Source organism: Macaca thibetana, chromosome X, assembly GCF_024542745.1.
Source record: "Macaca thibetana thibetana isolate TM-01 chromosome X, ASM2454274v1, whole genome shotgun sequence".
Classification (NCBI taxonomy): Eukaryota; Metazoa; Chordata; class Mammalia; order Primates; family Cercopithecidae; genus Macaca; species Macaca thibetana.
Genome location: NC_065598.1, coordinates 110,391,672 through 110,680,029, shown reverse-complemented (window position 1 = coordinate 110,680,029; position 288,358 = coordinate 110,391,672). Strand labels below are relative to the sequence as shown.

General features: G+C 37.4%; 5 protein-coding genes, 2 non-coding genes and 1 pseudogene across 11 annotated transcripts in view; 3 read left to right on the top strand and 5 right to left on the bottom strand.

Annotated features, from left to right (window-relative positions):
• The window catches only part of LUZP4 (leucine zipper protein 4), a 17,724-nt gene extending 10,947 nt beyond the window's left edge, over positions 1-6,777 (bottom strand). The window contains exon 1 of the mRNA XM_050777183.1: positions 6,643-6,777. Coding sequence (XP_050633140.1) covers positions 6,643-6,733 — 91 coding nt within the window. The 5' untranslated portion in view covers positions 6,734-6,777. The remainder of the gene's footprint in view (positions 1-6,642) is intronic.
• Positions 6,778-52,597: 45,820 nt separating this feature from the next.
• LRCH2 (leucine rich repeats and calponin homology domain containing 2) lies at positions 52,598-182,127 on the top strand. 2 transcript variants are annotated; one of them, XM_050775177.1, is made up of 21 exons: positions 52,598-53,025; positions 98,961-99,105; positions 102,417-102,543; positions 107,192-107,297; positions 107,380-107,516; positions 116,797-116,930; positions 120,871-120,958; positions 121,257-121,368; positions 121,554-121,651; positions 121,746-121,804; positions 123,433-123,540; positions 135,127-135,192; positions 144,590-144,638; positions 144,717-144,833; positions 165,793-165,837; positions 169,071-169,121; positions 171,739-171,796; positions 172,555-172,667; positions 172,851-172,988; positions 173,140-173,217; positions 179,422-182,127. In XM_050775177.1, the coding sequence occupies exons 1-21, from the start codon at positions 52,653-52,655 to the stop codon at positions 179,539-179,541; spliced, it is 2,322 nt and encodes a 773-aa protein (XP_050631134.1). In that variant the 5' UTR covers positions 52,598-52,652; the 3' UTR covers positions 179,542-182,127. The 2 variants fall into 2 exon arrangements, with proteins under 2 accessions (XP_050631134.1, XP_050631135.1); XM_050775178.1 differs by lacking the exon at positions 169,071-169,121.
• LOC126945281 (60S ribosomal protein L7-like) lies at positions 69,538-71,362 on the bottom strand (annotated as a pseudogene).
• Positions 88,926-89,526, bottom strand: LOC126945282 (60S ribosomal protein L36-like). The gene has a single exon (XM_050775180.1). It carries the CDS (start codon positions 89,510-89,512, stop codon positions 89,195-89,197), a length of 318 nt encoding a protein of 105 aa, XP_050631137.1. The 5' UTR covers positions 89,513-89,526; the 3' UTR covers positions 88,926-89,194.
• On the bottom strand, positions 95,070-98,290 carry RBMXL3 (RBMX like 3). The gene is made up of 2 exons (XM_050775179.1): positions 96,919-98,290; positions 95,070-95,940 (listed from the first exon to the last, which is right to left on the bottom strand). The coding sequence occupies exons 1-2, from the start codon at positions 97,875-97,877 to the stop codon at positions 95,658-95,660; spliced, it is 1,242 nt and encodes a 413-aa protein (XP_050631136.1). The 5' UTR covers positions 97,878-98,290; the 3' UTR covers positions 95,070-95,657.
• LOC126947038 (small nucleolar RNA SNORA35) lies at positions 169,497-169,625 on the top strand. Its single transcript, XR_007722889.1, has one exon. It is a non-coding gene; the product is annotated as a small nucleolar RNA SNORA35 (small nucleolar RNA).
• Positions 182,128-242,876: 60,749 nt separating the features above from the next.
• IL13RA2 (interleukin 13 receptor subunit alpha 2) lies at positions 242,877-281,330 on the top strand. 4 transcript variants are annotated; one of them, XM_050775844.1, is made up of 12 exons: positions 242,878-243,035; positions 265,094-265,221; positions 267,368-267,556; positions 267,748-267,874; positions 269,152-269,303; positions 270,390-270,543; positions 271,073-271,193; positions 274,329-274,513; positions 275,546-275,691; positions 277,114-277,258; positions 279,882-280,000; positions 281,156-281,330. In XM_050775844.1, exons 4-12 carry the CDS (start codon positions 267,781-267,783, stop codon positions 281,204-281,206), a joined length of 1,167 nt encoding a protein of 388 aa, XP_050631801.1. In that variant the 5' UTR covers positions 242,878-243,035; positions 265,094-265,221; positions 267,368-267,556; positions 267,748-267,780; the 3' UTR covers positions 281,207-281,330. The 4 variants fall into 4 exon arrangements, with proteins under 4 accessions (XP_050631803.1, XP_050631804.1, XP_050631801.1 ...); XM_050775846.1 differs by lacking the exon at positions 267,368-267,556 and having other exon boundaries at positions 242,877-243,035; XM_050775845.1 differs by lacking the exon at positions 265,094-265,221.
• LOC126946986 (U6 spliceosomal RNA) lies at positions 252,745-252,853 on the bottom strand. Its single transcript, XR_007722847.1, has one exon. It is a non-coding gene; the product is annotated as a U6 spliceosomal RNA (small nuclear RNA).
• Positions 281,331-288,358: the final 7,028 nt, after the last annotated feature.

Here is a 288,358-nt window from a genome sequence, read left to right as displayed (position 1 = left end):
TACTACAGTATTTTTCCAGATTTTCATGTCCTTTTCCTTAGTTCTCAGAATACATCATTATAAAGACATGGGGCTTTGTTCATTCTGCTCTCTGTAATGATATTCTCCACCGAATCCACCTAGAGAACACTTAGCCAATCTCTCAAGGAGAGACATTTGATTCAGGCCTCACCAAAGAGCCTTAAATTTGAATTCTTGATATACTTAGTCTCAGAAATAAACTGTCAGGACTGAAGAAAGACAGTATTCCTCACACAGTTTAAAACTGATTGCACTGCTTGAGATGCCATATGAATAATTACATTTTTATTTAAATTGTGTAATTTTCTTGTGAAAAGCATACTTATATTGCATTTTATTTTACAGTGGGTTGAAAGCACTATTTTACATTTATAAACATGTAAAATGAACCACAATTTTTGTTTTGCCATTTTTTAAATATTTAAAATGCTGGAAACCTCAAAAAATATAAGTGACTTAGGTTCCTCTCAATTTCTGAAAAATTCTGACTATACATACTTCTAGAATACTTAAAACAATGTGTAATTGCACATATTTACTTAGCTGTCTCTCCAACTAGATTAGGAGGTACTTGAGAAGAGACCACTGTTTATTTATTAGTGTACTAAGTGCCTAGCACAGAATACAGAGTGGATAATCCATATTTGTGAATTCGTGGTCCAATATATCTAGCAGGCAGAAAAAGTTCTTTTCTTTCTAACTACAACACTTTTGCATGTCTCTTTTAGGTAAAAGTAATGAACAGAGGAGTGGAGTTCCTATTAAGTTCTTGCTGTTACCAGTTCGAATTTTGGTCTTCTTTTTGCCTTTTATTTGTTTAAAAAAAAAAAAAAAGACTCTAATACCTTTTGGGTATGTTTACTGAGCACAAAAACAAAAATTCATTTGTAGAGCCTTTTCCTACTTTAGCATGTACTACAATGGAAGTAAAAACCTTGCATCCAACATACTACTGCTTTTCTAAAGCATGTGTTTAGTTATATAAAAACAAAGATATGTATTGTTAAAAAGTATTATTTTCACTGAGAAAAACATGGGGAAATTTATCAGGAAAAAGTATGGCTTTCTCATTACACCGTAGAAAGCAACATGTATTTGCTACTTATTGTGTATTTTTCTTGCCTTCAAACTGCAAGGGCCTCAGCCTGGCGTGGTGGCTCACGGCTGTAATCCCAGCACTTTGGGAGGCCAAGGCGAGAAGATTCCTCGAGCCCAGGAGTTCGAGACCAGCCTGGGCAACATGGTGAAACTCTGTCTCTACCAAAGAAAATACAAAAATGAGCCAGGTGTGGTGGTGCACACCTAGGGTCCCAGCTACTCTAGGGGCAAAGGTGGGAGGATCGCTTGAGCCTGGGAGGTCCAGGCTGCAGTGAGCTGTGATTGCGCCACTGCACTCCAGCCTCAGCGACAGAGACCCTGTCTCAAAAAATTAAATAAAAATAAAAATAAAATAAATTGCAAGGGCCTGTGATGACTAGTCGAAAGTTTGCTGTTCCTCCTGACATGATCAAAACTGGGATTCTCATCTGTCTAAAAAGGTATAAATATGGATATAGAGAACCAACATTTAAAACACGGATACACAGAACCAGCGTTTAAAAGGATAAAACAATGACTTCAAGATTTTTAACAACTCAGTGACTATGAGGTCTTACAGTTATACTTAATCTCCAGCTAACCTACCAAATTCAACTCAACATCTTTCCTCAGACTTTCAAATAACTGAACTAATCTTTCCCAAAGCAGACTCTCCAGTATCCTTCCAGCTGTAATAGTCTACTAAAATATAAGTGCCTCCTAAGTCTGTTTACTTCACTATTATTCAAGTTACACGACACCACCTCCTCTCTCAGTCTCCCAGAGACTTAGGCGAGCTGTTTAAACCCCATCTTTCACCTGGATAGTTTTTAATCTCTTTCATAACTACTGCATCTCTGAAGTTTGATAACAAAATCCTGAGAGGAGAGGTAATTTCTCCAGCTTGCCAAATTGCTGGCTACGCAAAAGGGAGGGTTTAGGCCCACTTTCCGGGGCCCATATAGCAAATATTTACTCAGCTTTATCCACGTCAGGCAGCATACTTTGTGAACATTACCTGTATTATCTCATTTAATCTTCAACAACTCTATGATGTAGATTTTATTCAGATCAGGAAACTCAGGCCCCAAGAGATGGAGCAACTTGCACAAGGTCACACAACGACTGCATTTTTGGGACCAAGCCACTCTGCAACTATGGCCCTTATTTCCCTGAATTTTGAGATAAACCCATTGCTTTAGCTATTTATCAGTTTTGTTTTTTCTTTTCTGTTGGCAATTGCAAAAATGTCAGTGAAATCAACACAAAGAAAAGTGCAGGAAGCATGAAGTTTTAACTCAGTGCTATAAATTTCCTTCAGTTCTGGGTTTTTCTTCCTTCAAGGTCCCAGTGACAAGGCAGGACCTAGAGTGAGGTAAGTGAGGAATTCACTTCAGGCACAAAATTCAAGGAGGCCCCCCAAAACTCAGTAATCAAGATTGAAATATCTTAACACAATATTTTCTTTCTTTTTTTTTTTTTTTTGAGACAGAGTCTAGGTTCTGTAACCCATGCTGGAGTGCAGTGGCGTGATCTCGGCTCACTGCAACCTCGGCCTCCCGGGTTCAAGCAATTCTCCTGTCTCAGCCTCCCGAGTAGCTGGAACTACAGGCACCCACGACCACGCCCGGCTAATTTTTGTATTTCTAGTAGAGACAGGATTTCACCATGTTGGCCAGGGTGGTCTCGAACTCCTGACCTCAGGTCATCCACCTGCCTCAGCCTCCCAAAAAGCTGGGATTATAGGCGTGAGCCACCGAGCCCAGCCTCACAATATTTTCAAAAATAAAAATCAATGCAAAACCAATCCGTGACGAACAAAATATCAAACTTTTTTTTGAAAAGATAGGATCAAAGGCTGGACGTGGTGGCTCACACCTGTAATCCTAGCACTTTGGGAGGTCAAGGTGGGTGAATCGCTGGAGCCCAGAAGTCAAGACCAGTCTAGGCAATATAGGGAGAACCTGTCTCTACAAAACTACAAAAAAATTAGCTGGGCGTGGTGGCACACGCCTATATCCCAGCTACTTGGGAGGCTGAGGTGGGAGGACTGCCTAAGCCCAGGAAGTCGAGGCTGCAGTGAGCTGTGATCATGCCACTGCACTCCAGCCTGGGTGACAGAGTGAGATTTCATTAAAAAAAAGAAGATCAGATCAGACCCTGTACTTGCACAGCCCTCCTTCACTTGCTTCACCCTAGTTCTTAAGTGAAGAAAACTTTATTTACAAAAACAGGTGGCCAGAAAGATGGCTGTAGTTTGTCCATTTAATTTTTTAAATATTTCATTAAAATATTAATTATCCCTATTAATGAATTTTTTTTGTGACTCCTTGAACTTTATACTCGAAGCAAGTGCCTCATTTACCTCGCCTTAACCCAGCCCTGGCCAGTGACCAAATATTATTTTTAAAGTCATTTTAATGCCACAAAATATTTCAGAACTTGTGATGAAGTTGAGGTGGGGGAAAGTAGCAGTATGGGATCAACAGGGACCATGTCTTAGAAGAGGAAATTGATACCAGTCTTGAAATAGATTGCTTAAACACCTTAAAGACAACAACAACAAAAAATACTTAGTTACTTTTCATGGTCATTCCTCCTCAGAAATAAAGTGGGAGGCAGGTAAATTCCTCAACCTCATAAGGGCATCTACAAAAACCCAACCAAAGGTAAAATGATTAATGGTGAAAAACGGAAAACTTTTCTCCCTAAGATCAGAAACAAGTCAAAGATGTCCAATCTCACCACATCTAATTAACGTTTTGCTAGAAATTCTATCCAGAGCAATTAGTCAAAAAGAACAAAAGACAAGCAGATTAGAAAAAAGTAAAACTATCTCTGTTCTCAGATATCATGATCTTGTATGTAGAAATTCCTAAAGATATACACACACACACATACACACACACGGAGATTAGCACTAATGAACACGCTCAGCAAGGTTGCAGGATACAAGATCTATATGCAAAAATTAATTCTATTTATATATACCAGCAATTAATTATCCAAAAATGAAATTAAGAAAGCAATTCCACCAAGAAGAGCTTTCAATGGAGGAAAATTAGTCTTTTTAACAAGTAGTGCTGGAACAATTAGACATCAAAATGCAATATAATGAAGTTGGCCCTTAACTCACCCCATATACAAGAATGAACTCAAAATGGATCAAAGATGTAAATGTAAGAGTTAAAACTAGAAAACTCTCAGAAGGAAACAAGGGTATATCTTCATGATTTTCTAGAAATGACTCCAAAGCATGAACAACAACAAAAAACAGATAAATTGTATTTTATCAGAATCTGAAACTTCAGGACTTCAAAGGACACTATAAAGAAAGTTTAGGCCGGGCGAGGTGGCTCACGCCTGTAATCCCAGCACTGTGTGAGGCCGAGGCAAGCGTATCACTTGAGGTCAGGAGTTCAAGACCAGCCTAACCTCTGCCTCCCACGATTACAGGCATGAGCCACAGCGCCCCTCTTCATTTCAGTACTTTTTTTTTTTTTTTTTTTTTTGAGATGGAGTCTCACTCTGGCACCCAGGCTGGAGTGCAGTGCCGCGATCTCAACTCACTGGAGCCTCCACCTCCCGGGTTCAAGCAATTCTCCTGCCTCAGCCTCCCACATAGCTGGGACTACAGGCACACAACACCATGCCCAGCTAATTTTTGTATTTTTAGTACAGATGGGGTTTCACCATGTTGGCCAGGCTGGTCTCGAACTCCTGGCCTCAAGTAAGCCGCCCACCTCAGCCTCCCAAACTGCTGGGATTACAGGAATGAGCCACCAAGCCCAGCCAAACTTCTTCATTTCTATGGTACACTCTCCCTCCACTTATCCTGCCCCTTTTAAAGTTCAGCCCTCCCTGCTCTGCTCCCCTACCCTCATCTCTAAGGTGAACCCTCTTTCCACTGTTCCATCCATTTCTAAGGTCCGCCCTCCTTGTTCCTGCTTCTCCTCGCTCCACCCCTGCACTTCCACATTGAAGCTCAGCTCCCACTGCTCTGCCTCTCCCTCTCTCATTTCTAAAGTGGCCCCTGGCCAGGCGCGGTGGCTCAGGCCCACAATCCCAGCATTTTGGGAGGCCGAGCCGGGAGAATTGTTTGAGGCCAGGAGTTCGAGACCAGCCTGGGCAACATAAGGAGACCCATTCTCTACAAAAATTTAAAAATTAGGTAGGTGTGGTGGCAAGCACCTGTGGTTCCAGTTCCTCTAGAGGCTGAGGTGGTAGGATCACTTGATTGAGCCTGAGAGCTTGAGGCCACAGTGAGCCGTGATCGTGCCACTATACTCCAGCCCAGACAACAGTCCCTGACCTTGTCTCAAAAACAACTAACCAGGCTGGGGGCGGTGGCTCACGCCTGTAATTGCAGGACTTTGGGAGGCCGAGGGGGGCAGATCACTTGAGACCAGGAGACCAGTCTGGGCAACATGGTGAAACCTCGTTCTACTAATACAAAAAAACAAAAACAAAAACAAAAAACAACCTAGACGGGTGTGGTGGCATGTGCCTGTAGTCCCAGCTACTCGGGCGGCTGAGGTGGGAGGATCGCTTGACGCCAGGGGGTGGAGGTTGCAGTGAGCCAAGATGATGCCACTGCACACCTGCTTGAGAAACAGAGCAAGCCCCTGTTTCACACACAGACACACAAACCTAAATAAATAAAGTAGGCCTTTTCTGTTTTGTCCTCCTTCCCCCATTTCTACAGTTTCCTTCTTCCGCGCTCTGATGCCCCTCTCCATTTCTAAAGTCAGCTTCCATCCTCTACTCAGCTCTGCTCACTCCCTATCTGGCTTGGAAAGTCTATTCCCTCCCCTCTTCCCCATTTCTAAGGTGGATAATAGCAGAGGAACTGGTCCGAGTAAAATTCACTTTTTCTGGGTTTGGTGCGAATGGAGGAGGTTAGGGGCATTGATAAAGGATTTATTTTTTCTAAGGTTCCACTCTCCGTGTAGAGGTCTCAAGTTAGAGACTAGAGAGTGCCTGCAAAGAAAGGCGATCCAGAGCGAATAACCACCAGCCAACAAGCAAATAAACGCACCAACCACCCCTTCCAACAAAGCAGATACACCAACCCACCAACAACTCTTGGCACTACCACGCTGGAATCCCTAGCAAAATAGCCTGAGGCTTGCTCCTCCGGGCCCTGGAATCTAGTGATTTATGACATCCGCTTGGACTGAGAAGAGCACTTGGCCCCATGTGTTTGAAGGAGGCCAGTAATTAGGTATCAATTCTTAGGAGAGTAAAATACACGGAAATGGTCTATTTTCTCCGCCTGCCCCTTTCAGCAATCCTTAATCCCCACGCACTTTTTGTCAGCCTCCCTCAGAGTTCCCCACCTGAAAGGAGAGGGCTGGAGGTGAGGAGAAGAAGAGGAGAGGAGGGATAGGGGCCGGGCAGGTGCGGAGATGCCCTGAGGGGGAAGCCTCTCCTTGAAGCGGTGTGCTCCTCCCGACGCCACTTCTAGTCAGCGGTATGCCGAGGTCTTGCGCTCAAGACCAGTGAGCCCAAACTAGTGGGGACTGGGATCCGAGATCTACATACCTAGAGACATATCTAGGAAGTTAACCTTTTTCCGACTGGGACGATTTGGCGACACTTTTTCAGGAAGTGTTAGCTTCTGAAACGAAGCCATCTCCTCTGTATCATGGCGTCACACTCCGAGCTCAGGCGCGTGTACCGCCCCCTCACCGCGCGGGAGGAGCATGGTGGGCTAACCTGATCCTCCAATCATAGCCTCTTCCTTTGCTGTTGCTAAGCCCCAAGGGGTGGAGCTTGGCGTATACCTCTCACCAAGTCTCCTATCAGGAGCTTGGCTCACTAGAAAAAAAAAAAAAAGGAAAGACCCACCCATCTACCACTGCATACCCCTTTCTAAAAATATTGTCTCCACCCAGAACACTACCTAGTTGGCTACAAGTTTCTAGTGTATGTGGTGTTCCGACCCTTGCCTTTCACAGTTCCTAGAACCCATTTCTCCTCTTTGCTGTTGGCATTCATGGGGAATAAAACCTTATATTCTTGACTTAATGGGCTGCTGCTCTGCTTCTCTCAAATTCCAAGAGCGAGCCCAAATTTACATCTAGGGAGGATTCACAGGCTTGCAATGCCACATGCTTTCTTTTCTTTCTTTTCTTTTCTTTTTTCTTTCTTTCTCTGTTTCTTTCTTTCATCTTTCATTCTTTCTTTCCTCTTTTTTTTTTTTTTTTTTTTTTTTTTTTTTTTTTTTTACTGAGACAATCTCTCTCTGTCGCCCAGGCTGGAGTGAAGTGGTGCCGTCTCCATTCACCGCAACCTCTGCCTCTCAGATTCAAGTGATTCTCCCACCTCAGCCTCCCAAGTAGCTGAGATAACAGGAGTGTGCCACCACGCTTGGCTAATTTTTGTATTTTTAGTAGAGATGGAGTTTCACCATGTTGGCCAGGCTGGTCTCCTGGGCTCAAGTGATCCACCCGTCTCGGCTACCCTCATACCACCGTGCCCACACTTTCCCTCCCTCCCTCCCTCCCTCCCTCTCTCCCTCCCTCCCTCCCTCCCTCTTTCTTCTTCCTACTTTCTTTCTTTCCATCCACCTCAGCCTCCCTCCCTCACCACACCTGGCTATTTCTTTTCCTTCCTTCCTTCCTTCCTTCCTTCCTTCCTTCCTTCCTTCCTTCCTTCCTTCCTTCCTTCCTTCCTTCCTTTCTTTTGTTTCTTTCCCTCTTTCTCTCCCTTCCTTCCTTCCTTCCTCCCTCCCTCCCTCCCTCCCTTCCTTCTTCCTAACTTCTTTTTTTCCACCCACTTCGGCCTCCCTCCCTCACCGCACCCGGCTATTTCTTTTCCTTCCTTCCTCTTTCTTTCTTCCTTCCTTCCCTTTCTTCCTTTCTTCCTTCCTTCCTTGCTAGCTTCCTTCCTTTTTTCCTTCCTTCCTTTCTTTCTTTTCTTTTTTCTTTCTTTCCTGGATCTGTTGCCCAGGTTGGCATGCCTTAACCTCCCAGGCTCCTCTCGGGCTGTAGAGATGGGGATCTCACCATGTTGGCCAAGCTGATCTTAAACTCCTGGCCTCAAGCAATCCTCCCACCTTGGCCTCCCAAAGTGTTGGGATTACAGGCATGACCCACCATACCCGACCTGCCACATGCTGTTCGATGGCCTTAAAGTTGTGTCCATGACATTTCTTAAGAAAAATGTAATTGTTCCTGTTATCACCTAATACTGCTCAATCAAACGCTGTTTTAAAATGTTAGAGAAATCTTGTCACTGGCTCTTCAGTAGAAATAAAGATCAAATTAATACATTTTCAAAGCTGAAAATATATTCAAGCTATTACAGAAGCCACAACATAAATAAATGTCTGAAGAGATTTTGAAAAATGTAAATTATTTAACTCTTTATTGCATTTAAGTAAATGCTTCACACCTAAGACCTAAAGATTAATAAATCTTTTTCTCCATGCATATACAATTGGCTGAAGACAATAAATGCCTGCAAAATATTAATTTAGGTGCTGTAATTTAGTCTGTCAACAAATACTGAGCTCCTGCTGTGTTAGGTTCTGAGGATGTAGGTATGTACAAAATGTATTTGGGATTGAAAGGAGAAAATTCACCTAAGGAATCAAGAAAAAATTATTTAAATCCTGAAAAATTAGGGAATAATGCTAGGGGTGGGAATGGTATTTCTTGGCAGAGGAAGTAGCACTACTAACACACTGTGGAAAGTTCTGTTAATTCCGTGTGGTGGGTACTGAGAGATGAGTCTAAAGAGATCAACAGATATTAGATCATGGAGTGACTTTTATAATATATTATGCTAATGGTTTGGGGCTTTTTTTCTGTCAGATTTATTTTTCTGTCAGGTATGAAGTGAGAATGAAAAAGCATCAAAGATAGAACCCCAAGAAAATTGAAAAGAATATTGAGTAGAAAATATCAGAGAGATATGGGTAGAATCAGGAAAGAAGTATTCATTTATTAAGGGAGAGCTCCAGGAGGAACCGACAGGTCCATCTTGTCAAGGGTTGATGGAAGGTCAAATGAGCTAAGAACTGATTAATTCATTAAATTTAGTAATTATGAGATCTGGTTTTTACCTTCTGCAGATTTCTAGCAGGCTATAAACTGATAAATAACTAATTTTGTTTAAACAAACACATATAGCATTTACTATCTGCCAGGCCTTGTTCTGAGAGCTTTACAAATATTCAATAATTTAGTCTTCACAATAACCCCATGAGAAATAATATCTCCTTTTACCGGCAAGGAAAAGAAGGCACAAAGACATTTTAAAAATTGCCCAAGGACACAGAGCTAGTAAATGTTGGAATTACATTGAAACCCATGCAGTTCAGCTCTAAAAATCATGCCTGTAACTCCTACCTTTACACAAGGTAGTATAGGGTGTGTTTTTTTTTAATGGAAGAGATTAAATTAAACATGCTTATAGGTCATGAGAAAGGAGCTAGCAAAGAGAGACACATTAAAAATAAAGAAAAGGGAGGCCGGTCTAGTGGCTAACACCTGTAGTCCCAGCATTTTGGGAGGCCAAGACAGGCAGATCACTTGAGGTCAGGACTTCCAGACCAGCCTGGCCAACATGGTGAAACCCCAACTGTACTAAAAATACAAAAATTAGCCGTGCATGGTGGTGCGCGCCTGTAATCCCAGCTGCTTGGGAAGCTGAGGCAGAAGAATTGCTTGAACACGGGAGGCGGAGATTACAGTGAACTGAAATTGCACCACCACACTCCAGCCTGGGCGACAGAGCCAGACTCTGTTTCAGATAAATAAATAAATTAAATAAATAAATAAATAAATAAAAACAAAGAAAAGGGAGTAAGGAAATAATCAATGAATTTCCTTTCTCCCTAGGTTTCAGAATTGAGCCATAGTAGAGATGGGACCAGGAGATAACTTTGAAAGACATTGTGCTTTGCTTGAAATTGCTTATTATTTGATTAATTTGATCTTGCATAACTTTCACTTCTCTTAGCTGAACTTCTCTACCTTCATTCAAATAGGTTCTCTCAAATTCAAAGAGCGAGCAGAAATCTAGCATCTAGAGATAGACTTGCAAAACCACGCAGAAACCAAAGTGAGTCTTTTAAAACATCAGTCTTGGCGTGGTGCTCATGCCTGTAATCTCAGCACTTTGAGAGGTTGAGGCAGGAGGATCCCTTGAGCCCTGGAGTTCGAGGTCAGCCAACAAAGTGACAACAACGTGAGACTCCGTCTCTACAAAAAATTAAAAAATTAGCCGGGCATAGTGGTGCGTACCTGTGGTCCCAGCTACTCTAGAGGCTAAGGTAGGGGAATCGCTTGAGCCAGGGAGGCAGAAGTTGAGGTGAGCCATTATCTCGCCACTGCAACTCCAATGTGAGAGACAGAGCAAGATCCTGTCTCAAACGAAACAAAACAAAATAGCAGGGACAATGTGGAATACTGGCCACAGTAGTGGGAACAGCAAAAGCCAGTTTCAAAAGGCAGCAATGGCAGTGTTACAAATCATGGTATCTAGTGTCTGGCAGTGGTGGCCTCTTCAGATTTGTTTTGATGTGTGATTTTAGCTGATACTATAAATTTCTCGCCTCTCTTGGTTCCTGCACTTTTTCCTGAGCTCGGTTCTTTAGACATACTGGCTGTTCCTTGAACTATGTAACATAACAGGCTCTCAATACATTTCTTCTATGCTTAAAGCAGCTAGGATTTGTTGCATTCAACTAAGAACTCTGCTTCTACTGGCATCAAGAGCAATATAAAGGAGATAATTCACTGGTTTTTGCTTCAGTTTTGGGCACCAGTTGTTACTGGACAAACTACAGTGAAACCAAAGAAAACCGACCAGGTTTGTGAGGAGATTTAAATCATGTCATCTGAAGTATGGTTGAAGAAATTTTGCCCGTAGAACAGAAATCTCAGGGGACTATAATAACTCTTCAAATAATTTTATGGGAAGAGGAAGTGAATTTATTATTTGGTCTGGCAGGAGAGGGCAGCATTATTACCCCAAGTGGACCCAAATTACAGGAAAACAGATTTCTGCACTATATAGAGATAAACTTTCTAATAATGAAAACTAAAACAATGGGACAAAACTACAGTGGGAGAAGCTGCATTGAATGGACATACTTGGCACTGTGAATATTAAAGCAGAAGCTAGATTACTGCCTACTTCAATGAGATAGGTTCAGTGGTTACTGAGCTTCCTTTTAATCTGATATTGCAGAAAAAACAGACATACAGAGACTTCTCTTGCTGGTTATTTAAATCACATGACTTAAGACCATTCTCAATTTCTCAGATTTTTAAAATACAAATGAACATAGTAATAAAGGAACATATAGTTAATCATTGCACTAGAGAGGCAATAGCAACATAAACGATTTTAAGTACCTAGAATGGAAATTAAGCACTATATTTCAGTAAAAAACTGAACCCGCTAATTTTTTGATTTTTTTGTAGATATAGTGGTCTCCCTGCATTGCCCAGGCTGGTCTCGAAATCCTGGGCTCAAGTGTCTTGCCCTCCTCGGCCTCCCAAAGTGCTGGGATTTACAGGCATGAGCTGCCGTGTCTGGCCTTAGCTATCAATTCTTGCAGATTTCCTTTGCAAAACCAGGCCCACAGGTGCATGCCACCACATTTTGCTAATTTTTTTAATTATTTGTAGATACGGGTTTTCACCATGTTGTCCAGGCTGCTCTCGAACTCTTGATCTCAGGCAATCCAGTCGCGTAGGTCTCCCAAAGTGTTGGGATTACAGGCGTGGGCCACCACACCTGGCCAAGGTTAAGTTCTTTAGAGAAAGAGCTCGGTTATATGGTTTTTGGCCAACATTTTTTAGGAATAAAATAATTTCTATTGCTAGGTTGTGTGCTTTTTAAGATAAGCTTAATTTATTCTTTGGTGGGTAACCAGTTGATCCCTAAATAGATATATGTTCCAACGATATTTAGGGCAAACCTCTATTTGTTCCTTTTTCCAAAAAAAAAACCCCAATTTTTAAATTATAAATTTAAATGATCAGTTTCACTCATATTTTTGTAGGCAGTCTGGAAAATATAAAAAAGTAAATAAATAGGCTGGACGCAGTGGCTCACGCCTGTGATCCCAGCATTTTGGGAGGCTGAGGTGGGCAGATCACCTGACGTCAGGAGTTCGAGACCAGCCTGGTCAACATGGTGAAACACCGTCTCTACTAAAAATACAAAAATTAGTCAGGCGTGGTGGTGCATGCCTGTAATTCCAGCTACTTGAGGGGCTGAGGCAGGAGAATCGCTGGAACCCGGGAGGCGGAGGTTGCAGTGAGCCGAGATTGCACCACTGCATTCCATCCTAGGTGACAGAGTGAGACTCCAGTTCAAAAAAAAAGAAAAAAAAAAGTAAATAAATAGAACCAAATCATTTTAAACATCTTATTTATTTCCTTCTAGCCACACTTTCTATGTTAAAAAATTTTGAATTTAGCATTTAATGGTACAGTAGGAAATTATAGTTAACAATAATTTATTGTATATGTCAAAATAACTGGAAGAGAAGATATGTAATGTTCCCAACACAAAGAAAAGATAAATGTTTGAGGTGATGGATATCCCAGTTACCAGAGATTAAGAGATTAAGCTCAACTCTGAATACTTCATAGGCAAGTGGGAACTGATAGCCAAGCAACAGGGTGGGGAGCAATTAACTCTGTTTTTAAAATGATAAAACCAAGAATGAGAATGTTTAAGTAACTTGTGCAAGGCTTTATCCCTCGTAAGTAGCAATACCAGCATAACAACCTAAGACTGTTTGACACCATGACCCACAATATTTTCATTGTCTCTGAGCACTTCTCCTGCTACTTCCTACCACCCCAACCATGTAAGAGCTTGATGTTATCATGATCATGCTTCATCTGGACACATTTGCAAACTATGTGCCTTTGTATATACTGTCCCCTTAGATTAGAATGATCTTAAAAATTCTCTCTCCAACTTAAGCCCCTAATTTATTCTTCTGAACCTGTCTCAAATGTCACCACCTCTGTAAAGCCTTACCAAATCTCTTCTGACAAAGAGAATTTTTAACTCCTCTTGACTCCTGTTGCACTTTATGCATCCCTCTTATACCATAGCATATATCATGTTGCGTATGAATTATTTGCATATCTACCTTAACTGCATGTGTCACACTTTGTATTTCATATTAATTTGTTTGTTTATTTGTCAGTTGTGCATCTCCTCCACTGGACTGCAACTACAAAAAGTCAAGGATTATGTTTCTCTTCTTAACCTAGTAGTTTAATGATAATAATAATAACCAGCACCTAGTACTCTGATGACAATGATACTAAGTAATATTTATTAAGAACATACTTTCTGTAAATAGACTTACAAAATCTATTTATTTATTTATTTATTTATTTGTTTATTTATTTTTGAGGCAGGGTCTCACTCTGTCACCCAGGCTGGAGTGTGGTGGCACGAACACAGCTCACTGCAGCCTTGTCCTCCTGGTCTGAAGCAATCCTCCTACCTCAGCCCCTCGTGTAGCTGGGACCACAGGCATGCATTTTTATTGTTGCCTGGCTAATATTTTTATTGTTATATTTTTTGTAGAGACAGGGTTTCACCCTGTTGCCTAGGCTACTCTCAAACTCCTGGGCTCAAGGAATCCACCCGCCTCAGCTTCGCAAAGTACTAGGATTACAGGCATGAGCCACTGCACTCAGCTGCACGTGCCGTTAAGAAGCATCTGGCCTTGGATATTATTTTTACTCCCATTTTACATATGAGGAAATTGAGACATAGAAAGGTTAAGTATCTTCTTTGAGGTCACAGAGCTAGTAAGTGACAATGCCAGGATTTGAACTCAGAATGCACACATGAGTAAGTGAATGATAAATAAATGAATCTATCCCCTCTACCCCGTTGTGAATTCTTCAATGGTGGGGAATTCATCTTTATGAGTCTTATTCATTTTTATGCCACCAATATTTCTAGCATGTCGTCTGGTACATAGTTGGCATTCTGATGTTCGATGGACAAAAGAACAAAGAGTGTTTGGAACATGTGGTTATAAATGTGGTTAGTTAGTTTTGTTATATAATCACACGCCTCACCTCTATCTTTGGATAATTGAAATGTGTTGTAGGATCACAAAAGAAATGACGTTTTAATACCAGTACTTTCGAAGGCTGAGTCAGGAGAATGGCTTGAGCCCAGGAATTCAAGGCTCCAGTGGCTGTGTAGTCTAGACTGGGCTACAGAGCAAGATCTCATCTCAGGAAGAAAGAGACACAGAGAGAGAGAGAGAGAGAGAGAGAGAGAGAGAGAGAGAGAGAGAGGGAAGGAAGAAAGAAAGAAAGAAAGAAAGAAAAAAGAAAGAAAGAAAGAAAGAAAGAAAGAAAGAAAGAAAGAAAGAAAGGAAGGAAGGAAGGAAGGAAGGAAGGAAGGAAGGAAGGAAGGAAGGAAGGAAGGAAAGGAAAGAAAGAAAGAAAGAAAGAAAGAAAGAGAGAGAGAGGGGGGGGGAGGGAGGGAAAGAAAGAAAGAAAGAGAGAGAGAAAAAGAAAGAAAAAGAAAGAAAGAAAGAGAAAGAAAAGAGAGAGAAAGAGAGGGAGGGAGGGAGGGAGGGAGGGAGGAAGGAAGGAAGGAAGGAAGGAAACGATATTATACAGGGCATTGAACCAGGCAAATTTGCCTTCTCCCTCTTTCCCCACCCACTTTAATTGTTGTAGGTTTTTTGTAGCTATTCTTCACCAAGGTGAGGCAGTTTTTCTCTATCACTAGTTTCTGAAGAGTTTTTGTTATGAATCAGTGTTGAATTTTGTTGTATACTTTTTCTGCATCTACTCATATGGTCATGTGATTTTTCTTCTTAAACCCGTTGATGTTGTGGATTACCTTAACTGATTTTTGAATCTCCTGATTTAATAGAATGCAATCCAAACACCTTGCTTTCTTGGAAATATTTGATTAGAACTTAGTTACTGAATTTTCTGCGAGAAAAAATATGGATTATGATCTTGCAGAAATATTTCTATATGTTTCAAACGTAAGGTTTCTAAAGAGACTTTCTTTTAAAGGCTAATATTTTAAACGAGATTATTAGTTATACTACTAGATTTTTTAAAACTCTTTTCAAGATGCTGTATTTCCTTTTGTTTTTAAACACACACACACACACACACACACATATATGTGTATATATATAATTTTATCACCCTGGCTGGAGTGCAGTGGTGTGATCATGATTCACCACAGCCTTGACTTCCTGGATTCAAGCAATCCTCTTGCCTCAGTCTCCCAGGTAGCTGGGACTACAAGTGTATACTGCAATGCCTGGTTAACTTTTTATTTTTTGTAGAGACAGGTTCTCACTATGTTGCCCAGGCTGGTCTTGAGCTCCTGGGCTCAAATGATCATCCCACATTGGCCTCCCAAAGGACTGGGGTTACAGGCCTGAGCCACTGCATCCAGCCTACATTATTTATTTAATGTGATTTTTAAAAAACATATTCTAAGTATTAATTTCTGCTGCTTATTAGGTAGTCAAATAAGTTTCCAAATATTTAGCAGTATAAATATACAATCATGTAAAGAGAGGATTATATAACTTCTAAAGAGAGTAAACTTTTTGAACTTTTATCAAAACCCATGTTCACATTTCTCAAAATTGCATTAGTATTTTCCTAGAGAGTAAATCATCTATCATTTCTCCTATCCTGCAATTCTAGATTACAAACCTGACTAATGGTAGACAGCAAATAGAATAGATACAAGTGGAGCAAATATTTAATGCTACTAGTTTGTTTTTTTTTTTTTTTCCTATTCCAGTTTCTTACTCCTGGCATCTCACTGAACACATTAGTGGTGTCGAAATTTAAAATCAGGTGGGTAATATATCAAAACATCATGCCAAATATATGGTTTGATAGAAGACATGAGACCTAGTGTTTGATATATCAGTAGGGTGACTATAGTTTACAATAATATCGTGTGCATTTTAAAATAGCTGGAGGAGAATCATTAAAATGTTTCTAACATAAAGAAAGGCAAATATTTAAGTTGATGGATATCCCAAGTAACACTGATTTGATCTTTATGAATTATATGAATGTATTAAATTATCACATGCACTCTAAAACTTTGTCCATCTATTATGCATAAATAAAAAATATTGTTTTAAAAAACAAAAAATACAAAAAAAAAACCCAAACATAACTGGAAGCAAATGATTCTGAGCAAAAAAACCCAAAAAAACCGAAAACATCATGTTGCACGCCATGAATATATACAATTTTTGCTTATCAATGAATAAAATAAATGAAATGTTTTAAAAACACCAAGAGAAATGAAATCATTATGTCAAAGTGTTGTAAATATATACAAGAAGATGTTAGAAGGGAGCAGAACTCTCCCTTTGTAACTATGCTAATTTTCTCACACAAATGAATTACATACGGGATATGCCGAAATGTATGAAGGAAATTTTGGGGGAAGTTTTATCCAAATTCTACTTGACATTTCCTTTTGTTGTTGTTGTTGTTGTTGTTGTGCAGGCTGGAGTGCAGTGGCGCGATCTCAGCTCACTGCAACTTCCACCTCCTGGGTTCAAGTGATTCTCCTGTCTCCTCCTTCCAAGTAGCTGAGATTACAGGTGCACACTACCATGCCCAGCTAATTTTTGTATTTTTTGTTTGTTTATTTGTTTTTGAGACAGAGTCTTGCTACCGCACTTGGCACATTTTTGTATTTTCAGGAGAGATGGGTTTTTGTCATGTTGGCCAGGCTGGTCTCGAACTCCTGAGCTCAGGTGATCTGCTTGCCTCGGCCTCCCAAAGTGCTGAGATTACAGGTGTGAGCCACCTTGCCGGGCCTCTACTTGACATTTTCAAGTGTTGGCTGCATTTTTAAAGTTGCCTTTGAGAAAGTTGGTGCTCCGATTTGGCTGTGGTTTGTTTGTCCTCACCAAAGTTTATGTCAAAATTTGATTACCAATGTGGCAGTGTTGGGACGTAGGGCCTAGTGGGAGGTGTTAAGGCAATGGGGTGGATGCCTCATGAGTGGCTTGGGTGCTATTCTTGAGTTCTCACTCTCTCCAGACTGACTTTGTTCTCATGGAATGGATTAGTACCTGCAGAGTTGGTTGTTATAAAGCTAGGATGCCCCTCAGGTTTCCCTCTTTTCACATGTGCCTGACTCCCCTTTGACCTTCACCACCATGTTTTCATGCAGCACAGAAGCCCTCACTAGAAGCTGAGCAGATGCCAGAGCCATGCTTCTTGTACAGTCTGCAGAACCAGGGACTAAATACATTTCTCTTCTTTATAAATTACCCAGCCTCAGGTATTCTATTACAGCAACAAAAAATAGACTAAGACAGTAGGATATCAGAATATTGAACTCAAATGCTAAGCATGGTAATAATATCTTTGAGGCTAATACATAACAATGGCATTAATTCAGTCATTTCACAACATGGGTTGCTACCTATTTTCTCCTTCGTAATTTACTAGTGTCATCCAAAAGACTGCCAGGATGGCTAAATAGTAGAAAGGAGAGCTTCATTGGCAATACTGGTTTGCAAGCCAGAAAGAACATCCCCAGCCTGGACTGAAGGTGCTCACTCTTTGAAGAGGGGAAGGACTGGTTGGATTTTATGCCTTGCGGAGCCTCATACATATTCAGGATATCATACATATTTAGCAGGTTTGGAGGAAAAGCTTTACATATTTATAAGGGTTAGCCAAGTACATGTGGACTGAGTAAACATACATCCCACATTCACTTTGGGGCAGGGCTTTCTTTACATGAAAAGGTGAACTCTAGGACACAAAAGCAGTTTGTGTGCAGCCTCTATAAGACGGATGAAACTGGCCTAAGGTTTCCGTTAGCTTATCAGAACAAAATATGTTTGTATGGTTGGTCTTCTGTCCAATCAGAGTTATAGCTGATAGCTCCCATTGTTTGGGAGTGTAGCTGTAGGAATTTAGAAATTTGCCATTCCAACCAGACCCTGAACTTTCGACCAATAACTTTGTTTCCTTAATCTTGGGGTTCATCCTAGTTGACAAAGGGGTGTCTATTTTGGTCTCTCAGATCACACTAGGTTCTGTAGTGCAGAGACAACTGAGATGCAGTAGTAGGGAGAGTAACAAATACAAAATCATAAAATAACAGAGAATTGTGAAAAGTCATATAATAGACTAGTGATCAATGTGCTGTAGAATCAGAGAGCAGAATAAAAATTCTCTCTTATGGTATAAAGGTGTAGAAAAACAATCACAAGCATATATGCACATAACAACAGAGCCCCAAATACGTGAAACAAAAACTAACTGAATTGAAGGGAGAAAGAGAAAATTCAAGCATAATAGTTGGAGACTTTCAATAATGGTTATAGTGTCTACTTCAAGTAGGTGATCTGTACAGTATGTAAATTATATATCAACATACCTGTTTAATTTCTATTTTTTATTTTTATTTTTTAAAGATGGGGTCTTGTTCTGTTGCCCAGGCTGGAGTGCAGTGGCATGATCATAGCTTACTGCAGCTTTCAACTCCTGGGCTCAAGTTATCCTCCCATCTAAGCCTCTTGAATAGCTGGTACTACAGACACATGCCATGACACCTGACTACATTACTGATTTTTCATTTTTTTAGAGCAGGGTGTCACATGGTGAGAGCAGGAGCAAGAGGGTGGGTAGGTGCCACACACTTTCAAACAACCAGATCTCGTGAGAACTCATTTGCTTTTGCGAAGACAGCATCAAGCTATGAGGGATCCTCCCTCATGACCCAAACACCTCCCATCAGGCTCCACTTCCAACATTGGGCATTACATTTCCACGTGGAATTTAAAGGCAACAACAACACCCAAACTGTATCAGCCGCCATGCTTGGTTAATTTTAAAAATCTTTTCTAGTGATGAGGTCTCATTATGTTTCCCAGGCTGATCTCGAACTCCTGGGCTCAAGTAATCCTCTTGCCTCAGCCTCTCAAAGTGCCAAAACTACAGGCGTGAGCCACCCTGCCCAGTGGAGGCTGATTTTTTTATTTCATGTCTACTGGCTATTTGCTGTTTCTCCTTTTGCAAAATATATTTTACATGCTACACCTGTTTTTCAACTGGGATATTTATATTTCCTTGACTTAAGGAGCTCTCTGAATCTTATGGATATTAGTCTTTGGTCTATCATATGACTGGAAGTCCTCTCATACACATTTGCCTATAACATGATGGAAACTACATTATATTTCCTATTCCTTATCTATGTGTTTCAGGATCCCCTTCTCACATAAATATGTATAAAGTGGCAAGAAGATTTTGATGGAAAGTCTGTGATTTTTCTGATGCACATCAGAAACTGTTTGAATTTAAACTAACCTTCACCTTTATTACATAGACTTTATACAATATCCAAATTCAAAATCAAAGCTGTCTCCCTAACAGATCACTAGATCTTCCTCAATTTTGGCTAGTTTACCTCCTAAAAGGGCAACATTACCTTCTTTGTTTCCATGTTTTCAAGGGGTTATACATACACAAAGTTAAATGTGCAATGCTTTTTTTTTCCCTAGCTAGGATAATTGTTTAAAGATTGACATAATGCCATATCATTTGTAGAGAAAAAAATAGTATTTGAGAGATTATCCCATACTTCATTTAATACCAAGAGAACATTGTAAAAGCATTGATTGATTTAGAAATGTAACCCCCTTTATTTTTATTTATTTAAAAAATTGTGGTAAAACATATAACGTAAAACTTACCATCTTAATGTACCACCTTAACTATTTTTAAGTGTACAGTTCAGCAGTGCTGTGCATATTCACGTTGTTGTACAACAAATCTACACCCTTACAGTAACATATTAAAAATACAACAAATATTATTTCCCTACTGAGCATTACTTAATAATTTTATTTATTCTTAGGGATTTTATAAAAATATGCCTAATTTCCACATGAATATTTTCCATTATTGAAAATTTGAAACAAGGTTAGAAAAATAAAGATTCTTCTTGCAAATAAATATACAAGGCATTAAGATGTTATTGAGGAAAATAAAGTTATAAATATTAATTTACAAAAGCAAGTTTATAAAATTGCACCTTTACACAGAGGATAAATGCTTGAGGGAATGGATACCCCATTCTCTATGATATGATTATTTCACATTGCATGCCTGTATCAAAACATCACATGTACCCACAAAAATTAAAAATAAAAAAGTAAAAAAAACCCCAAAAACCCAAATGGCGTCTTTGTATATTAGTTATAACATTGAGGTTTAACACACTTGAGACTAGTACTATTTCTGAAATATAATTTTCTTGATCAATATGCATAATGTCATTTTTCGGCTTACTAAGATAATTTTCATAAATCGACATAATGGCATATCCTGTGTGCAGAATAGCAAACATAAGGCTTGAGAAGTGATGCTATATTTTCTTTTTTTTTTTTTTTTAAGACGCAGTCTCGCTCTGTTACCCAGACTGGAGTGCAGTGGCCGGATCTCAGCTCATTTCAAGCTCCGCCTCCCAGGTTTACACCATTCTCCTGCCTCAGCCTCCCGAGTAGCTGGGACTACAGGCGCCCGCCACCACGCCCGGCTAGTTTTTTGTATTTTTTAGTAGAGACGGGGTTTCACCGTGTTAGCCAGGATGGTCTCGATCTCCTGACCTCGTGATCCCCCCGTCTCGGCCTCCCAAAGTGCTGGGATTACAGGCTTGAGCCACCGCGCCCGGCCTATATTTTCTTTTATGTAATACCATTTATATTGAAAACAACAGATTTTAATATTTAATTTTTAGATAATAATACCCTCCAATGAGATACCTATGTTACTTTTGTCTATTTTTAAAAAGACAAAATTCATAAAGTCTTGAAAACAATTTAGTTTATTATTATTTTCAATAAGATGTGTTTATCTGAAATCTGATGTCAGAGAAAACTATTTATTAAATTTATTCCTTTTGGCATTATCCATTTTCATGATGACATCATGAAAAATAGAGATATTAAGATTGTCAAATGTTCTACATATTTTCAAGTTATTTCTCACTTTAAGTACAGTATATATAAGGAACATGTGTAAAAAGTTGAAACTGATTCATATTAGAAACCTATCAGAGTAATTTCTTATTTAAGAGAAACACATAGTGAAACCATAAGAAAAGGACTTTTAAAATAAATAATTTACCCATTCTCTAATTTCTGTTTTTGGTGTCATTGTTTATAAATGTTATTGAGTTTTCTAAAAGCAGGATACACCTAATTTTACATAAAACATAAGATCCTTTTGTTGATCAGGAACATTTTCGTTGAATGGAACTATACACGTCTATTCTCTATGGCACAGGAGCAGCTCAAGCATATCCATATTTTACATAAGATAGCACAGAAAGAGCCTCACTAACTGCTTAGGTTGTGTCTTACAGAGTGTTTATATGTGTGGGGGAGGGAGTTACAATGCATACAGTCTACCCATCAGAGACTTGTGAGGCAATGTTCACAATGAAAAACATTACTGACAGATAAAAGTCTCCTTTAGAGATAGCACGAAGAACTGAATTATCTCAATGGGCTTCTGTAATCCAACTATGATAATCAATTGCATCCATTGCCTCTATAGGGATGGTGTTGCCAAGAATGGAGTCTCCTTTCTTGCATGGTACTGGAGAAATGGACAAATTACTTTACTCTGAATCCCTTATTTTAATGTATTGCTCTGTCAATCATCAAAACTTTCTTCCCATTTCAATTCTTCCTCACAATAGACTGATTATAGGCCATTATTATGTTTAAAATCAACATTTTCTTTTAAAGGAGGTGGTTCTGACTTAAAGAACCCCTAGTCAAACTGGCAACATGCTCAGAGATCATCTCTTACATGGGCTATTTTTCTTGGAATATTTGCCCAGGTGGTTAATTTTATCCATTTGGTGTTGATTCGTTTAAATTTCCAGTTCAGACCGTAACATTTCTTGACCTCATCTAACAATTCTGGGGGTGTATTGTATTTCGAGCCTTCAGTTCTGTTGACTGATAAAATTCACATGGAGACATCTATTCTTTTAAAATGTATATAATGCATTTAAACTACTAAAGGATTAAGACTTTCATATTCTTAATTTTAGCTAAATGGATTCTGAGTTTCTGCCAGCTCTTACCCACAGTAAGGTATAGTCAAAAGCTGTTCCTCTGGGATTAGTCACATCTCACTGAATTCACTCACCGATTAAAGGCCGAGTAAAGGTCAATTGCTTTTAAGTGACCAATGAACCTATGAGGTATTTTCCTGCATTTAACCAATTTCTCAAATTATCATACAAAACCTGCCAAGGAAGGATTATAAGCAGGAACCATGACACATTTCTTTAGTTTCAACCCACTAAATTCAATCTTGTCTTACTTCAATTTAATTATCTTCTTACTGCTTAAAGGATAACCAAAAAACGTTAGCAGTTTTGCAGTTAAAAATATGACCGCGTTACATTCCTTTAAAATAAAGAACAAAAAACCAAAATGGCCATTTGAGGACATGAATAGAAATTCCCATTTTTAAAAAATTTACAATTTTATGATAACATTATATATACTGATATTTTGTGAGACCATTGCAGGTTTTTAAATGCTTTCATGTTTTTACTTTTTCTACCCCTTAACCACTAGCTATACTTTGTAATAATAGACAATTTATATTGCTGCAGATTAAAGTAAAATTTGGGCATATATATATACATATATATACACACACACACAAAAGGCTTCATGATAATAAAGACAGCCACTATTTGTGGACCCTCACTAGTTCCATATGTTCCTCTGACAATATGTTTCTAAAGATGTACAATGGTTTAAGCTTGCTTTGGAGTTCAGAAACTGAACATTACCTAAGTACTGTGGCTGACCCACCATTATATTTCAATGTGCAAGCCTTTTAATGGTGAATCTCTAAACCACTCTATGGGCGTTACCATGGACACTAGGAGGCACTGCATTGCCAAATCAGATGGCTAGAAGAACATGGTTCTTTTAATATATTTCAGGTATCTGCAGACTTCCAGAACTGGTTCTGTTACAGATAAATAGGATTTAGCCTTAATTTGTCAGAGATTTTCTGGCAGCATTTCAGCTACACATTTTTGTTTCTTTCTCTTCTACACTCTGCCTCAGTTGGTATGTCATCTTTGTTAAAGACCTTATAGTGCAGACACGTAGATTCCTAGATGTTAGTTAGTCTTGACAAAAAGGCCTATATTTAAGATTGAACTGGCAGATAAGGAAAAGGGAGATTTGCTTAGTTTTTCTCCTTCTCAGGAAGACATATTAAATCTTGGAGAGAAAGACTTATTTCTGCCTACACCCTTTCATTTGGTAAGTGTGATCCTTCATGCATTCTTCTTGTACTTTGTGGTCGTTGCTATACATACTCTAAAACAATGAATTTAAAATCTATTTATGTTCTTGGGAGGATCTTCTTTGATAGGGATTCATTACATAATCCAGTTGATAGACCGATGAAACCTATTCTCCTATGAAGAGGTTTGATTTATTAGGCTAATATAATTGTGCTATTATTTTTACCATAACATGTATTTTATCTTTTAAAATCTGTTTAAATTAAAGGTTATGGAATGAATTAAGTTTTAAGCAGAGGCCAAAAAGAATAGGACTAGTTCTTTACTTATTATATAATACACATAATTATATAATTAGATATTCTTATATATTATCAAATATTTCTCAAATATTTACATAAATTTATATTCAGTATTATAATTTTGCATCTGCAATAATATTCTAAAGCTGATCTATGACGTTGAGCTAACCAATGTACTGTCAAACATTTATGTCTTTTTCTGATTCTAGTTATTTAAATTATTTTTACCTTTGGTCAAATTAACAGTTTTACTAGTATTAGGCCTGCACAAATTTAAGGCCTCTTTCCATGAACTGCTCTATGTCTCTTTTTTAGAGACTAAATCATTAAATATACATAATTCAGCAAAGTGTTATATAACATTATTCATTCTCTTCCCATATTAATTACTTTTATTTAGGCCACTTATTTAGAATTTCACCTGTATTGGCAAAACTATTATTTGTTTTCATCTCTACAGCGAATGCCCAACAGATGCATTAGGAAAATAGGCGAACAGCTGGTAAACAGACTTATTCACTGCCTCAGGGATAACAAAACAATTCACCAAATTCATCTTTCCCTCATTTACTTCACATTATCATAATTTCCAAATCTTCTGCTTTTGGTCTCTAAGGATTTGAGCATATCTAATGTATAATAGAAACTGAACCCAAACTTGTACTCCATCAGTTTTAATATTAGTTAACAGGATTTCTTTCCTTTTACTAAATTTTGTAGTATGCATTCTTGTTTTTTTTTAGTTGTTGAATTTTTAAGAAGTTTGTATAATTGATAAATAAAAGTGCAAATATTTATGGTATATAACATGATGTTTTGATATATGTATACCCTGTAGAATGGCTAAATCAAGCTTATTAACATATCTTTTACCTCATGTACTTAATATTTTCTGGTGATGAGAACACTTAAAATGCATTAAAATGTGTTCTGGTTTTTTATTGCTTCACCTTCCTTTTCTTTTTAATTACAACTTAAATTTCAAAGACTTACTATTATGAAGGTTGTAAACTATGTATTTCTTTCCTAATATCCTGAATTATACATTTTCAGTATTTAATATCAATATAATTTTAGAATTTTTATTTTTAACTACAGGATCACCCAGACCAAAGTGCAGTGGCATAATCATAGTTCGCTGCAGGCTTGAACTCCTGGGCTCAAGTGATCCTCCCACTTCAGCCTCCTGAGTAGCTAGGACTACAAGTGTGCAACACTATGCCCAGCTGTTTTTTTTTAATTTTTATTTTTGTAGAGATAGAGTCTCATGTTTCCCAGGAGGGTTTAGAGCTCCTGGGTTAAACCAATCCTCCCACCTTGGCCTCCCAAAGTACTGGGATAATAGGCATGAGCCACCATGCCTGGTCTAATTTCAGAATTTTTAAAATAATGTTATATTAATCTTCTGGGTTTGGATGAAACCAGAATCAGAGAGTTAGAAATACAACGAATGTTGCAACCATTACCAAGCGTTGAGGCAAATGGCAATTTCATTATGCAAAGGAGGAGAAAACCCAGGGTCAGTGGTGTCCATCCAGGACTGAAAACTACATTACAGTTGAGAGATAAAGTGGTACATCAGAACCAAGAGCAACAAGACATCATGATAAGAAAGAGCCACCATTTGTGGGCCCTCATTAGTTCCAGGCCTTACACTCAGGCACTAGATAAGCAGGTAGGATTCCAGAACACTGCTGCTGAAAGTCAGAGCAAGAGATTGTTATGTGAGTGAAGAAAGTTATCAGAAAAGCAACTAGTCAAATGGGACAAAGAGTGCATTCTAATATATACCATATCATTAGAGTTCAGTAACTCACAGAAAGAGATATAACAATACAAATGAATTAGTAAAAAAAAAAAAAAAAAAAAAAAACCTGAATATTCTCAGTGTTCTCTTCTTCCTTATCTGGTAGCTTAATTAATCGTTTTCAGAGAGATTTGTCCTAGACTTCCTTCTCAGTTAGTACATTTTCCCTGGGTGAACCTATCCACTCACGTGGTTCCAAAAGTTGATGACTCTAAAACTTACATCTCTGGCTCAGATCCCGCTCTTGCTTTACATACCCAGCTTTCTATTGCCTAGGAAGAATCTGGATGTCTTATAGGCTGCTCAAATTCTCCATGTTCAAAATCTAACTCATCACAGCCATTTTCCCTGCATAAAACCTCCTACTCCTGGTTCACTCTCTCAGTGGTGTCACTATTCGGCCGGCTGCTCAAGCCATAAACCTGAGTCATTCTTGACTCCTGTCTCCCTTAAGCCTTTACATTCAATCTATCACCAAGTCCCATCAATAATAGCTTCTAAATATTTATCAAATAATTTGCTTCTCACCATCTCCAATACCCTTTCACTCATCTTAGCAATACTGTCTTTCTTCTGGACTACTGAAAGAAACCTTTTGTATCTGTCTTTGGCCCTCTAGTCTTTCCTCCTCTCTAATACTTTCTCCTCACTGAAGAATGGTTTTTGTATACTGAAAATTTGGTCAATTTATAATTTATTTCCTTTCTTTTCTTTTCTTTTCTTTTTTTTTTTTTTTTTTTTTTTGAGATGGAGTCTTGCTCTCTCGCCTAGGCTGGAGTGCAATGGCATGATCTCCACTCACTGCAACCTCTGTCTCTTGGGTTCAAGCGATTCTACTGCCTCAGCCTCCCAAGTAGCTGGGATTACGGGTGCCCGACACCACACCCAGCTAATTTTTGTGTTTTTAGTAGAGACGGGGTTTCACCACATTGGCCAGGCTGGTCTGGAATCCCTGACCTCAGGTGATTCGCCCGCCTCGGCCTCCCGAAGTGCTGGCATTACAGGCATGAGTCACTGTCCCTGGCCTATTTCCTTTCTTAAAATCCTTCAGTAACTCCACATTGCCCTTGGGATAAAATCCAAGGCTCAGAGAGATTTTGACCATATGTACCATTTTGGTCTTATTTTATGTCTCCTGGCACTTCTGTTTTAAGTCATTCAAACCACTTTCATTTGTTTGAATGGGCATCCTATACCTTTCCTCCTAGCCTTTGCACGGGCTCCTCCCTCTCTTTACCTCAATAGCTCCTGGTAATCCCTTAGTTCTCAGTTTAGATATTACCTCCTCCAGAAAGCTTTTCCTGACTCCCAAGTCTGATAAGGTATCCCTTCTCTATTTTCCCTTCACATCTTTTAGTTCCTTCACCACAGCACGTAGCACTGTAACCTTGTACGTTACCTGTTTCCCTCATTATGCTATAAATTTCATGAAGGCAGCAACACTGTTGCCTGCTGACCATTGTATTCCTGCAATTTAGCACAGTGTACAGTACAAAGTAGTTGCTTACAAATGTATTCTAATTAAGGGAAAGAGCGAAGAGACAAGGATTATCAACTTCAGAAGCCATGGCATAATCTGACTAATGTGAAACTTTTGGTATAAATCAATCAATCAAACGCATTAGCTTGAAGGGACTAGAGAAGTCCCTTTGTTCAATCTCCCACTCAATGCTAAAATCCCTATTACCTCATCCCTTAAACAGAGCTCTCTATCCTCTCTATGTGAATACTTTTAAGGACGCATTATTTTGCAAGACAGTTAATCCCATTGATGGCTATATCTATTTTTTTGTCTTTCTCATACTTGAACGTTTTCCTGTTATAACTTTCATCCATTCCTCTGCCTTCTTTCTTTTATCTATGTTCTGTTTTTTTGAGCAACACAAAACGAATCTTTTCCATTTTACATGTAAGAACACGTCCAAGTATTTGAAGGGTGTTGTCATGTGCTTCCTAAACCATTAATCTTCAAGCTTTCATTTGCAATGGAATTGCCTAGGGAGCAGGTTAAATATGAAGATTTCCTGGTCCCATCTTCCAAGACTCGCATTCAATAGGTCTGATATGAATCCTATGAAAACATTTTTTTTTTTTTTTTTTTGAGATAGAGTCTTGCTTTGTCACCCAGGCTGGAGTGCAGTGGTGTGAACACAGCTTACTGCAGCCTCAAACTCCCGGGCTCCAGCAATCCTCTTGATAGAGACAGGAGGCAGTGAAATTCTGGGCAGAAGAGGGCAGGTCCCTAGCGAGGGCCCCACCCTCAAGCTGCAAAGCCTGATACCGCAGCCCAGAGTGAGAATATATGTCCCTATTTTCCCTCTCGAATGTTGTCTTTTCCAAAACCATCCATGGCCCATCCTGCCCCCAATCCTGTGCCCCTAAAAACCTCAGGTTCAGCTGACAGAGAGAGGAGAAGCAGCTGGACATCAGAGACTATGGTTGGACGTTGGAGAGAAGCAGTTTGACTTCAGAGGTATAGCTTGACAGCATAGCTTTGAAGAGGAGTATGACAGGGGATAGCTGGACTTCAGGGGAGGATTGCTTTCCTGCCCCATCCCCTTTTCAACTCCCCATCCCACTGAGAGCCACTTGTATCAGCAATAAAATCTCCCCCATTTATCATATTCAGTTTGTTCGTGTGACCTCATTTTTCCTGGATGCTGGACAAGAGCTCAGAGCCACGAGTGTAGATACAAGAGGGCCCACTGAGCTATTAACACTTAAGCTGTCCACAGATGGCAGAGCTAACAGAGCCCTGACTGTAACACTCCCTCTGGGGCTTTAGGGGTCATAGTCACCCTACTAGATGCTGCCAATAGGTCCTGCAAGCACTCACGCTGGCTCCTGCACCCACTCACCTGCATGCTCCCTCCTGCAAGTGGTGGAGTGCTGCGGGCTGAGTAAGCGAGGCACCCTGTCACGAGGCCCATGAAGGGGTCAGGGAAATATCTTGCTTCACTCCCACCTTAGCCTCCTGAGGAGCTGGGACTACAGGCGTGCATCACCAAGCACAGCTAATTTTTGTATTTTTTTTGTAGAGATAGGGATTCGCCATGTTGTCCAGGCTGGTCTTAGATGCCTGAGCTTAAGCAAGCTGCCCACCTCAGTCTCCCAAAGTGATGGGATTACAGGCGTGAGCCATTGTGCCCAGCAAATACAAAATTTTAAAAAACACTCTAGATCATTTTTATGCAGATAGTCCACAGACTACTTGTCACAAAACACTGCTTAGGTAAAAATACTTGTAAAATTTTTCAATAAACAGTACTTATAAAATTTAATCCTCAAAGTCACTGGATATTTGTATCTATTCTCTTTAGGTGTAGTCCCCACAAGGAAACCAAATATTCAGGTGTATTTTGACTAATTAGAAGTGGACTTAGGATATGATCACATTTAACCTGATTTATGTTCTACTAAAACTATCCACAATTATCTTAACAATTTTTAGTAGACTTGGTCACATTATTTACTCTGTGATTGTGTGTTAACTGAAACCTTTTAGGGCAGGAATGAGTTTCAGGAATGGATGACCCAAAGCTCACAAATAATGTAAGCAAAACAGAAGCAAGACACTCTTCTGTGATAACTTTCATCCACTCCTCTACCTTCTTTCTTTCATCCAAGTTCTGTCTTCTTGAGCAACACAAAACTAATATTTTCATTTCTCCATATAAGAACACTTCCAAATATTTGAAGGATGTCGTCATGTACTTCCTAAATCATTAGTTCTCAAGCTTTAATGTGCAACAGAATTGAATGGGATGTGTGAATGGGATGAGATGACAGTAGATGAAAGTTTATCTGGAGAGGGGTAGCAATATGTAGTATTCCCACCAAAGGCGGCACACAGACTTCTCAGTAACTCCAGTTCCCCTTTCCTGCAGCCCATCAGATTTTTTACAGCCAACCATGTGCAAGAACTACTGCTCACAGTCACCTATTTATCTTCTCTCTGCAATCAGCAGATTAAAAGTCTGCTTTGCCTCTTATTAGAAATCTAGTAGACCTGCTTTCCATCCTTTTAACCCACAAAAAGAATTAGAATTCTGTAGTCATTCTTCCTTATTCCAAACCCTGCCACACGAGGAGGAGTTGGAACCTTGGCATGCTTCTTTAAAAATGTGTTTGATCTCTGACAGATTACTGAGGGTACCTTGGCATATTTGTGGAGGATGATCTAAAACTCTAAAAATAGCTATAAACACAATTCTTTCACATGCATACAATTTGAATAGGCCTGGAAAGATGCTTTTAAGCTCATAAAAGTGTCATAGAATGTTATGAATTGGCTTTACATGCCTCAATACACCCAGTGTACAGATTAGCACTTTCTGTTACGACACCCAGGCTCTGTGCCTTCTACTCTAAACAGCAGGAAAAATTTATGAGCTAGAAAACCTCTCTTGGATTTGGCCTTAGGGAAGTAAGGAGTGGAATTTTGTTGCTCACAAGGCTGGAGTGTGAGGCTCCCAGGAATCAGGAAGTGGGGGGTGCAGTCACATTAAGTGAAAAAGCAGGATTGCAAATAACAAAACTTTGAAACACAGCAGCTTTATGTTGAATGCAAGGATAGAGAGATGATTGCAACTGTGATGTGGGGAGAGGAGAATTTAGAATGTGGTTTTGAGGAAAAAAAGATCACACTATTGCAGACATTAGGATTAAATGATTTCAATTGTCACACACATACATGTGTGCCTCAAAAAGAGTTGGCATCAGACTCTTTCCAGTGGTACCCAGAAGCCAATTATGAGGTGGTGGTTCTGAGGCTTATGTTGTAGTCACCTTTGCGTTTCTCTATTCATGGAACGAACATTTTTGAGTATCAAATGTGTGCCAGAACACAAATATGAATTTGATACAGCCTTTTAGGAGTTTTTGTCCAGGTGAGAAGAAACAAGACAATTAAAAGGATGGTCATATACTATAATACTTTATCTGATAGAGCTAAGCACAGGATGTTTTGAGAACACAGTGAACTGGAGGGAAGCAAACTGATGAGAAGTTGAAGAAAGGCTTTTTGGAGAAGTGATGCCTGAACTGAATCCTGAAAGATGAGTAGGACTTACCTAGAGGGAAGAGTTTGGGAGGTCATTTTAGTCAGGAGGAGCTGCATGGTATGTAAGTATTTCAGCATGGTTAGACTAGATAATAAAGTGCGAAGAAAGTGAATGGTGAGAGATGAGACCACAGAAATAGGCAGGAGCCAAATTTGGAAGACCCTATATGCCTTACCAAAGCAGCTGAACTTTCTCCTACAGGCAACAGGGAAGCTGGTAAGTGACCATTTTTGATAATTCATTCTGGTAGCAGCATGGAGAATGGAAAGAACCAGAGGCAAGACCAGTGTGGAGGGACTAGTTAAGAGTGGTAATAGTCGAGGACGGAGATGACTGGGGTCTCAACAAAGATAGTAGCATAGGGGATGGCAGCAAGGAGATGGGTTTAAGACTATTGAGAAAGACTTTTGTTGCTGTCCTTGTTTTGTATTGTTTTGATTCAAGGCTTACTTTGACTTGGAAGTCAAAGTAGTTGATGTGGTAGCAGTAGAAAGAGGGCAATGGGATAGTGTGATGCAATATCACAAAAGCTTATTTCAGATAAGATATTTGTGAAAAAGAATTAATTCTGAAAATACTCTTTAAAAATTGCTTTTTTTTTTTTTTTACTCTGCTTGCAAGAGTAATTATTTGCTGAAGATTGGTTGCTTAGCCTATTGAGGGTTAATAACTCATGTGGTTTAGCATGTTCTAAGAAATTGTTCAGTGGGAATAAGGCAAGTTAGGGTCACAGCGAGGGAGAAAGGCTCAGCCAGCTGTCTCTTTTTCTTCTTTACAGAAGCACAAATACCCTCTAAGCAATCCCACATAAAAGAAGCTTTCCATGCCAGAAGTCTGTTTATTTTGCAAAGGAAGAGTCCAGAAAACCATATGGAATGCAATTGATGATGATATTTAGTTCAGAACGTGCAAGAACAGAATAAATAATAAATTATTAAGACATGATACAGAATCACTGAGAATTAAGTTTAAAATACTTTAAAAAGTTTTTAAAATTATAGATTGATATAATCATTTTAAAATGAATCTTATATAAAACAAAAATCAGAATAGTGTATCGGATTATGAAATGAAGTTATAATGGAAAACAATTATACACAGAACATTGATGAAACTAAATTCTCTATACTAAATAAATTAATCAGGAAGAATTACATGAAACGTTATGACTGAATGAGAATAGAAAATATCACAGGCTTAGACTATGTAAATGATATTACATGATTAATCTTTAATATGGATGTGAAAGGTGACATAAACATTAAATTAACACTAGATTGCAATGTTAAGGAAATAAGGGATAGAACTAACAATGTGAGAGAAATAAGTGTCTCATCTGTCTCCACGTCCTGTTGAGTCCTCCCATAAAATACGTCTTAAATTTGTCTCTTAAACATTTCTAATACCACGACCTTAGTCTACCACAATAGTTAATCTCTCCCACTCCGCTTTTCCTCTACTTAGCCCCATTGAGCATAATGATGCCAGATCCTCTTCGAGAAACTTCATTGATGAATCTAATCTAGTTTCCTCTTTCTGACTTGAAGGTCTTCCATAACTCAGTTCCATTCTACCTGTGTAAGATATTTCCCGTTCTCCCCAAAATTCTCCCTTTGTTCTGAACAAGCCATGCTGCATATTGTCCCTAAAATACTACATGCTCATTTCTGTCTTTGTCCCTTCCTGAGGTGTCATATCCTTTCTGCTTTGCCTGCCCTATCTTCCTTCACGGCTCAGGTCAAGTTCCAATCCCTTCATAAAGATTTCCTTCACTCTCTTACTTCTCTGATTTCCCAATACTATTTTAGATGGAACCACATACTCTCTAGACAATTTAACTATTTAATATAAGCAAGTTTTACTTCTTCAACTACATTGTAAATTCACTAAGGGGATAATAATGCAATATTATCTCAATCATCCCAACTGAGTTTAGGCCATTTTTATTCTAACAGTTTGATACAGTGGATAATGTAGACTATGACACTTGGACCCTAAAGACATTTTGACTTCTCACTTATACATACAAACATTTGGTTCTGAATTACATATCACTGACCCTTTTTGTTGAAGAAGTATATTAAGAGTGAACACAGTTCACTCTTTCTTTTTTTTTTTTTTTTTTCTTTGAGACAAGAGTCTCTCTCTGTCACCCAGGCTGGAGTGTGGTGGCATGATCTCAGCTCACTGCAACCTCTACCTCCTGGGTTCAAGAGATTCTTATGCCTCAGCCTCCCAAGTAGCTGGGATTACAGGCACACATCATGACACCTGGCTAATTTTTTAATTTTTAGTAGAAATGGGGTTTCACCATGTTGTCTAGGCTGGTCTTGAATTCCTGGCCTTAAGTGATCCACCACCTTGGCCTCCCAAAGTGCTGGGATTACAGGTGTGAGTCACCGTGCCCGGCCAGTTCACTCAGTTTAACTCTTCAACCAATTTTCTATTAAGTTGTATAAAGACATTTTAATATTTCTATATTAATTGTTATTTTATGGGAATTTTAATCTTAAACAATCTCTTTCATATTAATTTTACAATGAACATTTATCAACTTTAACATTTTTTTCTGGAGGTGTAATTGACAAAATAAGCTGCACATAATGGAAGCGTACAATGTCCTAAGTTTTGGCATATGTTTACACTCATGCAGCCCACGCTAGGATTAAGATGGTGAATATACACATCACTCCCAAAAGTTTCCTCATAACTCTTTGCAATTTCTCTTCCCATATTTCCACACCCACATTCCTTCCAGGAAACCACTAATTTGGTTTCTGTCAGTATAGATTAGTTTGCATTTTTTAGAGTTTTATGTAAATGGAATAATATATTTGGGTAGATCATATGGTAAGTGTATGTTTCACATTTTAGGAAACTGCCACACTATTTTCCAAAGTGGTCTTACTATTTTACCTTCCCAACAGCAGTATATGAGGATTCCGGTTTCTCCACATCCTTGTCAATATTTGGTAAGGCTAAGGCTAATCCTTTGAATTTTAGCCATTCTAGTAGGTGTGTAGTATTATCTCATGTGGTTTTATTTTTGATTCATTTTTTGTTTTATTTTCGTTTTTGAGACAGGGTCTTGCTCTGTCATCCAGGCTGGTCAGTCTGAAGTGCAGTGATGTGATCATAGCTCATTGTTATAATCTTGACCGCCTGAACTCAAGATATCCTTCTGCCTCAGCCTCCTGAGTAGCTCGAACTACAGGTGTGTGCCACCATGACAGGCTAATTTTTAAATTTTTTGTAGAGATAAGGTCTTGCTATGTTGCCCAGACTGGTCTTGAACTCCTGAACTCAAGTAGTCCTCCTGCCTTAGCCTCCTAAAGCACTGGGGTTACAGGCATTAACCACTGCTCCCAACCTATTTTTCATTTCTTAATGACTAATGATGTTGACGTCATTTTATGTGCTTATTTGTTATTCATGTATTTTCTTTGTTAAAGTGTTAAAATCATTTGCTCCTTTTTTATTGGGTTGTTTGTTTTCTTATTATTGTTTGTGACTCATTACTCTGGAGAGTTGTATGCACAGCGTAGATACAAGCCTTTATCTTACACATGATTTGCAAATATTTTTGCTCATTCTGTCATTTGTCTTTTCATTCTCTGAACAGTGTTTTTCAAAGAACAGAGGTTTATTTTTAAAAAGACCAGGACAGCCTGGGGAACATAGCACAACCTCATCTCTACAAACAAACAAACAAAACAAAACAAAACAAAAAAATTCAGCCGGACCTGGTTGTGTGGGGGCCTGTAGTTCCAGCTAGTCAGGAGGCTCAGGTGAGAGGATTGCTTGAGCCCAGGAAGTTGAGGCTGCAGTGAGCTGTGATCATGCCTCTGCACTCTAGCCCGGTGACACAGAGAGACCTTGCCTCAAAAAAAAAAAAAAAAAAAAAAAAAAAAAAAAAAAAAGGCAGAGGTTTATACTTCTGATGAAGTCCAATTTCATTTTTTTAATGACGTACTTAAGAGATCTTTGCTTAAATCAAGGCCACTAAGAGTTCTTCCTATATTTTAATTTCAGATTTAAGTCTATGATGCATTTGAGATTAGTTTTTACATGTGATGTGAGATACGGATTCAAGTTAGTCTTTTTTTGCATATGGATGTCCAATTCTGCTTAGCGACATTTGTTGAAACTAGCCTTTTTCCCACTGACTTGTCTTTATACCTCTGTCAAAAGCCATTTTTCCATATGTATGAGATTATCTTTGGATTTTCTATTATGTGCCATTGATGGATTTCTCTATCTTTACACCCGTACTACACTGTCTAGATTAGTATAACTTTTTAGTAAGCCTTAAAATCTGGTAGTCTTAGTCTTCCAACTGTGTTCCTTTTTTTCAAATTGTTTTCACTATTCTATATCCTTTGCATTTTCATATGAATTTGAAAATTAGTTTGTCTGTTTCTACAAAAGTGCCTGCCAAATTTTGGGGGCGAACTGGCATCATAAAAATATTGATTCTTCTAATCCATGAAACTGATATAGCTCTTCATTTACTTATGTCTTATTTAATTTCTTTTAGCAATGGTTTGTAGCCTTCAGCATACAAGTTTTTACATTTTTGTGAGATTTATGCCCAAGTATTTTATATTTTTTGATACTATGGTGAAATATATTTATTTTCATTTGAATTTTTAATTGTCTACTGTTAGGGTATAATATGCAATTGATTTTTGTATATTGACTTTCTATGCCAAAACTTTGCTAAACTCATTTATTTTTTTGTGTAGCTTTTTTGTAGATTCCTTTCGATTTTCTGCACAAATGATCATAGAATCTGCAAATAAAGATAGTATTATGGTTTTACTTCTTTCCAATCTGGATGTCATTTTTTCCTTCCTTCTTTCTTTCCTTCCCTTCTTTTTCTTTCCTTTCATCCTCCCTGCCTTCCTTCTATCTCTTCTTCCTTTTCTTTTCCCCCTCCTTCCCTTCCCTCTCTCTTCAACTCCTTTTTTTTCCTCCTCTTTGCCTTCTTACTCTGGAAACTTCAGTACAATGTTCAATGAGTAGTGAAAGTAGACATCCTTGTCTTATTCCTGATCTTAGAGAGAAAATGTTCAATCTTTCATTACTAAGTTTATTGTTATCTGTAGGTGTTTCACAAATCCTCCTTTTTTTCTGGTTGAAGAAGGACGTTTCCTTCTATTTCTAGTTTACACAGAGTTTTTATTAAAAATAATATTAGACTTTTTTTTTTTTTTAAAAAAAAGCCTTTTCTGCATTAATTGAGCTGCTCATATGGCTTTTCTTTTTAGTTTGTTTATTGGTGAATCACACTGAATTTTTTTTAATGTTAAACCCTACTGGGTCTTGATGTATGATCCTTTTAATATATTGATACAGTTTGATAAATTTTGTGTTTAGATATTTTGCATCTATATTCACAAAAGTTATCAGTCTATTGTTTTCTTGTAATGTCTTTGTCTTTTTTTATGACAAGGTTGGCCTGCTATAATAAAGTGGTATAATCTCCCTTCTCTTAAGTATCCTGGAAGGACTTGTATAGAATTGGTATTATTTTGTCCTTAAATATTTTGTAGATTTCTCCGGTGAAGCCATCTGGGTCTGGAGTTTTCTTTATGATATGTTTTAAAACTACAAATTCAATTTTTAAAATAGACATAGGGCTCCTCACTCAACCTCTATTTTCTTGAGTGACCTGTTTGTCTTCCAAGGAATTTGTTCATTTAACCTGTTATTAAATTTATTGCCAAAAAGCTATTCATAATATTCTTTTATCATCACTTTAATGTCTGTAGATTCTGTGGTGATGTTCCCTCTTCATTCTTGATATTGGTAATTTGTATCTTCTCACTTTTTATCTTAGTCTGTTTAGAGGTTTTTCAGTTTTACTGATCTAAAAAATCCTTATTTCCTTTCATTGATTTTTCTGTATCAATTCACTTTTCTTTCTTTCTCTCTCTCTTTCTTTCTTTCTCTCTCTCTTTCTTTCTCTCTCTCTCCTTCCTTCCTTCCTTCCTTCTTTCCTTCTTTCCTTCCTTCCTTCCTTCCTTCCTTCCTTCCTTCCTTCCTTCCTTCCTTCCTTCCTTCCTTCCTTCCTTCCTTCCTTCCTTTCTTTCTTTCTTTCTTTCTTTCTTTCTTTCTTTTCTTTCTTTTCTTTCTTTCTTTCTTTCTTTCTTTTCTTTCTTTCTTTCTTTCTTTCATTTGGCAGGGTTTCACTCTATCACCCAGGCTGAGAACAGTGGCACGATTATAACTGATTGCAGCCTTGAATCCTTCCACCTCAGTCTCCTGAGTAGCTTAGACTACGGGCCCCTGCTCGGCTAATTTTTATTTTTTGTAGAGATGGTGGGGGGGTCTCACTATGTTGCCCAGGATGATCTTGAACTCCTGGACACAAGTCATCCTCTAGCCTGTGTCTCAGGATGTATTCCTGACAACTTGGATGAACCTAAAGGACATTATGTGAAATAAGTAAACAAGTTGTCAATGGAATACAATTCAGTTATTGAAAAGAAAGAAATCCTGTCACTTGTTCTTTTTTTAATCACTTGGATGACAGGATTTGATTATTTTTAATAGCTGAATTGTATTCCGTTGTGTATACATACCACATTTTCTTTGTCCATTCATTTGTTGTTGGACACTTAGGTTGATTCCACATCTTGGTTGTTGTGAATAGTTCTACAATAAATATAAGAGTGCAAATACATCTTTGACGTACTGATTTAATTTCCTTTAGGTACAACATACCCAGTAGTAGCAACAGACCCACTATGATCCTATTGGATCACATGGTAGTTCTATTTTTAACTTTTTGAGCAACCTCTATACGGTTTTCCAAATTAGCGGTGCTAATTTACATTCCCACCTACAGTGGTTAAGAGATCTCTTCTTTACACATCCTCACCAGCATTTGTTATCTTTTGTCTTTTTGATAATAGCCATTCTAACTGCAGTGAGGTGATATCTCATTGTGGTTTCAATTTTCATTTCTCTGATGGTTAGTGATGTTGAACATTTTTTCATATACCTGTTGGCCATTTGTATGTCTTCTTTCGAGAAATATCTATTAAGATATTTTGCCTATTTTCTCGTTGGATTATTTGTTTTTATATTTTCTTGCTATTGAGCTGTTTGTTCCTTACATATTATGGATATTAACCCCTCGTTAGATGTATTGTATGCAAATATTTTCTATTCTGTGGGTTGCCTGTTTGCTCTGTTGAGTCTTTCCTTTGCTTCACAGAAGCTTTTTAGTATGATGTAATCGTCCATTTTTGGTTTTGTTTCCTGTACTTTTGAGGTCTTATCCAAAAATATCCTTGTCCCGTCCAACGTCTTAAAGTGTTTCTCCTATGTTTTCTTCTAGTAGCTTCATAATTTCAGATCTTAATATTTAAATTTTTAATCTATTTTTAGTTTTTTTAGTATGGTGAGAGATACAGGTTTGGTTTCATTCTTCTGCATATGGATATACAATTTTCCCAGCACCATTTATTGAAGAGACAGTCTTTTCCCTAGTGTGTGTTTTTGGCACCTTTGTTGAAAATCAGTTGGCTGTAAATGCACAGATTTATTTCTGGGCTGTCTATTCTGTTCCATTGTTCTATGTGTCTATTCTTATGCCAATATCATGCTATTTCAGTTATTATAGCTTGGTGATATATTTTGAAACCAGGCACGATTTATTCTTTGACCTATGACTATGTAAAGTATACTATTTAGTTTCCACATATTTGTGAATCCAAAATTTCTTTCTGTTATTGTGGTCAGAGAGTATACTTTGTATATTTTCAGTTCTTTTGAATTTATTGAGACATGTTTTATGTCCCAGCATATGGCCTACCTTGCTAAATATTCTGTATGCCTTTGAAAAGATTGTGCACTCTGTTGTTGTATAGAATATTCTATAAATGTCAATTAGGTCAAATTGGTTTAGTATTGTTCAGGTATTTTATATGGTTACTGATTTTCTTTTTTTTATTTTTATTTTTATTTTTTTATTATTGTTATTATTATTATACTTTAAGTTCTAGGGTACATGTGCATACGGTGCAGGTTTGTTACATATGTATACTTGTGCCATGTTGCTGTGCTGCACCCATCAACTCGTCAGCACCCATCAACTCGCCATTTACATCAGGTATAACTCCCAATGCAATCCCTCACCCCTCACCCCTCCCCCCTCCCCATGATAGGCCCCAGTCTTCCCGTTCCATCAATTATTGTGAAAGGGTTATTGCAATCTCTGACTATAATTGTTGATTTCTCTATTGCTCCTTATAGTCCATTGCTGCTTTCTAGATTTTGAAGTTCTGTTATTCATAAAAATATTGTTGTGTCCTCCTAATGGATTGATCATTTTACCATTGTGAAATGACTTTCTTTATTGCTAGTAATATTCTTTGCTCTGAAATATACTTAGTCTGTTACTAATGTAGCTTTCTTTTGATTAGCATCTTTTTGTATTTTTTTTACTTTTTATCTATTCATGTATTTATATTAAAATGAACTCTTTGTAAGTAGAAAGTAATTAGGTCTTGCGTTCTTATTCAATTTGACCATTTCTGCCTTTTAAATGGGGTTTTATTTACATTTATTAACATTCACATTTAATAATTATTAGTGTGGTTTTGCTTATTCCTATCATCTTGCTATTTATTTTCTGTTTCTCCTGCCAGTCTTTTACTTGCTTTTCCCTCTTTTAATGCCTTCTTTTGAATTAAATGTGTATATTTTTACTATTCTATATTATCTTCTTTGTTGGCTTATTAGCTATAACTCATTGTTTTGTTTTTTAGTACTTGCTTTAGGGTTTATAGTATAATTTATCACAGTCTACTTGCAAGTAATATTTTTCCTGTTCACATATATTATAAAAACTTTACATTAGTGCATTTCCAATTTTCCCCTCACAGCCTTTCTGTTGGGGTCAATAAACTTTATCTGTAAGGGGTCAAATAAGGTTTTTCAGCTTTGTGAGCCATACGGTCTCTGTCACTACTCAACTCTGCAATTGTAAAACAAAAGCAATCATAGACAATACGAAGATGAATTAACATGACTATGTGCCAATAGACCTTTATTTACAAAAATGGATGCTGAGCTGGATTTAGCCCACAGACCCCATGGTTTGCTAACCTTTTCTTTTTGCTTTTGTTTTCATACCTTTTACTATCACATCTGTCAGAAACCCATGTTACTTTATCATTATTGTTTTTGAAACAGCCATTTATCTTTTAAAGAAATTTAAATAATAAACATTAAAAATATATATTTACCCATGAAGTTACCATTTCCAGTGTTCTTCATTCTTTTATGTAGATCCATGTTTATGTTTGGTATTATTCTCCTGCTGTCTGAAGCACTTCCTTTAACATTTCTTATAGTATAAGTCTGTTGGTGATGAATACTTTCAACTTTTGTATGTGTGAAAAACATCTCTTTCTTTTATCCTTCATTTTTGAAGGGCTTTTTTAGTGGATATAGAACTCTAGGTTGACAGTTTATACCCTGGTATTTTAAAGATGTTACTCCTCTGTCTTCTTACTTGCATTACTTCTGATATACTGTAATCTTTAGCTTTTTTCTCTGTACATAATGTATCTTTTACTCTGGCTGCTTTTAAGATTTCATCTTTGTCATTGGCTTAGGGCAATTCAATTATGATATGCCTTGGTGCAGTTGTCTTTGCATTTCTTTTGCTTGGAGTTCATTGAGTTTCTTGGATGTGTTAGTTTATCATTTTCATCAAATGGGAAAAATGTTTTTCATTATTTCTTCAAAAACTTTTTTGTAACTTATCTCTCTTGCCTTTTTTTGGCAAGTCTCCAATTACATACATATTAGGCCAGTTGAATACGTCTGTTTGCCCTATTTATTTATTTTTGGTCTTTTTTAAATCTCTGTGTTTCATTTTAAATAGTTTCTATAGCTACGTCTTCATTACCACTAATCTTTTATTCCACAATGTCTAATCTGCAGTTAATCTCACCTTGTTATTTTTCATCTTGGTCATTGTAATTTTTATGTCTAGACTAATCTTTTCTTCCATAGTGCCTAATCTGTAGTTAACCACATCTTGTTATTTTTCACATCTTAGTCATTGCAGTTTTCATGTCTGGATGTTCAGTTGGGTCTTTTTAAAAATCGTGCATGTCTCTACTATAGGTTTTAACATATAGAACACAGTTATAATGACTGTTTATATGTCTATGTTTGGTACTTTTAACATCTGTATCCATTTTAGGTTGTTTTCAATTGATGGATTTTCTCCTTGCCATGGGTCATATTTTTCTGTTCCTTTGTGTATACGGTAATTTGTTCATTGGATGCCAGAAATTGTTAATTTTATCTTTCTGGATATTTTTGTATTGCTATAAAATTATTTAACTGTGTTCACAGTTAAGTTACTTGGAAACTGATCCTTTTAACTCTTACTTTTAAGATTTGTTAGGCCAAACCACAGCTGTGTTTAGTTTAGGGTTAATTATTCCCCACTACTGAGGCAAGATCCTTCTTGGTTCCATACTCAATACCCACGAATTATAAGGTTTTCCAGTCTTGTTTATAGGAATGTGTGCTAATCCCTGCCATGTGTGAGTTCAAAATACTATTACCTTTACTCATTTTGGAGGGCTGTTTCCTGGGCTTTTGGTAGTTTTCTCACATTCTGATGAATATTTAAGATAGACTCTCTGCATATCTCCTGAGTTTTCTGTGTGACTCTCTCCTATCCAGTGAACTATTCTGCAAATTGTAGCTGTCTTGGTGTCCATGAAATCTCAAGTTTCTCTCCTAAAATTAGGTTGCCCTCCAGGTTCTGCCTGGATTTCCCCTCCTTGCCTCATGGCCTGAAAACTCTCTTAAAGCAATAAGATTGGGCATTTGTAGATCTCACCGCCTTCGTGTTCCATAACTCAGGTGTCACTGTTCTTGTTGCTTGATGTTTGGTGTCTTGAAAACCACTGTCTCATATACTTTGTCTAAGTTTTTGGTTATTTCAAGTGGGAGGGTAAATCCAGTCCCTATTTTTCCATGTTGGCTTACAGCAGAAGAACCAACACTGTTTTTGGGGTCATATATAATATAGTAAAAGTATTAGAAAACTTAACATACCCAGCACTGACAATGTTCTTGCACATATTATTGTTGACAATATAAATTGGTACAAACCTTTTGGAAAGAAACTTGGCAATACTTACTAAAATATTATTATTATTATTTTTGACAGAGTCTGGCTCTGTTGCCCAGGCTGGAGAGCAGTGGGGCGATCTCAGGTCACTCTCTGCCTCCTGGGTTCATGCCATTCTCCTGCCTCAGCCTCCTTAGTAGCTGGGACTATAGGCATCCGCCACCATGTCCAGCTAGTTTTTTTTTTTTTTTTTTTTTTTTTGTATTTTTAGTAGAGACGGGGTTTCACCGTGTTAGCCAGGATGATCTCCATCTCCTGACCTCATAATCCGCCCGCCTCGGCCTCCCAAAGTGTTGGGATTACAGGCGTGAGCCACCATGCCCAGCCAATACTTACTAAAATATTTTAAAATATTTCATCCCAGCATTTTGGGAGGCCAAGGTGGGAGGATCATTTGAGCCCACGTGTTTGAGACCAGCCTGGGCAACATGATGAGACCTGTCTCTACAAAAAATAAAAATTAGCCTGGCATGGTAGCATGTGCCTGTGGTCCCCGCTACTTGGGAAGCTGAGGAAGGAGGATAGTTTGAGCCTGGGAGGTCAAGGCTACAGTGAGCTGTGTTCACGTCACTGCACTCTAGCCTGAGCAACAAACCAAGACCCTGTCTCAATAAATAAATAAATAAATAAATAAATAAATATGTGTATGTGTGTGCATATATATATATATATTTCTACTCTATGATTAACTGATCTTCTTGAAATCTAGCATCCAGAAATATAAACAAAAATGCTTTTTCATAATATCTTAATAACAAGGTTATACATAATAAAAGAATATTGGTAAGAACTCAAATAGCCAATCATAAATGCAAGTAGTATATGATTATGTAATATAGGGTAATACATATCATACAGCAGGGGTCCCAAAGCCCTGGGTGACGAACTGGTACTGGGCCACGTAACAGGAAGTGAGTGGCTAGTGAGAGAGCAAAGCTTCATCTGTATTTACAGCCGCACCCCATCACTTGCATTACCGTTGGAGCTCTGCCTCCTATCAGATCAGCGGTGGCATTAGATTCTCTTAGGAGTATGAACCCTATTGAGAACTTCGTATGCAAGGGATCTAAGTCATACATTGCTTATGAGAATCTAATGTCCGATGATCTGTCACTGTCTCCCATCACCCCAGATGGGACCATCTAGTTGCAGGAAAACAAGCTCAGGGCTCCCACTGATTCTACATTATGGTAAATTGTGTATTTCATTATATATTACAATGTAATAATAATAGAAATAAAGTTTACAATAAATATAATACGCTTGAATCATCCTGAAACCACCCCCGCCCCTCCCCCGCCCTCCGCAACACCAACTGGTCTGTGGAAAAATTGTATTCCATGAAACCTGTCCCTGGTGTCAAAAAGGTTGAGGATTGCTGTTATATAGTATATGATTATAATATTTCTAAAGAGTATGTCACAATGCAAATAAATGCTTATAATATGTATAAATAAAATAGATAATTAATGAAATAAGAATTTGTGCTAATAGGAAAACCTAGAACCAAATGTATAAAAATATCACCCCCAAATACAACGAAATGGTTGTATTTGGGAGCTGGGTTTATGAGTAAGTTTTCATAATGAAGAAAAAACCTTGAAAAAGGTTGTGATAATCTTAGGTTCATGATACTTTAAAAAAGAAGCCAGTCTATTTAAGTCCATATAAGAAAGTATGTTGATTTGAAGTTTAATGGAAGTTATTAACGAGCAAACGTATTAATTTTACTTAAGTTAACCAGGCAGCACTTAGCAATTGGCAATCACTACTACATGGGGATAGCTTGGAAGGAGTAAAGTAACTAAGTATTTTGGGGCTGAGAAAAGACACTAATGCAGATGGATAACTGCCAGGAGTTATAGTGGTTTAGAAACTGGGTTTAGGAGTCAGGCATGCTTCTATTAAAATTTTTGCTTTGCCACTTCTCAGCTGAAACCTGAGATAAATAACTTAATTTCTCTGAACAATCGTTTCCTCACTTACAAAATGGAGACAATAATGATGCCTGTGGCTGGGCGTGGTGTTTCACATCTGTAATCCCAAACTTTGGGAGACCGAGGTGAGAGGATTGCTTGATGTGGCAATCAAAATGTGGTGAATCCCTGTCTGTATAAAAAATACAAAAATTAGCCATGTGGTGGTACAAACCTGTAGTCTCAGCTACTCAGGAGGCTGAGGTGGGAGGATCATTTGAGCCTGGGAGGTCGAGGCTGCAGTGAGCTGTAATTGTGCCGCTGCACTCCAGCCAGAGCAACAGAGCGATATCTTGTCCAAAAAAAAAAAAAAAAGCCTGCTTCACAAGACTCTTGTGAAATTAAGAGAGTTAATTTACCTTTAATACTAGCTGTCATTCTTTGAGTACTTACTATGTGCTAGAAGCTCTTTCAGGTGTTGTATTTATATTAACTAATTTTAATCCTCTCAATATTCCTATCAGGTGGGTAGCATTATCATCCCTGTTTTTCAAATGAGGAAACAGACGCAAAGAGAAGATAAGTACTTGCCCAAAACCACATAGTTATTAAGTGGCAGAGGAGTAGAAGCAGAAAGGACTAAATTAGGAAGTTACTGTAGTAGTCCAGAGAAAATAGTGACTTGAATTGAGGTTACAGCAGTGGAGATGCTAGTAATGTGAACAGAGACTTTATTCCAGTGAACAGTTTGCAAACAGGGGAGATACAGACTTTGGTGTAAAATGAAGGTGTGTTCCAGAGAACAAACAGTTTGTGTGTGTGTTTTTGAGTCAGGGCCTCACTCTGTTGCCCAGGCTGGAGTGCAATGGCACGATCACAGCTCACTGGAGCCTCAAACTCCTGAGCTCACGGGATCCTCCCACCTCAGCCTTTCCAGTAGCTGGGACTACAGGCACATTTAACCATGGCTGGTTAAATTTTTAATTTTTTTGTAGAGATGAAGAGGACCTTGCCCAGGCTGGTCTTGAATTCTTGGGCTCAAGCAATCCTCCTGCCTTGGCCTCCCAAAGTGTTGGGATTGCAGGCATGTGCCACTGCACCTGGCAGGTTTGTGTTTGTTTCTTTATTTTATTATTGTTATTATTTTTAAGTCCCGGGGTACATGTGCAGGACGTGCAGGTTTGATACATAGGTAAACATGTTCCATGGCGGTTTGCTGCCCCTATCACCTAGGTATTAAGCCCAACATGCATTAGCTCTTTTCCCTAATGCTCTCTCCACCCACCCTCTCTCGACAGGCCCCAGTGAGTGTTGTTCCCCTCCCTGTGTCCATGTGTTCTCATTGTTCAACTCCCACTTATAAGTGAGAACACGCAGTGTTTGGTTTTCTGTTCCTGCATTAGTTTGCTGAGGATAACGGCTTCCAGATTCATCCGTGTACCTGCAAGTTTGTGTTATTTTTAAATAATTATTTATTTATTAATTATTATTATTACTTTTTGAGACAAAGTCTTACTCTGTGACACAGGCTGGAGAGCAGTGGCTTGATCATGGCTCACTGACACCTGAAACTCCTGGGCTCAAAGCTATCCTCCTGCCTCAGCCTCCCAAGTAGCTGGGACTACAGGTTCATGCCACCATGTCTGGCTATATTTTTTCTTTTGCAAATGGGGGGGGGGTCTCACCATGTTGATCAGGCTGGTTTCCAACTCCTGTGCTCAAGTGAACCTCCCACTTTGGTCTCCCAAAGTGCTAGGATAACAGGAAGGAACCACCATGCCTGTGAGTTTGTCTTTTATAGCAAAAATTAAAACCAAGGTTCGAATGAGGTCCATTTATGCAAATGAAGGATTCAAACTTGCTTAGTTCTGATTGGTTGACACAGCCAAGTCCTGATTGGTTGATACAACTGATCCCTGATTGTCCAGGGCAGGTGAATTCTGATTGATTGGTTTCCAAGTTCCAAACTAGAAGTCTGTCAGACTTTTCTTTCAAACAGCTTGGGGAGGGGTGATCTGCCTGCAGTTTATCTTGGCACCAACAATAGGAACTGGTTTGGCTTGACTGTAGAAAGTGAGGTCCTGTGATACCTTTACAACATCTTTCTGAGAACAGAGTAAGTGATGGCTCTCTCATGAGCCATGGCCACCTGGTTCTGTTTTAACTCACTTCAGTTAACCACAAGGAGTCCATTTTGTCTGTTGACTAAGCATACAGGGACATACTGTAACAGAGGTCAAACAGTATGGTGCATTTATGTCTGTAGTTTTGCTACCCTCTCAAAAAGCTATCGCTTACCACCAGTAAAAGAAGCCATTGGAAGCTAAGAAAATTTTAAGCTCCTCTGAAACCTAATAAAAGGTTTTAATATAAGTAGAGGTGTTTAAATAGAAGGTTTTTATTAAGGAGTGCTTAAGATATACAATATAGAAGAAGTAGATGAGTTCATCAAGAAGAACCTAGTTGTTTACGAATTAGTACCTTAGAAATATCTACTCCATTATTTAATGACTAGTGTTAGCTGTTTTAATAAAGATACTTTTAAAACCACAAAAGAGGGGGGAAGTATGTTAGTTTTCTACCTTAATTACACCTGGTAGTGTGAAACATGAGAACATAACAACCAATATATTTTTTCCTACTTTGTGGAATCATACCATAAATGTAGACAATGTACGTAAGCAGAAATAAATATCCTCTTGAAGGTTATCATTGCCAGCCTAAATCTGTAATGTAAGTGAAAGCTGGAATTTCTGACTGCCTCACCAAAACACATTTAAGATATTCTGCAATATTTGCTCACATACTCTCTACTAATATACAAACTAGGGTCATGATGTAGTCCATGGTCAAGAAGAAACAAATCTTGTCACCAAATAGAAAACTTGGATTTTAGGGTCATGTGTGACCCTGTTATGTTTAGTGTCAAGTTTACAGATTTAGACTTTAAAATAAATTTCATCATTCATCAAAACAAAACAAAAGAACCCTTGTGGCTGGGCATGGTGGCTCGCTCCTGTAATCCCAGCACTTTGGGAGTCCAATGTAGTCAGATCGCTTGGGCTCAGGAGTTTGAGACCAGGCTGGGAAACATGGTGAAACCCATCTCTACAAAAAGTACAAAAATTAGCCGGGTTTGGTGGCGGGTGCTTGTAGCCCCAGCTGCTTGGGAGGCTAAAGTGGGAGAATGGCTTGAGTCCCGGAGGCAGAGGTTGCAGTGAGCTGCTAGATTGCACTTCTGCACTCCAGCCTGGGTGACAGAGCCAGATCCTGTCTCAAAAAACAAAACAAAACAAAACAAAACCCCTTGTAATTTGGGTGCATTGCCATTAGGAGATGCCTCATAGCAGTCCAACAGAAATTCATAAGTTTAATCAATTGAGGAAGATAAACTAAAAAACCTAAACTTGTAAAGCAGTCAAGTTTACTTGAAGTAAATGCTATACAGAATGGTTAAGATTGAAACAAATTTTAAAGTAAAAAAATATGATTAGACTTTCATAGATGCCCAACTGGATTCTTCAACATTTCATTCCAATCTTCTTTTTTTTCCCTTCTGTTGCCCAGGCTAGAGTGCAGTGGAGCAGCTAGGGCTGACTCAGCCTGGAAGTTCCAGGCTCAAGAGATCCTCCCATCTCAGTCTCCTGAGTAGCTGGGACTACAGGTGCATATCACTGCTCTCGGCTAATTTTTTATTTTTTTATTTTATGTAGAGACAGGGTTTCACTACGTTGCCAGGGCTGGTCTTGAACTCCTGGGCTCAAAGATCTTCTCTCCTTCATCTCCCAACCTGTTAGGATTATGGACATTTTATTATGGGCACTTTATTATGCCTGCTTAGAGGTAGTATGATAATTACTTAGGTTTTACTTTTAGGAATTTGGATTTTGCTTGAAAAGACCCTATTTCATTGTTCCCTCTCCCACAGTGCAAGAAGAGGAAAATATAAAAGACACACTTGTCAAAAAGGGCATATGTCATGGTCTTAGACTGTTTTGTGTTGTTATAACAGAATATCTGAGACTGAGTAATATTTTTTTAGAGATAGGGTCTCACTATGTTGCCCAGGCTAGTCTCGAACTCCTGGCCTCAAACAACCCTCCCACCTTAGCCTCCCAAAGCACTAGCATTTTAGGCGTGAACTATCGAGTCCAGTTGACACTGGGTAATTTATAAAGAAAAAAAGGTTTATTTAGCTCATGGTTTTAGGAGTTGGGAAATATGAGAAGCATGGTGCTGGTATCTGCTTGGCTTCTGGTGAGGGCCAAGTGCTAGGCCAAAACACAGCAGAGAAGGTCAAGGGGAAGTGGTCAGTGGGAAGAAGAGAACCAAACAGGAGGAGGAAAATGGCTTTATAACAATCTGCTCTCTCTGGAACTAATCCAGTCTCAAGAGATTGAAAATGCACTACCAGGAAAACAGAACCAAGACATTCATGAGAGTTCTGCCCCATGACCCAAATACCTCCCAGTAGGCCCCCTACCTCCCAACTCCACCACATTAAGTATCAAACTTCAACATGAGTTTTGGAGGGGGCAGATCATCTACAAAACAGGTGTTTTTCCATGTTTATACATCATAGCATGTTTGTTTCCATGTTTATACATGAAAAGGAGATTTTCCAATGTAATCCTAAGGAAGACTAAAAATCTTCCTCAACATTATGTTTTCTAACTGGACGTAACAAGTTTACAGTAATTTTGTGTGATGTTTTACTTACTTTCCTTTGACCAAGCCACACTAGTAAAATTTAACAATCTCTGTATTTTTACATACTACTCTAATAAGAAAACTCTTCAAAATTTGTAACAGACCAATGTTGTGTACACAAAAACATTTAGGACATATTTTAAAGAAGGATTTGGAACATATATTTTAAATAAATTTCGTGATATCAGGTTAAAATACTAGAAACACAGAGGTCAAAATCTGGGATTGCATTAGAGGCAGTAAGCAGAAACTGGAGTCAGGTTAACTGTTTATAGTGAAAACACAATGATTAGGGGAGGCAGGAACTTGGGGTGAATTGACAAGGCTATAACCTCAACAGTAACACTAAAGGAAGTGCCCATTAGTGCTGGTAGCACAATAGTATGGAAGAATTTAGGAACTGCTCTGCTGTTAACTCATGGTCCACTCAGATAGGTGTCCTATTGGCAGAATGAACTTAGAACCATTGAAAATAATCTTTAATATGCTAGTTACTTAATATAATTATCTCATATAATTCTCACTACAATCCTAAAGATAGCTAATAATGTAATGATCTCTGGTTTATAGATGAGGTATCTGAGACTTTGAGAGGTTAAGTGACTTGTCTAACATCTCACATTTTTAAAATGTCAGGGCAGAGATTGTAACCGAGATGGAAAATAATAGTGCTTGTTGACATCAACTTTGAAGACTAGGTATGTAGTAGCTTCTTTTAAGTAATAGTGATCATTCGTACATTTGTCCAAATGCTTTATGAGTTAATAAACATTAACTTTGGGATTAGTTTGTTAGGATTGGTTAAAGCAGGACAAAGGATTATCTGAAAAGGCAGAATCAAGAACAGATAGGTGAAGGAGGATCAGAGACGCTGTATATAGTATGTGGTAAATTATGCTAAAATACATTAATATATAATCCTTTACAAGGCCCCATGAAAGAACAGGGATTTTGGAAGAGACTGAAGATCAAGTTACTAGACAGAGGAGGGCCAAGTGAGTTTCCTCCTCCTCCTCATCTCTAATCATTTTGTATGCATTTATCAAGGCTTTCTGTAATTCAAGACTGTGCTGAGATTCGAGTGAGCAGAACTGCATATCTTATTCCAGCTGCAGCTAACTCCAATAGTTTAGTACGGGGTAAAGCAACATGTTTTCTCAGGTTTTTGATACATGTTTTGATTACACCCAACATTTCATTTTTTCCCCTAAAGTTAGCATTTAGTTGAGCTGATGTTTTCAAAAAACATACTACAGAGATTTTCATGTTGTTTTCCTGTGTCTTGATCAAGATTTTTAAAAATTCATAATATACTTTGAGCTATTTAATCTCCAGGTTGGTTGCCTTTTTCTGGATCCTGAGCTAAAACATATCTCACATTTGATTTATTTACAGATTAGTAAGAACATCCTGTACTTTAGCCCAATAATCTTGACCTTTAATAGAATTTGTAGCTTTGGACATTTGGTTGTGCCTTTCTTTCCCCATATATTTATAAGTGTTTGTTTGGAATAGCAGTGAATATAAACTGGTCTGGAATTTCAGAAATCCTCTCTAGAGTTCTTTTGAACAGAAATTACATTTGGAGTCTGCCAGTGATTTAGCAGAGGCTGCATGTTTTGTTCAAAACTCCCCTACTTTCCCCCCGTTCTCCTTGTATATGTCATATAGTTGGTGACTTACCAACATATATTTTGTAAGTTTGGCTTGGATAATTCTGACTGCTGGCTGTAATTCAACCAGTTACCAATGTGTCATTTCAGGGATTGCATTGCAGTGGTAATCAGTGTAAAATATCCTCTAGTATAGACTGAACCAAAAAATTCATGCAATATGTCAGATATGTCTTTACCCACAATTATCAGGACATTTACTAATTTTTTCCTTGGCTTCCTACATTTTGAATGTTATTTATTATTTTAGTTTTTGAAGGAGTAGAGGTGTAGTAAAGAGATTAACACTTATTGAGTGCCCAGTGCTATAGTATTAGTGGCATGGAGAGTTTCTGGCACAGAGTAATTGCTCCTTAAATACTTATTAAATGAATGAATGAATGTCAGGTATGTGCCTGTCACTTTACATGTATGACTTTATTTATTCTTACCACAATCGTATGTGAGGTATGTACTATTTTCCCTCATCTATAAAATGGAAGAATAATAGTACCTACTTTATAAGGTTGTTATGAGGATTGATAGACAAGTATATACAAAGCAGTCTCTGGCAAGTAGCAAGCACTTTAAAAATATTATTATTATTATTGTTATTTTCCATTGTTACATATGAAGACACTGAAGTACCGAGCTTTTAAGTCATTTTCCCAAGTATTGCACAGGGAGTTAAAAGTTCAGAATAAATTTCTAAACTTTAGGCCCTCTCTTCTAAATTTTTTGGCCTTGGTGTTCTTGTCAAAGAGCTCTACAACATGTTATTTTGTCTAATTTTAATGTATACATAGCTTAATTAATAAGCGTCCCATTTTCTTACTTAGATTATCTTTCAACCTTTTGAAAAATTATTTTCCTTCTTAAATTTGGCTGTATATGCCTTTTTTCACTGGACAGGTATCCTGATAGGACATATTTTTCCTGGAGTCCAATACATTGTTTTAAATAATTGCGAAAATTCTCATTGACTAATTATTAAAATATTTTCTTTCCTAATCTTTTCTTTAACTAATGAACTTAGTGTCCTTTCTCATTCATCTTAATTCTGAAGTTCTCAATTAATTATGAATTATTAATTAATAATTTGATTTAAGATTAAGGAAGATGAGGTATAAGGTGCAACATGCCTTTTTGACACCGGTGTGTTTTAATAATTTATCTCACTTGCTAATTCACTATACAGAGTGTGATTCTCTGTTTTCTTTCTTCTGGGTCACGCATGTGGTGAATGCAATTTCTCATGACATAATCATTTTAGTTAACCAGTATAGCCACAAAGCATTTTAGCCAAGTTGTAATTCTTTCCTGTAACCTTTTATAAAGCAGAGCCTATGGCAGATACACTTTTTTGAAGTGGAGATTTCTCTTAAAAAATGAGACTGCTGACACATTGCTCAAATTGAAATGGGTGTAAAAGAGATACATAGGATATTCAATGATAAGTGAATATGTCCAAGCGTTCTGATAATTTTCTTCGTCAACTTTACTGAATACTAGTGAAAAAGATTTGAATGACTGTGATCGAGAGTGGAGAGGGTAGTGGGTAAAGGGATGGCAGTGGCCTAAATGGTTGGGTGATAAACCCGGCTAGATAGTCTGGGGTTAAATTACGGAGGCCTGGAATGCCAGATAAAGGACTTTGAACTTTCTTCTCTATGTCCTCTACATTAAAAATATCTCCAGGTTCTGAGAATGAACTCCTAAAATTCAGGATCGATTGGCTTCATAATACCCAGGGTTAAATCTTCAGAATTCCATCTAAAAACAAAATCTGTATTTCAGAAATAAACTTTAAGATTGTTTGATGATCAAAGAGATTTTCATCAGGCAATACTGACACGAGGAGAAGAAACTAGAGATATTTTGGAGATCTTGGCACAACTTCAAAGAGTGATAGAACAGAATGTGGATAACTCTTCCAAGTTTTGGAAGGCAAGCAACAGTCTGACTGAGACTTACATACATTGAAACGAGAGGCTTCCTTGAAAACATTTTACAAATCTTTTCCTATTATAGAATTCTAAACTATGGAGAAATCCATATATGCCCCAAACTCAACACAGCACTCATTTCCCTCCCCAAATGATTCCCCAGGGTTTCTCTAACACTGTAAAAGATTCCTGAGGCATTTGCAGTAAGCTTCTCAATAAGCTGCCCCAAAGCCCTTCTAAGTGCTGTTTCTGTATATTCTGAAACGAATCCCTTTCATCCCTAGCTCACATATTTGTTTCTGTTTTGCAGAACGGAAACAGTGAAGCAACTTAGCGATTTGGGGACATACAGCCCAGATGACCTATAGTTCGCCTGATGTCGTTTCGCAAGATTTTGGTACCCAAAGCAGCAGAACCGGGATTTAGCATCCTTCTTCTCATCATACATTTCTTAAAGCAAGCGTTCTGCACTTTCAAACATCATCTTTTCTCTATCCAACACCTCCTCCCAGCCCGCCCCCTGGTTCCTTCCCACTCTCTACCTCGCCCCCCCTGCCCCGCCGCCCGCCCCCAGCCTGCGCATGCGTCCTAAGAACCCCTTACACTAGCGGCACAGGCTGACAGTATTGTCGGGGGCTATTCTCTCTCACAGGAACATGGCGGCGAGTCAGGGAGGAGGTGGTAACAGTGGGGGCGGCGGTTGTGGTGGAGGTGGAAGTAGCGGTGGCGGTGGCACGGCCGGAGGGGGAGGTGGCGGGGCTGGAGGGGGAGGCGGCGGCGGCGGCGGCGGCGGCGGCGGCGGCGGCGGCGGGACCCTGGTGGTCCCCATCCCGGTACCGACTCTTTTCGGTCAGCCGTTTCCCAACGGGCCGCCGTGGAACCCGGGTAGCCTGCAGCCTCAGCACACCGTGAGGAGCCTGGACCGGGCCCTGGAGGAGGCGGGCAACTCCGGTATCCTGAGCCTCGGTGGTCGGAAGCTCCGAGACTTCCCGGGCAGCGGCTACGACCTGACGGACACCACCCAAGCAGGTGACAGGACGGGGGGAGGGGAAGCTGGCTGTGAAGGAGGAGGTGCGGGAAGTGGGTGGCTGCGTGGCTGCGTTGTTGGACTCTGCAGGTCTGGGCGGGTGCGCGGGGGCTGCCAGACTAACAAAGTCGGGGCAGCCAGTTCTCCTGAACGTGAGGGGCAAAGCAAGCAATCGGGAAGGGGCGGAATGCTGCCTCAAGGATGTATGGAAACTGGTGGGATGTTAGGGGTGAAAGAGCATCATTGTTAAAGCGAGTTTCCCCAGTTTGGGTGGGAGGGAGGCATTGACACCTTCCTTAATGCACTTCTTTCAACTCTCCTCGACCTTCCCATCTTTCCCGGAAAACCAAACCCAACCAAACTAAACCAAACACAAAAATCTTAATCTCTACATATTCCTTAAAGGCATACGTGCCTGAAAGAATGGCATATCCTTTTTCAGAGTACAGCAGCAGGATTGCCATGGCTTTTTTGTGTGGTTTAATCATCCTAGGATATTCTTGACTTCTTTCTTGTCACGTATGCCTTTAAAGACTGAGATTTTTCATTTTCCTGGTGTTGAGAAGGTAGTGGTGGTTAAATTAGTATTTGCTGCAGTGGCAAATTAAATCATCAATCACTTGCATGTCTGCTTACTAGAAGAAAGCTAATCCTTGCTTTGAGTTATCTTAGAGTCTTAATTTTTATAGTAGAAAGCCAATAATTTTAAGGGCATTTTTGAGAAAAAATTAACTCCATTCCTTAGGGAGTTGTGGATTAAAGGTTTATCATTTTGGATGAGAAATTGGCTATTGTAATGTTCTTCATATACTCTCTGGTAGTCTTTGTTGTGGCTGGCGTTTTTTGTTAGGAACACACTCTCTTATAAACCAATGCTGGATTATTTTAGATATGTCTTGATTTGATGAAAGTTTTTTTTTTTTTTTTTTTTTTTTTTTTTTTTTTGCTTTTTGTAATCTTTAAATTTGTTATTTATTTCTGTTTTCATCTGCTTTGCTGAAATCTGGCCAAAATTATTTTAATAGATGTCGTGATTTTGAAACAATATAGTAAGTAAATTCACCCATAATGAGGAGTAGAAAATACCTCTTATTTTCAAAACAAGACAATTTCAGTTGTATTCAGTTTTTAGATCTTAAATCAAGGTATTTGTGTTGGAACAAGGTGGGGAGAGGAGGAAAACCTAAAATTGAAGCTTTCCATCCCGTGATTCTTTTAGGAATTATCCTAAGAACTATGAATGTGTAATCAACCACTGATTTTAGATTTTGTAAAGCATGTTTGCGTTTTTACTCCTTCACTCAGAACAGATTTCCTAAATAATGTGTTCACATATTCATGACTGTTAGCGAGATATTATGCAACTTGGTATGTTCTTCAAAGGCTTCAAGTAAAACAGTTTCAGACTGCATCATTATAGTGATTTTTTTCTTTTCTTTTTCTTCTTTTTGTTTTTGCTTATTGTTCTTTATAACCTATAAAGGATTCTTCCACCTGCAGGACAAAGTTTAAGCATCCTAGCTTGGCATTCAGGGCTTTCATTGTTAGGCTCCACTTTATTGTTGCAACCTTGTCCCTCAAAATGCTCCCACATAGAATCCTCTCTTCCAACTAGGTCCACTCTCTGTCTTTCAAATATATTTTATGCATTTCTGCCTCATCTTTGTACAAGATCATCTGTATGCCTGGGATTTCCCTCTTTTCTCCATTTATTTAATTTTATTGAAGCCCCAGCTCTTCCAAGAAGTTGTCTGCAACTCCCTTAGTCCACAGGAATCTCCTGTTTCTTTGAATTCCCATGGTACTTATTGTCTTTACCACTTATTTGGCAGTGCTGGCTTTATTTTCTTTTTATATTTCTGTCTTGCTATCCCTGAGAAGAAATAGAGCCTCTTAAAAGGCAGGACATACACCATATACTTGTTCAGTCTTCTCATTATATATTCCCTTTATTGTATTTGATAATATTTCTCATAAATATGAATATCATCTGATGCAGTTACAGCCTTTGGCTTTTAAACCTTCAGTTGGTTTTCTGAGGCAAGCTTCAACACAAAGCAGAGCCATATCTGTTCATGGTAAACATTCATTCATCATAAGTTTCATTTTACTTTTTCTCTTCAGTTGAATGAGCATTTCTTGTGGGAACATTTCAAAAATCAGAGTAAACCAGATCTTGTGCTGCTCTTTTTTTTCCATTTAAATTAGATATCTTTGGGTGACTCATTTGCCATTTGTTTTTGACAAAATTTAGCCATGACATTTTTAGGGGCAGTATTTTTTAATGTAAAGAGACCACTATTCATTATGTGTAAATGAAAGCAGGTACATTGGAACTGAAGAAAAATAGAGCATGTTTGAGATTATACATACATATGTACATATACACACACATACATACAGGAACACACATACAGTATATTCTCTATTTGATGAAAATGATCTGATTGGTGATTTTGTTAAAATGACTCTTAGTGGAATAATGTTTCAGAACCAAACTGATTAGTTAGATAAGCATTCCTTATTGCATTGGGAAGAGACAAGAGAAAGGGAAAATAGCTAAGAAGCGGTTAATGTTAATCTAGGTGAGAGGTGGTGAGAATCTGGGTGAAACAATATTGAATAAGGAGAAATTAATACATTTCAAAATAAGTGGGGAAAGGTTTTTTTACGTTAAGATGAAGTAGACACCTGGTTCTCCACCCTGGCTGCACATTACAATTACAAAGGAGATTTTTTGGTTTTTGTTTTTTGTTTTAACCCTGCCTGGATCCTACCCCAGACCAATTAAATCAGAATCTTAGGGGCCAAGGAACTTAAGGAAAAAAAATCTTCCCAGGTAATTCTAATATGTACTCAGGACTGTGAAACCCTAAAATTGTTTATTTTTGAAGCACTCAAGAAATATTTGTTCTTTGAGTGAGTAAGAACATTGATAAAAGTTTAGATATTAACCTTAAAGCCACTTGTCAAGAGAGTCAAAACCAAAACTAGGAACTAAGTACTCAAAAATTGTTTCAGATTGTTTGATAAATTTACATGAAGAAAATGGTGCCCCCCAAACATGTAGCAGCAGAATCTTTTCTCTGCTAACAGGCTTCCTATGAGGGAAAATGTATTTTAGGCAGCTGTTTGCAGAGTTTATCTTTGGTGTCTTTTTACCTCTCTCTGCATTTCTAGTGTCTGTTCTTCACTTGCCCCCTCCCTTTGTCCCCATCACACTTTTCTTCAAACCTTACTCCCCTTACTTTATTGGGATAGAGCTCAGGTAAATGATTATGGCAGCCTGTCTAGGAGATTAACATTTAAAAGGGGGAGTTTGCTAATTTACTTGAATCTCCAATTGGTGATTGGAGATTAATGACCTTTTTGAGTAGATCTCCCTTCCAGATACTCCTTGATTAGAATTTTCACCCACATAAGGACAAAAAACAGCGATCAGAAAGTTGGTAACCCATTTCAGTAAAGTAGCTGACTCTTGCTGTAATGTCTTCTCCGACATGGTCGATTTGACAAGATGAAGGGAAATTGCATAGAACTTTTTGGTCCATCTGGATACTATGATAATTTGTTGACTTGAAAGTGATTTTAATGGTTACCCAAACAAATCCTGAAACCTTGCATAGTTGACTCTGTCACCAGTGCTACAAATGAGTGGATATGTTTCAGCCTATTTGCAGCTGCTCCCTCTGCTTCTTTATACCTGTTTATGTACATGAGCAGTAGGTCTATGAAACAGATTTAGGAATTCTTACATCAGATTGTGCCATGTCCTGGATAATCACGTGTTTTCCTGTAAACCAGGAGTCAACTCTAGTATTTCCTACGTGGCTGGTTCACCTTTTCAACTGTAGGGCATGGTGCATTGTATCAGGTTGTAAAATGGAGCCAGATAAACACAGCATTTCATTTTGTGAGGTGAAGGTCCTCGCAGTGCATTTAGTGGAATGAGCTCATGATTGTGATTTTGTGGCCTTATTCAGATACCTGCTTTGCTTTATTTAATAAATGTCTTCCTGAAAAATCAAATGTGAAGCACATTTTTGACAGTTGATTCATATTTTAATTGCTATAGGTTGAATCTGAATTACTGAACCTTGTTCTGATTTATTGAGTGATAAGTTCTACAGCATAAATAGTTATCCCTTAATTTCTTTCATTTAAAATAAAATGTTATCTTTAATTGAAGGGTACATTCATCATTAAGATAATACCATTTATACAGCTCTTTATACATTTCTAAGTACTTTGATATATATTATCCTATTGTATCCTAATAATAACCCTGTGAGCTTGGCAGAGTACACAGTAATTGCTTGTTGTGGTTGAGAGAGGTTAAGTGATTTGTCCAAAGGTAAATGGTGAGTCTGGCAGAGTGTGTGGGTCAGAGCCTAGGTTTTTCAACTCCAGTGCTATCCTAATGTTATTTCCATTGTAACACATTCTCTCTTTATAAAAATGCAGTTATTAAACACCGTGCCAATAAATAGGTTATTTATTCTGAAAATCCAATGCTTATTTAACTTCATAGGTTATATACCTTTCGTTTGTGGTATGGTGTGTTTTGTTTTGTGTGTATTTGCATAGCTATCATGCCTCTCTTTCTCATGGTTTTAGAATAGATTCATTCAGCATTTATTGAACTCCAACTTTGGAAACATGATTATGGCTAATAGAAAGAGACATAGTTTTTGTACTTAAAGAGTTTATACAATAGTCAAATGTATACAGTAATATAACCATTAGAAAAGAATTTCATTATAATATATAACAGTATTCAAAATAATATACTTCAATATGCTGTACACATAAGAGATATGGAACTGTGGCATAAGGCTTAATTTTAGAGGGGATTAATTTAGTTTGAGAAAGCTCCTGAAAAGTTAGGTTAGGTATTTGTTGCATGACAGGTATAAGAACAGAAGTGGTTGATTGGGATGTTTTAAAATTGGAGTTAGTGGAATACTTTTGCTTAAGGTTTAAATTTGATATTTCAATTTAGATTATTTGTGATACAAATTCTGAAGCATTTATTTGGCATGAAGGTAGACAAGATCCAGAACCTCATTGAGAACATAAGAAGTAATGCTAGGGACACTTACTACAAATAAAGATAATTGAAGGCTTACAAAATTGATTTGCTGGGAGGTGCCATTTGTTTAAGTTCCTAGGCAACAGTGAAACTTTGCAAAAGAGGCGTATTGTTCTCCCAGCTCAGCCTAGCAGCCCACTCTGTGACATGCCTTAACTGCATGATACCCACCTCCCCATTCTGCAGAGGATAGTTATCGTCATGAACTAGAAAAGGAAATCTTTTAGTTTTCTTTTTTTCTCTACACTTTGAGTGTATTTGGGTGCTTCTTAAAACATTGTAATACTCTTATAATCAGTTATCTGGAAAGTTTCAGAAACGGTTGTCTGCTTCTCGTTTATAGAAAAAAATACCTTACACGCCAGGGAACCATTTAATGTAATTAAAGAAAGCTGTATAAGCCAGTTTAATAACAATGTAAGTTTATGTTTACTCTCACTTTCAACTAGTGCACTCAATCTGCTGAAGGTCAAACTGTAATGTTTAATCTTTACATTTCTCTTGTTTCATGTAAATCAGTAGCATTCCATTAACAGAATACCTGTCAATGGACTGTAACGGATAATTCAACAGTGGATATTTTCTAATATATTTTTATATCAAATTTTTTGAGGAAAAGTTCTTTCCAAATAGGAAAGTAAGTTCTTTCCTTTTCAGAAACACTTGATTCTGTGTAGTCTTTTATAATTTGTGACAGAGAATGTTGTCACTTTATCTTTAAATTAATTGTCTCAGTAGAATATTAGAGATTCAAGGTGACAAGAGACAGGTGTAAGATAACTATGACATAAACTTTTCTTTGAACCATATGGAGACAAACCGATTCTAGAACATTTGTGAATTTGGATTTCACTCAGAAATGGCTTTTTGTTAATGATTTTGTTCCTGAGAATCTAGGGTATAGAGTCTAGAGTTTTTCACTTCTTAAAAAAATAATTGCAATATGTAAATCCTTAGTATTTTGAGCTACTTGGTTGGGCATGTCTATGTCAATGGGAAATAATTACATTTAAAGTATTTGTGAATTAGAAATAGTAAATTAAACATAGATGACTGTGTCCTTAAACTACCTAGTGAGTATATAAGAATGGATTTGTCATATCCATATTTTGTAAAGGTTGTAAAGTTGCTACTTTCAGTGAGGTAATGATTTCATAATGGTTTAAAATAAGAACTCATATACCTATTATTTCCTAGATCAGTAGTTCTCATTGTGGGGAAGGGTAGGGTTAGAGAAGTTGCCTCCAGAGGATATTCGACAGTATCTGGAGACTTATTTTTATTTTTATTTTTTTAAGAGACAAGGCCTTGCTATGTTGCCCTGGCTATGTTTCCTGGGCTGGAATATAGTGGCTGTTCACAGGCTCTAACTCCAGGGCTCAAGTGCTCCTCCTGTCTCAGCCTGCTGAGTAGCTTGGACTATAGTCCTACAGCACCACAGCTGGCTGAAGACATTTTTGATTATCACAGTTTGGGGGTTGCTGCTGACATCTGGTGGGTAGAGGCAAGGGATGCTGCCAAGCATCCTACAATGAAAAGGAGAGCCCTATAAAACAAAGACTTAACTTTTCTAAAATGTCTATGGTGCCAAGGTTGAGAAACCCTGGGTTAGAGTAAGATAAATGGAAAGTGCCGCATAAGTTCAAAGAGGGAGAGATGACATTTGATTGGGTTGTTGCAACAGCAGAGTGGGGCTTTATAAAGAAGTTGGAGGATCGGCCTTTAAAGAGGAGGCATCAGATTTTATAGTTAATTTTAGAGGGAGGAAACTACATGAATGCTGATATCTCAGAGTCTCCTCAAACTCAGTATGTCAAATAATGAACTCTCATTATTCACCCTAGGCCCCTTTGTCACGTAGATCTAAAACCTGGGAAGTATTCTCCACTCTTCCCTTTCCCTCACCCTCTATATCTAGTGAGGGACTAAGGCCTGTTGGTCATAACTCTTTGAATAGCTTTCAAATCAGTTTCCTTCCTTTCTATTCTCAGTGTCAATGTTCAGATTCTCTATTCCTCACCTTTAACTGGACCTGTCAGTAGTTTCCTAAATGATCTCTCTGCCTCAAGTTTTCTTCAACTTCAATTAGTTAGCCCTTCACACTGTAGCTAAACCATTCTTTCTAATATGCAAATCTGATTGCAACATGTTACTAAAACAATGTTACTAAAACACCTTCAAGCCAGTAGCCAGTTTTCAAACCATACGTTTCAAAATCTTATTTCCTTATTCCTTGTTTTGAACATTAAAAAAGGTAATACGTACACTATGCTTTAACTGTGGATTTTATTAGTTAAAATTAAATTGCTAAGATTCATCCAAATTGTTATGTAAAACTGTGGTTCATTCTTTTGAATGGCTGTGTTATCTTGCATCATGTGAGTATACCACCTTTATTCACTTTCTCACTGATACCCATTTTCATTCACCCCCTCTTTTTCTCTTGGGAATAGCACTACTGTCAACAATATTATACATGTCTCTTGTACTTGTGCAAGGATTTCTCTTATGTATATACTTGAAAATGGAATTGCTGGGTTGTATGGTATGTCAGTGTTCAAACCGGTTTATAATTTCTGTTTCCATTGACATGTATAGGAGATCCTGTGAATCTATGTGCCCTCCAAAACAGTATTGTCAAATTTAAAAATTTTGGCCAAGTGTGTTTAAAATGGTATTTCGATGAAGTCCTTCTTGATTTACATTCCCCTGATCACCAATGATGTTAACCTTTCTTCACATGTCTGTTGGTCATATGTCTTTCCTGTACCGTGAAATAACTTTTCATTTATTTTGCCCATTTTCTGTTGGTTGGTTGTCCTTTTTTTTATTAAAAAAAAAATAGAATTCTATGAGTTTAAAAAAATGCTCCTTATACTAATCATTTGTTTTGTATATTTTGAATATCTTCTTGTTTATAACTTGCCTTTTTGCTTTTTGAGGGGTGTTTTGATGGACAAATTTGTAAATTTTAATACAGCCAAATATATCAGTCTTGAATTTTATAGTCAATTATTTTTGTGTCCTATTTAAGAACATGTAAAATATATTCATCTACATTTTTTACTAAGAGTTTTAGTTTTGTTTTTGGTATTAAAGTTCTTAATTCATATGGAATCGATTTTTGTATATAGTGTGAGGTGGAGTTCCATGTTCCTGTTTTTACATATGGGTTATCTTTTTTCAGATCCATCCTTACCTATGTTGGGGCTCAGAAAACAATATCCCCAAATGAAGGCCTCAGCAGCAGCCTCAGAAGCAGAAGTTTTGCACTGACCTTGTCCTGCCCTCCTGTCTCTCGGTCCCATTCTTCTCCAAGGCTAACCATAGAAACTAGAATCCCTCTTCCCCAAGGAGGATCCTAGAAGCCAGAACCGCTTTTCCTGAAAGCCAGCCATAAGACCTAAAAATAGTACTCGAATTTCCCCTCTGCCTTTCTGTGTAAAAACTGGCCACAAAGAAATGATCGGACTTAACTTGTTTGACTGTAGGTCTTAAGACCCCCATTCCAGAGAGGGCCATGCCCACAGCCAGAGAAAGAAATACAGGCTCAGAGAGGCCTAGAATAATCTATTTAATAGGTAGACAGGCCTTGCTAGGTTTCCCCACTCAGTCTGTCAGCTTTAGATCATATTATTTTTGTCCAGTCATATTTCTGCACAGCTGGGCTGTCCATACTTTGTTGAACCTAAGTGTAAAATAGGCAATTCCTCTTTTGGGTCTTAATTCTGAGGCCTCCCATATATATACTTTAAATAAACGTATATGCCTTTTCCTCATTTCAGTGATTTTTCAGTGAAATTGTGAAACTTTAGGGGACCAAGGGCCTTGGCTTCTATTCTATATCTACTTCTTTTCTCCTTACTTTACTTTTCTTTCTTTCTTTCTTTCTTTTTTTTTTTTTTCAGGGTCTCGCTGTATTGCCAGGGCTGGAGTACAGTGGCACAATCATGGCTCACTGCAGCCTCAACTTCCCAGGCTCAAGTGATCCTCCCACCTCAGCCCTCCTGAGTAGCTGGGACCACAGGGGTGTGCTACCATACACAGCTAATTTTTGTATTTTTTTGTAGAGACAAGGTTTCACTATGTTGCCCAGACTGGTCTTGAACTTCTGGGCTCAAGTGACCCACCTGCCTCAGCCTCCCAAAGTGCTGGGGTTACAGGGGTGAGCCACTGCACCTGGCCTACTTCTTTTCTTTTTAACCCTTTATTGAGAGTTCACAGACCAAAAGTGGACACATTTAAAGTATATTGTTTATTGGTTGTTAGCTGTGCAGCCATCACTATAATTTAGTTTTGGAATATTTTCATCTCCCCTGAAAGAAATCCTGTACAAATAAATCCCTTCCCATTCTCCCTGCCTCCTCCCCAACCAATCAAACCCTACACAACCATTCATCTATTTTCTGTCTCTATAGACTTACCCCAACTGTACATTTGATGTAAATGACTTCATTCAGGATGTGACCTTTTGTGATTGGCTTCTTTAATTTACTATGTTTTCAAAGTTCATTTATGTTGTAGCATGTATCAGTATTTCATTCGTTTTCTTTCTGAATAATATTCCATTGTGCATTTTGGTTATCCATTCATCAGTTGATGGATAATTGGATTGTTTACACTTTTTGCATATTATAAATAATGCTGCTATGAACAGTGATATACATGTTTCTTGTGTAGCCATATGTCTTCATTTCTCTTGGTTATATACATAGGAGTGAGATTGCTGGGTCATATGGCGATTCTGTGTTTAACATTTTAAAGAAATATCAGATTGTTTTCCAAAGTGGCCACACCATTTTACATTTCCATCAACAGTATGTGAGAATTCCAATTTCTTTGCATTCTCAACAGCACTTGTTTTTATCTTTTTGTTTATAGCCATCCTAGTGGATGTGAGGCAGTATTTCTTTCCTTTTTTTTTTGAGACAGAGTTTTGCTCTTGTCGCCCAGGCTGGAGAGCAAGGATGCAATCTCGGCTCACTGCACCTCTGCCTCCCGGACTCAAGTGATTCTCCTGCCTCAGCCTCCTGAGTAACTATGATTACAGGTGTGCGCCACCACGCCTGGCTAATTTTTGTTTTTTTTTTTTCAGTAGAGATGGGGTTTCACCATGTTGGCCAGGCTGGTCTTGAACTCCTGATCTCAGGTGATCCACCCACGTCAGCGTCCCAGAGTGTTGGGATTACAGGCGTGAGCCACTGTGCACAGCCTGAGGCAGGATTTCATTGTGGATTTGATTTGACTTTTCCTGATGACTAATGATGTTGAATATCTTTTCATGTGCTTATTGACTATTTGTATATTTTCATAAGCAAAATGACTATTCAGACCCTTTGTCCATTTACTAATTGGGTTGTCTTCGTGTCTTCATTACTGAGTTGTAAGAGGTTTTTTTTTTTCTTTCTTTCTTTTAAATTTCTGTATTCAAGTCTCTTAACAGGTGTATCGTTTGCAAATATTTCTTTCCTATTCTGTTCGTTCATCTACTTTGAAACACAAAATTAAAACATACTGATATCACTCATTTTATCTATTTTCTTATGTTGCTTGTGCTTTTTGTGTCATGTCTAAGGAAGCATTGCCTAACCCAGGGTCAGAATGATTTATCCTTATGTATTTTGAGTTTATAGTTTTAGCTCTTTCATTTTTTTACATTTAGCTTCACTGCTTATTTAAGTTGATTTTTCTGTGTCATGTAAGATCAGGGTCCAACTTCATTCTTTTACATGTGGATATCTAGTTGTCCTAGCACCATTTTTTGAAAAGATCATTTTTTTCTTCATCTAATTGTCTTGTCACCCTTGTTTAAAATCAGTTGACCATAAATGTCAAGATTTATTTCTGGGCTCTCAATTGTATTTCATTGATCTATATTTCTGTTCTTAACCCAATACCACACTGTATTGATTATTGTAGCTGTGTAGTAAATTTGGTAATTGGGAAGTGTGAGTTTTCCAACATTTTTTTTTCAAGATTTTTGGGGCTATTCTGGGGTCCTTGCAGGAATTTCAGGATAAGCTACACAATTTCTTTGGAAAATGTAGAATGCAAGTTGGGATTTTGAAAAGGATTGTGTTGAATCATCAATTTGGGGGAATTTTGCCATCTTATCAATATTAAGTTGTCCAATCCATAAATAGGGGATGTCTTTTCATTTATTTATATCTTCTTTAATTTCTTTTAACATTATTTTGTAGTTTCCTATTTTGTAGTTTTTGATGCTGTTGTAGTTGGAATTTTAAAAATTTAGTTTTTGGATTGTTCATTGCCAGTGTGTAGAAAATACAACTGATTTTTATAAGTGATCATTTATCCTTCAACCTTGCTGAACTTGTTTGTTCTAGTAGTCTTTTAAATGGATTCATTAGGATTTTCTATGTCATGTCATCTGCAAATAGAGATAGTTTTACTTCCTTTCAAATCTGGAGCCTTTTATTTCTGTATCTTGCCTAATTGTCCCTGTTAGAACTTCTAGTTTCAATAATGTTAAGCAGATGCTGTGAAAGTGGACATTCTTCTTTTGTTCTTGAAATTTAGGGGGAATATATTCAGTCTTTCACCATTCAATATAATGTTAGCTATGTTTTTTTTTTTTTTTTTTTTGGTTTTTGGTTTTTCGTAAATGGTCTTTATCAGGTGGAAGAAATTCCCTTTCATACCTGGCTTTTCAAATGTTTTTATCATGAAAGGGTGTTGGATTTTGTCAAAGGCTTTTTCTGTTCTATTGAGTTAATCATATGGTTTTTGTCCTTTGTTGTGTTAACATGGTATATAATATTGTTTGGTTTTTTAATATAAGATGAACCCAGTTTGCGTTCCTGACCTACCTGCACTTCAGTTTAGTCTCATACTGCCTCGGACCTCTATATTCCAGCCTATCAAACTATAATATGTGCTGCTCATTGAAAGTATCATGCTGTTCCATGCCTCAGGGTTTTTTTAATATTTTTTTTCTGTTAATATCCTTCTACTTTCTACCTGGTAAACTCCTGTTGATTCTTTGTATCCCAGATCATGCCTTTGTCTTTTCCCTTACCCCTCATCTTCTACATACAGTGATTACTCTATACCTCTATTATAGCTGCTGTGATTTTGTATTGCAGTGAATATATTTCCTTCACCCTAGTATGCACCATCAATTTAATAACTTTTCTGACAAATAAACACCGCCTCAGTAAATGCATACATAGATTTCAAAAACGTTAGCATTAGAAGAAAATATGCATTGTTGAATTAAAGAAATATGGGTTATTTGTTTGCACTTCCCTTTTTATTGGTTTTAGAGTTATTTGAGTATAGTGACTTTGTCGCCACTCCAATAGCTAGTAGTACAGTGTGTGGTACATAGTAGTTGTTCAGCATATTTTGTTCAATTAAGCCTGCTTCTTGCCATGGGTGCCTTTTTAACCCCCTGCACAATTTGTCCCTTTGCTTTTCCTCTGTGTTTTCCACTTCTTCATAAATATATACCCTGTTCTTCAGGGTATGTATTTGAGCCTCTCATTGTTTTCCTGATTTTTGTTTTTATTGTTTTGTTATTTTTAAAAATGAAAAATTAGAGAAAAGACATACATTGTTTTTGCTTCATAAGCAGAGATATGAGTGATTTGGGTATTAAGCTTTAACAGTTTGGAAATTTGCTGTAGTTTTTATATATTCTTATACTATGCCACTAGATATGTTTTTATTTTAGAGTAGCTGGCTGTTTAAAAATATTTAGGTTAGCTATTCATTAAAATTGATTTGAAAGTTCTGTTTATGATGTTAAATAAGTTTGACATTGAAAATACTAAATTACAAAATGTTTTGAGGATTAATATGTTCTTTTAACAAATTTTATTTTGAAAATCATGTTTGTAGATGAAGTCCAGAAAAATTGAGAGATAAATGGACATTTCATGATTAGGTTTAGGAGTTTTCTCAGTAGTATAGCTCTGAATTATTTAAAGTTGGTTTTAGCATGTCTTGGTCTTACTTTGTCCTCTTACTGTCTGCTCTCCACCATTTGCCATGTGCAAAGTTAAGATCCCGGAATCCGCTACCTTTCAGTTACGAAGTTTATCATCCTTAGTAGGATCAGAGCTTAAAGGCACTCACAGCAGCTCTCCATAGTCACTGCTTCTTCTCTTGCAAAAAGCCTCATGAATGACTAAACTTTCTCACATTTATCAATATAATATTGTTGCCTTAAGCATCTTTCCATTGTAGTCCACTGTATACTATTCTTCTATGTCGTTCTTTTGGAAAGTTTTCCTTATGCCACTGTTCCACTGAAGAAAAATATATGGATGCACCATAACTTATTTAGCCATTCCTCTATCATTAGGTGTTTAAGTTACTGTTTAATATTAATAAACAACCAGGTGCATTTGTGCTCCTGACTTTACATTGCTTTCTCCCCAGAGAAATTTAAACTTCTTTAGGACAGATAATGCATTCTCTGTATAAATTCTCAACAGTGTTTGGTTCAATGCTATGACTCTCTGCAATAGTTTATAATAGATGCTTCTCAAATTTTTAAACTTTAAATTATGGGAAAGAGTGTGATAATTTTATATACTGACTTCTTATACTATTTGTGTGTAGGAGAATGGCTCTGCCATGGCACCTTGGTGATCTTGCATTTTCCCACTTAGGCCACATAGGCATGGCTCAACCACAATCTGTCTCAAGTCTTGGGGGAATACTCTGTGATCCTCCTTGGTACATGGTAAGATAGACTTGTGAGGAACTGTCACAAGACCATTTATTATCCACCTCTCTATCTTACAGGAGGCTGCCTCAAGGCAGCTTATTATTTCCCATTTTCATTTTGGTGAGGCATGGGACTTTCCTTCAGGCACAGTTGTGACTATAAAATGACATAGCTGCAGTCTAGAATTGACTCCTCAACAACAGAGCAACCCACTGTGTGTGTTGTCTTTCATTTAGTCCCTCCAGTTTGGGTTTCTCCTGTAGGACTAGGGACATGGGGAGCTGATACCATGCTGATATGCCTTCTCTGTCTGTGTTAGTAATAAACCATCTGAATCCATTTGGTCTTTCTGGCAGCTGCCACCGTGCTGATGTGTAGGGGCTGCTTGACCACTTAATGTAAACAAATGGGATGTTTTTGGACCAGTTTGTGGAATTTGTCATTACTTTTTAATTGGTCAATTTATTCTAAATTGCTTTTAATTTCAGGATTCAGTGGTTAGTGCTTTGCTATCAGATAACTCAAGTAAGGATGGTCCTTGCTCTCTAAATACAGTATTATTTTAGGGGGTACAGTATGTAGCTATAAAATTAGTCTTAATCTGAATAAATCAAAGATAAAGCAATTAGTTTTGTTTAGTACAGTGGCTTGCACTTGTTTTTTTTTTCTCCCTCTCTTCTGAAGGACTACTTTAGTTTTGCAATCGGAAGGCTGCTGAAGTTGTCCTGGAGAGTCAGTTTGATGCAGACCTTTCTCGTATTATATTAGACTTTCCTTTCTCATGCAGTAGAAAGGTACTAACATATCTTAACATGCAAATAAAATGTATATTGTATACACAGATCTACTTGATTTTCTGTGGCTAGTTGACCTTGACTTAGGCAGAAAGATCAAACTGTTACCAGTGGAGGGTGTCCAGGTTCTTGGTGTTTTGAACAAAGAATTGGACAAAGTGCACAAAGCAAGGAAAGAATGAAGCAGCAAAAGCTGAGATTTATCGAAAAGGAAAATACACTTTACAGGGTGGGAGCAGGTTGAGCAGCCTCTCACAGACTCAATACAGAATCTTCTTGGGTCCAAATACCCTGCTAGAGGATTCCCATTGGCCACTTTGTGTTCACCTCATGTAAATGAAGTGATGGCCCCAATCAATCTGATTGGTTGTGGAAAGCGACCGAACAGAGCCTAAAGTGAAGTTACAAAGCTGCACTGCTGTGTTAATGAAGACTTGGCCTGCAGTCAGTCTGATTGGTTGCGAAAAACAATCAATCAGAAGCTGAAGTGAAGTTACAAAGTTACACTCCTATGCAAAAGTCTGATTGGTTACAAAAAGCAACCAGTCAGAGATACCTTCTATTTCCCATCTGCCATGCAGAAATAGTGGGGGTTTGCAAAGGGCCTAGTCTCTTGTTCTTTTATTACTTAGGTGTGGAAAGTTAGGGTTTTCCTTTCAGTTTAGTTCCAGGAAGTCAGCGTGAAATGGCCCTGCCTCCAGATCCTATTCTCCTGCCTCAAAACTAATTGAACATCATCAATTCTGATGTACTAGAGATGGTCAAGATACATGTTTTGCCATTGGTTACTTCATTAATCAGACTAATCATAACAATTCAGATATTAGGGGGGTTTTTTGCTTTAAAAAACAAGTTACATGAAAGCATGATTTTGTTTAATTAATTACTTTATTTATTTACTTTTTATTTTTTGAGACGGGGGTTCCCTCTGTTGCCCAGGCTGGAGTGCAGTGGTCCAATCTTGGCTCACTGCAACCCCATAAAAAACTGAGCAAAGGATATGAACAGACACTTCTCAAAAGAAGACATTTATGCAGCCAACAAACATAAGAAAAAGAGTTCATCATCACAGGTCATTAGAGAAATGCAAATCAAAACCACAATGAGATACCATCTCATGCCAGTTAGAATGATGATCATTAAAAAGTCACGAAACAACAGATGCTGGGGAGGATGTGGAGAAATAGGAATGCTTTTACACTGTTGGTGGGAGTGTAAATTAGTTCAACCATTGTGGAAGACAGTGTGGCAATTCCTCAAGGATCTAGAACCAGAAATACCATTTGACCCAGCAATCCCATTACTGGTTATATAACCAAAGCATTATAAATCATTCTACTATAAAGACACATGCACACGTATCTTTATTCCAGCACCGTTCACAATAGCAAAGACTTGGAATCAGTCCAAATGTCCATCAGTGATAGACTGGATAAAGAAAATGTGGCACATATATACCATGGAATAGTATATAGCCATTAAAAAGGATGAGTTCATGTCCTTTGCAGGGATATGGATGAAGCTGGAAACCATCATTCTCATCAAACTAACACAGAAACAGAAAACCAAACACCACATATTCTCACTCATAAGTGGGAGTTGAACAATGAGAACACATGGACACAGGGAGGGGAACATCACACACGGGCCTGTTGCGTAGGAGGCCAGGGGAGGGATAGCATTAGGAGAAATACCTAATGTAGATGATGGGTTGATGGATGCAGCAAACCACCATGGCACGTGTATGCCTATGTAACAAACTTGCACATTCTGCACATGTATCCCAGAACTTAAAGTATAATAAAAAATATTTTTATAAGTTTGGGGGTACAAGTGTAGTTTTGTTACATGGATATATTACATAGTGACGAAGTCTGGACTATTAGTGTAACTATCACTCGAATAGTGTACATTGTACCCATTAGGTAATTTCTCACCCCTCAACCCCCTCCTACCCTCCTAAGTTTCTGAGTCTCCAGTGTGTCTTATTCCACTGTCTATGTCCATGTGCACACATTATTTAACTACCACTTATAAGTGAGAACATGTGGTATTTGACTTTCTGTTTATGAGTTATTTCAAATATAATGCCTGTAGTTCCATCCATGTTGCTGCAAAAGACATGATTTTGGCTTGGTACAGTGGCTCATGCCTACAACCCCAACACTCTGGGAGGCTGAGTCAAGAGGATCACTTGAGCTCTGGAGTTTAGGACCAGCCTGGGCAACATAGCAAGACCTTGTCTCTACTAAAAATAAAAAAATTAGTTGGGTGTGGTACCACACACCTGTAATCCCAGCCTTTGGGAGGCTGAGACAGGAGGATTGCTTATGCCCAGAAGATGGAGACTACAGTGGTCTATGATCATGCCACTGCACTCCAGCCTGGGTGACAGAGTGAGACCCTGTCTCAAAAAAAAGATATGATTTTGTTATTTTTTTATGGCTGAGTAATATTCCATGGTGTGTGTGTGCATGTGTGTGTATACACATATATGTACGTATACATATATATGCCACTTTTTTTTTTTTTTTTTGAGGCGGAGTCTCGATCTGTCACTCAGGCTGGAGTGCAGTGACACGATCTTGGCTCACTGCAACCTCCGCCTCCCAGGGTCAAGCAACTCTCCTGCTTCAGCCTCCTGAGTAGCTGGAATTACAGGTGCCTGCCACCATGCCCAGCTAATTTTTGTACTTTTTTTAGTAAAGACGGGGTTTCACCATTTTGGCCAGGCCATTTTTTAACCAAGTCTTCCATTGATGGACACTTAGCTTGATTCTTTATCTTTGCTATTGTGAATAGTGCTGCAATAAACATATAAGTGCAGGTATCTTTTTAATATAATGATTTCTTTTCTTTCTTTTCTTTTTTTTCAATTTGAGAGCAGGTACTGTTTATTAACTGACCAGCTTAGAAAAATAATCATGGTAGACATGTTAGCTCATTCTTCTAATTAGCCTGTTGATCTGGTCCTCCCTGTTGCCAGCATCTCCACCTTCTACAAAATGGGTGATCTTTTTCTTCATTCTGCCTCATGGAGAAGATAATTTGAAGAGCCAGAGGAAGTTATTTGCTTCTTTGAAGCATTTTTCAACAGTATAGATCTCATGAATCAGATCCTTCATGCAGATGATGCCATATTTACTAAGAGATTGAGCAATCAAAGCGTTGTCTGTCAAAGCAGTTCACTTCTTCGTGAATTTGCCATAACCACACTTGTAGATGAGTTCATTTACTGACTTCAAATTTGGGTACCCCCTATGCAATATATGGCTCTACAATCTTCAGCATGTTAATTGAAGCCTTGTTGAGCTTCACAGAGGTTCCATTGAAGATTTGATGAAGGTGAAGAAGCTGCAACACCTTTCGGACCTTTGGGCTCACACCGTTGATACCTCTGATCCTGATGACAAATGCCAATTTGGGTTCTGCAGGTACATAGAAGTTTCCAGCTTTTCTTGCCATCCTTGCCATTCGAAATTCAGTTCTGTACATCTGCCTATATTCGTTGTGACAGTGCTTCACTTTTTCATAGATAACCTTCCTCCTTGCCTTTCGAAGCATGTTTTGGTCAAACTTCTTTCTCAGGCACTTGATCTTCAGCTCTGCAAAATTCCTTTACTTTTTCTTAAGGGTTTCTGGCACATCAGGAACCTTCTTCATCTTCTCTTCTACACCCTCCATGGTTCCAGTCAGAAAAAGAGGATGATTTCTTTTCTTTTAGGTAGATACTTAGTAGTGGGATTGCTAGATGGAATGGTAGTTCTATTTTTAGTTCTTTGAGAAATCGTCATACTGTTTTCCTCAGGGGTTGTACTAATTTACATTCTCACTAACAATATATAAGTGTTCCCTTTTCTCCATATCCTCATCAACTGTTATTTTTTGACTTTTTAGTAATTGCCATTCTGACTGGTGTAGGGTGGTACATTGGCTGTCTCAAAATTTTGTCTGTTTTAATTTGTACTTCTCTGATGCTTAGTGATGTTGAGTATTTTTACATTTCATATTTTTCATTTTTTCATATTCTTTTTGGCCATTTGTATGTATATAACAAAAATGGTGCTTGCTTATTGTAGAAAATTTGGAAAATAGAAGCATAGGGAAGAAAATACAAATTGCTTCTCATTCCCGCAACCTTAAATAAACATTAATGTTTTGGTATATTTCCTTTATATTCCCAACACTCATCCTCTTGCACATACCTGTAGGTCTTTATAAATTTATGTAGGATCTTTAAAGAAAACTATTGCTGCATTTGGTGTATATAGTTTTACATTTTAAATGTTCTAGTTATTATACTGTGAGCATATTTCCATACTAAGAAATCTAGTCTATAATATGATTTTTAAAGGCTACAGGATATTCCATGTTAAGGATGTAAAAATTGTTTAGCCTTTATCTTATTGTTGGACATTTAAGTTGTTTCTAATTTTTTACTATTTTAAATAATCCTGAAATATGCATATTTTTTACATATTGCTATTAGGTTTCAATCAAAAATTGCTATTAATTGAATTATTGGATCAATGATTATGAACAGTTTTAGGGACCTTGATTCACTTTGCCAAATTGCACTCCAGAAAAGTTACCTCATTTTGTATTCCCACCAATGATGTATGGAAGTGCCTAATTCAAAATAGCCTTGCCAACACCAAGTAATATCTTTAAAAACCTTTACATTTGATTAATGAATTATGTTTTTTTTTTTTTTTTTTGAGATGAAGTCTTGCTCTGTCACCCATGTCACCCAGGCTAGAGTTCAGTGGCACGATCTTGGCTCACTGCAACCTCTGCCTCCTGGGTTCAAGCGATTCTCCTGCCTTAGCCTCCTGGGTAGCTGGGACTACAGGCACACGCCACCTCACTTGGCTAATTTTTTATTTTTATTTTTTGTATTTTTAGTAGAGACGGGGTTTCATCATGTTGGCTAGGCTGGTCTTGAACTCCTGACCTCAAGTGATCCTCCGGCATTGACCACCCAAAGTGCTGAGAATACAGACGTGAGCCACCGCACCTGAACAAATTATGTTATCATAATTTTTACATTTATTTTGATTACAGTGAGGTTGAAGATATTTTCATATGCATCTTGGTCATTGATAGTTTTCGTTTTTCAAACTGTTTATGTCCTTGGCCTAGGTTTTATCTATGAGTTGTTGGTATCTTTTTGCTTTTTGATAGACTGAAGTTTTTCCTTCTTTTTATGTAACTTAACCTAGAAATCTTTCATGTGTGAATTCTTTCTTTATATTAACACTTTGAAACTCCTTCCCCATTCTAATATTAGGTGACTAGTCACTATAATGTTTTTCTTAAAGCTTGATTTTCATGTTTATCTTTTTCTTCCATCTGGATTTTATTTTAGTAAAAGTTATGTGATAAAGCAATAGTATTTGTCTTGAAAATATAATTATTCAATAGCTATTTAATAAGTAATACTACATTGATTTGAAATGACAAACATAATAAACTTTATAATGGTCGAAGTATAGTACCATTCTTAAATATCACTTTGATGTTTGAATGCTGTTACAGTGATTCATTAGTCATTATTTCTTGGTGAAACTGGAAAACTTACTAGAATTTCCTACAGATAACTCTGCATAGAGCTGCCCCCACCCCCTTCTTTTAAATAAGGTCTTGTCTTTCCACGTGGCTTAATTGTTGCAAGACTCACAGTTCTTTCTTTACTGAGCATGCACGTATCTGCCCTCTGGTTAGCAGCTGTGGTTTCCCCTTGCAATATCTCAATATCTGTTTTTGTTTGCACCTTTCCTTCTCAAAGTGCCTGTGCTCAAAATAAGCCTGCCATTATTGGTTGCTTCAGGTCAGTGAGATCTGCTTGTTATTGTTTATCATAATTGTTAACTTTGAAGCATTTTTTCCCAATGTCTACAAGTTATTTTTTCTCTCTGCTGCACTTGCGGTTAAAATTTTAATTCATGGAGTAGCTTACAAATTCTGTAATCCATACATCTTACTCGTTCAACAAGGTCTCAGTGTTATAGACTGTTCATTATTTTGTCCTGTACAACACCCTTCTAGGGAATACTGAATCAAGAAATCACCTGTCTTTGCAAAGGGCATCTGTTGAAGCAGATGCCAGAGCCATGGGGTTGTCATTTCCCATCAGGCTCCATCCAATATCAGTCTCTAATGTTTCAAAGACACTTTCCATCCTTGCGTCGATAGACAGCTGTGGTGCCTTCTGTTTTCTTGCTGCTTTTGTTTCTAGCCTTAACAGTTCTTTTAGAAAGAAAAATAGATGAAGAATTGCTAACATTTAAGAACATATTAATCAGATTTTATATACTGTAACTGCTCAACTTTGAGTAATAATATTAATAGTTACCAAAGAATAGAGAAAATTTAATTATTTCTTTTTCATGTTAGGAAATAAGTATCTGAGTTGGTTGATTTTATGCACTCTCCTGGAGACATATTTCTGCTATATATTTTTTATGTTACAAGAAATGAATATAATGGTCTAATTTCCATCATTTTATTTTCTATCTTTATGAACATTACCTATCATTATGTACAAATCGACAATTTTCCCTTCATTTCTATTGATTATTTCTTCTAGGGATTTTAGGTTGTTGCAGAATATTTAGTCATTACCAATTGCTCTGAAATAGTGAGGAATTAAGTGATTTTGGCACTATTTAATAGGTAGTAGTGGATTCAGAAATGCAGTTCAGATCCAGTCTAGTGTTTGTCTCCCCTCTTTTTTAGTCAGTGAGACTTCTGTGAACTTTGTGACATACCCCAAGGATGATGCTGTATTGGTCTAGCCACAAGAGCTTTATATTATAGAAACTACAATTTTAGTAGAACTAAATGGAGGTTTTTCTTTTTGCATTCTTTCACTGAAGGGTTACTATCTAAGCAGGAATTATTTGGTGTTGGAGTGGAGTAAGAATTGATATTACCTAGAGTTGGTGTCTGGTTGAGCTTTTGATTTACCCTAACATCTCATGCTTAATTTATAGTTAATGTTTAATGGAATTTTGTCAAATGGATGATAAAGGCTATTAGTCAAGTCAGGATGCTACCTGGCAAATATGGAGAATGAGGCTTGCAAGGTGAGGATCAGAATTTGCTTGCCTCTGTCACAGACTCTGGAAATGCAGGACCACAGATAATTTGATATTAAGATATTTGAATATTTTACCTTGCATGTTTTCTGTGGTTAGGCTGCAACTTCTAAGCCCTGCTGGAAAAGGAATGGTAATGTTCAAAGACAGTTCACCATGGCTTCGTATTTCTGCACATCTTACAAGTGAGGCACTAACTGCCCTGTGTTCTGAACTGTATTTTCAATGATGTTGGTACAGTGAACAACTTTGCAAGATAAACATACTGTTTGCCTTCAGAACAAAGTGCAGACTGGATGCAGTGGCTCATACCTGTAATCCCAACACTTTAGGAGGCCAAGGCAGGAGGATTGCTTGAGCCCAGGAATTTGAGACCAGCCTGGGCAACATAGCAAGACCCTGTCCCCCTGACCTTTTTTTTTTTTTTTTTTTTTTGAGACAGTGTCTTGCTCTGTTTCCCAGGCTGGAGTGCAGTGGCACACACGGCTCACCACAGCCTCAACCTCCTCAGGCTCAGGTGATCCTCCTGCCTCAGCCTCCCAAGTAGCTGGGACTATAGGTCCATGCCACCACACCCAGCTATTTTTTTGTATTTTTTGTAGAAATGGGGTTTTGCCATGTTGCCCAGGCTGGTCTCAAGCTCCTAGACTCAAGCAATATACCCTCCTCGGCCTCCCAAAGTGTTGGGATTATAGATATGAGCCACTGCTCCCGGCCAGGACCCTGTTTCTTAAAAAAATAGCCAAGCATGGTGGTGCATGCTTGTAGTCCCAGCTACTTAGGAGGCTGAGGCAATAGGACCGCTTTAGTCTGGGAGGTCAAGGCTACAGTGAGCTGTGATCTCGCCACTGCACTCCAGCTTGGGCGACAAAGCAAGATACTTTCTTAAAAAGCAAACAAATAAAACAAAAACAAACCAAAGCAAAGGCAGGATGAATTAGATAGTATTTCTCTCCAAAAGCAAAAGACAATCATGCTTAATTAAGTCCAATAAAATAAAGATAATGTCTCCCTTAGAACAAAAGGCAGGCATGCTTACTATGATAAAAGATTTGGGTTCCCTCAGCTCAGGTTCCTTTCCTATAATGTGATAATATTGCATGTGTATGCATCCATCTGGGCCCATCAATGTTGCCCCTATGCGATTTTGGGGAGTAAGGGGAACTGAGCCGAATATGCTGTTCATGCCACTTGCTGTGTTGTGAGCAATAAAGGGCTCTGTCTCTCACACAGGAGTCTCATGTCTTCTGCTAGCATCTATACAACAGTGTTAGGCTAACATACTGGCTTACAAGTAGGGTAAAATCTGACCCTTCAGAGTTCTTGACAGGTACTCAGCACAATGATTTTGTCTATAAGATGTTATCCTCCTTTAGACAAAATTTATTTGACTAATTTTATTTAATTCTTATTTATTGAATTGGTTAAAAATATTGAAAAAGTAATAACAGCCCATCTCTTTAAGTATCTGAGAAAGCTGTGTGTCATCTCAGATGAAACAATTTTGAATTGGTAAATTAGGAACAGCTGAGGGCTTTATAATCGTGTTCGTTATTGTCTGAAACAAAAATTGAACCTAGCAGTAAGATTTACATTCTGCCTCCTATTGCAAGAAGCAATCTTGGTGGTGTGTGTGGATATTGTTAGGAGATTTAGAATTCTTCAGACCCTGGTTTGTGGTTGCAGTGAGACAGAATATTTGAGATGTGGGACAGAAGGTTGCGGTAGTGTGTTAGAGGACTGGAAAATCACACATAGAACATAGACTTTGAAGACACATGAGTTTGGAATCCCAGCGCTGTCAGTTATTACTAGTTTTTAATTTTTTTTTAGCTTTGGGAAGGCATGTCATTGAGTGTATCGTTGCTTCATATGTGTATTAGTCTGTTTTCATGCTGCTGATAAAGACATATCCGAGACTGGGCAATTTACAAAAGAAAGAAATTTGTTGGACTTACAGTTCCACGTGGCTGGGGAGGCTTCACAATCGTGGCAGAAGGTGAAAGGCACTTCTCACATGGTGGTAGACAAGAGAACAGAGCTTGTGCAGGGAACCTCCCCTTTTTAAAACCATCAGATCTCATGAAACTTACTATCATGAGAACAGCACAGGAAAGACCTGCCCCTATGATTCAATTATTTTCCATCAGTTCCCTCCCACAACACATGGGAATTCAAGATGAGAGTTGAGTGAGAACACAGCCAAACCATATAATTCTGCCCTTGACCCCTCTCAAATCTCATGTCCTCACATTTCAAAACCAATCATACCTTCCCAACAGTCACACAAAGTCTTAACTCATTTCAGTATTGACTCAAAAGTCCACAGTCCAAAGTCTCATCTGAGACAAGGCAAGACCCTTTTGGCTATGAGCCTGTAAAATCAAAAGCGAGTGAGTTACTTCCTAGATACAATGAGGATACAGGCATCTGGTAAATACAACCATTCCAAATGGGAGAATTTGGCCAAAATGAAGGGGCTACAGGCCCTGTGCAAGTTTGAAATCCAGTGGGGGAGTCAAATCTTGAAGTTCCAAAATGATCTCCTTTGACTCCATGTCTCACATCCAGGTCATGCTGATGCAAGAGGTGAGTTCCTATGGTCTTGGGCAGCTCCGCCCCTGTGGCTTAGCAGGGTACAGCCTCCCTCCTGGCTGCTTTCATAAGCTGGCACCGGGTGTCTGTGGCTTTTCCAGGTGCACGGTGCAAGCTGTCAGTGGATCTACCGTTGTGGGGTCTGGAGAACGGTGGCCCTCTTCTCATAGTTCCACTAGGCAGTGCCCCAGTGGGGACTTTGTGTGGAGGGTCTGACCCCACATTTCCTTTCTGCACTGCCCTAGCAGAGGTTCTCCATGAGGTCCCCACCCCTGCAGCAACGTTCTGCCTGGACATACAGGCATTTCCATACATTCTCTGAAATCTAGGTAGAGGTTCCCAAACCTCAATTCTTGACTTCTGTGCACCCGCAGGCTCAGCACCACATGGAAGCTGCCATGACTTGGGGCTTGCACCCTCTGAAGCCACGGCCCAAGCTGTACCTTGGCCCCTTATAGTCATGCCTGGAGTGGCTGGGACACAGGGCAACAAGTCCCTAGCCTGCACACCGTACAGGGACCCTGGGCCTGGCCCACGAAGCCATTTTTTCATCCTAGGCTTTCAGACCTGTGATGGGATGGGCTGCTGTGAAGACCTCTGACATGCCCTGGAGACATCTTCCCCATTTGCTTGGGGATTAACATTCGGGTCCTGGATACTTATGCAAATTTCTGCAGCCAGCTTGAATTTCTCCTCAGAAAATGTGATTTTCTTTTCTATCACATTGTCAGGGTGCAAATTTTCCAAACTTGTATGCTGTTTCCCTTTTAAAACTGAGTGCTTTTAATGGCACCCAAGTCACCTCTTGAATGCTTTGCTGCCTAGAAATTTCTTCCACCAGATACTCTAAATCATCTCTCTCAAGTTCAAAGTTCCACAAATCTCTCGGGCAGGGGCAAAATGCCACCAGTCTCTTTGCTAAAACATAACAAGAGTGTCACCTTTGCTCCAGTTCCCAACAAGTTCCTCATCTCCATCTGAGATCACCTCAGCCTGGATTTCATTGTCCATATCATTATTAGCATTTTGTTCAAAACCATTCAACAAGTTTCTAGGAAGTTCCAAACTTTCCCACATTTTCCTGTCTTCTTCTGAGCCCTCCAAACTGTTCCAACTTCTGCCTGTTACCCAGTTCCAGAGTCACTTCCACATTTTTGGGTATCTTTTCAGCAGTGCCCCACTCTACTGGTACCAATTTACTGTATTCATCCATTTTCATGCTGCAGATAAAGACATACCCGAGACTGGGCAATTTACAAAAGAAAGAGGTTTATTGGACTTAAACAGTTCCATGTGGCTGAGGAGACCTCACAATCATGGTGGAAGGTAAAAGGCACATCTCACATGGTGGCAGACAAGAGAATAGAGCTTGTGCAGGGAACCTCCCCTTTTTAAAACCATCAGATCTTGTGAGACTTACTCACTATCATAAGAACAGCATGGGCAAGACTTGCCCCTAGGATTCAATTAACTCCCACCGGGTCCCTCCCACAACATGTGGGAATTCAAGATGAGATTTTGGTGGGCACATGGCCAAACCATATCAACATGTTAAATGAGAAACAGTAACTACCTTACAAAATTGTTAAAAGGATTAGAAATAATCTATGCAAAGTGCATGGTATTGTGATCTAGCATATAGGGTGTCTGTGTATAATATTTCCCTCAATTCCACTTAGGTTATTCTTGATGTGAATTTAGAGTTCTGATTTCAAGTTATTTCTCCATTAACTCCCATGTTCCTTCAAGCAGACAATTCTATGGTGATTACTGTAACGATGAAGATGTGTTCAAACAGCACACTTCATTTTTAGGAATTTTATCAGAGGTAAAAATCACATGGCCCTCTCCTTAATGTGTCTGTTTAACTTCCCTCTGCTTTCCTCTTATAAGGATACATGTGATGGCATTTTTAGGGCCAGAGGTAAAAGTGTGTCAGGCTTTCAAATATTACCTAGGATTTTTTTAAAAAGGAGAGACTATGGTAATCTATATTATTAAACAGCACTTAAACTCAAGTTTAACAATTTGTGCAAAAAACTCTCTCTACCCATTTGTACACTGAATACGATAAGACTATAATTAGTACAGTATAATAGTATAATTTCTGAAAGTCATTTTGTATATTTGGAAGAAATGGTAGCCAGTGGGCCAGGAATTTCAATGGGCAGCAAGCAGATAGACCAATCTGTGGCTCTGTGGGTGCAGCTTGGGAGACAGCAAACAGATTTCTATTCCATCTGACTCCTCTCCTTCTCTGGTTCCTTGGTCTCTCAAGCTCAAGAGTGATACAGAACATAATTTAGATTGGGTTACTTAAGATTATTGACCAAGGTCTCTAATAGACTCCCAGCAGTTTTACAAGGAATGTCTTGAAGGAAGGCGGGAAACAGTACATAGCAATCTGTCTACTGTTGATTTACTGCCAATACTGGATTTTATGATTAAAAATGAGACAAGAAAAACAGCTCAGTGGTTATAAAGGTGCTTATCCCTTTGGATACTAATTAACTGAGGTATCGATACTGCACAAGAAAAAAATACACAGCTATATAATTAAAAATATTTACAATTATTCTCTTATTAATTCCAATAAACTATCATTATGGTGTGTATTAGTTTCTTGTGCCTGCCATAACAAATTATCACAAACTTAATGATTTAAAAAACAAATTTAGTCACTCACAGGTTTGGAGACTGGAAGTTAGAAGCGAATTTAATTGAGCTAAAATCAAGGTTTTGGCAGGGCTGCACTCTCTATGAGGAGGCTCTAGGGGAGAATCCATTCTTTGCCTCTTCTAGCTTCTGATGGCTACTGGCATTGTGTGGCAGAATTATTCCAGTGGCTCCCTCCTTCTCCACGTGGCCCCCTCTTCAGTCTGTGTAGTTTACCCGCTGCTTTCCTCTTACAAGGATACATGTGATGGCATTTAGAGTCCACATGGATGATGCAGGCTAATCTCATCACAAGATTCTTAATTACGTCTGTAAAAACTTTAGCATATAAGATAACACTTACAGGTTCCAGAATTAGGATCTGATATCTTCAGCCTACGATAGGAAGATAAATACACGTTTTAATGTCCTTTTTTATGTGGAAAAGGTGAAACATTTTTATAATTTTATAATTGTCTTTTCCCAAGTGCTGTTTGTTGCCTAAGAAAGTAGGCTTTGAAATTGTTGTGAAGTGAATCTTCCATGGAGGAATAAATGACCAGTTTTCCAATTTTTTATTTATTTTTATTTTTTGAAAAAGACAGGGTCTCACTCTGTCACCCAGGCATGAGTGCAGTGGCATGATCATGGCTCACTGCAGCCTCAACCTCCTGGGCTCAAACCATCCTCCCACCTTAAGAGTAGCTGGAACTACAGGCATGCACCAAGCCCAGCTACTTTTTGTATGTTTTTGTAAAGATAGCGTTTTGCCATATTGCCCAGGCTGGTCTGGAACACTTGGGCTCAAATGATCTCCCAACCTGGCCCTCCCAAAGTGTTGGGATTACAGGCATGTAATCCCAACAGGCCACCAACTACACCCAGCTGGTTTTTTCCCCCAATTTTTAGGTGGAATTTTTATTTATTTAATTTTTTTGCTGGAACTCAATTAAAATACCAGTTTTGCATGTATTTCTCAATTATTTGTTCATTATTAGTCATATTTTTCTAGTTGCCCTAGTGTACATGTTAAGTGATTTTTAATGTTTAAAAAGCTCCTTTATTGTATATCACAAGATAAACATTTTAAATCAGTTTAAATTTTATTCATTATAGTGATATAAAAGTTAATCTTCACTTTTTTGATGGAAAATATGAGATGCTGTTAGTTTGAGATAGTTCAAGAAATTAAGACACAAATAGTTTTATGTTATTTCCCATCTTTCTTTCCATGGTTGTATTTTTTTGGCACTGTTACTGTATTTACTCAGTACTTTAAAAAGGACGTTCATAATGATTTAAAATCTGAAACACCTAAGAATTAGATTTTGCCGAGACCAGCTCGGTTGTGCAGACCTTAAACCAGTGGCACTAGAGGAATTGAAGACACACACACAGAAATACAGAGTGTGGAGTGGGAAATCAGGGGTCTCACAACCTTCAGAGCTGAGAACCTTGAACAGAGATTTACCTGTATATTTATTGACAGCAAGCCAGTGATAAGCATTGTTTCTATAGATTATAGATTAGCTAAAAGTATTCCTTGCAGGAAACAAAGGGATGGACTGAAATAAAGGGATGGGTCTGACTAGTTATCTGTGGTAGGAGCATCTCCTTAAGGCACAGATCGCTCATGCTATTGTTTGTGGTTCAGGAACACCTTTAAGTGGTTTTCCACCCTGGGTGGGCCAGGTATTCCTTGCCCTCATTTCGGCAAGCCCACAACCTTCCAGCGTGGGCTTCATGGCCATCACGAACATGTCACAGTGCCGCAGAGATTTTGTTAATGGCCAGTTTTGGGGCCAGTTCATGGCCAGATTTGGGGGCCTGTTCCCAACAAGATTTATTATTCTTTATTTGATTTAACTCCATTAAATAAGAATAATAATTATAATTTTAAATGGTATTTAGTAAATAAATACATGGAATCATCCAGAAAATAGTTTATGAATGCACATTTAATTAAATTCCCTAAGGGAGCTTATAATGTTACTTTGTAATTTAACTAAATAATCTTTTATTTGAAGGGGAATGAACATAAAAGATTATGAAAAATGTGTAGATTAGTAATGTCTTGATATTATTTAAATCATTAAATTATTCTTGTTATTAATACTGATGATTTAGTATTTTTTTCTGTCCCTTTTTTGTAGTTTATTTGCTTTTTTCATGTTATTTTTTCAGAAGTTTTAGGTTTACAAAAAAATTGAGCAGATAGTACAGTTACCCCATACTCCTTTTCTCCAGCTCATAGTTTTCCTATTTTTAGCATCTTATATTTTTGTAATGTGTTTTTACAATTAACGAACCAATATATGGTATACTTGATGATTACGAAAATTGATGAAGCTATACTTTATTATTAAAGTCTATACATTAGGGTTCAGTCTTTGTGTTGTATAGTTGTATGTGTTTTGACAAATGCATGTGTCATGTATGCATCATCACAGTATCACATAGAAGAGTGTAACTGCCCTGAAAATTCTGTGTTCCATGTATTAATCACTCTTTGATATGGTTTAGCTCTGGGTCCCCACCCAAATCTCATATTGAATTGTAACCACCATGTGTTGGGGTAGGGACCTGGTAGGAGGTGATTGGATCATGAGAGTGGTTTCCCCAATACTGTTCTCATGATAGTGAGTTCTTATGAGATCTGATGGTTTATAAGTGTGTAGCATTCTCCTCCTGCCCTCTGCCTTGTGAAGAAGGTGCTTGCTTCTTCTTCACCTTCTGCCATGATTGTGTTTCCTAAGGCCTCCCCAGCCATGCAGAACTGTGTGTCAATTAAACCTCTTTTCGTTATAAATTACCCATTCTCAAGTGGTTTTATATCACAGCGTGAGAATGGACTAATACAGAAAATTGTTACTAAAGAAGTGGGGCATTGCTATAAAGATACTTGAAAATATGGAAGCAACTTTGGAACTGGGTAATGGGCAGAAGTTGGAACAGTTTGGAGGGCTCAGAAGAAGACAGGAATATGATGTGGGAAAATTTGGAACTCCCTAGAGACTTGTTGAATTGTTATGACTAAAAGGTGATAGTGATGTGGACAATGAAATCCAGGCTGAGGTCGTCTCAGATGGAGATGAGGAACTTACTGGGAACTGAAGTAAAGGTCACTCTTGCTGTGCTTTAACAAGGAGACTGATGGCATTTTGTTCCCGCCCTAGAGATCTGTGGAACTTTGAACTTAAGAGACATGATTTAGGGTATCTGGCAGAAGAAATTTCTAAGTAGAAAAGCATTCAAGATGTGACCTGGCTGTTTCTGAAAGTGTTCAGTCATATGCATTCACAAAGAGGTGGTCTGACATTGGAACTTAATGTTTAAAAGGGAAGAAAAGCATAAAAGTTTGGAAAATTTAAAGCCTATATGATGGAAAAGAAAAACCGATTTACTGGGAAGTAATTCAAGCCTGCTGCAGAAATTTGCATAAGTAAAAAGGAGCCAAATGTTAATTGTCAAAATCATGGGGAAAATGTCTCCAGGGCATTTCAGAGATCTTCACAACAGCCCTTCCCATCACAGGCCTGGAGGCCTAGGAGGGAAAAATGGTTTCATGAGCTGGGCCCAGGGCCCTACTGCTCTGTGCAGCCTCATGACATGGTGCTCTGTGTCCCAGCCACTCCAGCTTCAGCTGTGGTTAAAAGGGGTCAAGGCACAGCTCATAATGTTGCCTCAGAGGGTGCAAGCCTCAAGCCTTGATGGCCTCCACACGGTGTTCAGCCTGTGGGTGCTTAGAAGACAGGAACTGGGGTTTGGGAACCTCTGCCTAGATTTCAGAAGCTGTATGGTAATGTCTGAATGTCCAGGAAGAAGTCTGCTGCAGGGCGAGAGCCCTCATGGGTAACCTCTACTAGGACAGTGTAGAGGGGAAATGTGGGGTTGGAGACTCACACAGAGTCCCCATTGGGGCACTGCCTAGTGAAGCTGTGAGAAGATGGCCACTATCCTCCATACCTCCAGACTGACAGCTTGTACCAAGCACTTGGAAAAGCTGCAAGTACTCAATGCTGGCCCCTGAAACTAGCCATGGGGCTATACCCTGAAGACCCACAAGGGTAGAGCTATGCAAGGCCTTGGGAACCCACCCCTTCCATCAGTGTACCCTGGATGTGAGACATGGAGTCAAAGGAGATTATTTTGGAACTTTAAGTTTTAATGACTTCCTCATTGTATTTTGGACTTGCACGGGGCCTGAGGCCCTTTCATTTTGGCCAATTTCTCTCATTTGGAACGTGTGTATTTATACAATGCCTGTACTCCCATTGTATATAGGAAGTAACTAACTTGCTTTTGATTTTACAGACTCATAGGCAGAATGGGACTTGCCTTGTCTCAGATGAGACTTTGGAGTTGGACTTTTGACTTAATGCTGGAATTAGTTAAGACATTTGGGGACTGTTGAGGTGGAATAATTGTATTTTGCAGTGTGATAAGGAAATGAGATTTGGGAAGGGCTGTGACAGAATGATATGGTTTAGCTCTGTGTCCCCACTCAGGTCTCATATCGAATTGTAATCACCATGTGTCAGGGGAGGGACCTGGTGAGAAGTGATTGGGTCATGGGACTGGTTTCCCTCATGCTTCTCTCATGGTAGTGAGTGAGTTCTTACAAGATCTGATGGTTTATAATTGTGTAGCGGTTCCCCTGCCCTGCCCCCATCTTGTGAAGAAGGTGCTTGCTCTTCCTTTGCCTTCTGCCGTGATTGTAAGTTTCCTGAGGCCTCCAAGCTATGTGGACTGTGAGTCAATTAAACCTCTTTTCTTTATAAATTACTCAGTTTCTGGTAGTTCTTTATAGCAGTGTGAAAATGGACTAATACTCTCTTCCTCTTCCCTTATTCCCTCTTTTCCTCCCAAATCCATGGCAACCATTGATCTTTCTACTATCACCATAGTTTTACCCTTCCCAGAATGATATTTACTAGGAATCCTAGCATATGTAGACATTTCAGACTAGCTTCTTTCAAGAAGCAATATATGTTAAGGTCTCTCCATGTCTTTTCATGGCTTGAAAGCTCATTTCCTGGAAGCGATTCCATTGTATGGATATTCCACAGTTTATTCATTCACCTATTGAAAGATGCGTCTTGTTTGTTTCTAAATTTTGGCAATTATGAATAAGGCTGCTATAATTGTTAGTGTGAAGACTTCGTGTAGACATTAGTTTTGAACTGATTTGAGTAAATACCCAGGCTTGCAATTGCTGAATTAAGACCATATTTATCTTTGTAAACGCATACCAGACTGTTTTCCAGTGTGGCTGTTCTTTTTTTTTTTTCATTAAAAATTTATTTATATAATTTATGGGGTACAAGTGCGAATTTATTGCATGCATAGTAGTCCAGTTAGGGGATTCAGAGAATCTGTCACCCAAATAACATACATTGTACCCATTAGGTGATTTATTATTATATACCCCTCTCCCACTCTGTCACCCTTCTGAGTCTCCATTGTCTATCACTCTGCTCTCTTTATCTATGTATACACCATTTTTTAGCATTCACTAAAAAATGAGTGAGTGAGAACATGTGATATTTGTCTTTCTGTGTCTGGTTTGTTTCACTTAAGATAATGACCTTCAGTTCTATCCATGTTGTTGCAAAAGACCAATGCTTTGGCTATTTGGACTCTTTTTTGGTTCTATATGAATTTTATGATTTTTTTTTCTAATTCTGTGAAAAAATGGTGTTGGTATTTTGGTAGGGATTGCATTGAACCTGTAGATTGCTTTGGGTAGTATGGTCATTTTAACAATATTAATTCTTCTGATCCATAAGCATGAGATATCTTTCCATTTGTTTTTGTCATCTTCAATTTCTTTCATCTGTGTTTTATAGTTTTCCTTGTAGAGATCTTTCACCTCTTTGGTTAAATTTATTCCTAGGTATTTTATTTTTTTGGTAGGTATGGTAAATAGGATTGACTTCTTGATTTCATTCTCAGTGAGATCATTATTGGTATATAGAAATGCTACTGTGTTTTATATGTTAATTTTTGTATCCTGAAACTTTATCAAATCTAAGAGTTTTTTTGGTGGAGTCTTTAGGGTTTTCTAGATATAAGATCATATCGTCAGCAATCAGCGATACTTTGACTTCCTTCTTTTTGATTTGGATGTGTTTTATTTCTTTCTCTTGCCCAGTTGCTCTGGCTAGGACTTTCAGTATTATATTCAATAACAGTGGTGAAAGTGGGCATCTTTGTCTTGTTGTAGATCTTAGAAGGAAGGCCTTCAGCTTTTCCCCATTCAGTATGATATGTGGGTTTGTTGTATGGTATGTGGGTTGTAGGTATGATATGTGTGTTTGTTGTATATGGCCTTTATTTTTTTGAGGTATGTTCCTTCTATGCCTCGTTTGTTGAGGGGTTTTATCATGACCGGAAGCTTAATTTTATCAAATGCTTTTTCTGCATCTATTGAGATGATCATATGTTTTTTGTCCTTAATTCTGTTTATGTGATATATCACATTTATTAATTTGCATATACTCAACCATCTTTCTATCCTTGGTGTAAAACCCACTTGATCATGGTGTCTGATATGGTTTGGCTCTGTGTCCCCACCAAAATCTCATCTTATAGCTGCCATAATTCCCACGTATTGTGGAAGGGATCCGGTGGGAGATGGTTGAATCATGGGGGTGGGTCATTCCCGTGCTGTTCTTGTGACAGTGAATGAGTCTCATGACATCTGATGGTTTCAAAAATGGGAGTTTCCCTACACAAGCTCTTTGTCTGCTATCATTCATGTAAGATGTGACTTGCTCCTCCTTGCCTTCCACCATGATTGTGAGGCCTCCCCAGCCATGTGGAACTGTAAGTCCTATAAACCTCTTTCTTTTGTAAATTGCCTAGTCTCAGGTATGTCTTTATCAGCAGCATGAGAATGAACTGATACAGTGCATTATCTTTTTGATGTCCTGTATTCAATTTACTAGTATTTTGTTGAGGATTCTTGCATGAATGTTCATCAGGGATGTTGGTCTGCTGTTTGCCTTTTTTGGTTGTTGTGTCCTTGTCCAGTTTTGGTATTAGGGTGATAGCGACCTCATTGGAATGAATTAGGGAGAATACTCTCCTCTTCAATTTTTTGGAACAGTTTCAGGAGGAGTGGTATTACTTCTTTTTATATTTGATAGAATTTGGCTGTGAATCCCTCAGCCAAGCTCCGTCAACAATCCCTGAGCTTGTCTTTGTCGGGAATTTTTTTTTTTTCTTTACTACTGATTCAATGTTGCTGTTCATTATTGGCCTGTTTAGATTTTCTATTTCTTCCTTGTTCAATCTTGGTAGGTTGTGTGTTTCCAGGAATTTATCTCTTTCCTTTAGGTTTTCTTGTTTGTGAGTATATAGTTGTTCATAATAGTTTCTGATGTTCTATTGTGTTTCTGTGGTATCAGTTGTAATGTTTCCTTTTTTATTTCTCATTGTGTTTATTTGATTCATCTCTCTTCTAGGTTAGTCTAGCTACTGGTTTATCAGTTTTATTTATCTTTTTGCAGAATCAACTGTTTTTTTTTAATACTTGTATCTTTTTTTGGTCTCTATTTCATTTCATTTCATTTCATTCATACTGTGATCTTTGTTATTTCAAATTCTGCTAGTTTTGAGTGTGGTTTGTTCTTGATTTTCTAGTTTTTTGAGATGCACTGTTAGGTTGATAATTTATAATCTTTTTTTTAAATAATAGGCATTTAATGCTATGAATTTCCCTCTTACCACTGCTTTTGCTATGTCCCACAGGTTTTGGTTTGTTGTGTTTACATTTTCATTTGTTTCAAAAAATTTTTAATCTTTTGTATTAATTTCTTCTTTGATCCAGTGATTGTTCAGGAGCTTGTGTAATATCCATGTGTTTGTATAGTTTCTGAAGTTCCTTTTTGTATTGATTTCTATCCACTGTGGTATGAGAAAATAATTGATAGGATTTCATTTTTAAACATTTGTTGATACTTGCTTTATGGCCTAACATGTGATTTATCTTGGAGAATGTTCCATGCGCTCATCGAAAGAGTGTATATTCTGCAGTTGTTGGGCAGAATATTCTGTAAATTTGTTAGGTCCGTTTGGTGTAAAGTCCAATTTACATCTAATGTTTCTTTGTTGGTTTCCTGTCTAGATGATCAGTCTGATGCTGTTAGTGGTGCATTGAAGTCTCCCACCGTTATTGTATCTCTCTCTCTCTTTAGGCCTAGTGATATTTGTTTTATGGATCTGGGTGCTCCAGTGCTGGGTGCATATAAATTTAAAATTGTTATAACCTCTTGCCAAATTGATCCCTTTATTATAGAATGACGTTCTTTGTCTTTTTTTAACCGTCTTTTATTTAATATCTGATTTAATTGATGCAAGTACAGCTAGGGCTGCTCACTTTTGGAATTTGTTTGTGTGGACTGTCTTTCTACTCCTTTACTTTTGGTCTATATGTGTCTTTACAAGTAATGTGAGTTTCTCGTAAGCATCATATAGTTGGATTATATTTTTAAAATCTATTTTGCCAATCTGTATCTTTTAAAGGGCATTTAATTCATTTATTTTCAAGGTTTATATTGATATGTGAGGGTTTGTTCTTGTCATATTGTTAATCATTTTCCAGTTTTATAAATTCTCTGTTTTTTTCTTGGAATGTTTGTCTTTGTGGTTTGGTGGAATTCTGTAGTGGTGCCATTTGATTTCTTTTTCTTCCTCCTTTGTGTGATTGCTTTACCAGTGAGTTTTATACTTTTGTGTGTTTTCATGATGATGAATATCACTTTTACTTCCAAGTTGAGGACTTCTTTGAGCATTTCTTGTAGGGCCAGTTTAGTGGCGATGAATTCCTCAGTATTTGCATGTTTGGGAAAGACTTCATTTCTTCTTATTTATGAAGCTTATTGCTGGATATTGAGTTCTTGGCTGACAGTCTTGTTTTTTTTTGTTTTGTTTTGTTTTTTATCAGCACTTTTAATATGTCATTCCCTTCTCTTCTGGCTTTTAAGGTTTCTGGTGAGAAGTCTCATGTTAGTCTCATGGAGTTTCCTTATGTAGGTGATTTTTTTTTTATTTCAGCACTTTTAATATGTCATTCCCTTCTCTTCTGGCTTTTAAGGGTTCTGGTGAGAAGTCTCATGTTAGTCTCATGGAGTTTCCTTATGTAGGTGATAGGGTGCTTTTCTCTTGATGATTTTATTTTATTTTTTTCTGTCAAGCTGTTCTTTATCTCAGGAAGAGGGCAGGGCAGGGGGCTCAGTCTTTCTTAGCAGTAATTTTCCTCATGGTGGCCAGGACATTGCTCAGCTCCTCTCGTTTCCTCTTGGTGAGGATGTGTGTCCCCACCCTTTTCTTGATGAACTTGAGGGCCTGTTTGTCCTTGGAGACCTTCAGTAACTCCTTGATTCGCCGCTCGTATGGGGTGAAGCCACACACCTCTCGGGTCATGCTCCGCACACACTTGGTATGTTTGGTCAGGCGCCCGAGGCTACGACTGTGTCTGGGCTTGCTCACATTCTTGGTCACCTTGTGGCCTTTGTTGAGGCCCACAACCATAGTGTAGCACAGAGCCATTGCTGCTGCTCTCCAGTGGTGGCTGTGGTTAAAGGCTGTCTTGCTGATTTTAGAATTCTTTTTACGTTAGACAATCTGATAATATGCTGTGGCAAACTCCTTTTTGCATTGTGTTTTCCTTGGGATCACTGAGTCTCCTGTGTCTGGATGTCTAAATCTTGCTATACTTGGAAAAGTTTCATTTCTTATTTTGTTAAATAGGCTTTCTAAGCCTTTTAATCTCTCATCTCCCTCAGGAATACCAATAATTTGTAAGTTTGGTCATTTTATGTAGTCTCAAATGGCACATGTATACTTATGTAGCAAACCTGCATGTTCTCCATGTGGATCCCAGAACTTAAAGTCTAATAAAAAAATAAATAAATGAAAGTAATAAGCAAGTTCAAAAAAAAAAAAAAAAGAAAAAAGCTTTGTTTATTCTTTTTCTTTATTTCTGTCTGACTGGATTATTTCAAAAGACCTGTCTTCAAGTTCTGAAATTCTTCTGTTTGATCTAGTGTTTCAAGTTCTGAAATTCTTTCTTCTGCTTGATCTAGTATTTCAAATGTATTTTGTATTTCCTTCAATGAATCTTTTAGTTTCAGAATTTGTGTGTGTGTATGTGTGTGTGTGTGTGTGTGTATGTGTGTATGTGTGTGTGTGGGGGGGAGAGAGAGAGACTTGTTCTGTTGCCCAGGCTGGAGTGTAGTGGTATGATCATAGCTCAGTATGACCTCAAACTTTTGGACTCAAGTGATCCTCCTGCCTCAGCTTCCTGAGTAGTTGGGATTTACAAGCATGTGCCAACATGCCTAGCTAATGTTTGTATTTTTAGTAGAGACAGGTTCTCGCTATGTTGCCGAAACTGGTCCTGAACACCTGGGTTCAAGCAGTCCTCTTACCTTGGCCTCCCAAAGTGCTGAGATTATAGGCGTTAGCCACTGTACTCGGCCTTTTTATCTTTTAAAGATATTTATCTCCATGTTAAAAGGTTTTATTTGTATTCTGAATTGATTTTTTGAGTTCTTTGTATTGGTTTTTAGATTTCTCTGGCATCTCATTGAGCTTCTTTAAAATCAGTATTTTGAATTCTTTATCTGGGATTTGAGGATTTTTTTTTCTTTTTTGGTTAGGATCTATTGCTGGAGAATTACTGCATTCATTTGAGGCCATCATATTACCTAGCTTTTTCATGTTTTCTGTATCTTTATGTTGGTTTCTGCTCATCTGGCTTCATAGTTACATCTTCTTTTTTAAAAAATGACTTTCATGTGGATGGGGGACTTTTTTCTTGAAGATGTGACAATGATGTTAGTTGGGCAAGGCCGTCTGGCTTTGCTTTCAGGTGCATGCAGTAGTGAAGACTGTGTATAATTTATATGGCTATCTTCATTGTGGTAATGTGTGGTTCTTGGCGGGGCCTGTGGTGAAGTTGTGCTTGTGACTTGAGTGCCTGATGGGCCCATCATCAGGTTTTAATGGTAGCAGAAGTGTGCCAAGTATGTCTGTCCTTGTGACCTGGGACAGCATATGCTGGCTCCTGTGTTGGCAGTTTCCAGGCAGGCTAATGTTTGGGCATCTGGGTGGCTTTCTCAGATGCCAGTTTTAGTAGCAGTATACCAGGCATATAAGAAGGCTCTCGAGCTCCCGAGCAGCTGGGGTAGTGAGGGTGATAGACGTAGCAGTGGTGGTGAGATGCTCTCCTTGTTCCCTTGCACTGTGCTCTTGTGCTGGAAGTGGTTGCAACAGGCTGTGCAAACTGGCTTCTAGGTCAGAGGTGGTGCTTGCAGGTAAGAGCCAGCTGAGACTGTAGATGTAGGGTGTTTATGCTCAGTCTCTGTCCCCTAGAAGTGCTCATGTGCCCCAGGTGGTGGATTGGGTTGTGGAACACCCAGAACCTGGCCCCCCCCCACCAGTTTGTGTTGGCATAGGGTTAGGGGGGTGAAGCTGGGTGGATCCAGACTGGGCAAGCTTGTACTCAACACCTCCCAATGGCAAGTGCATGCATGAACTATGATGTGGGGGTAGGGCAGGCAGTGTAGTCCTCACGCCTCTGGTGAAATGCTTGGGTGAGAGGTGACTGCTGCTGTGCTGAGGTCGTGCCATAGGTGCCAGGAAGGATGAGACCACTGCTGTCCCTCCCCCATCCCAGCTGTGGCAGCCAACCTGGCTGTTCTGTTAGTATGGCAGTTTGCACCTAGCCCGTAATTCAGCCATGAGCCATAGAAGCCAGCACCCAGCTCAAGACCAAGCCTCTGCAGTAACTCATCCTGCTCAGGATTAGAGCATTGGGAGCCTGGTTCCAGTGCCAGAGACTGCAGCCCATGCCATGTCTGCTACTTAGTTTTGGTTGTGGGATCCCCATTGATCCCCATTCCTGCTCAAGCCCCTGCTCCACAAGATGCAACCTGATCTTCCCCAATGGCCAAGACTGGTGCTGCAGATTTCTAGGACCACTCATAGTTGCTAAGAGCTAGGATTAAGAATGGCATCTTACTGTGGCTACTTAGTTCTCAGGAATTGTGTGGGACCCAGGGCATGTTGCCTCCCTGGAGCTGTTCCTTCTCATAGTCTCCTGGATGCTCCCTAAATCAGATTCAGAATTTGGGTGGGTCAGGGTGCTCTCCTGTGGCCTGAATTGTGTGATTCCCCAGTGGGAAAGTGGACTGCAGAAAGATATTCACTCTCTCTTGTATTGGGGATTCATTGCCAGTTCCCAGCCGGTCTTGACCACACAGGCTGTCTGCTTTCCTTCTCATTCCCAGATTTTGGAGTTTCCTTTCACTTTTTCTGTTGAACCCTGTGTTCCCTGTTGGATAATGTATTCAAAGTGTGATTGTCTGCATACCACTTTGGTTTTTCTAAGTGGATGAGGCATGCTGGAAATGTTTTTAGTCAGCTATCTTGGAAAACAAAGGTCAGCCTCCTGTCACTTTTTGAGCTTCTTTGATCTTTTCATATGGTTACTGTGTTTTCTTATGACCATTATTTTCAGACTTCTCTGCTTGCTGTTTTTTCTCTACTCACTTTCTAACTGTTGGCCTTCCTGATAGCCCATTCTTTGTCCTCTAATTCGATACTCTGATATTAGGTGATGTCCTCCATTTCTGTGATTTAATAGAACTAACCATATTCCTACAACTTTCAAATTTTTTTTGTTTGTTTGTTTGTTTTTGAGATGGAGTCTCATTCTGTCGCTCAGGCTGGAGTGCAGTGGCACAATCTTGGCTCACTGCAACCTCTGCCTCCCGGGTTCAAGCAATTCTCCTGCCTTAGCCTCCTGAGTAGCTGGAATTACAGGTGCGCACCACCATACCTGGCTAAATTTTGTATTTTTTTTTTTTTTTTTTTTTTTTTTTTTGAGACGGAGTCTGGCTCTGTCGCCCAGGCTGGAGTGCAGTGGCTGGATCTCAGCTCACTGCAAGCTCTGCCTCCCGGGTTTGCGCCATTCTCCTGCCTCAGCCTCCCGAGTAGCTGGGACTACAGGCGCCCGCCACCTCGCCCGGCTAGTTTTTTGTATTTTTTAGTAGAGACGGGGTTTCTCCGTGTTAGCCAGGATGGTCTCGATCTCCTGACCTCGTGATCCGCCCGTCTCGGTCTCCCAAAGTGCTGGGATTACAGGCTTGAGCCACCGCGCCCGGCCTAAATTTTGTATTTTTAGAAAGAGATGGGGTTTCACCATTGTTGGTCAGGCTGGTCTTGAACTCCTGACCTTGTGATCCGCCCATGTCGGCCTCCCAAAGTGCTGGGATTACAGGCGTGAGCCACTGTGCCTGGCCACAACTTTCAATTTTATATATCTATCCCAGACTTCACTTAGGAGATCAAGATTCATCTGTCTAATGCCCATTTAACAGCCCCTCTTTGAGTCTCTCTCAGATGTCTCGGTTTATACAGATATAAACTTGAACCCTTCATTGCACCTCTGTTTCAAAAAAAAAAAAAAAAAAAAACAAAGCCAAAACCTCACCAGCAGAAGAAACTACAAAAATCCTGTTACACTCCCACTGTTTATTAGATATTATTTTAGCTCTCTAGGCCAGAATCCTGGGTGCCATCCTTGATTCTTTCCTCTCGTTTCTTCCACATACCTAGTTCCTTGCCACTCCCTGTGAGTACTAATTTCAAAATATATTTCAAATTTTATCCACTTTCTCTTATCCCTATTCTTGCAATCTTAATACAAGTTACTATCATCTATCTCTGAGACCACTGTATTATTTATGAGTGCCTAATACTAGGTATTATACAGAATAACAAACTGAGCATAATTTTGTTTTTAGGATTTCAAATTAATTGTAAATACTAATTTTGAACTCCCAGAATTCTGAAGTTACAAGAATAAGAGGTAAAACCCTAAATATAAAAAAAAAATCCTAAACTAAAAACAGTGACTTCATTTTCCTCCCTAATAGAACTGTGTGATGCTTGGGTATCCAGAGGAGGTAAGCCAGAATATTGGGAAACATTTGTTTCTAGTTCAGATTTTGGTTTCTAGTAATTCTATTGTTTTTTAAGTTATTCAGAATTTTATGGTGGGAGGAGGAAGAATAGAAATTAATTTTTATATTATATAAACATAACTTTTTTTTGCCAGTTATATGATTTTACATTAGGTTAAGAGTGAGAATATATATCTATCTCCTCTATATGTATCTCTATATATTACACATGTAGTAATACATATGTTAATGTTCTGAATAAGGAACTTACTATATTGCTAAGTGACTAGGTCTCATCCCTTGGAATGAAGTTGAGCATTATTGATAGGAGGTTGTTTTTATGAGGGCAGACCAGATACTAAATGAGATACATTGAACTAAACTGCATGCTCTTCCTAACAGAGGCACAAAATTTTCTTACGTTTTTAACCAATTAAGTATAATGGGCTAGTGTGAGCAAAGTAAATTTCTATGATAAGGTAACTAACTTGATATTCAGGTAGTTGTTGGGGGTTTGTACCTTTGGGGACATTATTTGTCTGCCATGAATAGAGGTTATTGCTGGCATCTAGTGGGTAGATGCCAGAGATGCTGCTAAGTATCCTACAGTGGCCAGGATAGCCCCCCACAATGGTTATCAGACGTCCACAGTGGTGAGGTTGAGCCAACTCTCTTCTAGAGTATTTGTTTTTCAACCCACTACTGCAATGTCCTAAGTATTCTTCAAAATTCATTTAACAAATAAACCCTTAATAGAGGAGTAATGGTTGTAACAATTCCATGATTTTATTTTTGTGAAAATTTAAATGAATGGAAGTATATTTGTGTGTACTTGCAATAATTTAGGAGACGAATGAATCAAGGATGAATACCAGGTTTCTGGCTTGAGCAACTCACCAGGAGGATGTTGTTGACATTGAGATGAGAAGGAAAAAAAAAAAAAAAAAATAGAAGTGTGGGAAAAGATCTTCATTTCAGATTTTATACTTGTAGAATTTGAGGTGCCTGAGAGATATCAAGGTGAAGTCCTGAAGATCAGAACATAGGCTTTTAGACATATCCTTAATTTGCAATTCATCAGTATATAAATATAATTTGGACCTAGGACAGATGAAATCACCCAGTAGAGTGTATATCTTTTTTTTTTTCCATTTACTTTTCAGATTTACTGAGTGAACATAATTTTCTTTTCATAAACATTTGATCTAAATCATTTTTGTTGTTGTTGTTGCTGGTTGTTTGGTTTTTAATACTGGGAACACTGAGATTCAGTTAGAAAGATACCCTGAAATCTGAAATACACCAATCCCTCCCACTCTCCACCCAAAATCTAGTTGGTTTAAATGAGCAGAATGATCCATTTTTCCATTTTAGGTGAGCAGATGTTTATGAAAGATCTTAGAACTGTTTGCCTCATTTATCAGGCAAATTTACAAGCAAAGAAGCCATTAATCGTATTTCAACTTGTAAATAGAAGACGACTAGGACTCAGGTTCATATCTTACACTTTTAACATGAACTGGTTGAAAGAAACATTAACAATTTCAAACTAAAGAAATTTTAAGTTTTTCCTCACAAAAGCATAAAAATGGAGATCTTAACAGGAAATTCTTAAAAGGTAAAAACAACTCTTATACTAGTCCTTGGGTAGTTTAATATAGAACAGGTTGTTCTTTTTGTTTCTTTGAAAAGGAATTTTTGGTCCCAAGTCTGTTCCTGCTTAGTTAGTATCTGCTCCAGCCTTCCCCTCTCTCCAAGCGGCCTCCTTGACGGCCTCCACCCCTGGGCACCCTGCAGCTCGACCGGCTGTAAGAATCATGCAGGGGAGGGCTGCTCCTTTCCATGGGCAGAGGGAGCCCAAGATCCGGTCTGCCTACCCGATCTCGACCTCTCGAGTAGCTATCGCTCCGGCCGTAACTGTTGCTGGAACTGTTGCGGCTCCCACCGTAGGCGTCGGGCGAGCTGCCCAGGTACTCCTTATAGCGGCCTCCTCCTGCGTAGCGGTCACTCAGGCCGTAGCTGTTGATGGAACTGTCGTGGCCCCCACCGTAGGCGTCAGGTGAGCGGCCTCCGTACTCCTCGTAGCGGCCTCCTCCTCCGTAGCGGTGGCTCCGGCCATGACTGTTGCTGGAACTGTCGCGGCCCCTGCTGTAGGTGTCGGGCGAGTGGCCTCGGTACTCCTCGTAGCTGCCTCCTCCTCCATAGTGGTCGCTCCGGCCGTAACTGTTGCTGGAACTGTCGTGGCCCCTGCTGCAGGCATCGGTGGAGCGGTCCCCGCTGTGGGCGTTGGGCGAGTGGCCCCCAGTGTGAGCCCTGGGATAGCGGCCACCACTGTGGGTGTCAGGCGAGCGGCCCCCGCTGTGGGTGTCCTGCGAGCAGCCTCGGTACTCCTCGTAGTGGTCTCCGCCTCCATAGCGTTGGCTCCCGCCGTAAGTGTTGCTGGAACTGTGGCGGCCCCCGCTGTAGGCGGCCTCGGGCGAGCGGCCCCCGCTGTAGGCGGCCTCGGGCGAGCGGCCCCCGCTGTAGGCGGCCTCGGGCGAGCGGCCCCCGCTGTAGGCGGCCTCGGGCGAGCGGCCCCCGCTGTAGGCGGCCTCGGGCGAGCGGCCCCCGCTGTAGGCGGCCTCGGGCGAGCGGCCCCCGCTGTTGGCGGCCTCGGGCGAGCGGCCCCCGCTGTAGGTGGCCTCGGGCGAGCGACCTTGGTACTCCTCGTAGTGGCCTCCTCCTCTGTAGCGGTGGCTCCAGCTGTAACTGTTGCTGGAACTGTCGCGGCCTCTGCTGTAGGGGATGGGCGAGCGGCCCCCGCTGTAGGTGTCAGGGGAAGGGCCTCCATACTCCTCGTAGTGGCCTCTTCCTCCATAGCGGTCGCTCCGGCCGTTGCTGGAACTGTCGCGGCCCCCGCTGTAGGCATCTGGCAAGGTGACAGGCAACGCGTCGGGTGAGCGGCCCCGGTACCCCTCATAGCGGTATCCTCCTCTGTTAGATGGCAGTGTCCCCCGCCCAGGGGTGGCGCCGCACGGGCCTCCGTAGCTCTCGAGGGGCTCTCGGTAGGAGCCTCTGCTGGGATGATCCACGTAGTCACGGTCGCGACCCCTGTAGCTGTTTTGCTTGCCATAGCCTCTCAAGGGACAGTAGTCCCGGACACTGGAGTGGCTATAATAGCGGCGGCTGTACTCTCTGAGCGCGGGGATAAAATCCCCGGGGTCGCGGCACCGGGGCAGTGGCTCCCGGAGCAGTGGGCCTGAGTAGCCCTCTCGCCCCCACATGGCCGGCGCCTTCCCAGGCATTCCACCGCCACCAATGCGAGCCAGGCTCGACGGGGGCACAGCCCTCTTGCAGGGTGGGCCGGCCCAGCGCTGCAGCTGCACGCTTGAGTAGCCGTCTCGCCCCCACACAGCCGGGGCCTTCCCGCGCATTCCACTGCCAACACTGCGAGCCAGGCTCGACGGCGCGGCCCTCTTGCGGAGTGGGCTGGCCCAGCGCTGTGGCGGTGGCCCACGCTTCCTGGGCATCGGGGCCCTGTAGGGCCACTGGTCAAAATACCCCGCGTAGCCGTGGCCATCATCAGGCCCGCCCCAGGAGTGGGGTCGCTGTGGGCTGCTGCCACACCCACGGGTTCCGTGTGGGAACCTCAAGCAACTGCTGCTGCTGGGGGGCGGCGGCCCCCACCGGCTGCTCTTGAATGCTGGTTTGATGGCCCGGGCCACCTTGATGGCCTTACCATCAAGGTACTTGCCATTCAGATCTCTGGCGGCGGCCTTGGCATCTGCAGGGCTTTCGAAGGTGACGAACGTAAAGCCCCTCGATTTGTTGGTTTCTCGGTCTTTCATCAGGAAAACGTTGATGATGCGGCCATACTTGACAAACTCAGCCTTGAGGGCTTTCTCCTCGGTTTTGAGGTTGAGGCCCCCAACAAAAAGCTTCTCTGGGCGATCCGCTTCCATCATGTCTGCTTTTCGAACGGTGGGTCAGAGGCAGTGGGAGGTGATGAGGCAGCAACTCAGTCGCGGTCTTCCAGCGCTCTCGTAGAGGGCGGCTCCTACCGGTTGGGGGGTGTATGTCTCAAGAAGGAAAAGAGTACCTTAGTCATAGTTCCTGGGAATAACAATGTTTATGATACAGGTAGAGGAAAACCTAGGAAAAGAAAATAAGAAGTAGCCAGAGAGGTAGGAAGAGATCCCAGAAGTGTAGTCTTCTAAGCCAAAGGAAAATAATCTTTCCAGACATATGGAATGGTTATTGATATGGTGGTTGTTGGTAACATTGGTGGATGTGAGAGTGGATAGAAACCAAATTGTAGTGGGTTGAGAAGTCCATGGTAAGTAATAAATTTAGTTGTGTTGTAGATTTATGTAAGTTTGGCTGTAAAAGAAGAGGCAGATGGAGGGGGATGTGGGATCGTGGGAGGTATTTTTGTGTTTGCTTTTAAAGATCAGAGATAATTCTTCATTGGTATTTTAAAAGACAAATCACATATTTGAAATTTAGGTATACTGAAGCATATCAAATACGTTTGGTTAATAGACATGCATTCTGTGAGGTTTTTTTTTTTTTTTTTTTTTTGAGACAGAGTCTCGCTCTGTCACCCAGGCTGGAGTGTAGCGGCGTGATCTCAGCTCCCTGCAACCTCCGAGCCTCCTGGGTTCAAGCGATTCTCCTGCCTCATCCTCCTGAGGAGCTGGGATTACAGGGGCCCACCACCACATCCGGCTAATTTTTGTGTTTTTAGTAGAGACAGGGTTTCACCATGTTGGCCAGGCTGGTCTCCAACTCCTTAGCTCAAAAGATCTGCCTGCTTTGGCCTGCCAAAGTGCTGGTATTACAGGTGTGAGCCACCGCGCCCAGCCGTATGAGTGTATTTCTAAATGATGTTTTTTGCCTTCAAGGTATTGATGGATAATATTCTATATTTTAAAGTATTTTAAGTAGTTGCTTAGATTCTAAGTGATTCAGCAAGTGTGAAAATAGTTCTTTTAATTACCATAGATATTGGTATATGTTTAATACTCAGACACTATTTTTTTTTCCAGATCTTTCCAGAAATCGTTTTACAGAAATTCCTTCTGATGTCTGGTTATTTGCACCCCTTGAAACATTAAATTTATATCATAATTGCATCAAAAGCATTCCTGAAGCCATTAAAAATCTGCAGATGTTAACGTACCTTAACATTAGGTAAGGAAACAATTTAAAAATAAATTTTGGTTTTTATTGTCGTTCTAATCCTTTTTTAGTGGCAAAGGAATATGTTTGATTTGGCTGTGTAGCTTAAATTTATCTCAACAGTATCTTATTTGTGTTTTTTATATGTTCACATTATTTTGTAGGCTTTTCTTGAGAGCAGAGCTTTGCAAACTTTAACACACAGGAATTACCTGGGGATCTGTTAGAATGCAGATTGTAATTTCTTAGGTCTGTTGTGGGGCCTGCATTTCTAACAAGCCCCTTGGCAATGCTCATGCCTACCTGCTGGTCCTTAGACCTCAGTTTGAGTAGCAAGGCTTTAGACCATAAATATTTTCCAGAAATTATAGCACCACAATACAGATTTTATATGCATCCTTAGATATGTGCAACAAACAGTACTTGAGTTATTTTTTCTCACTTTTGTGACTTCTTGCTTCTACTTCAAGGATGGTTAGAGTGGGATGAGAATATTGAAAGGTTTGGAAGTGGATGACAGTTCATGTTTATACTTAGTAAGTACTTACCATGTGCTAGGCCGTGTTCCAAACACTTTACCCATATTAGGTTATCTAGTTTTCATGACAGCATTTTGAGATAGGTACTGTTGTTATCCCTGCATTACAGATGAGGAAACTGGGTTAAGCTCTTTGTCCAAATTCATAGATATATTCAGCAAGTGGTAGAGCCAAGATTAAAATCAAAGCAGTCTGGCTGTAGAGCTCTCATTCATACATAGCTTTTACCCTATATATATAAAAGAGTGAACACTTACTAAGTATAAGAAAAAACTTTCCCTGCCAAATCAGTAACATTGAATGAAAATTGATATATTGTGACTTAATTTTAGAAACTTTTTCTTTTTTTATTCAGTTGGAAGGGATAATCTCCTCATTAACCAAGTTACTTGTCTAAATTCCCATATGGAGAAGTAGTAAATATAATTAATATACATAAATGATAATGTTCCCTTCTCACTGTGATATATCAGTTCTTTTATATGACTCTCCTAGTGGTGTTACCTGACAGTACAAGCTATTTTAACTGAAACCACTTTACACCTTAAAATGTGTGAGGGAGGTTTCCTTCCATAGATGTCAGTCATTTGGGTTGTCCTTTCTCTAAGTAGGTATAAATCTCCTTGGCCTGGCTTAGGAGAGGTTTGAGGAAAATGAGGTGTTTTTAAGTTTTGTCTTTGCTTCTGTTTCATTTTGTTCTTTTGCGGAAAAAGTGATTTGCCAAAAACTGAATTACATTTCTCTATTAACACATATGGTAATCTTAGTTTTACTAAAATGTTCTCTAATTCTATCCTGTCATGATCTGTAAAAGTCAACTTTGATTTTTTTTTTACAGTCACAAAAATCTTTGAGCAAACTATATTGAAATAACATTTGTTCTAGTGAGTGAATTCCTCTTTAAAGCATGTAGTAAAAAACAAAATTAATAATTTGTTTGCCAGTATGAAGAAACCAGATCCTGGTGAAAGATAATTGTGTTAACTCTATGAATATGCCTTTTTTTTTTTTTTTTTTTAGACGGAGTCTTACTCTGTCTCTCAGGGTGGAGTGGCACCATCTTGGCTCACTGCAACCTCCACCTCCCAAGTTCAAATGATTCACCTGCCTCAGCCTCTCAAGTAGCTGGAACTACAGGTGCCTGCCACCAGGCCCGGCTAATTTTTAGTAGAGACAGTGTTTCACCATGTTGGCCAGGCTGGTCTCAAACTCCTGACCTCAAATGATTTGCCCGCCTCGGCCTCCCAGAAGTGCTGGAATTACAAGCATGAGCCACTGTGCTTGGCCTGAATATGCTTTTTAAGGGAAGAAAATAATTTTTAAGCTATTTTTGGCCTGAAGATGTATTAGAATGAGTTCGCCATTATTTCTTCCATGTATTTATTTATTTTGGTGAAAATATCTTAATAAACGTGTTAAATAATTTTCAACTGTTCTTTCTTCCTATATACTACCCCCCCCCCCTTTTTCAGTAGAATCGTATAGAAAGATCCTTGTGTGCCCTGGTGTGAAGGGCCCCAGGCAGACCATTTCTCCAAGGAGCCTGCTTGATCCTGAAAGTATGAAGGATTATGACAGGACCCTAGCATATTTGACGTTCTAGTAGTCTGGCCAGTATTGCTAGTTGAGGGGCATTGCCATTTTTTTGTTTGTTTGTTTGTTTGTGCTGTGTTATTAAAGCCAGTTTAGTATTTCTGGATGTTCTTTGCCACAGAAAAGATGGGGAGGACGGTCTTCAAGTCCCCACTTGAGTAACACTGGACTTTTGTTGCTGTGTATGTTACATGAAATGCTAGGTATAGGTCTATAAATGTCACTTTGAAAAATAGGAAAAATAATAGCTTATCGCTTACCAATGCTTGTTAGTATGTAAATGGAATGGAAATATATACATTTTGGTAGTGGTTCATTTGGGTCAGTCAGTCTGTTTTGGCATATAAATTTGACCATAGTACTTTGAGGGCAAAGACCCCAGAGCCAGATTGCCTGGGTTTGAATCCTGCCTCTCCCACTTTCAGCTGTGTGACTTTGAGCAGTTTATTTACACTCTTGTGACTATTTCTTCATCTGCAAAATGGGGATCACTGTGAGAGTTAATTCACATGAGCTGCTCTGAACATGGCCTGGCAATAGTAGGCACTCAGTAAATGTTAGTTATTATATTTAAATGTATCTACAAAGATAAGAATGTTTTATCAACTTTGGGCTGAGATAAAGGGCTAATAGGCTGTTAAACCTTAAAAGGGAATGGGTTAGGGTTACTACATGTTTTTGAAGATATAGTCCTATTCATTCTTTTATAAACTTGAACGTAGTGCATGCACATTTATCCCTGGAGACTTTCCCTAGCATGGAAGTATTGAATATGCCAGAATTATATCAAGGAGCAAAGTTCTGACATTATTGATCTCAGAAGAATCATTCTGTGTTTTTGAGAACTGACGGTGTGTAGAGTAGTATCATAGGTCTGCCTGCATAGGCTTTGCTATGCTATGAATCTCTGCAGTACTTGGGCAAATCACTTAAGCAGTTTTAACTTTCATTTTCTGATTTGTATAATGGAGATAATAACTACTTAATCTTGTGTCATCAACATGAGGATTAAATGAGACAGTGCTTATAAGAAAGTTACCACTGTGCCTGATACAAAGTGAGCACTCAGTAAGTAATTATTAAGTTATTACTTAGTGATAGAATATTATTTACTTAAAAAGTGATTTCTTCATTTTTAATATGTCACATTACATACATACTCTCATAAAGAAACTTTCTCATTCTTTTCAGCCGAAATCTTTTATCAACATTGCCAAAATACCTATTTGATCTTCCCCTTAAAGTTTTGGTCGTCAGTAATAATAAACTAGTATCCATTCCAGAAGAAATTGGGAAGTTAAAAGATTTAATGGAGTTGGTGAGTAAAATAGTTGTATTAATTGAATGCAATATGCATAATATATCTACATTTTGGAAGATTACTCATTTTTAATGGAATTTCATTGTAAGTTTTTTAAAAAGTACTAACTTGGTATATGTCTAAATTCGGTAAGACTTAGTAAAATCTTGAGATACTGTATGTCTGAGTTTTTCCAGTCACAAAATAGCATGATTCTTCCTTAGTCCTAGTGGAGTCAGAAGGCTTGCTTACAAACTTTAAGAAATACTTTTCAAATGAATAAGCATTTGTTTACTCATTTTGTGTACAGTAAAGGTCTTAGAGAAAAGCTAAGGGAATTTTTAAAATAAAGCTTTTATAGGACTATGATATATCCTTAGAGTAAGGAGATAGAAGAAGAAAGTATCTGCAAATGGTAAAATTAGCAACGTAACTCCTCCTCACTGTTTGCTTCTGTGATGTTATAACACTTTTTAGACTGAAATAAACAATAAAAGGCTGTTATATGCAATTGATTGTAGAAATATAGAATAATTTAAATTAATTACCTTGGACATAACATTTTAGGTATTGAAGGATATTGAATTCTGAGAGAAATATGTTCAGATCCTCTTAGATGTCTTAGATATTGTTTGAAAGAGGTAGGTAGGATGTATTTTCCTAATCATCTATAGCATTGTTATAATAGCTTTCAGTTATTTTTCGTATATCTTTTGGTTACCTCCACTTTATGCAGTGTACCATGCTGCATGTTTTTCTTTTATTTTGAGTGATGCTTTCCTAATAAATAAGTATTTTAAAAGTTTTTTTTTTTTTTTTTTTGAGACAGAGTCTCGCTCTGTTGCCCAGACTGGTGTGCAGTGACACGATCTTGGTTCACTGCAACCTCCGCCTCACGGGTTCAGGCGATTCTCATGCTTAGCCACCCAAGTAGTTGGGATTACAGCCATGCGCCACCACACACAACTAATTTTTGCATTTTTCGTAGAGATAGGGTTTCACTGCATTGCCCAAGCTGGTCTTGAACTCCTGGCCTCAAGTGATCCACTTGCCTCGGCCTCCCAAAGTGCTGGCATTACAGGTGTGAGCCACTGTGCATGGACTAAAGTCCTGAAGTATTCTTATGTATGACTTTATTATGTCCGGGGTGTCAAAAGTTTTCTTGAGGAACTTACCTACAATTTCATAATGAGAAATGAATAAATTGACAGAATGTAGTGAGCAGAAATTTCAGGAATACCTTTTATTCATTAAGGAATACCTGCATATCCAATTACAATACAAGGAAACTTCCTTGAATTTCACTTTATGCTTTAGAACCATACAATTTTGAAGTTAAAAAAGATCTTAGAAGTGATCAGATACAACCACTTTCTAATGTAGGAATCCCTGATATATCTACTGTATATTTTCAATGGTGACAACTCTGTATGTGTGTGTGTGTGTGTGTGTGCATGTGTGACTGTCCTAATTCTTCTTTGCAAAACTCTATTTGTTATTAATCTTTCTTATTTTGAACCAAAATACATGCTTCTATATTTCTTCCATTGGTCCTGGGACTACCATGTGAAGAAATATAGGTAATGACAACTCCTTTTTTTTTTTTTTTTTTTTTTGAGACAGAGTCTCACTCTGTCTCCCAGACTGGAGTGCAGTGGTGCGATCTTGGCTCACTACAACCTCCGCCCTCTGAGTTCAAGCAATTCTCCTGCCTCAGCTTCCTGAGTAGCTGGGATTACAGGCACCTGCCACCACGCCTGGCTAACTTTTTGTATTTTTAGTAGAGATAGGGCTTCACCATCTTGGCCAGGCTGATCTTGAACTCCTGACCTCATGATCCACCCGCCTCGGCCTCCTAAAGTGCTGAGATTACAGGCGTGAGCCACCATGCCCGGCCTAACAAACTCTTAAGAAGTGTTTTTGTATACCTTAAACATCCTTATTACCTTTATTCCTTTGTATGACTTTTTTACTTTTAGGTAATTCAATTTAGAAAATGTTCCTTTTAGTTAAAGTCTCCCTTAATGTTATACTAAAAAATGAACAGAGATTCCAGATATAATCTAACAAGTTCATAATAAAAGGGACCATTATTTTCTTTGACTTAAACACTATTATTATTTTTCCAGATTTTATAAAGGTTATAATTTAAGATTTTATGTCTCTTCATTTTTTAAAATTTAATTTTTGGCCCTATGTTTTTAATTACATTACATGATGTAATTTTTAGATAAATGAAATGTAAAACATAATTAGGAGTTTTAGATTAATTCTACTACAGTTGTCCCTCTATGGGGGATTGGTTCCAGGATTCACCCCATACCACAATCCACGAATGCTAAAGTCTCTTATACACAGTTATTTACATATAACCTAAATACATTTTCCGTATACTTTAAATCATCTCTAGATTACTTATAATGCCTAATACAGTGTAAATGCTATGTGAATAGTTGTTATGTTATATTATTTAAGGAGTAATGACAAGACAAAAAAGTCAATATATGTTCAGTACAGGCACAACCGTGCTTTTTTTTTTCCTGAATATTTTTGATTTGTATTTGGTTGAATTCATGGATGAGGAACCCATAGATACAGAGGACCAACTGTTTTTTAATTCATGTAGAAAATTCTAAAATGTTAAACACTATTATTTTACTAGGTACTATAAAATTATTATGCTTTAACCTCTTGAAATCAGTAACAGTAGATGGGTAGATAGCATTAGGAGGGCTAATTGACAGTTGTACATATTGAATTGGTGGGTATTCCCTGTCTTTGGAATACTTTCCCATGATACTCTTCCACATGATGTGATAATCAACTGCAATGAAATTCTATCATTAGAAACCTAGGAAATACTCCCTGGCTTCCAATCCTCTGCAGAATATTTTGTAGAGCACCCACTGGAGTGGGTTCATTTCCTATGCCTGGGTTTATTTCTCCTGGGAAATGACAGCTATCTCTCAAATTTCTGTGGATTTTCCATATGGAAATCATAAGTATCAAATACCTTTAGAAAGAAGCAATAATGTTTAAATAACATTTTCACAAACTTCTATTATCTATCATTTGAATAATAGTCTATTCTGAACATAGCAGCTAAAGTGATCCTGTCAAAATATGTCAGATCACGTCAATCTCCTGTTCAAAAGTTTCTGGTTCCTGCCCACATCTCTCAAAATAAAAGCTAAAGTCATATCCTTCCCTCTATTCTACTCTCTCCCTTGTCCGTTTCCCTCTAGTTACACTGGATTCCTTGCTGTTCTTTGTATTTGTCAGGTGTACTCTGAGCGCCTTTACTTTTATTGTTCCTTCTGTCTGGAATATTCCTGTCTTATATATTAGTATGGTTCACTCTTTTAGCTCTGACAGTACTGCTCAATATCACCTTCTCTGTGAGATGAGGTAGTATCCCTCCCCACTATTGTGAGCATAGCCATTTTCCTACCCTGTTACTTTTTCTTTTTAAATAGCACTTATCACCTTCTAGCATATTATATAATTTACTCCCCTTGCTAGCATGTAAACTCCATGAGGAGCTATGAGAGCAGGAAATTTTGTTTTGTCCCTTGATATGTCCCCAGTCCCTGGAACAGTACCTAGCAAATGTTAATAGTATTTAATAAATATTTCTTGTTGAATGAAGATGTCTTAGATATTGTTTGAAAGAGGTATGTAGGATATATTTTCCTAATCATCTATAGCATTATTATATTATTCCCTACATGGTTTTAATATTATTTTGAAAACTGAATGTATGTACTATTCTCCTCCCTCCAGGCCATTATCGTTTTCACTACAAGTTGGAAATTGGGGGCAGTTGCATTAGAATATGAATTTCATTTGAAGTGTGTCTGGTCTGACACCATGCTGTATATTTCTCTTTTCTTTTTGTTGATGTTATTATAAGAAAGAGAGGAGAGAGCATAGTTAACTTAAACTGTTCTTTTTTCTGTTTCTTATTATGATAATAAATAAAAACCTCAATTGGTTATTATGGAAACTTGATATTGTTTGCCTTTAAATAGGGGCTTGGATTTTAACCACAGAGATGTCCTGAGAGATACCTTAGATAACCTGAGAGATTTCCAACTCAGATCTCTTAGAATGTCTTTGAACTATGATATGAGTCACAAGTGTTTGGGCTTGTAACTTCTCATTTTGTATCCCTTTGGAGAAATAGATTTAGTTAAATCCATCCTGATCATAGTCTGTTTCTCCAGTGCACATTTATAAATCCTTGACTTTCTTAGCTTCTGCCCAGCCAAGTATCTCAAGACAGCTACTGTAATTGACAGATTATACAATGTTTGAGAGTTGTAAGTCTTTTACTTTACCTCCACATGAAGAGTGCTGGATCATTCTTACTTCTGGTTTTGGCTAGTATGAGTTGGCCTTTACTTGAGATTTTTGAGAGGTTGACTTATGTAGTTACTAAGATATAACCTTACATTTTTGTATGGAAAGTTTCTATTTACTGTGCTAGATTGACTTCATGATGTCATATAAATAGAAATCTGCCAGATAATCCATCTTTAGAGCAATGACATTAGAGGGTAACTTTTGCTAGCTGTTAACTGTGCTTTAATTTAAAAATTAGAATATATATATATATGTATTTCTCAGTTAGCTTGTTATAATTCTGTTTTATTGTTTTCCTTAGGATATTAGCTGCAATGAGATTCAAGTCCTTCCCCAACAAATGGGAAAATTACATTCACTTAGAGAGCTAAATATAAGAAGAAATAATCTTCATGTTTTGCCAGATGGTAAGATGTTCACTATTTTTACTCACATTAATAAGACAGTAACTATGTAAAATTTAATTAATTATTTTTCATTTCTGACCAGAATTAGGAGATCTTCCCTTAGTCAAGCTGGATTTCTCTTGTAATAAAGTGACCGAAATTCCAGTTTGTTACAGAAAGCTGCATCATTTACAAGTAATAATTTTGGATAACAATCCATTGCAAGTACCACCAGCACAGGTTTGTAATAGAAATATTTTACATGTTTCTTCTCATTTTTATTCATAATTTTATCTGTTTGTGACTGGTAAATCAAAAAGCACCTAAATCAAGAGCCAATTTGTTGTTCAAGCACTGTTGTCTAAAGTTTTTCTGAGCATTGCCTTTTGCACTTTGGTAGGAGTTTTAGCTTAGGCTCTAGGATAGCATTTAGAAAACCCAGATAATAACTTTCTGCTTGTGAACTGATAATTCTGGTTGTTAGTTATTTACAAAAGAGACTCTGAAGTCTTTCTACTTTATTTCCCACTCAGGTATATATCTACTTGGGATTTGTTGTGGGATTGATTGGAGCACATTCTTGGCACTGAGAGATGGAATTATAACAAAGAACAAAATACAAGTGGAAAATATTAATTATGACTTTTAGTTTAATGAGGATTAAATCCACGTGGAATCCTTTTAAATGATAGTTAAGGAATAAACGATGATATAATCCACTATGGACAAAATATGAAAGAGAAGAAAGAAGACAGTGGGGAAGAGATGCCAACAGAATTTCTGAAAATGGAAAATAGAATAGTAGAAACTAGTACCTTTACTTAGACTGCAGAAGATTATTTGGCTGAGGAGCAGGTAGCAGTGAAATGGTACTTTATGCTGTATGCCCTGGCAGAGGGTTTGCAGATATCCAGAAGAAAGGTAGTCTTTTTCTTCCTACAAAAGTACATTGCACTCATTCCAAAGGGGTTACCTTTTCTAATTCAAATAAAGACTGGCTAGAGTCCTGGTGGTAGCTGCCTTAGCAGAATGAAGAAAGCTGAAACTTGTGCCTGCTCTAGGAGAAGGCAATCAGATTCAAGTTGATTTACAGCCTCAAACCTGGGAATGGCTTGAGTATTGGAGGAAACATGTAACTCTGAATATAGGGATTAAGTACTGAAAACATGATGGTTTGTGGAATGTCTAAGACAGTGCTGTCCAGTAGAACTTTCTGAATGATGGAAATGTTTTATAATCGACAACGGTCCAATACTGTAACCACTTGTTTATGTGGCTGTGGAATGCTTGGAATATAGCTAGTGCAACTAAGGAACCAAATTTTAAATTTTATTTTAATTTGATTTATTTAAATTTAAATTTAAATTGCTGCATGTGACTGGTAGCTCCCATATTAAACACCACAGCTCTAATATTTACACCCTCAGATTCTTGCCCTCAGCCCCACAGCCACAGACTATGCCTTACTTGCATCAGCAGAAGCCCAGAATTTATTCTAAGGAGTAAGTAGATCCTTAGATTTTCTTCATTAGCTCAGTGGCCAGATGATGACTCACTTCTTGCCTCAGCAGAAGACTGGTGTTTACTCCTTAAAGAAGCACCATCCCATTTGTACTGGCTGTGGTGATGAGCATGTTCTATATCTGTACTGTCCAATACGGTAACCATAGTGGCTACTGAGTACTTGAAAGTGTATAGTGTGACAAAAGAACTGAAATTTTATTTTATTTAGATTTGATTAATTTACATTTAAATACACATGTAGAACAGGAAACCAAACACCACATGTTCTCACTCATAAGTGGGAGTTGAACAATGAGAACACATGGACACAGGGAGGGGAACGTCACAAACTGGGGCCTGTTGCGGTGTGGGGGGCAAGGGGAGGGGGAGAGCATTAGGACACATACCTAATACATGCGGGGTTTAAAACCTAGATGATAGGTTGATAGGTGCAGCAAATCACCATGGCACATGAATACCTGTGTAACAAACCTGCATGTTTTGCACATGTATCCCAGAACTTAAAGTTAAATAAATAGACACATGTGGCTAGTGGTACCCTATTGGACAGTGAAGCTATAAAGGGATTGAACCAGAGTCAGGGGCTCCAGGTACAGCTTATATAGCAAGAGCGAGACCCCATACTGAAATCAGTGAATGCTTGCATACTGAATGTTGAGGCGCTCCAGTTTGGCTCCCAGAATGCTTGCAGCCTGTCTTCCATATTTCAGGCAGAATTGGTGGATTTCTTCCTTAGTAAACTGCAGCAGGAGAAGAGACCTATCTATATACTGAACTTTTGGAGTCACCTGATGAAATGGCTAGCCTGTGTCTGATTACCAGATAGATGGAAACACCATCAGGAAACTTCCCCATGTACACAGAGCTTCCAGTTTGTTTTTTATTATCCCTTTTGGAAATTAACAGACAAGTTGGATGGTAGCTCATGCCTATAATCCCAGTACTTTGGAACTTTGGTAGGCTGAGGTGGGAGGATTATTTGAACCCAGTAGGTTGAGGCTACCGTGAGCCCTGATCACACTACTGTACTACAGCCTAGAGAGCAGAGTGAGACACTGTCTTTAAAAGAAAAAAAAAAAAAAAAAAAGGCCAGGCGCGGTGGCTCACACTTGTAATCCCAGCACTTTGGGAGGCCGAGGTGGGTAGATCACCTGAGCTCAGGAGTTTGAGACCACCCTGGGCAATATGGTGAAACCCCGTCTGTACTAAAATACAAAAAATTAGCTGGGCATGGTGGCACGTGCCTGTAGTCCCAGCTGCTGGGGAGGCTGAGGCATGAGAATTGCTTGAGCCTCAGAGGTGGAGGTTGCGGTGAGCTGAGATTGTGCCACTGGACTCCAGCTTGGGCTACCAAGTGAGACTCTGTCTCAAAAAAAAAAAAAAAAAAGTAGAAAGAAAATGAACAGACAGCCAAGGATCATTAGATATTGCAAGAATAATCTCTAACATGAAACACAGAGACCAAAACACCAAAGGCTTACATTGAAACAAAAGGGAGCACATTTATTTATTTTTTTGTGTGGATATCAAGAAATATTTGTAAACCATATATCTGATAAGGGGTTAATAGCCAAAATATATAAGGAATTCATATAACTCAATAGCAAAAAAAAACACAAAAAATTGAAAAATAGGCAAAGGACTTGAATAGACATTTTTTCAAAGAAGACATACAAATGGCCAACAGCTCTATGAAAAGATGTTCAGCATTCCTAATCATTGGGGAAATGTAAATCAAAACCACAATGAGGTATCACTTCACACTTGTTAGGATGCCTGTTATCAAAAAGAAAAGATAACCAATGCTGGCAAGGATATGGAGAAAAGGGAACCGTTGTGCACTATTGGTGGGAATGTAAAGTGGTATAGCCATTATGGAAAACAGTATAGTGCTTCCTCAAAAAATGAAAAATAGAACTACCATACAATATTGCAATCCTACCTCTGGGTATACATCTGTAAGAGATAGAAAAATTAATCAAACTTTTTTCTATTCTGACTCTCAATACAGAATACTTCACTTCTGGTCAAAAATATGTGGAGATTTCTTCACTTCTCCAGCAGACACTGACTGGGTGTCCTGTAATTCGATTCCATTCTAACACTACCTGGAGTTAACATCAGATCCCACAGGTTAAGAGCTCAGTCCCACAGACTACTCACCTATACTTCTGACTGACCAGCTATAAGTTAAGGTTCCCATGACCCCCTCCTCAGATTCAATTAATTTACTAGAGTGGTTCACAGAACTCAGCGAAACACTTTACTTACTATTGCTAATGTATTACAAAGGATACAAATGAATAGCCGGATGGAAGAGATGGATAGTACAAGGCATATGAGAAGGGGTGCTAACTGAAGGGGTGGAGAAGGGATGATCCCTTTCCTCCCCATCATAAGGGTCATGGCTGATACCCCTATAACAAAAAACAAGTAAACAAGATAAAAGGATAACAAATTTATTTGATCATAGTTTTACGTGATACTGGAGCCTTCAGACTAAGGACCCAAGGATATAGAGAAAGTTAGCTGACTTTATGCTTAGATTCACTTGAGACTGGGACAGCAGTGTAGAAATATGATTGGACAAAAAAAGAGTATGAGCTAATGGTAATAGATGGAGTGGGAAGACCTAGCAAGGCCTTTTCTTGGTGTCTCTGTTGTAGCGTTTGTTCCTCCTGGGTATAGGGCAATACTCCTCTAGAATGAGGGTTTTAATTTCTTTATGGCCAGTGGTTACACAGAAAGGTAGGGGAAGGTTAGATTAGGCTTCATGGCTGGCTTTGGAAAAAAGGGGTTCTAGTGCCTATGACTGGCCTTGGGGAAGAGAAATTCTTGTTTCCATGACTTGCCTGTAGTGAGAATGAGGAGGTGAGAGACAGGGGAGGGGCATCTGGAGCTCAGAGGAAAACTTTGCCTCTGAGACTGCTTCTGAGGCTTTCATTTTGGGGTATCATTTTCTGAATCTCAGTGAAGCTTTCGTGCCCTCTTCGGACACACCACCTTCTAGGCACCTCCACGTGTTTAGCAATTTGTAAGCTTTTCGAACCCTGTCCTTTTGGTTTTTGTGGAGGCTTCATTGCGGAGGCATGATTGGTTACATCATTGGCCATTCGTGATCATCTCAACTTTCAGCCCTTCTCTGGTTCCTGGAGGTGAGGGAGGTAGGATTGAAAGTTTCAACCCTCTAATCCCATGGTTGGTTTTCCTGGCAATCAGGCCCCTATCCTGTGGCTATCCAGGAGCTCCCAGCCACCAGTCATTCATTGGCATACAAAAGGATACTTCCCACTTAAGAGATCATGTAAGATTTTTAGGAGCTGTGTATAGGACATGTGAGCAAGACTAAGTATACATTCCTTACACATTACAATATCCGAAGGAAATGAAATCAGGATCTTAAAGAAATAATCTGCACTCCCATGTTCATTGCAACATTATTCACTATAGTCAAGATATGGAAACAACCTGTATGTCCATCAACAGATGAATGGATAAAGAAAATACTGTGTGTGTGTGTGGGGAGGGGGGGTGTTTGTGTGTAATGGAATACTATTCAGCCTTAGAAAAAGAAGGAAATCCTGTCATTTGCAACAGCGTGGATGAAACTTAAGGACATTATACTAATTGAAATAAGCCCGACACAGAAAGATAAAGCTGTGTGATCTCACGTATATGTGGAATCTTAAAAAAAAAAAAAAAAAAAAAAAAGTTGAACTCAGTGACAGAGAGTAGAATGGTGGTTACCAGAGACTGGGGTATGTGGATAAAAGGGAGATTTTAAATGGTATCATCCTTCAGTTATAAGATGAATAAGTACTGGGGACCTAATATATAGCATGCTGATAATAGTTAATAATATTGTATTTACTTGAAATTTGTTGAGAGTTGAACTGAAGTGTTCTCACTACACACACAAACAAGGTAATTACATGAGGTAATGGGCATGTGTTAATTAGCTTGACTGTGGTATTCATTTCACAATGTATAATACAGTTGATCCTTGAACAACATGAGGGTTAGGGGCACCGATCCCTGCATACTGTAAAAAATCTTTGTATAACTTTGGAATTGCAGAAAATTTAGCTGCTAATAGCCTACTGTTGACTAGAAGCCTTATCAACAACATAAACAGTTGACTAACACATATTTTATATGTTATATGTTATTTACTGTATTCTTACAATCAAGTAAGCTAGAGAAAAGAAAATGTTATCAAGAAAATCATAAGGAAGAGAAAATATATTTACCATTCACTAAGTGAAAGTTGATCATCATAAAGATCTTCATCCCCGTGGTCTTCACGTTGAACAGGGCTGAAGAGGAGGAAATGGAGGGGTTGGTCTAGCTGTCTGAGGAGTGGCAGAGGTGGAAGAAAATCCATGTATAATGGACCTCCACAGTTCAAACCTGTGTTGTTCAAGGGTCAACTGTATATTAAAGCATCATGTTGTACACCTTAAATGTGGGAGTTCAGTCAGGGTGGTGGGAAAAATTATAGAGGAAAAATTACGAAGATAGTTATAGGAAATAGACACAAACCTTCTTGGAAGGCTGGAGGGTTGCATAGCTTCAGTAAAAGATTTAGCTGAAGTCAACCTAATCCTCTTACCTTGAGTTAATAGCTTAAAGTAGGTACAAAGGAATGTAAGGGAGTTTATCTAAATAGCTTGTTTACTCATGTGGCCCTAAGCCCAACTTTTATCACCTGCAGGTGCATGATTGCTTTCTACTCGAGGGGTGGGCAATGTTAATTACCCTCTAGTGATGTTTACTTGAGACCTTTGTCACTTAATCTGTACTAAATAAATGTGAACTTCACCAGCTTATCGAGGCAGATGCTGCAGACTGAGGCCGCACAGCCCCTTAACTAGAATGACAGGCAAAATATCTGTGTCAATTTACGTCTTTCATCCGTCGTTGGGTCAGGGTCAGCGGGACGGACCTGGCACTTAAATATAAAAAAATTTTATTTGTAACTTATACTTTAATAAAGCTTGAAGAAAAAATAAAGAGGAAAAATGGAGCATATTCATAGGAGTGCTAATCAGCATGGCTTTCTAGCAGCAGTTGTGGAAACTGGCAGATGTTGGAATGATACCTTCGAGGACTAAGGGAGTATTTCTAACATTCTACACTCAAACTGTCATCAAATATGAGATAGAAAAAGGTTTCAAACATGCAGGGTCTTGGAAATTTTTACTCCCATGTACCCTTTCTTAGGATGCTAGCAGAGGGTGTACTATACCAAAGTGAGGGAGTAAACTAAAAAAGGAATTCTTCATGTCTGAGATTGACAGATATGCACAGGCCTAGTAAGCAGCCAGTCAGTAGTTTGGAGTACAGGAGTTGTCTCCAAAAAAAAAAAAAAAAAAAAAAAAAAAGAAAGTAAGAGATGACTTGATAGGTTTGTCTACATGGAGAGATGTTTTATAGTTCTGTCAGAGTCAAGAAAGAATTTATAATAGGCATATAGAAAATTTTTCAAAAGAAAAAAATGGGGGCCATTAATTACTTTAGGAAAAACAAAAACTTATAGGAGAAAGGAAATACAATCATATTACTCTGTGGAGTTTACCTGTGAATATTTTCTTGGTCATAATGTAAATACTGGATTTTGATTTAGTGGAAAATTGTGACATAGCTATAATAGCAGAGATTTATATAGTATTTACTGTGTTTTAGACACTATTGAAAATGCTTTACATATATTAACTCATTTAATTCTTACATTAACCCTGTAAAACAAGTACTGTCATTATCCGCATTTTACATATAAGGAAACAGAGGCATAGAAGTTAAATGACTTGTTCAAAGTCACATTGCTAACATGGGTTAGAGCCAGGATTCAACCTAAGGCAGTGTGACTCTGGAGTCCATGCTCTTTAACCACTATGTTATGCTTCTGAACACAGAAGTGTGTTTATGTGAATTGATAGGAAGCGGGGAGGCTGGGACGGTGGTGGTGATGTGGGTAATGTAAGAAATCCAAGCCCTCATCTTCCTTAGTGAGACTCCAATAAATCTACCGTTGAAAAATTTAAAGCAAATAGCAGTAGAAGCATGTTATTTATAAATATGAGGGCAAATAGCAGAAATTCAGCAAAAAGAGTTTAAAGTGGGAATTTGGTCTTAGAGATTGAATGAAGTAGAATGGGCCGGGCACGGTGGTTCATGCCTGTAATCCCAGCACTTTGGAAGGCCGAGGTGGGAGGATCCCTTGAACCCAGGAATTTGAGAACAGCCTGGGCAACAACATAGTGGAACCCTGCCTCTGCAAAATATAAAAAAGATTAGCCGGGTATGGTGACGCATGCCTGTAATTTCATCCCAGCTAATCTGGGAGGATCACTTGAGCCCAGGATGTCGAGGGTGCAGTGAGCCATGTTTGTGCCACTGCACTCCAGCCTGGGTGACAGAGTGAGACACTGTTTTCCAAAAAAAAAAAAAAAAGAAGTAAAATTGAGGATTATGTCTTGTCAGCTTTGTAATCATTTTTAAATTTAAAAACTGTGTATGTGAAGTACTATGATAAAAAGTTAAAATTTACAAAAGAGAGTGATTTACCAGCACTTTGTTTGATAATTAAGATAAATTTTTGTGGCCGGGTGCGGTGACTCAAGCCTGTAATCCCAGCATTTTGGGAGGCCAAGACGGGCAGATCACAGGGTCAGGAGATCGAGACCATCCTGGCTAACAAGGTGAAACCCTGTCTCTACTAAAAAATACAAGAAACTAGCCGGGCGAGGTGGCGGGCGCCTGTAGTCCCAGCTACTCGGGAGGCTGAGGCAGGAGAATGGCGTAAACCCAGGAGGTGGAGCTTGCAGTGAGCTGAGATCCGGCCACTGCACCCCAGCCTGGGTGACAGAGCGAGACTCCGTCTCAAAAAAAAAAAAAAAAAAGATAAATTTTTGTTTAGTTTGGACATAGAATACTACCTCACACATTTTAATTTTAGCACATTTTAGTTGATAATATTTAATATTAATAATTTATAATTAATAGAAAATTAATATTTAGCACATTTAATTGGCAATTGATATATTTCTATTCTAATAGCTCAAAAGTTTTAATTTTCTTTTTAAATGAAATTTTTCAGTTGTCACGTCAGACCTAGTATCTGTTAGAATTATCTAGGAAACATTCTTCCTTTTAACCTGGAATGATAATTACTTTTTAATGTTTTTGTCTTACTGTTTTCTTTGCTGATATTTTTGCATGTGAGATAAGCTTATGTGAGCCCATAAAATGTTACATTTTTATTAGAATTTTGAGAAATATTTATTTGATGTCACTTAGTGACTGTAATTAACCTTGGTAAAGCTGACTTACAGTTTTCTTACCTCTCATTTTCTATTGTTTTTATACAGAATATCTTTGTTCAAATAATATTTTATTCCTCATTTTTCATTTTCTCTATGGCCAACGAAAGTAATTTCTCAGTATATTATTCTAGTTGAATTGACCAGTGTTTTCTTTTATTATTTTAATCTCACCAGCCTAATATCGTACCTTTCAACAAATCGTTTTTCCTATATTTATATTTTTTATGTTAGCGTTTTCCAGTGTTTATGCCAAACATCTTAGTGGTTCTGACGAGATTACTTTAAAGAATTGCATAGATTATTTGTTCTTTTCTTACCTTTCCAACGAATATATATTTTTCATTTTTTCGAATAAAGGCCACTTTTATGAGTTGTAAACCTTATATTGTTTAATAGTTTGTACATTCTGCTTTTAACAAGAAAATTCCAGTGAAATAGAGAACAATTAAGTCTTTTCAATAAGAACAGAGATGGCAATAGAATTTTAGTTAGTATCAGTGTTGTCAGATTTTTCCACCTGGTGTCAGAAGTACAAATTATTTAAATATGCAAAGTATCAGTCAAGATCGTGATGTCTCAGTGTAATTTGAGACTATTCAATGGTTTAAAATGATAGATGTCATTTATATTTGGAACTATATAATTAAATCTCCTTTCTTTTTTATTGACAGATATGTTTAAAGGGTAAGGTGCATATATTTAAGTACTTAAATATTCAAGCATGTTGCAGAATGGATAAGAAACCAGATTCCCTGGATCTTCCATCATTGAGTAAACGAATGCCCTCCCAGCCTCTCACAGACAGGTAATGTAACATTCTTACAGTTTCATTTGATGATTGCTGTCTTCCCTTTTTATAAAATATACTTATTAATCTTGAGTGTTCTGAATATATTTAGGCTCATTGGTCCAGCACTAAAATCAATAATTGACTGAAGCTGCATATCACCATCATAGAATGAAGTTCTAGGATACTAGAATATTTTTGACATATTCTCAATTATTAACATTTTAGTAGTAAAAATGTAAATGTTTGACATTATAGTACAGAAACACTAATTTCTCAGCATAGGACAACTATTAATTTACTTTTGTAATCACTGTATTGTACATTTGCAACAACAAGTAGAATTTGACTTTGAACTAAGGTTGGTGGAAGAGCAAGACATTTGAGGAATACCTTTTCCCTTTCATCATAGTCTTTATGTCTGCATCAAAGATGATATATCATAATGACATATAATGGTATATCATATTTGATGAACATCTTTGATGTTGTTTATGATTTCAGTGTTTTGCTCCTCATGAGATTTTGAGATGGTAGATGGAACATTCTGTTTTTAATTCATCCTTTCAAGATGTAAATTGGTCTGAAAGATTTTATGAAAGTATAAATCCATGTAATAGTTTAGAAAATAACCTAGAATGGGGTGAGACTACCAAAAGCTAGACCATGCTTTTGCCTAAAATATTTAAAGATTTGTCATTGCATATATGATAAATTTTATATTGCTTTGAATGGCAATATAGTAAGTACTATTGTTAACAGCACAAGTTCGTGAATTCCCAAATGGGACTTTTTCTTGAATATTTTTATTTTGCAAGTAGAATTAAGTATCTAACATTAGATTTCGTTCTTAAAGATTATTGTGTTTAATATTGTGAACATTATTAGACCAAACAAGGCTCCAAAAATTGCAATGAAGACATTCTAATCTCTATTAATCTGCTTTATATTTATTTTAACATGAATTTACTTTTAGTAATGGCATTTACTGTTTTAGTCATTTATTTTTGCAAATATCAGTTGAATGCCTACTGGTAGATTCAGGTATGTTTTGTTGAATGTCATACATATTGGTCTTGGCACTCATGGTGCTCACAATGTAGTGGAGCAGGAGTCAGTGAATAAACAAAGCAAGGAAATACACACACATATAAAATTTCAAATTGTATTCAGTGCTATGAAGGAATGTATTTGAAATTCCAAGAATGTGGTCAGGGAATGAATAAAAGCCAGCTCTGTGAAGAGCAAAGTAAGAGCATCTTAGGCAGAAAGAATGACATTGCCATGGCCTTAAGTTAGGAAGGAACTTTGTGTGTTCAAACAGCTGAAAGGAGACCAGCGTGGTTGGAGCAGAGTAGCTGAAGGGGAACGTGGTACAAGTTGATTTTAGAGAGGTACTCAGAGCTCAAGTCATGTGGATTCTTTGTAGGATGTGGTAAGAAGTTTGAATTTTACTTAAAGTACAGTGGGAAGTCATTGGACAGTTTTAAGTGGGGGAATAACATGATTTGACTCATTTTTGTTTTAAAAAAACTATTTTGGCTTATAGGAGAATAGATTGGAAGCAAGCAAAAATAGAAGCACAGGGACTAGTTGGATTGTTGTAGTACTGCCAAGAGATCAGAGGGGTCTAGAATAAAGTGATTGCAATAGAGATGAAAAGAAATGACAGAATTAAGATATATTTTGGAGAGATTCTCTAGCAGGACCATCCAAAAAAAATATAATGTGAGCCACATATATAATTTTTAATTTTTTTGTTATCCATTTTGAAAAAAGTAAAAAGAAATACATGTTATTTGAGTATATCCAAAATATTATCATTTCAACATGTAATTAATGTGAAAACTTGGTGAGATATTTTACATGCTTATTTAATATTAAATCTTTGAAATCTAGTATGTAGTTTACGTGTATAGTGTGTCTCAATTTGGAATGGCCATATATGACTACTGGCTACTTACTGTATTGGACAGTGCAGGTCTATAGAGTGGGTTGTCAGTTGTATTAATTTCTCACTCACAGCTGGTATTGAACTACTTAGAAAATTCTTGTATGTGCTTTCCACTTTCATACTCAGACACTTGGCTGTATGGTTCTTACTACCTAGAATGCCCTTCCATGCCTTGTCTGTTTTGTAAACTCTTTATTATACATAGATAGGCACTACAGTAGTTACATATAATAACTTTTGGAGTCAGACATAATATGGCTTTGAAGCCCATTTATGACTCTTAATAACTGTATGTCCTTGTGTATTAATGTCTGTGGTCCTCAGTTTTCCAAATAATTACACAGGTGCAGTCAGGATTAAATGAAGAAATGTATGTAGAGTACTTAGTACAATGCCTTACCCATAATATTTCCTCAACAAGTAGCTTATTATCATCATTGTCATTTACTACAAATCCACGAATGTATTTTGTGCAGTGCAGTCAGATGAATTTTGGCTCTAATCGTGGTTTAACCACTTAATTTCTCTGTGGCCTTGTGTAAGTTATTTGACTTCTCTGAGCCTGTTTCCTTATTTAAATGTTAACCATTCCCACTTCTACAGTTGTGAGAATTAAATGTGTACCTAACAATTAGTTCAATAAATGATAAACAGTAAATGTTGTAATTTTTCCCCTTGGGACGTTAACTTTTGTAAGCTTTATTATTTTTCTTTGTGAAAAGAAATAATAATTATAACTTCAAGACCATAAGAATTATGTCTAAAATATGAGATGCATCTAGCACAGTACATAACACAGTGTAGACACTCAATGAATGCTAACAGTTATCGCCTCTTCATCCTCAAGACTGAGCTCAAATGCCACATTCTTGAGTGACACTTTTCCTAACTTTACCGAAGAGAATTAGTTGACCTTTTTTTCTCATAGCACTTTGTATTTACCTTTGTCATAGTCTTCAAAACATTTGAACACATTAATTTTTCCTCTGGGCTGAGAGCTAGCTCTTTGGAGGCAAATTTTAAAAACATATTTTCTCTTAAACATTCAACATAGTACTTGATACTTGGTAGGTGCTTCCCTAAATGTGTTCATATACTTCTGAAAAGTATAAAAATCAGGTTTTTTTTGTGTTTTGTTTTGTTTTGTTTTAGCATGAAACTGGTTTTAGGAGAGGAATTATAACATAGTGATTATGACCAGGGACTTTGGTGCTAGATAATTGAGGGATCAAATTTGGACTGCTGGCTGCAAGTTGCATATCCTTGGATAAATTGCTTAATCCCTTCCAGTCTAAGTTTTCTCATATATGAAATGAGAAAACACCATCAATTTGCTACAGTTTTTCACAGTAAATATGTAACGTATTGCCTTTTAAACATTTAGCACAGTTCCTCATACATAATAAGTGATCATTGTAGACTGTGTGGTAAAATTGCAAATTAAGTCAAAAATACTTTGCTTCCTGGGTGGCATATTTTGTAAATCAGAAATTTGCAAGGACAAATTGAATTTGAAAGTATTGAATTGCATATTCAATAGTTTGTAGCCTTCATTTTTGCATCCTCTCTTAAGTATTAGATGGGCATTATTTATACAAATAAAACATATTTTTAGAGCCAATGAAGAGTAAACCATATAAATTGAAGTTAAAAAATGTTTCGAAGCTCTGTGATGAAATTTGACAAACCAATGGGAAAAAACAGGTCTTTTATCATGATAATGTTCTAACAAGGCAGCCTGATTTTCTGAATCTCTGAAGAGAAATAATAGGTTATTGTTGACAGTTGACATTGTAGAGTACACGAAGGGAACAATATTGCATGAATGGCATGAATAAAATGTTTTGTAGGAAGAGTTCTGATATTTTTCTCCTCATGTCCTAATTAAGGATCTTAGACATCAAAAGTATATATTCTGTATTATCTAGGGAAATTTTAGGTCAAGTGTGCATTATCTATTTAAGAAGAAAAACCTAACTGCTCTTAGGATTTCTATTTCCATAGTATGGAAGATTTTTATCCAAATAAAAATCATGGTCCTGACTCTGGAATTGGAAGTGATAATGGAGAGAAACGATTATCCACAACAGAAGTGAGTATTTTCTATTGTGATCTATTCTGTTTTACAATTTTATTAGAGCATTGAAATAGAGACCCTTGTGCATACTTGAGTTTATTTTGCTTGAAAATATGATCATTATATTTTATGACTAAAACTGAAAAAAGGCATGCTGATTTTTAAAGCTGAGCAGTAAACCTTATGTTAATTTTGGGTTTGAAAACTGGAGATGTAAAGCAGACATTCTGTAATTCATATGTAAAATTGAAGCAACATATCCATATCATAAGTTTAAAATGCCTCATTTGTACTTTTTGCTTATTCCTTTTAGCCATCAGATGATGACACAGTCAGCCTTCATTCTCAAGTCTCAGAATCAAATAGAGAGCAGACATCAAGAAATGACAGTCACATAATAGGAAGTAAGACTGATTCTCAGAAAGGTAATTCATATGGTACCTGCTATTTTTGTTTCACATACATAGCCCACATTAAAAATGGGATTTGAAAAATTATATTGTCTTTAGCCAACTCTTATATTGAGAAAATACACATTTTTCTAAGGACAACAGTGTCAAGTATACAGTTTACTATGTACATTTTCTAATAAATATTAATCTGTACCTAGACCAGGAGGTATATGATTTTGTTGACCCCAACACAGAAGATGTAGCAGTTTCTGAACAGGGAGATGCACATATTGGATCATTTGTATCTTTCTTTAAGGTAAATAAAACTTTGAACAAATATTAATAACATGTTCTCTTGATCTCATGAAAGTGGACTGTACAATTTAAAATGTAACTTTCTTTTATGTAAGGGAAAAGAAAAATGTTCTGGAAAATCTCAGAAAAATGAAGAATTAGGAGATGAAAAAAGGTAAGCACGTATGAAAATGAAATGTTACTTATAAGCACTTGAGCCATTCATTAGATATTCCTACTTGAAAGAGTACCTGAATAAAATATATTTTTTGTTCACTTACCTCTTATGTTTAGATAGTTAATTTATAAATACTTCACATCTATCTGTATTCCTCAATTAAACACAAAATTATAGTAAGCGTTTGAGTGTAGGATATGCACTATTTTTCCTCCTGAAGTGTAATGATGACTTCTATTATTATTATTGAGGAGGACTGTACCATCATATACATTGCTTCATTTGAGCTATTTAACAACCCTCTGAAATAGATTGACATCACTTTACCAATTAAGACACTGAAACTAGGAGTTTTAAATGTCTGGAACTCAGATGTACTGTCTCTTGTTCTACTATACTTTCCATTTGGTCAGGCTGGTTATGACTTTTAAGGGTACTTATGTCCAGATTTTATTAAAATAATTGTGCTTTGGATCTTTTCTGAACCATTCATCTTATGAAATGATGGAATATGACCTACCACATTTTTTCAGTTACTCCTTCAGGTTGCTTTATAGCTGCAGAAAGGAAAGAAGGAACATTTGGTGAATACCTACCATGTACCAGGATTGGTGCTATGTGCTTTCCCTTCTTTCTCATTTTATCTTCATTAAAATGCTGCAGGGTAGATATTGACCTCATTTTTTCAGGTGAGGAAGGTGAAGTTCAAAGACTCTTAAGTTTTATGCCTAAAATCACTTAACTAGTGTCCACTAGTACCTAGAGTATGAACGTAGCTCTCTTTGATTTTTAAACTTTTCTCTTTTCTCTACATTATGCTTCCTCCAAATGACTTTGTCAGATTTTAAAGCAGTTATTAGTTAATCATCTCTGATGTCCTGTAAGGAGGTACATTGCTTTGTCTTGAACTCTTTAGATTTCATTCTTTTACTTTGTCACCTCATCTAATGAGGCCAGTTGCTTAAACTTGAGAGTCACCTGTAGCATGTATGATGTAAAGTCACAAAGATTCATGGTTTGATACTGTTTTTAAAGTGAAATCCCTTAAGATAAAATGACTAGAGTTTGAATAACTATTTTAAATTTTTTTGTTCTCTTTTATAAAAATGACGTATTAGTATCTTCAGGCAAATTTGCCAATCTTATTTGAACCTATTTTGGATTTTCTTTATTTAGACATTTTATATACAGATTTTAAAAATCAAAATCAATAAACTGATAAAAACAGGATGGTTCAATTAAATGACAAAATTTTACAACATTTTAAATTTATGTATTAAGACAGGCCATATAGAACTTTGCAGTCCTTTTTATACTCAAGGCTGGAAAATATACATTTTTAGATTACTATGACCATTACACGTTTCAGAAATTTAAAAAATGGTTATATACTTTGCTATTATTTGTTAGTCATTAATTATAGTAATACAGCCAGTATGCTACATTTCATAATGAGTAGAGAACATAGATGTTTTCCTTATTTCTTATTTTAGTATTTTAAAAGGAGGACCTAGGATTTTAACTTTCACATGGTGTTAAAAACAAAAATGGTTTCTATTTCTGGAAGCTGGCATAAAATGTATCTGCCTTACTTTTTGGATAACCATGATTGTGTCACCTTTCAGACTTGAGAAAGAACAGTTACTGGCAGAGGAAGAGGATGATGATTTGAAGGAAGTAACTGATTTGAGGAAAATAGCTGCTCAGTTATTGCAGCAAGAACAGAAGAACAGGTATTCCTTTCAGTAATGAGATTTGAAATGGCAAATTTTATAATAATTAAATCTGATTATTTAAAGATTATCAAATGAAGTATATGAAGTTTTGAGTAAACAATAGTGCCCTCTTAAAATCTATCTCAAGGGACTAACTACAGATTGAGCATCCTTCATTCAAAAATCTGAAATCCGATCCCAAGCATTTCAAATAAGGGATACTCAACCTGTACTAAAAGGCAATAGGAAATACTTAGGACAGGAATATAAAATTACATTTACAACTAACAGAATGTACTCATATATATATGGTCACTATATTTAATATTGCTTAGGTATTTCTTTTTTATTCCTGTGTGTGTGCTGAATCATAAAAACTGATTTATTTGTTGATATTAATTTTAGCTCACAGTAGCATTATTTACATTGTAAGCATTTTTTTTCTAGGTACATGTCATGTATATAATGTGCTTTTTAAAACTCAGATTCCAAATAACTTAGGATATGTCTAAACTCCTTAGAATGGAGTTGAATTTTACAAGAGTGGATTAAATCAGTATGATGATTTGAGGGTCACTAGCTCACTTTGGTCTGTTTCTTGGTCAAAGACCATTTTCCCCATCTTTTGGTTAGACTTTCTTCAAATACATGTTGTTGGCAATGAGAAGACACTGTGTGAATGAGAATAAAATCAAGACAAGTCCACTTCTAATGCAGAAAAAGTTACATATGCTGCTCAGGGTCGGCTGATATTGCCATCTTCATGTACTGAGAGGAATACATTTATAGTTTTGAAATGAGAAAGATCTGAGTGGTTTTTTTGTTTGTTTGTTTTGGGAAAAGAGAATAATTTTGGTGCATTTAACATGGATAAGTAAAAAGCATTTTATTTCATTTATTCAAAATAATAAATGTTTATGGTTAATATGACCATGTTTTGGGAAGTTTCAAATTTAAATATACTGGCATTTGTTTAAATGTACATTGAAAAATACAACTAAAACTTATCAAATGACAAATATATGGTTTCTAGGGGCAACTTTTTAGGGGCAATCTGTATAATAGCTAATAAGCTAAATAGCCTAAGTATCTTTTTTGCACAGCTGCTACATTTATAGATATACAAAATCATACTAGAAAATCACCAACCTGGGGGGCGCCCAAGATGGCCAAATAGGAACAGCTTCAGCCTCCAGCTCCCAGCGTGAGCGACACAGAAGACGGGTGATTTCTGCATTTTCAACTGAGGTACCGGGTTCATCTCACTGGGGCGTGTCGGACAGTCGATGCTGGTCTGCGGGTGCAGCCCTACCAGTGAGAGCTGAAGCAGGGCAAGGCATCACCTCACCTGGGAAGTGCAAGGGGGAAGGGAATTCCTTTTCCTAGCCAAGGGAAATTGAGACACACGACACCTGGAAAATCGGGTAACTCCCACCCTAATACTGCACTTTACCAAGGGTCTTAGCAAACGGCACATCAGGAAATTATATCCCACACCTGGCCCGGAGGGTCCCACACCCATGGAGCCTCCCTCATTGCTAGCACAGCAGTCTGAGATCTAACTGCAAGGAGGCAGCGAGGCTGGGGGAGGGGCACCCGCCATTGCTAAGGCTTAAGTAGCTAAACAAAGCCACTGGGTAGCTCAAATTGGGCACCGCAGCTCAAGGAGGTTTGCCTGCCTCTGCAGACTCCACATCTGGGGACAGGGCATAGTTAAACAAAAAGCAGGAGAAACCTCTGCAGATGTAAAAGTCCCTATCTGATAGCTTTGAAGAGAGCAGTGGTTCTCCCAGCACGGAGGTCGAGATCTGAGAATGGACAGACTGCCTGCTCAAGTGGGTCACTGACTCCTGAGTAGCCTAACTGGGAGACATCCCCCAGTAGGGGCAGACCGACACCTCACACCTCACACGGCTGGGTACACCCCTGAGACGAAGCTTCCAGAGCAAGAATCAGACAACAACACTCACTGTTCAGCAATATTCTATCTTCTGCAGCCTCCGCTGCTGATACCCAGGCAAACAGGGTCTGGAGTAGACCTCAAGCAAACTCCAACAGACCTGCAGCTGAGGGTCCTGATTGTTAGAAGGAAAACTAACAAACAGAAAGGACACCCACACCAAAACCCCGTCAGTACGTCACCATCATCAAAGACCAAAGGCAGATAAAACCACAAAGATGGGGAAAAAGCAGGGCAGAAAAGCTGGAAATTGAAAAAATCAGAGCACATCTCCCCCTCCAAAGGAACGCAGCTCATCGCCAGCAATGGAACAAAGCTGGACTGAGAATGACTTTGATGAGTTGAGAGAAGAAGGCTTGAGTCGATCAAACTTCTCAGAGCTAAAGGAGGAACTACGTAATCAGCGCAAATAAACTAAAAACCTTGAAAAAAGAGTGGATGAATGGATAACTAGAATAATCAATGCAGAGAAGACCTTAAAAGAACTGATAGAGATGAAAACCATGACACGAGAACTACGGGACAAATACACAAGCTTCAGTAACCTACTCGATCAACTGGAAGAAAGAGTATCAGTGATTGAAGATCAAGTGAATGAAGTGAGAAGAGAAGTGTAGAGAAAAAAGAGTAAAAAGAAATGAACAAAGCCTCCAAGAAATGTGGGATTATGTGAAAAGACCAAATCTACGTCTGATTTGAGTGCCTGAAAGTGAGGGGGAAAATGGAACCAAGTTGGAAAACACTCTGCAGAATATCATCCAGGAGAACTTCCCCAACCTAGTAAGGCAGGCCAACATTCAAATTCAGGAAATACAGAGAACACCACAAAGATACTCCTCGAGAAGAGCAACTCCAAGACACATAATTGTCAGATTCAACAAAGTTGAAATGAAGGAAAAAATGTTAAGGGCAGCCAGAGAGAAAGGTCGGGTTACCCACAAAAGGAAGCCCATCAGACTAACAGCAGATCTCTCAGCAGAAACTCTCCAAGCCAGAAGAGAGTGGGGGCCAATATTCAACATTCTTAAAGAAAAGAATTTTAAACCCAGAATTTCATATCTAGCCAAACTAAGTTTCATAAGTGAAGGAGAAATAAAATCCTTTACAGACAAGCAAATGCTTAGAGATTTTGTCACCACCAGGCCTGCCCTACAAGAGATCCTGAAGGAAGCACTAAACATGGAAAGGAACAACCGGTACCAGCCATTGCAAAAACATGCCAAAATGTAAAGTCCATCAATGCTGGGAAGAAACTGCATCAACTGACGAGCAAAATAACCAGCTAATATCATAATGACAGTATCAAGTTCACACAAAGCAATATTAACCTTAAATGTAAATGGACTAAATGCTCCAATTAAAAGACACAGACTGGCAAATTGGATAAAGAGTCAAGACCCATCAGTTTGCTGTATTCAGGAGACCCATCTCACATACAGAGACACACATAGGCTCAAAATAAAGGGATGGAGGAAGATCTACCAAGCAAATGGAGAACAAAAAAAAGCAGGGGTTGCAATCCTAGTCTCTGGTAAAACAGACTTCAAACCATCAAAGGTCAAAAGAGACAAAGAAGGCCATTACATAATGGGAAGGGGATCAATTCATCAGGAAGAGCTAACTATCCTAAATGTATATGCACCCAATACAAGAGCACCCAGATTCATAAAGCAAGTCCTTAGAGACTTACAAAGAGACTTAAACTCCCATACAATAATAATGGGAGACTTCAACACCCCACTGTAAACATTAGACAGATCAACGAGAGAGAAAGTTAACAAGGATATCCAGGAATTGAACTCAACTCTTCACCAAGCAGACCTAATAGACATGTACAGAACTCTCCACCCCAAATAAACAGAATATACATTCTTCTCAGCACCACATCACACTTATTCCAAAATTGACCACATAGTTGGAAGTAAAGCACTCCTCAGCAAATGTAAAAGAACAGAAATTATAACAAACTGTCTCTGAGACTGCAGTGCAATCAAATTAGAACTCAGGACTAAGAAACTCAATCAAAACCACTCAACTACATGGAAACTGAACAACCTGCTCCTGAATAACTACTGGGTACATAAAGAAATGAAGGCAGAAATAAAGATGTTCTTTAAAACCAATGAGAACAAAGATACAACATACCAGAATCTCTGGGACACATTTAAAGCAGTGTGTAGAGGGAAATTTATAGCACTAAATGCCCACAAGAGAAAGGAGGAAAGATCTAAAATTGACACCCTTACATCACAATTAAAAGAACTAGAGAAGCAAGAGCAAACACATTTAAAAGCTGGCAGAAGGCAAGAAATAACTAAGATCAGAGCAGAACTGTAGGAGATAGAAACACAAAAAACCCTCAAAAAAATCAATGAATCCAGGAGCTGGTTTTTTGAAAAGATCAACAAAATTGATAGACTGCTAGCAGGACTAATAATGAAGAAAAGAGAGAAGAATCAAATAGATGCAATAAAAAATGATAAAGGGGATATCACCACCGACCCCACAGAAATACAAACTACCATCAGAGAATACTATAAACACCTCTATGCAAATAAACAAGAAAACCTAGAAGAAATGGATAATTTCCTGGACACTTACACTCTCCCAAGACTAAACCAGGAAGAAGTTGAATCCCTGAATAGACCAATATCAGGCTCTGAAATTGAGGCAATAATTAATAGCCTACCAACGAAAAAAAGTCCAGGACCAGATGGATTCACAGCTGAATTCTACCAGAGGTACAAGGAGGAGCTGGTACCATTCCTTCTGAAACTATTCCAATCAATAGAAAAAGAGGGAATCCTCGCTAACTCATTTTATGAGGCCAACATCATCCTGATACTAAAGCCTGGCAGAGACACAACAAAAAAAGAGAATTTTAGACCAATATCCCTGATGAACATCAATGTAAAAATTCTCAATAAAATACTGGCAAACCAAATTCAGCAGCACATCAAAAAGCTTATCCACCATGATTAAGTGGGCTTCATCCCCGGAGTGCAAGGCTGGTTCAACATACGCAAATCAATAAACGTAATCCAGCATATAAGCAGAACCAAAGACAAAAACCACATGATTATCTCAATAGATGCAGAAAAGGCCTTTGACAAAATTCAACAGCCCTTCATGCTAAAAACTCTCAATAAACTAGGTATTGATGCAAGGTATCTCAAAATAATAAGAGCTATTTATGCCAAACCCCCAGCCAATATCATACTGAATGGGCAAAAACTGGAAGCATTCCGTTTGAAAACTGGCACAAGACAGGGATGCCCTCTCTCACCACTCCTATTCAACATAGTGTTGGAAGTTCTGGCTAGGGCAATCAGGCAAGAGAAAGAAATAAAGGGTATTCAGTTATGAAAAGAAGAAGTCAAATTGTCCTTGTTTGCAGATGACATGATTGTATATTTAGAAAACCCCATCATATCAGCCCAAAATCTCCTTAAGCTGATAAACAACATCAACAAAGTCTCAGGATACAAAATCAATGTGCAAACATCACAAGCATTCTTTTACACCAGTAACAGACAAACAGAGAGCCAAATCATGAATGAACTCCCATTCACAATTGCTTCAAAGAGAATAAAATACCTAGGAATCCAACTTACAAGGGATGTAAAGGACCTCTTCAAGGAGAACTACAAACCACTGCACAGTGAAATAAAAGAGGACACAAACCAATGGAAGAACATAACCATGCTCATGGATAGGAAGAATCAATATTGTGAAAATGGCCATACTGCCCAAGGTAATTTATAGATTCAATGCCATCCCCATCAAGCTACCAATGAGTTTCTTCACAGAATTGGAAAAAACTGCTTTAAAGTTCATATGGAACCAAAAAAGAGCCCACATTGCCAAGACAATCCTAAGCCAGAAGAAGAAAGCTGGAGGCCTCACGCTACTTCAAACTATACTACAAGGCTACAGTAACCAAAACAGCATGGTACTGGTACCATAACAGAGATATAGACCAATGGAACAGAACAGAGCCCTCAGAAATAATACCACACATCTACAGCCATCTGATCTTTGACAAACCTGACAAAAACCAGGAATGGTAAAGGATTCCCTATTTAATAATTGGTACTGGGAAAATTGGCTAGCCATAAGTAGAAAGCTGAAACTGGGTCCTTTCCTTACTCCTTATATGAAAATTAATTCAAGATGGATTGGAGACTTAAATGTTAGACCTAAAACCATAAAAACCCTAGAAGAAAACCTAGGTAATACCATTCAAGACATAGGCATGGGCAAGGACTTCATGTCTAAGACACCAAAAGCAATGGCAACAAAAGCCAAAATTGACAAATGGGATCTAATTAAACTGAAGAGCTTCTGTACAGCAAAAGAAACTACCATCAGAGTGAACAGGCAACCTACAGAATGGGAGAAAATTTTTGCAATCTACTCATCTGACAAAGGGCTAATATCCAGAACCTACAAAAAACTCAAAGAAATTTAAAAGAAAAAAACAACCCCATCAAAAAGTGGGCAAAGGATATGAACAGACCCTTCTCAAAAGAAGACATTCATACAGCCAACAGACACATGAAAAAATGCTCATCATCACTCGCCATCAGAGCAATGCAAATCAAAACCACAATGAGATACCATCTCCCACCAGTTAGAATGGCAATCACTAAAAACTCAGGAAACAACAGGTGCTGGAGAGGATGTGGAGAAATAGGAACACTTTTACACTGTTGGTGGGACTGTAAACTAGTACAACCATTGTGGAAAACAGTGTGGTGATTCCTCAAGGATCTAGAACTAGAAATACCATTTGACCCAGCCATCCCATTACTGGGTATATACCCAAAGGATTATAAGTCATGCCGCTATAAAGACACATGCAGATGTGTGTTTATTGCAGCACTCTTCACAATAGCAAAGACTTGGAATCAACCCAAATGTCCATCAGTGACAGACTGGATTAAGAAAATGTGGCACATATAATATTTTTGATTGACTGCTTGAAAATTAAATCAATACATTTAAAACTAGTAGGAGCCATTAGTTAAAAAATTATGTGTTCTCCCCAAAGAAAACTCCTGCTATTCTTCAAGATGTATGTAAAAGTAATTTCTGTCTTTTTCTGACTCTCTTCTTCATCATCCTTTTTAGATGTTAGTACATACTAATATAAGAGCTTTTTAGATTAAATATAAATATACAGTGACATTGTTGTAAGTATGTCTAATTTTTGCAGACATTAAAATATTTATAATATGATCATAAAGAGCACTATTTTTTTCGATACAGAGCCTTGCTCTGTTGCCCATGCTGGAGTGCAGTGGCACAATCTTGGCTCACTGCAGCCTCTGCCTTCTGTGTTCAAGTCGTTCTCATGCCTCGGCCTCCCAAGTAGCTGGGATTACCAGTGTGTGCCACCACACCCGGCTATTTTTTTGTATTTTAGTAGAGACGGGGTTTCACCATGTTGGCTAGGCTGGTCTCAATCTCCTGGCCTTAAGGGTTGCACCCGCCTTGGCCTTCCAAAGTGCTGGGATTACAGGCTGAGCCACCAGGCTCGGCCAAAGAGCACATTTTACTTTTAAAATTTATAATGTATAGAGAATTTTAGATTCCCTAGCCAATTCTGTTAATGCCTGAACTTAAACTGGATCTCATAATTTTTTAATGCTAAATCTAGTATTTTTTCTATTAAATAATCTTTCTTCCTTCTACAATACGTTGCCGTTACTTAGATCTTTTTGATTTGGGGAATTAAAATTTTTTGTTTACTGTCACAATACTTGAATTTGAATGAGACCAAAAATCTAAGTGTAATCCTATATGAAGATATATCCTACAGTGGATTTGGTATAATTTATACCTTCTCTGGTTGTGGATTTTCCTTTTCATGCTTTATTATTGTGTCTTATATTCCAAATATATTAGAGAAGGATCTGAAATGCTATTTAAAATTGTAGGCCAGGAGTTGTAACATCTCTTTTTAGGTTTTAAAATAATTATTGTACATTTTGTTTGTTTTTAGTCTTGATTAAAAATAATTTAACTGGATTAAGATTTCCCTCACCTACAGGGAAATATCATCCAGGACTGCTACTTTGACTGCATATTACTTAGCTGTTCTTTAACTTGCTACTAGTAGAAGACAAATGCAGTGTTAGCTCTCAGCTAAATGAAGCCATGTATCTTCTCCCAAACTAGAGGTAATTAAAAAACAGCTTACATTGAGTTCAGTGATGATTTCCTTATGGCAGTTTTGCCACTTGCTTAGTTGATATATATTTTTTATTTTTTAATTAAAAAAAATTTTTTTTTGAGACAGAGTCTCACTCTGTTGCCCAGGCTGGAGTGCAGTGGTGTAATCTCAGCTCACCACAACCTCCACCTCCCGGGTTCAAGCAATTCTCCTGCCTCAGCCTCCCGAGTAGCTGGGACTACAGGCATGTGCCACCATGCCTGGCTAATTTTTGTATTTTTAGTAGACACAGGGTTTCACTATGTTGGCCAGGCTGGTCTCGAACTGCTGATCTCATGATCTGCCCACCTCAGCCTCCCAAAGTTCTGGGATTACAGGAGTGAGCCACCACGCCTGGCAGTTCATATTATTTTTAAAAATGTCTTTGATTCTTTAAGAAACCTTATGCCAGTACTTGGTACATGAAACTATCCTAGGGGAGCAGCAAGAGGATATTGTACAGAATTAATACTCAAAAAGGGTGAGAAAAGAGATCAGCAAATAAACCATCAAATTGATAATTCATAAGGTTTTAAAGTCTGAAGCCTAGTTATTTAGAAGACTGCCCCCACTTTGATTAAGATGTGTTGATTAAGCTACTTTATGTTTATAGTTTATTGTTGATTTTTTTTTAAATTGAAAAATAGTCTTTATCATCCCCTGTCAAAATATTGGATTATTATTTCTACTTGCGTCTGAGTGTATTGAAGTCACTCTGAATCAATGGCTTTAACTATATTTAAATAGCCATTCAGCAAGTTCTAATTTTACGTTCACTATTATTTTGGGAAATAAAAAAAAGTCTTGAAAAAAATCATTATCTTAAAAATAATGTTGTATGATGAATAAGTTCTAGGGATCTGCTGTACAACATTGTGCCTATAATTTACAATACTCTATTGTATACTTAAAAATTTGTTAAGAGAGTAGATCTCTTGTTAAATGTTCTTACCAAAATAAGATAAAATTGAAAAAAGGGAGCATGTTTTTTAGAACAAGAAAAATCAAGGAAGGAACTGAGAATAAAATGATACTATTAGAATATTCTTAATATTCACTTGATAATAAAGGAAATTCTGTTGAAAAACAAAGAAGTTGATATGTATTATAAATTATTGAGCCAGTTTTACAAATTTCCATGAGTCTTACTCATTTATATTAGTGTTAGAAAGGTGGCTACTGCTCTTTTTCTTATACTGATTTTCTTAAGGGGCTTAATAAGTCGATGTTTAGCTGGCTTCTTAAATTTTGTTTAGTTATCATTCTAAAGAAAGGATTAAAATATATGTGTGATTTTGCAATAAATAGCTTCATTTAACTGGTTCCCATTGCATGTTTGTTCCTGCTAACTTACACTGTAGTATTTTCTGTTGTGTCTTTCCTTTTAGTAATTATTTTATTTGCTTTTAGGTGTGTCTTGAGAGTTTTTCTTTATTGTGGAAAGATGAGCCTCTAATTACTATGTGATATAGCTAAATAACAAAAAGCAATTATGAAAAGTTATAATTAAAATGTAATTAAGGATCATGGAAAGCAAAACTAGGTTTGGGAAGTTTATAATTTTGTTTTAGAATTATAGAAATTATGGACATTACCTCTTTTATTATGATTTTTTCCTGATCATATGAACATTTCAATTTGAGGAGCATCATGTTAACCTCTAGCTTGTTATAACTAATTAGGTAGATCTCTGAGTCCTTGAAATCTATGCATTCTTTTGTTTCTGCTTCCTTTACAAATGACTACCCTGTGTCTCCAAAAACATCTTCCCCCATCTTTTGGTTTGGTTGATTTATGTGAATGTGAATACAGACAGAGGCCTTTAAGTTGTAGAGCATCATTCAGTGATAAACTCTTCCAGAGGACCAGAGCAACAGGACACGCATCAAGGTATCTAGAGTTTGTGGAAGCCTTCAGGTATTATGGGGCCAGGTTGACATAGCTGAATTGTATAGTCTTTTACTTAAAATAAGTACTGGTAACTGGATTAGGGAAGTATGTTAATAGTCTAGATGTTTAATTAGAATAGATGTTTGTTTTGACTTTGGGTATCAGAGTAAAACACAAAATAATGTACATAGCAAAATTTTACATAGGTGAATTATCAAGTACATAAAATATATTTTATGGGTAAGTGGATCTCAACTTTTTTTTCTGTTTCAGTATAACTCATACACAACCATAATCCCAACGCTAATGAATGTGTGGTGAGAAGGAATCAGAATTTACCATAGTGAAGGCCATTGTAGTTTGACTCCCCTGCCCCTGCAATAATTCTGCAATTTCCCCCAGGATGGTACTTACTGCTATCTCTTCTTTAAAAAAAAAAAAAACTCTTTTAAAATATATTTTTCCTAATAGTTTTAGATATTTCATTACCTTAATTTTTCTGCATTTAAGAATTTAAGGTAATTTTAATGCATGCCTGTACAAAGAAGAATGAATGTCCTTAATTCTGAAATTGTTTGGCCCAAGCTACACTGATTGGTATATGATACTTGTCCTTTGCATCTCTATCACTTTTTCCTAGTGAGGTCCTACTAGATCCAAGCTGGTGAGGAATCCAGCATAATGGACTTTGCTTTCTTTATGCTAACCATATTTCTGTAATTACCAACTTATATTTAATTCATTATGTATTTTATTGGTCAATATATAGCTTTTATTTAAAATCCGTTTCTCTGTTCTTTTGGCAGTTGACATCTATAGATTTTATTTTGAATAAAAGGCAGAGATTTTACTTCTATGATATTAAATTTTAAAAGTGAAAATTATATTTATATATATAGTAACATTAAGAACTCAAGTATGGTTAGTTATGTTAAGGATAGTTAGTAATTCATTACTTTTGACTTTGAGATTAATACTTAGAATTATGTAACATTATGTAGAAATAGTTCTCTCTTATAATGGTTCATCGTTTTCTTTTGTTTTAATGGTTTTATATAGTTATTAAAAGTTTAAGAAACTTGTGGGTTTTTTTTTTAAAGAATTGAACTTGAGCACTGATTTTGCATTTAGAATTAGAATTTTTCATTTGGCAAAATAATTACGTATTACATCAACACATCTCATATCATTTGCTGTGCTGGAAAAAATAAATCAGTCATGATGGTACCTCTGTATCTCTTTATCTTCTGTCTCAGCCAAAAGTTAGATATGCAAAGGGCAAAAATAGCATGGCTAGAAGATAATCCAAACTTTGAGAAAGGGTTTATAAAAGAAGACGCCTGGAAAAGTTGCCGAGCTTCATTTTGTTGTAAATAGTACACTTATGGGCATCTGATCTAAATAATATTTAAATATTATTTTCTAGCAAAGATCTTCAAGGACCAGATGCAGTTTATTTTAGAGATTTTTTTATATATCTTGTGATATAATATTCTCCTTAATATATTTGGGAATTAATGTGTTGATTTACTTCTAGGATTCTTAATCATTCAACTTCTGTGATGAGAAACAAGCCAAAACAAACTGTGGAATGTGAAAAGAGGTATAAAAATATCTTAGCTTTTACTTAATATTTTATAATGAGTATTGATCCTTTGACGGTGATGATTTTGTATATAGACTTTAGTTAAATAAGTGATACAGATTTAATATAACTAGATAATTTAAATAGGAGTTAAATTTACTTTTGATATAAGCAAAATAAAAAATGCTGATCTTCTTTGCTCATAGATGCATTTTTGTCTTAATGATAGAATCATTTACCTATTCATTCAGCAAACATTTATTATATTGCTATTCCTGCCAGGAATAATGTGTTTCTTTAGCATTGATTGTGTTTATTCTCTATAATATTGCTTATATTTTCATTGCTTTTCAATTGGGTGTTACTAAATTCTTCTATGTGAATACATTATATAAATCCACATATATGAATTCCTGAGAACTAGAAGACCTTGAAAGTTTGTATTTATTCTTTTTGATGGTTTGAATTTAGATTAGACTCAACTCCTGAGTCAATCCTCTGAGAATGTTCAGGCCCAGTCTTTTTCTGCTTGGCTTATTGCAACAGTCCCCAGACATAGCTCCTTTCTTCAGGTTTGCCTTGCTTTAAGTCTGTTTTCTGTACAGTGGAAGAGTGATAATTCTGAAACATAAATCTTACTTGTGACTCCCATGTATTATCTTCTAATGACTCTTTACAACTTTTAGAATAAACCTTAAAATATTTAACTTAACCCATAAGATTGAAGTGGGTTTCTGCTTACCCTGAGAGCTTCATCTTATACATTCCCCCACTGGCACCATTTGCACTTAGGAGCAGAACTTCTTTCTTCATTCCAGGATGATTTTATCTCTGTGTTCTACCTTCTTTTATTTTATTTATTTATTTTTAATTTTTTATCTTTTGTTTGTGTTCTACCTTCTACATCCTGGTCTCTTTACTAGGATTTCCCTTCCGTCTACCTTCTTCACTTAGTCTTTCAGAATTCAGTTCAAGTGTGAGATTACTTTTCATATCCAAGCCTAGGAATATTCATCCATCTCACATTTAATTTAACTGGATTTAACCCACTTTTTCTCTTTTTGAATACTGATTCTGCTATCTTACATGTTTGCTTTCTTTTAAGTTTCCCATTCCTTTATTTCCTGCCTTAAGCTTCCTCCACAGGTTCCTAACATTCTCTTGAGAAGGCCTCAATTGCCCAAACCGTAAAACTGTGATATCCAATCTTGGCTTTTCTTTTATAAAACTATTACTTTTTCTTTTCTCATTTTCAAAACAATTATCCAGTTCTTTCTTGAAAGACAAAACCAAAGATTCTTTAATGTTTTCCTGATTATGAGAGTAATGTAGCTTTCTTGTTGAAAAATTGGAAAATTTAGCAAACATAAAGAAAAAATAAACAAATGAATATCACTCATTATCTCACTCCCCAGAGATGACAAGTCACATTATTTTGCTACTTTGCCTTTTAGACCTTTTTACCATATGAGTATTTGCATTTGCATATGTGTACATGTATATGTACACACACACACACTGCAGGGTTATATAACCTGTTAAATACCCAACACTGCCACTTAGATGCATATTAGGCATGTCAAACATTATTTTCCAAAACCATACTATTAATGTTCCTGTTGCACCCCTAAACTTGTTCCTCCTACATTTTTCTCAATTTCAGAAAATGTCAACTCCATCTTTCTAGTTGGTCATCTCAAAACCTGAGAATCATCCTTCACTTATCCCTTTCTCTCACATCTGATATCTAATCCATTAGCAAATCTTGTTGCTGTACTTTAGAATATATTTAGAATCCGATCATGTCTTACCACCTCCACTCCTACCATCCTAGTCCTAGCCATCTCTCACTTGAGTTATTATAGCAGCCTCTTAACAGGTCTCTTTTCTATCCTAGCTTTCCTTTAGTCTGTTTCCCACAAAGCATCAGATTGATATGTTTAACCACCTCAACTGCTACCATTCTAGTCCTAGCCATCTCTTACTTGAATTATTACAGGAGCCTCTTAACAGGTCTCTTTTCTACCCTAGCTTTCCTTTAGTCTGTTTCCTGAAAAGCATCAGATTGATATTTTTGAAATGTAAGTCAGATCATATCATTCATCTTCAGAATTCTCTGCTGACTTCCCATGTTATTCAGAATAGAAACTAGAGTGCTTTAAGGCCTAGTAATGCCCTGCATTTGGTTTCAAAACCTGTCTTTTCTTTCTCTCTCTGGTTGGTTCTTTTCTATCTATACTGGCCTCCTTGTTGAATCTCAGCAGATCAGGCATTCTCCTCATCCCCCAAGGCTTTTTGTTTTTGCCTCTGCCTGGAATGATTTTCCCCCAGCCATATTTCTTAATCTTGTACATTCAGGTTTCTGTTTAAATGTTACTTCATCAGCAAAGCGTTCCCTGAACAACATATATAAGAGCATGCCTCCCCAACCCTTTTGTCTCTGTTTCCCACACCTTGCTTTACTTTTCTTTATAAAACTGAACACCATTTGGCATTCTGAATATATACTTCTATACTTGTTTATTGTTTTTCATCAGCATCCCACTACCCAGTAGGTACACTACAATGAACATTTTATGAGATCACGGACTTTATTTTCTATTCCATTTAGCACAATGCATAGCACACATAGTAGGTACTCAATAAATATTCATTGAGTGACTAAGTTGGGAGAGTAGGTTGAAATGATGAATGCCAGGAACTGTGTTGTGTGCTGGGAGATACAATAGTGATCAAGAGAGACATGGTCCCCGCCCTCATGAGATTAATGATTGATGGTTTTGTTTGTTTGTTTGAGATGGAGTCTTGTCTGTTGCCTGGGAGTGGCGTGATCTTGGCTCCCTGTAACCTCTGCCTCCCGGGTTCAAGCGATTCTCCTGCCTCAGCCTCCAAATAGCGGGAATTACAGGCATGCACCACCATGCCCAGCTAAGTTTTGTATTTTTAATAGAGACAGGGTTTCGCCATGTTGGCCAGGCTGGTCTCGAACTCCTGGCCTCAAGTGATGTGCCCGCCTTGTCCTCCCAAAGTGCTGGGATTACAGACATGAGCCACCATGCCCGGCATGATCAATGTTTTAATATATTGCGGTTTGGGGTGTGTTCATATTTTGAAATACGGCTTTTGAATATACAAATCCACAATTAATAGGAATGGATTACCTGTTGGTGACATTAGGTAGCATGTAGATTTGTAAGAGAAAACTGGAAAAATTCTGGGTACTTAGGTTTTGGGTATGAATGATCAGTCTCCCTGAAATGCCTGGACAGCTTTGTACTGGAAGTGATCTCAGTGGTCTACTTTCCAAAGATTTCCAGCCACTTCTAGCAATCAGCATGAGCCCTGGGACATTGCAAACATACAAGAAAGTTGTGATAAACTATTGAGAAATTGGTTGGCAAAGTATCAGGGTACAGTTGAAAGAGCTTAGGTCTTGAAGTCAGGCAGATTCGGGTCAGAGTCCCACCTTTAGTACTTACTAGCTGTGAGGCTTTGGGTAAGTTTTAAAATCAGCCCTAGTGCCTGGCACCTACGTGCTTAGTAAATGTTAGCTCTCCGATTATTTCTTTCTACTTACCTTTCTTCCTATAGAGGGGTAGATTATTGTAGTGGTTAAGAGTTCAGGCTAATAGAACCATGCTGTCTGCGTTTGGATCCTGGATCTGTCTCTTGGGGAAGTTATTTAGCTTACTCTGAGCCACATTTACCCCTTCTGTAAAACACGAATAATAACAGTGTCTACCTCATGGTTACTGTAAGGATGAAACGGGTTAATGTTTTAAATTGCTTATGACAGTGATTAGCACACAGAAAGTGTCACATATGTCATTAATTGTTAAACTATAGTGATTACTATTACAGACTTTTTATTTTTCCTTTCTTTTGTATCTCAGTCCTTCCTTTCTCAATTCTCACCTGCTTTTTTATTCAAAAGGGAAATAACTTTGTGGGTATTCTTTTTCTAATATTAAGAAGTATTACATGACCTTAACTTTTTTTTTCTTTTTTTAAAATTATACTTTAAGTTCTGGGATACATGTGCAGAATCTGCCGGTTTGTTACTAGGTATACATCATGTGCTATGATGGTTTGCTGCACCCATCAAAACACATTAAATTATGGGAAAATAATAATTTAAATTCTGTGACTTTTTTTCAGCAGTGCATGGGTGAGCACACCCCATCCCTTCCCCGCCTTTAGAAATATCTCACATACTTTCTGTTAACAAAAATGAGATCATACTGAGTATACTGTTTAGTAATATGCATTTTTCATTTAATATAGTGATAGTTTTATATACCTACTAAATCTAAATATACATTTTGATGAACTTTATATATTCTGTACACTTGCATTCTTTTCCCTTCTTCCCTCCCCTCCCCTCCCCTTCCCTTCGCTTCCTTTCATCTCTCTCTCTCTCTTTTTTTTTTTTTTTTTTTGACAGAGTCTCACTCTGTCACCCAGGCTGGAGTGCGGCGCAGAGATGAGGTTTCACCATGTTGGCCAGGCTGGTCTCGAACTCCTGACCTCAAGTGATTGACCTACCTCAACCTCCCAAAATGCTGGGATTACAGGTGTGAGCCACCATGCCTGGCCCACTTGTATTATTTTCTTAACTTAAATGCTTAAAGGTATGCTATTGATGGATTAAAACATAAATGTACATTTAAAGCTTTTGATATATTGTCTCCAGAAGCTTTATGTTTGCATTCCCACAAGTAACACATGGATAGCTTTACTTCCATACTTGTTAACATTATACATTATCAATCTATTTAATCTTTGCCAATCTAAAAAGAACAAATTATATCAGAATGTTTTATTTTTCATTTCAGTGATTAAATTAGTGATGTTGAGTATTATTTCAAGTATTTATTGCCTATCTATATTGCTGCTTTTGTAATTTGTTTGCGTCTCTTGTAGTCAGAAGTACTCTCTATTGTTGAAATAATATTGAGTTTTTCCAGAATATGGTCTATCATGGCAAAAGTTCTGTAGGAACTTGGAAAAAAATGTATTCTGTGGTTATTGGTTAGAGTCTTGTATAATTTCAACTATGTTAAGTTGGTTGATAGTATTGTTTAAATCTTCCATACCTTACCTATTTTCTGTTTTCTTGGTCTATCAGTTAGTAAGAGAAGGTTATTGAAATCTCCAACACTAATTGCAGATTTATCTTTCTCCTTGTAGTTCTATAATTTTTCCTTTATACATTCTGAAGCTCTATTATTAGATATGTAAATGTTTAGGATTGTATTGTCCTCTTGGTGAATTTTTACTGCCATTCTGAAATGACTTTTCTTTATATTCTTGATAATATTCTCTGCTCTGAAGTCTACTTTTCTGATATTAATATTGTCAGTACAGCTCTCTTTTGTTTAGTATTAGCATGATGCATGTTTCTCCATCCTTTTATTTTTAACTGATTTGTGTCTTTGTAGAGAAAGTACATTTCTTGTAGTTAGCATATGGTAGTATCTTCCTGCTTTTTATTGAATCTGACAATCTACTTTTTAATTGCAGTGTTAAAAATCATTTATATTTTTGTAATTAATGATATTTTGAGGTTTGCTGTATATTTCCCTTCTGTTCTATCCTTTTTATTCATTTTTCCTCCTTCTCTGTTGTCTTTTGGATTATATTTTAAAATTTTTGTTTATTTCCTTTGTGGGCTTATTTGCTGTAACTTTTTGTTATGTTAGTGGTTGTTTTAGGGGTTAGAGTATGATATTTAGCTTATCACAGTCTGTCTTCAACAGCTATTATACCATTTCATGTATCATGTGAGAACCTTACAATAGTGTATTTATATTTCTTCCTTTTTAGCCTTGGTGTGTTGTCATACATTTTACTTTTTATATATCTGTTATGTATACTATAACACATTGTTATTTATGCTTTAAACAATTATTTCTTAAGGACATTTAGATAATCAGAATAATGTCTTTTATGTGTTCAATCCCTTAGTTACTATCTCCAGTGCCCTTTATTTTTTGTGTAGAATCGTATTTACGTGTGCATCATTTTCTTTCTGCCTAAAAGAGAGATTTTAACATAATTTTGCTATTGGTCTGCTGATTGAATGCTTTTAGCTTTTGTGTGTCTGAAAAAGTATTTTTTTAATTTTTTAATTTTTTTTTCTTTTTTAAAGAAACAGAATCTTGCTCTGTCACCCAGGCTGGAGTGCAGTGGTGCCATCACAGCTCACTGCAGCTTCGACTTCCTGCGCTCAAGTGATCCTCCCACCTCTCAGCCTCCCAAGTAGCTGGGATCACAGGCATGTGTCATCCCACCCAGCCAACTTAAAAAACATTATTTTTTGTAGAGACAGGATCTCACTATGTTGCCCAGGCTGGTTTTGAACTCTTGGTCTCAAGAAATCCTCCTTCCTTGGCCTCCCAATGTGTTGGGATTACAGGCATGAGCTACCATGCCTAGCTTACCTTCATTTTTGAAAGATATTTTGTCTCATACACAATTCTAGTTTGACATTTTAGTTTTCTTTGAGTACCTTGAAGAGGTTTCTCCATCATCCTCTGGATTGTATTGTTTTCTATGAGAATCTTCTTATCTTTGTTTTACTTTGCCTAATGTGTCCGTTTTTTCCTCTGGGTGTCTGTAACATTTTTTATCACTCATTTTAAGTAATTTGATGGTGATGTATCTTGGTGTAGTTTTCTTCATGTTACTTTTGTTTGGAGTTCATTGAGCTTCTTGAATTTGTGGGTTTATTTTCATGAAATTTGAAATTTTGGGGCCCTTATTTCTTCAAATATGTTTTCTATCATTCGACCTCTTCTATTATGGAACACCAATTAGGCCACTTGACGTTTGCCACGGAACATTAATGTTCTATTCATTCTTTAATATTTTTCTGTCTGTGTTGGGTTTTGGCAAGTCCTTCTGCTTTGTCTTTGTGTTTGCTAGTCATTTCTTGTGAAATGTCTAATCTGCAGTTAATTCCATCCAGTTTGTTTTAATTTTAGATGTTGCACTTTTTATTTCTAGAAGTTTGCTTATGTCTGTACTTACCACGTTCAGTCTTTTCCTTTAGCTTCCTGAACATTGCTTGGTTGAATTTTTGATTGAATGACAGACATTGTATACTTTACATTCTTGAATGTGGATTTTGTAGTATTATTATACATATTTTTGACTTCTGTTCTGGGATATGGTTAAATTACTTGGAAATAATTTGATATTTTGGAACTGGGTTTTATAATTTATTTATGTGGGACCAGTGCAGCATTTAGTCTAGGAATAAATTTGTCCCCTTAATGAGGCAACACCTTTCTCTACTGGATGTCCTGTGAATTATGAGGTTTTCCAATCTAGCTGGTTGGAACTGGTACCACTCCTGATCCTCTTGAGAATCTGGGAATTATTCCCTCTAATCTTTGGGGGTAATTTCATCCTTTTGCCTAGGGTAATTTCCTCACATACATGTTCAATGATCAGTACACTCAGATGAAAATTTGAAGGATTGTAGATCTCTTTCCTTTCTCTGTGCATTGCCCTTTTCGTTGTTACTGTGTGCTATGAACTCACTCTGCCCTTTTCTCCCTGGCTCCAGCTCTGTCTCCTGAATTCTGGGTCTGCTAGACTCTGCCTTAGTTTTTTTCTCCTGGGATGTGGGCTGGAAACTCTTTCCATGCACCAACTTGGCTCAGTTACGGGATTCGCCTTCTTACTCATCTCTAAAGGATAATGTCATTTTTTTGCCTAATATTCAATGTCATGGAAGGCATAGTTTTAAATATTTTGGCCATTCTTTTAGTTTTTTTCAGTAAGAATATATATCTGGTCACTGTTAGTCTATCTTGGCCATGAGCAAAGTCGAGTTTTTACATTTTATGTGTTCAAATTTGTTAGTATTTAATTTTGATTGTTTCTCCCATAGGCTCTCTCTATTCCAATATTTAAAAAATTACTGCCTGTATTTTTTTTGTGATACTTTGTGATTTCTTCTTTATATTTAAATCTTTTAATTTTTCATTTTGATATTTGGTATGAGGTAAGGAATCTAGTTTTCTTCCTCCCTCCCCCGCCTTTTTCTCACCATGTCTCCTCCCCCTTTTTTATTCTTTCTTTCTGTGTATATTTTACAAGTGATCAATCAGTTGTCTCTCTACTACTTGTTATATAAGCCATTACTTTCACAATGATCTTAAATGTCTTTTTTTTCAGAAGTTATTATACGTGTGGTCCTATACTCCTCTTCCATTGAAAAATCTGTAGATTCTGGAGCTAGTAGAAAGGGAGGGTTGAGAAGTCCCCTTTATTATATAACTTTTCTCTTCCTGATCATCCATTCTTCCAAATTAACTTTGGAACTTCTTTGTCAAATTTTTAAAGCAAATGAAAAAATATTTCTCGAGTTAAAAAAAATTATTATTACAGTTCATTTCAGTTATTAATTAAGTTGAAAGATAAGTTATACCTGTAATACTTATCTACCCAAGAACCTTTTGGTTATTCAAGTCTCTTACTAGACATTTGTAGTTTTTTCATATAGGTACTTGTACAAGTATAGTTAAATTTCTTCCTAGGTATTTTATGCTTTTCTTTCCTTTTATGAATAGTGTTTTTTCTAATATATCTTTTAACTCATTATAGTTGATATGTAGGAAAACTATTAACTTTTGTATGTTTTTCTTTAACTGGTAACCTTACCTCTTGTAATAATGGATTTTTTGTCTTTTTCTCTTGGATAATCATGTGTTCTATAAATTTTAAAAAATTGGATTCTTTATATCCAATTTTTGTGGGTTTTTTTTTTTTCATTATTGCACTATACAGAAGTTCCAGAATAGTGTTAAGGTATAGCAGCTTCAGTGGACATTTTGTTTATATATTTTTTCCAAAGGAACTCTTTGTTCAAAATTGCCATCTAATAACAGCATGCATAGTCTACCTTATCTCAACAACAAAAAATTAGATGAAAATAATTTCCTTCGTAGCCTCTGTTTTGTTAGAATGAACAGGTTGAGTCCATAATCAGTAATTCAGTAGGTAAAAACAACTACTCGCTTGAGCTCTTTTTTAGACCAAAGAAATTATTAGTATTTTTTTTTAGTTTTTGTTAGTTATTTTGATATAATAAATATCTTGTCTGTCCTTTGACAGTATATCTTTAGATATTTCACTTATTTTAGCTTCTGAGAATTCCTTAGAGTAGACCTATGCATAGGGCCTACATAGAATAAACCCATTTTGATGTTTCCTGTAGAGCAACAGGTATTAGAAACTTAAATAAGTTTCTGTCAACTTTAAGTTTTATGTTGTTAGGCCAAAGTGTAGACATGGGTAAATTCTTTACAATTTTTTTTAGAAGATAACATAATAAGGTTCATAATATATATTTAACGATTTATTCTAAATATTTTAACATATTAAGGCATCTTTAATTTTTTAGTGTCTCAGCAGATGAAGTTAATTCACCATTATCACCCCTCACATGGCAGGTAAGAAGAAATTAAGTTACTATTATATCTATAATTTTGTTCTTTTTTATTTAGTTAAAAGAAATTGTCTCATTACAGCCCTTAGAAAATCAGAAGGATCAAATAGATGAACAACCGTGGCCAGAATCTCACCCTATAATCTGGCAGAGTGAAGAAAGGAGGAGGAGCAAACAGATTAGAAAAGAATATTTTAAGGTACTCTATATTAAGTTTTGAAATTTACTTTGTAATTATTAGTTTTTATTTTGTCAGTTTTGTTTTGAGTTAATAAGGTAGACTGTAACTCTATAGTTTAATGTAGTAAATGTGTTATTTTGATTTCTCACATATATGGGGTAATACGATCTAATTATATTCATAAGATTTCAGTAATTGAGAATAATTGAGTAGATAAATATAAATTATGATTTACCAAATACTTTACAAGATAGACGAATGTTTGCTACACTGCTAGTTGTAGCAATATGTAGTATGTTTTTAAAAAATTGTCCAGGAAAAGTCTTTCATTGGATTTGTTTCAATAAATATTTGACACATATTTACAATTAGCATTTAACTGTTCCTATGTAAATAAGTGCTGTTTATGTAGTTCTAAAAATGCTTGAGGGCAGGTTTTTCCATTTTTTTCTTCTTGTTACCTTAGTAGATTGCTGGAGGGTCTTTTATCTTAGCTAAAGGAAAAGCTCAGATCATCCAAATTATCCCAAATTTCTAGTTAGCAGGGTTTTAGTGAAATTTTACTGTGTATACCTTTGTAAATATTGTATTATTGTCTATTTGTGGTTGGGGTCTGTTGTATTTGTAGAAGCCAATCATTAGAATTCGGAATAATTTTCAATACTAGCCAGAACTCATTTCTGGAATTTGACTCAAATGAATAGTACAAACAAGCTTCTGCTCCATGGATAGCAAATTTTGTTGTTTTTGTACATGTTTTATATTTTTCAAAGCCTAATTATTATTAGATGATAATAGTAATTTTATCTAAAAACATAGTACTAGTCTACATTGTAGGTAAGTTCAAGTTTATATCACTAATAAATCGGATTATATTCTCTGTTTTTCTCTGGTAGAAATAGATCTACATGCACATTTGTTTGTTTCTATATATGGGTGTGTAACATACATTTGGAAATAGTATCATATGACTAAAACAAAACTGTTATATGTCTTAGTGGATCTGTGATCAATTTAAGCCTTCAACAAATAAATACTGAGTCCTTTTATGAGTCTTACATTTCCTGGTCAATGTGAGAGATAACTTAGAAACAAAAGACATGAGGAAAAAGGGAAGGACATTCTAAGTAGAACCCTGGTCAATAATAGTGAAAGTTTATTTATCCCAACCCTTTATACATCTGTAATTGTGTTTATATTCCATCATTAAAGTTTCCCTTTTTAGTTCATTGGACCTTGAACAAAGGCACTGAATAAAATTTGCTTGTAGATAAAACTTAGTGAGTGACTGATGATATGGGGGAAATTTTAGTAGTATTTCAAAATAATAAAAGAAATTTGATATTTATTTGATCTCCTTTATTGTAGTATACCAGTACAAATTCTTAGTATATTACCAATATCGTAGTATAACAAAACCAGTTCTCCTTTATCATAATAACAATACCAATTCTGAGTATTTGTCAAAAAACTTACATAGCACTAAGTGCCAGGCACTGTCCTAAGACTTCACAAAGATCAACTCGTTTAATCTTCATAACAACCCTATGAGTTAAGTACAGTTATGATTATTTCTGTTTTACAGATGATGAAATTAAGGCACAGAGATGCAAAGTAGTATTCTTCAGGTCACTTAGTAATAAGTGGCAGAGTTGAGATTTGAACCCAAAGCCTATGCTAGGCTGCCTTTTTATCTACTGTGTATAGCCCAATATCAAATGAGCAAACACTTTCAAACAAACCTTACTGGTTTTTAATTTTTTTGTTTTTCTTTTAGAGACAGAGTCTCTCTCTGTTGCCCAGACTGCAGTACAATGGCATGATCATAGCATACAACAGCCTCAAATGCCTGGGCTCAGGCCATCCTCTGGGCTCACGTGATCCTCTTGCTTCAGCCTCCCCAATAGCTAGAACTACAGGCATGTCCCCCAGTGCCCTGCAAACTTTAAAATTTCTTGTAGAGATGAGGTCTTATTATGTTGCCCAGGCTGGTCTCAAATTCCTGGCTTCAAGAGATCCTCCCACCTAGGCCCACCAGAGTGCTGAGATTACTGCCATTTTTGGCCTACTTTTAGTGATTAAAAAAAGATTTTACAGTAACTTAAGTGGACTTCTCAAGATGTCTTAATAGAGGCCACAGTGAGCATTTTAAAAACAATTCTTTGGTTTAATAGTATCATTCATTGGTATTTTATTTTTTATAAAATAAACATCTTCTATAATATTAGTTATCTTATAAAGTTATTAAACGAGATCAAATGATATAATATTTGAAGTGCACATTACATAATCATCATTCAACAAATGTTAATTTTTTCCTTAATGAGGTAGGTGGAAAAGATAAGCTTCAGTCACTGGGAAATGTTTTAAGGAGATGTGTAATTCTCCTAAACTGTCAGAAGATGTCAGTATTAGGACATAGTAAAATGAGTATGTCACTAGTTTTTTTCCTAAGATGTCAAGAAAATATAAATTGACATACAGTTTCCTAAATTAAATCAACACTGTTATTCAGAATTGTCAGTATTTTCATGACTAAAACATCAGCAGCTTCTATGAGGTGACTTTCTTCCAAAAATGAAATTTCTCGTAATCACCTATCTCCCGATAATTGAAAGGGCTATTGGTAGGTTGTATTATTAAAAGCTAATCAGGATTTATAGTTCATTAAACAGTAAAATACACTACACTCGAGGTTTATATCAGGTTATCACTGAGCTTGTTCAAGGGTGGCTCTTTTAGGTTTGCTGTGTTATGAAATGTACAGAACTTTTGTGCAACTTTATCTTAATGCATATAAATGACTGGGGCACAGGGTTTCTTTGTTTCTGTCCCATGGTAAATTATTTGTCATGGTTATTCAGTGTATTTATTGAAAGTAAATGTGTGTGTGTGTGTGCGTGTGTGTATGTAAGAAATCCAACTCCCCTTTCTTCTCAGTTTTGAAGGCTAATTTTGGATAGTATTTTTTTCAGGTAAGTCCCTGAAACTAGGTAAAACTGTTTCAACATATTGGCTAGATTATGTGAGCAAGAAGATGAATTGGGTCAGGTTAAGTTAGTAAATAAATCATGGTAGGAAAGTTACATTGACTCTTTTAGATTCCCAGGCCACTGTTGTGTAGATTATTTTTCTAGTATATAAAATTTAGTGTTCTTATAGCCAAAATAAAATCACTGTATTTCAGTGAAATTCATTATGCCAGGAAGTATTTTATTAAACAACTTTTTAAATTTTAAATTTTTGTGGGTTCATATTAGGTATATATATTTGTGGGATACATGAGATATTTTGAAAGGCATACAATGTGTAATAATCACATCATGGAGAATGGGGTATCTATTCCTTCAAATATTTATCATTTGTGTTATGATCAAATTATACTCTTTTAGTTATTTTGAGATGTACGATTAAATTATTATTGACTATTGTCACTCCATTGCGCTATCAAATACTAGGTCTTATTTATTCTATGTTTTGTGCCCATTATCCATCTTCAGCTACCCTCTACTCCCCCACTACCCTTCCCTAGCCTGTGGTAACCATCCTTCTGCTCTCTATCTTTATGAGTTCAATTGTTTTGATTTTTACATCCTACGAATAAGTGAGAACATGTGGTGTTTGTCTTTCTGTGCCTGGCTTATTTCACTTACCATAATGACCTACATTTCAATCCATGTTGCAAATGACAGACTCTTAGTACTCCTTTGTGTATGTGTACCACATTTTCTTTATCCGTTCTTCTATTGATGGACACTTAAGTTGCTTCCAAATCTTGGCTATTGTAAATAGTTTTGCAATAAATATGGAAGTGCAGATATCTCTTTGATATACTGATCTCCTTTCTTTGGGGTATATACCCAGCAGTAGGATTGCTGGATTGTTTGGTAGTTGTATTTTTAGTTTTCTGAGGAGCCTCCAAACTGTTCTCCATATTGATCGTACTAGTTTACGTTCCCACCAACAGTGTACGAGGGTTCCCTTTTCTCCACATTCTCACCAGCATGTTATTGCCTGTCTTTTGGATATAAGTCACTTTAACTAGGGTAAGATGATATATCATTGTAGTTTTGATTTGCATTTCTCTCATGATCAGTGATGTTGAGCACCTTTTCGTATGCCAGTTTGCCATCTGTATGTCTTCTTTTCAGAAATGTCTATTCACATCTTTTGCCCATGTTTTAATCTAATTATTAGATATTTTCCTAAAGAGTCACTTGACCTCCTTAAATTCTGGTTATTAATTCCTTGTCATATGGGTAGTTTGCAGATATTCCCTCCTATTCTGTGGGTTGTCTCTTCACTTTCTTGTTTCCTTTGCCGTGCAGAAGCTTTTTAACTTGATATGATCCCATTTCTCCATGTTTGCTTTGGTTGCCTGCGCTTATGGGGTAGCTCAGGAAATTTTTGCCCAGACCTGTATCCTGGAGATTTCCCCCAATGTTTTCTTACAGTAGTTTTATAGATTGAAGTCTTAAATTTAAGTCCTTAATCCATTTTGATTTGATTTTTGTATACAGCAAGAGATAAGGGCCTAGTTTCATTCTTCAACATATGGATATCCAGTTTTCCTAGCATCATTTACTGAAGAGACCGTCTTTTCCCCCATGTATGTTCTTGGCACCTTTGTCGAAAATGAGTTCACTGTAGGTGTGTGGAGTTGTTTCTGGGTTCACTGTTCTGTTCCATTGGTCTGTGTATCTGTTTTTATGCCAGTGCCATGATGTTTTGGTTACCATAGGTCTGTAGTATAATTCGAAGTCATGTAATGTGATTCCTCTAGTTTTGTTTCTTATTCCCAGAATAGCTTTGGCCATTCTTGGTCTTTTGTGGTGTCTTCTAAATTTTAGACTTGATTTTTCTATTTCTGTGATGAATGTCATTGGTATTTTGATAGGGATTGCATTGAATCTATAGATTGCTCCGAGTAGTATGGACATTTTAACAATATTGTTTCTTCCAATCCATGAATGTGGAATATCTTTCCATATTTGCATGTCCTCTTCAATTTCTTCCAGCAGTGTTTTATAGTTTTCGTTGTAGAGATCTTTTACTTCTTTGGTTAATTCCTAGGTATTTAATTTTGTTTGTGAGTATTGTAAATGGGATTATTTTTTAAATTTCTTTTTTAGATTGTTCATTGTTGGCATATAGAAATGCTACTGACTTTTGTATGTTGATTTTGTATCCTACAACTTTACAGAATTTATCAGTTCTATTTTTTTTTTTTTTTTTTTTTTTTTTTTTTTTTTTTGGTGGAGTTTAGGTTTTTCCAAATACAAGATTATATCATCTACAGACAAGGATAATTTAACTTATTCTTTTCCAATTTGGATGCCCTTTATTTCTTTCTCTTGTCTGATTGCTCTAGGTGGGACTTCCAGTATTGTGTTGAATAACAGTGGTGACAATGCACATCCCTGTCATCTTTTAGATCTTAGGGGAAAGGCTATGAGTTTTGGCTTTTATTATGTTGAGATATATTTCCTCTATACCCCAATTTTTTGAGAGTGTATTAGTCTATTTTTATGCTGCTGATAAAGACATACCCAAGACTGGTCAATTTACAAAAGAAAGAGGTTTATTGGACTGACAGTTCCACATGGATGAGGAGGCCTCACAATCATGGTGGAAAGTGAAAGGCACGTCTTACGTGGTGGCAGACAAAAGAAGAGAGCTTGTGCAGGGAAACTCCCCTTTTTAAAGTCATCAGGTCTCGAGAGACTTATTCACTATCATGAGAACAACACTGGAAAAACCCACCCCCATGATTCAATTACCTCCCACTGGTATCTCCCATGACACTTGTGAATTGGGTGAGTTACGATTCAAGATGATATTTGGGTGGGGACACAAGCAAACCATATCAAAGGGGTTTTATCATGAAGGAATGTTGGATTTTAGCAGATTCTTGTCCAGCATCGATTGGAATGGTCATATGATTTTTGTCCTTTATTCTGTTGATATGATGTATCACAACAATTGATTTGCGTATGTTGAACCGTGCTTGCATCCCTGGAATAAATCCTACTTGGTCATGATGAATGACCTTTTTAATATATTGTTGAATTCAGTTTGCTAGTATTTTGTTGAAGATTTTTGCATCCATATTTTTCAGAGATTTTGGCCTGTAGTTTTCTATTTTGCATGTATCTTTGTCTGGTATTAGGCTAATAGTGGCCTTGTAGAATCAGTTTGCCAGTATTCCCTCCTCTTCAATTTTTTGAATACTTTGAGTAGGATTGGTATTAGGTTTTAAGTTTTTGGTGGAATTCAGCAGTGAAGCCATCAGGTCCCAGGCGTTTCTTTACTGGGAGACTATTTATTACAGATTTAATCTCATCGCTTGTTATTGACCTGTTCACATTTTAGATTTCTTCATGATCTAATTTTGGTAGATTTTACGTGTCTAAGAATTTGTCCATCTCCTCTAGATTTTCCTCTAGATTTTCCAATTTATTGGCACATAGCTGTTCATAGTAGCCAGTAGTGACCCTTCGAATTTCTGTGGTATCAGTTGTAATGTCTCCTTTTTCACCTCTGATTTTATTTGGGTCTTCTCCTCTTTTTTTCTTAATCTGACTAAAGGTTTGTCAATTTTGTTTATGTTCTCAATAAACCATATTTTTGTTTCATTGATCTTTCGTATTTTGTTTTCTTCATTTCAAATTTATTTATTTCTGCTCTGATCTTTATTATTTCTTTTGTTTTTGTTTGCTTGTTTGTTTATACCAGAGTCTCACTCTTTCTCCCAGGCTGAGGTGCAGTGGTGTCATGGCTCACTGCAGCCTTGACCTCCCAGGGTCAAGTCATTCTTTCACCTTTTAGCCTCCCAAGTAGCTGGGACTACAGGCACCACCACACCCAGCTAATTTTTGTACTTTTTGTAGAGATGGGGTTTTGCCATGTTACCCAGGCTGGTCTTGAGCTCCTTGGCTCAAGCATTCTGCCCACCTCACTCTCCCAAAGTGTTGGGATTACACATGTGAGCCATGACACCTGGGCTGTTTCTTTTCTTCTACTAATTTTGGGTTTGGTCTGCTCTTCCTTTTCTGGTTCTTTAAGATGAATAATTGTTATTTGTTTGAGATTTTTCTTCTTTTTTGATGTAGCACTTATAGCTGGAAGTTTTCCTCTTAATATTGGTTTTGCTGTATCCCATTGGTTTTGCTCTGTTGTATTTGTATTATCATTTGTTTCAATAAATTTTTCAATTTCCTTCTTAATTTCTTCATTGACCCACTGGTCATTCAGGAGCATATTGTTTAATTTCCATTTGTTTGTATAGTTTTCAAAATTCTTCTTGTTATTGATTTCTAGTTTTATTTCATTGTGGTCAGAGAAGTTGCTTGATGTTATCTCAGCAACTTCTTTGTTGTTTGAATGTTTTAAGACTTATTTTGTGACAATGTATGGTCTATCCTTGAGAATGACCCATGTGCTGAGGAGAAGAACATATATTCTGTAGCCACTGGATGAAATGTTCAGTAAATATCTGTTAGGTCCATTTGGTCTATAGTGCAGATTAAGTCCAATTGTTCTTTGATGATTTTCTGTCTGGGACATCTGTCCAATGCTGAAAGTGGGGTGTTGAAGTCTCCAGCTATTATTGTATTGAGATCTATGTCTCTCTTGAGCTACAATAATATTTGCTTTATATATCTGAGTGCTCCAGTATTGGGTGCATATATATTTACAATCACTATATCCTCTAAGTTTACCCCTTTTTCATTAGATAATGACCTTCTTTGTCTCTTGTTAATTTTATTCTTGAAATCTATTTTGTCTTTTATAAGTATAGCTACACCTGCTCTTTTTTGGTTTCCATTGGCATGGAATATCTTTCTCCATTCTTTTTTTTCTTTTTTCTTTCCTTTTTTTTTTTTTTTTTTTTTTTTTTTTTTTTTTAGGTGGAGTCTTCTTCTGTCACCCAGGCTGGAGTGCAATGGCATGATCTCGGCTCACTGCAGCCTCTGCTGTTGGGGAAACCCCACCCCCGATATTCAACATGTGTTCTTTTCTATTTTCCTAAGTGGCAGCTGGTCTGAGAAATAAAGGGAAAGAGTACAAAAGAGATAAATTTTAAAGCTGGGTGTCTGGGGGAGACATCACATGTCGGCAGGTTCCGTGATGCTCCCTGAGCCGTAAAACCAGCAAGTTTTTATTAGCAATTTTCAAAGGGGAGGGAGTGCATGAATACGGTATGCGTCACAGAGATCACATGCTTTAAGGGCAACAAAAGATCACAAGGCAGGTCAGGGCAAGATCACAAGGTCAGGGCGAAACTACAATCACTAACGAACTTCCGTGTCCAGCTGTGCACACATTGTTGTTGATAAACAAGGTTCAAGAGCAGAGAACCGGTCTGACTGTAATTTGCCAGGCTGGAATTTCCTAATCCTAGCAAGCCTGGGGGCGCTGCAGGAGATTAGGGCATGTTTCATCCCTATTTACATCTGCATAAACGCAGACACTCCCAGGGCGGCCATTTTAGAGGCCTCACCCTGGGAATGCATTCTTTTCCCAGGGCTATTAGTTATTAATATTCCTTACTGGGGAAAGAATTCAGCGATATTTATCTTACCCATTTTCGGTAATAAGAGAAATATGGCTCTGTTCCACCCGGCCCACAGACAGTCAGACTTTAAAATTATCTCCCTTGTTCCCTGAAAATCACTGTTATCCTGTTCTTAAGATGCCCAGATTTCATGTTGTTCAAATACACATGCTCTACAAACAATTTGTGCAGTTAACACATTCATCACAGGGTCCTGAGGTGACGTACATCCTCCTCAGTTTACGAAGATGACAGGATTAAGACATTAAAGTAAAGACAGGCATAGGAAATCACAAGGGTATTGATTGGGGAAATGATAAGTGTCCATGAAATCTTCACAATATATGTTCAGAGATTGCAGTAAAGACAGGCGTAAGAAATTATAAAAGTATTGGGGAACTAATAAATGTCCATGAAATCTTCACAATTTATGTTCTTCTGCCATGGCTTCAGCTGGTCCCTCCGTTCAGGGTCCCTGACTTTCCGTAACACTCTGCCTCTTGGGTTCAAGCAATTTTCCTGCCTCAGCCTCCTGAGTAGCACATGCCCAGCTAGTTTTTTTATTTTTTGTATTTTTAGTAGAGATGGAGTTTCACTATGTTGGCCAGGCTGGTCTTGAAACTCCTGACTTCAAGTGATCCACCCCCTCGGCCTCACTCCAACATCACTAAGCTAAAGGGAAAGGTCAAGCTGGGAACTGCTTAGGGGAAACCTGCCTCCAATTCTATTCAAAGTCACCACTGTGCTCACTGAGATAAATGCCTATCTGATTGCCTCCTATGGAGAGGCTAATCAGAAACTTAAGAGAATGCAGCCATTTGTATCTTATCTACCTATGACCTGGAAGCCCCCTCCCCGCTTCCAGTTTTCCTGCCTTTCTGGACTGAAATAATGTTTGTCTTACATATGTTGATTGATGTCTTGTGTCGTCCTCAAATGTCTAAAACCAAGCTGTGCTCTGACCACCTTGGCCACATGTCCTCAGGACTGCCTGAGGCTGTGTCGCAGGCACCATCCTCAACCTTGGCAAAATAAGCTTTCTAAATTAACTGAGACCTCAAGTGATCCACCCCCCTCGACCTCCCAAAGCGCTGGAATTACAGGCATGAGCTACCACACCTGGCCTCAAGTGTGTTTCTTGTAGGTAGCAGGTCATTGTGTCTTATTTTTTCATCTAGTCAGCCATTCTATATCTTTTTATTTTAATAGTTTAGTTCACTGACATTTAACGTTATTATTGATGTTTTATTCTACTGCAGCTAAGATGGCACTCAAACCACAATACAAAGTCCTTCCCACTCTTCTTTCCCCTTTCCACAGATAGAGGAACCACCTTCTGTGGCCACCACCACCACTGGCCCATGGGGGTTTCTGCTAGGCCACTGCTCATGTTCTATTAAAGCCAAAGGGCTCTTCAATCAGCTTGTGGTGAATGCTGCCAGTCCTGGGACTCACCCTGAATTCTGGCTTAGGGCAGGTCCAGAAATGCTGCCCAAGAGTGGAGGCCTAGATTCCTGAACTCCAAGAGACTGCTTGTTGCTTACCTCACTGTGAATGAGTGGGTTCCTAAGGTGCCAAGTTTCCCTTTATTTTTCCCTCTGCTTTTTTCAAACAGAAGTCTCTCCATGTAGCCACTACAGCTAGTTTTGTGCTAAGTCTTACTTGAAGCCAGCACATCTCAGAGTCTCTCCCAAGGCCCACAGCATACTACCTGGGCATTGCTGCTGGTTATTCAGGGCCCAAGGGCTCTTTCGTCAGCTGGTGATGACTCCTGGCAGGACTGGGTCCTTCCCTTCAAGGCAGTGGGTTCCCTTTTGGCCCAGAGTGTGTCTAGAAATGTCATCTAGGAGCTAGGGCCTGGAATGGGGGTCTCACAACTCTAGCCAGTGCCCCATCCTATTGTGGCTGAGCTGGTATCCAAGAGGTAAGACACAGTCCTCCTCAGTCTTCCCTGTCCTGTCCTCAGGTGAAAGGAAGGGGTCTCTTTCTCATTGATGCAAGGTGCACTGCCTGGGGTTGGGAGAAAAGTGGTGCAAGCACTCCCTTAGCTTCCCCTGCTGGTGTCTCCTTAAGTCACATGCCACCCTAGTACACTGGCTCTAAGCCTAGCACAGCACTAGGAGTTGCCTAGAAATTGCAATCCTAGGCTGCCTTTCAAGTTTACCTAGAACCCCAGAGTACTTTAGCCTGTGATTGGTGAGGTTACTGAGAAACTTAAGTTCCAGTTGCTGGCATGAGCGATTCCCATCTGACTAGGGCTGATCCAAATGCTCCCTCCATGCCTGGGTGCTGGTTGAGCGCAGCACAGCTTTGTTCCCCTCTGTGGCAGGGCACCACTAAGTTCAATGTAAAGTCCCCCAGTCCCTGTGCTCTCCCTCCCGCAAGTGTACAGGCTTTCTCTCCCTGCACTGCTGGCTGCTGTGGGTAGCTGGCTAATTTTTGTATTTTTAGTAGAGATGGTGTTTCACCATATTGTCTAGGCTGGTCTCAAACTCCTGACCTTGTGATCTGCCTGCCCTGGCCTCCCAAAGTGTTGAGATTACAGGTGTGAGCCACTGCGCCTGGCCACAAGTGAATTTCGAAATGCATTTAATAATTGATTTCTAGACAAAACAGTTAAAAAGTATTAGAGTATCTCTAGCCAGTTAGTTTTAAATATTATTTGATTTATTTAAGTGGCATATATGTCTTCAAATGTATCTCATTACTATTGTGATAAAACATTATAACTCATAAAATACATATTGATTTCATAAATACAGTACACTATTTTTATTTAAAGGCTAACCCCCTGGAAAATATTTTGACACATTTTCTATGATCATTGTTAGTTTTATACGGGAATAAAAAAGCCACTGGGATTGTAAAATAAACTGATTTATTCTGAGTCAGAGTTTGTGTACAAGTTATTGTCTCTCTTTTGAAATTAATGTAAGCTTCTGAGGCTAGTCCGAATTCAGTGGTGTTTACAACAAATTGCTCACAATTACACATTTCCTTGTTTATTTTACACTCCTGCTGCTTCACTTGACTAGCCTCAAAAAATATGTGTGTATATATATGTATATAAAAGCTTCTGAGATGGACTGATCTTTCTATTTTTCTGGTTTTTATACTAGGCCTTTATTGTAACATTTGAATTTAGATGTAATAAAACTTTGGTAATTCAGAATTCATACCAATACTAGTTGGGGATAGCTGAGTTGAATTAGTAAAAACTTGGAATTAGAGAGTATTTTCAAATCTATATATATATTAGGTTTGGGTTTTCAAGACATTTAAATATGTGCAGTACTGCAAACTTAGCATCTTTCTAAGTTTTCTTGTATAATGAGTATTTTAAATTAGAATTGTAGTTGAGTAACAGTAATACATTTCCCATTTTCTAAATTCTTAAGTATATCATCTTGTATTTCTTTGCATTTCAATTATCCTCTTATTCTTCTATGTCTTTCCTGCCTCTTTACCTTTCACCTTATAAATGTGCTCAAACCTCTATTATAGAGAAGAAAAAGTAATATCTTTTCCCTACCCATTGCAAGAATCATAGCTGACACCCCATAACAAAAGATGTATTAACAAGAGAAAAGCATAAAAATTTAATCAAGCTTTTATGTGACACAAAAATGAAGACCCAAAGACCCAGGGAAACGAAGACCCAAAGACTCAGGGAAAACTGTATGTTCATGCCAAGTTTGATGAAAGAAATGAATAGTTGTGGAGACACATGATTGAACAAAAAAGGGTATGATCTAATGGTAACAAACTGGGCCTGTTTGTTGAGAATCTTTCCTGTGTCTCTCTATGACATTCCTTCTCCTTCAGTGTGCTACAGGAAACCTGTCTCATGCATCTTAAAGGGAGAAGGGAGGAGGTTTGAGAGGGACCTTTCTAGATTGTATGGCTTGCTTTGTGAGATGGGGAATTCTAGTTTCTATTACCTGCCTTAGGGAGAGGAAGGGGGATTGAAGAAAGGAGGGCCTGGAGAAGGTCAGAGAGTGACCTTGAAGGTGCCATATCTTGGGGTAGTATTTTCTGAGCCCTGACACTACCATTATCCCTGACTGCCCTTTTAGCTGTTGCCTTATCTCTTTGCTCTTTTTTAGGGCTAAACTTTCTTTTTTTTTTTTTTTTTTCTTTTGAGTCGGAGCCTCGCTCTGTCGCCCAGGCTGGAGTGCAGTGGCGCGATCTCAGCTCACTGCAACCTCTGCCTGCCAGGTTCAAGCGATTCTCCTGCCTCAGCCTCCCGAGTAGCTGGGATTATGGGCGCCCTCCGCCACACCCGGCTGATTTTTGTATTTTTAGTAGAGACAAGGTTTCACTTTGTTGGCTAGGCTGGTCTTGAACTCCTGACCATGGCCAGGGCCAAACTTTCTAGTTCTCCAGTTTCTGATCATTCCTTAACCCACTGCAATCTGGCTTTCGCTTCCATTTCTCCACTGAAATAGCCCCTCACTAGATTTTAACATGCACCTACTAATGGCAAAATCCAGTGTAGCATTTGACAATGATGACCACATCTTCCTTCTTGATACTCCTGTCTTGGTTTCTATCTCATTTTTCTTCCCTGTTATCATTTTGATGTCCTTGCGTAAGTTTTCTTCTGCTTGCTCTTAGGGTCTGATCCTCATTTTATTACTCTAAAAAGCGCTCTCTGGAGTGTTAATGACTCTAGATGTTTTTTATATTCTGCCGTGTCTAAATTTACATCCTATAACATTTTTTCTGTTCCCTGAATCTGTGTTTCTGATTGTTTGCATGCCCTACATATATTTCAGGTTAAGTATCTACCCCATCCCCTAATGGTATCTACCCAGTTGTCTAAGCTCTATTCCTCAGTCTTTCTTGATTCTTTTTCTTTCTCATTTCCATCACCTAGTTGGTTATCAGCCCTAATATATGCATCCTTTCTGCAATTCATGTCTGTCTCTATTGCCCTTGCCCTTTTTGGAACCCTCATACTTTCTTGCCTAGGCAGTTGTGATAACTGATTAATGGTCCTCCTTTCTCAGCTCTTGGATAATTCTCTGACTTTAAATTTCTTTATTCTAGTGTTCAGTAGCACCATAGCTTGACTGTAGTTAATAATAACTTATTATAGATTTTAAAATAGCTAGAAGAAAAGATTGATAATATTCCCAGCACAAAGAAATGATAAATATCTTTGAAGTGATTACCCTAATTTGATGATTACACATTGTATGCATGTATCACAATATCACAAGTACCTGATAAATATGTACAATTATGTATCAATAAAAAATAATTATCAGACAATGTGAGAAAATGCCCTTAAATAAAACTGTAAATCTGTAAATGCTCTTTTAAATAAAACTGTAAAACTGTAAATCATCCAAAAAATTTCTTATTGGCTTCCCATTACCAATAAGATAAAGTTTGGACTTGTTAAAATCTTTGTGGACCATTCCTTGTTTCCTTCTCTATATTTCATTACCTGCCAAAATTCACTTCCTCACTAGCTTCATTGAACTGCTCTTTGTTTTCTACACAGGCTATGCTTTCTTAGTTCTTTTTGCTTTTCTTCTTCTGAGAATGCCCATTAGCCCTGTTATCTCTGGCAAATTCCTATTAATTAGAAATGGGAGTATAGTTGGCCCTCTGTATCTGCAGGTTCCACATTCATGCATTCAGCCAACCAAGATTGAAAATATGTGGGAAAAAAGGCAAAAAATAATAATAATACAAATCAAAAACAATATAGTATGACAACTGTTTAGATAGCATTTACATTGTATTCAGTATTATAAGTAATCTGGAGATGATTTAAACTATACAGGAGGATGTGAGTAGGTTATATGCAAATACTATACCATTTTATATAAGGGAAGGGACCTGAATATCTGTGAATTTTGGCATGGGTGAGGCGGGAGCAGAGTTCCTGGAACCAATCCCTTGCAGATATCAAGAGATGATTTTATGGCACAGTGCCTGGGCTTCTAGAATCAAACCACTTGGGTTCCAGTCCTTACTTGGATACCTATTAACTATGTGACTTTGTCAAGTCATGTAACCTTAATTAAGTTTGTTTATAAAAACTTTACAAATGAGTGTAACAATACAGGCATACTTAAGAGATATTGTGGGTTTGACTCCAGACAACGCCATTAAAGCAAATATCTATTCAATAAAGCAAGTCACATGAATATATATCACTAAAGCACGTTACATGAATATTTTTGGGTTTCCCAGTGCATAAAAGTTATGTTTACATTGTTCTGTAATCAGCTAAGTGCATAATAGTATTATGTATTAAAAAATGATATACCTTGATTAAAAATACTTTATTGCTAAAAATTGCTCACAATTATCTGAGCCTTCAGCGAGTCATAATCTTTTTGCTGGTGGAGGGTCTTGTGTAGATGTTAATGGTGGTTACTGAAGGTTGGGTGGCTATGGCGATTTCTAGTTTGCCACATCAATGGACTTTCCTTTCACAACAGATTTCTCTGTAGCATGTGATGCTGTTAGATAGCATTTTACTTACGGTAGAACTTCTCTCAAAATTGGAGTCAATCCTCTAAAACCCTGCCACTGGTTTATCAAATAAGGGTATGTCACATTGTAAATCATTTGTTTTCATTTCAACAGTGTTCACAGCTTCTTCAGCAGGAGTAAATTCTACCTTAAAAATTCCCACCTTTCTTGCACATCAATTAAAAGCAACTCCTTATTTGTTAAAGTTTTATCATGAGATTGCAGTAATTCACTCACATCTTTAAGCTCTACTTCTAGGCCAGGCGTGGTAGCTCATGCCTGTAATCCTAGAACTTTGGGAGGCCGAGGTAGGTGGATCCCTTGAGCTCAGGAGTTTGAGACCAGCTTGGGCCAATGACAAAACCTCGTCTCTACAAAAAATACAAAAAAATTAGCTGGTCATGGTGGCACATGCTTGTAGTCCCCTCTACTTGGTGGGGAGGGCTGAGGCAGGAGGATCGTTAGAGCCCAGGAGGTCAAGGCTGCACAGTGAGCCAAGATTATGACACTGCACTCCAGCCAGGGTGACAAAATGAAACCCTGTCTCAAAAAAAAAAAAAAAAAAAAAAAAGCTGTACTTTTTAGTTCTCCTGCTGTTTCTACCACATCTGCAGTTATTTCCTCCACTGATGTCTTGAGCCCTTCAAAATCATGCATTGACAATCAGAATGAATTTCTTCCAAAATCTCATTAATGTTGATATTTTGACCTCCTCCCATAAATCACAAATGTTCTTAATAGCATCTAGAATGATGAATCATTTGCAGAGGTTTTCAATTTACTTTGCCCAGGCCCATCAGAAGAATCACTATCTATGACCCCAATAGCTTTATATGTTATGTTATTACTTAAATAGTAAGACTTGAAAGTTGATATTACTCCTTGATCCATGCACTGCAGAATGGATGTTATGCATGAAAACAACATTGATCTCTTTGAACATCTTCATGAGAACTGTTGGTTGACTAGACTCATTGTATATGAGCAGTAACATTATGAAAGGAATCTTTTTTTCTGAGCTCGATAGTAGGCTTAACATGTTCAGTAAAGCATGCTGTAAACAGATGTGCTGTCATCCAGGCTTTGCTGTTCTATTTATAAAGCACAGGCAGAAAATATTTAGCATAATTATTAAGGGACCTAGGATTTTGGGGATGGTTAAATGAACATTGGCTTCAATTTAGAGTCAGCAGCTGCATTAGCCCCTAACAAGAGTCAGCCTGTTCTTTGAAGCTTTGAAGCAGGCATTAACTTCTATCTACAACAGTCCTAGATGTCATATTCTTCCAATAGAAGGCTGTTTTGTCTACATAGAAAATTTGTTGTTTAGTGTAGTCACCTTTATCAGTTGTCTTAGCTAGCTAGATCTTCTGTATAATTTGCTTCACCTTCTACATCAGCACTTGCTACTTCAGCTTACACTTTTATGTTATGCAGTCAGCTTCTCTCCTTCAATCTCATGAATGAACCAACCTCTACAGCTTCCAACTTTTCTTCTGCAGCTTCCTCACCTTGACTTCATAGGATTGAAGAGAGTTAAGGCCTTGCTCTGGACTGGGCTTTGTCTTAAGGGGATGTTGTGGCTGGTTTGCTGTTCTATCCAGACCACTCAAACTTTGTCCATATTAGCAATAAGACTGTTTTGCTTTCTTATTTTTGGTATGTTCACTGGAATGAGTAGCACTTTTAATTTTCTTCAACACTTATTTGCATGCACAGCTTAGTTAATTGGAGCAAGAGGCCTAGCTTCATCCTATCTCTGCTTTCTACCTGTCTTCCTCACTAAGCTTAATCATTTCAAGCTTTTTATTTAAAGTGAAAGACATACGATTTCTTTTCACTTGAACACTCAGAGGCCATTGTGGGATTATTAATTGGCTTAATTACAATATTGTTGTGTGTCAGAGAATAGGAGATAGGGAACAACCTGTTAGTGGAGCAGTCAGAACACACACAACATTTATCGATTAAGTTTGTTTTCTTATATGGGCGTCATTTGAGTCATCTCTCAAAAATTGCAATAGAAACGTCAAAGATCACTATCACAGATCACCATAACAGATATGATAATAATGAAAAAGTTTGAAATATTGTTAGAATTCCCAGAATTTGACAGACATGAAGCGAGTACGTGCTATTGGAAAAATGGCACCAATAGGCTTGCTTGATACAGGGTTGCCACAAACCTTTTCTGCACATTTTGAAACTTTGTATTTGCACATTTAAAAAATTGTATATCCCAATAAAATCACTGGAACAAAAAAATCGATACTGTGATTAAACTGAATTTTATAGCTTGCAGGACACCTTGGATCAGCTTGGTTTTACTATAGCTTTTACTGTCATTCCACCCTGCTTCTTCCTTCACCAACATTCAAATTCTTTCCCTTATCTGCTAGCCAGGCAGATGGGAGAGGCAAAAGCAGTCTTCATTTTCAGTAGCTCTTGATTCTTTGATGTGAGAGGAACAGCACAGTCATTTAAACTTGATCCAACCTCTTTGTATCTTGCAAAGTTCATCAGCCAAAAAAAGTAAAATATGAAGGCAATGCTTGTGCAATGTACAGTTCATTTTCATGATATATACCTTATTATGATTTGTCTGCTTGCTTCTCTTGTTTGGTCATTTCTTTGGAAGGCAGTGAATTTTTTTCTTGCGTTTTTTCTCTTCTTCAATTGTGACTTACCAAATTTCTCAATCCCAGCCGTATCAGATTTGTTGGATGTGGTTGCCAAGGAAGTAGAGTAAGGCATTTGAGCGAGCAGCATCTGATCTGCTCAATGGCCACCAGTGGGTGTCTACAAACATTCAATTTGTAAAAAGAAAAATATTGTATCTGTGAAGTGCAGTAAAGCAAAACTCAATAAGATGAGGTGTGCCTGTACTTTCCTTCACATGATTGTTGTAACTATTAAATTATTTAATAATAAAAGTGCTTAGAATTACACTTGCCACAGAGTAAGCACTTAATAAATATTAGCATATTCACTCAAATATCACTGTTTCATTGACATATAGATTAAAACCAAAAATAAGTGACTTCAGTGATTGTCTTACCTGATAAATAGGATTTTTTCACACATGCCAATTTCATTCAGTGGCTCTCTGGCACACTGGGTTGAAGGCATATTGAGGTTGTGTGTGAGATCACCTGGAAAGAGCATGCTGCTAGATTTGTGATAGTTGTCATAGGAGAGACGGTGGAGGAACAATACGTCTTGTATTTATTATCTCTAATACAGCTCACCCCCCAGTTTGTGGTTAAGATATCAGGTTGGTTATCTATTTTTCCAAGGGTTGTGGAAGATAATGCTGCATATGTAAAGGGGACCATTAAATAGAACCAATGGAACAGAACAGAGGCCTCAGAAATAACACCACACATCTACAACCATCTGATCTTTGACAAACCTGACAAAAACAAGATATGGGGAAAGGAGTCTCTATTTAATAAAAGGTGCTGGGAAAACTGGCTAGCCATATGTAGAAAGCTGAAACTGGATCCCTTCCTTACATCTTATACAAAAATTAATTCAAGATGGATTAAAGACTTAAATGTTAGACCTAAAACCATAAAAACCCTAGAAGAAAGCCTAGGCAATACCATTCAGGACATAGGCATGGGCAAGGACTTCATGACTAAAACACTGAAAGCAATGCCAACAAAAGCCAAAATAGACAAATGGGATCTAATTAAAGAGCTTCTGCACAGCAAAAGAAACTATCATCAGAGTGAACAGACAACCTACAGAATGGGAGAAAATTTTAACAATCTACCCATCTGACAAAGGGCTAATATCCAGAATCTACAAAGAACTTAAACAAATTTACAAGAAAAAAAAATCAAACAACCCCATCAAAAAGTGGGCAAAAGATAGGAACAGACACTTCTCGAAAGAAGACATTTATGCAGCCAACAGACACATGAAAAAATGCTCATCATCACTGGCCATCAGAAATGCACATCAAAACCACAGTGAGATACCATCTCCCACCAGTTAGAATGGCAATCATTAAAAAGTCAGGAAACAACAGGTGCTGGAGAGGATGTGGAGAAATAGGAACACTTTTACACTGTTGGTGGGACCGTAAACTAGTTCAACCATTGTGGAAGACAGTGTGGCGATTTCTCAAGGATTTAGAACTGGAAATACCATTTGACCTAGCCATCCCATTACTGGTTATATACCCAAAGGATTATAAATCATGCTACTATAAAGACACATGCGGGCCGGGCGCGGTGGCTCAAGCCTGTAATCCTTGCACTTTGGGAGGCCGAGACGGGCGGATCACGAGGTCAGGAGATCGAGACCATCCTGGCTAACCCGGTGAAACCCCGTCTCTACTAAAAAATACAAAAAAAAAACTAGCCGGGCGAGGTGGCGGGCGCCTGTAGTCCCAGCTACTCGGGAGGCTGAGGCAGGAGAATGGCGTGAACCCGGGAGGCGGAGCTTGCAGTGAGCTGAGATCCGGCCACTGCACTCCAGCCTGGGCGACAGAGCGAGACTCCGTCTCAAAAAAAAAAAATAAATAAATAAATAAATAAATAAAGACACATGCACACATATGTTTATTTTGGCACTATTCACAATAGCAAACACTTGGAACCAACCCAAATGTCCATCAGTGACAGACTGGATTAAGAAAATGTGGCACATATACACCATGGAATACAATGCAGCCATAAAAAAGGATGAGTTCATGTCCTTTGTAGGGACATGGATGAAGCTGGAAACCATCATTCTCAGCAAACTATCACAAGGACAGAAAACCAAACACTGCATGTTCTCACTCATAGGTGGGAATTGAACAATGAGAACACTTGGACACAGGGTGGGGAACATCACACACTGGGGCCTGTCATGGGGTGGAGGGAAGCGGGAGGAATACCGTTAGGAGACATACCTAATGTAAATGACGAGTTAATGGGTGCAGCACACCAACATGACACATGTATACATATGTAACAAACCTGCACATTGTGCACGTGTACACTAGAACTTAAAGTATAATAAAAAAAATTGACCACAAATATAAGTATATACAAATGTAAAAAAAAATAAGAATAATTAAAAAAGAAAGAACCTTGAATGCCAGACAAAGAAGTTTGGACATAATCCAAAAGTTAGTAGGTGTTACAACAGGACAGTCATGAGTTGCAAACGGAAGGTTAATCTGCCACTGATATGTAGGATCATTTGCAGTGAAGAGGAGTCAGAAGTAAGAATTCCAGTGGTTGTCATACTGTATTTTCTTGACTCTAAGCATTTTTTCACATATAAGCATAGTTCTTATGTAGTAGGGTTGTTAAGAAGATTAAATGGATTAATACATGTAAGACATTTAAATCAGTGCCTGGCATATAGCAAGCAGTAGTACAAGTGTTAGCTGTCATCATTATTACAATTATTAATCAATATATACATTTAATGTAGTGTTTTTTTAACCCGAAAGCAGTAGGTTTCTTAATAATAGATGACATCTTAGAATGGTGAGATTATAGACCAGGTGTACGATAATGAGGGCCTGGAAAAGGGTGGTAGTTGTGAGAATTCTGAAGAAGTAAGTCTGAGAGAGATTAAAAAAAGAATTGACTTGATGACGTATTAGATATAGTAAATTAAGAAAAAGGAAAACTCTAAGACAACCCTCAGATTACACACCTTAATGAATGGGAAATAGCTTGATTAAGAAAGAAATGTTACTTGATCTGTGTAAAGTACTTACAACAAGGCCTTGCACATGGAAAGCATTATATTTGTTAGTTTTAGTAGTAGGACTGTTTATACTTGTTATATACTTAAATTTGTTATCAGGTCATTTAATAAAGCTACCAAAATATGAAAGAACCTTGTACACAATTTACTAGTAGGGAATTTATATGTTCAAGGGAAAATAAATTATGTGTTTTAAATATTTTTCAGTATAAATCAATGAGGAAGAGTTCAAGTGGCAATGAAAATGATGAGGTAAGAAAAGATAATTATTTGAAATGTTTACTTATATGAAGTTGGCTCGGTGAGAGTAAAATGCAATCCATTTTTCAGATTCTTTGTTTTGATTTAATGCATGGTTTTTTTCCAACAATAAAAACATATGAGCATCATCATGCAGTTATTAATTTAATCATTTAATTTCCATATGTCCTTTAGAATGGAATTACTAATAATTCAGTTTTAGAATTTTATCATCATTCATCTTAGACCTGTAATCCATGAGTGTAAGTGTGTTGTCTTTCATATCTTTTATGTTTCTAAGTCAGCCTGGTTGTCAATTGAGATTTTTTTTTAGGAACTTTGTTTAGGAACTCCTTCCACAAATTCTGCATACTATTTTAAAATTTAAAATTTGACTTCTACAGTTTGTGCATTACCATAAACCTTTCTACTGCACCAGTGTAAACTATGCAGCAACCTATCATTGTTGAAAAGATATATTCTCATTACTATAAATTTTGTGTATTTTTGTTGGAGAGATTGGTATTTAATTTCATGTTGGGTACTTGGCAGGGCTTCTGAAAATGTCTTCAGTTTTAGGAAATAGAGTCACACGGGGAAGAATAATGAATAGAGCCAGATGATTGGGCATCTGCCAGATCAGATGCTGATTTCTCTCCATGGCCTCTCCAGTAGTATTTACTGGGATGAATAAAAGTCAGCTATAGCTATAACTGGTCATATTTTCACTGTTAGTATTTATGCTTAAGCCTGAATTACATGTTTGGTATGGGTATGCTTGGCAATATTTACCCGTGCATGAGCACAATCAGTTCCTGCACACCTGTCTAAGCTTTCCATTGCACCAACTACATAAGATCCCAGCTTACACTTTAAATATTATTCCCAGGGAATGGCCTATTGTGTGGTCTCTAGCATGTCTTCACCAGCTGTCAAAGCTTTAGTGAATAACACCTGTGTACCTGCTGAAGCCTCTCAGATTTGTCTGGGAGAGGTTCAAGCCCTTGCAATCTTTTATCTGTCTTCTTACCTGCTTAGAATTTCTGCTGGATATATCTCATAAACCCAATAGGACTAAATATGTTCAAAACTGAGTTTTTTAAAAATTTTTGCTTGTAAACCCATTTTTTCACTAATATCCAACAGTTTGTGCAGTGGCTCTCAACTTTGGCTGTACACTAAAATTACCAAGTGAGCTTTAGACAATACTGTTGCCTGGGTCACACCCCCTAGATATTATAATTTAATTGGCATGTGGTATGATATGGTATGGACTGAGCAATGAAGTTTTTAATGTTTCCCGTGTAAGTTTAATGTCCAGCCAAGGTTGAGAACTACTGAGTTAATGGAATCACCTTCCATCATCTAGCTGGAGCAGGGTCTGGCAAATTATGACCCACGGGCCAAATTTGACATACTGTATGTGATTGTAAGTGAAGCTTTGTCAGAAAGCAGCCATACTCATTTGCCTATGGCTACTTTTTCATTACTGTGGCAGAGTTTGAGTATAGTAGCCCTCCTTTTTCTCCATTTCACTTTCCAAGGTTTCAGTTACCTGTGGTCAGCCACAGTCTAAAAATAGGTGAGTACAGTACAATAAGACACTTAGAGACCACATTTACATAACTTTTATTAGAATACATTGTTATAATTGTTCTATTTTATTATTAGTTATTGATGTTAATCTCATACCTGATTTATAAATTAAACTTTATCATAGGTATGTATGTATAGGAAAAAACATAGCACGTATATTATAAAGGATCTGGTACTATCTGCAGTTTCAGGCATTCACTGGGGTTCTTGGAACATATTCCTCATGGATTAGGGGAACAGTTAGTTGTCACAAAGCCTAAAATATTTGTCATCTGCCTTTGACAGAAAACATTTTGTTTTCCCTGTCTCCTCATACCCGCTTTTCTCTTGCCTGCCTCAATATCTAATCAGTAGCCAAGACTTACTGTTTGTTTATGTGCACTAAAATATTTTGCATACATTACGCTTTTTTTTCTACTGTTTCTGCTCTGGTGGAGGCCCCCATCCATTTCTTGCCTGTACTACTGCAATAGCCTCCTTGCTCTTCTCCCTTTCTCTAGTCCATTCTCACTGCAGCCGGAGTGGTCGTTTCAAAGAACACAGATGCAATCAGGCTATTCCCTTGCTTGGAAACCTTCAATTTCCCCCCATAACTTAGAAGATAAATTCTAGATCCTCTTTTATCAAGCCCCTGCTTGCCACATCAGCCTTAATTCATATCTTGGTCTTCTTTCACCTTACCCTCCATTCACCTTACCCTCCAGCAAGACAAAACTGCTCAGAGGTTTTCTGCACTCATCTTTACATTTGTTGCTTCCATGCTTTGGTTCTTCTCCTCTCATCTTAGCATGTTATTCCCTTCTTTCTTCTTCTGGTAAACACTCAGTTTTTTACTGAATTTATACTTTCTCAGGATACTTGCCTTTCTCTACCATCTTTATCATCCCCCCAAGTGCCCCTTATCTGTGCCTCATAATATACCATGCATTGTTCTGTATTATACTGAGAATGTTGTATTACCTGTATACATGAATCTATTTCTCTCTTCGACTGAAAGGTTCTTGGATGGGTGATATTTTACTAAATTTCAGTACTCTCAGTGTCTAGCATAGTGTCTGACATATAGTAGGTAGCCAATAATCATTTGTTGAATGAATGAATACATGTTCTATGTAGTGTGCATATTCAAAGTTAAATGTCAAAATTTTCGTATTTGGTTGGCAGTAGAATAGTCATTTAAAAATCATGGACCATTTAATGTTTTATTAAATGAAATTCTTTGTAATTATCAATAAGCCTATATTAGATACATGTAAATTTTCAAATGAAAGTTATTTCGGTTGATGGAGATTTTGCATGCCTTCATTTACATGTCTCAGGTTGGTAACACATCCGTGCTATTATATGTAGATAGTATTTTTCAAACTTTAAAGTACTATATTTTGAACCACTTGAGGGTCTTATTGAAATGTAGATTCTGATTAGTTAGGTCTTGGGTGAGGCCTAAGATTCTGCATTTCTAAACTCCCAGAGGATCCCTAGGCTGCTGGTTCACAGACCACATGTAGAGTGGCAATGTGCTGGATGGTATATCTTTAGTAGTTCTTCCTTTAGTAGTTGATCAAAACAATTTTTGTTTTCCTTTTATATGTTTAAATCATCATTTGTATTGTAATTTCATCTTCCATCCTTTTATTTTTATGTTTTAGCAAGACAGTGATAATGCTAATATGTCACCACAATCTCCAGTATCATCTGAGGTACAAGTTCTGTTTTTATATGTTTTAAAAATATGTTTTGTATGTTTTCTGTGTTTTACATAAGATTCTTCCTTGCCAGTTCTCTGTAACCTGATTTTTTTTTTTTGCAATGTAATATTCACTTATATTTTAAAATCCATGGCAGAATAGTTTGTACAAACCTTCTAGCCTATAAAAAGTTCTAAGAATGCCCTTTTTTGGTAAAAATATTGATACTAGCACTTGTTTATTTATGATTTTCTTATTGGGAAGTGTCTGTAGATCGCAGAAAAGAATTCACTTTATCAAATCTATGCTTTCTCATTCATCCATATTTTAAAATAAATGATAGATTTTAAGAACAACTTTCCAATTTTAAAGTTGAAAAAAGTACTTCAGCATTGTGCAATGGCCTTTGGTTTTTCTTGTAACCAGTTAGGTCTGAAACCAATGCAAAAGAAATTTCCTTTTTCCACGAGAAACATCCCTGCAGTGGGTTGTTCCTATCGACAGGAGGTTACACCTTTTTGGAAGAATGGGTATCAGAAAGTTAGAGTTTGTGAAATCTCGATCAAATACTCTGGTGACTTGAATGACTGATTCTTCTAATTTATTTATTCAATTCTGTTGCTTAACAGCAAGAGATAAATTTTAAAAATTCTGAACTCTATCTCTTCTACTTCAGATTACCTTAAAGTGTATTGACATTAGTAAGTAAATGATTACACATTCATTTGATGAATTCAACACTTTGCCTAAAGTGTTGGATGGCCCAAATTCACCGTGTAACTTTGGTTACATAGATGCTATTAATATTTCATTATATGTAGGTGATGTTGCTTTTTTAATAGGCTAGGATTCTCTTTGTCTGTTGTTGTGGGTGATCTGCATTACAAAACTTTTAAATGGATTTGGACATTAATTTTATAAACATGTTTCTAAATTATTTATATGATAGGTAAAATGGTATACATACTTTTAGAAAACGATTTAAATTAAGATATCTTAAAATTAGTCTTTGTCAGATGCTTTTGTAATTCTTTTACTTAAGTTACAAGTATAAGCATATAAGTGACTACTGCCTATTTGCTTGATTTATGATCTTACGATCTGTGCTCACAGGATAGACTATTCATACCAAATTTCTCAAATAACTTAACATTGCCATATGTGTGTGTATATATATATATATATATATTTCTTTTCTTTTCTTTTTTTTATTGACACATGATCTCACTCTGTTGCCCAGGCTGGAGTGCAGTGGCACGATCTCAGATCACTGCAACCTCCACCTCCCACATTCAAGCGATTCTTGTGCCTCAGCCTCCCGAGTAGCTGGGACTACAGGCACATGCCACCATACCTGGCAAATTTTTGTATTTTTAGTAGAGACAGGGTTTCACCATGTTGATCAGGCTGGTCTTGAACTTCTGGCCTCAAGTGATCTACCTGCCTCGGCCTCCCAAAGTGTTGAGATTACAGGTGTGAGTTTTATAATATATTTTTTATTTCATTTGGATCAGTGAAATTTTCATCTAGGAATTCATATTAATTTAACCAAAATAGTGAAGACAAACTGGGAGGCTTGTAGATTTGGATAGGGTGGTGAGTATGTATGTGTTTTGGTAACTCAACTGACGTTTAACTTGAACTGCATATCACATGTTAACAGAAGATTTAGGTAATCTACAGAATTCTGATTGCATTAATTTCATGTGTGAATGGAAAATAGTAAAACCAATTAGTGTAGTGCTTTACTGTTAACAAAGTGCTTGCCTGTATATTTGAACCTAAAAGCAGCCCCATAAAATAGGTATGATTCTCATCATTTTACAGCTGAAGAGATGGGTAACTTTCCCAACTATCTTAGTTAATAAATGGCAGAGAAGTGACTGAAGCTGAGCCCTACTCACTTCACAGAGTTGTTGCACAGGTTAAATAAGGTGCTGCTTAGGTTACATTATTTTATCACTTTACACAATAGTTTCATTTAGTTATCTCATTTAATCTTCACGGTAACCTCATTTGAAAGATGAAGAAACAATCACAGAGAAATTATATGTTGTGCTCAAAACACAGCCTAAGCTTTCTAACTCCCCCTTCAGATTTAATATACTACAAATCTTTCCACAGCAAACCACTGTGTGTGAAACATTTGAAACAATATGTATTCAAATATAAGAGATGATATTTGTCATCTGTCATTCTGCAGTCCCTATACAAATATGTTTGCCTTCAGATTATCTACTGTTAGGTGTTAAGTCCATAGTAGATGCTGAGTAAATACTAAATTCACTTATCTTTTCCTTGACGCTTACTTCATTTTTTGGGAAACTTCAATCTGGTTCTTTCAAAAAGTACGATCTATTTTATACAGTTCACTAATGATTTTCATTTTCTTTCTACTATGAAAGTATTTAAAGCCTGTATAGTTAGCTCAACTAGCAAATATTAGTTGACCTCTTAAAAGTGAAATGTATCAACTTGAATTGAAATGCAAGTTACTTTTCTCTTCACTAATTGTAGGGAAAATAAGTATTTCCCCAAACTGGAATGGATATGAATAAGCACCTTGATTATTTTGAAATAAAAGAAGTTGTATTATTTATTTATTTTTAACCTTTTAACTTTTTTTTAGGAATATGACAGAACTGATGGTTTTTCACACAGTCCCTTTGGCTTGAAGCCTAGATCAGGTAAATAGATATTCTGTAAATAAAATTTATCAGTTATATTTGAAACTAGTTTCCCAGCTTAAATGGGATTGATTCCATAGTTTTAAGTACACATAGATTCTTTCCCCTCTCCTAAAAGCAATTTTCTCTTAATCTTATTTGTCTTTCCAATTCCCATTCCCATTTCTTTCTTCCTCTTTACCTTCAAGCTCCTGAAACCTCAGCTTTTTGCCTTAGATATACTGCAGTCTTATTTCTACTCTACTGTGACTGCTGTTAGAATGACCACTCTGCCAGCAGACCAAACACTGTTTGAAATTATAGCACTCCATTATATTGTGGTTTTATAAAGGGATCTTTTCGCATTTGGCAAGCCCAAAAGAAAATGGATCCATGTTACTTGGCAAGGTATTGAATTACAGTTTTTATTCCTGAATAACTGTATTGACCTTCAAGAATAATTTCCTTTTTTAAAAGATAAAAGGCTGACGTATGTTCAGTAATCATTTTTAACCTGGGCCATAAGTTTCTAATAACGTATGTTTGAATAAGAACATGTATAGGTAGTATAAATCATTAACACTTATCTTCCCTGTTGCTTTCAATTATACATATAAATAGAGTTCAAATATATTCTTTAAAAATATTTGGAATGTATTAGTAAGTAATAATGTTTTATGTCGTTTTGTATTGATTCTTTTTATCATGCCTCTTTCCCCATCAATAGTTGCTCCTTCCCATTAACTTTGTAACAAGTTAGGAAATTTCTGTTTTTATAGCTTTTAGCCGCTCATCTCGCCAAGAATATGGGGCAGCAGATCCGGGATTTACAATGAGAAGAAAGATGGAACATTTACGGGAAGAGCGAGAGCAAATACGACAACTTCGCAACGTAAGTCAGATTGCTCTTTCAGATCTGCTTTGTGGAAATGGGTTTAACTTGGAAAATTAATAAGGCATATGGATTTTATTTTCAATGCTCCTTAAAATGTTTGGATTATACAACAATTAGTAATATAAACATATAACATGTATGTTTAGATAAAGTATCTGATTTATACCTGTTTCTCTGTAGAATCTTGAATCCAGGTTAAAAGTAATTTTGCCTGATGACATTGGAGCTGCACTGATGGATGGGGTTGTTCTTTGCCATTTAGCCAATCATATAAGGCCACGTTCTGTTGCTAGTATTCATGTACCATCACCAGCAGTGGTAAGTTTTGTTTACAGTTTGTTAGTTCTCTAAAGGAAGATATTGCTTCTTATAATTGTCTTTAAATAATATACCTCAGTGAACGTAGTTTTCAGTTTTGATTAAGTTCCATAGAAAAATGCCTAAAAGTACATTTTTTCCCTTTTTACAGCCCAAACTGAGCATGGCAAAATGTCGAAGAAATGTAGAAAATTTTCTTGATGCTTGTAAAAAGTTGGGTGTCTCACAGGTAATTGTTATTTGTCTAACAACGTGATCACTTAAATTTGAATTTATTACATGCAAACTGGGATTCTTCTTAGAGCAATGAATAATGCTTTCTGAACATGAAAATGAATGCCTTCTCTTGGTACCTTCTCCTAAGCTCCAGCTTTAACTGTAGCAGTTATCTAATGAATGTTTTTAACTGCCTTTAAAGTCATTTATAAAATAGCTACAAATCTGGAAAATCATGCACATCACTGACCAAACGTAACTCAGTGGCCATGTTTACAACTTGGTTGTGATGCCATTGTTACCATCTTTTTTTCTTTCTTTCTTTTTTTTTTTTTTTTCCAGAGAACATTTGGACTCCTTTGTAAGTCATTGGATAGATTCTGATTGGAAGATTTGCATTCAGTGTAAACAGCCTTTCAAACTTTATTTAAAATGCAAAATTGGAAATTATAGCAGCATATTATGATAGTATCTGTATTGGGCAAACTTTGAAATTTTTAGGAATTGTCTTACATTTCATGTAATAATTGCACTACTATGCAATTAATCATTAAAGCAGTATTGTAAATATATAAGGAACATGTGTAATCACAATATTGCTTCTTTGTAAAGTGTTATAAACCTAACCTCTACATGAATGACTATGGAGAAAAATGACATTGTTATCAGACCACAATTAAGTTGTTCTTGTTAAGCTGTCTTTTGAACAGTGTCTTAATAATCTGGTCTACAGATCCCATTTTAACCTCTTCCCTCAAGTAAGGAAACATAATTTAATGTGTAGAGAATCAGTGAATTGTTGGATAATTTGGAAATTACATGATGTTCTCTAATTACCTCTTATCTATACTTGATGTAATAGTGGTTTTTTTTGAGACGGAGTCTCACTCTGTTGCCCAGGCTGGAGTAGTGCAGTGGCATGATCTTGGCTCACTGCAACCGCTGCCTCCCGGTTCAAGCAATTTTCCTTCCTCAGCCTCCCAAGTAGCTGAGACTACAGGCACATGCCGCCACACCCAGATAATTTTTTATTTTTAGTAGAGACAGGGTTTCACCATGTTGGCCAGGCTGGTCTTGAACTCCTGACCTCAAGTGATCCACTCGCCTCGGCCTCCCAAACTGCTGGGATTACAGGCGCAAGCCACTGCGCTAGTTGATGTGATGTTTTAAATTTTTAATTCTTAAAAATATTTATTGTTTCTTTTTTCTACTCTCAATCTTCCAATGGGGAAATAGCAAACTTAGCAACGCTTTCTCCAGCCATTACATTATACAGATTTTCCCATTTTGCCATTTTTTCTTTTTTAAAATTAAAAAAAACCTTGTTTTAGAGATGGAGTCTCACTGTGTTGCCCAGGCTGGACTGGAACTCCTGAGCTCTAGACTTCTATTTCACGAATAACTGGGATTGCAAGCATTCACTACCTCACTAATGTTATGTCATTTCTGTTTTAAGGGTTTTATTTTTAGCTTGAGTGTTTTTCCTCTGACCTCAGAATTGGTAATATATAATAATTTTTAAATTAATTTTCTTTGTTTTAGGATGTTTTCTAACAGCCTTATTGAGTTATTAACATACAATATAGTGCATATAAATATACAATTTGATCAGTTTTGACATATGCATACACCATGAAATCATCACCACAGTCAAGATGATGAACATATCTACTGCCCCCCAAAATTTCCTCATGTGTCTTTCCAATCCTTCCTTCTCCAGCAACCACTAATCTGCTTTCTGTCATTGTAGATTGTTTGCACTTTCTAGAGTTGTATATAAATGGAATGATACAATATGTATTATATTTTTCTATCTTCTTTCAGTCAGCATAATTATTTTATGACTCGTCAGTGTCATTGCATGTATGAATACATCATTGCTCTTCATTGCTAGATAGTATTTTATTGTATGGATATACCACAGTTTGTTGATCCCTTGACCTGCTGATGGATGTTTGGGTTGTTTCCAGTTTTAGTGGCTACTACAAATAAAGCTGCTGTGAACATTTGTATACAAGTCTTTGTATGGATTTATGCATTCTTTAATTTTTGGTAAATACCTAGCAGTGGAATAACTGGAACATATGGTAGGTGCGTGCTTAACATTTTAAGAAAATACAAAACTCTTCCAAAGTGGTTGTACCGTTTTACATTCCTGTCAGCAGTATGTGAGAGTTCCAGTTCCTCCACATCCTCACTGGCATTCAGTATGATCAGTCTTTTAAAAATTTTAGTCATTGTGATATGTATGTCCTGACTTGCCAGGGCAGTTTTAATTTGCATTTTCCTAAAGACTAATAATGCTGATCATATTTTCAAGGGCTTATTTGCCATCTGTATATCTTCTTTTTGAAGTACTTTGAAGTGTACTTCTTTTTTGAAGTACATATTCTAATCTGAGGTCTATTTTGTATTGGGTTGTTTATTTTCCTATGTTTGAGTTTCAGATTTCTTTACAAATTATGGATAAAGTCCTTTACCAGATTTATAAATATTACATCCAAATCTTTGTCTTATCCTTTCATTGTCCTTAGAGTGTCTTTCAAAGAGCAGGATCTTCAGTTATTGAAATACAATTTATTTTTTAAAATGGGCTGTGCTTTTTGTGTCAAACCTAGGAAATCTTTATATAATCCAAGGCCACAAAGATTTTTTTTCCTATGTTTACTTCTAGAAATTTTATAATCTTGAGTTTTATGTTCATGTCTATGATCAATTTTGAGTTAGTTTTTGTATGTGGTTAAAAAGTATGGATTGAAGTTCTCTTTTTTTAAGCCTGGGATTGGGCATATACATTGACTTTTTTAAGAAAATATTTTTATTGAGATATAATTAAAATGCCATAGCATTCACTGATTTAAAGTGTATAAATGGTTTTTAGTATGATCACAGAGTTCAACAACAGTTACAACAATCTGTTTAAAGTATTTTTGTCACCCCAGAAACAAAGCCCTTACCCATTCGTAGTCCCTCCCCTGTTCCTCCTATGGATTTGCCTACTCTAGACATTACATATAATGAAATCATACAATATGGGGTCTTTAGTGTCTGGCTTCTTTGACTTAGTATAATTTTTCCAAGGTTCATCCATTTGTAGCCTAAATCAGTACTTCATTTCTTTTTATGGCTGAATAGTGTTCTGTTCTAAATACATACCACATGTTGTTTATCCATTCATCAGTTGATAGACATTTGGGTTTTTTTCACTCATTGTTTATTATGAATAATGTTGCTTTGAACATCCGTGAATAAGTTTTTCTTTGAACACCTGTTTTCAGTTCTCTTGGTTGTATACCTAGCAGTGAAATTTTTAGGTTATATGGTAACTCTATGTTTATAATATTTTTTAAGAAACTACCAAAATATGTTGCAAAGTGGCTCCACTATTTTTACATTTCCACCAGCAATATGTGAGGGTTCTAATTTCTTTATATCATCACCAACAATGGTTACTGTCTACCTTTTTGGTTCTAGCTATTTTAGTGTGTGTGTGATATGATATCTTATTGAGGTTTTGATTTGCATTTTCCTAATAGTTAATGATGTTGAGCATCTTAGCTTGTGCTTATTGATTTGTATATATTCTTTAGAGTAACGTCTATTCAAACCCTGTGTCCATTTCTGAGTTGGATTATTTATCTTTTTTTCTTGAGTTGTAGTTATGTATTCTGGATACAAATTGCTTATGAGATATATGACTTGGAAATATTTTCTCCCATTCTGCAGGTTGTCTTTTCACTTTCTTGATGGTGTCATTTACAGCACAAAAGTTACTAATTTGATGAAGTATAGTTTATCTCGTTTTTTCTTTTGCTGCTTATGATTTTGATATCATATCTAAGAAAACATTGTGTTTTCACAGGTTGACAAGTTAGATGAAATGGATGGTCACAATCCATTCATTCAAGGTCACAAAGATTTACATCTGTGTTTTCTTCTAAAAGTTTTATAGTTTTAGGGCTTACCTTTTTGTCTGTGATCCATTTTGAGATCAGTTTTGTGCATGGTATGAGGTACGGATCCAAATTCATTCTTTTACATGTGGATATCCAATTTTCCCAGCACCATTTGTTGATAAGATTCTTCTTTTCCCCATTGAATTGTCTGTCTTAGCATCTTTGTCAAAAATCAGTTGACCATAAACGTAAGGCTTTTTTTCTGGACTCTCAGTTTTTTATGACTAAATTCCTTATTCCAGTATCACACTGTCTTGCTTACTGTAGTTCTGTGATGCATTTTGAAATCAAGAAGTGTGAGTCTTCCAGCTTTGTTCTGTATCAAGGTCGTTTTGGCTATACTGGGTCCCTTGCATTTCCATATCAATTTTAGGATTGATTAGCTTGTCAATTTCTGCAAAAAAGCCAGTTGGGATTTTGCTGGGGATACCAAATCTGTAAAATGATTTGAGGAATATTATCATCTTCACAGTATTTATTCCTGTGATCCATTAACATGAAACATCTTTCCATTTATTTATATCTTTTAATTTTTATTCCAACAATGTTTTGTAGTTTTCAATGTATGAGTCTTTCATTAGATTTGTTAAATTAAATGTTTAGTATTTTATTCTCTTTGGTACTATTATAAATACCATTATTTCCTTAATTCCACTGTCAATTTTTTATTGCTACTTTATAGAAATAGAAGTGATTTTCTTTTATTGATCTTGTATTCTGCAACCTTGCAGAACTCATTTATTAGTTCTAATAGTTTTTGTGTGTGTGTGTGTGTTTCTGTGCCTTAGGAGTTTCTTTATACAGAATCATGTAATTATTCTTTCAAAGAATTCATCCATTTCATCTAACTTGTCAAACTATTAGTATGAAGTTGTTTATAATGTCTCCTTATTATCATTTTAGTATTTATAGAATATCTTGTGGTGTCACTTCCCTTATTTATGATATTGGTAATTTGTGTATTCTCTCTTTTTTCGTGATTAGCCTAGCTTGAGGTTTATGAATTTTTAAAAAATCTTCTAAATGAACTAACTTTGGGTTTCATTACTTTTTTTATCTATTGTTTTTTGTTTTTTTACTTTATTGTTTTCCTCTCTCATTCTCATTATTTGCACCTTTCTTTTGCCAGTGATTCAATTTGCTCTTCTTTTTTTAGTTTCTAGAGTAGAGGCTGAAGTCATTGATTTGAAGCCTTTCTTCTTTTCTAGTGTACACTTCAGTGGTTATTTGAATAAATAAGCAAAATATTAAGAGGGCAACAAATATAGCAGTGAAGATGGAGATAAGGCAATAATTTTGAGAACTCTTTGTGGGATACCATCAGTAGTATTTGGAGAATTGGTTATGGGGATAAGGAAGAAAGAGGAAGACTCTTATATTTCACAGGTTTGTCAATGGAAATCGAATAGTGTATTACTCACTAAGACATGGATCACAGAAGGACAATTTAATTTGGTAAAGTAATTCTGTTGTGGACACATTGATTTTGATATGTCTGTTAGATGTCCATTTGACTGTGTTTAGTTGGATATTTGTATTTGGAGCTCAATAGAGAGATCTTGGAAGGAAATAAAGACTTGGAAGTCATCAGTATGGAAGGGGTAGTTAAAACTGGAAATAGATGAGAATACCAAAAGAGAGGATATAGCGTAAAAGAGAAGAGAGTGAAGACAGAACCCTTGGAAACATTTGGGATGTTAGAAGAGGATCAGTGAGGGCTAATGAATGAAAGCTACTGCACAATTTCTGTCAGAAAAGTTGAAGTAGAAAAAATGGTGTCACAGAAGACAGGGGAGGGGTAAGGTTTCCAGAAAGGCATTAATCAAAAGCATAATATGACTGAGCAGTCAACTAGACATGTGCAACATTTGACATTTAAGATGACATTGGTGATTTTTACTAAAATAGTTTTAGTGGGCATATGCTTTAGGGTTAGATGTGAGATAGCAGTGGCTGAGTAGTGAATGGGAAATGCAAAAGTGGTGACCAACTCTTTTATAAACATTTTCTTTGTAGAGAAAGAGGTACAAGTGTAGAATGACAGCATTTCAAACAAGGCCAACTTCTATAATCTTTTTCTTACTATAAATTAAGAATCTAAAAACATTTTAGATTGCAATATTTATAAGAGAAGACTTAGAATTATGTATTTTTTCTTTATATTTTACAGAAATCATGTTTTTAAAATCAAATTCTGACTTAATGTTATTACACTTCTAAAAAATGAATGTTCAAATACCTTTTGTTTTTTTTTTCTCCAGGAAAGACTTTGTTTGCCTCATCATATTTTGGAAGAACGAGGACTTGTGAAAGTTGGTGTCACAGTTCAGGCGCTCCTTGAATTACCAACAACCAAGGCATCTCAGCTTTCTATGGCTTGATATAACATTTAAAAATTTTAAGTGTATAGTTTCATTTATTTGCAGTGATTTCAAATATTTCAAATTCATGAATAAGAGTATTCCATCAGAAATAGTTTGCCTTAGGTCACGCCTTAGGATTTTAAAAAAATTATGTTGAAACATCAGACTTAAACATTGAATTGCCCAAACTTCTTTTGGGGGAAAACTGGATTAATTTAATAAGAGTATTTGATAAACTCAAATTCTCTTTTTACTAAATCAGTTGATAATCTTGATTATTTTTCAGAAAGCAGACTGATACTAAATTTAAAATGTAGTTTCAATTTAATAATCACGTTAGGTTTAATTTTTTTACATCATAGCATACTAGTAAACATCTGGATAAAGGTAATTGTTTTTTAGCAATTTAGAGCAATTCTATATTTGAGTTATTTAATACACTTCTAATTCTAATTTATACACAATTTCTTCAATCTTTGGTCTTAGTTTTCTAGAAAAAAAGGCGTAGAAGAAACAATTCTGGCTTTATATTAAATTCTTTTAGTATTATAGGTTGGTGCCAAAATATTTTCAGTTGTACTGTAGATTGTTTACATGTGAAGTGCCTGTGTAATTGATGACTCTTATATAGTCTTAAGCATTTTTGCAATTTTTTAAATGTATTTAAATAGAGTCAATGGAACTTTAAAATATTTTAGTAGATTTTGTAGGGTCAGTAATATGTGAGGATTTAAATGAGCCTCACATTGTGACATTTGTGATTTTTTAGTTAGTCCATTGCAGTTTCCCTTAAATTGGTTATTTCATGTTGTCAAAAATACCAATGTTAATATGGTTAATTTATGATATTTAATTTTGTGAAACTTAATCATCTTTTAAAATGTATTATTTGAAGAGTATTTTATTTCTGTATTGAAAATGTTACACAAAGCAGTAAAGTTTTTGAGAACTAGTGGAGTACTAATTATCAAGGACATTTTGATAAAACTGCCAAAGTTTGGGTTTATATCTTGCCTTTGAGCAGCATTATATCAGTGCTGCCTTTAGCTATATTCAGAGAGCAGCAGTTGAGGAATAGCCTTTTACTCAAAATCTGGCCATTTGTGAATCCTGTAAACCTTGTGATCTTCAATTACTTTGATGTTAAATTAAATACAGACTCTTCTATAAATATTTTCATGAGATACTATGTTACACAAAGTCCTTGTTTAACTTACATATGGGTAAATTTACATTGGTGGTATTACAGGAATTTTTCAAAAACATTACTGTAATGAATAACTGAGTTTCCTATAGAAAAATCTTAATAATTACTTTTGTAGTAACCAAGCAAGCATCATATCTTAAGTATGTGATCATTTGTACTTCTTACCTCTTAATATGGATGCAAGTTATTAAAACTGTTGGCCTGGGTATTTCAAAGGGTATATATAAACGGTAAAAACTAGTGTGCCAAATGGTATAGGAACAAATGTACTTTTTTTGATCAGTTGGCATGAAGCCATAGAATTAAATTTTGGCTTTAGAAATCAGATGTGTTCATTACATTCCCCAAGGGTCAAATTGGAGCTTTTAAAGAATTAAAGCTTCTATGACTGTATGGCTTAAGAATTAAAGTATTAGTAATTTATTAAATATTTGAGCTTATTAGTTGTTAATTTTTTAGTTGGATTAAAAAAAAACTCACACATTCTCCCTAGTGAAAACTTGGGTAATATATGTAAGAAATGGCAAATAAATACCTTAGTTAATGACTTTTTATGTAGAAATTTGACAGCATTACAAATTAAGTGACCATTTAAAACACAGCAATCATTCATATTGCTTTCATAGGTGTTATGATAGTCTCTGATTAATCAATCTAGTGTTAATTATTTTACAAGTGTTGTCCTGTTTCATATCTTTGAAGTAGTAGTGAAATTGTAGGCCATTTTCTTATTGCATTTCACTTACTTGTCAGTTAATTATTCCTTTAAAAAGAAAATACAGCAGAACCTCAATGTAGCATTCTTTACTGCAAAGCAAAATTCAATTTAAGATGGGCTTATCTGAGGTCCATATCATGGCAGTTCATTTACTCTTGTGCCAAATGGCAACACCACCTCTAAAGCAGTTTCACAGCATAGTCCCCTACAACGTTATACCAAGGCTCTGATGTATTTCTTTTAGTAGTTTCTAAGTGTAAAATTTATTCTAAATGTTTTTATGGCTATTATCTATTTCATCAGTTATTGAATTAAGAATGATTTTCATTACTTGAGTGGGATTTGTGATTTTATGACAGTTAAATAATCAAAAATATTTTATTAGGCCCCCAAAATTTAATAGATAGCTATTTCTGTTACATTTTATTACTGTATGGCACAAGAAAGAAGTGACATTGGGTATGTTAGAAATGAAATAAGTAAAAATGCATTACCATTTGTTTAATAATTATCTTTACAGAATGCTAGTTTAATGACTTTTTTAACTGAATTTTTTGAATAAATCAGAAATGTTTGTATTTGTCACAGATCTATCATAATTGATTTTCTGATGCATTTAAAAATAAATGGAACACTTAAATGTATATTACCGATGCAAACTGTGGATAAAGTTGAAAGACAAAATTTTAAGTCTGGGATTTCTTTTTTCCCTCTCTACCTCCTTTCTTACCATCATATCATCCATTTTCTGTCAGCATTTGATAGATGGTGTCTGTGTTCCCTAGTATAGAAAAATAGCCAGACTTAGAATATTCAAAGTAAGTGGTTTAAAGGTCCAGATTCACTTTATATTGTGAAAGGAAAATAAATCTTGGGGCCCCAACATCACTAAGCTAAAGGGAAAGGTCAAGCTGGGAACTGCTTAGGGGAAACCTACCTCCAGTTCTATTCAAAGTCACCACTGTGCTCACTGAGATAAATGCCTATCTGATTGCCTCCTATGGAGAGGCTAATCAGAAACTTAAGAGAATGCAGCCATTTGTATCTTATCTACCCATGACCTGGAAGCCCCCTCCCCGCTTCCAGTTTTCCCGCCTTTCCGGACTGAAATAATGTTTGTCTTACATATGTTGACTGATGTCTTGTGTCTCCCCAAAATGTCTAAAACCAACCTGTGCTCTGACCACCTTGGCCACATGTCCTCAGGACTGCCTGAGGCTGTGTCGCAGGCACCATCCTCAACCTTGGCAAAATAAGCTTTCTAAATTAACCGAGACCTGTCTCAGATATTCAGGGTTCACATTTGGTAACCATGAAGGGATTCTGAGTGGAGGTACCCCTGACCTTTGACAAATCTCTTATTGGTACTTGGTACCAACATGAGCTAACCGTATGGCTCAAACCCATAAGGCAATTTGTTGAGGTCTGGGAGCACCCCCTCCAGAGAATCCCTGATCTCCCAAAATCTGGTCGAAATCTAAAGTTTGTTTTGCTGTATGATTCCCTTTTTTGGAGTTTTACTTGCTCCCAACAAGGAAGGCAAGATTTCCTGCTTCCAGGACAATGGAAAGCAGGTAATCCTTTATGGAGTCTGAGCTTGCTCCCAACAGGGAAGATAGGTTTGAGTTTTTTCCTGCTTTTAGGATGGTAGAGCGCATTGTTCAGCCTGAGACCCATCTCTAGGTAAGTAACTGAATTGGGGTTTTGATTTGACTAAAATTAACAACCAGCTGGTTTTAATTTCTCCTTACCATTAGAGTGCTCAGTGATCATATCGTTGGGTTTTTTTTTTTGCTGTTGGTTGTTCCTGTCTTTCCCCCATCAGATTTGACCATCTCTACCTGATTTCGTCAAATCCGAGTGAGAATTCCAAATTATGGGTAAGATAGCCTCTCTAATTTGTCCAGAATTCCTTGCAGCTGCAAAAGGGGAAAAAAACAAAACCAAAAACCGTGCACTTGGTTTCTGTATTTGCTTCCTGTCTTGAAAAACAAACATTCTTTCATTTACTTTTCTTCCACCCTATTTTTTGCCATTTGCAGTACCAAAAAAAAAAAAAAAAAATCTAGAGGAGGCTTCTAATAACTTGAACCCCTTTAAAAAATTCAGAACAAAGGTATCACTCATCCCTTTTGGGGTGTTCTGTGTTGTCAACCTTGGCAAAACAAACTGTCTAAATTAACTGAGACCTGTCTCAAGTATTCGGGGTTCACAATATGTCATTTTCAGTAGGTAATATTTTCCTTAAATAACAATAATTTTTTATGATATCCTCACCAAATAATATTGCCTTTATGTAAGATAAACTATATAGCATAAATATAAGAGAAGTTTTTTGTTTTTTGTTTTTTTTAGACAGAGCCTTGCCCTGTCACCGAGGCTGGGGTGTAGTGGTGTGATTTCAGCTCACTGCAACCTCCACCTCCCCAGCTCAAGCGATTCTCATGCCTCAGCCTCTTGAGTAGCTGGGACTATAGGCACGCACCACCACACCCAGCTGATTTTTGTAGTTTTAGTTGAGATGGGGTTTTGCCATGTTGGCCAGGCTGATCTCGAACACCCGGTCTCAAGTTATGCACCCGCCTTGGCTTCTGAAAGTGCTGGGATTACAAGTGTGAGCCAACGCACCCAGCCAGTATAAGAGAACTTTATGTTAAATAAATGTAGAATAGGTAAAACTGTGATTTTTTTTTTTTTTTTTTTTTTTTTTTTTTTTTTTTTTTTTTTTTGAGACAGAGTCTTGCGCTGTCGCCCAGGCTGGAATGCAGTGCAGTGATCTTGGCTCACTGCAACCTCCACCTCCTGAGTTCAAGCAATTCTTCTGCCTCAGCCTCCCTAGTAGCTCGAACCACAGGCGTACACCACCACACCAGCTGGTATTTGTATTTTTAGTAGAGATGGGGTTGGCCAGGCTGGTCTCAAACTCCTGACCTCAGGTGATCTGCCCACTTTGGCCTCCCAAAGTGCTGGGATTACAAGTGTGAGTCACCACGCCCAGCCAATTGTGATTAATTTTAGTGTAGTTTTAGTGAAAGGTGTATTATGGAATTGCCCTTAAGCTATATGATTAAAAATTAATCTTTCTTTTTTCAGGTAAATTTAATATTTTAAAAATCCACATATTTTATTAAAATTAATTTGTAATTGTGATTTACCCTACAAGTAGAAAGTCATCCAGGTAAATGTTATTGAAGATAATATTATTCGCTGTTTTATAGTTACTCATCCTAAACTTTCAGATTTAAACAAGTACTTAAGTAAGTAAATATTCGGTGTAAGTTTTTTGAAAACGATTCTAAGTTTATCACAGAATTTTGAATTATCTTTAGATAATCGTACTAAACTTGTTTCCTCCTTCAGTAAATCTACAGTTTTGGTACACTACATGGAATGGTCCTAGAATTCTCAGGAACCTATGTCACTATCCAGAGCACTCCAGGGTACTGATATATTACTGTATATTGGATTCATGTGGAAATGCCCAGATATATTCTGGAATTGGTAAATTGGAAAATATCAATGTCATCTATTTCTTAAGGCATAAACTTCTCTAATCCTGTATTTCAAAACATGAAAAATATCCTTATGCTTACAGTGTTTAAATAGCTTAGAATTTCCACAGTTGTGTGTGTGTGTGTGTGTGTGTGTGTGTGTTTCATGTAAGGCTCCAGTTGTTTTAGCAAAAAAGAATCTTATTGCATTTGCACTGGAAAGCCAGAGTTTAGAAGTTATGAGAATTCTTACATAAAGAGTTTAGGATGGAAGGTTGGTGACTGAATAATTTGAGTTACCAAAGTAAAAACAGAAGTTTCTTTAAAATGTGGTCATTTTAAAATTTAAGTTATTGCATAATATTTTCCTCATTTCTTGGATACTTTATTTTGAGTACCCTGCCATTTATGGTTAGAGAAAAATAAATTTATTTTTACTCTAGTCCATTGATATGTATCAATGAATTATCTACCTAAATAGGTGAGAAATGTATTGGGTATGTATATATGTAAATGATAAATAGAAATAGATTTTTCAATAGCGAATTGAATGTTAGAAAACTTCAGATATTCATTTCCAATTCAAATAAACACAAAGTGATCCTGTATAATTTATGAAGTAGTAATTAAAATAATACCTTAGGGCAGTGATTCTTAAACTTTGGATTTTAGGAAATCCATATGAATCAATATGGATCACCTAAGGATTTTGTTAACGAAGTACAGATTGATTCAATAGGTCATGTGTGGCGTCTGAGATTCTGCGTTTCTAACAAGCTTCCAAGTGATGCTGGTCCAATAGCCAACTTGAATAATAAAGCCCTATAGTCGTTCAAGTGCTGTAGTAATATCAATTTACTGTACGCTAGTATAGTAGTTTGATATTTTAAGAGATGTTTCAAGATCTTTACCTAGCATTTTAAATTCTATTCTGAAATGTGTTCTACTTTATTAAGGGCTTTGGGATTTTCTTTATGGTTTAAAAAGGTATACTTTGTGTTGTGATTAGTACTATCTCAAATTTTCATTTCTGAAAAATCATTTTAAACACACACAGCTGTATAATTTTCAAGATAAATTAAACTAGTCACAGGTATGTGTGATTATAAAATGGTCATATATATCTAAACAAGTTAAATTAACAAATATTAAAGCAAAAAGATGTCATCCTTCTTTTGTGGAGCACTTAGAAAACTACATGAATTTTTTTATAGTCTTGAGATCAGTCCATTTTCTTGCTATCCTTGCTTTTAAGTTGAACACATAATCATTTTTTCAGGATAGCATGTTAAATATAGACCATATACAAATAAACTAATATATATTTAACATAATAGTTATGTTTTGTGATCAGAGCTTAATTTTGAGATAAAGATAAATTTCTCCCCTTCACAAAACAAATGAGAAACGCTATTTCCTTCATTTAAAACATTTGGAATCATTTTACTCATTTTAATAGCCTTACAAAAGTTGTGGATACATTGCTAGTTAGAAAACAAATCAAGATTGAAGTTAGCCTGAAATGCCAAAGGCAGTCAAATGCCTTTCATGGCAAGATATGACTCATGTACTTTGACAATAAATGGAAATATTAATAATTAAATATGAAAGGGAAGAGCACAGACATGTGCAACATTGAACTAGAACCTTTTTCTATAATTGAGTTATAAATAATAAAACATATCTTTATGTATGTCTGTCATTTATTATCTTTAACATCTAAGATTACCAACTGAGTAGAAATGAATATTATGCTGTAGCTTAAATTTTAAAATCCCACATACTTGGATATAATCATGGTTAGTAGTGAATAAAATATATTTACAAATATACGTTTTAACATATGGGCATAATTTTTAGGTATTTTGTACCACAGTTTTTCATTGTGAAAGATAAAGAAGAGCTTATGATACTTCTAGTATAATCGTAAAAAATTAAAACCATAAAAGAATTACAGAATTTGGGTATTGCCATATTTTCATTCTTCAGGCTAGGAAACTAAGGCCCAGAAATATGATTTGAACAATTATTTAAGGACTGAACTTTTTTGTAACCATCCCTGGATCATTTACCTACTCTACTAAAACTTAACTTTGTATGTATGATTTTTGTTTTTTACAAATCTTTGAAGCTTTTATGTATGACCATTTGTTTGCAATATGTAACATTATTATACTGTGAAAAAATAATTCTGAATTAGTTAATTTGAAACACTGTTTTCAGCTCTTACTACATACCAGGTATTGGTACTGCAGGCCTTGTGGGTATGGCGATGAATAGAAAATGGTCTTTTTTTTTGAGAGCTTTATAAAGGAATTCAGTTGCTGGTTTCTGACTGTTGCATTAAAATAGATGAACATTTATAATATTAAATTTTGTTATTGAAATTTATCATTGGCCAGGCACGGTGGCTCATACCTGTAATCCCAGCACTTGGGGAGGCTGAGGCAGGCAGATCACTTGAGCCCAGGACTTCAAGGCCAGCCTGGGCAACGTGGTGAAACCCCTTCTTCACAAAAAAGACAAAAATTAGCCTGGTGTGGTGGTGCCCATCTGTGGTCTCAGCTACTTGGAAGGCTGAGGTGGGAAGATATCTTATCCCAGGGAGATTGAGGCTGTAGTGAGCTGTGATTACAGAGTGAGACCTGTCCCAAAAAAGAAAAGAAGAAATTTATTATTCTTAATTCTTATGTTTTACAAGCAATTTTTAAAGTTTACTTCTCAGTAGTAAACATTGCAATTGAATATTTATTGCCGCTAGTTGGTTCTAACAGTTGTTTTTTTGAAAAATAATTTTACATGTTTATTTTTTCCCATTTCATTTTTTCTCTAGCTTTATTGAAGTATAATTGACAAAAATTGTATATATTTAAGCTATATAACCTGATGTTTGATGTATGTGTACATCATGAAATGATAACTCTTATCAAGCTAATGAACATGTCCTTCACCTCAAAGTATTACCTTTCTTTTTTGGTGGTGAAACATTTACGATCTACCCTCTTGGCAAATTTAAAGTATACAATATAATATTACTAACTATAGTCACCATGCTGTTCATTAGATATCTAGAACTTATTCATGCTGCATAGCTAAAACTTTATATCCTTTGACCCATTTCCCCCAGCCCCAAACCCTGGAAAAACTGTGTCTGTTAAGGTGCTATAGCAGAATACCATATAACTTTTGTAGCTTATAAATAACAGAATTTTATTTTTCACAGTTTTGGAGGTAGAGAAATCCAAGATCAAGGCACAGGCAGACTTGGTGTCTGGTAAGGGCCCACTTTTTGGTTAATAGATGGTGCTTTCTCATTGTGTCCTCACATGGCAGAAGGGGCAATCAAGCTCCCTTAGGCCTCCTAAGGGCACAAATGCCATTCATGAGGGTTCCATCATTTTTTAAAATTTAATTTAATTTAATTTTAAGTTCTGGGGTACATGTACAGGACGTTCAGGTTTGTTACATAGGTAAATGTGTGCCATGGTTGTTTGCTGCACCTATCAACCCATCACCTAGATATTAGGCCCCACATGCAGTAGCTGTTTATCCTGATGTTCTCCCTCCCCACTCTGTACCTCCAGAGAGGCCCCAGTATATGTTATTCCTCTCCCTGTGTCCATTTGTTCTCATTGTTCAGCTTCCACTTACAAGCAAGAACATGTGGTGTTTGGTTTTCTGTTCCTGTGTTTGTTTGCTGAGGATATTGGCTTCCAGTTCCATCCATGTCCCTGCAAAGGACATGATATCGTTCTGTTTTATGGCTGCAAGGTATTCCATGGTGTACATGTACCACATTTTCTTTATCCAGTCTATCATTGATAGGAATTTGGGTTGATTCCATGTCTTTGCTATTGTGAATAGTGCTACAATGAACATATGCATGCATGTGTCTTTATAATAGAATGATTTATATTCCTTTGGGTATATACCCAATAATGGGACTGCTAGGTCAAATGATATTTCTGGTTCTAAGTCTTTGAGGAATCATGTCACTGTTTTCCACAATGATTGAACTAATTTGCCTTCCCACCAACAGTGTAAAAGTGTTCCTGTTTCTCCACAATCTTGCCAACAATCTGTTGTTTCTTGACTTTTTCATAATTGCCATTCTTGCTGGCACAAGAGGGTATCTCATTGTGTTTTTGATTTGTGTTTCTCTAATGATCAATGAAGTTGAACTTTTTCTTAATATGTTTCTTGGCCACATAAATGTCCTTTTGAGAAGCGTCTGTTCATATCCATTGCCCACTTTTTAATGGGGTTGTTTCTTTTTTTCTTGTAAATTTGTTTAAGTTCCTTGTAGATTCTGGATATTAGATCTTTGTCAGATGGATAGATTGCAAAAATTTTCTCCTATTCTGTAGGTTGTCTGTTCACTCTGATGATAGTTTATTTTGCTGTGCAGAAGCTCTTTAGTTTATTAGATCCCATCTGTGAATTTTTGCTTTTGTTGCAATTGCCTTTGATGTTTTCATCATGAAATCTTTGCCTGTGCCTATGTCCTGAATACTATTGCCTAGATTTTCTTCTAGGATTTTCCTAGTTTTGGGATGTACATTTAAGTCTTTAATTCATCTTGAGTTAATTTTTGTATAAGGTGTAAGGAAAGAGTCTAGTTGCAATTTTAGGCATATGGCTAGCCAGTTTTCCCAGCACCATTTATTAAATAGGGAATCCTTTCCCCATTGCTTGTTTATGTCAGCTTTGTTGAAGATCAGATAGTTGTAGGTGTGCAGTCTTATTTCTGAAATCTCTATTCTGTTCCATTGGTCTATGTGTCTGTTTTTGTACCAGTACCATGCTGTTTTGGTTACTGTAGCCTTGTAGTATAGTTTGAAGTCAAGTAGCATGTTGCCTCCAGCTTTGTTCTTTTTCCTTAGGATTGTCTTAGCTATATGGGCTCTCTTTTGGTTCCATATTAATTTTAAAGTAGTTTTTTTTCTAATTCTTTGAAGAGTTTCAATGGCAGTTTAATGGGAATACCAATTAATCTATAAATTACTTTGGGCAGTATGGCCATTTTCACAGTATTTCTTCTTCCTATCCATGAGTATGGAATGTTTTCCCATTTGTTTGTGTTCTCTGATTTCCTTGAGCAGTGGTTTGTAGTTCTCTTTGAAGAGGTCCTTCACTTCCCTTGTTAGCTGTATTCCTAGGTATTTTATTCTCTTTGTAGCAATTGTGAATGGGAGTTCATTCATGATTTGGCTCTCTGCTTGTCTATTGTTGGTATATAGGAATGCTTGTGAATTTTGCACATTGATTTTGTTTCCGGAGGCTTTGCTGAAGTTGCTTATCATCTTAAGAAGCTTTTGGGCTGAGCCAATAGGATTTTCTAAATATAGGATCATGTCATCTGCAAAAAAAGACAGTTTGACTTCCTCTCTTTCTATTTGAATACCTTTTATTTATTTTTCTTGCCTGATTTCCCTGACAGAACTTCTAATACTGTGTTGAATAGGAGTGGTGAGAGAGACCATCCTTGTTTTGTGTGGATTTTCAAGGGAAATGCTTCCAGCTTTTGCCCATTCAGTATGATATTAACTGTGGCTTTGTGATAAATGGCTCTTATTATTTTGAGGTATGTTCCATCAATACTTAGTTTGTGGAGTTTTTTTATGTGAAGGGATGGTTAATTTTATCTGAGGACTTTTCTGTGTGTATTGAGATAATCATGTGGTTTTTGTCTTTAGTTCCATTTATGTGATGAATTACTTTTATTGATTTTTGTATGTTGAACCAGCCTTGCATCCTGGGGATGAAGCTGACTTGATTGTATTGATAAACTTTTTGATGTGCTGCTGGATTTGGTTTGCCAGTATTTTACTGAGGATTTTTGCATCGACATTCATCAGGGTTATTGGCTTGAAGTGTTTTGGTTTTTGTTGTTGTTGTTGTATCTCTGCCAGGTTTTGGTATCAGGATGATGCTGGTCTCATAAAATGAGTTAGGGAGGAATTCCTCCTTTTCAATCGTTTGGAATAGTTTCAGAAGAAATGGTAACAGTTCCTCTTTGTATCTCTCTGGTATAATTCAGATGTAAATCCATCTAGTCTTGGACTTTTTTTTTTTTTTTTTTTTGGTTGCTAGGCTATTTATTACTGCCTCAATTTCAGAACTTGTTATTGGTCTATTCATAGATTCCATCTTCCTGGTTCAGTCTTGGGAGGGTGTATATATTCAGGAATTTATCCATTTCTTCTAGATTTTCTAGTTTATTTGCATAGAGGTGTTTACAGTAATCTCTGATAGTTGTTTGTATTTCTGAGTGGTCAGTGGTGATATCCCTTTTATCATTTTTATTGTCTCTCTTAGATTCTTCTCTTTTCATTATTAGTCTACCTAGCAGTCTATCTAGTTTATTAACTTTTTCAGAAAACCAGCTCCTGAATTTGTTGATTTTTTGAATGGCTTTTCATGCCTCTGTCTTCTTCAGTTCTGCTCCGATCTTGGTTATTTCTTGTCTTCTGCTAGCTTTGGGATTTGTTCGCTGTGTGTCCTCTAGTTGTTTTAGTTCTGATGTTCGTGTGTCAATTTGAGATCTTTCTAGCTTTTTGATGTGGGCATTTAGTGTTATAAATTTCCCTCTTAACACTGCTTTAATTGTATCCCAGAGATTATGGTATGTTGTCTCTTTGTTCTCATTGGTTTCAAAGAACTTCTTGATTTCTGCCTTAATTTCATTATTTACCTAGGAGCCATTCAGGAGCAGGTTGTTCAGTGTCCATGTAGTTTTGTGGTTTTGAGTGAGTTTCTTAATCTTGAATTCTAATTTGTTCGCTCTGTGGTCTGAGAGACTGTTTTTATTTCAGTTTATTTTGCATTTACTGAGGAATGTTTTACTTCCAATTTTGTGATTGATTTTAGAGTAAGTGCCATGTGTCACCAACAGGAATGTATATTCTTTTGTTTTGGGGTGGATAATTCTGTAGATATTTATCAGGTCCACTTGATCCAGAGCTGAGTTCAAGTCCTGAATATCCTTGTTAATTTTCTGTCTCGATGACCTAATATTGACAGTGGGGTGTTAAAGTCTCCCACTATTATTGTGTGGGAGTTTATATCTCTTTGTAGGTCTCTAAGAACTTGTTTTATGAATCTGGTTGCTCCTGTATTGGGTGGATATATATTTAGGATAGTTAGTTCTTCTTGTTGAATTGAACCCTTTACCATTATGTAATGCCCTTCTTTGTCGTTTTCTATGTTTGTTGGTTTAAAGTCTATTTTGTAAGAAACTAGGATTGCAACCCCTGCTTTTTTCTGTTTTGCATTTGCTTGGTAAATTTTCCTCCATCCCTTTATTTTGAGCCTATGTGTCTCTTTGTGCATGAGATGGGTCTCTTGAATACAGCACACCAATGCATCTTGACTCTTTATCCGGCTTGCTCTTCTGTGTCTTTTCATTGGGGCATTTAGCCCATTTACATTTAAGGTTATATTGTTGCATGTGAATCTGATCCTGTCATTATGATCCTAGCTGATCATTTTGCAGACTTGTTGATGTAGTTGCTTCATAGTGTCCTTGGCCGTTGTACTTCAGTGTGTTTTTATAGCAGCTGGTAGCAGTTTTTCCTTTCCATATTTAGTGCTTCCTTCAAGGACTCTTGCAAGGCAGGCCTGGTGGTAACTGATTGCCTCAGCATTTGCTTGTCTGAAAATGATTTTATTGCTCCTTCACATATGAAGCTTAGTTTGGCCAGATATGAAATTCTGAGTTGGAAATTACTTTCTTTAAGAATGTTGAATATTGACCTACAGTCTCTTCTGGTTTGTAGGGTGTCTGCTGAGAGGTCTGCTGTTAGTCTGATGGACTTCCCTTTGTAGGTGACCTGGCCTTTCTCTTTAACTGCCCTTAACATTTTTTCCTGCATTTCAGCCTTGGAGGATCTGATGATTTTGTCTTGGGGTTGATCTTCTCATGAAGTATCTTACTGGGATTTTCCGGATTTCCTTAATTTGAGTATTGGCCTGTCTTGCTAGGTTGGGGAAGTTCTCCTGGATGATATCCTGAAGTATGTTTTCCAACTTAGTTCTGTTCTCCCCATCTCTTTCAGGTACCCCAATCAGTCATAGGTTCAGTCTTTTTACATAATCCCATAGTTCTTAGAGGTTTTGTTCATTCCTTTTCATTCATTTTTCTCTAATCTTGTCTTACTCTCTTATTATAAAGTTTGTTATTATCCACCTTCGGAAGCCTGTTTTCTTCAGTTCATCCATCTCAGCCTCCACCCAGTTCGGTGCCCTTGCTGGAGAAGTGTTGTGATCATTTGGAGGAGAAGAAGCACTCTGGCTTTTTGAGTTTTCATTGTTTTTTTCACCGATTCTTTCTCATCTTCGTGAATTTATCTAGCTTTGATCTTTGAGGCCACTGACCTTTGGATGGGCTTTTTGTGGGGACTTTTTTGTTGATTTTGTTGTTGTTGTTGCTTTCTGTTTGTTTTTCTTTTAATAGTCAGGCCCCTCTTCCATAGCTGCTGCGATTTCCTGGGGGTCCATTCCAGAGCCTATTCTCTGGAGTCCCTCCCACTCCTGGAAGTGTCACCAGTAGAGGCTGCAGAATGGCAAAGATGGCTGCCTGCTTCTTCCTCTGGGATCTCCATCCCTGACGGGCACTGGTGCAGCAGGAACACGCCTATATAAGGTGTCTGGTGATCTGGTGGCCCCTGTTTAAGGGTCTCACCTAGTTAGGAAGCACAGGATCCAGGAGCTGCTTAACAAAGCACTCTGGCTGCCCCTTGGCAGATGGAGTGTGCTGCACTGAGGGCAGTCCCACTCATCCAGACTGCCCAGATTCTCCAGAGCCATCAGGAGGAAAGACTAAGTCTTCTGATCCACACAGACTTTGGCCACTCCTCCCCACAGGGGCTCAGTCCTAGGGAGATCAGAGTTCTGTCCCTAAACACCTGGCTGCAGTTGCTGAAATTCCTGCAAGGAGGCCCTGTCCGTCAGGAGGGATGGGTCAGGGTCCGGCCTAAAGAAGCAGTCTGGCCATGATCTGCTGTAACCACTGTGCTGCACTGTGGGGAATTCCTCCTGGTTTCAAACTGTTCAGTCTCCCTGGCACCAGCAGAAGAAAAATGGCAGCCTGGAGCTACAATGATGGTGGCCACCCCTCCCTGCAGGAGCTCAGTCATAGGCAGCAGGCAGCCAGAGTGATGATGGCTGTCCCTCCCCCTGGGAACTTGGTAGCCTTAGGCAGTCTCCGGCCAAGTGGTCACTGTGAATGTGCACAGCTCTGTCCTTGGGACCTAAGACCCTATTGGCTTGGTCTCACAATGAGGATCTCCTGATTCTTGGGTTGCACAAATCTGTGGAAAAATCTGGTTTCCTGCGTGGGATAGCAGGATCACTCACTGCCTCCCTTGGCTGAGGGTGGGAGCTCCTCTTGCCCTGTGTGGCTCTCATGTAGGTCATTGCACCACCCTGCTTTTCCTTGCTCTCCGTGGGTTGCATCAGTCGCCTACTCAGTCCCAATGAGAGAACCTGTATACCTCAGTTGCCTGTGCAGGATTCACTCATCATTTCTGTTCTTGTGGGAGCCTCCGACTGCATTTGTTTCTAGTTGGCTATCTTGGCCTCTCCCTGAGGGCTCCATCCTTATAAACGAATCACCTTCCAGAAGCCCAGGTTCTTAGTACCGTCACTGGGAATTAGGTTTCAACATATGAATTTTGGAGGCAGACACATTCAGAACATGGCAACCACCATTCTACTGTTTAGTTATATGCCTAGTTTGACTGTTTTAGATTCTACATCTAAGTGAAATCATGCAGTATTTGTCTTTCTTCGCCTGGTTTATTTCATTTAGCATAACGTCCTTCAGGTTCATCTGTATCATTGCAAATGACAGAACTTCCTTCTTTTTTAAGGTTGAATAATATTTCATTTTGTGTATGTGTATACCACTATATGTGTATATATAGAAAACTTTTATTTATCCATTCTTCCATCAAAGGACACTTTGGTTGATTTCATATCTTGGCTGTTGTGAATAACATTGCAATATACAGGAAAGTGCAGATATCTCTTCAAGATACTGATTTCATTTCCCTTGGATGTATATCCAGAAGTGGAATTGCTGGATTATATAGTAGTTCTATTTTTAATTTTTTGAGGAACCTCTATAGTTTCTCCATAATGACTGTGTACCATTTTACATTCCCACTAATACTGTGCAAAGGTTCCCTTTTTTCCACATCCTCACCAACACTTGTTATCTTTTGACTTTTTGATTACAGCCATCCTAACAGGTGTGAGGTGATATGTCATTGTGGTTTTGATTTACATTTTCCTGATCATCAGTGATGTTGAGTATTTTTTCATATGCCTATTGGTCATTTGTATGTCTTTTGAGAAATGTGTATTCAGGTCCTTTGACAATTTTTTAATCAGGTTATTTGTTTTCCTGCTAGTGAGTTTCTTACATATTTTGGATATTAGCCCTTTATCAGATATATAGTTTGCAAATATTTTTTTCCATACCATAGGTTGTCCCTTCACTTTGTTCATTGTTTCCTTTGCTGTGCAGAAGCTTTTTAGTTTGATGCAATCCTGTTTCTTTCTTTCTTTTGTTTTTTAATGGAGTCTCACTCTGTTGCCAGGCTGGAGTGCAGTGGCGTGATCTCGGCTCACCGCAACCTCCAACTCCCTGGTTCAAGCTATTCTTCTGCCTCAGCCTCCTGAGTACCTGGGATTACAGGCATGCACCACCATGCCCAGCTAATTTTTGTATTTTTAGTAGAGACGGGGTTTTACCATGTTGGCCAGGATGGTATTGATCTCCTGACCTCGTGATCCACCTGCCTCAGCCTCCCAAAGTGCTGGGATTACAGGCGTGAGCCACCATGCCCGGCCTCCTGTTTGTTTCTTATTTATTTTGGATATTAGCCCCTTATTAGATATAGAGTTTGCAAATATTTTCTCCATACCATAGGTTGTCTCTTCACTTCATTGATTCTTTTCTGCACAGAAGCTTTTTAGTTTGATGCAATCCCATTTGTCTACTTTTGCTTTTGGGGTCATATTCAAAAATTCTTTGTCCAGACCAATGTTTAGATGCTTTGCCCCTATGTTTTCTTCTAGTGTTTTACAGTTTCAGGTCTTACATTTAAGTCTTTAATCCATATTGAGTTGTTTTTTATGTATGGTGTGAGATTAGGATCCAGTTTCATTCTTCTACATGTTGATATCCAGTTGTCCCAACACTGTTATTGAGAAGACTGTTTTTTTCCCATTATGTGTTCTTGGGGCCTTTGTCAAAAATGAGTTGACCATAGATGTGTAGACTTATTTATTGGCTTTCTATCCTATTCTATTGGTTGATGTACCTCTTTTTATTTCAGTACTATGCTGTTTTGATTGCTATAGCTTTTGTAGTATATTTTGAAATCAGGTAATATGATGCCTCTTGCTTTGTTCTTCTTGGTAAGAGTTGTATTGGCTATTCTGGGTGTATTGTGGCTCCATATGAATTTTATGATTATTTCGTTTGATCTCTATGGAAAATGTCACTGAAATTTTGATAGGGATTGTGTTCAGTCTACAGATCACTTTGTGTAGTGTGGACATTTTAACAATATTAATTTTTCCAACTCATGAGTACAGGATAGTTTTCCATGTATTTGTGTCTTAGTCAATCAATTTTTCGTAGTTTTATTGTACAGATATTTTACCTCCTTTTTAAACATTTATTCCTAAGTATTTTGTTTATTCATTTTTGATGCTATTATAAATGGGATTGTTTTATTTCTTTTTCAATAGTTTATTGTTAGTGTATAGAAATGCAACTGATTTTTGTATGTTGATTTTGTATCCTACAACTTTACTGAATTTATTATTTCTAACAGTTTTCTGGTGGAGATTTTGGGGTTTTCTATATATAAGATTATGTCATCTGCAAAGAGACTATTTTTCTTTATCCTTTTTATTTTGGATATCTTTTTTTTTTCTTGCCTCATTACTATGGCTAGGATTTCTAGGATCATCTTGAATAGAAGTGGTGAGAGTAGATATCTTTATTTGGTTCCTGAACTTAGAGGAAAAGCTTTTGGCTTTTCACCATTGAGTATATATTAACTGTGGGATTGTCATAGGTGACTTTTATCATGTTGAGTTTCATTTTTTCTACACCTTATTTGTTGATAGTTTTTTTAATCACAAAAGGATGTTAAATTTTGTTGAATGCTTTTTCTGCATCTATTCAGATGATCATATGATTTTTGTCTTTCATTCTATTAATGTGGTTCATCACATTTATTGATTTGTGAAAGTTGAACCATCTTCATATCCCAGGGATAAATCCCACTCAATCATGATGTGTGATCTGTTAATGTGCTGTTGAATTCAGTTTACTACTATTTTATTGAGGATATTTGCATCCATATTCAACTGGGATATTGGCCTCTAATTTTCTTTTCTTGTACACTCTTCATATGGCTTTGGTATCAGAGTAATGTTGGCCTTGTAAGATGAGTTTAGAAGTATTCTCGTCTCTTATTTTTTTGAAGAGTTGGAGAACGATTGGTGTTAATTCTTTAAATGTTTGGTAAAATTCACCTGTGAAGGCTTTTGTTCTTGGGCTTTTCTTCATGGAGAGCTTTTTTATTACTGATTCAATCTTCTTATTCTTGATTAATCTGTTTCAATTTTCTATGTCTTCATGATTCTTGGTAAGTTGTGTATTTTTATGAGTTGATCCATTTCTTCAAGGTTATCCAATTTATTGCAGTATAATTATTCATAGTCTTTTATGATTCTTTGCATTTTTGTGATATCAGTTGTAAGGTCTCCTCTTTTATTTTTAATTTTATTTATTTGAGTCTTTTGCCATTTTTTAATCTTTAAGATTTGTAAATTGTTTGTCTTTTCAGTATACTAACTTGTTCGTGTCACAGATCTTTTCTCTTGTTTTCCTGTTCTCTATTTGCCTTGTGTCTGCTCTTTTTATTATTTCTTTCATTTTGCCAACTTTTAGCTTAATTTATTCTTCTTTTTCTACTTTGTTGAAGTGTAAATTTAGATGTTTTATGTGAGATCTTTCTTTTTCTCAATGTAGGCATTTATCGCTATAAAATTCTCTCTTAGAACTGCTTTTGCTGCATCCAATACATTTTAGTATGTTGTGTTCCCATATTTGTTTGTCTCAATTTATTTTTTGATTTCCTTTTTATTTGTTTTTTGACCCATTGGTTGTTCAGAAGTGTGATGTTTAATTTCCATACATTTGTGAATTTTCCAGTTTCCCTCATTACTGATTTCTAGTTTCATACTACTGTGGTCAGAATTGATGCTTGATAATATTTCATACTTAAATTTTTTAAGACTCATTTTGTGGCTTAACATATGACCTATCCTGGAGAATGTTCTGTGTGCACTTGAGATGCATGTGTATTCTGCTGCTGTTGGATGGAATGTTCTGTATATGTCTGTTAGGTTTATTTGCTCTAGAGTGTTGTCCTGGTCTACTGTTTCCTTATTGATTTTTCTGTCTAGATGGTCTATCCATAGTTGAAAGTGGGGTATCAAAGTCCCCTACTATTATTGTATTGCTATCCATTTCTCCCTTCAGTTCTGTTACTATTTGCATTATGTATTTGGGTGTTCTGATGTTGTGTGCATATATATTGTTTTCTCTTTCTTCCTATGGCAAACCTGCAGCTGATAAATACAAATGGAAATGTTTTTCTGTCCGCTAGATATTTTTATAAACCAATATGTCTCTTTAATGTTGCTTCAGTCTGGTTTAATGTACTTTTCAGTCTGGTTGATCCACAGGAATAAAAGAGAAGAATGCCACAAAATATCTTTAGTCCTACGACCTACACCTAAGTGTCTTTTAGGCAGACTTGATAGAAGTATGTTTTATTGCTAAAGGGATGAAGTGGGAGTGCTGAATAATAAAACGCAAGATTTAATGAGTTCTTATTAATACATATGTACATAGCGTTGTACTGTATGCTTTAAGCATTATCTTGTGTGATCCTCAGAATAACACTATGAGAAGAGTACTCTCATTATCCTACTTTTACAGATGAGGAAACATAGGCCAGAGGTTAAGTAATCTGCTCAAGTTTATGCATGTTGTAGGTGTAAAATCTAGGATTCCAAGTCTTTGCCACATCAAAGAATGTTTGTTCTACCACATCACCTGTGGGAAATAAAGTTCCATGTCCCTTCTAAGGAATTAATTATACCTGCTTTGTTTGTAGATTAAGTTATATTTGTTTTTGAAAAGTGTGTATATCTGTTTTCTGGTTTTATCTTTCAGGAATTGCCACACTGTCTTCCACAATGGTTGAACTAATTTACATTCCCACTAACAGTGTATAAGTGTTTCTTGTTTGCTGAAACAACACCAGCATCTGTTATTTTTTTACTTTTTACTAATAGCCATTCTGACTGGCATAAGATGGCATCTCATTGTGGTTTTGTTTTGCATTTTTTAATGATCCGTGATGGTGAGCTTTTTTTCATATGATTGTTGACCACATGTATATCTTATCTTGAAAAATGTCTGTTCATGTCCTTTGCGCACATTTTAATGTTTTTTTTTTCTTGTAAATTTGTTCAGATTCCTTATAGATGCTGGATATTAGACCTTTGTGACATGCATGGTTTGCAAATATTTTCTCCATTCTGTAGGTTGTCTGTCTACTCTGCTGATAGTTTCCTTTGCTGTGAAGAAGCTCCTAAGTTTAGATCCCATTTGTCAAGTTTTGCTTTTGTTGCAGTTGCTTTTGGCATCTTCGTCATAAAATCTTTGTCCATTCCTATGTCCAGAATGGTATTGCCTACGTTGTCTTCTAGGGTTTTTATAGTTTTGGGTTTTATATTTAAACCTTTAATCCATCTTGAGTTAATTTTTATATACGGTGGAACGAAGGAGTCCAGTTTCAATTTTCTGCATATGGCTGGCCAGTTATCCCAACAATAGCAAAGACATGAAATAAACTTAAATGCCCATCAGTGATAGACTGAATAAAGAAAATGTGGTACATATACACCATGGAATACTATGCAGCCATAAAAAAGAATGAGATCATGTCCTTTGCAGGGACATGGATAGAGGCCATTATCCTTAGTAAACTAATGCAGAAACAGAAAATCAAATGCTGTATATTCTCATTTAAAAGTGGGAGATAAATGATGAGAAAATATGAACACATAAAGGGAAATAACACACACTGGGGCCTATTGGAGGGTGGAGAATGGGAGGAGGGAGCGGATCAGGAAAAATAACTATGGGTACTAGGCTTAATACCTGAATGATGAAATAATCTGTATAAATCTCCATGACACAATTTTACCTGTATAACAAACCTGCTCATGTACCCCTGAACTTAAAAGTTAAAAAAAAATGTATCTGTTTTCTGTGTATACCTCCACAGGATATATTAGACCATATACATATTTGCATTATAACAAATATTTAATATACATCTTAATATAATAAAATAATTTAATTTCAAATAAAATATGTATGTGGGCTAATGTCCTGCAGATATTAAAATGGGTATTAACATTGTTCTTATATTGAGAAATTTGGTGAAATTGCATCTTTGAAATAATAAACAGTACATTCCATGACATGTTTTAACACTTCATTTGCAAATCATTCAGGAAATACTGAGTACCTTTTTTGTGCCAAGCATTCTGTAGAAGTACCAGGTATTTACCAGTGATTAAGACAGGTATCATTATCCTCAGGAGGCTCACAGTCATTGGATTATTCTATATGGAGTGCCTTGTTCAAGAGTTGTTTCTAAGCCTTCTATGACCCTTAAAAATGTAAATTACAGAGGTTATTACTTACTGTGGTGGTTAATTTTGTGTATCACCTTGACCAAATGAGGGGATGCCCAAGTAGCTGCTAATACATTATTTCTGTGTGTGTCTGGGAGGGTGGTTCTAGAAGAGATTAGCATTTGAATCAGTGGACTGAGTAAAGAAGATCACCTTCATCAGTGTGGGTGGGCATCATTCACTCCATTGAAGGCCCTAAGAGAACAAAAAGGTGGAAGAAAGGTGAATTTGTCCTCGCTACTTAAACTTGGGCATCCATCTTCCCCTGCGCTCAGACATCGGTGCTCCTTGTTCTTAGCCTTTGGACTTAGACTGTAACTTATACCATTGGCTCCCCTGGTTCTCAGGCTTTGGAGTTTGCACTGGAGTCCACTGTTAGCTTTCCTGAGCAGATAGATGTTAGATCGTGGAATTTCTCAGCCTCCATAATCATGTGGGCTTCTGGGCAGATGGCAGATCATGAGACTTCTCAGCCTTCATAATCGTGTGAGCCAATTCCTCATAACAAATCTCTTTTTTATATATGTCTATATATCCTATTGGTTCTGTTTCTCTGTAGAACCCAGACTCATATGCCATTGTGCTTTGGAAGTACATAACATGTTTGATTTCACATATTCATAGTTGGAGGGGAATTTTACTCAGAATCATGTCTTGAGTCTCACCTGTATCTAATTTAGATATTTAGATGAGATGTTGGACTATAGACTTTTGTGCTGATGCTGGAATGAGTAAAGACTTTTGGGGTTATTGGGATGGAATGAATGTATTTTGCATGTGAGAAGGACAGGAATTTGGTGGGGGTCAGTGGCAGAATACTCTTGACTGTCTGTATCTCCCCCAATTTCATATGTTGAAATGCTAACCACCCCCAGTGCGATGGTATTAGGATGTGGGGCCTTTGGGAGTTGATTAGGTCATGAGGGCAGAACCTTCATGAACGTGATTAGTGCCCTCATCTTTAAGAGACCTCAGAAAGCTTCCTCACCCCTTCTGACAAGGACACAACAAGAAGACAAGTCTATGAACCAGGAAGCAGACCCTCACCAGATACCAAATCTTCTAGCACCTTGATCTTGGACTTTCTAGCCTCTAGAACTGTGAGAAATACATTCCTGTTGCTCATAAGCCATCCTGTCTATGATATTCTGTTATAGTATCCCCAACAGACTAAGACTCTTACTATTTGGTCTATACCTCACTTACTTTTAAAAATAATAAGATTGTTTGAAATAAAAGTAATCAATAACCTCTGTGTCCATCCCATATAACTAGTTGATAAAGAAGAGCCAAGTAAGGAATGGGATGAGAGAACAAATATAGCAGAATACCCAAACTAAAGTAAATTATTATGATTTTGTTTAAAATTTAGTTATGAGCCTCCTGGAAGACAAGGAATACATTAATGCACCTAGATTGTTATTTTCTCTAGGCTTTGGACATCATTCAGTACTGCATTTGCTGAACCTTAAATGTAGTAAATGCTGTTATATATTGTGCAGAGTACAGGCCTTGCAGTTGGACAAATACTTTAATGCCGATTTCTTTTACCAGCTATGAAACTTTATGTTAATTTCACCCCTCTACATGGCTACAGTACTACATAGAATAGAGTAGATGAAATGAGAATTGCACAGATTGCCTAGCATAGCATCTCATGCAAAGTAAGTTTCCTCCAGTTGGGTATTAAACACATACCTGGCCAGAGATATTTTGTTGTGAAAATTACATCCTAATTCAGATGGAGGCTTTACGTTGTTCATCTGCACGATTACCTGTAGGCAGCTACCAAACTTGGTTTGTAAACAAATATCATCTATTTAAAAGTCTAGCAGTTGCTCAGTTGAAATTGCAGATTTCCCCCATAATGTAAAAAAGATGACTTTAAGCCAAAAAGTACTAAGGTAACTTCCTTAGCAACAAAATAGCTTTAATATGGTTCTTATAGGACACTGGATTTTTGAGCTGGAATGCTATCTCAGTGGGCCAACCAGAAGTAATTTATACCCTTAAAAAAATTTATCCTGCATTCTCAGTTGATGAATTTGCCTTACAGTTCATTGAAAAACCGTCAGTTGGGAACCTCCTAATATTCCCACTTACAACTTAACTATGCTTATACTTATTGGATTATTCAGTATGGTTACAATGGAAGATGTGTCTTTCTTCTTATCAAAGATGCATATTCTCTAAATAAACAACTAAGTACTTCATTTTTGGGGGTGATTATTCTTCTTGAATCTTTGATTCCCCCTCTCTACCTGGATTGTTACATTCAGCATAAAAGCGCATGCGAGTATCTCCCGTTTGAAAATGACCATACAATTCCCACAATACTTCAAGCAATTGGCTTGTTTTTTTGCTGGTCTTCAAACCCAAGTCTCTTAAAGGAGTACTATATGTATGCTGTTTCCACTTCATCACCTTCCACTCATTCTTAAATGCACTCTGTTTTAGCTTCCTACATCATCTCCTTACTGAAATTGATTGATTCCTGAATCATTATGAACTCCATTTTGCCAGATATGGTCACTTCTTCATACTCACCTTTTTTGACCTCTCAGCAACTTTCATCTCAGTTGACTCCACCCTCTTTGAAAGATTCTTTTTTCTCAGCTTTTTGTGACCTTATTGTATCTCAGTTTGTTTTCTTATCCCCCTGGGTACTCCTATTCTACTTCTAAATAAATCTCAAATTTTAATGTACATTAAAATCACTTGGGAAGCTTGTTAAGATGGAGATTTTGAGGGCTTATTCTCAAGAGTTTCTGGTATAATCGTTCTGGATGAAGCCTAGGAATTTTTATCTTTAACCAACACTCCAAAAGATTATCATGTAGATGGCTTATGAATCATACTTTTGAGAAACTTTGCTCCTTAGTTCTCATTTCTGTGTCTCACCTCTCTATATACTTTCTCCTTTGGAGAGCTCATCCATTTCTACTTTTGTCAATGCCTCTCAGCCCTGGCTGCGTATAGAGTCACCTACGAAGCTTTTGAAAAATGCCAATGTCCATTCCAGACCAATTAAGTCGCAAGCTCTATGGATATATTAGACTGGGGCTTTAGTAGTTTTAAAGCCTTCCTGGGTTATTCTCATTTGCAGCCAGGATTGAGAACCGCTAATCTGTAGCCATATAACCCTTATCTTTAGCTCAACCCTTTCCTCAGAGGTTCAAATCTATGTAGTCAATGGCCTGCTTGACATCACATTGCTATATCTCAGACACTTCAAATCTAAAATGGTCAATAAAGAACTGTTGATTCTGCAGCCTGTCCTCAAGCACATTCTTACTCATAGAAGATAGTGAGTGGCTCATGACAGGAAATAGAGAGTCATCTTTGTTTTTTTTTTTTTTTTTAACTTTATTTTCTATATTCAAGTCTTTAGTAAGACTTGTTAGCTTTGTTTTCAGAATTTACCTCAACACTGTCTCATTTTTCCATTTCCACTGTCACCATTCTAGTCCAAGCCACCATCCTCTGTTGTTTGGGCTGCTGCAATAGCCTCCTAACTGGCCTTGCTTCTACATTTGTTTCTCCAATCTATACTCCGCATGGCAAAGTCAAGTGACCTAAAGACATACATTATCATGTCATCGCTTCCTTAAAACATCTCACTTAAAATAAACCCTGACTTACCTCTTCATCTTCAGCTCTACTGTATTTCTTCTCCCAACCAATCATGCTCCAGCTATGTGGGCCTCGTTACTGTGCACTGACCCCACGAATGTATCAGGACCTTTGTATGCCGCCTGAAATGCAATTTCACAGAGGCTGACTTCTTAACATTTATCTTAAAAGTCTCCTCTTCTCTTCAAGAGTTCTCTCCTGTTATTCTGTGACACAGTATCCTGTTTATTTCTTTCGTAGTACTTATCAATGTGACAATTTATGTGTTCATAACACTTCCACACTAGATTATAAGATTCACTAGGGCTGGGATCTTAATGTGCTTTGTTCGTTACTGTATCTTTAACAGTTAACAAAGCGTCTGGTACCTAGTAGGAGCTCAATACAAATTTGAAATATGACTAACCAGATTTAATTAATATCCCCAGATAACTAAATGAAATGACTCCCTGAACCTCCCTTCCCTGCTCACTGACCTTGGCAAATTCCAATTTACCATTCAGGGACAAGGTTTCTTAGGGAACCCTTTGCCAACACCACCCTCTTCCCTGCCACATACAAGTCTGAGGTCTCTTTTAGACATTCTCATACACTTTTAAGAATTATTTTCCTACTAAGTGTTTGTTTAATCAATTAATGGTGTATCAAAAAATCGGAAACTATAACAAATTTCTTAGAAATGTTAGAGATGGAATCATTCCCACCTAGTTCACTTTATAAATAGTGAAGAAACAGTGAACCCTGGAAACTAGAACATGATTCATAAGTGGCTCCAATCTATAAATTCAAAGGCCGGATGTTTTTCATTAAATTCTGTAAAATTCTTATGTCATTATTAACTTCTCAATTGCATTAAAATAGTTACATAATAGTCAAAAGAAGACCATTTGTGTTTTTAAAACAGGATTTTCAGGAGGAAAGAAGAGAGGCAAAAAAGGGGGCAAAAGGACAAAATTTTGAGGAGATATTTAGGAAACTGTTGAATTCTAATCTTGGGGAGAGCATTTTGGAAATGGAGTGAACATTACTTTGATTTCTTCCACCTAAATTATACCTGAACATTTAGAGTAAAAGGTTTTCCAAAGATTGGAGTTTCCAGTGATTTCAATAATTTTGAACACAAAAATATTCTTTTCAGGACTTTGAAATTTTTATACAAAGTTTAAAAGGTTCCAGCTTTAAACTTCAAGCAGTTAATAAAATGAACAGTAACTGGTGGGATGATTATTTTTCTGGTAGGGAGAATTCTGCAATATGTAAAACATGGGGCTACAAAGCCAGGAGAAATATCTCCCAACCTCCAGTGTGCTTCCCTGTCTGTCACTGAATGAGATAAAGGGAAATGTGATCACAGTAGGGATAAGTAGAGAAGGGCCAGTTACTAATATTTATTGTCCTTTGATTAAAAATATGAGTGAGTTCCTTTCTTATTCCACAGGTTTTCAGTTAACAAGATTAAGTGGTAATTAGATATGATCAAGCACACATCTCCACTTTTTTTTTTTTTTAACTTGGAAGCTTGGTGAGCCATCAAAGAAGTTGTGTTTTGTTCACACCTTCTTCATTAAAATGGTATTGGTACATTCTACAACCAGTTGACAAAATATATTGTATTAAAAAATATTAACCAGTGGTGGTAGGACTTGCAGGCACTGAAATAAAAGTTGTAAGACTGCAAAGGGGCTGATTTACTTACCACAAAGTTGTGCCAGAGCAAAAAAGTTCTTTGACCTTGTATGTAGTTAAAATGCCATATATTTAACATTTTTTAAAATGTTGCAATTAGGGAAACATTATTTTGGTTTTTTTTAAAGACAGTTTATTTAAAAAGGAAGGAATCTTGGTCAAAATGGAGTTCTCAGTCCCGCTTTTGGCAACAGGGACAGGCATTGGGGCAGAGACTTTTTAAAGTCATTTATTTTCTTCCTATGGAGAGTACGCTTTCTCAATAGTATGTACTAAATGATCCTTTATTTTCTTTTTATTTGTGCTGCTACCTTTATCATTTATTAAATTCCATATATATGTGTCTATCTCTGAGACTTCTGTTTTGTTCTATAGGTCTATTAGATTAGTTATGCCAATATCACAGTTTTTTAAAATGGAAAATGTTGTTATGGCCCTTTCCTTATCCTTATTAAGGTTGGCATAACAATTTGTGGACCCTTATCCTACTGCATACATTTTAGTACATTTATTGACTTAAAATTTTCAACTGGAATTTTGGCTGAGATTACATTAAGTTTAAATATTAATTTGGGGATAATTGATATATTTATAATGTCAACCCATTCAAGAACATTGAATGTATCTCTATTCAGATCATCTGTGTCCTCTATTAGAATTTTGTCATTTCCTCCATAGAGGTCTTGGGCCTCCCTGATTAACTTAATCCCTGGATATTATTCTAAGGCAATTGCAAATGGTATCTTATTAAAAGTATATATTTAATTTGTTATTTCTGGCATGGGAAAATGTTGATTTTGTATTTAATAATTTTGCTTAACTATTCTTAATTTTAATGATTTGCTGATTCTACTGATGCTTCTATGTGAATGACTATATAATTTTCAAGTAATAATGATTTTAAGGTCTTCTAATACGCAAACCTCTTATTTGTTTATAACATTGGCCAGGACCTGCAGTACTATGTTAAACTATGGTGTTGACTAGCTTCAGTTTTCTCTTCTTGGTCTTAACAGGAATGTAATTAATGTTATTCCATTAAATATAATATTTTCTGTGGGTTTTTGAATATCAAGTATCCTAGTTTTCTGGATTTTTTACATAATCAAAAGGAGATGTTGAACCTATCAAATACTTTTCTGCATCAATTGTAATATAATCCAATAATCTGTTATGTGGTGATTTACATGAATAGATTTTCTGATGTATTGATGAGATAAATCCCACTTGCTCATAATTTTATAGTACTTTATATTTCACTTGGCTACTCTGATATTAGCCTTATTGTCATACACATCTACTCTCATTGTAGTGCAATTATTATCTCAAAGCAATGCAGTGTAGAGGCAAAACCAAAACATAAACTTCTTTTTCCTAACCAGTCTTCTCGCTGCTGCCTCCAACTAATGTCTGCACCAGGTGCATCCCGCTGTTCCACTTCACATACATACATTCATGTCTTCGTAGTGGGATTTTAAGGATATTTTATTAGTTCTCAAGGCTTATGTTTCCCTTTATAGTTTCTCTAGAGTTAAGTTTGGGGAGGGAGGCAGTATAGGTTAGTACATGGGAAAATCAAAACAAATATTGCCTGTACTAAGTGATAACAACAATGGTTAATTTGAGGAATTAAAGAAAATATAAGATGAAAATAAAATACCAGATCATATTTACATACTGTATTAGTATGTTCTCATACTGCTAATAAAGACATACCCGAGACTGGGTAATTTATGAAAAAGGTTTAATTGACTCACAGTTCCACATGGATAGAGAGGCCTCACCATCATGGCTGAAGGTGAATGAGGAACAAAGTCAAGTCTTACATGGTGGCAGGCAAGAGAGGGCATGTGCAGGGGAACTCCTTTTTATAAAACCATCAGATCTTGTGAGAGTTATTCACTATCATGAGAACAGCATGGGAAAGAACCACCCCCATGATTCAATTATCTCCCACTGGGTCCCTCTCATAATACTTGGGAATTATGGGAACTTGAATTCAAGATGAGATTTGGGTAGGGACACAGCCAAACCATACCATTCCACTCCTAGCCCCTGCCAAATCTCATGTCCTCACATTTCAAAACCAATCATGCCTTCCCAACAGTTCCCCAAAGTCGTAACTCATTTCAGCATTAACTCAAAAGTCAACAGTCCAAAGTCTCATCTGAGACAAGGCAAGCCCCTTCCACCTAGGAGCCTGTGAAATCAAAAGCAAGTTAGTTACTTCCTAGATAGAATGCAGGTACAGGCATTGGGTAAATACAACCCTTCCAAGTGGGAGAAATTGTCCAAACCAAAAGGGCTACAGGCCCCATGCAAGTTTGAAATCCAGGGGGCAGTCAAATCTTAAAGCTCCAAAATGATCTCCTTTGACTCCATGTTTCACATCCAGGTCACACTGATACAAGAGATAGGTTCCCATGGTCTTGGGCAGCTCTTCCCCTGTGGCTTTACAGGGTAAAACCCCTTTCCTGACTTCTTTCACCAGCTGATGTTGAGTGTCTGCAAGTTTTCCAGGTGCATGGTGCAAGCTGTCAGTAGATCAACCTTTCTTGGGTCTGGAGAATGGTAGTCCTTCTCTCACAGTTCCACTAGGCAGTGCCTCAGTGGAGACTCTGTGTGAGGGTTCCAACCCCACATTTCCCTTCCACACTGTCCTAACAGAGGTTCTTCATGAGGGCTCTGCCTCTGCAGCACACATCTGCCTGGACATCCAGGCATTTTGATACATTTTCTGAGATCTAGGCAGAGGTTTCCAAACCTCAATTCTTGACTTATGTGCATCCATAGGCCCAACACCACGTGTCAGCTGCCAAGGCTTGGGGCTTGCACCCTCTGAAGCAACAGCCTAAAATCTGTGTTGGCCCCTTTTAGCCATGGCTGGGACACAGGGCATCCAGTCCCAAGACTGCACAAAACAGCAAGGCCCTGGGTCCAGCCCACAAAACCATTTTTTGCCTCCTAGGTATCTGGGCCTGTGATGGGAGGGGCTGCCGTGAAGACTTCCAACATGCCCTGGAGACATTTTCCCCATTGTCTTGGTAATTAACATTTGGCTCCTCTTTACTTATGCAGACTTCTGCAGCCAGCTTGAATTTCTCCTCAGAAAGTGGGGTGTTCTTTTCTATTGCATCATCAGGATGCAAATTTTCTGAACTTTTATGCTCTGCTTCCCTTCTAAACCTAAGTTCCAATTCTAAACTATATTTTTGTGAATACATAAAACGAAATGCTTTTAACAGCACCCAAATCACCTCTTGAATGCTTTGCTACTTAGAAATTTCTTCCACCAGGTACCCTAAATCATTTCTCTCAAGTTCAAAGTTTGACAGATCTCTAGGCCAGGGGTAAAATGCACCAGTCTTTTTGCTAAAGCATAGCAAGAGTCACCTTTGCTCCATTTTCTAGCAAGTTCCTCATCTCCATCTGAGACCACCTCAGCCAGGACTTTATTGTCTATGTTACTATCAGCATTTTGAGCAAAGCCATTCAACAAGTCTCTAGGAAGTTCCAAACTTTCTCACATCTTCCTGTCTTCTGAGCCCCCCAAACTGTTCCAACCTGTTACCCAGTTCCAAAATTGCTTCCACATTTTCGGTTATCTTTACAGCAGTGCTGCATTACCTGGTACCAATTTACTCTATTAGTCTGTTCTCACACTGCTAATAAAGACATAGCCAAGACTGGGTAACTTATAAAGGAAAGAAGTTTAATTGACTTATAGTCCTACATGGCTGGCGAGGCCTCACAATCATGGCTGAAGGTGAATGAGGAGCAAAGTCAAGTCTTACATGGCAGCAGACAAGAGAGAGCATGTGTAGGGGAACTCCCCTTTATAAAACTATCAGATCTTGTGAGAGTTATTCACTATTGTGAGAACAGCGTGGGAAAGATCTGCCCCCATGATTCAATTACCTCCCATTGGGTCCCTCTCATTGACGTGGGAATTATGGGAGCTAGAATTCCAGATGAGATTTGGATGGGGACACAGCCATACCATATCACATACCTTGTGAGGGAGGTATCATCTGAGTTAATGTTCTGTGGCCCTTGTCTTCTCAAAAGAAGGTAAAATGTTTAACTTTAGACATTAAGTATGCATGAGAAAATACCAAGGGTAACCATTAAATGGTTAAAGAGAGAGTATTCTAAAGTAAGGGTAAAATGACCTAAGAGGAAAAAATGAAGGATGATGAGAGAAATGCTTCTGCATTGGTGGGGTAAGGACCTCTGAAAATTCATTCCTTCATAAAGGCAATGACAATGAGGCAGGAGAATAGAGTCAAGAGACAGGGAACCTTCACATCAGCCTCTGATTGGTCACAGACCAAACCTTCAGCCTCTGATTTGTCACAAGCCAAATCTTCACTTCAGCCTTTGATTGTTCACTGGCTAAACCTTCAGCCTACGATGGGTTATGGGCCAAAACTTCATTTACATATGGTGTAACCAATGGGAAACCTCTAAAGGATACTTAAATCCCAGAAAATATTGCAACTGGGGACCTTGAGCCACTTGATTGAGACTGTTCCCACCCTGTGGAGTGTACTTTCACTTCAATAAACCTGTGCTTTCACTGCTTCATTCTTTCGCTGCTTTGTGCATTTTGTTCAGTTCTTTGATCAACACACCAAGAATCTGGAAAACTTGTAGTCAAGACCCTCCATCAGTAACAAGAACACTAGCAAAAATTGCCAAAATTAACTTTCTCATGATTCTGGAAATCAACCAAAGGTCTCCAACAATCCAAGGAACATTTATTTAAGAAAAATGGCCGAATTTCAGTAAGAATGCTGAGAATTATGACATTTTTAGCCTGTCCTGTCCCCATACTCTCCCCTACTCTGTGATAGCCTTGAAAACCAACAGCCACAGAATCATATGTATCTGTGCATATCTGCAACCTAGCAAATACAGAAGGGGGCAGAATGGGCTGGAGCTCCCAAAAGAGTCCTAGCTCAATAATTGTCACTATTTGATCATTCTGGCAGTTCCTTGGAAAAACCTTATTCTCAGGACTGGTCTTTATTTGGTTTCATTCTTGACTTGCTCAATGAAAAAAGGCCTATCCCCAGGATATTTTCCATTAAAAAAATTAGAAGCAATTGTTTGACATCACAGTTTCTTGAGGCATCAGCAACAGTTGGGTTAAACAAACAGTAGGCCCCAAAACATAAAAATTTGGAGAATGAGATGTCCAAATGGGTCTTTGAAAAGTTCTGACATATTTCTGGAGATCCAGATGGCCATACACAAGTGTAAGACTGGGTGCATACAAAAGAAAGACCTAAGAAGACCCTAGTGTCTTGACTCTGGCTAACTTTGAAGCTCTGCATAGGCAAGCAATGAAGGATAAGGCAGATTTCCAAACTGTCAGAGCATTGAAGGCATTCTCCAACAAATAAACAGAGCCCTGAGGGCAGACTTTTTGATTGAAGGCATTTAAGATAATCTCTGTTTAATCATTTGCTGACCACTAAACTATCTGAACAGAGACATCCGTGGCTGCTCACAATGAAGAATACAGACTCTAAAGAGTTAGTTCAGGGAAATCACTAGGCAAACAGTGATAACAACAAACCCTGGGTGGATAGTTGGGGATGTCTGACTTCCAGAGTTGCCACATTATATAACATAGCCAGTTCTCAACAAGAAATTGAAAAACATACAAAGAAATGGAAAATATGGTGCATATATAGGAAAAGTAGTCATTAGACCTGAGGAAGCCCACATGTTTGATATACTGTGCAAAATTCATAAACAATTATAAATGTTCACAAAACTAAAGGAAATCATGCTTCAAGAATTAAAGGAATTATGAACATGATGTTTACCAAATAGAGAAGATAAAGAGATAAAATCTATATGACAGAATCAAATAAAAATTTTACATTTGAAATGTAGTTCATTAGGGTGCAGGGGCATAGCAGAGGGTGGAGCTCAAAAGCACGTTTGAGCTCACAAGAATAAGAAATCTTAAAAGTAGGAACACTTGAGAGGATCTATTCAGAGGAACAGAAAAAAAGAAAAAGCAGAAACCTGTGGGACACCATCAAGTGTACCAACTTACACATAATTGGACTTCCAATAAAAAAAAAAAGCAGGCCATTAAGCACATTTTGAAGAAATAATGGCTGAGAACTTTCCAAATTTTATGAAAATTTACATACTAAGAAGTTCAATAAACTGAGTAAAATAAATACATCTACACCAAGACAAATGATATTCAAACTTATCAAAAGACAAGAGAAATTTGAAAGATGCAAGAGAAAAATGACTGATCAGGTGCAAGAGATCCTCAATGAGATTACTAATTTCTCATTAGTAAAAAATAGAGGCCATATAAGGCAGTGGGATGGCATTCAATGTGCTGAAAGGAAAATATTCAAATAAGAATTCTGTAACAAGATTATTAAAAAATGAAGGAGGAAAGAAATGACAGAATTCAACACTAGCAGACCCATCATATAAGAAACGCTAACAGATAATCAATCTTTTAACCTGAAATGAAGGAATGATGGGCAGTGACTTGAATCTACATGAAGAGATAAGGAACATCATTATAGGTAAATATAATACTCAATGTAAATGCATTTTTGTTTGTAACTATTCTTCTCCTATCTGACTTGAAAGACATCAGCATAAAGCAATATTGAGAAAACTGTTGACGGGTTTATAATGTACAAAGATGTAATGTGTATTGTGGGCGGAAAGCAACCCAGGTGGCAAAGAAAGAGACTGAAGGCACAGCCTGTTCCAATATAATAAAGAAAATAGTTAGAATAAGAAAAGTTATAATAGAAATAGGATATAGAGATGATCATATATGAATATTATTAATCATTAGCTTTAGTATCAATCTCTCTTTTACTATTATAATAATCTCTGTTTTATTATTATAACTGAGGAAAAACCAGGCCATACAGACTCAGGAGCTGAAGGGACATCATGAGAAGCAACCAGAAGACAGTGGGCAAATGACATGAATAGACTAGGACTTCTGACCCAGGAATTTTACTTTTAGGTGTCACTCAAGAGAAATAAAAATATATATCCACACACGATTTTGTTCATGGATGTTTATACCAGCATTATTTATAATAGCCCAAAGTAGAAACAACCTAGATGTCCATTAACTGATGAACAAATAAGCAAAACATGGTGTATCCACACAATGGAATATTACTAGGCAATGAAAAGGAATGATGAATTGACACATGCTACATCATGGATTAACCTTGAAAACATGCTAAGAAGTCAGTCACAAAAGACCAACATTATATGATTTCATTTATATGAAATGTCCAGAATAGGTAAATCTATAGAGACAGAACATAGATTAATGGTTGCTTAGGGCTGACAGTTTTGGGGCAGGGCATGGCCTGAACCTGCGAATGCATATGGGGTTTCTTTTTGTGATGAGAAAAACGTTCTAAAATTGAGAGTGTTGAACGTTACACAACTCTGTATGCTAAAAACCATTGAGTTTTATACTTTAAAATTAGAGTAAATTCTATGATATGTGACTTGTATCTCAATAAAACTTTTTAAAAGATTACAAAACAGGGAGAAAAGCAAGACAAAAGAACTATGAAAATTTTAGGCAATAAATGTAAATGGAGCTAAATTTCCAGTTGAAGACAAAGATTGACAGACTGAATTTAAAAATATAAGAGATTAAAACAACCAAGTATATGTTATTTAAAAGATACACTGAAAGGTTGAATGTAAAATCCTGGTAAAGTTAGCAGATATATTTCAACAGTAGAGAACTTATGTATTATACTATTATGGGGCAAAATAGACAATAACTATGACACATTGCTAGAAAAAGTTACCATATAATAAAAATTTCAACTCATCATGTAGTTACTAAAAAGCCCAAATTTCTGTGCATCTAATATCTTTGCCTTAAAATACATGAAGCAAAATTTATAGAAACAAAATGAAAAATTAACAAATCTATCACCAATGTTTTAGCATATCTTTCTTAGTGTTTGAGTCATCAAGTAAGGATAAAGAAGATTTTAATAGCACAATTAACATGTATATTTAAGTATACTTTTAGATAAAGCACTTTATCAAGCAAGTGGTAGGCCACATAACATGGGAGTTAAGGATACTGCCAAGAGAGGGTTGAAGTGATAGACCATGCAACCTAAGTTTGATAGGGAGGTAAAACAAAGACAAAGGATGGTTCATATGGGTGAAGTAAATGGGTCTGTGAGCTATGGTTGAAGAACTGACGTCTTGAGATTGATAGAGTGAGATTCCTAAAAATGTTGTCAAATTGTATAGTGGCCAGATTTATTTCAGAGGTAATTAGTCATGAGTGATTACAAGGTCCAGAGTGTCGCCATGGAAGTGGATTGCTGAAATGGGGTAGAAGTCATGGAAGATAAAGAGATTAAGATACTGAAAGTTCAAAAATGCTGAGTGAGTCATTAACTTAGATTTGAAATACCCCAGGACTTCAGTACTGGGAATGGAAAAGAAGACAAATGAAACATGTGTTTAATGTTAATTGAATGGAGGAACATTAGCAGTAATTGGTAGAATCTGCAACCAAAGAAGATGGGGTTAGAGCTGACTGCATGAACTGAGGTTTTCACAAAGTAGATGTGTGAAGTTGTGGAAGCAGTAGTATAAAATTAAAAGGATACTGATCCCATCACTTGACCCAGTGCTGAATTGAATGTGGAAGAAATAGCAGCCTCCACTTGATGGCGTGGCAAGAGATGTGTTATCCAGAGATCACTCTATTTAAATTAAAGTCAGAGAAGAAAGTTAACCATCAGCGAAGGACCACAGTTTGTTAAAGTGTAATGGATGTTTTAAAAGGCACAATGGAGAGTTAAGAGATTAAGCCGTCAGTGTAAATTTAGTCAGGGAAAAAGAAATAGTAGTTAATAAGGCATGACAACTTTATACATATAACCCACATATGAGATAAATTTGTAAGAGCGATAAGAAAAGGTCTCATAAGAACATACATGAGGGAACAATTATTTCTTTGTGCCTAGGGTGTGTGTGTGTGGGGGGGGGTGGATTGTGGAAATGAAGGGAAAGCTGAAGAACAAAAGTGATATTTGAGAGTTGGATCTTTAAGCATGAGTTAATAATGGCTGAAGGTGGTGAGGGCATCCCATATAGAAAAAGCATTAGAAAAAAAAAAAAACAAGTCTGAAACTACATAGTACAACTAGGAGAAATAAATCCTGGGTATTAGTGTATAAGATGCATGGAAATGAATGACTGCAGATGAGATTGGAAAGGTAGACTAGGTTAGGTTATGAAAAATCTTGAACTCCATGCTAAGGAATTTAGCTATAATTCTGTAAGTAATGGACATGAATGAGGGACTGTAAGCAAAGGAATACTCAGATTGGACTTTTAGAGAGATGTGTGGATGGCAGGGGGGAAGATTGGCAAAGAGAAAATCTGGGGGACTAAGAGATTTTTGTGAGAAATGATGAGAGCAAAGTCTAGGTCAGTGGCAGTGGGGTAAGAGAGGAAGGGACTGATACGAGAGATTTTTTTCAAAGTGAAATAAAGAAAACTTGATAAGTGGCTACATGTGGGCATTGGAGACGTCAAGACTATTCTAGACTTTCTGACTTGAACCATATTGATGGTGATGCCATTAGCAATGTAAGTTAGTAGAAGAAGCAGATTTGGAATAGGGAAGATACATATATTGAATTTGAGTTACCTAAAGGGTATCATTTCCTACTGTTGTTTCATTTGATTTTTTTAGTGAAGCTCCTCCCTCTCATTTTCTTTTATGTTTCTACTTGGATCACAGAGAGGAAACTGGAATAATATGAACAACACTCACGTTTCTGGTGGACATGACAGAGAGCAAATTAGTTTAACCTAGAGATAACCAGGAATCAATCCATCATTCCCTGGGCTGCACACTGGCAGTCTGACTTTGAAATATTTGAGCAAACTTAGATTAAAACTCTAGGGAAGATCTCTTCTCAAAGGATATCTGTACCTACCTTTAAAAAATACTATAAAGCAATGCAATTTTATTTAAATGTGCTTTCCCAAATTCATATACAAAAGATGGTAATCAAAAACATCTAAAAAGGTTTGGAGATGACCCCTTACCAAAACAAGGGTCAAGCTTTGGGTCTTGCCAAGAGATGGTCTTTTTTCATGGTTTAGATAGTAATTTCTTCATTTTGAGTCATGGCTTGTTCCCTTACAGCAGGAAGAGGACCTGAGGCCAAATTCATACTCTGCTGCACTGGTGGACTGGTGGGGGCTATAATGTTCATCTGAGAGGGCATGGCCTTCCTGGGGTCCTGCCATGTTGTCTGATCAATGTGATTTAAGAAATATCGCTCGCCAGAAGATGTCTTCGCCATCTCCCAGCTTGCTGGCAGAGGTACATCATCAGGTATCTCCAAAGAGGACTGTCGAAGATGTTGAGCTGTGGGTGTAGCAGCTAGGCCAGACTACTCCAGTGGGAGTCCCAGGAGAAACAGCTCCCAACTGCAGAGAAGCTGGAGAGGAATGAGCTGGAACATACTATGAAGTCAGGGCTCCTGTAGTGCCTTTGTCAGTACTGGCCTGTCCGGAGTGGGATTTGGGCTCCTGCGGCTTGAAGGAGTCAGGCAGCTTCCAGAGCCTCATAGGCACTGTCTGGGATATGTTGGCCATCTTAGGGTTCATGACGGCGCTCAAAAGCGCCTCCAGGTCGGTCTCCAAGTCCTCCTGGACGTGCATGATCTGGTGCCTGGTGAAGAATGCCTATGGCGCCGTCTGGGTCGCTGGGAAGGTTGGGGTGCTGGTTGCGTGGGCCCGGAAGGCAGATCTTGCCCCTGGGAGGATTGCGTAGGCGGCTGCCCTTGGCCCTGGAGGGCCGATAGAGATGGTGGCTACTGCCCGCGATCCACAGCTTCTGCCTTCCGCGACATGGAACTCTGACCAGGCGAGCGAGGGCTCCACCAGGACTCCCCGGCTCGATGGGCCAAGATGACAAAGGTGGCAAGGGCTTCGGGCCAGATGGCACTGGGTGGCTGGAGCGGCCCTCTTCTCTCTCTCAGGGCCGCTGGGTGGGTAGGGGGGTGCGCCACGGCCCCTCAACCCCCATCCTGCCCCTCCGCCCCACGCTGCTCCCTGGCTCTACTGACTGGTCTGTGTACCTACTTTTGATAAGCTTTATAAAGTCACTAGAGCCATTTAATTTCTCAAACAAGAATAACCACCCCACAGGTTAACTCTTAAGGAATTGCAAAAGTTAATTAAGATAAAACGCTTCTTTTTCCTTAGAAGCCAAGGGTTTGTCCCACAAAGATAAATCAAGTATTTTTTTTTCTTGAATTTCTTTTTCTGTCAAGCCATTTTTATTTATTATGTCCAATGCCACTGAACTCTTTAATTTCTATAGATTCTAAAAATAAATCCCCTAGAGGAGAAAAAATAATGAACAAATAGAGAAAATAAGCCAACACCATGACATGGAGCAGCATGCACAACTGGCTATGCACTAATAAACAGCATCCAAGAAGACACTGGGTTCTTAAGAACATTTTCTTAATTACCGTCATGATCTGTGCCTTTCAAGAATAACAGTATGTGCAGTATTTTATCATTGGCAGTAAGATCTCTATTTTCATTAGGGTTTTTCAAGTCAAGACATGAAAACAAAGATGTCTGTCATACATTCCTAGGAAAGTGAGATAAGAAACCTTTCAGCTACAAAGTGTTTATCATTTTGAAAATGTTTTAACATAAATGATAGATTTATGAAACTTTAAATGAAACGTCAAGAATTCTAGCATACTCAAAAGTTTCAAGGTATAGATGATTTTGTTTTTGTTTCCACTAACCCAGAGCAAGTTATTTCTTTTGCTTTTGGCGACTCCACCACCAATTTCCTCTTCGTTTAATTTAGTTTATTTTGTGTAATGAGCAAAGCTTGTAACTCAATCTTCCCGGATCCTTTTTTAATTTTTTTTATTTTTTTAATGTTCTCTCCTTGAACTATCTCCCAGTTTCCTCTGTTCTAAAACTGGTGTAATGTAATTTTGATTCTGAATGTTATTTGGGGTGAGAAAACAAACTGAGATTGAAACTCTAATGGGAAAAAGAGAAAATGCCATAATACCTATTTGCCTGTACTTCGTATTTCTCTTTCTCAAGAGACATTTGCTCGACTTATAACTTGGCTTTCTACTATTGTATTCTTCCTCTGTTTGTGCCCAGAAACTTCACACTGATTCCACACCTTTCAGTCTTCTAGATCAACCCTGGATCTGATTTAGTAGATAAAAAAAAAATAGAGATTAGAAAAAGAAATGTAAAATAGCATGAGGAAACTGCAGAAAAAGAAAAACAAAGAGGGAACCAGAATATCTGAACATGGACCCAATCGAATTTATAAAGCAGATAAACTCTTATCTTGGTGCCTTCTATTTCTATTCAGCCTCCTTTCCCATCCCCACCCTCCTACATTTTCACTTTCCCCCTGTTCATGCCTAGCCTTCTCACAGGGCCTTGCCATTTGCTGTCTCATCAAAGTGGCCTTGCCATTTGCTGTTTCCTCTAGTAGAAATATTAGTGGGCACATCTAAAAGTATTATCCCTGCCCCAGGCTTTTGCATTTTACTAAATGTCTATTGCAGACTAGAATGCTTTTGAGGCCCAAAGAATGAATTACTGATGATTTAATGGAATTTGATTCACCATTTCTATAACGGTGTTCTTTGTGTCACTACTTCCATACCTCTCACTTTCATATATGCTTCCCCACAAAAAACTCATTCTTCTAGCTATCTCAGTATGACCAGGCTTTGTACTTGGTCAATTCCCAGAAGATGTTAGTACTCTCACCAGGAAAGTATGTGGTGGATAAGTTTGTGGGGGGTTGCGGGAGGGAGAACAATACCTAAATGTACACACACACACACACACTCAAGAAGAGACAGATTGCAAACTTTACTGAGAGCTATAATTCCATTCTCAGAGCGATAAAGACCCTTCCAATCCATCCAAACAACAAACAATAACATAAGAACCTCTCCCACAAGAGACATTTGCTCGACCATTGCATTCAGGGAAAGAGGATTTTTATCTGTTTTAAGAAACTCATCTTGTATCTATAATCACCTGATTGCTAGCTTATTCTTGAATTCTTTTACAGTGAAATATGATTATCATATCTGTGATGCAGGCTTAAAAACATGCTTTTTAAGAGTTATACAGAATCTAACTGTTCGGCAAGTCTCTCTCTCTCCCTCTCTTGTGTGCACATGCGTGCGCGCGTGCGTGAGGGTGTGTGTGTGTATTCTATTTGATTTAGCTTTTCTCCATTTTTGCAGGGGAATAGTATGTACTATAGGGGCAGATACTTCTGCCTTGTTGCTCTAGGAAGCTCTAGGAGACAGCCAAGATAGCCTTCAGAAATATGAGAGGAGAGAAGGACTACATAGAGGCTTAACTCTATTTAAGGCCACCTTGGTCTTAAAGATGGACTGGGGAAAGAGAAGGAGAAAGAGGGAGAGAAAATACTAACCTTGCCAGACCATAAGGAAATCATATGCTTTAGTATGAAGTTCTTCTATGATCCATTTGAAAAAGAACAGTTTGAATAAATAAAACACAGATAGAGGTATAATAAATTGGATTTATTATTATTGTCTACCAGTATCTGTTCTCCCCTTTTTCCTGGGCACACAGCTTAGACTACATTTCCCAGCCTCTCTTGCCGTTAGGTTAGACCATCTGACTAAATTCGCTCCAGTGGAATAGAGCAGAAGTTACATGTGTTAATTCCAAGACTTGCCCATAGAACCTCCACACATGCACTTCGGAACTTTATTTGACTCTCCACAGAAAGGAATGGTGAAAACCAAACCAACATTGGAAACCACATGTTGAAAGTAGAAAGGCCACCTAGTGACCTCCATATTCACCCTCGTTGCTGTACAAACAAGAATTGACCCTCTGTTGCATTTGAATCATTACATATTTGGGTTAATTTATTATAGCAGTATAGTCTACCTTACTGTGATCCTTGAGAGTATGATATCCACTACCATATGCAGCACAATGTGCAGCATAGAATGGGTGCTCAATAAATAATTGTTGAATTAATGAGATACTACACCAGCCCCTTCATGAAAGATCTCCTAAAATGTGTAATTACTATGGAATGCTAAGTTGCAAAATTCCTTCATTCACACATAATTTTATTCATTTTAAATGGTAATTGATATTTAAGTATTGAACACTTATTTATTACCATCTTTTACAAGAAATCCTGATAAGGTAGATGATATTATCTTCATTTAACACATGAGGAAACTGAAACTCAGAGAGTTAAGGCACTTTTCCAAGGCCACACAGCTCCTACATAGCTAAGCCAGAATTCAAATTCAAACCTGTATGACTACAAAACTCTTTCCAATACATCATGCTTCCTTAAACATATGTTTGGTTTAATGCATTACATTTTAGTTTAGATCTGTAATCTTGAGGATATAATGATTCAGAGCAAAGTGTAATCACTTGAAACCCAGTAAGTCCCTCAATAAAGTTCTTAAACATGAGCTATATAATCTTACTGAATTAATATAACTATTTTATTAATCTGGTAATCAACTTATGACCTCTAACCTCTTACACTCTTTTTTTTTTTTTTTTTTTTTTCTGAGAATGAGTCATCTTGCTCTGTTGCCCAGACTGGAGTGCAGTGGCGTGATCTCGGCTTACTGCAAGCTCCGCCTCCTGGGTTCGTGCCATTCTGCTGCCTCAGCCTCCCAAATGGCTGGGACTACAGGCGCCCGCCAAGACGCCAAGCTAATTTTTTGTATTTTTTGTAGAGACGGGGTTTCACTGTGTTAGCCAGGATGGTCTCGATCTCCTGACCTTGTGATCCACCCACCTCGGCCTCCCAAAGTGCTGGAATTACAGGCATGAGCCACTGTGCCTGGCCAATGACCTCTTACACTCTAAGTGATATTTAAATATATAGTAAATATAGGCTCGGTATGGTGGCTCATGCCTGTAATCCGAGTGCTTTGGGAGGCTGAGGTGGGAGGAACTCTTGAGCCCAGGAGTTCAAAACCAGCCTGGGCAACATAATAAGACCCCGTCTCTATAAAAAAACAGGCCAGGTGTAGTGGCACATGCTTGTAGTCTCAGCTACTTGGGAGGCTGAGGTAGGAGGATTGCTTGAGCCTGGGAAGTCAAGGCTGCAGTGAGCCATGATTGTGCCATTGCATTCCATCCTGAGTGACAGAGTGAGACTCTGTCTCAAAATAGATAGATATAAATATAAATAGATAGATATAGGTATAGATATACAGAGAGAGTAAATATAGTAAAAACTCAGCTAAAAGGCTAGGTGACTGAATTTGAGACAGCATGGTGAGATGATTTCCTGCTGAAGCATCAGGAAGCAATGGAAAATGATTTATATTTTAGTCCTCACATTTTTGGGATATCTTTCAAAATTCAGGAATTCATTTTCTGATCATAGAACAAACCGATGCAATGGAGTCCAAAACTACAGAAATATACTCTGGGTTTTTTTAATTAGACATTGGAGTTGCGAATAGAAATATAAGAGTGCCTGGGGATTTCATCTCCACTGCTTTATCTTCTCTGCTGCCAGAGGTCCCAAGTGGTTCTGTCATAGCCTCTGTTACCCTGTGAACTGAAGGTACTGAGAGATCCATAGATAGGACATTGAGACATACCAGAAGCTGGGAAATGGACTAAGTGGCCTTTTGAAGATGTGGCAGGAAACTCACTCAGGAGAAGTGGGCATTACTGGATCCTTCTCAGAAGAATCTCTACAGAGATGTGATGGAGAAAACCTCCAGGAACTTGGCTTCTGTAGGAAACAAATAGGAAGATCGGAACATTGGAGATGAGTTCAAAAATCCTGGGAGAAATCTAAGAAGTTATATTATGGAGAGACTGTGTGAAAGTAAAGAAGGTGATCATCATGGGGAAACCTTCAGCCAGATTCCAAATCTTAATGTGAAGAAGAAAAGTCCTACCAGAGTAAAACCATGTGAATGTAGTGTGTGTGGAAAAGTTTTCATGTCATTCATCCCTTGACAGGCACATCATACGTCACACTACACAAACTGTGAGTGTGGGGAATGTGGAGATAAGTCACATAAATGTAAACAATGTGGGAAAGCCTTAATTTCTCTCAAGACTGAATAGAGTAACACACACTTTGATTTTCTCAGTTCATTTGGTAAACATCAGAGAACACACACAGGAGAGAAAGCTTATAAATGTAAACAACGTAGTAAAACCTTCAGTTTTTTCAGTATGCATAGAATATATGAAAGAACTCACACTAGAGAGAAACCCTATGAATGTAAGCAATGTAGGAAAGCATCCCATTGTCCCAGTTTCATTTAATGATATAAAAGGGTTCGCAGTGGTTTAAAAACCCCTATGCAACTAAGAAACGTGGCAAAGCATTCAGTCTTTCCAGTTCCCTTCAAAAACGTAAAAGAACTCATATTGGAGAGAAACTCCACAAATGTAAGAAATGTGGTAAAGGCTTCAGTTGTTCCAGTTCCATGCAAAGACATGAAAAATATTATTCTGAAGAAAAACCTTATGAATGTGCAAAATGTGGTAAACCCATCAGATGTTCCAGTTTCCTTAGAATACATGAAAGGACTCCCAGTGGAGAAAAACTATATGAATGTTAGAAATGTGGTAAAGTCTTCAGATGCTCTGGTTCCCTTTGAGCATATGAAAGAACTCATACTGGAGAGAAACTCTGTGAATGCAAGAAACATGGGAAAGCATGCAATTTTCCCAGTTCTCTTTAAAAACGTGGAAGAACTCGTACTGGAGAAAATCCCTATGAATGTAAGAAATGTAGTAAAGTCTTCCGTTTTTCCAGTAATGTTCAAAAACATGAAAGGACTCATACTGGAGAGAAGCTCTTTTAATATAAGAAAATGTGGTAAAAGATTCAAATTTCCCAATTGCTTTCAAAGACATGAGAGGGTTCACAATGAAGAAAACCCTTATGACTGTAAGAAAGGTGATAAAGCCTTCAGTTTTTCCAGTTCTTTTTGAAAACATAGAAAGACTCACAGGGAAGAAAACCCTTATGAATGTAAACATATGGTTAGGCCTTCAGTTCCAGTTCCATTGGCAGATATGAAAAAACTCGTTCCTGAGAAAAACTTTATGAATGTAAATCATAGTTGGAAGGCCTTCATTTCTCTCATATCCATTGAAAGACACATGATAATGCACACTGGAGAGGGATCTTATAAATAAGAAGGCACATTGGATTAAAACCCTAGTAGTTTGTAAAATATAGGAAAGTCTTCTATTTTAATAATTACTTCAAAAGTCATATGAAAATTCCCACTGGAAACTACTCCTATAAATCTAAGTAATTTGGAATGCCTGATGCTTGAGAAAAATGCACATAAATGAAATGTTATACAAGTTATAAATATATTTATCTGCAGCTCATTCTTTTTTTTAAATAAAGATGGGATCTCACCCTGTCACCCAAGGCTGGAGTGCAGTGACATGATAATGGCTCACTGCAGCCTCAAACTCCTGGGCTCAAGGGATTCTCCCACCTTTACCTCCCAAAGCTCTGGGAGTGGAGTAGGGAACAAAGACACATTCATTTATTAGTTTATGTTCACCATATTGCAAGATATTGCAGTATACATGTTCCCAGTTAGATTTCCCAATCACATTATCTAGTTTGAAATAAACTAATCCCAAAAAATGAATGTAAAAGACGACTGCAAAGAATATTGAAGGTATTGCTAATAACAAAAGCACAAGTGAACAACAAATTGACAGCATTCTTTGTCAGCCACATTATTAGGATAAATACTAAATAGAACAATCCGAAAATCATGATGATTTATTTAGTCATACCTGCTAAAATGTTGGCCTAAAAAATTCAAAATTAGCAAGAAGACCAACTCAGAAGCCCATCAATGATAGACTGCATAAAGAAAATGTGGTACATATACACCATGGAATACTATGCAGCCATAAAAAGGAATGAGATCATGTCCTTTGCAGGGACCTGGATGAAGCTGGAAGCCATTATCCTCAGCAAACTAACGCAAGAACAGAAAATCAAACACTGCATGTTCTCACTCACAAGTGGGAGTTGAGCAATGACAACACATGGAAACAGTGAGGGGAACAACACACACCAGGGCCTGTTGTGGGGTGGGGGGTGAGGGGAGGGAACTTAGAGGATGGGTCAATAGGTGCAGCAAATCACCATGGCACTCGTATACCTATGTAGTAAACCTGCACCTTCTGCACATGTATTCTGGAATGTAAAGTAAAATTTTTAAAAAATTAGCAAGAAGACTTTGATATATAAATTTACATTTGTATAGTAACAGTAAACTTTTGCCTGAAATATGTTTTGTCTTAACATATAAGCTAATTATGACACTGCATGTATGACACTGCATGTATATAATTTATAAATACACATACTTCTACTGAGAGAGTGTGTTCAAAATAAGAAAGCACAATGGAGCATATTATGTACAAAGTTTGGAAACCTATCTTTTTTCTCTTTTATTTTCTTTTTCTTTTCTTTCTATTTTCTTCAGACAGGATCTTGCTTTGTCACCCAGGCTGGAGTACAGTGACATGAACTAAGCTCACTGCAGCTTTGATTTCCTGGGCTCAAGAGATCCTCCCACCTCAGCTTTTAGAGTAGGTAGGACTACAGGGGTGAGTCACCTCATCTGGCTAAGTTTTTTTTCTTTTTGTGGAGATGAGCTCTCGTTTTGTTGCTCAGGCTAGTATTGAACTCCTGGCCTTAACTGGTCCTCCCACTTTGACCTAACAAAGTTGTGGGCTTACAGTCATGAGCCACTGTGCCTGGCCTGGAGACCTGTCTATACACAACCCTTTATTTTATTGTATTGGCAATACATATCTATATGTCTCTTTTTTGTATTAGATACTAATTTCTTTGAGGGGAGCTAAATCAGCAGATATTAAGGCATTTTCACTGATTGGTGCATTCACAATCCTTTAGCTAGACACAGAGCACTGATTGGTGCATTTTTATAGAGCACTGATTGGTGCATTTACAATCCTTTAGCTACACACAGAGTGCTGACTGGTGCATTTACAATTCTTTAGCTAGACACAGAGTGCTGATTGGTGTGTTTTTACAGAGTGCTGATTGGTACATTTATAATCCTTTAGCTAGACACAGAGTGCTGACTGGTGTGTTTACAATCCATTAGCTAGACACAGAGCACTGATTGATGCATTTTTACAGACTGCTGATTGGTGCATTTACAATCCTTTATCTAGACACAGAGCGCTGATTGGTGCGTTTTTACAGAGTGCTGATTGGTGCCTTTGAAATCCTTTAGCTAAACACAGAGCACTGATTGGTGCATTTACAATCCTGTAGCTAGACACAGAGTGCTAATTGATGTATCTACAATCCTTTAGCTAGACACAGAGCACTGATTGGTGCGTTTTTACAAAGTGCTGATTGGTGCATTTACAATCCTTTAGCTAGACACAGAGTGCTCATTGGTGCATTTACAATCCTTTAGCTAGACACAGAGCACTGATTGGTGCTTTTTTACAGAGAGCTGATTGGTGTGTTTACAATCCTCTAGCTAGACAGAAAAGTTTTCCAAGTCCCCACTAGACCCAGGAAGTCCAGCTGGCTTCACCTATCAGATGGCCTTATGTAGATGTTGATGGTTGCTTAACTCATCAAGGTAGTGGTTACTGGAGGTTGGAGTGGCTGTGGCAGCTTCTTAAAATAAGACAATAATGAAGTTTGTCATGTCAATCGGCACTTCCTTCGCTACATTTCTCTGTAGCATGTGATGCTGTTTGATAGCATTTTACCTACAGGAGAACTGTTTTCAAAATTGAAGTCAGTCTTCTCAAACCCTATCACTGGTTTAGCAAACAAATTTATGTAATATTTTAAATTGTTTGTTGTCATTTCAACAATGTTCACAGCATCTTTACCAGCAGTAGATTCCATCTCAATAAACCACTTTCTTTGCTCATTCATAAAAAGCAACTCCTCATCTGTTCAAGTTTTATCATGAGATTGCAACAATGCAGTCACATCTTTAGATTCCACTTCTTATTCTAGTTTACTTGGTGTTTCCACCACATCCACAGTTAATTCCTCCACTGATGTCTTGAATCCCTCAAAGTCATCCATGACAATTGGAATCAACTTATTCCAAACTTGTATTAATGTTGATGTTTTGACTTCTTCCCATGGATCGCAAATGTTCTTAACAGCATCAAGAATGATGATTTCTTTCTAGAGGTTTTCAATTTACTTTACCCAGATCCATCAGAGAAATTGCTATCTGTGGCAGCCATAGCCTTAGGAAATGTATTTCTTGAAAGTTAATATTACTTCTTGATCCGTGGCCTGCAGAATGGATATTGTGTTAGTAGGCATGAAAACAACATTAATCTTGCACAGCTCTAATACAGCTCTTGGGTGACTGGGTACATTTTAAATGAGCAGTAATATTTGGAAAGGAATCTTTTTTTGCTGAGCAGTAGCTCTCAGTAGTGGACCTAAAATATTCAGTACACCATGATGTAAACAGATGTGCTGTCATCCAGGCTTTGTTGTTACATTTATAGGGCACAAGAAGAGTAGATTTCACATAATTCTTAAGGGCTCTAGGATTTTCTACATGGGTACATGAACATTGGCTTCAACTTAGATTCAGCGGCTACATTAATCCTTAACAAGAGATTCAGTCTGTTCTTCGAAGCTTTGAAGCCAGGCATTGACTTCTCTCTATTTATGAGAGTCCTAGATGTAATTTTCTTCCAATAGAAGGCTGTTTTGTCTACATAAAATCTGTTGTTTAGTGTATCCACCTTCATCAATTAACTTAGCTTGATCTTCTGCTTAACTTGCTGCAGCTTCTACATCAGCACTTGGTGCTTCAACTTAGACTTATGTTATAGCTATGATTTCTTTCCTTCAACCTCATGAACTAACCTCTGCCAGCTTCCGACTTTTCTTTTACAGTTTTCTCACCTCTCAGACCTTACAGAATTGTAGAGAGTTAAGAACCTTGCTCTGCATTAAGCTTTAGCTTAAAAGAATATTGTGGCTGGATTTGCTTTTCTATCCAGACCACTAAAACTTTCTTCGTATCAGCAATAAGGCTGTTTCTCTTTCTTATCACTGGTCTGTTCACTGGAGTAGCACTTTAATTTCCTTCAAGAACTTTTCTTTGGCGCTCACAACCTGGCTGTTTGTCTCAAGAGGCCTAGCTTTCACCCTATCTTGATGTTCCACAAGCCTTTCTCACTGAGCTTAATCATTTTAAGCTTTTGATTTAAAGTGAAAGACATACAACACTTCCTTTCACTTGAACAGTTAGAGGTCATTGTGGGATTATTAATAATAACTAATTTCAATATTGCTGTGTCTTAGGGAATAAAGAGACCCAAGGTGAGGTAGAGAAACAGGAGAATGGTCGGTTGGTGGAGCAGTCAGAACACACATTTATCCATTAAGTTTGCCATCTTATATGGCTGTGGATCATGTCGCTCCAAATGTAATGTCACTCCAATGTAATGATGATCACAGATTATCATAACAGATACAATAATAATTAAAAAGTTTGAAATATGGCAAGAATTACCAAAGTGTGACACAAAGACAAGAAGTGAGCACATGCATTTGGAAAAATGGGGCCAATAGATTTACTTGATGCAGGGTTGCTATAAACCATTAATTTGTAAAAGATACAATATCTGCAAAGTGCAATAAAGGAAAGTGCAGTAAAATGAGGTATGTCTGTATTATATTCTTAAAAATTGCGGAGGGTACATTTTATGTGTTCTCACCACGAAAATTGCTACGTATGGGAGGTAATGCATATGTTAATTATGTCTATCTATCCATTCCACAATATAGAGATATTTCGAAACAACATGATATACATGGTAAGTATATACATATATTTAATTTTTCAATTAAAAAGTTAAATTATAGACTGGATGTGATGGCTCATCCCTGTAATCCCAGCATTTTGGGAGGGTGAGGCAAGAGGATCACTTGAAGTCAGGAGTTTGAGACCAGCCTGCACAACATAGTGAGACCCTGTCTCCACGAAAATAAAATATTAGCCCAGTGTTGTGGTGCACACTTTTAGTCCCAGGTATTCAGGAGGCTGAGGTGGGAGAATCACTTGTGCCCAGCAGTTTGAGTTTGCAGTGAGCTATGATTGTGCAACTGCACTCTAGCCTGGGTGACAGAGTGAGACCCTGTCTCAAAAAACCAAACAACAACAAAATAATAACACAAAAAAGAAAGAAATAGCAGGTATGCTGTTGTAGGTGGAGGGGTTGGTGCATGTTACAATTCTGAATACAAGGGCCACGATATAGGTTTTATTGAAGAGACATTTGAGAACCAAAAGGAGTAAGTCAGGTCTTGAACCCAAATGGTCTTTTAGGGTACCTCAAATCTCACTACAAAGTGTCCACCTATTCTGCCTATATTTAGAGGGTGTCCCAATTGTAACTTATTAAATCCAGAAAGCAACATTCCCTTCTCTTGTTGAGAGTCTGATTCAGCAACTGCCGACAGAAGCCTTAGAGAGGCATTAGTTCTCATGTTATTGAGTAATATATGAGAAGACAGCTTTTGTATTGGCAATACCTTCATAAATTCCAAAAGTTCAGATTTCAGATATATAACATACGGCAATTAAACCATAAAAAGGCACCCTGAGATGTGCTGTGTAATTATCCAAAGAATATAACTTTACAAGCTAAAGTGGTCTGGAAATGAGGATAAGTATCCAGCACTCAGCCAAAATATTTCTCTGGTGACATAAGAATTGAGGAGCCAAGAACTGTAGCACCACTAAAGATTTCTGGCTTCCTCCCAGGAGTCTAAACATTTATTTCCTGAGAAATACCACTTGAATCATTTCTTGGCTTCTGGACAGGATATCACAAAGCTAAAACTACATTGTCCTTATTTTCTTTTGTGAGCTGGAACCAGGACTTTTTAACTTTTTTACTTGTATATTTTGCACTGTGTTAATACAGCTATATTTTGGCAAATCTCAGCAGTATTGCTTAATATTATTCCGGGAGATAAAATCTTAGAGAAAGACCAGATTCTCTAGACCCCATCAAAATTCCAAACACCAAGGTTAGAGTGCAAAACATCTGAAGAGAAACTCAAATCCAGGCAGATCTTACCAGAGCCCTGAAGTATGGCATTTACCTAAAGATACAGAAGACCAATTACCGGATATAAGAGATGCCCTATGAAGAGAGTGTTGAAGGAACTGTATTTATTGACCCAGAAGAAAAGATGTGTGAGGGATAATTTAATAATTGTCTTTAAAATGTAGCCATGACTCAGATGCACAAATAGTCAATAAATATTCTCTTTATTCTTAGATGATTAAATAGACTTAAGAAGGGCCATGGGAAATTTTGGTTAGACTTAAGAAGGAATCCTGACCGTGAGACATTGAAAATGGTTTCTGAAGAAAGTTGTGGAATCTTTCCTCCAGTGAGGTTTGTAAATAGGAGAGAGTCTATCTGTCTATGATGATTTGAGTGCAGCAGCAAGACCTAGGGATCCCAGGGTTTCTCCTATAGGGCTAGATTTGATACACCAGCCCTTTAGGAATCATGTTGCCCTTATATAGCATTGGGGTGCACTAGCATTATTTGTATTTAAACAAGTGGTCAAGCGATATATTTGAAAAACATATCCTCTGTAATAAAATTGTAATGTTTAGTTGTCTCCTTTCATTTCTAGACATGATTTTAATAACAGTTTGAGTAATATGCTCGGTGTAATTCTTTGCTGTCTCAGTAATTATTTCATCATTGATGACTAGGATTAATATTACTGATTCTTTTTTGAAAGGAGGGAAAATAGTGTGAGCGGTACCATTTCACCCAAGTCCTGTTAGATTAAGTGTTTTGTAAAATGAAACAGTGTTTATTTGAATAATTTTCTTTCCACAGACTTCATCAGGAGGTCACCAGATTAAAAGTTCTTTTTCTCTAAGTTAGTTTGTTTTTAATCCATATTACTTTCTTTACATAGGATTTGTAGAGACAATTCACAAGAAGTGGCTGAATCTCACATACATTTGAAAAGGTAAGTTTTAATTTTCTTAAAACTTATAACAAAATTGTATCAGATAAATACATTTGTAATAAAGCCAAATATATTTTAAAGTATTTTTGAAGAGTACAGATCCTCCTCGACTTAGAATGTGGTTATTTCCCAATAAATTTATTGTAAGTTGAAAGTATCATAAGTTGAAAATGCATTTAATATACCTAACCTACCAAACATCATAGCTCAGCCTAGCCTATCTTAAACATGCCTGGAACACTTACATTGCCTACAGAAGGGCAAAATCATCACAAAGCCTATTGTATTAGAAAGTGTTGATTATCACATGTAATTTATTGAAAGTTCCTGAAAATGAAAAACAGAATGATTGTTCGGGTACTTGAAGTTTCTACTGAATGGGTACAGTTTCTAATGAATGCATGTCATACACCTCCATGGAGTTGAAAAATCGTAAGTCAAAACATTGTAAGTCAGAAACCATCTGTAATTAGAACTGGATATGACTTTATGGTTCATCTTTGAGAAAACAGAAATCCTGAGAAAAGAAAGAGTGTATCCAAGATAACAGTGGTAGTATTAGGGTACTCTAACTCAGTCTGGAGCTCTTTACAGCACACATCATTACATCTTGCTCTGTTTTGGTGGTTATTTGTCTGGTGAGGTAGCATGAGTTTGTGTATGTCTATTAGGGCTAAGAATCTGTTGGTCCATAGAAGTGTAAGGGAGACTAATAAAGAAGATATTTTTCATGACCTTAGAGACAACATTTTCATGTTGAAACTCTTCTAGAATAAAAGGAGAGGAGGATTAGAAAGTGATATTGATTTATTGTTCATGAAAATAAAATAGTTGGTATCATGGGAATTTGCCTCATATTAAATATCATAGATGACAGTTAAGAAATTAAATGTGGCATATATTAGCCACAAAAGAATCCCACCAAACCTTATTAAAAAGAATGTGCAGTAAAATGTCCATAGTAAGCCATATTTATGTAGCTTGGAATTAGAGAGCCTTTCTGTGTCATCAAGTATTTGGGCAACATAGCAAACAAAAATTGTCAAGCAGTGTGGCAGGCTAAAAGCCTCACGGTAATGTGAAAGGCCAATATCACTGATACAGTAAATGAAGGAAAAGGCAGGTAACCCATATCTACACACCATTAACTACTTTGTCTTGACATCTCAAGTTCTGTCTTTGCTAACAACTATAGGCCACTCTCCTTCCTTTCTAACTCCTCCTCTCTCCCTTCTCTCTGTCATAATTTTCTTCCCTCTAGCCCATCTTCTCTAGCCCTACCACATATGCACTGCAAGAACTTATAGATAAATAAAAATACATTGCCTATCCTCAAGAATCTCATAGTCCAGTACAGGAGATAAAGAGGTAGACAGGTAAAAAATTATGAGACAGTCTACTGAACAGATAAAAGCATTTTTCCATATGGGTCAATGGAAACCCAGGCTATGGGTTTCAGAGAGGTGATGACGTCTGAGTGCAGTTTAGAATGCTAAATAGGAAGATCTCATCATCTTCTCCTTGGATTATTGAAAGTACTCCCTAACTGGACTTCTTGCCAACATGCTTGCCCTCCCAAATTTTCAGGGAGCTTCCAGTCCAAAGGCAATGAAGCATAAGAAATTCAGGGAATATTTGGAAAAAGACAATGTTTGGTGTGACGTTATGAAGTCATGAAGGGATCTAAATAAAAAAGATGAGCAGAGGCTAAATCATAAGGTGACTTGTATACCGTGAACCCTGTCTTGTAGAACTAGAAGAGTGGTTGAATGTGTTGGTAAGTGAAAGATTTACCCAGTACAATTTGCATTTTGATCTCGTGACATCTAAGCGAAGATTAGATTGAACTGGAGGAGGGTAAGCTTGATGACAGGAAGCATATTAAGAATCATCATGGAAAAGGTAATGACATCTTCAGCTAGTGCAGTGGTGGAAATAGAGAGCAGTAGACAGACTCCAGAGACATTTAGGAGTTAATATTGACAGGACTTGGTTTTGGATTGACTGTAGTAGGTGAGGGAAGAGAGAGAACAAAGATTATCTTATCTGGCTTGAACAACTAGATAGTGGTGCAATTCACTGAAATATGGGATGTACAAGGAAGAACACTTCTGAGTAGGGGAGGAAGATATCAAGTTTGGACGTGTTGAATTTGACTTGCCTATGAGTCATTTACTTTACCTAGTGATATTTGATAATTATTCCCATCAATAAATTTTCTCCTAAGCAATTTGATATAATGGTCTGGAACTCAGGAGAGCAGCATACACTCTACCTTCTTTGCCTTTTCTGAATGCTTTTAGAATCCATATTTGACAACTTAGCCCTTGATTCCATACTGGCCTGTCCCAGTCCTTTATTTTTCTTATTTCCGTGTACTTTTCAGAGGCAGACATTATACATCCATCTATACCTTTTGCAATGCCTAATTCACTTGTGGGCATGAGTGAGGACTTCGTAAAGGCTTCTGAATACTTGCATTTGGCCACCTCACCACTGAGGTCATTCAGGAAAAAGAATGACATTTTAATACTTATTAAAGGGTGCAAAAGACATTTAAATCTTTATAAATTCCTTAACAAATATCACAAATCAGATTCACATGTGTGACCAATTTTACTTGAAAGATTTGTGGGATATTTTCCATTACCCCATTCCCCTAATTTAAGTTTTCAAACTTTTAGGAAAAAGTAGAAATGACACTGCTTTCCTACACTAGTTTTCTTTTTTTTTTTTTTGAGACGGAGTCTCACTCTGTCCCCCTTGCTGGAGTGCAGTGGCCGGATCTCAGCTCACTGCAAGCTCCGCCTCCCGGGTTCAGGCCATTCTCCTGCCTCAGCCTCCCGAGTAGCTGGGACTACAGGCGCCCACCACCTCGCCCGGCTAGTTTTTTTGTATTTTTTAGTAGAGACGGGGTTTCACTGTGTTAGCCAGGATGGTCTCGATCTCCTGACCTCGTGATCCACCCGTCTCGGCCTCCCAAAGTGCTGGGATTACAGGCTTGAGCCACCGCGCCCGGCCTACACTAGTTTTCTTTAAATTCTTTATTCTATCTTCTGGGTCCCTGGGATTCTGCAACTCACTTAGGCATATGAAGTTGATAAACTAGGGAAGCAGTCTTGTCATTGTTATCTGATATTTTGAGACTTACAATTATCTGTAGATGTTGTATCCCAAGATACTCCCTGCTTTATTTTCTCCAAAGGAAGGACCTCTTATATATCAACAGTGGACCTTGAAAAGTTTCTGTTAAGCGCTGACTGAAAATAGTTATTTTACTTGAAAAAATATTCAAGAGGTTTAAGCACAGTTGCCAAATATGGCAATGAGGTCTTTTGTGGCTTAGCGATTCTTGCTTTCCCATCTTCCTCTGTTTTGATGTTCTGTCATTATGTTTACCTTCCCTTTTCTTAGAATTATTATTTCATTTATGCATGCATCCTTGTATCTATACATTCATTCTTTACACATTACTAAAATTTTCCAGTCCTAGTCTCTGTGTCTTGTAAAATACTCAAGAAAAGAATTAGTCATGTTGTGGAAATGTGCAAAGGTAAAAGACTAATACACACCTGCTTCTTCCCCACATAGCCTTCTTGAATACTTTATATGAATATCAATGCATTTTTTAGAGAAAATAATTCCTGCCTTGGGACCCAGGCGCAATGGAGTGATACCAATACTGAGACTTGTAACCACAGTACATGGCAAGGGGTAAATCCTGGCAAGTTATAGACAGGTGGAGCTTCATTTTATTCACCCCCTGCCTACTCTTCTAATCAAAACTTTCCATCACCTAATTCACATGTAGGCTTACTCTGTGCCATGCACATAGTAGGTGCTTTACACATATTAATTCCTTTAATTCTTACTACTATCCTATGGATTAAGCCCTATTACTATCCCCATTTAAAGGATGAGGAAACTGAGGCATAGAGAACTTTAGTACATTTTCCAAGGTCACACAGTCAGTAAATGATGGAACTGAGATTCAAACCCAGGCAGACTGGCTCCAGATCTACGTTCTCGACCAATATACTATGGTATGGAACCTGTTTGATTAATTTAGTGGGTAAATCTGTATTTCTGTCAGCTACTTTGTGTCTTCTTCTAAATGTGGGCTACATCTGTTTGCTAGAGAGCAGCTCAGAACCAAGGAAAATGGTATACATCTTTGCTCTCAACATTTAAATGTGGCACCTAAAGATTAATGGGGAATCCCCCAAAAAGATCTATTGAAACTAGCACCAACAGAAAATTGGTGTAGCAATTTGGTGACACAGGAAAGAAGAAGTATTTCTTTTTTATGAAGGGGTATTTTGAGTCCTGAGATTATAAAACTTTGAACAGCTCTCTCTTCAGGAAAATCTTTTTATTTTATTTTGTATTTTTCTATTATTATTTTTTAGAGGTGGAGTCTTGCTATGTTGCCCAGCCTGACCTGAAACACTTGGGCTCAACCAATACTCCTACCTCAGCCTCCTGAGTAGCTGGGACTGCAGGTGTGCTCCACCATGCCTGGCCTCTTCAGAAAAATCTTCAGTTATTGTTCCACAGTTGTCACATTAGTGCAAAATTTGAAAATCAGTCTTCAAATTTGAATTGAAAAGGAAGAGAATGAGATATTTATAAGTAAGAAAATTTCATATTTTGGTGTGGTAATGTAATGAACCGGGCAAGGAAATGTTCTAGAAAATTATAAGAACTTACAAATAATGAGTCTTATAAAGTGAATAAGACTATGTAGCTTTTAAAAGCTTAGTGATTATCAATGTAGTGTTAACATTGCTGAAACTTTGATTGTTTAAAACAGAGTAGGTTAAAAGAAAGAGTGCAGAATTCTTATGACAGGTTACCATGTCAGATAATATATGTTTGTAATTGAGAATAAAGGACAAAAAAGACTATAATCAATGAACATCATTTACTTTACCTAGTGATATTTGATAATTATTTCCATCAATATATATTCATCTTTAGTAGTGTGTTAATTCTCTAGAAGTCATAATTTTCTAATTTTAGAAATACCTATGCCTAAGTCTGCTACATAAATGACCACTAGGCAATCTCATTCAGTCTCAGGGCTTTAAAGTAACATTTATATATTACTAACTCCAAAATTTTTATCTCTAGTACTGAATTCCACCCTAAGTTCCAGACTCATGTAACCACTCTCTACTCTGTATCTCTACTTGAAAGTCTAATGAGCAGCTCAAACTTATCATGTCCCAAACTGAATTCTTTGTTTTCACAATAAGCCTGCTTCTTCCCCAGTGTGCCTCATTTCAATAAATGTCACCACCATTTACTTAGTTACTTAGGCTGGAATCCTTGGCATCATTTTTGATTACCCTCTCTCTCCCATAACCCACATCCAATCGTTTAGAAAATTATACCAGCCCTATGTTCAAAACGTATTCAGAATATGACACTTTTTGCCATCATAGTGCAAGTCACCATCATCTCTTGACTAGAGTTCATTATGTGTTAGTTCCTGTCTCAGCATTATCAAGAACCAACCAGGAAAGATCATGATTTTAGGGCAAAATTTTATATGATTGCTTTTCTGAACTCTTGTGATTGAAGAACTGTTTATTTTATAACACATTTTGGACACTAAAGGAGACAAATACAAAAGAATTGTTTTGTAATTGCTATTCTTGGAAAAAATAGGTAGAAAAAGATATATATCTGGTAATGCTGAAGAATATCCTAGTTTGTTTTCATGCATTTATGGAGAAAGGAGTTTTTACCATATTGCATTAATTATCTTCAAATGATTCAAATGAATTAAAGATTATTTATTATTAAGTGGCAGTGTGATCTAGTGAAAACTGATTCTATTATTGGCTCTGTCACTAGCTAACTAAATAACCCTGACAAGGTCTTCTTTCCTTTCAGGGCCTCGATTTCCTTGTCTGTAAAAGAGGGAGTTAGACTAGAGTTATTAGATTTGTTTCAGTCATACCAGTTTAAGGTTCTGTGAATTCCATACTTCCTGCCTTTTGAGTGTTGAAGTATCAGTTTTCATGAGAGGATAAATTAATAAATATTTTGTTACATTGATAATTGTTGAAGCTAGATAAATGTTACATGTGATTTCATCATATTAATTTCACTTTTGTGTATGTTTGAATATTCTTACAATAGCAAATTTAGAAATATAATTGACTATTACATTTTATGATAGATAATTTACTACATTCAAACTGATCTTGCAAAGTCTATTTTATGTCTACAATGTTTTGTTCCATTGTCCTCTGAAATATTTATACAAAATAGCAGCCCCTTTTATGTTCATTCCAGGGTGGTTTTCTTCAGTTTTTAGGTAACTATGCCAAGGTTCAGACCAGATTGCAAACTTTCCCTGTGTACAGATTTTCAAAGTGAAGGTATTCATTAATCAGGAAGCTAGCAAAAGCTTTTCATAAGCATATTATAATTTGTACTGACTTGGTAACCCACAATGTATAATTTAAGTTGGCTTAATTATCTGTAACTAACTCTTAAATCCAGAATGATTTTTCTCCTTGACATCCTACACATTGCCAGGCCGTTTCTGGAAGAAAGTGGGGCAGACTATGTTGTAGCTAAGAAAATGTCTTGATGTCAAGCAATCTTGGATTCAAATGCCCATTTCAGCCACTTCCTAAAAGTAAAACCTTGGGAAAATGATTTAACTTTTCGGAGCCTTAGTTTCCTCTTCTGTAAAACGGAAATGCCAATAGTAGTTTCTACATCATGGAGTTATTGTGAGGACTAAAGAACATGAGTAGACATTGAACATACTGCCTGACATGCAGTTTAAATCAGCAATATCTACTGTCATTATTATCTTCGTCATTGGGTTATTTGCATTATTCGAATAAAATTATATGTGGAGGAAGTTTTAAAAAATAAAGGAGGAAATATGGTTACATTTAATAAATATTTATTGAATGCATGCTATATTCTAGAAAATGGATTTACAGAGGTAAGTAAGGCACACTTTTTGCCCCTAAGGAAATCACATGCTAAGGTCAGAAACAGACATGTGAAACATTAGTCAGGACTGAACCTAATGGAGTGGCAGAGTAGGGAATTGCTGTTATGCTAGGATTTAAAGGGAAGTAAAAACAAACCAAGACACAAAAATTTCCAGCCCATCACTGGATTTGAAACACCATTAGCATATTTTCCCTTTGGATTTTGTACATTCTTTGATTTTTGGATTCCATGAGCAAATATCTTTTGGAAGAGTAAGTAATGTCAATTAGCACTTTAATGGATATTTGTTTCTGTATTAATTAGGCTACAGGGCAAACTGCTATAATCAAGAAACTTCAAAATATGACAGCTCAAGCAAAAGACAAAAAGATGGGAAGACAGCACTGCCGCAGGAGATCACTCAAGGCCTAGGGTCCTTCTACCTGATTTCTTTGCCACTTCCTAGTGCATGTTGACATTGTCAATGTGGTTAAATATGGCTTCCACTATTACATCTGGGCTACAGCCTGCTGGGGGGAGAGAAAGAAGAGGAGAAATGATTTTCTTGTTAAAACATGACTCAAAGTTTGCACACATCACTTCTTGCATCTCATTATCTAAATTTCAGTCATATTTTCATACCGAGCAGCAAAGGAGTCTGGAAAATGTAGTCTCTAAACTGGAGGCCATGTACACAGCTAAAACTCATGAGTTTCTATCACTATAATAAAAGGAAAAATAGTAGAATTGACACTGGGAAATAATTAGTCTCTGCCAGAGTTCATCAACAATTTTATCTTGATTAGCTTCCTAAAAGACCTAGGCCTTTACAAAAAGGTAGGCTCTGTGAGTTTGATAAAGAAAGTGTTATAAAGAAGTGTCAACCTCAAATAATCAAAAAGGTAAAAATCTAATGAAAGAGAGTTTATTTAAGTGCAATGTGTGAGGATAGACCTCAGAAACTCCAACACCAAGGGAATGGAGTCAGCATTCTGAAGTAGGGAAGGTAAGGTTTTATTTATACAGGCAGAGACAGAGGAGTTTTTAGCAGGATTACAGCATTATTCATACAAGGCTGGTGCTTAGTTATAGCAATTTGATTGGTTATAGTCAGTGTTTCTTTTTGGAAAGGATATATTTAACATTTTTTACAGAGAGTATAATCATCATGGGTTTTCCGTCATCTAGTTTGAGCAAAGCAGGACACCAGAGAGGAAGTTAATCTATAACAAGAGTCATTCATTAAGAAGGCAGGAGATTTTTGTCCCTGACATTGTTTAATTATCTCTAGTAATGGTACAGAACAAGAAAAATAAGAAAGTGAGTCAACGTATAACCTGAGAACAGAAGTTGTATCCATCTGTGGCTTGAATCACAGTTACATTTCTCTCAGAGCTTAAAGTGTTTTTGGGGATTCCATGGCTTTTAAATTTTATTTATTTTCACAGAATTTTGACTTGTCTGGGGTATTTTCTGATACCAACCAATTCTCTAAATCTCTGATTCTCTGACAGCAACTGGGCATCCAACAATTCAATTCAATTATGACACTATCTGTAGTTAGCACAGACATGGCTGGTTAAGGGCTCAGTCCCACAAGACTGCCCCACTTCAGGTGCCATTAGCAAGTCCCAATGCTTCAGACTAACTGGCTTTTCAGTTTCAATAATTTGATAGAATGATTCACAGAACTCAGGAAAACACTACTATTATCAATTTATTATAAAAAAATACAATTCAAAACAGTCAAATGGAAGAACTTCATAGGGTAAGGAATGGGGTAGGGAGTTGTGGACCTTCCATGCCCTCTTCAGACATGCCGCCCTCCCAGCACCTCAGTGTGGAAGCTCTTGGAACCCTTTGGTTTATGTTTGTTTTTTTAAGTGGAGGTTCCATTATGTAGGCATGATGGATCAAATCATTGGCCATTGGTGATTGATTCAATCTCTGAAACCTCTACCATCCCTGGAGGTCAGAGATGGGGCGGAAAGTTCAAACCCTCTAACTGAGTGGTTGGTTCCTCCGGCCACTAGCCCCTATCCTCCAAGAGTCACTTCATTAGCATAAATTCAGGTGTAGTTGAAAGGGGCTCATTATGAATAATAGAAGACATTCCTATTACTCAGGAAATTCCAAGGGTTTTAGGCACTCTGTTGAGATAACCCAGGACAAATGTCAAATATACATTTTATTATTCTACAACTTGGTATTATCAGGAGCCAGGGTGGTTCTCCAAACCATCTCTGCGTGAAGATACTCACCCTTTTGACAACACAGGTAGAGTTTGTTGTTCTCTCCTCTGAGCTCCCTTTGCTGCCAATGACCTCTATCATAGTGTCCTGTTCTTCTCACACTGTACCATAAATATTTCATAGTTTCTGGTTTCTATCCTTCTAACTAGAATGTGAGCTACAATGCTTGGCACATTATTGCTTTGTAACTCTTGAATGAGTGAATTGCAAACAGTCTGGCACAGCTAACCTCTGTGGTCTCTGTTCATGACTGGTATTAATTGTTAATTCCAGTAAGTTTCTAGGGACTAGACCCTGATGTTGCTAATTGTATTTTCCAAATCTTGTGGGTTTCCTGAGAATCTCAGGTCTGGTTTCCTACTGTTGAATCTGTGGTAGTCTAGAGGGTGAATTCAGAGTTCATAAATTAGTTTTATCAAACTAACTGGATTTGGGGGAAAGCAGGCAATCTTGATGCCCTCTATCTCACAGAGTGTGTTCTTTATAGGAGACCAATGTTCTATGCAATATGCCAACTTTACCAAATAACTTTTCAAGTCAGTCTCGTGGGGATGGTTTGATTTTTTAAAAATGCCTTTAGAACCTTAGAAGTGACATTTGCATGAATGTTTAAAAACTGTTACCAAATTCAGGGAATTCTGTTTAAACCATGTGTGTACATGTGCATATATATATAACCTAAATGTCAAAGCATTGTTTATTTTTCTCGTTTTTGCCTATTTAATGCCCTTTAACCTTACCAAGGCCATTAAATACTTGAGACATTAGATGCTGCCTTTGCCGATTACCTCATTTGTATAGCAGTTTAGGAATACTCATTTCCTGTTTTGATAATTAACAGAATACTTGGGATTATAAAGCTTTACAGAATGACATCTGCCAGTTGACCATTTTAGCTACTGAGGTATCAAACAAAACAAAACAAAACAAAACATTCCAACAGTGGAATGACTCTATGGGAAGAGCATAAGCTTAGGTGTCAAATCTAGGTGACCTAGGTTTGATTTCTCCTGAATTTTTGACTTCTGGAAAGTAACTTAATAGTCATTTGTAAAACTAAAATAATACCCACTTGCTTGTCTGAGGGGGATACTAGATAAAATAAAGTAGTGTATATATTCCTGCTGGAGAGGCTATGGAACGTCCTTGTCTAGCCTAGCTCCATTCTAGCTGCACCTAATTGTGTCACAATGACTTAACCTCAACTGTCCTGAAAAATTTCCCCATTCTTAGGCTTTGTTGTACCTTTCACTCCACACCCGTTGGGTAACACTTACCCAACGTCTGCATCAAATTTGGGTTTACACCTTCTCTTCAATTTGGGGTAGACCATCTTGCAGCTAGAGAGGGGTTGCCCCAAGTAGTCTTACCCATCCTCCTTTCTCTGCACCATTCAAGTTTACTCCCAAATCTTCTTTTCTTAGGACCTGAAACATGCCTTGTGTCTGGAGCAGAGATTAATGATTGCTAAGGTACAAGTATACAAGTATCAGTGACAAAGAATATATTTATTCAAAGCTAAGAATATATTTATTTGTATTGATGCCATTAGAAAGCATTCAAATAGGACTTTTAGTAGATTAAAATGAATTATCTTTTTAGTGTATTTTTTTTCACACCAAGAAGCAAAGCTTACCTTATGCTTTCACTGATTAAGCTATCAAATCAAGGTGGAAGGGAATATCTAATGGACTTTAACAACTGAGGCATGGTGCATTATTGTTTCTAACTGTATTTGATTAACTAAATTTAACTTGTGGTTTGCATATCTACAAATAAATGTACTTTATTATTCCAAGATATTATTATGCTTCCATTTCTTTGAATTGTACTCCAATATCATAGTATATAATAAGAATATCACGAAGTTGGGCTAGTGGCATTGAAAGATAAGTTATAGCGTAGTGAAATATTGGCAAGAGCTAGAGGATTCAGGGGAAACAGGAAGCTTGAAGAAAACTTCCTGGAGGTGTTTTTTTTTTTTTCTTTAAATAGAAGGAGACAAATTAGTTAATTGAAAATGCAATCTCAGGAAAAAGAAAGAAGATTTTGAATCTAGATCTTCTTTTTCTTACCGTCATGTCAGCAAATTCTGATTAGAAAATTCCTCCTGTAGGCCTGATTAAATAATTTCTGCTAAAAATTATTGTGAGAGAGCCAAATCAGCTGACATCTGAAAAGTAAATACAAAACTCCCTAAACAATTCCCAGTTTCTTCCCACCCTCCTAACTTTAATTTAGGGAGAAACATCAGCTATGGAAATGAATAAAAAAGAAAGACATCTAGGGGTAAAAAACATCTTGGGGTACAACATAAAGCTAATGGTGGAGAGAGGATTGCACACGTGGCCCACTCTTCATTCACACTCTTGCCTTTTATTTGTTTATTCACGTATTTAGTGTAAAACCTATCTTTAGAATCTGAGAGAAGTTATCAAGTCTGAACCTGTGTTCCAAAGCAAGGAAGATAATTTGTATCTATCGGATAGTGTACAGATTGGATACAGCCTCAATTCATTCCCTTTTGGGAATAAATGACTGGCATCTCATCTGCTCCAGAAAAGCATCAAAAGTATTCTGGCTTCTTATGGCTTTGCGTGGTTCCTGGACATGGAGATTAAACCAGGGGCAGACAAAACCTCTTTGGAGACTTGAAGGATAAGGGACAATTTGGTGGTGGCCTGAATTTACAAAAATAAACTCCTGTTTGGTTGTGTAAAGAATGATTTGATAAATTTCCAATGGGAAACAACATATATACATAATACTTACTGAATTTTAATTACAACATCAAGAATTTTAGAAATCAAGGAAGCTTTAGACAATGACATAGTTCTATTGGCTCCTTTTACACATGAGAAACTGACAATTGCTTAGGGAAAGTACAGGGGCAATTTTTGTTTGGGAATAGGAGGTTAGACCAGATTAATTCTGAGATCCCATTCAATAAGTTTTTGAAACTGAGGCCCAAAGAGGTTAAGGAAATTGCCCAAGGTCACAGAGCTGACTGGGAGGGAAAGCCTAGAGTAGAATCCAGGTTTCTGGATTCCTTATCTATTTATGACTCCTTTTGTACTTAAAGTATTTGAAACTCAAAATAATAATGCCTTTGGGTAGTACACTTTGAGGAAACAACATAAACCTGGCAATCAAATGCTTACCGTTGGATTATCTTTTAATTCCCAATGTCATGAGTCACACAGCTAAAACAAAACAAAAAAAAAAGAAAAAAAGAAAAAAGAAAACACTGGCATACTAAGATGCTGTATCAGGAGCTAATTAAAAGGGGGAAGAAAACACTCAGATGAACTTTGTAATTTCCTCTGAATCTTTTGACAAATGTAACCTTAAATGCTGACCTGTTTTGAATGCAAATTTTCTAATGACAGTTGGTATTTTTCATGGATAAAGCAAGAGCTCCTCCTACGTTTTTAAAAGAAAGGCTTTAGTTCTAAGATCCTTTAAAATCCATTTAAACTAAGGAGCTGTTCATTGAGACAGTCTTCAGTGGTATTACAGAATTTGATTACAACTGGACACATTATTCATATAGAGTAAGTCTGATACTTTAGGGGAGAAAGTTTGCAGGTAAGAGGTAAGTTTTGAATATTTGTTTCACTTTCTTCACTTTTTCCTAATGGGATCTTAAATCTTTTTGGGGCAAAAATAGTTTGATTTGATACAACAATAATTTGGGGAGTACTGCATTTTTTTCCCACATGAAGCTTATGGGTGCTGGATCATCAGTATGGATAGCACTATTGCTTTAATTTTTATTGTTGTTTTCTTATTAGCCTTTATTTTCTATAAAATTCATACTTCTTTAAAGCAAACCTGTTTTTTTTTTTTTTGGTGGTGGTAAGGTAGTTGCATTTTAGAGTTAGGATGTTCTCTGAGATTAATTTCTATGTGATTTTTTTCTATGAGTCAGAATCCTTGACTTTGCAGCAACTTTTATCTCTTAAGCTCACAGACAATCATAGAACTTCTCTAAAATGAATGATTTCATTATCTTTGTATGATGTTTTGAATTAAGTTATAGAATATGCGTGTCCTTTTATGCATAATTTGCTCCTATATTATGATTTCATATACAGTAGAGTTATTCATATAAAATTTCCAATTTTCACAGCTTTTGCTCTGAAATGAACTATCATCTCATACTTCTGATGCTTGTTTTCCTCTATAGTTAACACTTAAATAATGAACATCACTTTTACAAACTGTACCTATTTTGGGTGCTTCCAGATTAGTTTTCTTCTTTAAATATGTAAGACGATACATAAAAGCAGGACATGAACACCAAAGATTAATGAGCTCTTTAAAAACAACTTTTTAAAGAGATTGGTTCTCACTCTGTTGCCCAGGCTGGGCTTGAATTCCTGGGTTCAAGCAATCCTCCCTCTATAGCCTCTCAAGTAGCTGGTACTACAAGCACGCATCAGCTATTTTTTATTGAAATTTTTAAAACTCTGGAATGCTTTAGAGTGGAATTAGAATTCAATCCCAAGTCTGCCTTACTTCAAAATCTGAGCTCTTTCTCCTATTCCACACTGCCTACTAAGATATTAGACAATAAAATATTTCAGCTATTTTTGACTGAAATTTTAATAAATTCTGTAATGTTTTAGAGAGTTTGTGACTCAAATAAATTGCACAGATCTATTATTATCTTTATTATTACTAAGTGGGGAGAGTACTAAACTAAGGACCAAGAAATCTGATTTCCAATTCTAGATCTTCCTTGCATAGCTGTGTGACCTTGGAATGGACACCCCACCCTCCCTATCTTACTTTCCTCATCTGTAAAATGAACCAGATGTCCTGACTCTACCTAATGTTATGAAAGGCAATAAAATGTTAGAAATAACTATTTGAACGGTAGGATAAGACAAAGGAGAGGCAGAATGCCTATTGGATTGTTTTTATTTTTTGGTGCTGAGATCTCACCTGTAAATGATTAGTTGCTGCTTCCAAGGCATTTTTTTTTTTAATCAAAGAAATGTATCATATGTATTTTGCTACAACTTGGAGAAGTCAGGGTGGGGTGGGTTGCTTGTTCCTTTTGATATATTTTTTCAGTGTCTTCAAGGAATCAATAGGAGGTGGCTTCTGGATATGAGGGAAGCACTAGACAGCTAACAATTGAATTATTATGCCCACTGTGCTACAGACATTTTATATACACTATTCCATTTAATCATTTCCTAAGCCTTATGTAGGCAAGTAATATTGCCTTCATTTCATAGATAAGAACATTGGGATAGAGATAGCTCAAGTATTGAAACGGGAGAGTTCCCTTATGCCCCTCGCAGGGCATGCCACAAGGGTCAGTTCTTCGGTGTCAGGCTGCTGAAACCCATATGGGAGCACGCAGACAGACAGGTCGAGAGGTCGTGGGAAGTGCTTTTGGCTTCAACCCCATGGCAGCACCTAGAGGTGAGTGTTTATGATTCCTGAAACCCAGTGGGTGTGTGTTACAGTGTGCTCTTTCAGCTTTGCTGTCTGCCGATGGCTTGTATTAATCAGCTCAATTAGACTCTGCCTTACTGCAAGGACAGAGGGCTTTCTGTATCCTGAGTTCTTGCCCAGTATACCAGAAAAATCAGATCACACATTGGCTTGGAGGATGAATGCAAGGTTTTATTGAGTGGTGGAGGTGGCTCTCAGTGAGATGGATGAGGAGCCAGAAGGAGGATGGAGTGCGAAGGTGATCTTCCTCTGGATACTCCTCCAACCGCCCCTGGTCAAACTCCCCTCAGTGTCCATGTTGGTCTGCTGATGTCTGCTGATGTCTGCTGGTGTGTTCCTCTGCTCTTCTTGATGTCCAACCACTTGTGTCCATGCCCGCTGTGGTCTCAAGTTTTTATGGGCACAGGATGGGGAACATGGTGAGCCAGAGTGGTCATGGAAAATGCAACATTTGGGCGTGAAAACAGGAGTGCCTGTTCCCACTTAGGTCCATGGGCACAGTCCCTAGGGTGGAGCCCTTGCCAGGAACTCTGTCCTTCTCTACCCAGCACTTTCCTGCCCCCCTCCCGTATCACTGTCATGCCAAGATCTATGTGGCTTTTTCCATTACCCCATGCTACTTCTGTGGTCACTCTGAGACAATTCTGAGAAGATAAACTCTTTAGAATTGGGTCTTCCATTGTGCCTGTGGGGTAAAAATTTATTCTGGGGAGACGGATAATATATAGGGTCACATAGAGTAGATTGGTAGGTGCTTCCATGGTGTGATGTGGGAGGCAGTGGTAGATGAATGCCCATAAATGTTATCTTCATTGGCCTGTCATAGTTACTTTTCCTGAGATTTTTTACCACTAAAGTAATGCTTTTTAATTTGTTTATTTTTCTTTGCCAGTGGGGAGGTTGATGGGAAAGTTTCAATTTCAACTATGCATACTCCTAGAAAGGTTCATGTATGAAACCTTTTATTGTCTAATACCTGAGTAGGTATTATGGAATACTAGAAAGGGATCAAATTTTGGAGTGACACAGACCTAGGATTGAATTTCGATCCACCACTTACTAGCTGTTTAATTTGCACATGATACTTCATCTTTCAGAGCTTCACTTTCTTCTTGAGCAAAACAAAGATAATAATGCATATGCATTGACCCTTAGCATAATAAACATAATGCATCAATCATCTGCTGTAGATAGCTGTAGGAGAATGGGAAGAGCACTAGAATGGAAGTCTAGAGACTTGGTGTCCTATGACACCAAATATGAAGCTATATTTGTTTCATTCATTCAAGTAAATACTTATTGAGCTTCTACAATGTGTCATGCACTGTGCTAGGCACCGGGGATACATCAATGAACAATCAGAAGTCCCTGTCTTCTTATATCTTAAATTCCAGTTTCATGCTAACCTAACTATATCCATTTCTTGATCATGTAGAAAGGAATTATTGTTCTCCATATTTTAGAGATGGGAAACTAAAGGTTAAATGATACAATGATGAGCAAAATTAATATCCGTGACCTCATGATTGCAGTCCAATGAAACATAAATTAATCAGATAATCTCACAAATTTATATAAGATTTAAACCATGATAAGTCTCTAAAAGAAAGGTAGTCAATTCTCTGAAAACACGTAACAGGGACTTCATCTTTGAGCAGTTGACGTCTTAGCTGAGAACTGCAGAATGAATCAGTGCTAACCAGATCATCCTTCTCCATGTCCTTACTCAGATTCTTCTGGAATTCCCTTGGCTCTTTTACATCCTCTTTAGTGGTTATTGCAAACCTTTTCCTCTCTTTTTAAGCCTCCAACTCAGTTATTATGCATTTATTCTCAGGAGATGGGCTTGCCTGCTATTTCACACAGAAAATAAAAGCCATCAGATCTGCTTGAACCACTTATCCACCCACTTTCCTGTTTTTTACAAACACATTGAGTTGTATCTTCACCCATGCTTTTGTCCTGTCTGAGAGGAAAAACTAGCCCTCTATCTGTCCAAGTTCAATTTGTCTGTGATTTAGAGCACATGCTGTCCTCTTGCTTTCTCAGGGCCCCTTTTCATAATTATCCTCTTTCTCCTCTGTGTTTTTAACCTTTTCCTCCCATTGAGTTCTTTTCATGACAAAAATAAAAATAAAAAGTAAATAAAAGAGACATCTTTTCTTGACCATTCCCTGTATAACCAAGTTGTGTACAACCTGTATAACAAGGCTTCAATAAAAGTGGTCCACACATATAACTGCCTTTACTAAGGTGGCTTATGCCTGTAATCCCAGCACTTTGGGAGGTCGAAGCGGGCATGGATCACGAGGTCAGGAGATAGAGACAATCCTGGCTAACTCGGTGAAACCCTGTCTCTACTAAAAATACAAAAAATTAGCCAGGCGTGGTGGCGGGTGCCTGTAGTCCCAGCTACTCGGGAGGCTGAGGCAGGAGAATGGCCTGAACCTGAGAGGCGGAGCTTGCAGTGAGCCAAGATCACGCCACTGCACTCCAGCCCAGGCGACAGAGTGAGACTCCATCTCAAAAAAAAAAAAAAAAAAAAAAAAGACTAATTACTTCTTATTTCCAAATGCAACAGACACATTTCAATTCTTGTCCTACTTTCTCAAGTCCCCGAATTTTTTGACATGTGAGGCACTTTGCTTTTTAATACTCTCTTTTTGAAATCTTCTGCTTCATTAGTTTCTGTGATACCACTTTCTCCTTTCCTTCCTCCTTCTTTTCTGGTCACTCTGTAGTCTCATTTGTGAACTACTCTATTGCAAATGCTACCTGCAAATTCAGTGGTCCAAATATCTCTACAATCTCTCCAGTTTTATTCTCTGTTTTCAACTGATCACTAAAGCCTGTCCATTTTACCTCTTTAATATACGTTATGTGTTCCATCTTTTTTAGAGCATTATTATTTTCGTACTATGGGTCTTCATTATCTCTATCCTGAACTATTTAAAAGCCTCCTAACTTGTTGTTTCTGTCTCCTTTCTTGTCCCCCTCAGATCTGTTCTTTCAAGGGTGGCAAAAGCCGTATTCCTGCAGTTTACATGTGTTAAACTGAGCTGTCTATTGGATATATCCCTCAGGTTCAGAAATCCTTCAGTAGTATCTGATAGCCCTCAGGATTAAGTCCAAAGTCTTTCAATGTGGCTCAAAAGGCATGCCTATGTACATCTTATACTGCAGCCAAAAACAAACTATTTGTAGATCCCTGAATTCATTAAACTTTATCAACTCCCTGCATTTATTTAATTACCTGACCACCATTCCCAAGACCAGACTGAGTACCTGTCCTCTGTGCTTCTAAATGCTTGCCTCTTTCCTGGAACTTACTACATTTTATTATAAGTGACATTAGTAAGAATCTAGTCCACAAATGGATATGCAAGAAATTTCACATTTTAAAATGTTCTTATAAGCTCTCCTGTATTCAACATTCTGCCAGGAAAGTAAGACACACAATTTTAGTCAATACTCAAGCCTCCTGCTGAGTTATACAAATATTTTGAGGCCTTAGGCTACACCAAAACACAGATACTCCTCAACTTATGATGAGGTTATAATAAACCCATTGTAAGTTGAAAATATAAATTGAAAATGCATTTAATACACCTAACCTACCAACGTCATAGTTTAGCCTAGCCTCCCATAAACGTGCTCAGAACCCTTACATTAGCCTACAGTTTGGCAAAATCATCTAACGGAAAGCCTATTTTACAATAAAGTGTCGACTATCTCATGTAACTGCATATCACTAGCCTGGGAAACAATAAAAATTCAACGTATATCAAAATTGTGATGGTTTTGCACCATCGTAAAGTCAAAAAATTGTAAATTGAACCATTGTAAGTTGGAGACCATCCGTACTGGGGAGGCCCTTTTAGCTATTGATCATTAATCTTCTGTCAACTCCCTGATGTACTCTCTGATACCCCATTTTGTCTCCACCTGGAATGGTCCTTTCATGTTTGCTGCAGCTGCTCCTATGCTATGCTTGGGGGCTTGGGGAACTGGATCACTGCTGAGTTTGGGTCCCCTGTATTTCAGGCTCGGCATACTCATTGAAACTTTTCTGAGCTTTTGCCCCTGTTTTAGGCTGCTGCCATCAAATGTTGAGCTGTTCCCTATTTTCCCTGCCACCACCAACTCCTATCAGACTCCTGACTTCTTTTTGTCTAAAGTCTGTGTCCCTTTTCCATCTCTCAGGGCTCTAAAAGGAATTTCATCTGTTGTCTTGAGATCCTCACTGATATTAGAGAGAATAATCTCTCCCATGAGTCTGGGTTTTGGGAAAATTAAAGCCAGGAAGGCGAGTGTAGACAAGTGGCAACAGGGGAGGAGGAATTTCCATGGGTAAGAAACAATAAAATGGCCCATTTATCTTCTAGAAATGGGATGAAAAAGAGAAAAAACAGGGCAAAACACAAATGATCGTCTCAAAATAACGTAGCCACATACTTGTCTGGTTAGAAGACTGTCCTCTTCACTAAATGGTGAGTGCCTTTTAAAATATTGCAGAATTTTATTCACTTATATTTTAGTAGAGAGTACAGAGGAGACTCGCAATCCAATCAGGGGGAGAGAATAGAGAAAGCTTATAGAATGAAGTAGTACCTGAGCTAAATCTAAATGACTAGACTAGGTAAAGCAGTATTGATATCAGTGGGAAAAGGCTTAGAGATAAAATAAGACCCGACTTTTCAAGACCTATAAGTAGAAGATGAGTCTAAAAGTGGAAAAGTATTGCTTGCCATGCTAAACATTTTGTATGTTGTTTTATAAGACAACACAATATAGAGGTTAAAGGCACAAACTCTGAAATGGCATTGCCGGGCTTTGAATTTTGGCTCCATCACTTGATAGCTATGAGACCCCAAGGGAATCATGTAGCTTCTCTGTGTTACAGTTTCTATATTAGTAAAATGTGATAACATCAGTACCTACTTCATAATACCATAGTAAGGACTAAGTGAATTAATACAGTGAAGTGCTTAGAAAAACACTGTCACACCAGAAGCACATTGAATTGTGAGTTATTATAAATTGTTCTGCAGAGCAGTGGGAAACCAATGAAAAAGTTTGAACATATTTGAGTTTTTAGAAGGTCGTGCTAGCTACAGTGTGAGAATGACCAGAACCCGACTTATTGTAAGATGGAAAATGCATGGGGAGGTTATTGCTGTTGATTAGTCAAGAGATGGTAATGGCTAGAATCTGTCGTGGCAGTGAAGAAGGAGTGATACAGATGGACTGCAAAGATGCTTAGAGAATTGAATCTTTAGGATATTGTGTATGTGCATGAAATGGTGGTTGAGGATAAATGAGAGAAAGGAATCTAAGATGACTTCTAGGTTTCTGGCTTGGGAAGTCATCCTAGCATTTGATAAAGGAAATAAAGAAAAGGAAGATGATCAGCTGTGTTGGCTGAGCATGGTGGCTCACACCTGTAATCCCAGCACTTTGGGAGGTGCTGGCAGATCACCTGAGGTCAGGAGTTTGAGACTAGCGTGGCCAACATGGTGAAACTCTGTGTCTACTAAAAATATAAAAACTAGCCAGGCATGGTGACAGGTGTCTGCAATCCCAACTACTCGGGAGGTTGAAGCAGGAGAATCGCTTGAACCCGGGAGATGGATGTTGCAGTGAGCCAAGATTGTGCCACTGCACTCCAGCCTCGGTGACAGAATGAGACCCTTCTCAAAAAAAAAAAAAAAAAAAAAAAAAAAAAAAAAAAAAAAAGTTGTGTTAATGTTTTGGGTATTTGTAATCTTCATGGATTTCATGTTCTCTGAAGCAGAGATAACTGAATGATATCATCCATCAGTAATTTGAAATCATGTATTGAAGGATTTTCTAGATACTTTAAGATAATCTGACTAAGGAGAAATTTAATACTGTTCCAAGGAAGGTATACTTTCTTCTCCATGCTTTTCTTTGATAAGTTTGTTAATTATATAGTTTAAAAATATCATTGAGAAAAATCCTTTGGTGACTGATGAGTGATATTTGAGAAATGGACAGGACTTGACTATGGATTGACTATGGTGGTGTGTAGATGTCTAGGGTAACTCTCTGGCTTCTACTGTTGAATGGATACTGCAAGAACACTTGTTTTCAAGTGGGAGATCATGATTCTGGCATTTGACATTTTGCATTTGATGTATGCTTGAGACTTCCATGTGAAGATATTTAGAAAGCAATTAGATATACATCCCTGGAGCTCAGAAGAATAGTTCACATGGGAGATTGTCTCAGTCTGTTTTGTGTTGCTATAAAGGAAAACCTAAGGCTGGGTAGTTTATAGATAAAAGAGTTTATTTGGTTCATGTTTCCGCAGGCTGTACAAGAAGCATGGTTCTGGCGTCAGATTCTGGTAAGGACCTCAAGAAGCTTTCAATCATGGTGGAAGGCAAAGTGGGAGCAGGTGTGTCACATGCAAGAGAGGGAAGAAGAGAGAGTGGGGAGGAACGTGCCAGGCTCTTTTTAACAATCAGATCTACATGAACTAATAATAGAGCAAGAACTGACTCATTACCAAGGGAACAGCACCAAGCCATTCATGAGGGTCTGCCTTTATGACCCAAAGACCTCTCACTAGGCCCCACTTTCAACACTGGGGATCAGATTTCAACATGAGATTAGGAGGGGACAATATCCAAAGTATATCAGAGATATATTTTGGAAGTCATTGGTATATAGATGATAATGGAAGCTGTGGGGGCAGAAAAAATTACCTAGGGAGAATATAGAATCAAAAGAGGTGAAGGCCTTGGGCCAAACCTCAAAGAACTCTGACATTTACTATTAGGATAAGTAATGGATAAGCCTGAAAATGAAATGAAAAAGTGACCAGAGAGGTAGAAAGAAAACTGGGAAATGGGTGTCAGAAAAGCCAAGGGAAAAGTGTTTCAAGAAGGATGATGATAAACAGGTGAATGCTGCTGAAACATAAATAAGATTGGGATTAAAATATTAATTAGATTCAGTAACATGGAGGTCATTAGTTATTCTAGTGGGACCTGTTTCAGTAGAGCTATGGATTGGTGGTGAGGTGAAGGAAGAATCCAGAAGGAAATGGAGTGATGAAGAGCGAGAGGGGAAGTTTCTGGAAATTTGGCTGTGAAGAAGATGGGAGTATTGGGGCAGTAGCTACAGACAAATATGTAGGCAAGGTAATTTGTTTTTATATTTACGGTCGGGAGAAACGAACAGGTTTAAAAGCGAATGAGATGCATTTAGCTGAGATGTGTGTATCCATACATACATCTTATGTATGTGGAAGATATATGAGAGATGAAAAAAATGACTGTAACATTTTTGAAAGTGTGAGCAGGGTTAGAATTCAAAACAGATAGGAGGAGCAGGAGGGAAAGAAGAGATAATGTGGAAAGATTCTTGTATCATATCAGAAAGATGAGGGAATTTCTGTCTGATGGTTTCAATTTTGTTTTCCAAAGTATGAGGCAAGCTCATGTGCTGAGATCAAGGGAGAAGGGATGAAATGATTTAAGAGAATGGAAAAGGTTTGTAATGGTCAGTAATGGAATGATGTTGAACAGAGACAAGTAATAGGGCTCCTGAGTAGTACCGTGGGCTTATTTAACATGAAATGTTATGCAATTATCATGGAACTAATCTGTAGTGGGAGTTCTTTCATCAGCACCCAGCAGTGATTTAAGCAGTATTTAAGCCATGGTCATAGATAGTGGAAGCCAAGAATGTGTTTGCATGTGAAAATTTGTACATACACTTCATTGTATTCTGGTTGTAAGTATCAGAAAATAAGGAGGGCTTAGGACCTCCCTAAGAGTGCCCCACCTTTTTAAAAATTCTTTTTTTTAATGGAATGCTTCAAGAATTTATTTGTCATCCTTGTCCAAGGGCTATGCTAATCTTATCTGTATCATCCCAGTTTTAGTATATGTGTGGCTAAAGTGAGAACCCCATCCTCTTCTAAGAAGTAAAGCGGGGGCTAGAGGGTAAGAGGTGCTAGTCATTCTAACCCTCCATTGATGCTTTAAAATGGAAGACAAGGCCATGCTCTTTGGGATGATTGTACTCCACATAGTTCTCTTTCCCTGGCATGCTTGCGTTTGCTCTTCCAGCAGTAATTAATCTCTGGTTATAGAATCAGCTATCTTCTTTATCTGGCACTTTTGCAGGAAGAACATGTACACTGTTGATAGAAATAACACTGATTCATTGAGAGAAAACTTGAATTTCAGGATATTCTGATAATAACCAAAGCATGTGGAGTGAGCTGCCAGTCATTAGAAAACGTGGAGACAAAAAAAGATTAAAACTGTGTGAGTGCACTGCCAGAACAGCCTTCGGAAAATTATGGCAACAACTCATGATGCTGGAAGAAGTGCTACGGCACGAGTGAGCAGTTCATAGCAACAGAATTACCAGAAAGCCATACAGCGTCCTCCAGCACTTACAGCTTATTTTTTTTTCTTGAGACAGAATCTCGCTCTGTCTCCCAGGCTGAAGTGCAGTGGTGCAACCTTGGCTCACTGCAACCTCGCCTCCCGATTCAAGTAATTTTCCTGCCTCAGCATCCTGAGTAGTTGGGATTACAGGCACCCGCCTGCAGAGACAGGGTTTCACCATGTTGGCCAGGCTGGTCTCGAACTCCTGACTTCAAGTGATTGCCCACCTTGGCCCCCCAAAGTGCTGGGATCACAGGCGTGAGCCACAGTGCCTGGCCCACTTATATCTTCCTGTTTACAACATTCAGGACTTTGAAAACCTCAAAGGGGGACATTGAAAAATTGTCATACTGTATTTTTGTCCCTGTGAAAAATTTCTACTTCAGCATTTTGTGGTTGTAATATTTGCAAGTGGGGTGGCTGAGTGTGGTTTATTTCCCAGGTACTTGGTCAGAGGCTTTAGCTAAAGGAAGTGCTATATAAGCTAAATGTGGCCCTTCATAAGAATTCTGCAGGAGCTTCAGACTCAAAGGTTATGTGGAAAAGAGGTATCTCACTACAGAAGCACATACTTCTTTGATTACCTGGAAATTTGGGGTTAAAAGGATATTAACTTTTTTTTTTTTTTCTTAAACAAGATCTGGCTCTATTACCCAGGCTGGAGTGCAGTGGCGTGCTCTCAGCTCACAGCAGCCTCCGCCTCCCAGGTTCAAGTAATTCTCTCACCTCCCAAGTAGCTGGGACTACAAGCGTGCACCACCACGCCTGACTAATTTTTGTGTTTTTGTAGAGACAGGATTTCACTGTGTTGGCCAGGCTGGTCTCAAACTCCTGACCTCAAGTGATCTGCCCGCCTCGGCCTCCCAAAGTGCTGGGATTACAGGCGTGAGCCACTATGGCTGGCCTAAAAGGATATGAACTTTTGAAGTGTTTTGATACGCATTTTTCAAGACTCCTCTAATTAGTTTTAGATCACAGGTTCTGCTTTAAAAAAGCAGTGGTTTATGTTGCGCTCACATGACTGTCTGGGGATAGCTAATCCAGCCAGGGCTGCATGAAAAGTATGCAGCTTTATTGCATGAGGCCAACAAGGGCCTTGGGCTACTCTCAACTTGTTCTGCCGTGCCTAGGGTGTTTCCCTCATTTGTTTGATCCAAGGTGGCTCAATGCCAAGATCACATTCTAACAAGCAGGCTGGAGGAAAGGAAGAACAGGTAAGGGGAGAAAAGGTCTATTCTCTTTAAAGGCCTGACTCAAGAGATTGGAGATAACACTTCCATTTACATCTCTTAGGCCAGAACTTAATCACCTGTCACATATAGCTGAAAGGGCACTCAGAACTGTAGTATTTGTTTTGTGTGACCACGTGCCCAGCTACAACTTGGGGGTTCCGTTACCACTGAAGGAGGGGACAGTGAATATTAGGAGACAGCTAGTAATCTCAGCCACATCACCTCCAAAAAGGATTGCATCAATTCACATTTCTACCAGTAGTCTGAGAGAAAGCCCACACTTTATGACTATTTTTAATTTTTTTGGTCTGCCCTGTCAATAGACTTGAGGGGAGGAAACACTGTGTCTTGTTTGTTTTCATATCTGCAGCGTTGAGTACAAAATGAATGCTCAGGAAATGCCTGTGAAATAAAGATCTGGATGGATGCCTGTGGCCATGTCAGCACCAATATAGCAAGCAAAGGTATAAATTAAACACAGGTTATAAAAATAGACTCTAAGGAACCTAAAAAAATGTTGTCTAGCCTAGGCTCGAAAGCAGTTATCAAAACAACGAGAAATTGGGAGAAGTAAGTAGACCTGCCACTTAGGATTATGAGGTGGATTTAGTCTTTAAGCCGACGAGTATAAGGAACCAGTCGTCTTAAAGCTGGAAATCCATTTCTATGAGGGGCAATCTGTGTGCTGCAAAACAATAAAGCTCTGCCTACAGGCAACTGAACAGTGACATTTTTTTTAGTCATAAGCACTTTTAAAAAGTAAGCTTACAAAGTTGCAGATTTAATCTACAAGTGACATAATGGAAAATATTATTCTGAAGCCAAAAAACTAATGAAAAATGTACTGTGAAGAGAGGATGCCCCAGTATTTTAAAAATAAGGACAGCCAGTGATGCAAAAATATATTAATTTGCACTAATGGAAAAGAGGAACATCAATAGGAGAGAGGAAAAGAGGGAAAAAAGAAAAAAAGAAAAGTAGAAAGAAGAAAAGAAGAGGAGAGGGCCAGGAGAGAGGGGGACATGAGGAAGAAGCAGATGGCAAGAGCCTGAAATGATGAACTAGCTGCCCTCCATGTTCTGCATTCCAAATAGCCTGCTTAGCTAAGCCAGAATAAACAGAATTTTGCCTAGAGATATGCACTTACTAAAACTCTTTGGGAAGATGCACAGCTATATTGTTTGATCCCTTAGTTGCAAAGTTTTCAAAATACAATAAAGTCTATGTGTTCCTATTCTGCATTTTGAAATTAGGACTAGAACCAGAATTTCTGCCACTCTCTTGATTCAGATCTTTGGTTTGAATCATTTAAGCCAAAGACTAACAACCACAATTTAAAACTGCCTTACAAAAATACACAATAGTAAGTTTTCTTTTTCTGATGAGTTTTGCTGCAGAAAACAAATTTAGAAGAAAACAAATGAAACCTCAGATTGCACATAGGAAGTAGACATGTTCTATAGTCTGGAAAAAGGGCAGGTTTTAAAAAAAATAATATTCTATTAGAAATGCCAGAAGTTGGAGATAGCTTTGCAAAGTTTTATTTTTTGAGATGGAGTCTTGCCCTGTCACCCAGGTTGGAATGCAATGGCAGGATCTTGGCTCACTGCAACTTCTGCCTCCCAGGTTCAAGTGATTCTCCTGCCTCAGCCTCCTGAGTAGCTGGGATTACAGGTGCGTGTCACCACACCCGGCTAATATTTTTATATCTTCAGTAGCATGGGGTTTCACCATGTTGGCCAGGTTGGTCTCAAACTCCTGACCTCGTGATCCGCCTGCCTCGGCCTCCCAAAGTGCTGGGATTACAGGCGTGAGCCACCTTGCCAGGCTGCAAAACTATTTTAGCAGATGGAAAGTACTTGTTAATGTAATCGTTGGTGAAACTAAACTTTGGTAGTTTCTAAATGCCTCAGAAAAAATGCTCTGCCTTAATATGGGTACCTTTTGATAAGTATATCCTAAAGTACTCTGACCTGTATCCATAAAATAAGAACAGCATCATTGCTAAATAGGTGTGACAAGAATCTAAGGAAGAGCAGGATTAAACCTTCATGTGCGATGTTCTCCATCCATGTTTTAAAGAGGGAAGAAAAGAGATTTCCTCCCAGCCATAGCTCCTTATGTTCCTTCATTGCAAACCTCTCAAAGGAGTTATTGTGAGGTTTGGAAGCCTGCAAACCTGAGTGGCCCCACCCTGGGAGACATTTTCATAGACGTGATAATGGACTGGACTAATTAGAGTCATGTGTCATTTAATGATGGGGATAATTTCTGACAAGTGTGTCATTAGGCCATTTCACCATCGTGCGAACACCCTAGAGCATACTTACACAAACCTATGTGGTATAGCCTACTACACACCTAGGCTATATGGTATAGCTTATCGCTCCTAGGTTATAAACCTGTGCAGCATATGACTGTACTGAATACTTTAGGTAATTATAACATAATGCTAAGTATTTGTGTTTTAAATATATCTAAAAATGGAAAAAATACAGTAAAAATTATGGTATAAAAGGTTTAAAAATGGTATCCCTGTACTGGGCACTTGACATGAATCGAGGTTGCAGGACTGGAAGTTGCTCTGGGTGAGTCAGTGAGTGAGAAGTGAGTGAATGTGAAGGCCTAGGACATTACTGTACACTCCTGTAGACTTCAGAAACACTGTCCAGTTAGGCCACATTACATTTATAAAAAATAAAGTAATTGCACTAGGACATTATAATGGCTGCAGTGTCACTAGATGATAAGAATTTTTCAGCTCACCTATAATCTTAGGGGACCATTGTTGTATATGTTGTTCCTTGTTGACCAAAACATCATTAGGCAGTGCATGACTGTATTAATGACTGAATGGGACTGAATGTGCCAGTATCTTCTGACTTATATGATCATTTTGATGTAAAGAATCTGTGTTTGAAAAAGGGGAGGTGGACTGTGTTATCGTGATTTATAGGATATACGTAGATTTGGTTTTTGGCTAGTTTCCAGGCACATAGCTCCTAAAACTCCTGGAATCTTTTAAGTGGTAAATGTCTTTTTGTATGCTAGTGAGATAACTGTTGGCTGGGGGCTCCTGGATAGTTTCAGGATGGGGGCTGTTTGCCAGGGGAACCAACCACATGATCTCCTCACCTTCAATCTCCTCACCGCCCTCATCCAGGGAAGAGAGAGGGGCTGAATGTTGAATTGATCACCAATGACCAACGTTGTAATCAATTATACCTAAATAATAAAGTCTCCATAAAAACCCAGAAGGACTGGGTTTGGGGAGCTTCTGGAGAGCTAAACATATGGAGATACCTGGAGAAGGCATGGAAGCTTTGTGCCTTCTCTCTCATGTTTTGCTAATGCATCTCTTCCATCTGGCTGTTCATTTGTATCCTTTGTAATACCATTTATAATAAATGGGTAAAAGTAAGTAAAGTGTTTCCCTGAGTTGTGAGCTATCCTAGCAAATTAACCATACCCAGAAGTCAGAAACACAAGTCACAACCCAGAGATTGCTATTGGCATCTGAAGTAGGGGCAGTCTTGAGGGATTGAACTCTTAACTTGAGGGATCCGATCGATACTATCTCCTGGTAGATAGTCTTAGAATTGACTTGAATTAGTGGAGAAGTGATTGGTTGTTGGTGAAGGAGACATCTCCATACGTTTCGGTGACCAGAGACGAAGAATTCTGTGTTGTTTTGCCTGCGTGAGAATAGGACAAACGCTGTTTTTTTCCTATCCCTAATAGTTATCTATACTCACTGTGTCAAAATTTACCCTTCCATTCTTTCTGGAACTCATTTTAATCTAGGTTTTTCCCCCAACGTGCCACTGACTGAATTCCCTTAGCAATATTAGCAATGATTTCCACTTTGCTTAAACCATTAGCCCGTTCTCAGGCCTCGTTTTACTCCACTTATCCGCAGCTTTTGATATTGTCTACCTATCACTTTATCCTTGAAACGTTTTCCCCACTTGATTTTCCTTTCACTTATATGGCCTCTCTTTTGTCTCCTTTGTTGGTAGCAAGATCTATTTAGCCTTTTATATATTGAAGGTCCCAGTCATTGGCCCTCTTGTCTTTATCTCATCTACACTCTACCTTAGGTGACTCCAATCAATCACATGGCTCTAAATGTTGTCTATATCCTGATGGTTCCCAAATTTATATTTACAGCTCTGGTCTTTCCCCCATCTCCAGAGTCGAATATTCAACTGCCTACTCATCTCTTCTTGGATATTAGTTAGTTAGTCAGCTCAAACTTAAACATCCAAAATTGAACTCTTGACCATCATCCCTAGGCCCCATAAACAATTATCCAGATGGCCATGCCAAAATAAAGCCATCATCTTCTGATACTGCACACTCAATCCACCAGTATATTCTATCAGCACTGCTATCAACCTGGTCAAAGTCACCATCATCTCTAGCCCAGGTCATTGTTTCTACCTTTCCATTGCATACAATAGCCCTTTAAAATGTAATCTACATCATGTTGAGGTGGGAGAGTTCCCTGGCCCCCTGTGCAGAACCTGTGACAGGTGTATGTGGCTCTCTGGCAACAGGGGGTTGTGGGAGGGGGAGCATGCAGAGGGGCAGGTGCAGGAGCCAGGGTGAATGCTTTGGACTCTGGATCCACAGCAGTATCTAGGGGTGGGTGTCTGCGACTCTTGAAGCCCAAGTGGGCATGTGTTACAGTGTGCTCTTTTAGCTTTGTCATCTGTGGATGGCTTAAGTGTTAAACAGTTCAGTGGACTCTGCCTTTTTGCAAGGGCAGAGGGCCAGTGTGGCAGCTTTCTGTATGTTGAGCTCTTGTCCAGCATCCAGGAAAAATCAGGTCACACACGAACTTGAAGGATGAATGCAGGGGTTTTACTGAGTGGTAGAGGTGTCTCTCTGCGGGATGGATGTGGAACTGGAAGGTGGAGTGGGAGGATCATCTTCCCCTGGAGTTTGGCCATTCAGCAGCTGATCTCCTCTTTGACTGTCTCCAGCTGAACTCCTCTCAGCATTCAGACGCTCCTTCTCTTCTCTCTGCTGTGCCTTTCTGCCATTCTTCCATGCTTCTGTTTGTCCCCTCATGGAGGCTAGGGTTTGGAGTTTATATGTGTACAGGATAAGGGTGCATGGTGGGCAAAAAGCAGCATTTTGAACGTGAAAACAGGAATGCCTGTTCCCATTTAGGGCCATGGGTTTCCAGGCTTGAGGGTGGGGCCTTTGCCTGGGAAATGCCCTCTTCTACCCAGTATTTCCCTGTCTCCTGTCCATATCAAAGTCACTGCTCACAACTGTCCAGTTGCTTCCCATTTTACTAAAAATAAATGGCAAATTCATCACCATGGCCTACCCACTCCTATATTTGTGAGATCATCTAACTTTTTCTGTTCCCTATCCTGTTGGTCTTCCTATTCCTGAAACTACTAAGCTGATTCCTGCCACAGGGCTTTTGAATGTGCTCTTCCTTCTATCTGAAACATTCTTTCCCTGTATCTTTACCTGGTTTATTTCCTCACATCACTGAAGTCCTTGATGCTACTTTCTCAGAGAGTCATTCCCTGACTACCCTTACCTAAAATGAATCACCCATTATTCTTTCATGTTATCCTGCTTTATTTTTCTTTATACAACTTGTGATTATCTGATATGTTTATTGTCTGTCTCCCACACCAGAAATGAGGGTAGCTACTTTGTCTTGTTCACTGCTGTATCCCCAGTACCTATAACAGTGCCTAGCATGTAGTAGGCTTCCTGAAATAATTGAATAGTTAATATGTAATAGAAATATTAATATTTAACTGTTTTTAACATTCTTTTCTATAACTAATGGTACTATATGTAATATAATACCACATTTCCATGTGTTTACAGTCTATAAATAACACACTGGTAGATAACCTGGAAGGAATATAAAAATTGCTATTGTACATTTTGTATTCTATTTTTACTGAGTATTGAGTGGGTAGAGTATATCCTATTATTTACTTTTGAAGGTGTTACATGACATGGATGTTTTGGGTATTCCCTGCCTGTTTGCAAACAAGTATTTGGGACCATCTGGGAGTACAGAGAACAGTGTTGAACAAAAGAGATTGTTTTGCTAGTTCCAGAGCAGTAGTGCCTTTCAAGGCAGTGCATTGCTCTTCAGTTATGACTTCATTGGAGTAGAATATAAGGTATATTTAGTAAGAACTATTTGACCTGTTTTAAGAAATATTTACTAATTGATGACCTGGGGGATTTTATTTAGAGGGTTGCAAAAAAAAAATTTTAGTGAGTTGCTTTTAAAAAGCATGTTGGTGGTTTGTTGGATAGAATTATACACTAATAAAGCTGTGATCTCAGCTTGGGGACAAATTCTGAAATTTGTAAACTGCTTCATGAATTAACACTGTAAACCTAGATGTTGCTATGGTGGCTCAAAACTGAATTGTCTAGCTTTGACAGTGTTGCAGGAAACTTGTTAGCCAGATGAACTCAAGATGTCATACAGGAAAAGCATCTAGAAAAGCATTATGAGGCCTGGCGCTATGGCTCAGGCCTGTAATCCCAGCACTTTGGTAGGCCGAGACAGGAGGATGACTTGAGCCCAGGAGTTCGAGACCAGCCTAGTCAATATAATGAGATCCCTGTCTCTACAAAATAAATAAATAAATAAATAAATAAATAAATAAATAAATAAATTTTTAAAAATGAAAATAGTTATGGCCTAGAATGACTACCCATGGTTTTATAAGAACTGTGGATTTATTGAACATATTTTATAAATATCAAATAATGTTAGTATGTAATCTTATCAGGGATGGAAATATAATCATGCTATATAGAGCTGGATGTTAAAGTGATATTTGTTAAAAATAAGTCCTACATGTATTTCAATTTCATACAATAATTTTCATAATTCAGCATCTTCCTAAGTTCCTTGTGTATATGTATAAGACATGACTGACACCACTTTATTACTGGCAAACATGATGCATCTGTGTGATTCAAAGCCTTTTTGTGTTTGATAGTACAAAGTCATCTTCAGCATTCTTTATAAACTACTTCACTGCAGGACATGTTATTTGTCAGCTATTACCTAAATTAGATTTGATTCACCACCAGGTCATAGGCTGATTGTACTATCATTGAGCCATGTATTAATCTCAGTGTGTTATCAGGCCTCAAAACCTGGCAGGTTCCAGAGATTCTGTATATGGTGCTGAGTCATGACTATACTCCAGAAACTGTGAATAGGCATTTATACATGTTGGATGGCCTTCTTGAAATAAGATTAGTTATCCAGGAAGCCAGTGCTCTTGAGTCTCATCCTGAAACCACGTATGGCTATATGGCAGATTAACTATTGGAACTGAGAATTATAGCCTAGGGATAACTTGTGTGAGAGAAAACTGCCTTTCACAGGGTGAGATTACTTGAAAGAGAGTATTATATTTTAAAAGGAGTGTGATTTTTAGAATCAGATATTGGCATCCTTTATTGCTTAAATTGTATAACCTTGAGAAACCTGAGCCCCAAATGCCTCATTTGTAATATTGGGATGATAATAATAGTAGTCATAAAAGTTTGTAAGGCTTAAGTGAGGTAATCCATATAAGCATCTGACACGGAGCTTGACACCTAGTAAAGGCAAAATAAACTATAATCCCTGTTATTATTATTATTGTTTTCTGAGGTCACCTGGCAAAGCTGGTGAGAAAGCCCAAATCTCCTAGTCAATGCCTTCTCATGTAAGACTATATCAATTTATCATTTCATCTGCAAATGACATTAAAGTTTGCAATCATGCTACATTTCCATTTTTCTCTCCTCAGTGTCTATTTCTCTATTTTTCCATTTTCTTTCTCCTCAAGCCCCATTCTAAAACCTTTGACCAGTATTTTTAGATAGCTTAAACAATGTGAATAGGAAGTATCAAATTTTATAATTGATTTTTTTTTTACACAAAGGCAACAGAAATAACATGCCTATAGTTTTTATGTGTTGTTTTAAAGAAATCATTTTAGTGACATTGCAAAATTCCATTTATCATTTTTTAATAAATAATTGTCTTTGCAAATTGGTCACTGCCTTTACAATAAAATAAAACAAAAAACATATGGTCATTTTGGACACTTTAGAAGAATCTTTTTTTTTTTCCTTCGTCAACATAGAGAAAGAACATTTCTAAAAAACCATGTTATGTATATTAGCCTAGCAATGTTTTTCTGTCTTTTCCTTCCTTTTCCTATCCTTTCTGTATAGATTGTATCAGCTGTGGGGCCCTGTGCTAGTCATATTACTTCTCTAAGCCCCAGTTTTACTGTTTGTAAATATGCAGTACAAACCTTATACACTTACAGACCTGTTAAAAAAGCAATACAAATTCTTTACAAACTACAAAAAGCTAAACAAATGAAAGTAATTACTGTTATTATGGCAAAGATCAGTAAAGGCAGCACATTGGATCAACAAGGGTGGTATAAATTGGAAATTAACAATAAGTGTCTAATTATCTACTGTGTACAAGTCTATTTTGCTGAATTAATAAAGGCAAATGTGTAGGTTGTGGCAAGTTATTTTCAAGTGTTGCTTAGTGGCAATGTCCTCAGAAGCAAACCCCTCTCAAGTATATAGAGCAATTTACTATCCTCCTAGCACTTTCACATACATTATCGTATTTAATCTTCAAGACACCCCTGCCAGGCTTGTATCATTACCTCCATTTTATAGATACAAATTGAGATATAATTTACCTCTTACAACAGTGGTTGAGGCAGGAGTGAAATCCATATTGATACTTACACCGCTGTGCCTTTTATTATAACAAGCTCCTCGACTATATATCTGTTACTTTATCCAAAGAATAATTGGTCCTCCCAGCTTTTATAGCACCTTGGTATAATTCCAAATTTGCTTTAGATGGCTTTTGGCCCCACCCATAACCTCCCCATCTTGTGACTTGTAGAATCTGTGTCCTGGCTCTGTGACTGTTTCAGGAATACCTAACTAATGTTTTCTACATGCTTGATTATCAGACAGGCAAGAAAGTATTAGAGATTCTAATTAATGTCTCTAAAGTAGAGAGGAGAACAAAAGAGGACCTGTGATAACTGCCTAAGTTAATCTATTTCTTGAGAAACCATATGATTGGTAAGTACCTGGAATTTCTCCAATAATGCAAAGATTGCAGCCAGCTCTTAAAGTGAGAGTATTATGTTGCATGACTTTGAAGTGGTGGGGAAGCGAGATTGAGAAGAGGCAATCACTTTAGGTTTGCCATTCCAAAGGAGATTCTCAGTGAGAAACTATCCCAGCAATAGTGTTGTGTAAAACTGAGTGGGTAGAAAGAGAAAGCTACCCTCCACATTGATCTTCAGCATGGAAAAATTACCTAGTATAGTGATTACCATCAAGGGCTCTGGTACTAGATTGTCTAGATTTAAATCCAGGTTTCATCATTTATGGCCTGTGTGACTTGAGGGAAGCCATTTGACTTCTGAATGTCTTAGTTTCTGTTCTTCGAAAAGTTAATCTCATAGAGTAGAGAGTAGAATAGAAGTTAACAGAGGCTGGGTGGGGAATAAGGGAGCAAGGATGGGGAGAGGTTGGTGAACGGGTACAATGTTACAGTTAGATAAGAGGAATACATTCTGCTTTCTATTGCACAGTAAGGTGAGTATAGCTAACAACAATGAATTGTATTTTTCAAAAGCTAGAAGAAAGGAATCTGAATGTTCTTACCACCAAGAACTGATAAATGTTTGAGGTGATGTATATGTAAATTACCGTGATTTGATCATTACACAACGTTATCCATGTAACAAAACATTAGACTCTACCCCATAAATATGTATAATCATTATGTATCAATTAAAATTAAATTAAACGTAAAAAGAAAATTTAAACAAATAACATAGAACTAAAAATAGTATATATGTCCAAGTCTGATTGTGAGGATTATATGAGATAATGCATATAATTGCATGGCACAGAGCAGTGCCTGAGATGATGAATAAATACTAGAAGGTATTATTATTATGACAGATACTATGACTGTTGCCACTTTCACTTTGTATCTTCTGCAAGATTTAGCTGGGATAGTTATCTGGCAAAAAAATTCTAAAGATGCTCAATAAATGTTTATTGAATTATTGCTCTGTCAGAAATGTCATAATGATAAAACTGTGTGGTGCGCTGGATGGTTTGGGTGGTGACAGTAGGTAGAGGAAGGTTGGGAGTCAGGAAGAGGCTTCTAGTAAAATAGGTGCAGGATAGATTCATTATGATAAGAACATTTATTTGCTAGTTAGTGGAAAGGGTTCAGGAGATGTGGTTTTCAGTCCCAGCTCTGCCACCAATAAGTTGTATACACTTGGCCTACTGACCTTCCTCTCTGGCTGTTATTTCCTTATTTTTAAAAATGAGGCACTAAGACCAGATGAGTGGTTATGAACTGTGGTCTGGGGGTCTGAAATATGTAAAAACAACTTCTTCAAATCTAATATGTCTGCATTTGCTTTTCTAATCTTCCCTTATGTCTTCAGGTCCCCCTCTTCCTTGTGAGAAACTCAGGTGTTCCTGGTAACCAGATAGTGTATAAAGTCCCTTATTGTGATAGTGACAATCCTGTGACCCAGAAGCAAAGGAGAGAATTGTCTTTGTGTTCATTTGGGTAAGAAAGTCTTGGTTGGGCCCTAGGTGTAATTCAGCAACTCCTTTTCTGGGTTTATCCATAAGTGATGCTAGAAGCTAGCTATCTTATTTTCCACCTTTGCTTAGGTATATTGATTGGTCTGATCCATGAAATGCTATTTGATAGCCTGAGTCAGATTTCAGTAGCCTATAAATGGAATAGAAGCAAATGATTTTTAACTCTTTACTTAGCATTTATGCTGTACATGACACAATGCTACTAAATTTTAAAGAACAGATCGATAGGGGAGAGAGAATTTTGTTAGGATCTCTCTGAGAGCATTTTAAGGGCAGCCTGATTGCCTTAGTCCTTAAAGGTAATATGGAAGGTTTTCTCTTTGTCAGACCTATTGCCTTGATCCCAGTAGTAACCAGTGTGTTCATCTTAATCTCTGTGGAAGATCTGTAACCTTCTGTTAGCCAAATCTACCTAGTACTTACAGATGCATTAGTGGGCAGCCATTGGCTGGCAAGTAGAGGGAGAGGAATTGGGGAGAAAGAGAGATTTGTTGGGCCTCAGTGAGAGAAATGACATTCTTTCCTGATTTTATGAGACGCAGAATTTAAAAAATAACATGGTGTTGATTCAGCTTGGTTAGCTAATTAAAGGAAGCCTTAAACACTGGGGTCCCAGAGGAAAAGCATTCATAATCCTGAGTCCAGTCTGTGGGACACAGCAGAATAGGGTGAAAGTGCACAGGACTGGGAATCATGATCTCTGTTCTACTTCCAGCTTTGATACTAATTTGCTGTGTAATCTTGGTCGGGGCAAGTCTGAGTTTTACTTCCCAATTTATAAAAGAGAATTTGACTAGCATAGTCTCTAATATACATACTGGCTCTAAAAATTTGATCCTAAGATTCTATAAAGTAGCCATTGAAGCTTATCTAAGTTACAATATTACAGATGGATCAGGTAGTAGGAAGAGGGGGTGTGGAAGAGAGGGTCTGTCCTACTGAATTAATCTATGCACAGGAAAAGAAGGGCAGTCCCTGAAAGTTCGGGTAAGTGACTTTTAATCCTTTACTTTCTGTGAAATTGTTGGTTCCAGAATATAGATTCGAAGAGAAGTGTATGGAACTGGGAGTAGTAATTTTTCCTTAAAAGTAAAGTATTTTAAATTGAGTAGGTATTTGAAGGCATGAATCCTTTAAATTTTGATCATAAAACCAATATCCCTCAAGAATAGAAAGATGACTAAATTGTATTCTGTGGCAATGAAATGCAGTTCTAGTTTAAGTAAGAGATGAAAAGTTCAGATTTACCCTTTAGAAAGGTCACTCTTGCTGTACCATGGTGTGGAAAATGGATCAGAGGCAGGAAAGACTGAATAAGGAAATCCCTGCTAAGATCCTCCACTTAGGAAGTGGTAGTGGTAATGGAGAGATTGGATGGGAGAGGAGTTGAGGAAGACTCCCAGGTTTCTGGTTTGGGCAACTGGAAGGATGGCAATGCCATTTGCTAATACAGGAAACACAGGAAAAAGCGGAACAACAATGAGAGTAGATGGAAATAACACATTTTAATTTAAAAAAGTAGTTAAAAGAAAAAAGGAGCAAAGAAGAAAATCAATCGTCCAGTAGGGGGCGAAAGAGCTAAATAAACACTTTTTTTAACTAAAAAAAATATTTATGAGGAAACAGCAAAATTTTGAACTCTCTGAGTCTTCGGTTTAGGTTCTGAGCTTTCTCAGTGGTCAACTAACTTTTATTTTATTATTTTATTTTATTTTATTTTATTTTTTTATTTTATTTACTTAGAGACACAGTCTGGCTCCATTGCCCAGGCTGGAGTGCGATGGTAGGATCTCGGCTCACTGCAATCTCTGCCTCCCGGGTTCAATCCATTCTCCTGCTTCAGGCTCCCGAGTAGCTGGGATTACAGGCGCCCGCCACCACACCCCGCTAATTTTGTATTTTCAGTAGAGAAAGGGTTTCACTATGTTGGCCAGGCTGGTCTCAAACTCCTGACCTCAGGTGATCCACCCGCCTGGGCCTCTGAAAGTGCTGGATTAGAGGCATGAGCCACCACGCCCGGCCGAAATAACTTTCAAATACTTTTTTCTTTTTCTTTTTTCTTTTCCCCCTCTGAAAAGTGTATTTGACAGTGTTTTATGTGTTGCTAGGGGAGACGGTTGCTATGGAGAGGGATGATATCGTAACTCCATTGTGAACCAGTAAGAACACTCTCGTGGGTCTAACGTCTTCCGGATGAAGGCTATTTGAAGTCACCATAACCTGGTCAGGAGAAGTGTGCCTGTCGGCGGGGAAGTGAGGAGCTACAAGGGTTTTTGTTTTGCTTTGTTTTTATTCTTGTAAGTAGGTTGAGACTAGAATCCTTTCTTTCCAATTATATTGGTTCCTAACTTGATTATTTCTATTTCCATGGTCTGAGGTGGACATAGTTTTCCCAATCTTGGTAGAAAGCACAAAAGTATTTTTAATCACGTTTAGTTTGATTATTTGATGTAAGAGAAAGTTAAAATGTTATCTTTTTCTTTCATAGGGGGACAATATCGAGGTTTTAAATCTTGGAGAAATGGCTTTCGTCTACTTGGCTATCAGATGCTTATGTACCTTTCTGATAAGCACAACATTCGGCTATACTTCATCTTCAGACACCGAGATAAAAGGTAAATGGATTTTAATGGAATCGTTTTTAAATTAGGAAAAGTAAAATTAAATGGATTTTAATGGAAAATTAACTGTCTTTTTGACCTACCTTATGGAAGTGTGTAACTAACTAGTAGATGAATTGTTATTGAAACTATTTCAGGAAGTCCATGAACAAAAGCTATGTTCTTACTAGTCACTTTCTTGTATAAGGTAACTGATGTTGACACACATTTTGTGTGATAAATGACAAATTAAAAGACACTGTCCATACCTTTTTGTATAGTCTTTTTTAACAGATTAAGTATCTGAAACTTCATTGCCCGGTACTAAACTAACTGGAACAGTTCCTTAATTACTATCCTTAGTTACTATCCTTAGCTTTTATGACAATTAGATAAATTAAAAAGGTACAGAAATTTAATGTGAAATTTAAAAATAATTATGGAATTATTTAATTATTCAATTATCTTATTTTATTATATTATGTAATATAATGTTAATGATTTATTAATTAATTAAAATTATTTATAGCCTATTATTATATGTTATATTATATTTAATACAATTAAAATACATATATTTATATTATATTGATTTGTTATTGCTGTTAGACAGATTTTTGTAATAAAATGTTCCCGTCTTAGACCAAATTCTGGCATACATGACCACAGAGATAAAGCCACATTGAATTTTTTACTACTCTAAAAATTAATACCTAGTGAGGCAAAGTCACATTTTGCATATGTGGTTTCTCAAAGAAGGAACAACTATATAGCAGTAGTCTAGATTTTTTAACAGCCTTACTGAGATATAATTTACAGAAAACCAACTCTTTAAAAAGGTACTATACATTGGTTTTCAGTATATTCACAAAGTTGTGCAACAATCACCACTATCAAAGTCCAGAATAGTTGCATCACCCGTAAAACAGCCCCTAAACTCATTAAGCAGTCACACTGCATTGCTTCTCCCTCCGGCCCCTACCAACCACAAATCTACTTTCTCTCTCTATGGATTTGTCTATTTTGAAATTTCATAGAAATGGAACTATGTCAATATGTGGTCTTTTGTGTCTGGCTTATTTCAGTTAGTATAATGTTCTCAAGGTTCATCCATGTTGTAGCATGAATCAGTACTTCATGCCTTTTTATGACTGAATTATATTTGATTGTATGCATGTAGCACATTTTGTTTATCTGTTAATCGATTGGTGGACATTTGGAATCCATCTAGATTCAGCAACATTTGTCATAAAATACAGAAAAAATAAAAGTGTTTTATTGATTTATTTCAGTTAACCCTCCTCAGGATTTTGAGATAGTGGATCCCGGATATTTAGGTTATCTCTATTTGCAATGGCAACCCCCACTGTCTCTGGATAATTTTAAGGAATGCACAGTGGAATATGAACTAAAATACCGAAACATTGGTAGTGAAACATGGACGGTAAGTAAAGCATTCATTTGAGGCATCAGAGTGATCATCAGGTGTTATTTTGTGATTCCTGACTTTAGTGTCCACTCCAATTCCCATATCTCAATAGTTCTAATTAGGATATAAAAAGCTTCCACATCTGCCTCTGTCTCCTATGCATCCTGCTATATCTGTTTTCACCTCATCCAGTGTTAAGATTGCCATTGGAAGAACAAGAAAAAAAAAAAAAAAAAAAAAAACTCGGTCTCAAGCAATATGAACTTGAAGAGTACTTCACTAGAAGAGCATTTCACTGTATTTTACAATTGCTTATATTCTTGGATATGGGCCTTATACATGCTACTGAACTGTGACCTTTTCTACTGTAGGAGACAACGCTTATTTATCTTTGTACCCTTCCCACAGAGGGTCACAGGATTGTGGTTCGTTGTATATATTGTAGTAAGAGCTCAATGAAAATGTTTTGAATTATTAATTACTTATATACTCAACAAGTATGTATATTCAAATATTTCTGTTGTAGATGGCATTCTGTTACCTCTCTAATTCAGCTAGGTAGTTTCAAGAGACAATTCAAATCGAGCATTCATTGATCAAGTTTGTGCTGGACACTCTACTAGGTATCAGGAATATATGAATAAACAATAAATGATTTTTGTCCTCCAGAAGCTCATGATTTGTCTGGATTTCTCTGGTTACTTCCAGAGTTTTACTTTATGTATTTCCTGAAGGTTTCATATTATATTTTTAAGTGTGACATAATTTACCAAGTAATGTGCATATGGAATATGAAAATTATCTATTTGATTCCAAGTGGATATAGCTCAAGTTCCTGCCATAAAGTTTTTTTCCTTCCAAAAGTTTTTGTTTTTATTTGGAATTAGATGTTAACATTCAAATGATCTCATCAAATGATATGACATACTGAGGTGAGCTCTGCTGGAAATGTATCTGTGGCATTGTATCAAATAGTCACTAGGACTGTCTTAGATTTTGGGAACTCTCCAGGGTGTTAATGATTTATTAGTCTTATTAATATAGCTCACTATACCATGGAGGCTTCTAAGCTTGACTTTGTCTCATCTTTTTGTCAAACAGACCATCATTACTAAGAATCTACATTACAAAGATGGGTTTGATCTTAACAAGGGCATTGAAGCGAAGATACACACACTTTTACCATGGCAATGCACAAATGGAACAGAAGTTCAAAGTTCCTGGGCAGAAGCTACTTATTGGATATCGCCACAAGGTTAAAACAAAGTTCTCTTTTCATATTTAATACTATCAGAACTATTCATTTGGGAATAAGTCCCTTAATTTTTATGTACCAGGCTGTAGGCACAATAGATCCTGTGACAGTGTGGCACAAAATAGAATCATTCTTGTAGATGATGATTAGTTTTTTAAAATTCTTTAAATCAGCAAATACCTTTGGCAAAACCTGCATATTATTTTATTGATTTAGTTCCCAGTTTTGGGGTCATATTAGTAAACATTCCTGAGTATTTGTTCATCTGCTCAGAGCATCCTAGAATAATTTTACTACTCTTGCATATGCTTATACTAATATGAGTAAATGAGCCATCAAATGTTTTTTGGTTTTGCACGTCCCTCTTATCGTGAAGTGATTTCCAGTAAATTCCTTTTGAAATAATCTTGATATGTTGATTGCAAAATAAAATGGAGAGGTCATAGGAAATGAAGTAAAATTGTGAAATGATTTCACAAATGATTCATCACCAAGCCTTTGAAGCATTCACAATTGATTTGTTCCTTAGGAATTCCAGAAACTAAAGTTCAGGATATGGATTGTGTATATTACAATTGGCAATATTTACTCTGTTCTTGGAAACCTGGCATAGGTGTACTTCTTGATACCAATTACAACTTGTTTTACTGGTAAGTATTTTTATAATTAGACTTCAATATTAAAAATGTCTACTCAAATTAATCGATAGTATGAGTAACTATATTTTCACTAAGTTAAATTCATTATACTCGTCAGAGTTGTATTTATGATGAAAATTGTTTACAATTATTTGAGGATTTCAATGGGTGTAAGTGGTTTTAGGATGTAGATACTGGAAGGTATTCTATGGGTGATATAAGGAATGCAATAATTGTTTCTATACTGAGTTAATTTTGTATCCTTTAGATAGATGAAATTGGAACCTAAACAATTTTGACACATTTTGTATTCTTGTCTTTAAATAAAAATGGGTTATCTATTAAACTGGATCTTTTTTCTGACTCCCTACCTTTGTTAACTGTCACTGAAGCTTTTAAACTTGGCCATTGTGACTCATGTATCTCCTTAGTTTCTTAATTGTTTCAGGGTAACATGATCACCATGTTCTGATGCTCCTTTGCAAGGTTGCACATCTGTTAAGTACCTACCATCTCGACTGTAAGAGCTCTACTTTAGGCTTCCTTCATTCAACACCTGGATGATTGCCATTGCTTCCCAAATGACAGTCGCTCTGATTCCAATCTCTCCCCTTTTTATTCATTCTGCACACTGTAGCCAGCTTTATCTTCCTATACTGCCATCTTCATATACCACGCTCTTGTTCAAAAACCTCCTGTGTCTACTCATTGCCCCAGGATAAAATCTGGGCTGCCATACTCTCTACTATTACCAGTGTGAATGCTCCAATCCATTTAGATCCATCTCTACATTTTTTTTCTCACCCATGTTATTGCCTTTTATACCTTTGTTTGCATTACCTTCTGGAATGCCCTCTGGCTCTATCTTTCTTTCACCAATTTTTATCCATTTTTTCCAAGGCTCATCTGCTCCCGAGTTTCATTAACCTTTAACTGATCCTGTCAGCTTCTGTTTCATTTTTCTTGAGCTATTACTCTTTTCTTTCTTTCTTTCTTTCTTTCTTTCTTTCTTTCTTTCTTTCTTTCTTTCTTTCTTTCTTTCTTTCTTTCTTTCTTTCTTTCTTTCTTTCTTTCTTTCCTCCCCCTCCCTCCCTCCCTCCCTTCCTTCCTTCTTTTTCCTTCCTTCCTTCCTTCCTTCTTTTCTTTTCTTTTCTTTTCTTTTCTTTTCTTTTCTTTTCTTTTCTTTTCTTTTCTTTTCTTTTCTTTCCTGAAACAGAGTCTCCCTCTATCACACAGGCTGGAGTGTAGTGGTGCGATCTCGGCTCACTGCAGCCTCCACCTCCTGGGTTCAAGCGAGTCTCATGCCTCAGCCTCCCGAGCAGCTGGGATTACAGGCGTGTGCCATCACACCTGACTAATTTGTGCATTTTTAGTAGAGATGGGGTTTCACCATGTCTCCCAGGCGGGTCTTAAGCTCCTTACCTCAAGTGATCTGCCCACCTCAGCCTCCCAAAGTGCTGAGATTACAGGCATGAGCCACTGCGACTGGCTTGAACTATTATTTTTTTTTATAGCCTGTAATTATTTATTGTCCAGATGGCATTTAAATTTTTTCTCATATATGTGTGCCTTGTCTCCTGTTAAACTTTTAAGGGATTGGTGGGCATGAATTGTTTATTATATTTCTCTTGACTACCTCCAAAGTACTATACTGAAAGTGGATTACCACTAAATATTTATTACATGGATGAAACAAGTGATAGCACTGATAAACTGATAGGTAATTATCTAAATGTATGCATTTACTAAACAATGGACAAACCAAGAGAGGACTAAGCATTACTACTGGTGAGTTCTAGTTCCAAATTATCATGGCATCTTTCTTTAGAAAATAATAAGAGATAAATGATAAACTATAAACTATTTAACAATCCTTAGATCTGGGTTCTAATCCCTGCTCTAGCATCATTTAACTTGGAGGCCTTGGGCAAGTAATTTTTTCTTTTAGAGTTTTTGTTTCCTCATCTGGAATTGAATAGGTAAATTTCAAATATCGAAATTATTTGTTCATTGATTCAATACATATTAAGCATCTTTTAAATGCCAGGCAGTATTCTAGATAAAAAGAACAAAAGCATGAATCAGAGAAAGTCTCTGCCCTCCTGTACATTGTAGTTCATATTTGATATAATTTGATCCTCATCTTAATGAAATAGAGAGGAATAAACATTAACATTTTAGAGATTGGAAAGTAAAGGCTTCCCTGCTGGCATCAAGTAAGTCTGTATGAAGTTAAGCCTGGAACTGAAGTCTCCCAAATCTAATCAAGTGAACTAACCAGGAGACAACAATTTTGCAAACTCTCCCTAAAGTAAATAGTTGGCATAAAGTTAATTTAGTAGAGTCCAGATACGTGTACCGGCACCGTATCAGCTGTCACATTGGCCTCATTTCAACAGGGATTTTGGCGTCTTTTACAGATAATGTCATGGTTTGCATTGCAAGCTATTCTTTAGGAAAATAGCAAGCATTTGTTGCTTTCAAATTTAGTAGGGAATCACCGCTAGTTCTTTTTAGCTTTATTACTGGAATAAGGTTAACTTTAAAGGATATGGTAACATTTCTCATTTAATAGATGAGAAAATTGAACAGTTACTTGCCAAACAACTCCTTCTTTTCTTTTTGCCCTCCTACGGGTAGCTTTTCTGACGTTTATCTCTTGATGTGTATTGTATCCTCTAGATTTTCATTTATTTTATTAAACATAATATTTTCTAAGTCTGCTTTAAAATTTGCTTTCTTTTAAAATAACTTCTCCAGTAAAATAATTTAAAAGGCAATATCATACAGGATTATTTGTATAAATCACAGGTTTTCTTACTAGGAATCTTATTCTTTGATTCGCAAACCTTGTTAATGAATCAATATAACCTAAGTACACAAGTAAGAATCTTTGTCTTTGAGATTTTGTGAAGACTCCCAACAGATTGTAAGCTCCATGAAATCAGGGACTATGTCTGCTTTCCCTCCTGTTTTTTCCCTAGTGCTTATCATGGTGTCTGGCATATAGTAGGTGTTTAATAAATATTGTACATTATTAAATGATTTTTAAACTGACATGGTATCCTAATATAATTGAAAATGAAGCACCTCGATACTGGAAGAGATTGTTAATTAAGCACAATTCTCACAACACTCATTTTACAGGTATGAGGGCTTGGATCGTGCATTACAGTGTGTTGATTACATCAAGGTTGATGGACAAAATATTGGATGCAGATTTCCCTATTTGGAGTCATCAGACTATAAAGATTTCTACATTTGTATTAATGGATCATCAGAAACCAAGCCTATCAGATCCAGTTATTTCACTTTTCAGCTTCAAAATATAGGTGATGTAAACCAACAAACAACTTCAAATTCATTGTTTCTAGTTTAGGCCGTTTACAATCACTTGAGAGGGGGAAAGAGAAAAAGGGAAGGAAGGAGAGAGAGACATCGACAGAGAGACAGACCTATGGAAATGCAAAGACAGAAAAACGAGAGTCAGCAGAGTGTATGAGGAAGCTCTTATTAAATATATAAGGATGAAAGATAAGGAATTGAATAAAGGTTAAAGTATCATTTTCATTTAGAACTCACAATGTTATTTTCCATCTTCAGTTTGTCTGCTATACAGTCATTTTGTCTAGTGTTAGTGATGGAGTAATTATGAAGACACTTCTTCCCAGGCCTCAATAGACAAATGACTGAATATTTATTGAGTCTATATTTTCAGTTCTAATAGTTATGAGAGTGATGAGTTCTAGAGTCTTCCAGACCTGGCTTTAAATCTTAGATCTACCATTTTTCCAGTTGTGTGACTTTGGGCAAGTTACTCTGTTTCAATTTCCTTATTAGTATCATGAGGATAATAGAGGACCACCTCATAGGTTTATTGAGACATAAATATTTATGTCTCAATAAACATAAATAAACAAAAAAAACACAATAAAAATTTAGTGAGACATAAATGAGATTATGATGTAACATCCTTGGTACTTACAGTGTCTGAAATAGCATAAGCATTAAATAAGGGTTATCTATCTGTAAAAGTAGTAGTATTACTGATTGTGGTTGTTATTTCTAATGTTACAAAATGGAAAATGGTTGTAATGATTTGGGTCTTCAAACTTTTCTCTTGGACTTATATATTTGTCAGTGAGTGACTTGTCAAAAATGAGTTTCCAAAATAACCAAGTTGGTTAAGAAACTCATCTTGGTTGGTAAGCAACTTTGATTTTAATACACATCATAGGGAATATTACCGAGCCACTTGGTTTATCCCTAGAGGTTTCTGTTACCAGATGTCCCTAGCTTTGGATAAAGGCTACTGCTAAACTTCAACAATCTCCGTGTTGAAATGGTTCTCTTTTGCTTTTCAGTTAAACCTTTGCCGCCAGTCTGTCTTACTTGTACTCAGGAGAGTTTATATGAAATTAAGCTGAAATGGAGCATACCTTTGGGACCTATTCCAGCAAGGTGTTTTGTTTATGAAATTGAGATCAGAGAAGATGATACTACCTTGGTGGTATGAATATTGCATTTATTTGGGAAAATCATAACTGCAGCCTTTTAAATAAAATAGCAAATGTGAGAACCAAAATCAGTTGCATTCACGTGAGGGAAAGAACATGACATGTATTTTGGTTCAATCTCCAGAAAGCCAAATAAACGAATGGACAAAAGTATAATGAATGATACCAATTTTAAAGTTACATAGGAACTTAGAGATTATCTAGTCACTTGTTTTCAATTTTGTGTCAATAAAGTTACTGAAGGCTTAAGATGGATTGTGGAGAGGCCTCAAGTAAAAGCAAAAAAAAAAAAAAGCCACAAAAACTACTTATGGAGGAACAACCATCAGGTCAAAATTCCAGTATGGCAGGCTTACAAGAGAATTGCTTGTACCAGGCAAGAAGGGCTGGCTGGGGAATTAGGCAATGGTTGCAAGACTAATTACTGCCACCAGCACCAACAATGTGGTGATGCCTTTAATCATATGTTGTTATGTATTATTTTTCCTTATTAGTTTCCAGTTTAGAGAGTGGTAGAGAGAAGTTAGTGAGCCGGTAGTTCTAATTCATTCCTTTCATATACAGATAAGAAAACTCATTGTTGAATTGACATATAGATCCCAGGTATGTAAATTCACTTACAATCAAATTATGCAGTTAGAACTAGATTTCAGATCTGATTCCCAGTCCACTTAAGTCTACACTACATTATGCTGATTCCTAAGATAAGTTATGCCAAAGGAAAAGCAATTATATTGAATGAGAAAAATTATTGAGCTCTTTGAAATGCAAAATTGAAATCATTGCTTCAGTGATTTTTTTACTCTGAGATCACTCAGCCTTGAGAGTCTCATAACTGTAGCAATAGTTTCATACCAAGCCATGAGCACTGTTGTACAGGTTTTGTTTCCTTATTCTTATTCCAAGCCCTGAGCATTGTTATGTAAGTTTTCCTTATTCTTATTAACAATCAGAATAAGGAAATAAGAATAAGGAAAAAAGAAAAAGCTATACATTAATATATGAACTCTATAGTTTCCATAGTAATAACATTCACATGCTGGCTCTGTGTTTTGGTAACTGAGTGTATGTAGCATCTTCCAGTTCATAGAATCTGGGAAATTTGACACTAGTCCACATACTGGGTGTTATATACACCAAAGCTACCTAGGAATTTTGCCCTCTCACACATGCTGTCCTTCACTGTAAGTGATCCATTATCACCGTAGAAATAAAATATAGATAAAGAAGGGAAGAAACAATGATTTGAAAACCCCCACTATACAGAGAGCTAATTACTGCTGAGAATATGCATTTCTAGTCTTTTGATGCATAGATTTTATGTAATAAAACCCACTTTGAAAGGGACAGATATGGAATCTGTCTAGTTGCAACTAGATCAAATAATGGCATCTGATTTTGTCCTTGGCTTTCAGACTACCACAGTTGAAAATGAAACGTACACCTTGAAAATAACAAATGAAACCCGACAGTTATGCTTTGTAGTAAGAAGCAAAGTGAATATTTATTGCTCAGATGATGGAATTTGGAGTGAGTGGAGTGATAAACAATGTTGGGAAGGTATGAGCTAAAAGGACAGTAACTAAATAATGAGCTATTTGCTAACAAAATTAATTTTCTTTCAGTATATTTTGTAATTACGAAAGTGAAAGACTTTCCCATATAGTCTATGAACAGAGAGGATAATTTAGCAAGCGCTTCAATTGAACAAAGATTTATTAAAAGTCTAATATTAATTCAGTTAGGACTAGGAATATTGTTATACCTCTATTATCAACATTCCTGTTTTTCTGTCAATATAGATAATATGCTCATTCTTTTGAGGGATTGGCATGAGCGTATTTTAATCAATATTTTCTTATGCTTTCAGTATTCAAGAGAACAGAAATCTTAAAGCAAGTATAGATTAGCATACATTTGTTTCTGAGTGTCTAATACTATTCTGAAGGACTACTTTTCTATTTCAGAGGCCATGATTAGTAATATACATATTCATTCCATTCACTTCCAACACTGATTTAAAGTGATTTATGATAAGGGCATTAAAATTCCATAGCAATATAAACTAAAAAGCCTAAACAATGAGGTAAAATATGATTGTGCTTCACAATATACTAGCTTTAAGAGTAGAAATTACCAATAAATGTTCAAAATTGAAGGAAATAAACTCAGCATTGCTCTTTCAGGTACATAGATAGAGATGCAGCTATTAATACATATACTGATGTTGATACAGATGGATACTGGCATATCTATCAGTCATTCATCTCCTTTCAAGTTGTTCTACTATAGTGGAATCTCTATTATCTCCCTACGAATATAGTGGTATCATTGATCCCTTTCATTCATCAAATATTTATTAAGCACCTACTATGTTTCAGACTCTTTTCAAGCATTGGAGATATGGCAGTAAATAAATCTCTACCCTCAGGGAACTTATATTTTATTTCCAATTGGGTAGATATAGGCAATAAACGAGAAGCCTAAAATATTATATAATCATTAAGGATTATGGAGAAAAAATAGCAAGACAGTGGAAAACTCAACCAAGAGCTATACAGAATCAGAAAGAAGACTTACTAGTTTCATATTTTTCATTTTTGTCACTGTTTTAAAAAATCAGGAAACTCTAAAGTTATGTCCTGAACTATATCTTGTCATTAGTCAATGCATTGTATAAAGTGGATATGGCAAGATTTTAGCCATATCCTCAAAAAATATATTATCTTCTGTATTTTACATGCAATCTTATCAGTGATAGTGATGCCTAAGATTTCTCTTGCTTTGAGGGAAATCTTTTCCTTTTTTTTTTTTTTTTTTTGGTATGGAGTCTTGCTCCATCACCCAGGCTGGAGCGCAGTGGTGTGATGTTGGCTCTCTGCCACCTCTGCCTCCTGGGTTCAAGCAATTCTCATGCCTTAGCCTCCTGAGTAGTTGGGATTACAGGCATGCACCACCACGCCTGGCTAATTTCTATATTTTTAGTAGTGACGGAGTTTCACCATGTCAACTAGGCTGGTCTTGAACTCCTGGCCTTAAGTGATCTGCCCACCTCTGTCTCCCGAAGCGTTGAGATCACAGGCATCAGCCACCATGCCCGGCTCTCTTCATAGAATCTTAATGACTTTGAAATTAAAAACAAGGAATTTCTTGAGTTCCATATGGTCTCGGTTCTTTAGGACATTTCTTATTGGATGTTTCAAGTTATAGAAAAATAGGACAATAGTATTTTTGGAAATTAGAGTATGTCCTCTTCAGGATTGACTCTGTATGGGGAAAGGCAGTAGAACTTCGGCAAAGGAGCTTCCTGCCTTCCCACTGTTAATTTTGCATGACAGATAACTTACAACAGTAATTTCTCTGGATTATATTCTTGTAAATATTCTCTGAACATGTGAATGTGACTGATAATTTTCTAGTAGAAAACAAGATTGTGAGGAAATAGGACAAAGAAAAAGGTGGGATCAAGGGAGGTTTGTAGATGTCTGGCTAAGATTAAAGATCTTTTATATTACTCCAAAACAAGCGAGAGGTACTAGTTTGGGGAGATCAAACTTCATCTGCTTTTTAAGTTTGCCTAGTGATCGCTCATTTCTTACTATGCATAAGAACCATTAAAACTCCATCCCTAAAATAAAAAAGCAAAATAAAAAAGAAAAGAAAAACCTTATCCCTCCCTTTGGTCTTTAAAATATGACACAACTTTAAAAAGGTAACCTTAAAAGATGATTTCCATTACTCACACAGGAATTTGTATTGAAGGATACCTCTTGCTCGGTACAGTATCCTAATATCTAAGTACACGTTTGACTTACTGAGAGTTAAGAGACACACACGACATGTTTGTTTAATCACTTGGCTAATATTTTGTCATTTTTAAATGGAGAATTCACAAGGTCAAATATAAACAAATCCATATCAGGAAATAAGAATTGTGTTTTGAGAAGTTATTTTTTAAGTGAAAATAAGACATGTCACAGTTCAGTAAAGTACTTTTCTGTATAAAAAGTGCACAAATGAAAGGAATGCTATACTCAAACACAGTTGTGGTATTTATGCACTGGCAAATATGACAGGGGTTTCCAAGCTTAACTCAGTCCTTAACTATTTATAAAATAATTCAGTTTCAAAAATAGTGATAAATGTATAACACTTCCTCTTTTTGTGTGATTTTTAATCCTAGTTGAAGAACTATTGAAGAAAACTTTGCTACTTTTCTTGTTACCATTTGGTTTCATATTAATATTAGTTATATTCGTAACCGGTCTGCTTTTGTGTAAGAGAGACAGCTACCCGAAAATGGTAAGATGTGTAACATTATGATGTTTAGCCTGAGATGGGAGATTTTTTAAATTTTCTGCACTTAGAACTGATGGAGTGACATTTTATGATTTTGCTTATTCACTGTGGGTATACAATTGATTCCATATGGATTATGATGTTATCTTCAGAAAATACAGTAATTTTAAAAAATTAATCTTACAAGACTACATTTTGAGGTGGATTTACTTTTGTCAAAATCAAACTTTAGAACATGAAATACTATTTGACTCTAGACTAGACAATGGTATACAGAAAGAGTTACAAGAGAAAAGCAGGATTGGGAGAAAGAGAGGAGTGAATGAAAATGGTCATAGACTGAAACACATATTACCAGTGTGCCACAGGCACAAGAACACATACAAATGATAAAACATGGTGCCTGCCTTTGGAGCACACACTCAAGTTAAGGGAGACAGGATCCATATGAAAAAATACAACCTTTGAGATGATTTTAGATGATTGCCATTTGAGTCTTGCAGATAATGCTATAGAATTTCAGAAAACAGTAAGACCACTGTGGGTTGGGGGGCTTTAAGAAGGAGTTGTAACCTGGAGAAAAATATCTTTTTGGGACAGGGTCTCATTCTGTCAGTCAGGCTGGAGGGGAGTGGTGCAGTCATGGTTCACTGCAGCCTTGGTATCTGGGGCTCAAGCAATCCTCCTGCCTCAGCCTCCTGGGTAGCTGGGACTACAGGCTTGCACCACCATAGTGGGACTCCATTTCTATAAAAAATGTAAACATTAGCCAGGCATAGTTTTCTTTTCTTATAAATTCATAAGAAAATTCATAGTGGCTAATGTTAGCCACTATGCCTGGCTAATGTTTACATTTTTTATAGAGATAGAGTCCCGCTATGTTGCCCAGGCTGGTCTCGAACTCCTGGGCCCAAACAATTCCTCCCACCTTGGCCTCCCAAAGTGCTGGGATTACAGGTGCCAGCAACTGTGCCTGGCTGAGAAAAATATCTCAATGCCATATCTTTTCAAGATAGAGAGAAAAGTGAATGTGTATAGAATGTTTCACTTTGTTTGCTGAATGCTCTTGTGCTTATTCTCTGAGTTGTTAATCTTCAGTGAAATAGTTTGTGTTATTAATGATGATTTGTTAATAACAGAGTTCTTTCTACATTCCAGAATTTTTCTGTGATAGATGAAGACTTTCCATATCAAGAGACATGGTATTGACTCACCAGCTTCCAGTCATGGCCAAATGTCCAATATGAGTCTCAATAAACTGAATTTTTCTTGCAAATGTTAAATACGTCTTATTTTAAAATGTTGTTGTATTTAAATAGGCTTTCGAGTACTCAAAGCCTCAACTAGTAGTACATTTTCTGGATTCTATTAACAGTTTCTTTTCTTATAAATTCATAGTGAGAGTGCTGCATGTAGAGAAATCAAGGTATGAGTCAGGTTTTATATTTATGATGTATTAATAAAACAATGTGACTTCACAGATTGCACTAAGCCACAGAGATATTGTCAAATCTTGGAAAATGAGATTCTAGTTTTTGTTGTTGTTTGTTTTAAACTGCACTTGGGATGAAAGTACACAGTATGAATAAAACTGTTTGGCTTTAGGCCAGGCGTGGTGGCTCATGCCTGTAATCCCAGCACTTTGAGAGGCCAAGGAAGGCGGATCTCCTGAGGTCAAGAGATCCAGACCAGCCTGACTAACATGGTAAAACCCTGTTTCTACTAAAAACACAATAAATTAGCCAGGTGTGGTGGCATGCGCCTGTAATCCCAGCTACTTTGGAGGCTGAGGCAGGAGAATCGCTTCAACCTGGGAGGCGGAGGCTGCAGTGAGCCAAGATCGTGCATTCCAGCTTGGGCAATAAGAGTGAAACTCCATCTCAAAAAAAAAAAAAAAAAAAAAAAAAAAGTGTTTTGCTTTAAAAGTAACCTGTGAAAGTATTAGGAAGCAAGAAGTTTTAAATACATTCATAGTCCTAAGTATATTCTTTGCATTTAATGAAGAGAAATGTGTGAGGAATGCAGTGCTTAAAAGCCTAAAAGTAATAAAATGATTAGGAATCATATTTGAAAAAATTGGAAGTCACAAACTACACAGAAAGTAATAAAATGATTAGGAATCATATTTGAAAAAACTGGAAGTCACAAACTACACAGTAAAACTTGAGAGTTTCCCTATACTTTCTGATGGTATATGTTTTTGGTTCACAGATCAAAAGGCACAAACCTCTGAAATTAGTAAGAACCTTTTTAAAAGGACAACCCACCTTCAGGGTATATGACAATCTAGGTGTCGATAATTGCTTTAAAACTTAGGGAATAATGAACTCCAATCAGGATTATAGATTACAATCAAGAGCCAAGCTTCAGTTCAGACTAGTTTCCGTTCAGTACTATTCATAGTAGAGTGGCCATAACCTGGGAGCTTATGAGAACTGCTCCAACCCCGACCTACTCAGTTAGCAATTTGCATTTTAAGAACATTCCCAGATGATTCATTTGCACTTTCAATTTGAAAAGTACTGATTTATAGCAGTATTTTAGAATAAAAAATGCTAAAATAATATAATGCAGAGGAAAGCTCATGGGCAGGGTAGCCACAGCTGTGCTCATCATTGCCACTGATCATCTCTAAAAGACGAAAAAAAGCTAAAACTGAAGTGTAAACCAGAATACCATCCTTAACTGTCACTTGTAATCAATGGTAGGATGTACCACCATTTCCCTAAGTAGACTTGTCCTTGTTAAACACTAAAACTCCTGTGATAGTGTAAATTAAGATGCAATATGATTGGCAATTGCTGTCAAACTAGATCTTGCTAAAATTGTTCTTAGTGAGTTGAAGGGTGTAGGGGAGGAAGGAGGAACGTGATGTGGAGAGGTCAAGGTGAGGTAGAGATATGGCAGGCAACCTCATCCTGGGAGGCTACATGCATCTTGGCAACCTACTTTTCCAATTCCCTTGTTTAGTGCATGCACAACAAGCTCTACTAATTAAAGGAATTCTGGACTCTCTACCATCAACCTAGAAGCCCCAATCAGAATTGCCCCAACAAAAGGGAATCAAGTGGCACCAAATGTGGATAGAGTTGGGCCCTGCACAAAGCACCCAGAAATGAATTTGGAGAGGGGGGTCAACTGCCACTCCCCCAGTCCACTATTTTGGACACAACAGAGGTTCTCTGAACTGGGCGCCAGAGCATATGGACTTGAAGAAAGTGCTTTTTGTACTTCACATGGTAGCTCCATCCCCACTGAAAATGAGCCCACACAACTTGGGCTTGCATGAAGGATGGGGCCCAACTCACCCTCTCTACACTGAATGGCAGAGGCTTGGCAATGGAAGGCAAACAAACCACAAGAATTGTCAGACTGGAGGAGGAAGCTCTGCTCCAAGTTCATTTTGGTGATAGTGTTACAGTAGGTAGCTAGTCAGGCATGAGAAGGGCAAGAGAGTGCTCCCCCTCTACTCCCCCCAGAAAAGTCAGGTGACCATCAGCTGATGGTCAGGCAGTTGTTAACTGTCCCTCTAAAATAATAATTGGTCACAGCCTGCACCGGGGAAAGGCAATCTCCCTACAGATAGGAAACACATGAAGCTGGTGATCAGCCCCCTTTTGATAAGACCTTCAGGAGTTGAGCGCATGGGCTTACACATGCACATTAAGAGCAAAATGGCAGAATTTAACTGGTATATGACCTTCTGGGGCGTTGCACCAGAAAAGGGATGCAAGATACCAGAAGTAAGCCAGCATAGAAAATCCTAAGTCCAAGGTCCAACAGGACACTTGACCTCCAAGTTGGCTGCTTGGCCCTCTTCCAAGTATGTTTTACTTTCTTTTTATTCCTGCTCTAAACTTTTTAATAAACGCTCATTCCTGCTCTAAAACTTGCCTCAGTCTCTTCTTCGGCCTATGTCCCTCAGTCCAATTTTTTCTTCTGAAGAGGCAAGAATTGAGGTTGCTGCAGACCCGTATGGGTTCACCACTGGTAACAGTAGCTGCCAGAGGGGTCTATCTGTGCCTCATAGCCTTAGGCCAGAAACCAAAGGACAAAGTCTATTCAAACTGAAGGTCATGAGCCCTGAAACAGTGGCATGATAGGAAGATCACTTTCTTGCCTGCTCAGGATGAACAGCTGGTGCACTCCCACCTTCCTGCCCCTAAAACCGGGACCTCAGCACACCCTGGCATAATCGCCCCACCACCACCACCTGCCCCCTCCATCAAGGCAGATGTTTCCATTAGTTAGCTTACCTAAGGAAAAGCTGGCTCTTACTCTTAAGAGCCACATACTGGAATGAAGCCTGAAATGCACCACTAAATAACCTGCTTCTAGGAGGGCATAGTGCTAGTGCACAACATAAGCTTCCTGAGACCTCCACACCATCAGCCCTGCAGGAGATAGGGTTTTGGCTCATATGTTCAGTACATGGCTACAATAGGCAGCACAGGAAAAAGAAAGGAAAGAAAAGAGACAAATTGTTTGGAAAGCTAAGCCTTCCCTCAATTAATGAGTAAAGGTTTTTGCCTTTTTAAAATGTTTGAGTTACTTTGGCTAAATGAATGACTTACACTGGTAACCTGGAATTTGATATCTGGCGAACTTTCCAAAATTAAATTATAAATTATGCCTTTTTCTGACCTAATTAATCTTTTAGACGTTAGGTCCCCTAAAGTCCAAAAATAACATATTTGGTTTATTTGGTATAAAAACCATATGACTTAGTGTACGCTATCAATGGTTATTATTGTTATGTAAAATTGTCATATGCCACAGAAGTAACCAAAATTTCCCTGTCAATTGTGGCTTTAATAGTGGCTGTCCTAACTAAAACTGTTTGTCATCCCTGGACAATTGTCTTGTTTTGGGCCTCTTTAGAAGGTGGTTTTATTGTCAGCTATACAACTCTAACAGGTGTTCTGCAATGCAGGTTTCTAATCACTTTGGAGATTGTGACATTAGAATAGAGGAGAAAACTGCTGGTGGGAATGTCTCTGAGCATGCTAATACATTAGAATCAGTGTACAATGAGCAGTGAGGATGACCAGAGGTTACTTTAGTCGCCATCTTGGTTTTGGCAGGTTTTGGTCAGCTTCTTTATTGCAACCTGTTTTATCCGCAAGGTCTTTGTGAACTGTATCTTGTGCCTGCCTCCTATCTCATGCTATGACTAAGAATGCCTAATGCTTGGAATGCAACCCATTGGTCTCAGCCTTATTTTACCCAGTCCCTATTCAATATGAAGTCACTCTGCTTTAAACACCTCTAACATATTTCCCCCTGCATTTTACAAGGAAAACCTCAATCCTGAGGGTTGTAGACGGATGAAGATCCTTCTTCTGCAACTTCCTCAGGCTGAATGGGGCAATGATATTTCTGCCTAACTATTAGGATCTCTTGTATTTGGGGTAGAGAGGAGCTCAGTCAGAAAGAGTCAGTACGGTGAGGGCCATTCATAACTCTGAGTTCCGACAAAAGGTGATATCTGAAAGATTAGTAAGTGTTTAATGTAAGAAAACATTGAGGAAGCTTATCCTGTATTCCTACACAAAGAGTACAACAGTAATATATTTCACAAGGTAAAGCAAAATAAATAGCATTAGCCCAAGTTAAAAAGCTTTCAATGAATTGGGCAACTGTTAGTACCAAGCTGATATGGAGTTGCTAGCTGATTATAATACATGTGCAGGATTAGAATACTGATCTGGACTTTTACATTATCCATCCCTCTTGTTTCTTCTGAGCTGCGGAGATCACTGATTGGTTCACAAGAATAAATAGTCAAAGCTGCAGAAACAAAAACCTTAAAAACAACTGATAAGAATAGAGTCTAATACCAAGTTTACCATAATTTTTGAAGCATAATTTTTTCTCTCTCCAGTCTCTGAATTTTACTAAAGACAAATCGTGGTAAGACTGATTTGCTGTATTATGCTTGGCCTGATTATTTGTATAAAGTGCAGCAAGAATAATTCTTTTTTTATATAGGTTTTTAAAAAAAATTTTTTTTTGAGACAGAATTTTGCTCTTGTTGCCCAGGCTGGAGTGCAATGGCACAGTCTCAGTTCACTGCAACCTCTGCTTCCCAGGTTCAAGCAATTCTCTTGCTTCAGTCTCCCAAGAAGCTGGGATTACAGGCATGTGCCAACATGCCCTGTTAATTTTGTGTTTTTAGTAGAGACATGGTTTCACCATGTTGGCCAACCTGGTCTCTAACTCCTGACTTCAGGTGATCTACCCACCTTGGCATCCCAAAGTGCTGGGATTACAGGCATGAGCCACCATGCCCAGGCTTCATATAGGCTTTCAAAAATTGGCTTTGATGGAACTTTTTTCCATAAAAGGAATCTTAAATAAAACTTTTTTAAGCCGAGCCAAGCCATGGGTTTGTATCCTCGAATACCTGTGAGTTGAGTAAACTCCTCTCCTCTTGAGACTGGTGCCACATCTGTGTTTCCTTTGTCCCAACGGGGACTTTGGTGTGCTCTGCTACTCTCCCTTATGGGTGGCCCCTACCTAAAATTAGATCTCCAGTGGGACCTGCAACTCCCCAGGGACCTATTGGTCTCCCGTGCTTGCCAGAGTCAGAGTGGATTGTGGGGCATATTTGCGGGGGATGTGGGGGTGTGGTGATTCAAGGGCAGAGAATCCCTGTGCAGAGCAGTGGCCCACCATGGGTGCACAGCCAGTGTGATACCTCCCATCTCAGTACAGGTCTGAGGGAAGTGTGGGCATGCTTGCATGAGCTGTCCACCCAGTTTTCTGTCTGCAGGAAGTTTCCAAATTGCCACTGACAGTGTTGTCCATGGTCACAAGGGCACAGGGGCTCTCCAACAGTTTGGTGGTCATCAGACTGTCACAGGGGTGAGGGGAGCAGAGAGGCAGCCCCATCCACCCTTTCCATGTGTCTCCAAGTTCTTTGGGGGTTGATCTCTGCCAGACTGTTGCTGCTTTCCTTTTCGGCATCCCAACTTCTTCCCATGGGTTTTCAACAGCTTGTGACCCTCTTTCCTCATCTTTTTATTCTGAACTTGCCCGTTCACCAGTACCTTTGATATTCTTTCTGAGAAAAACTGGCATCCAATGCCCCTAGTCAGTCATTGTGAAAAAATAATACAACAAAACAAGTAGTAGTTTTTTAAAGTGCCTAGGAAAAATCTCTCAGAGGAAACTTGAAAAATAAAAAGAAGTGAGACATGGAAGGAGTAGCAGGAAAAAGGTACTAATCTGAGAGCAAAGCAAATATGGGGTAACTATTGTGGGAAATTGCTGGTACTTTAGAACTAAAAATACATCAATGTTGTTGGAGTGTTATTCATGGCAGAGAATACTGTGATGTGATTTAAAGGTAGGAATCAGGTATCGGACGGCCTTGTATTCCATGAAGAAATGTTTTAATGTTCTAAGTGGGTGATGGTTAATACTGAATGTCAACTTGATTGGACTGAAGGAGGCAAAGTTTGATCCTGAGTGTGTCTGCAATCATGTGGCAAAAGAAGATTAACATTTGAATCGGTGAACTGGGAAAGGCAGACCTACTCTTAATCTGGGTAGGCACCATCTAATCAGCTGCCAGCATGGCCAAGATTTAAGCAGGCAGAAAAACATGAAAAAGCTAGACTGGCTTAGCCTCCCAGCCTACATCTTTCTCCCATACTGGATGCTTCCTGCCATCAAACACTGGACTTCAAGTTCTTCAGCTTCAGGACTCAGACTGTCTTCCCCTTGCTCCTCAGCTTGCAGATGGCCTATTGTGGGACTTTGTAAGATTGTTTGAGTTTAATACTTCTTAACAAACTCCTCTTTACATATGTATATCTATCCTATTAGTTCTGTCCCTCTAGAGAATTCTGACTGATACAGATTTTGGTACCAGAACTGGTTCTAGAGGAAGAGAATATTAAGAATGGAGTTCTTTCATTGATTTGGGGATTTCTGGAGTTGGCTGCTTAATATGGTTAGACCCCAAAATGCTAAGGACTCTACTTCTAATAGTATGGGGAACACTGAGAGTCTTTACCATGAACAGTTTAGAGAGTTATGCAAAAGAAGTGCATTTGACACATCTCATTCACTGCTTGTGAGAGGCAAGTTTAGTGACTCTATACATAATACCTTTGACCATATGTGGAGAACCAAGGAACATAATGAAGCTGGTTGGTTGTTCCTAAGTTCAGTGGACAAAGTGATGAAAGAAAATGATTAAGTCAGGGATTATAACTCCCAGCTTCAGAAGCAGATACTGAGCCTCAAATATTCTTATTTATTTATTTATTATACTTTAAGTTCTAGGGTACATGTGCACAGCGTGCAGGTTTGTTACATATGTATACACGTGCCATGGTGGTGTGCTGCACC

Bases quoted from the DNA above. Each gene is read 5' to 3' on its own strand.
- LRCH2 (XM_050775177.1), top strand. From the start codon at position 52,653: ATGGCGGCGAGTCAGGGAGGAGGTGGTAACAGTGGGGGCGGCGGTTGT. The intron at 99,106-102,416 runs GTAAGGAAACAA...CATTCTTTTCAG, and splicing joins TTAACGTACCTTAACATTAG to CCGAAATCTTTTATCAACAT. The intron at 172,668-172,850 runs GTAAGTCAGATT...GTTTCTCTGTAG, and splicing joins AAATACGACAACTTCGCAAC to AATCTTGAATCCAGGTTAAA.
- LOC126945282 (XM_050775180.1), bottom strand. From the start codon at position 89,512: ATGGCTCTGTGCTACACTATGGTTGTGGGCCTCAACAAAGGCCACAAG.
- RBMXL3 (XM_050775179.1), bottom strand. From the start codon at position 97,877: ATGATGGAAGCGGATCGCCCAGAGAAGCTTTTTGTTGGGGGCCTCAAC. The intron at 95,941-96,918 runs GCCATCTAACAG...CTACGGCCTGAG, and splicing joins ACCCCTGGGCGGGGGACACT to TGACCGCTACGCAGGAGGAG.
- IL13RA2 (XM_050775847.1), top strand. From the start codon at position 267,781: ATGGCTTTCGTCTACTTGGCTATCAGATGCTTATGTACCTTTCTGATA. The intron at 269,304-270,389 runs GTAAGTAAAGCA...TTTGTCAAACAG, and splicing joins TTGGTAGTGAAACATGGACG to ACCATCATTACTAAGAATCT. The intron at 277,259-279,881 runs GTATGAGCTAAA...TTTTAATCCTAG, and splicing joins TGATAAACAATGTTGGGAAG to TTGAAGAACTATTGAAGAAA.